The 288,358-nt window shown below is 44.8% G+C and overlaps 1 protein-coding gene across 1 annotated transcript; it reads right to left on the bottom strand.

Annotated features, from left to right (window-relative positions):
* Positions 1 to 177,701: 177,701 nt before the first annotated feature.
* On the bottom strand, positions 177,702 to 275,770 carry Gfra2 (GDNF family receptor alpha 2). The gene is made up of 9 exons (XM_027390167.2): positions 275,731 to 275,770; positions 270,594 to 270,908; positions 264,431 to 264,514; positions 238,440 to 238,794; positions 190,872 to 190,981; positions 190,060 to 190,200; positions 188,456 to 188,628; positions 178,772 to 178,825; positions 177,702 to 177,824 (listed from the first exon to the last, which is right to left on the bottom strand). The coding sequence occupies exons 1-9, from the start codon at positions 275,768 to 275,770 to the stop codon at positions 177,702 to 177,704; spliced, it is 1,395 nt and encodes a 464-aa protein (XP_027245968.1).
* Between the last annotated feature and the right edge of the window lie 12,588 nt (positions 275,771 to 288,358).

Raw genomic sequence — 288,358 nt, 5'->3', positions numbered from 1 at the left:
CAAAAATAGAAGTGAACTTCTAGGGGACAAAGGAGATGAGACAGGGGAGGATCAAAAGAGGGAAGAACAGGATATGAGGGGTATATGCCAACATACAATATACACAGGAAAACTTTAAAATATAAATTTAAAAAAAGGTTAAATAAATAAATAAAATTGTGGGGACAAGAAAGGACAATGAAGTGTAGGGAAAGTGAGTTCACACAGCACCTTCCCTCTTCTGTGACTTCTAATAGTCTGTTTATGTTCATCCTCCACCGGAAATGTCATATCTCCTGTTTCTTGTGGGATGCAGGATGCTGGCCTGAGACAGAGATGCTCTTGTGCCAACTGAAAGAAGGCTGAAAACAGAGAGGCAGGATGAAAGGATGCAAAATTCAGCAGGAGACTCATTAAACTGGGGGGGGGGGCATTTTCTGCATTCTATGAGCTCAAAGTCTGGACAAGATCACAAAGTCCAAATGACAGCATGCATTTCTGTGGATGCTTCTTGGTGAATGGGCCTTTAAAAGTCTGTCTCTTGAAGTAAGCAAGGGGATACCCTGCTGCAGTCTCATTGCTTACCAGGCTGGGCCAGATCAAGGACCAGGAATTCTAGATTTGTATCTCTATCCTGAACACACCTCAAAAGAACTCAATCCTAAGAAACCATTTAAGATGGTTCCAGCTCCTCTGGATGACAGGTTGGAAAACTGAGGCACAGAGAAGTTAAAGACATTGCTGAACACCACAAAGCTAATGAGTGTGGAAGATAACTGACCATATGAGTGAGACATGTACTTTGAACCCTCTGAATATCGAGCTTTACTTTTTCAAAACAGCATACTTTTAAAAATTAGAATCTGTCAATTTGTCCTTTTCATCTCCTTCCAAGTAGACGTCTACCTTCTCAGGTCCCCAGCAGAGGTCCATCATCTTAACCAAATTCATGTACTACATATGCCATGCCTTAAGGGTCTCTGTTCTTCAGAGACCATGTGGATCTAGGAATACCTTGTGAGGCTGTACTAAGCTCTGAGACATATTAGAGAGCTTTCCAATATTTGTCTTTCTGGCAGGCCATAGATTACTTAATCCTGTTCTCAGAATGAGCTCCTAGGGCTTAGGAAGGATCTGATTACATCCAATGTCAGCAGAGTGGCCTGATAAAGGCTCTACCATCCTATAGCTGTGGTGGAAGCAACCCCAGTTTTGTCCCATCTCCAGCATCATTTTGTAAGGAGGCCAGCACTGGAGAACACGAATCATCTTAACTTACATATTTCCCTCGAAGTACAATTAGTAGACATGCCTCTGGGATTTAAATATATAGATAGCACTGCTTGATGAACAAAAATAAATAAATCTCTATCAAAAAGGGAAGAGAGACTGAGAAACATAAGAGGCTAAGAATAAAAGATTTAGGGAGCACTAGAGGCAGCAGTGGGAATGGCAATGGCAAGAGTAGGGGCAATAAATGAACAGAATGGCAGAAAAAGTAAGAGGAAGTAAGAGTAAGAGGGGGAAAGGGGATAAATGGGATAAATGGGAAGAGACAGAGAGAGGGATGTCTGAAGAAAAAGTGACAAAGCCTACATCAGTGAGTCTTCTTCCATGTAGGTCAGACTTACATGGGTGACTAAGAGCTCAAAACAAAAAAAAACCCTATCCAGGCAGAATGTTCAACTCAGGAATGTCTCCAGTCTCATGTCTTTCTCAGCTCTGTGCCATTGACTTATATTCTGTTACAGCAGAAGAAAATGGACCTAATGCAATGTCAGTGCCCAAAGGAGATAGACATGAAGTCAGTAGCTTGGGAATACTTAATGCTATGCCCAGTGTCCTGAAGAAAGCAGATCTGGCCTACTGTGCTCTCCACAGAGACCATAAGGTACTGTGACCAAAGACACATCACAAAACTTCATTTCTCCCTGTGAACTCCCAAGAGAAATTAGAACTGTAAGTCTGGTTGGTTTTCTGTGATCCCTTTCCAACCCTAGTTCTTGGACATAAGTTTTTCATTTATCATGGCAGAGAGGCTTGTCTTAGTCACTTTCTCATTGTTATAATAAAATGCCCTGGTAAAAGCAACTTAAGGAAGTTTGCATTTGCATTGATTGCAATTCTGGAAAGATATAGTCAGTAGTGGTGGGGAAAGTCTGACACTGAACAGGAGAAGGATGCTAACTGGTCACATTCTATCCACATTTAGGAAGCTGAGAGAAATAATACTCAGTTTCCTCCACTTAAACAGTTCAAGATTCTAACTAGGGAATGGCGGTGCCCACAGTGGAGCAGTCTTCCCACCTCAACGAGAGTAAGACAATCCTCCAACGTACTTGCCCAGGCCTGTCTCCTAGGTGATCTAGAGTCTGTCAAGGTGACAGTTAACACCAACTATTATCACAGTGTTCCTTCCGGTAAGGTCTTCAGGCTTCTGAAAGGATTTAATGAGCTGAGCCAATCACAGTGGTTGAAAATGTTAGGGTCTAAAGCAAGGATCAGTGACTAAGAATTTTAGAGACTCTGTTCCTTCCTACATTTCTTCTCACTGGGTAGCCCAGTAGTGTCAGAAACTAAGTAAAGAGATAACTTTTTAAAAAGTATTCCATTCACCCCTCAGCAACCAAGATCTAAGAAGGGCTAGCAGAAGAGCGCAGTTTGTTATACCTTCAGTTCTGTGATGATGCATTCAAGAACAACTTAAAGGAGGGCAGGCTGGAGCTCCCAGTTTCAGAGTTCAGTCATGGTCAACTGACCCAATGCCTTTGAACCAGAGGCATGGTTCATGGTGAAGCATGCACAATGGTACAGAGCTGTCTCCCCAGTGGCCTTCTCCCTCTAACTAGACCCCACCATTCAGCTATGAGCTAGCACTCTCAGAATCCAAGTTCTTCTCTAATTCCACCAGCTTATGGCCAAGCTTTCAACACAGGAACATTGTAGGGGCATACTTCATACACAAACCATAACACCTATTGATAGAAGCCTACTTTCAGGCTTCCTCTCTTCACATGATGAGGGATTATCTATCTGACTTTTATGTCACATCAGGCTCAGCCTATACACTCACTAGTACAGAGCAGTAGATCTGGCCTTATAGGCCAAATCACTAAGACAGAATGTCATCTTCTTGGGACACTTGCTGTGCCAGGCACTATAAGAGTTTGTATAACAGCCATATTTTTTCACACAAAAATATACTTTCTGTGTATATACTTTTCTGATTAAAATGTTAAACATTTGTGAATCTGTTTATTGAAAGTAAATACATGATAAATGTCAGTAGGGTGGATAGGGAAAGACAGGGGTCACTGAAGGAAGTGATTTCAAGGTAGATTTTCAAAAAACGTGAGTAGGTAAATGGAGTGGGGAAGCCACACTACTCCAGGGTCCTTCAGAGGAGTCCCAGGAGGTGTGAGTTGACTCACTTACAAAGTCCCAGAGTGCAGCTGAAGAAGGTGCCAGGTGAGTGGATATGGCAGCCCTGAGAAAAGTTAAAGTTGAATTCAATGTGCAGAGCAACTGGTGAATGGACTCTGCCCCACCCTGGAGGGACATGGACACTGCCACTCAGGTGCTGGAGCAGAGGTGGGGCCTCTAGTTATGTTGAACCAGAAACATCAAGACACAGGTACATGGCCTGCCACAAAGCTGATACATAGTTGAGTCTTAGGTTAAAAACAGAAGCAAAATAATATTGTGTCTTGAACAAGAGACACAAAGACACCTTAGATCCCATTTGCTACTTGCTCCAAATATCAGAAGAGTTGGATACAGAAGGAGCAATAATAATAAGAGCAAAATATTTTCTTCTGAAAAAAATGAATATCCATATCTCCTCACCTGCAATAGAAAAAGAAAGATCTATATTCTTCTTGGTGTTTGATAATTCTACATTGAAGCCAGGTAATACATAATACATTCTCCCCCAAAATGCACACTTACATATACACATATGCTCATACATACACAAACTCTCTCTCTCTCTCTCTCTCTCTCTCTCTCTCTCTCTCTCTCTCTCTCTCTCTCTCTCACACACACACACACACACACACAAACACACATATACACACGTACACTTTCTGAACATTTTAAACCTTACTCCTCTTTCTGCTTTTTAAATTAATGTATGTTAATTGCACGAAATAATGGGCTTCATGTGACATTGCCATGCATGCTTATCACATATTTTGATTAGAATCTTTCTCTTACTAACCTCCATGTCCTCCCTCCCTCTGCCCCCTCTTCCTTCTCTTTTACTCTCAAATTTGGATGACAGCCTTGCAATACGTAGAACAGAACTGAACATGAGAGAAATAAGCTGAAAGAAAATGTCCAGAGCAGAACAAAACTTCAACAACAAAAGACCCTTTCAAATTCTTTAAGATGAGGAGACATGGTATACATGCAGCACAAAGTAGGATACAATTATAGAAAGGGTAGAGAACACTCTTAGAAAAGATTGGGAGCTGAAACTAAGGCTTTAATGGCATCACGGAAAGATCAAATACAAGAGATCTCCCCAAATGAAGACAAAGATGAAAAGTGGGAAATAAATTTACAGGACAAGCCAAGAGGTCCAAGAGTTATCTAGTATACGTAGAGAGGGTTGGGGGAGGATGTAAAGGAGAAAGTAGTCACCCAATACATGCCACAAAAACATTTTCTATGAATTGAAATTTAAACATATGGAGTTTCTTGATTGAAATGGCTCAGATTGCCAAACAAAATAAATGAACAAAGACCTCCCATCAAGGCTTCTTGTGAAGTCTTAAAACCACAGAGCTAAAGATAATCTCTTAAATGCTTCCAGAAAGGAAAGGAGTCACATCAAAATACATAAAATCAGAAAAACAATTGACTTCTCAGTAACCACATGTGACATTAGTAGACAAAAATTCTGAAAGAAATTTATTTTCCACTCGGAATTAAATTCCCAACTGAACTATAATTCCAGTGGGAGAACAGAGTAATGCTATTTTTAAGCCTACAAGGCATATTTGGATTCCTAGAATGCTAAGGGCTGTGTGGCAGGAGATAAGATGAAGAAAATTACAGAAAAAGAAAAACACAGGTCTCAGGGTGCAGGATTGCAGATGGGAGGACACTTGGGTAAATCCTAGGAGAAGGAAGTGTAAAACAAGAGCCTTACATGGCAGCATTCAGTGGGCCCAAGAGCGATATCTTCTGATGGGAACAGAAGTGCACCTGGTTCTGAGGAAGTGTGGAATAAAATACATTAGTCTGCTATGAAGTCCTGTATATAGAGAGGATATCCTATTCTGGAGCCCCTGAGCAAACAAAATTCAGACATCATGTACATATTCATCTAAACAACAGCTCGATAAAATTTGTAAAAGAACTTGCATTAGTTAATTTTTTTGGTACTATGACAAAATCCCTGATGACAACTACTTAGGAAAGAGGCTTTCTTTTGGCTCATAGTCTGAGAACACAGTCCATATGGGCAGAGAAGGTATAGCAACAAAAGCCCAAGACATCTGGTCACATTGTGTTCTCACGGGATGCAGGGAGAGATGCTAGGGCTCTCATCACTTCCTTCTTTTTATCCAGTTTGGAACTCAGCACATGGGATGGTAAATCCACATTCAGGGGTGATATTTTCTATCAATTAAAACTCTTTGAGATTTGCTTCTATGTGATTATAAATCTTATGAAGTTGATGATCAAGATTAAGCATCACCGAACTTAGTTTTTTAAAATACAGTCCAGGATGAAAGCTTCCTCCCTGAGAACTGCCTTGCATGGTGCCAGAGGCACCATGTAAGCTTTCAAAGAAGGAAAGCAACCAACCAGAAGTCCTACTCAGCTAAGACATCCATGAACCACAACGATACAGTAGTGCTTGGTGGTAACCAACAGCATTCTAATTGAATTGAAGACTCACTCAACAAGTGAGAAATCATGCCTGGTACTGGAAACCAAGCCAACTAACTACCCGGGGCTAAGGAAGTCATAGATCTTAGACAAGATCCATAACCACCACAATCCCTCACTCTACTCTAAGCATTTGTTCTCATACCTGTAGATAAGTGCAGTCCTCACTCCATATCAAGGAAACGTCTCTTTGCAACAGTCTGAGACCATTATAGAAAATCACAACTAATCAAAATGCAGATCTGTGGAGTTCAGTCCTAACTGATACATCTGAAATACAACTCCTGCACCTAATACTCAAGGATCATTGCTGAAGAGGATCTAGAAAGACTATAAGAGCCTGATAGGGAATAATTCTCTTGTTCATTGTAAAGATTTGTCACTTGTATTGGTTTAATAAAATGCTGATTGGCCAGTAGCAATGCAGGAAGTAGAGGCAGGGCTACCAGACAAGGAGAATTCTGGGAAGAGTAAAGACAGAGACTGAGTCACTAGCCAGACACAGAAGAAGCAAGATGAGAATGCCTCACTGAGAAAAGGTACTAAGCCGCGTGGCTAAACATAGATAAGAATTATGGGTTAATTTAAGTTGTAAGAGTTTGGTGGGAACAATACTGAGCAATAGGCCAAACAGTTTATAATTAATACAAGCCTCTGTGTATTTATTTGGGACTGAATGGCTGCAGGACCGGGAGAGACAGAAACTTCCATTTATAAAAGCCAGAGAATCAGGGAGTATGCTGAGGTTGTGTTTCCTAGGAATGGCATAATCTGCACCAATAAAGTCTCACCAACATAACTCCCTAAACATAAGTTAAACAGTGATGACCCCAGTGGACACACTAATATCTCTAGTGGAAAGTTCAGGAGGTCTGTTCCTTACACAAAGAACTGCGTGGAACTAAAGAATACTGAGAATGGGAGAAGCAATCTTCCCCAGGAATGAGCACACCAACTGGTTATCCAATAGCACATGGCCAGCTCTGGAAACATATATATACAAGAATCATTATATACACTGAGCAGGTTGTATTTATAAATTTATAAATATGCAACACACATAAAGTTTAAAAGAGACAATAAGAGCATTGGAGGTTTGGGAAGGAGAGGAGAAGTCATATAATTATATCATAATCTCGAAAAAGAGAAGAAAAATATGGGGCCAAGGAGTTTCAGAGTGACCCCCACAGTTACAACATGTACTGTACATCACAGAAGTCCAAACACAACTCCCTTTAGATCCTTGGTAGCCAACCATCCTGTCAAGCTAGCTTTCCTGGGATATCCATAGAAAACATAGTAGGATTGCCCCAATGCAGGAGCTTTGCATTGTTGTGACAGGTCCTAGCACACAAGTACCTGTTAAATAGCCATGTGGAGCAGATCACCTTTGTATGTCAAAATGAGTCTACTTCAGAGAGCAGAAGCCCTGATTGAGCCAGAAGTCTTCAAGAGGACCAGGGGAGACCAGATTTTCATAATTGAAAAGGGTTTAAAGTGCCCAGGACATGATATGATAGAGGCCACCTTTCCAGGGAAGGACAATCATGTGTATGGAGGTGACAAGAATGGATAGACTTAGAAGACTTTAGGAAGATGGTGGAAAGAAAAACTGGATGAGCAGATCTTGGGGGGGGGCTCTTCAGCTCATCTTCTCCATCATCTGTCCCATCTCAGCCAATGACTCAGCACTTTCAGGTCCTCTCTGCCCACATCCATCTCCTCGCATCTTAAAATTTGCATCACTTGCGATTCTGTCTTTTCTCCTATTCTGAGCTTCTTGAGGCTCCTGTTTCTCATCTCCCAGCCATTCTTTCATGTAAATTTGGCAGAGTGTTTCTGCTCCCACCCTACCAGGAAGCTTACTCTTGCCAAGGACCTCTCCTAGCTGCCAAATGGAACTTCTCAGCTCTTATCTAATGATATTCTTCTGTGTGTTTATTGTACTTCACTGAGAATTCTCTTTTCTAGCCTCCCTCCTTCCTTCCCTCTCCCCATCCTTTCCTTCTCTTTTTCACTTTTCCTATTGATACTTCACTCACTTGCCCAGAACACATTAGCTATGCACTTTTCCGTGAAAGGGTGGACACAGGAGCCCACAGTCTCATGGAAGAAGGTACCCATGGAAACTAGAACATTCTACAAAGTTCTATAAACATGGTGCCTGAAGTTCAGGTGGTCTAGAGGAAGCACAGAAGGAGCTGTAATGCTCACTTAGGAGAGAACGCTGTTCTAAGTGTGGTAACAGTAGCTGTGCAGATCTAGCTGAGAAAAGGAAACATGGGAAGCCTGGTGGCTTGTTCAGAATAGTAGTAAGAAGTATGAGGTGTGGTCTCATGACCTTGTTCTCTGCATCCAGCCTCCTGAAGTCACTGTCACACCCAGTTGTTCCCAGTCTCCTCATCTGAGACCTTTCTCCAAGTGGCCTCATGCTCAACACCATCCAGATGTGCCAAATAAAACATCAATTCCTACCCATCCTACCCCTCCTCAGCAATATTCAAGTCATTTCTTTCCCCAAGTCAGGCACACAGAATCTCCAGGAAAACTGCATGAGGTTTGTAAATGGTCTCCCTACCTCAACTCTCCCTTCCCTCCCTTAATACAAGCTAGTAGGTGATTCTCCTAACAAATAATATAGTGACACCTCTCTTCACTTTCTGTCACAACAGAAGACCTCCCTCAAATCTGGAATCTGCCAAGCTCTCTCATGATCTGCTGAGTTTATTTCAATAAAACAATAGTTGTTCTCTATTTATAACTCCCCAACCATTGCAGAGTCACTTAACCACTTCCCCCAGGATTTTCAAGTAACACTGAAATTGCCCCAGGAATATTATGCTATCTTGATATCTCATGGATTTGAACTCACTCTGAAATGTTCCTCATGTAGTCATAAGTATTCATCCCCCGACCCTGGCTGGGGAACTAAGAAACACCAATCCCTTCAACTGGCACACAAGACCCTCACAGTCTGGCCCATACCTGGCTCTCAATTCCTCTTGCCACTCATCCCCAGCTCATGCTCTATTTTAGTAATACTTTCCCCTGTGTTTTCAAACTCTATAAAAGGACCCAATTTTTAAAATCAGCTAATTATACTCTGGTTTATTCTGGTTAATCTGAAATTATCTCCAACTGGAAGGCCTTTATCATGTTAAAAATCTGAAATCATAGAAAATTTACCATCTTAAAGGCTAATTTTTATTAAAGTAACAGTTTTTTGTTTATGGCAGTACAGGGGATTGAACCCACGACCTCATGTGTGTACTTGTCAGACACTATACCATTCTACCCCCAACAATTCAAATTTCTTACTTATTATAATTTTTACATGTTCATTATTCTTTAAAAACAGCAAACCACACAAAAACTACAAGGTAATTCTCAAAGCACCCTATGTCATATCTAAAATCAGTTTAAGCACCAATTCAGACATTCCACCATTGACCCATCTCTGACTCGGGGCAGCAAGTTCCTGTAGGATGTGGTCTTGTTCACACGCCCGACATCTAAGAAAAGTAAGTGCACTGTGCATGCTGAGGGATAGAAAGGTCCTTCCGATCCATAACCCCATAAGAGGAAACTGCCCTTCCCACACACACCCCCTCCTTCCACTGGCCTCAACATCTGTCACAAAACCCTAATGTCCATCTGCCCCAATTTTATCTTCCCTCATCACCCACCTGCCCCCTAAGGTCTACTCTGGGGTAGAGACTCAGCAGGTAAAACTGTCGGCCTTTCTAATTACAGGGGAATTGACAGGATGGGGAGGAAAGGTGTGTATTTTTAGCTGTGGAGAAGAGAAAAGAGATCAAAAGAGAAAATGTTCTTTCCTCCTCATCTCCTGCCCCTGAGCTCAGCAGGCTCCTGGGGTCTTGAACTTGAAAAGTTTGGCAATGAAAGCAAGACAAAGCTATGGGAAGAGTGGTGTTAGGGGAGGAAAATATTTAACACTGCTGTCAGAATATTTGTTTAGGAGAAGTTTGCAAAACAGTGAAATGTGTTTACTGCTCAGTGTTGGAGAGCTAACAAGAAATAGATACAAAGACAGGGTGATGCTAACTGCCTTTGACACCAGTGATAGCCCTTTGGTTAGAGCAAATTCACCCCATGCCGAAATGGATTATTGTATGTGTCTGTTGTCTTGAGAGCCACCCTTTTCAAATATTCTAATACTCAGGTTAGCTCATCTGTCTGCTTATTGATTTATTTGAAGGCATTGGTGTGGAGGAGCACCAAGCCAGAAGAACCCTTTGAGGGTGCGGATCTGAGGGCGGGGAAGGATAAGGTTGGTTGCTGAGTCATACATTCAGCTACAGGCCCTTGGAGCAGGTGCAGAACTGTGCCCAAGAGTCAACCTGGAGTGACAGTTCGCTCTCATCTGCCTTTACCACTTATCTCATTTTTTTCTTCTTTTCATGTGTGTGAGTGTGTGTGTGTGTGTGTGTGTGTGTGTGTGTGTGTGTGTGTGTGTATGTGTGTGTGTATGTGTGTGAGTGAGAGAGAGAGAGAGAGAGAGAGAGAGAGAGAGTGAGAGTGTGTGTGTGTGTGTGTGTGTGTGTGTGTGTCTAGGAAAACAGAACTAGTGGAAAATTGCATAAGAATATTTTCTAAAAAAATTGACACCATGGTGAATAAATTTTCCAACAATATCAGTCTGCATGCTAGAGATGCCGACGAGAGGCTGGTAGCTATAGTCCATGGAGCTGAGTGCCTCCTCTGTCCTGATCTGAATCTGAGATTGAGAATCAAGGTTAGAAGTCTGAAAACCTGGAGTCTGATGTGAGTGGCACATTGTAGAAAAAAGGGAGGAAGGGGTGAGGGAGGAGGGCAGGGAAGGAAAGGGAGGAGGAGTAAGAGGAAGAGATGAACAGGAAGTGAAGGCAGGTAGGCAACCATTTATAAAGCTTTACAAAAAAACTCTTTATGCCTGGTGCCTGGCATAAATCCTTCCCAGAGTTCCCCTCAAGGACGTATGCATAGTTGATTCCATATCCCCTCAAGCTGACAACCAAAATTAACTATCTCAGTACCAATGACACATGCCAGCTTCCATGGGCTGTTAGCTGCCTGGATAAACTGAATTGGATGGATTCTTGGTCAGTGCCCAGTCCTGTGGGGAAGAGGGAGGGCTGGGGTTAATGTGTGCTTTCTTCTACAGACATGGAATGGTTGAGAGACAGCTTGAGGCTGCATATAGTGGAATCACATTGTAAGTACCTTTTATTCACCCAAATGCAATCATTTGGGTTCTACAAAAATTAAGAGAGACAGAAAAATTTAAAATTGAATCTATCCACCCTTATAATTTGCAGTAGCATCCTCCTGAGTGAGGGGTGGCAGGCTCTCTAGTCTTATATATTTTCTGCTACAAGTGCCTTACTGCAATAAATGCAATTCTGGCACTTTGAGGAAATAGGAAGCAATCAAGTACAAGCTGAATATGACATCCCTAAAGCCAGTATCTTCCAACTCTTTTTAAATGATTGAGACCTCCAACATGGCGTGGTCCCAAGGAATTTTCTAGGCTAATTTTGCTAATATACATTCTATAAGGGCTATACCATTTAGGGCCCACCATTCATATCACATATGAACCTATGGTTCTTGCCATCCAAGTGAGATGAACCAAACTGAAGGGACTAGAAATTATATAGAGAGAGTAGCTCTGTTTCCTGCCCTGCCCCACACTACCTCTCTAATAAGTTAGCCAAGTACTGAATTCCCCTGCCAGCATCATTGGAGAGAAAAGAGAGGTGCCATAAGGTATTTCCCAGGACCACGTTCTGGGAAATGCTTCTGCTGTATTATGCTCCTGAGTTGTTGAATGTGTGTTTCTAACATACCCAGCTAACTTGGGCAAGTCAGCAAATTTTCTCTATGCCCTTGTCTCTAACAGGATGCCTTTAAAATCACAGGTTGCTTTTAAAGAACAAACTCAGTATGATAATGTTAAAAAGGTACTTGTAAGGTTTTTTTTGTTGGTTTCATTTTGGTTTTGAGACAGGACCTCACTATGTAGCCCTAGATGTCCAAGAACTGGCTAAGTATACAAACTCACAGAGATACACCTGTCTTGGCCTCCTCAGTGTTGGGATTAAAGGTGTGAGCCACCACACCCAGAGGTGCGTAAAGTTTTTAAAAACACTCTAAAAGTGTATTTTCTTCTTTATTGGTAAATGAAAATTCCTCCAAATAATGAAACATAGCTTCCCTGAGTACTCCACCTGATATTCAAGTAGCTTTATACTGTTCCTGGCAGGAACAAGACAAATGAAGCCTGGTTCTGTTGGGTTTTGACAGTGCTCATTCTGCTCTCTGAGGGTCAGTCTTTCTCCATTGTCAACGGGTCTCCTCATTCACATATGTAACTGGAAACTCAGCTGTTCTTGAGGGACCCACAAAAAACTTTAGAGTTTTCCCTGTGCTCTCTTCTCCTCTTCTCTCCTATCTTTCCCTCTTCCCTCCCCTCTCCTCTCCTCTCTTCTCCAGGATAAAGAGGGAATCACTTGTTTCATATCTTTTGAAATCCGATGTCCTTTGTGCCTGATGTCTATTCTCAAAAACTGTAGTTTGTGGGGCCAGAAAGAGGACTCAGGGAATAAAGGGACATGCTGCCAAGCCTGATAACCTGTGCCCAGTGAACTCACATGGCAGAAGGAGAGAGCCAACTTCCTTGACTTGTCCTCTGACTTGCACACGCATGGCATGGTGAGCATGTACTCACATATACATACACATGGATAAACAAATGAAACAAATTTTTAAGTGTGGTTTTATGTACATGTGAATATCCATGGGTTCATATATACGTGTGTGTGTGTGTGTGTGTGTGTGTGTGTGTGTGTGTGTGTGTGTGTGTGTAGATATGTATGAGTACCTTATTTTCTTTTTTAACTTTGTTTCAGTTAGAAGGGTAATAAGGAGCTAAGCAGATGTCTTAACTACTATAGATTTTTTTTCTGCAAAAGCACTTTAATCATTATTCTAAAGAACTTTTGGGCAGAGAAATTTTATATCTCTGCCTCTGACGAAGATAAGAGCAGAAAAAATAGAAGAAAAATGTTTTTGAGTATACAAATTAAGATTGCTTAGGATGTTAAATATCATAATTAAGGACATCTATACAGAAAATCAAGAAGTCAGTATGATAAAATGGGGAAAATATTAGTAAGACACAGCACCAAGAAGGCAATTTATAAAGATAGCTCCACTGTGTAGGCCACATGTGGTCACCACAGGTCACATGTGGCCATGTATGGTCACCACAGGCCACATGTGGCCATTGAGCATTTGTGCTGTAACTGACCCAAACTGCAGAACACTAGAAGCATAAGCTCCACAACTGCTATGGAAGGACTTGTGAAAAGCTCATTGGTTGCATGTTGATGTAATATATCTGGGGTTAGTGGGTTAAGTCAAATAGATTAAGAAAAAGAATATTCCTGAAAGTAGTACTACTTAAAAAAAAAACTCTTTTAATGTTGTTTGTCATTCTGTTACTTTTCTCATCACTATGACAGAATACAGATAGAAAGCTACTTATGGAGAGGGGTTCAGTGGAGGGCATGGTAGCTGAAGGAGCTTGGTCATAGTGGCACAGAGAGAAATACAGAGTGTTCAGGTGGAACCAGAGGCAGGTGGAACCTTCAAGGTATGCCCGTAGTGGCCTGTGTACACCACCTATGCACATGTTCAAAGGATTCCACAACCTTCCCCAGCAGTAGCACAAGCTGGGGACCAAGTATCCAATAACACAAGCTTGTGGGGCACACTCTACACTCAACCCTCACACTGTGCAAGGTGCACATCATATTTCTACAGGCAAACCTGAACCTGTAAGGAATGTTTGAAAATTAACGAGGAAAAGGCAGCAGTCTCGACAGAAAGATGACAAGCACTATACACTGACAATTTGCAGAAAGAGAAATCCAAAGCAAGCTTATGAATACCCGCTCACAAGAATTAAGGATAAAAATGAACTCAAACTGAAAAGGCAAAGAGAAATATTTAAAGCTGGACAAAATCAGAAAATTGAATAATGCCAAAAGTTGTTAGGGATTTAAGGAAGCAAGAACCCTCTGCACTGTAGATGGATCAGCATTCCAGGGAACAGTCTGACAATACCTAGTCAAATAAGTATATGTGTATGCTATAGTTAAGAAATTCCACCCCAATGGGAAATTCTGCCCCTACATCTCAGACAAATAACTGTACAGCTCCAAAGAGGCACATGCATAAGGATGTTCATTTCAATTTTATTTGTAGTGGTCAGGTGTTAGAGGCAATCTGAGCATACAGTACAGGGAATAGGGATATAGTAGAGAAATGTTGTAGATGGTGGTTACTCAGCACAGAGGATTCTGTGGTTGAAAGTTGTTGACTATATTAACACGTGCTGATGCAGGGCTGCTTCCAGGAGATTTAAGCAGTAGTTAAGTCCCCAAATTACAGATATGCTCAACTGGTACTGAAGGGGTAAGAGGCGACAACTTTAAGGAAAGTTGAAATATCATTAAACAAAGAGAGCCTGGTTTGCATATATATATATATATATATATATATATATATATATATATATATAGAGAGAGAGAGAGAGAGAGAGAGAGAGCAATAATGGCAATATGTTATTATGTTATGCATCAATAGCAGCAACAGCTTTTCCAGGTTTGCATTCTTATCTAAGTGGATAATAAGTATGTATGCATGTATCCAAATCACACCTGCATGGAAGTGGCAGAAGTGTGGACAGGTAGAGTCATTCTTTCCATAGTGGTAATGAATGGGACATACATGGTGTGTCTCTGTATGTTGGGGTGGTGGTGGTGCCTGTGTGGAGTCAGGGTGGGTGGTTGTAAAATAATACAATATGTTTACTAAACACATCTTAACATAAGTTATACACCAAATCCTGTAGAATATGGTAGGGAAGACAATGGCTAGTAGGAATATGGTAATTGTATAAAGGAGAATAAATACATGCAAATGGACTCATATATTTTGCCTAGACAAGAGATGCACTTGAAATGAAAAATATGATAAACTTACCTCTACACCTTTAGTGGAAAAAGAAACAAAGCCAGCTATTTTGTTCTATATAGAATACTAGACAAGAAATACTGTATTGTGAGTACCAACTATATGCAAATTTCATCTCATTCAAGGCAAGAAAGAAAACACTATGAACTGCTATAAATCTGAATAATATAAAAATGAACACAGCCATTTGTCTGATGAGACAAATTTTGTGTTGGGACTAGATTTTTAAGAACACCCAAGCCTTAGCCTTGAACTAGTGATTCTAATACTATGCTCATGGGAGATTGTTCACAAAAGATCATGAAGGAGAAATAGAGGAGTAAAGTTAAGAAGGATGTATAGACCAAAAAAAAAAAAAAATACAGGACAGAGGGATGATAAAGTTCAGGAGCCTCCAGTTTCTATTTCAACCTCATTGATCTACTTTAGGTATTAAGTTTCCACATAATCTTTTATTTGAAGAAAGGATTTTGTGATTAAAAGGGAAAAGAAATGGGCACCATTTTCATGGGCCTTTATGTAAGATACAAAACAATATGATGACGGGTGCCTTCAGTGGTGGTTTTGCAAAACCTGCTGAGTATTCCTCATGCCGCTGTCTTTTAGCAACAAAGATGGCATATCATTAGATCAATGTTTTCTGCAAATATGTTTCTGGGAAGCTGGGGGTAATGTAGTATATGCCCTGCCTCTTCCTGGTAATAAAATGCACTGCAAAGAGCAAGCTTAAAGAATCTAGTAGGACTGATGGTTGTTGTCCTTTGAACTAACTCTCCAAGCTCCTTGTCAGGGCTGCTTCTAGGAGATTTAAGCAGCAGCTACCACCCCAAGTTACAGATATGCTCAACTGGTGACTGAAAAGGGGTTGACACCTTGAAGGAAAATTGAAATGTCATTAAACACAAAGAACCTTATTTGCATCCTCACCTAAGTAGAGTGTGTGTGTGTGTGTGTGTGTGTGTGTGTGTGTGTGTGTGTGTGTGTGTGTGTGTGTGTGTAATCTGTATATGTATATATCCATAAATATACCTGCATGGAAGTGGACTGAAAAGTGTGTACAGGTAGAGTCAATGTTGTTGTTTGAATATCAATTGTTCCCTACAGGCTTGTGTAGTGGGGGGATTGCTTACCAAACACTGGGAAGTGATCGGATCCTGAGAACTCTGACACAAGCAATGGATGGATCTGATGATATCTCTATCATGATAACAGAGAGGTTATGAAAGACAGGAGGTAGGACCTATTTGGAGCAAGTAGCTCATTGGGATCATGCCTTAGAAGACTACATCTTGTCCCTATATAATTATTAAAAAGACATAATATTTGTGTGTGCACATGTGTGGGTGGGGATTAACTTGTGAACATATGTGCATAAGGACAATCTCAAGTATCATTTTTCATAAATCCTTCACATTGCTTTTATTGAGATAGAATCTTTCATTGGCCTAGAGGTTAGACTAGGCTGGTTGGCTGGGAAGTCCCAGAAAGCCACCTGTCTCTGACTCCCTAGACCTAGGATTACATACATGTGCCACCACCATGCCCATATATCTTATATGGGATACGAACTTAGGTCCTCATGCTTCCAGGGCAGGTACTTTACAGAATGACCTAATTCTCCAGTCCTACAAAATACTTTTATAAAAGAGTTTGAAGGGCTGGAAAATAACCAAGCAGAGGTGAAAATTATATGACACGATGAAGGGGGATACTAACGTTTTTAGCTAGATTCTGTTTCAGGGGCTTATGCAGTAGGGGCTTGGTCCTCAGTCCATGGTACTATCAGGAAGTACAATAGCCTTTAGAAAGTGGAGGCTTTGGCCAACCCACATGAAGGGATGCACTCTTGGCCTAGACACATGGGAGAGGGCCTAGGCCAGGCCCAGGATGATACGGTGGACTTTGGGGATCCCCATCAAAGGGCTCTACCCTGCCTGGGGAGTGGAGGGTAGATGGGGTAGGGGACAGGTGGGGGTAGGGGTTAGGTGGGGGATTGGGGGGAGGCTTGGGGGGTTGGGGAAGGCTAGGGGAGAGGGGAGGGAAGGGAAAAGGGATCAACATGTGAAGCAAGCTTGTTCCTAATTTGAACTAATAAAAAAATTAAAAAAAAAAGAAAATGGAGGCTTTGGGTCATTGTAGGCATGCCTTTGAAGAGACCAAGACCTTTGCCTTGTCCTTTCTCATTTGATTGCCCAATAGGAAACAGGCAGCTATGCTCAACCATGTGCTCCCTGACAGGGTGTGCTCCCTTCCTTACAAGTCCCAAGATGACAGAACCTCTCAACCATGGACTGACCCCTCCAATACTGTTAGCCTCTTCCTAAGTTGATTGTCTGCTGCAGATGTGCGACAGCGATGGAGAGCTGACTAACACACAAAGTGTAGTGGTTTGTGAAAGCATCTGTAACAAGGCCCTAGTGAGCATGAAGGGAAAGTCAGTAATATTCATCTTTTTTTTATTTTACATGTTTGAGTGTTTTGCTTACCATTTACTGCTAAACTGTTGACTATTGATGAATTCTAGGAGAGGAAGAACCATTGTCTCTGATTGTATACCCACTGCTGAGCCCATCAGGCTCCAACGCATAGCTCCAAACCTAGAATCAGCATATGGTCCCCATTAAACTCAGAGGATCAGAAAACAGATGAATAGGCATGAACGTGTGAGTGAGATCTGTGGGGAGGAGCAGGGATAGATAAGGATGGTAGGGGGTGGGGACAGGTGGGGGAGTAAGTAATGCATAGGTGTGGGAAATTGTGCAGGAACAAATTCATTTAATAAAAAGAGTTCAGGATTTCCTACTGTAGATAAAAGAATTTTCTACTCTTCAGAACAACAAAACTAAGTCCAGAGCCTCTAAATTGTATTACTCATAACACATACACATATACATACATATATATATATATATATATATATATATATATATATATATATATGACTGGAAATACAAAAGTGGGGAAACATGGTAATTAAGGGAAAAAACAGTTAGTCGATACAAAGCCATAGACAACATAGATCTTGGAAATAACAGAAACATCTTTTAAGTAACTGTAAAAAATATCTGAAGTTAAAAAGAAATAGTTGAGACCTTAGGTACAAAATTTGAGGAAGTGACAAAAATTGATGAGGAAAATACTGCAATAATGCAACATTTCAACAAGCCAAAATTAAGGCTCTAAACCTAGGAGGCATAAATCCTCATAATTTTAGATAAAGGTGGAAACAACAACATACCAAGTCTTGAACATACAGGGGAAAGCAATATTATTCATCATTTTTCACTTTATGTGTATGAGTGCTTTGCTTACATGTATGTATGTGCACCATGTTATACAGAAGCAGAGGAGACTGGAAGAAAGTGTCAGGTCCCCTGGAACTGGAGTTACAGAGACAGTTGTAAAGCACCATGTGAGTGCCAGGAACTGAAACCAGGTCCTCTGTAGAGCCATCTCTCCAGCCCTTTCTCCCAGTTTCATTTAAAGATTTTTCATGGGACAAAATAACAAAATACCAGACAAAATTTTTCCAAATTTGAATAGCAGAACTACAGATCCAAGGTGGTTGGCCAAACCTATCTGGACAAAATGCAAAGAAAATCTCACTAAAATATAAAGCTGATGAAAACATGTCCTGGAAGAAGCTGGGGGAAAGGGCCACGTGTCTCATGGCAGAAGAACAAGAATAGTGGCTGAGTCTCATCAAGAGCAACAGAGAACGGAAAACAGTCTTCAACTTAGATTTCATATCCAGTAAAAAATAACAATAGAAAATAAGTAAAATAAAGATATCGGTAAGTCAGTAACATCAGAAACAATATCGCCAACAGACTTCACTACAAGAAATGCTATAGGAAAATGTGCAAGCCCAGAGAATGATCCCAGATGGAAACTTGGACTTATGGATGAAAAGAGATGAAAATGGTAAATCTGGGAGTGATTTCTTCATTTTTAAACTTGGAGTTTTTAAGAGAAAACTAATTGAAGGAAATTAATAATGGCACATGTGGTGCTTAGGAAGTAGAATTAAATGTGTGACTGCAATAGAAAAGAGGCTGGGATAAAATAGTGTGACTTTTCTCCTAAGATTAAATAACAAAGTGTGATATCAGTTTAGGTAGACTGTGATTAAGTTAAATGAGAATACTATAAGCCCTAGACAAAAAAAAACTTTTTAAAATAAAAAGTATAGCAATAAATCAAGCAGAAAAGACAGAACAAAATATTTTAAATGATGTTATTAATCCAAAAGGATGCTGAAAATGAAGATAAAGAGAAAAATAACAGACTTTTTTAAAAAAAAAAGCCAAAGACGTTTTTCAGTAGTCTTCACTCTGAAATATACCAGAGTGGTTCTACCATTTGTCCTCTGAGTGACCTACACAAGGTGTCTGAACTTCCCCAAGCATCAGTGTGCTTGTCTAAGATAATAGTACCTGCCTCCTTCAATTGTTACATTAATTTTTAAAATTTGTGCAACAGTTCATGGCCTTAATAAACTATCAGTAAATAAACAGTGGGGACAATGTTGAAATGGTCAGTGGTATTAGCATATTCTCTGTCTCTAATTATCTCTATCTCTCCTTCCTTCCCCCTCCTCACCCCTCTTGGCGCAATCAACAGATTAACCCTCATTGTCTATGTGCATGTTTTGGCCAGAATTCTTTCATCATTTCCTATCTTTGAGACAGAATCTCTGACTAAAGATGGAGCTCATTGATTGGCTAGACTATCTGGTCAGCAAGCCCTGGACATCCTCCAATCTCTATTTCCCACAGCTAAGTCACAAGCATATGGCACAAGGCCCAGCTTTTTACAGAGCTGAGGGAGATCTACTCTCAGGTCCTCACACTTGCCATCTCCTTAGCCAAGACAATCAGTTCCCTATTATTGTACCACAATATCTGAAATAATAAACTTAAAAAAGACAAAAGGTTGTTTGAGCACACAGTTACAGAGGTTTCAGCCCAAGGTTGCTGGAGCTCATTGTATGTGGGTCTATGAAAAGGCAGCAGAATGACAGGAGTATGTGGCTGTGGAGGCAGCTCACCACACGGTGGCCAGGAAGCAGACAGAGGAAGTAGAGAGCCTAGGATCCTGAATGATGAAGACCTCCCCCTGAGCCCCACATCCTAAGGATTCCCTTACCTACATATAGCACCAAGATGGGGCCTGAGCCTTTAAGACATGGCCTTAGGGAATGTTTAGGACTCAAACTATAGCAGAAGGGTGAAACTGTGTGAAGAAGGAGAAAGGAAAATTCTTTCCTTAGAACCCTGTGCATGTGCTGGCATCTGCAGCCATCACTAGCTGTCTCTGTGCAGAAGTAACTGGCCATCCCCAGGACCCCAAAGTGCTTTGTATATAATTCTATGCTATCACTTGCAAATTGAGTTATGCTCTTTCCTTTCTCTTAACATTCTTAATTAAGCATTTTAGTTTGAGATTATTCTGACACATACTATAAGAACACAGAAAAACCCAACATACTCTTTAAGGAACTCAGGTTTCCATGAATGCAACATCTCAAAGAACTAGAGTATTCTGCCATGGAGAGAATTGTTCAGGTTTACAATCAAGATACAGGTTGTTTCTGACATCCAGAGGCTCTCTCATGCTACCCTGGTGGAAACATGGTCACCTCCTATCCCCTTAGCTACATCCTCATCTCCTGTAGGCCCTGGAAACCACTAAGTAGCTTTCAGTTCTGCAGTGTTATCATTTTATAATGCTACAGAAAATAATTATACTGTGAGCCTAGCCTTCTTCATGTAATTCTTTACTCATTGATCCAAGTGGTTGAATGTATCAGTAGACGTTCCTTTTCATGACTCAGCACTATTCTCCACTGCAGAGATGCCACAACTTATTCAGTCATATGATGAAAGACAACTGTATTGCTTCTAGTTGTGACCATTATGAACAAGCTTTCATGAATAAGATATTTGTGCGGCCATAAGGATTCTCCACAGAATAAATGCTGAAAAGTCCAACTACTAGATTGCACAGTTGCATGTTTGTTTTAAGAAACTGCCAAACAGGGCTGGAAAGATGTCTCAGCCGTTAAAGGCTAGGCTTACAACCAAAAATACAAGAAACTGCCACACTTTCTTCCAGAACGGCTGTACCTTGCCACTAAATCCAATTTTACAAAATTTCTTACTCTAATCTCTTTGCATTTCCACATAAATTTTAGAATTATTTTCCTCTACAAAATCCTTATACTTTAAAAAGAATCACATTGAGCCTATATATATATATATATATATATATATATATATATATATATATATAATCTTTGAAGGGGAATGACAAGCATACTAAATCACCATCCATGAACATGGTACATCTTCTCCACTTACTTTCACTGTTTGGTTTCTATCATCAACATTTTGTTGTTTTTAGCGTTTCTTTCTCATCCCTTCTTCTTCCTACCCCCCTTTCCTATTTTTGATCCATTGTTTATGGGGTTTTTTGTATTATTTCAATGTCATTTTTGTATATTCTTATCCCATGGTCTTGCTAAAATCATATAATACTTCTAAGGATTTTGTGGTGTCCTTGAGGTTTTCTACATAAACAATTATATAATTAGAAAATTAGGGAATCATTTTATTTCTTCCTTTCTGATCTATTTCCCTTTCTTCCCTCATCACACTAGCTATAACTTCTAGTACCATGACAAATAAGATTGGTTAGAGTTAATGTTCTTGCCTTGCTGTCTCTCTTAGAGGGAAAGTATTCTCTCATTCATGATCAAGCATAGCATTTACATCTTTATCTAGTTGGAAAAATTCTGCTCCTGTTTTTCTGAGTTTTTAAAAGTCAAAAATGCAAATGGAACTTTCTGCACTGATATGTAAAACCATGCCACTGTGTGATTTTTTTTTAACTTGTTAATATAGTACATTGTTGAGGCAACTTCTTTATCTCTGGTATAAACATATCTTCCTCATAGTATTTTTAAAAGAGGTTGTGTCTGTATTTGCAAGAGGTATTACTCTATAATTTTCCTCTTTTTACTGGCTCTGATTAGTGTAATGATTGATAATATGATGTGGAATTATTCTTTCCTTTTCTATATTCTGAAGACAATGAGTAGAATTGATATTAGTGCTGTTTTAATTTCCCACAAATTCATGTGGACCTGAAAATATCTTTGAAGAGAGATTTTATACTTAAGAATTCAAATTAAATAAACCAAAGTCAAATTAAAAACTAGTTGTAAGGCTATTCAGATCATCATTTTAATATGGTTTGTGATTGTCTGTTGTGATTTGTGATTGTCTCACCTGACTTGCATGACTGATGTGTAAACAGTACCTAGGCTCACTCCCTCACTGATCATATAGGGCCTATAAGTTTTGTAATACTGTCCCATTTCAGCCTCGACTTTGGCAGGTTCTGTCTTCTCTTTATTGGTCTTATGCTGAGATATGTCAGGTGTCACTGATAGTTTAAGAAAATCAATCTTCATTTTGCCAATTTTTAATATTTTTCTGGTTTTTTAAATTTCATTTTTATTTCTTCTTATCTTTTTAGGATTCTCTTTTTCTACTTTTTGATCCTATTTTCCCCTTATCTAGAGTCTTGAGGTGGAAACCTAGATTATATGAGACCTTTCCTCTTTTTTGTAATGTATAAATTTAGAGCTATAAATTCCACTCTCAGAGTTGCCTGTCACCATGTCGCACAGATTTTGATATGTGGTATTTTCATTTTGTTCAATGTAGGAATTGCATTATGCCTACATGGCTTGCCCAGCCTCTTGTGTTGACATTTTACCAGCTAGAATTATAGAAATCTGACTTCCTTTTAGAGTTCCTTGTCCTCTCTTGTTTATAATTGTCTTAAATACGTTCAGCATACATATTAAAACCACATCATGCTGTTATAATTTCTGCTTCTCGCCAAACATAATATAGAAAATCAAGAGTAAAAAGTAAATGTGGTATATTCATCATGCCTTTTCCTAGTGTTCCAGGATTTCTTATTTTACTACACCCCCTCCCTGTTTAGAGAATTCCTTTCAGCTAGTTTCTAAGGGCAGGTGTGCTGGCTACAAATTGCATTGGTTTACCTTCATCTGAGAATGTCTTTATTCACCCTATATCCTGTAGGGTATTTTATTAGGACCTGAAAATGACAGATATATATATATATATATATATATATATATATATATATATATATATGGTGCCACTTCCTGCCAACCACTAAGTTGTCACTCAAATTCTCCACCCATGTAACATAACCACCTACCCACATGAGAGGCATCATTTCTCTGTTGCTGCCTGCAGAGTGCCTTTCTCTTTCTCTTTGGGGTTTTTGCCTGTGTGGTGTACATTGTTGTGTAAATTTCTTTAAGTTGATCCTGTTAGAGATTCACTCCATTTCTTGAGTTGATAGAATTCAAATTTTGCCAGATTTGGCAGTTTACAATCACGATTTCTTCAAATAGTCTTCAACTCCACAGTCTTCCTTGTATTTTATTTTATTTTTTACTTTTTGGCTGGGGTAGGGGAGGGATTGTAATGACACAAAGGTTAGCTCTCTTGTTGGAATCCCCTAGAACCTTAAGATTGCTCACATTCTCCAGTCTATTTCCTTCCTGCTTTTCAGACAGGAATTCCTTTTGTTCTTCCCATATGGATAAGGATGGGTAGAAGAATGGGTGGAAAATCTTCTTTCATTCCCTTGAAGCGTCACCACTAATGCCATGCTGGCTTTCTGATCTCTGGGCAGTGATGAGAGTCTTTACCAATGGGACAGGAAGGGACAAAGCATCCTCTTAGAGTCCAGTCATAATTGACGTGGAGGTTCCCCCTTGGCCTGTGATGGTGAGAAAAAGCCTTTACTATCTAAGAGTTTCATGTGTTTATATTGGGGCTTTTGAGTTTTTGTTTCTCTGCCCTGCTCATACTTTGAATCCATTTTTAAAAGCCAGAGAAATAACCATCATGTCTCCTCTTGGATCCTGAGACACCTAGACATTGTACCTTCCTTTTTTTCAACATTTTACCCCATCTTGATGTTCATTTTTATAGAAAAATCTAGAGGATTTCATCTTATTTCACACACACACACACACACACACAAAATGAAATATGCAGTCAGCTTTCTCTTCCCAGACATGGCATCACCAAACGATACTTCATCTTTTTTTTAAATTTTTTTATTAGTTCAAATTAGGAACAAGCTTGTTTCACATGTCAATCCCTTCTCCCTCTCCCTCCCCTTACCCCCATCCCTCCTCCCCCACCCCCAATCTACCCCCCACCCCATCCACCCTCCACTCCCCAGGCAGGATAGGGCCCTCAATGGGGGCTCTGAAAATCCAACATATCATCCTGTGCTGGTCCTGGGCCCTTCCCCATGTGTCCAGGGGGCCAAGAGTCCATCCCTTCATGTGGGATGGGCTCTCAAAACCCTTCTTACACCAGGGAAAAATACTAATCCACTACCAGGGGCCCCCTGGAGTGCAGAGGCCTTCTCATTGACATCCATGTTCAGGGGTCTGGATCAGTCCTATACTGGCCTCCTAGACAGCATCTGGGGTTGATGTGCTCCCCCTTGTTCAGGCCAGCTGTTTCTGAGCATTTTACCACCCTGGTACCGACCCCTTCCATCTTCATTCCTCCCTCTCTGCAACCAAGTTCCAGAGTTCAGTTCAGTGTATATCTGTGGATGTCTGCCTCTGCTTCCATCAGCCACTGGATGAGGGCTCTAGGATGGCATAAAAAGTAGTCATCAGTCTCATTTTAGGGGAAGGGCGTTTAGGTTATCCTCTCCACCATTGCCTGGATTGTCAGTTCATGTCATCCATGTAGGTCTCTGGAAATCTCCCTAGTACCAGATCTCTCCTCGAACCTATAATGGCTCCCTCTAATATGGTATCTCTCATCCTGCCCTCTCTCTCCTCTATTCTTCCCCCAACTCAATATTTCTGCTTCTCCATTTCCTCTCCTCCACTCCTCTTCTCACAATACTTCATCTTTATACACCTTTCTCATCCACTGGAATGTTCCTGAGAAACAAGCCTTGTTCACTTTTATCTCCCCAGCAGCTAGCAATGATCATGTGTCCAGCATATGACAGTCACTTGAGTGGACAGCGGACCTAAGTGTCCTGAATTATCCTTTGAAGTAACCATTTCTCTCCACTCTCTGGTACAGCCTCTCCAACACTGAACCTGCACCTGTAATTAGCTTGAGCATCTACCCACAGCTGGGGCCCTGTGAATGCCTCACTCTGGACCAAGGGCTTGTACTGCAGCTTGAGTGTATGTCCTCAACCCAGAAACAGACCGAAGACAAGCATAGAAAAGAGGCTGCAGTTCTGAAGTGTAAGAAGGGCCCATCCTTGGCATTTGCTACTGAGGAGCCGTCATAGTGCAGAATGAATGCAGAGTGACTGTGCCTGGCTGTTTCCTTTCCATTTCCACATTTGCTGCTGCCTCCATAGCTGCTAGGCTACAACTGGGGAAAACTAAGCGGGAAAGCTTTGAGGACTTCCCAAACTGAAACAAAATTGCATCTCATTAAAACATGCACACACACACACACACACACACACACACACACACACTCACTCACATGTAGCATACTCCGTTATGGGTTACAGGAATTCCCAGATAACTAGGTAATTTATTCTGTTCCTATTCCCACACCATTGAAAGGCACAGAAGTACAAAGCAGCAAACATAACTAATGAACAGCTTTAGTGCCTTTATCAATCATAAACATTGTGCTAAGTCCCCTAGGAGAGGCCTATAATAAATCCTCTATTCATGGTTGGGGTACCCTGTCCCTGTCTGGGGGACTTGGGAGCCAGCTCTCCTCCTCCTCCTTTCCCTCCTTCTTTGGCTTATTTAAGGGAAAGGACGCTGGATTTGTCAACCTCATGCCTTCTTGTCCTTCAGAGGAAATCTAGTTTTGGACAATAGAAACACAATGTCAACCACATAGGAAGATTTAAGTTTTCTAGCAATCACATTTTTAATGGGTGAGAAAAGATGCATTTGTGTGTTTTTATTCATCTTTAAAGAGAAAGATGTGTAAATGCTGAGAGATTGCCCAATGTTTGGGATCTGAGTTTGGCTCCCAGAACCTGCATTGTGCAGCTCAGGTGCTTAAGCTTATAACTCAACTCCAGGGAACCTAATGCCTTCCCATCTGATCTGATGTAGTACACATACATGCAGACACCACACATACATACACACACACACACACACACACACACACACACACACACACACACAAACTTTCTAAAACTAAGTATATAAATACTTTACATGTTAACTTCAACTATCCCAAATGCTATAATGTCTATATGTAACCAGTATTTTTGAGAAGTTTCATAGGAATTTTACATTTTGCATTAAGTCCTAAGACGCCAATGTTCATTTTTACATTTATGATTTGTCCAATTTTGGATGAGCACATTTCAAGTAGTCAATGGCTAGCAGCTGTCATCAGATAATGCAGATTGAAATCAAGAGCAAATGAGTATGTGTAGAATATGTGTATGAGTGAATAAGTATGTGATGAGTAAGAGAAAGTGAATAAATGAATGAGTGAGGGGGATAAATGAATGAAAGAAATGATGAGCAGGAGTAAATGAGAGTGAGTGAAGGAATGAATGAGACTGAGTTAATATGTGTGTAGACAAAGACAAGCAAAGAAGACAGGCTGCAGTCCTGAAGTGTAAGAAGGGCCCATCCTAACCCAATCACAAAAAGACAAACATGATGTGTACTCACTCATATATGGATTTTAGACATAGAGTAAAGGATTACCAGCCTACAATCCACACTGCCAGAGAAACTAGTAAACAAGGAGGATCCTAAAAGAGACAAACTTTGTCCCCTGGAGAAGGGGAAAGGGTCACGATTCCCTGAGCAAATTGAAAGCATGGGAAGAAGGGTGAGGGAGCTAGGAGAATGAGAAGGGAAGAAGAGGAAGGATGCAGAGGTCATGAGGGAGCAGAAAGGTTGAGTCAGGTGAAGAATAGAAGAAAGGGTATGTGATAGGTAGGGTTTCAGTTGGGGGGTGGTAGGGGAGGAAGGGAGGGAGAAGGGAACTGGGATTGTCATGCAAATCAATCTTGTTTCTAATTCAAATTTTAAAATGATAAAAAAACAAAGCAGCCAAGAAACAAGAGAGAGAGAGAGAGAGAGAGAGAGAGAGAGAAGGGCCCATCCTAGCCAGGCATTGGTGGTGCACGCCTTTAATCCCAGCACTCAGGAGGGAGAGGCAGGCAGATCTCTGTGAGTTCGAGGCCAGCCTGGTCTCCAGAGTGAGTGCCAGGATAGGGTCCAAATCTACACAGAGAAACCCTGTCTCCAAAAACCAAAAAACCAAAAAAAAAAAAAAAAAAAAGAAGGGCCCATCCTTGGCATTTCTACTGAGGAACAATCACCAGTGCAGAAAGACTGCAGGGGGACCATGCCTGGATGCTAGTCAACGTGAGTAAATCAGTGAATCACTGAGGGGCTGCTATTGATGCATAACAAATGGCTATTATTGGTCTTTTTATATAAATATAATATAAATATAAATATACATATATAATTTGAATTTTTGGAAACTTATCTGTGCTGTCAACTTTGGAAAAAAGTATCCCAGTTTACTGTGTTGAGTTGGCATTGTACAGAAATTAACAGCCATATTGGTCTAGAAATTTTTTTTCCCATTTGTACAGGGGTAGCACACTGTATTAAATATGTAAGGTCTTATCTATGTGGTTTGATTACAAAAACTAATAAAGTATTCTCTAAATAAAAAAAAGAATAAGTGAGTGAATGAATGAATGAATGAATGGAGAGAGTGGACAAATGAGAGATGAATGAGTGAGTGCATGAATGAATGGACATGAATCATTTTGTGCTTGAGTAAATGGATGAGACATTGGGCAAAAGGCATTGGGGTGCCCACTGGGCCCCTCATCTTGAGCACATGAGCTTGCTGTAGACAGACAGGCAAGAGCTGGCAACTTTCCCGCTATTAGGAGCATGACTGTCTACCTGGAGAGATTCCAGAGTCCTTGACACTCAGCCTCCATCCTCATAGCAGCTCTTGAAAACAGGAAGCCTGAAGGCCTGGGATCCATCAGTGCCATCTCACTCGCTACCCTCTCATCTGGGAAGACACTCTTCTCCTAAGATACTCCCATGAAAGGTTCTGCTGACATCCTGAAGTTCCCAGCAGAAGGCCTTACTTCCATCACCTGCATCTAAGGTGCCATCATGTCTCCTTGCTTAAGGTAAGGCACACCTGGGCAAATCTGCATTCTGAAGGTAACCAGGCCCAGGGGTATTCCATAGAGAAGCTGCCTACCTTGAACAGAGAACAACCCCAAACCCTGCACTATACTCTATAGTTTGGACTTGTATGCTTCGTCAAATCCTTTCTCTCCCAGAGCCATAGCTCAGAGTGGAGAGTCCCTACTGAGGGCTTCTCAGAGCCCAGTGTGGAGTCAGGCAGGATGTTTAACCTGCTCCTATGAATGGGTCCAATAAGGGAATGCAAAGCAATCTAAGGTTATTAAGGAATTACATACATAAAAACCAATCAGATGTAGGGGGCGGAATGGGATATGGCTAAAGAGTGATGCAAGCTCTGCTCAGACTTGTTGGCCTAGAGAGTAATTAGTCCTAAAAATTCTAAGAGACAGAATAGGCAGCTGGTCACCATGCAATGCAAGGAGGGAGGAAAGGGAGTGACTTATTAATGACTTTGAGGTTCCCCAAAGGGTTTCCTATGAGGTATGGGGCTTCCTGTGGGGAGTGGGGCTTCCTGTGGGGTATGGGGCTTCCTGTGGTGTGTGGGGCTTCCTGTGGGGTATGGGACTTCCTGTGGGGTATGGGACTTCCTGTGGGGTATGGGACTTCCTTTGAGGTCTGTGACTTTTTTATGTCTTACTCAGATGGTCACTGTCACTGTCAAGACCCACTAAGAATCCTCAGAGGAATCGTTGCCTTACCCAGTTTTGTGGATATTTCATCCCTGTTGCTGGTGCCTCTCATTAGACAGCCAGCTCTCCAAAACCATGGAGGGATTCTGCCTCCCTCACCTCCCACAACAGCAACAAATACCAGGATAGGCACCTGGTAAAAATTTGACTTGAAAGTGCCAGTTGAATAAATCAGAGAAGTCAAAGGGACCCATTCCTCTTCAGACTTTGCAAAATGGCAGGGGTGGGGGCAGAACTCTGCACTCCATACCTGTAGATGCCCGTCAGCAGCCCAGTTTTGTTCTGTTAGATGATCCCTGAGCACTGTGATCTCTACTAGCAGATGGCTGGTATAACGAACGACAATCTCACCTTCATTCAGCAGCAGTGCTAAGCACGGTCACACTGGTTAAGCTTCTGAAGCATGCAGTCACCACTATCCCCAGAGATAACCCAGAGGGCTGATGACACAAAGACAGGCTCATGGGACAATTGTGAGCATCTTCCTGCAGATTTGGTCCCTGCCTGCACTGCCAACAGCTCCCAGCACCTGCTGTTCTACTTCTAAGTAAAGCTCAGCACCTGCGCCTTTCCCCACTGGACCACACAGGACAGCAGCCAGGAAGCAAGGCAGAGATGCCAGCAGGAGGCCATTGGCTGCCTTTCTTGCCCTTTTCCTCAGAATAAAAGTAAATATTCTGCAAATACTTTAAGATAAAATCACAAATTACTCTTTAAAGATCATGTGGAGGGCTGAAAAGTTGAAGACTGGGATGAGGAGGCAGCTCAGTAGCTAATTGCCTGCCATGCATGCATGAGGACATGGAGTTTCCATCCCCAGAACTTGTGTCAAAGATGGACATGGCAATGCAAATACAACCCAGCAGAGGAGACAGCGGATTCTTGAAAGACAATGGCCAGCCAGTCTGGCCAATTAGTAAACTCCAGGTTCAATGAGAAACCCTGTCTCAAAAACTAAGGTAGGGAGTGACTGAGGAAGGCATTCGATGTTTGATCTCCACGTGTTGACACCTACATGTTTGTGCATGCACACATACACACACATTGAATAACAACACATGGCAAGTTCTCTGGGTTTCATTTTCTCATACACACCAGAGAACCACATGTGAACATCAAATTTAAAAAGAGAATAGAGACTAGGAAGGAAGCAGCCCAGTGGAGATTTAGTCAGGAAACACATATCTAGTGGCAAAAGCATTAGTGTGAACCCTGCAGGCTACCTGCCCATGGCCATCTCAGAAGGCAAGTTTCATCACCCTGCACCCACTTGTCTTCCTCCACATAACTAATGTGTTTCAGCCTCCTCCAAGGCCCTGGTCCCCTCAAGCAGCCATTGAACACATGTACTTTCTCCATATTCCTCTGAAATCAGACCCCAGGTCAGTTTTTTTCTGGTTTTAATTTTGGTTTTGTGTATATGTGTGGCATATGTGGTGTGCATTTGTGTGTGTGTGTTTTCAAATGTGTGTATGCGCATGCATGTGAGAGAATGTGTGAGGCTATATGTGTGAATGCATGTGGGGCCCAAAGTTGATGACAGGTGCCTTTCCCTATCTCTCTCCACCTTGCTCATTGAAGCAGGGTTTCTCATTTGAATTCATGGCTCCTCGACATGGCTAGTCATGCTACCCAGCTTGGTCCAGATAGGGTTGACTATCTGTGTATACTAAACCCTGAAATTAACAGAGGGCCATCACATCTATCCAGCATTTACTTGGTGTCTAGGATTTGAACTCCAGTCCTCATGCTTGAGTGGCTGAGCCATGTCTCCAAGACCCCTGCCATTTTCTGCTCTCCGTCCACTCTGCTCTGGCTACAATCCTGAGCATATGGGATGTGCACAGTGCAGCTGCAGCTGCAGCCATCCTGCAGCCCAGATTATCAACACCCTTTCCTTGTAACTACATCATCTTGCAGGCAGCCAAGCTAGAGACTCTGAGGGAGTATCTCAAAGTCTCCTTCTTTACCAGAACAAACACATGCTCCCCCACAGTTGTAGAGTTAGAACCTCCCAAAAAAACAACTCTACATTCTCCAGAAACCTTTGCAGCCCCTGAGTCTGGGTCTGCCCTGGGTTCCTCCTTACCATCCTACCAAGCTTCTCTTCCACACAGATTCAGCTCATCTGGGAAATGTGTCTTTGGCTGCCTGACCCTATTTTCAGTTTACCAAACATGTTACATCATTTCTGAGGCCCAGATGTAGACATGGCTAGAGTATTTACCCCAGAAAGCTTCTTGCAAATGAGTGGATAAAAATCCAACCTGCACAGTCATCACCGTTCCTCTCACAATACCAGTCCAAGTCTCACCTGGCAGCCACCTGGACACCTGCTATACAGTTTGCTGAGATGGGATTCTTCGTCTAAAGACCCTTCATAGCGTGATTAGTGTGACCTTATTTTAAAATAAGGACAACCCTCAAGGTCAGTGCCCAGTCTCCACTTGAGGAGCTGTTTCAAGATTTTGTGGCAGGGCAAGGGCAGCTGGGGACAATGCCTGCTCCAGGGAGCTCTGGAGAAGGATTTGCTCCAGCTCATGGGTTCAGTCCCCAACTTCATTTTGAGATATTTAATTGCAGCAATAAAGCAGATTAGCTACTTCGTGCTGTTAGTATAAATAAGTACTTATTTATTTGGTATTAACCCTGCCATGTCAGTCTCAACACCAAAGTTCACGTGGGTGTTTAGACACATATCCTATAAGCAGCTCAACCCAAGTGGCTGAAACTAGATGGAGCAAAAAACCCAGGGAGGCTCCTTCCCTCGAATGGTGATGGGTGGACCACCAAGTTGATGATCGCACTTGGATCCATGAACCTTTTCAAGGCTCTAGACTACACACACACACATACACACACACACACACACACACACACACACACACACACACACACACAAACACACACACACACACAGTGAGAGAGAGAGAAGAGAGAGAGAGAGAAGAGAGGGAGAGAGAAGAGAGAGAGAGAGAGAGAGAGGAGAGAGACGAGAGAGGGAGAGAGAGAGGGGAGGGAGGGAGGAGAGAGAGAGAGAGAGAGAGAGAGAGAGAGAGAGAGAGAGAGAGAGGAAGCCCGGATCTTATGGTTTCATTAAACCCTCCTTTAATTCATCCCTCAGTTCCAAAGCAATGGTTCATAAAGTAGAATTCACCAACTGAGCATACAAAATCAAACCAGGAGCTTGTTCCAAAGAAAGACGTCAAGTTCCCATGGAGAATTTTTGAATCAGTGCTACTGGGATGTGGCAAGGAAGCCACATTTTTATTAAGCTCCTGAGAAAATTCAGTGTTGCTCTATACATTTAGCAATTGTAATCTATACTCTCCTTCTTGTAAATGGAGAAGATGATGGTGGTGATGATGATGATGGTGGTGATGATGATGAAGACAACAACAAGGATGGGAAAATGGAGATGGTGATGACAGTGTCCATGGTGATTAAAGACAGATTCCTGAAATTTTACTGGGTGATTTGTGATTATTAATGCTCTGATAGTATTTCATTTAGTTCTCAGAATGATTTGATTGTTACAAACCCATTTATAGACAAGAGCTGAGATTTACAAAGAAGTTAAGACTTCCCAACTCAGCAAAGCCCTTGCTCTGCATTCTTTTTCCAGAAATAACACACTTGCATGAATCAATTTTACTCAGCCTGTCCCACCTCCCCAGAAACGACAGCTGAGGAGTCACTGGCCAGACATGATCCATCTCAGCTCAGAGCCAGAGAATCACCCTCTGAAGGACAAAGTGCATGACCTTGAACTTTTTCTATACATCCAGGAAGACAACAAGCTCCCCATCCAACTCCTAGACACCCAACAAAGAATATGAAAGCTCACCCACCCCAATTCTTCAGACTACTGCATAACAACCAGAAGACTTTGGGGCTTGCTGGGTGACTGCTCCTCTACTGTAAATGTCTATCCCAACATAAATACTACCTCCTGTGCAATGACATTTTGTTAAGATTAAATGGACAGAGGCTGGTAGATGGCCTGACTGGTGAAGTGCCTGCTGTGCAAATATGAGGACCTGAATTAAATCCCCGGAACCCACACAAATGATGAAACATACCTGTAATCCAATGTTGGAGACAGAGACAAGAGGTCCCCAGGGCTCACTGGCCAGCCAGCCTAGCCTCCTCAGGAAGGTATGGGTCCAAGCGAAAAGTCATGTCCCTCCCCAAAAGTGAACCAAGCCTGAGCAATGATGCCCAACATTGACCTCTGTCCCCCACATATATGTGAATACCTAAGCATGTGCACCTAAACATTCACAGTGGTTTACACACACACACACACACACACACACACACACACACACACACACAGAGAGAGAGAGAGAGAGAGAGAGAGAGAGAGAGAGAGACACAGAGAGAGACACAGAGCGAGACAGAGTTTAAATGAAGCTTAAATGGACATAATATTTGTAAATATTCTTTGCAGTTATAAAATACACTGCATGGTCACTGTTATCATTGCTGACAATAATACAATTATCTTTTGGGTTTCAAGCTCCATCTCTTCCCTGATTCTATCTTTTACCACCTTCCCTCTGACCTAGGTACCATTACATATGTCCAAGCTAGATGCCAGGACTCAGAATCACAGCTGAGAATGGCTAGCAGTAATTCACAGGCTGTTTTTCCTCCACACTTTTTAACAGTTCAGAAAGGCAAGTCACAGCAATAAATTGTGTACAGAAAGGACAGCATGTCACCAACGGGACCATTACCTCCTTAGAAGTCAAGCAACATAGATTAGAATGGAAATTATTTGGGATCTTCATCAGTTGGCTGAAATTGTTCAAGGCTCAGCAATTCACTGAGGTTTGCAACTGGGTCATTGGTTTTAGTAGTGTGTGTGTGTGTGTGTGTGTGTGTGTGTGTGTGTGTGTGTGTGTGTGTTTGTGTGTGTGTGTACATTTTTTGATGAGACTCAAAAGAAAAAGAAAAATAGACCACTTCATATACTATGGGCCCAAGATTGGTCTAATAAATGGTTCTGTATTCTTGACCTAATTTCATCTGGCTAAGTCTTCTCTGGACACAGGGAGTTCTCCATAAGACACTGCAGGAGAAAGGAAGGAATGGCTTCTTCAAAAGACAGAATAGCTAGTCAAGGGTAGAAAACCTGGGGAGGAGGGCATCTTTAGAGAGGAAGCCACATTATCGCCTAGATCCTAATAGTTCTTGGAAGCACAAAGCACTTCACCTTCCCTCACCAGAGGTCCAGTTGTCCAGTCACATCTGCTATACTCCTGGGTCAGGAAAGACAGGAACATATAAGAACAAGAATAAAGGCTAGCCTTGAGTGCCAGGCACTGTGGTTTCATGTGCACTGTCTTATTAGATCATACAAAAACCCTATGAACCAGGTCCTATAGTTATTATCCCCACTTCATAGATGGGCAAACTGAGGCTTACAATGGTTATGTGACTTACTGAAGATCACAGAATCCCTCAGAGGTGTGCTGGTCAGTTTTGTGTTGTTGCTTTGTTGTTTTGTTGTTGTTGCTGCTGCTGCTGCTGCTATTTTACCTTGATGAGTACCCAAGAGAAACAGGTTTAAAAAGAAAGGTTTATTTTAGTTCACACTTTCCAAGGTTTCAAGTCGTGGTCACCAGAGTCATTGTTTCTAAGCCTGTGGTGAGGCAAGACATTCTGGTCAAGGAAATGGTTGACAAGAAGCATAAAGAAACAGACAGGAAGAAGGAAGGGTCATCAAGAGCCTACCAGAACATACCCCCAGTGACCTATCGCCTACTGCTAGGTTATACCAACAAAAGTCTCAAGGGACGCCCAAAAGAGCATCACCATCTGGGGTCCAAGTTTGCTACACATGCAGTCAGTGTAGGCATTTTATATTCAAAACAGAATAGCAGGGAAGCTACCATTGGTTCTCAGTATTTCCCTGGGAACCACACACTTGAGCTTTGCCATCTGAGTCCATCAGCCAGGGGTTGGCCCACAGAGGGAGTAACTACAGTAGAGAGGTTAAAACTCAAGTTACTTGGCCAAACCCCACCTACTCTCCAGCTATACACTTTAACCTTATAGTGGCTTGGTTTTCCTATTTACAAAATTATTTACAATCCTCTCGATAGAAACTTAACAGAATGCCATGTGTGCCTCCAAGAGCAAGAGCACAGGCACACGCATCTGAAAGGGAGGGCCAAGCTGATCTACTTCCATTGGGAAACCATTTCCAAGACAATTGACACACCCTGAGTTAATGACATTATTTCATATAGGAAGACACAACCTTTGTGACTTCCTTTCTGAAAGTCACATTACATTAAGGCTGAAATGTCCAACACATGAACTTTGGAAGACACGTCCAAACCATACCATTGTCCTAATCACCCCAAGAGCATAGTTCTAGCCTGGACTATTCAGCAGGCCCCTCTATCACTATCCTAAAGAAACTCTGACACCTAGACAACAGTAAGATCCTTCTCTGGGTAGGATTTCCCCACTCAGGTCACCCCTCCACCCCCTCCACCAGCATCACTCCCTCACTCCCCCTTAATACATATACCCTGTGGTCCTAAGAAAACCTTGGGGCATAGAAGCACCCAAAGACCCTCTCCCTTTTCATACCTGCTAACATTATTGTGTAGAACACTCTAGAGTCAGGCTTTGTAGTCTGAATAATTTAGCCCTAAGGGCCCTTGGGGTCATCTATAAGTATTAGGGGTTCCTAGAGGTATAGGCCAGAGCCACCAGAGAATTCCAGGACCTCTTTTTGCTTAGAAATAGGGGCAAACAAACAGAGAAAGGGAGATGAGGGCACTTCACTGCATTGAGAAGAGGGGTAGGGACTGAGGTAAGTGTGCCCAGAGAAAGTTGGGAACCGTAAAGTAGGCCAGAGGGTCTGAGCTGAAGATGTGTGATTAGTATCACTAATCATTTCACCAGCCTAAAATAGGTTCTCTCCTCTGAGACCGTCTTCCCAGGGTCAGTGGCTTCTGATTAACCCAGGTTTCTGCTGAGCTGCTGCTGCAAGGTAGAAAGAGGCACACGGGGAGACCGGAGGGTCCCCACCAGAGCAGCAGGCACCGAGGTCCCAGAGCAGCTCCCCAGTCACCTTCAACACAGTTCTTTCCAGGGGTCACTGAACCCCAAACTCACTGCCCAGCTCCCCAGAACAGAATCAGCTTCCCCTCCTCCCCCAGGGAGCAGAGCCCAGCAAACTGAGGAGCTAATTGGCAGGGCTTGGGGCCAGCCCCGGGGGGATAGTGATTGGGAGAGTCTCCTGTCTTCGGCATGTCACCCCCACTTATCCTCAGGGTGCTTTGCCTGGAGTACTCTCCGCAGCTGCCTCACATCTGCTCCCTGGAACAGAGTCTCTGGTGATTCAAAACATGCAGCTCTCTGTTCAGGTCCTTGTCATCTCGCAGCCTCCAGAGGAGACAGTCCCTTCCCCTCCCCCTGTATATCACTTGTTCAACATGGTTGTTTTGAAAAGGGGGGATGTGGGGGCAGAGGCCCAGAATTACAGCAGAAGTTAATTGCCTGGGTGGCAGAGGGCCAAAGCAGGGCCATGTCAGCCTCAGAAACTGACCTGGCTTCTCCACTGAAGGTCATTATGGGAACAGCAGCTTCAATGTCTTCATCCCACAAAACCACATGGAAGATGACAAGTCAGCTGGCCTGAGTGCAACCCAGCTTCCAACATGGCAGCGGGCATCTCTGATGGCCTTGAGGCACAGTCCTCTTTCTAAATGCCACCTTCACTGACAAGTACTGTTAATTGGTAGCTGTGGGACTACACAGGAGACATCATTTCCCCCAAACATGTTCCTCTCACCTAGAAGTCCCCAAATCCCTCGCCTTCTCAACACCATCCTGCCCATATTTAGAGTTCGTCAGTCTGGTTTCCTCCCCTGAGCGCCATCATGCCAGCTCATGTAGCAAGTGACCAGCCAGGACAAAAGATTATGCCTGACAAAACAGAGTGAAGGAGCTGTCTCTGCTGGAGAAACCGCAGGTGACACCAGCTGGTGCAGGACAAAGACCATGCTGAGTGTCCAACTGCCTCTGCCCCAAGAAGATAGTGAAGATGGCGAGTCTCCCTGTCCAGGCTTCTGAATGTGACAGCCAATGCCTCTAATGTGCTGGTGGAGATCAGGTGCAGCAAAGTGATCACTGACCCCCAAGAGCCATCAACAGACAGGCCACACAATTCTAAATGTCCAATAAAGAAAGGGCGGGTGCTGGACTGAGACTCTTGGTGAACTGAGGCTTAGAACAGGACATAACAGTCATACCCAAAGAAGGGACAAAGCCAGACAAGTACGCACTAAAATCACATCCCACTCTGGTCTCTGTCCCACAGGTAAGAACTTCAGAGAAGAGATTGCAGGAACGCAAAATCAGGTGACAGAGCATAAGAAAACCAAAGCCAGTGCTCTCTGTCCCATGTCCCATGTCCCTACTCCCTCCACTCCAGGGAACACAGACAAGGAGCCCACTTGACCCCGGGGGAGACACTGCCAACCAGTAGCCTGACCTGCCAACCAGTAGCCTGACCTTAATTGGCACCCATCTAGTCAGCTGCCTTCCGACTACACCAAGGCATAAGAATGTCTTGGCAGCCCATGAGGCAGCAACTGGGATCCCACAAAAGCATCCCCCTCTATCCTGGGAAGTCCCCCTCTTGTATTCTCTTAGTGCATCAGCATGATTTTTGCCCACTGAGATCATTGTTGGGGAGAATGGCCAGCCCAGCTGTTGCTACCCAGGATCAGAGAACAAGGAGGCCACTGTCATTCAACTCACCACTCCCGGCCAGCCAAGGAACATGAGATGATGATTACATGTCCTCACCCCTCATGCTATGTAATACAGTTCCCCCACTCTTTTCTGTCTCTGTAATTGCTGATGGACAATGTGAATCCCACTAGCCAATGTAAAGTTCTAGATAATCCATCGCAGTTACTGAGGGATTTATGCTAGACCATGGGCCTGACTTTGGTGAGTTTCTTTCATGATACAACATGAAGATGCAACTATAGTGGCCTCAGTTTGTCAGTGAGTACATTGGATGATAAACCTGATTTAAAATCACAGTGGCCCAACACTAATCAAGCAAAGATGAAGGTCAAAGCCATTTGTCTTTAAGGCATGGAGGTGGGGTTGTCTGTCATTACATACTGGGTCAGATACTGAGGACAACACTTAAAATAACAGACAGTACACTGGAAGAGGTAGACACAAACAACCAATGCTAATGAGGTAATGCCAATAAGTGAGTAATGCTGTGTCCATCTGGAAAGCCAGAGAAATCGTCACAGAACAGGTGTCTGGATCTTGAAGGATGGGGCCATCTTCAGCATCATGAGGACCAGCCTTTAGCATTTCCCATGGAGGTACTTTACAAGCCTGTGTGTTAATCTCCACACAATCCCAAGAGGTGGACACTTTCCTCATTTGCACTTTGAGGGGGAAAAAGGAAGCCTTGGGGCATAGAACCCAAGTCATGGAGCTAGGGAATCAAACCTAGTCAGTGTGACTCCAGGTGTGGCATTCTTAGGTAGGATGGCATGTCACTTCACAGAGTGAGCAGCCACAGAGCATTGGAGTTACAGCTGCCAGGTGGTAAACAGGAGGAGGTGGAAAAGGCCTGTGTAAAGATACAGGGGTATGAGAACAATGGAGTCCTTGGTAACCTACAAGTAGCAGCATGGCGAGAGCAGGATGGTGTCCTTGATTACCTAAAAGTAGCCAGATGTGGCAATGGCAGGAATTGCTTCTCAAGAGCAGATGACACTAAATCATGGGAGAACATTGGACTGTGGATGCAGACTTAGGTGAATGGACACTAAGTAGGAAGCTGGGGATTCAAGTAGAGAAACAAAATGATATGTTTACCAGGAGGCAAGGACAGAGATCAGGACATCAGTAAGGAGACTATAGCCAGGAATAGTAACAATAATTTAGGCACAAAGTTTCAATCATTACCTGCTTATGGAGAAAGAGGATAAAATTTGGAAGGAGTCCAGCACATTCAAGGGATGGCCAGCAGGAGAAGGTCAACTCCAGGAAGGCAATAATGTAAGTCCAGACTGTGTAGATTCATCCCAATGGATCAAGCCTGTGGTAGCTCAACATGATGAAAAATCAAGTTCTGGCCAGGCGTTGGTGGTTCATACCTTTAATCCCAGCACTCAGGAGGCAGAGGCAGGGGGATCTCTGTGAGTTCGAGGCCAGCCTGGTCTCCAGAGCGAGTGCTAGGATAGGTTCCAAAGCTACACAGAGAAACCCTGTCTCGAAAAACCAAAAAAAGAAGAAGAAAAGAAAGAAAGAGAAGAAAAGAAGAGAAGAGAAGAGAAGAGAAGAGAAAAGAAAAGAAAAGAAGAGAAAAGAAAAAGAAAAATCAAGTTCTGATCAAGGTAGAACTTACAAGCTAATTAGAATAGACATCAAGGCCCAGCCAAGGAAGTGTGAAAGAATGTGGCAGAAAGGCCTGCGAGTGATCCATAGAGAGCTCAGAGAGAAGAATGGAGTGGTAAGAGGTGACAAAGGGTCTCAGGAAAGACAGTGAGGTATGAATGGGAAGCATGGAGGATTGCAGGTAGCTTTCGTCATTCACATGGTAGCTTGAAGGAGATCTATTAGCATTTCAGGTGACCCAAAGTCATGTACTAGATTATGTGTAAGGAGCCCACCAATGCTCTACTTAGCCTAAGAACATGGATATGAAATGCTGTATACCCCTGGCTCCTTCCTGGTAACCTCTGTTTGGGAAAAGTCTCATAGATGGACCAGGCTGCACAAGTTTAAGGGCTGAAAGGAAGCATAGAGGAGAGGGTGGTAGATGTGCAAGATGGAGCCATACAGAATACGGTACAAGCACAGCAGAGAAGAGGAAGCAGAGACAGCATCCTTCACCCTGAGCCAGGAGGATGGAGATGAGGGCTATTGTAGAACTGGACAAAGTGGAAGATGATAAGGACTGGAAGTTAAGGGGCTACTTGCCAGGTGACCCATCTCCTCTCCAGTGGGATAACAATAATAAGAAGTGGGTTGGTAATGAGGTTAGGACCTAAGGAGAGCAAGGTGATCAGAGGCTGGAAAGACTGGTTGCCAAGCAGAACCAACAGCCTGCTAACTCCACAGTGACTCTTTCTACCCAATCATGCTATTTCTCCAAGGGTTCTCAACAAGACAGGTGAGGAGGGAGGAGTCCTGACAGGTAGTTAGGTTGACATCAGGGTGTGAAAGCCAGCCAGTGGGTTTTATCCAAGTTGGTGAAGCAGCCAGTAAGAATTGTGTTGGACAGGTACATCATGGGATCTTGGCCTGACACGGATGGAAATGGGACCTGCCTGGGGCCAAGGAGCAGGATCTAGAGGCTGTACCACTGAATGAGGTCACACACAGATCAAGTAAGACAGTAAAGCACTCTGAGGTAGGTGTCAAATGAGCCATGTAAAGTGCTAGATGCCTTTGCATCTGCCTTTGACACCTATCAGCTGTGTGGCCTTAGGCAGACTTTTTAACATCTCTGAATCTCCCATGAACTTATTCCTAACAGGCCCTCTCTAAGGATGTTGTCACCCTAGGCTCCAAGGAGAGAGCTGTGAAAGTTCATTGGAAGCTGTGTGCAAATGTCAGCCTTGCTGTGTCAGGCAAGGGAGGTCAAGAGAGTTGGCAGGATTAAAACAAAGCAAGTCACTCCTCCTAGTCCTTCCTGAGGCTGCCTTTCCCTCACTCTGCCCTTGTCCTTCCCGAATCTCATTTGCTCAGTTTCTGACCAATCTCTAAAACCTACTGGAGTCAATTTGAATTCTAATCCATTCCTCCAAGGTGCCCCCTCCAGCCTCAGCTGGGTGTCATCTATGAAATTAATGAGCGTACTCTCTGTTTCATTGTCTAGTTCATTGCTGGAAACATTAAATAGCCCAGGGCTCCAGACATAGAATGGTTTCAGATGGCCTCTCATAAGTCTCTGGGGTTTTTTGTTTGTTTCTTTTGAGCCAGGTTTTTCCCCTAGTTTTAGCCATCGCCGTTGTCACCATTCTCGCACACACAGAAGTAGTCTGTCCATGGAACACTCGGCAATTCCTTCAAAATCTACCCCATTCCTACCTCCAAATGAATTATTTAGAAGATTAGCAATCTGCCCTTTGACCCTGACCTCTGCCTAGTGCCAGTCTCTATGGGCCTCTGAGTCATCATCACCGATCCCATGGAGTTTAGTGTATAGGTTAGTCCATGTAAGCCAATGAACAAAATGTCCCACAATTTATAATTTCTAAACAAAGATACATTATTTACTAGTTGTAGACGCTAGTAAGTCCACAAACAAGATGCCAGTAATTTGATGTTTATTGGCCCCCTCCTAGATGTCCTTCCATGCCACTCTCAGAAACTGTAATGATAAATCTTGATTGTCAACTTTATTGGCTTGATCAGTGTCTAGGAAATTAATAAACCTCACCTCCAGATGTGTCTGTGAGGGTATCTATGGAGAGAATTAAATACAGGTAGGAGATCCACCCAGAATGCAGGCAGCCCTATCCCATAGGCTGGGAACAGGGATGGGAAACGGAGAGCTTCCTAATATAGCCATCCATGTTCCATAATCTCTGCTCCTTGCCTGCAATGAAGTTTTGGGTCTCCTCTTTCATGCATTCCCACTGCTATGCTGCTGCCCTTATCTCACGACTTAAGTGATGGGGCTAAGGGACTATGAACAGAACCCCTGAACCAGTGAGTTGGATAGATCCTTCCTCCTTTAAACTGGTATTTATTAGTGTATTTGCCACAAAAATGAACACCCTAACACACACAAAAAAGCCTTTATAAGGCCACTAATCCTACACATGAAGCTGGAGATAAAATTACCTACCTTCAAGAGGCTCCACTTCATGACGCTATTTCTTTGAAGATGATTAGATTTCCACATAAGAATTTCACAGGAGTATTCAGAACGCATCTGACCAAACTGTAAGTGTGTAGCCAACAATTTGCCCCTAAAGAAGGATTCTTGGAAATAATTGCTGGAATTGTCTTAAATGCAATGTTACCCAGATCTGTCTCCACCCAACTTTGCCTGAAGGCAAGTTCTAAGACCCAGATCCTGGAGACAACACCTCTCTCCCATCCCGTGGCATTTCTTTTTCTTCTATTCCCTCTTCATGATTCATGACGAATCCATCCAGCTTCTGTGGACTACATACAAAGTACCAGGCATTGGCACGTTGCCATTGATGTGATCTTGTCTGTGCTTCTGAGGCTTCAATCCAAACTCTTCCCTGTTCTGTCTTCCCTGGGGTCCTCAGTCATTCTCTATTCCTGCATCTTAAAGACTCCTCCAGACTTTCCCCCTATGCCTGGCATAACAGTTACTTCCACTGTTAATTGTCTATCTGAATTCGGGCTCCCGGGTCACCCCTGGCTTTTTTGACGATTTTGGTTACCTCCTTAGTCTTTATCCATGTTTCCTCATCTCTCTATTTCTCTTTACTATGCCCAAACAGACAGTGTCTCTTATTTGTCCTATCCTCTACCCACATGGATCCACAGGCAACCCTACCTCACAATTTCCCTTCTTGGCTAGCTCTAGCTGTAGAGTTAGGCTTTCATCTATATTTATGAAGTATTCTGTGACTCTGGTCCTTGGGACCAAGGGACCAAGATTTGGTACTTGGGTAGGACACTAGCCACCAGTTGTACTTCACCTCTCAAGATAGGATATGTATGTCTCTTCTTGGAAAGAGTAGGAAACACTGCTAATTACCCCCAAGAAGGATCAGGTCCAAGACCCTCAGGGTCCTTTACTCATCAGTCATTCACAGTGGTGACTGTAGTTTACTTGACATGTTGCTAGGCACCAGGAATTCAGACATCATTAAAGCACACCCTAATGGGGAGATGGTCCATGAAGACAAAAACATGACATCCAAGACTGTAGATAAAACACAGAAGAAACTTTCTTTTCTTGGTGGAGGGTCAAGAATGTTTCGCATAACTATCACACTGGGATAAACAGAGAAGCATTTCGTCTTACTCCATGGAGCACACAACAGGAGAGAGAGAGAGAGAGAGAGAGAGAGAGAGAGAGAGAGAGAGACAGACACAGACACAGACACAGACACAGACACAGACACAGACACAGACACAGACACAGACACAGACACAGACACAGACACAGACACAGAGAGTGAGCATGTATGTATCTATGTATTATGTATGTATCCAGGAATAAACCAGTGTGAGTGTGTGTGTGTGTGTGTGTGTGTGTGTGTGTGTGTGTGTGTGTGTGTAAGTGTGTGTCAGCCATGGGGAAAGTGGTTGGTATGAATACCTTTCAGGACATCATAGAAAATCCAGAAGGTGGAAAACTAAAAGGATCCAGAGTGATCTCACAGTCCCCTGGTTGCCTACCTTCAGCAATGTCCTTTACTTTACTGCCTCCATCTTCCCTAAGCCAGACCTCAGCAATTCTTCTTGGGCCTCTTTAGAGTTTCCCTCCATGTCACTGCCTCTCATCTTGATTGCTACAAGAGTCCTATGACTGATTTCCCTGACTCCAACTCTACCCTCCTCCACAGACTCTCCCCCCACTGAGTCCTTCCCTCATTCAGTGGTTCCCAATTGCCTTTGGCCTAGCAAGACTTTGATTGTTACCAGTTTAGACCCTGCTGGTCCCTTTAGCCAGTGTCTCACCACTCATGCCGCAAGCATTCCAACTAACTACACAGATCCCTCCAATTCCATTTCCCTCCTTATTTCTGCTTCTTCCTATGACAGCTTTGCTTTGCCCACAATCCTGCTTCCTCTTTGTCTAGACAACCCATATTCAATCCTTTGCTCTTGGCCCAGCTTCCTTTGCCCTCTTCTAGCCCATACTGCTGCCATCACAGATCACTGTCAGGATCATGTATGTTTTAGTCTCCCGGTCCCATTGGAGTGTCACCATGGAGAAGGCAGAAGTCACGTCTGTCCTGGAAACACATCAGTCGTTGGTGAGTAAGAGGAGCTCCACAGCTATGGAAGAAAGCACAACACTTCCTCAGCAAGGCTCTGTTTTCAGTGCGGCATTCTCCAGTGAAATTAATCATTTTGAGATATTTTCTTCTGAACAACAACAAAAAAAAAAAGTAAAAATAACTAACAGAGGTGAAGATGACTTTAGAAGCCCTCTTGTTCAAATCTCCAATATCAACTGAAACCCCCTGATACTGCAAAAGGAATAGCCATGGCCATTGTCAGAATCACTGCTCTAGAATGAGGTAGTGTGTGGTATTCACCCTCCTAACTCCACACAACTCAGCCCCTAGATATCAGCAAAAGCATTGTATCTGCTTTCTTATAGGAGTCCTATTCAGTCCTACATTGGCTACCCAGCTACTATCAATGTTTCCATTTTATTGATTGGAAAATTGAGGCACAGAAACCTGAAGAAACAACTTGCTGGCATAAAGGAAAATCTCTTGGAATCCAGAAAATACACACACACACACACACACACACACACACACACACTAGCCTTTGGCATTTCACTCAGATAGGGTCAGGTGCCAACAAGGAACAGAGTAATGTGGCCAATGCCAAGTTGCCATAGCAACACCTCTCCAGCATGCAGATTGGATAGTGACCAAAGAGACCCTCTAGACAAAAGACCACCCTGCTTTCAGCTGGAGCAGAAGCCATGCTGTGTCCAATGCTAACAGACTAGATGGGCATCCACAGTTCTCAAACACAGGCTCAGCTAGGGCCTGACTTTACTTAAGAAAATTATTTTTCCTGCAGTCTCATGGGCAATGGACTATGCCCTGCCTTTTTAAAATGAGATTGGGAAACCAGAACTGACCTGACACATCCCTCCAGTTTCCCTATGCACTCTTAAACATTCTGCCAAAACTAATATCTTTATTCCAAAAACCTTCAATTCACGTAGGGCAAGCAGCTTCTGCCTGTGCTGTACAGAGCGTACACTTCAGTCTTTATATTACCCAGAGGAATGAGCTGCTATTATGAAATCATTAAATTAATAACTTGGTAATATAGGCAGATATATAAAACAATCTGTTCATAGAACAAAAGAAATTACTACGTTCCAAACATTCATAATTTAATTTAACAGCAAATTAAAGTAGCATACATAATTTTAGCCTCAAAATGTCAATAGAATTATGTAAATACAGCACCAAGTCCTGGGCTGTGTATGTGTGCATGTAGGCAAATGCATGTGTAGGGATGTGGGTGTGAACCGAGGGTGGAGGGTGGGCCTGACATTTCCCTCCTGTAGGCCTCTCTTCTTCACAACACAGAAGCAATTGACAGAAATAGATGAGGTGCCCGGCTTTTAATTAAGAATTTATTAAACATTCAAAGAGCTGTAGAGGAAAAAGCTAGCAAGGCATTCTGCTGGCTGTTAGGGCTGGGTGCTGAGCAAACACTAAGAGTTAGGGAGAAGAATCCAGTGAGGCTTTACACACCTCCCAAGGGAAGGCAAGCATCAGAAGCCACTGGGCCCCAGCCACACAGTCTGTAAGAATCTATAAGATTTAGAACAATGGAGACAAACCCACGAAGTAGAATCTGCAGGCTAGCATCATACATGATTAGGGTAAGAAAACTTGTGGTGTCTCACCCTTTGTCAAGAACCAGTCATCAACCTGACAGGTCTGAGGGTGGGCCAGGTGCTGTGAAATTGGCCAGACTCGTTCATTCCAGGCAATTCTAAAGTACCTGCTGTTTGTGCACGAAAGGTCCTGCGGCCTTATGTCATTTTATGAGCCTCTCAGTTGAAGCTCATTTTCTTTATATTTGATATTAGGATATAATTATATTTCTTCCTTCTCATTCCTCCCTCCAAACCTTCCCATATACCTCTCCCACTATCCTTCAAATTCATGGCCTCTTTTTTCACAAATTGCTATTACATGCATTTATGTACATGAATATACATATATATTCCTAAATATACCTGCTCAGTCAATATAATGTTACTTTTATGGACGTTTTCGGGGCTGACCATTTGGCATTGGACAACCAATTAGCATGTTCTTCCTTTGGGATGACCACTTCTCCTGATCCTAGCTTCTCCTGATCCTAGATTTCCTCAGTTGCCTATAGTTCCTTGTGTAGGGTTGAGGTTCTACCCTCATGAGCTCATCCCTCCTTAAAGATGACATCATTCAACTCTGCAGCATTGGGAATGAAGCTTACAGTTCATAAATTTTAAGACCATAGATTCTGGCATGTCTGCTGGTATCACACATGGAAAATTATTCTGGTAAGACTTTATGGGTGTAGATTCTGATGTTACTAGGAGAAACAATCTCACAGCAAACTCCCTGGTCCTCTGGCTCTTACGTTCTTACCACCCCCTCTTCCGCAATGTTCCCTGAGCCTTAAGTGTGGAAATGTTTTGTAGGTGTATCCACTGGAACTGAGCTCCACAACTCTGCAGTTTGATTAGTTGTGGTTTGCTATAGTGATCTCCGTGTGTTGCAAAAAATGCTTCCAAAACATATATCCAATTGCTGCTGACCTTGGTTGCCCACCACAGCTAGAAGGTAAGTCCCTATTGCCGTGTACTTCGGGAACAGGACTCAGCAACACCTGAGCTGGAATTGACCTGAATGTTTCCTCCCTGAGGACCCTTTCATGGTACCAGAAGATGCCATGCAAGCTTCTAAAGGACAGAGGCCACCAATGGTTCCACCCAGCTATGACGCTTATGAGCCACATCAACGACCAGCATGAACAATAACCTTAAGGGTACAGTAGTGGCACACATACCTTGGTGGTAATCAATGGCTCTGTAATTGGATTTAAGCCTCCTCAACAAGAGGGAAACCATGCCTGGTACTGGAAACCCAGACAACTACTCAGTACTAGTGAAATCACAGTTACTGAAGAATCTACAACCATTAGCTTAATAAACCAGCATAATCCCTAACAACAGTTTATAAACATTTGTCCCTTTACCCACAGTTAAGTGTAGTCCACATCCCTCATCAAGGAAACTACAGAGGTTCTTAATTGTGCCTCTGCTATGATCGTAAAATTTATTGACTGTAAACTCCATTCCCAATGCTGCAGAGTGGAATGATGTCACCATTAAGGAGTGATGAGGTCATGAGGGTAGAGCTGGTGGAGATTACCATGGCAATGACTTGCTAATTTCTGGAGTGGTTTCCTGATTTAAAAAAAAGAAAAGAAAAAAAGGTCTTTAGCAGGTATAGATCCCTTGACTTATACTCTTTAGCTTCCAGAACTGTAGTAACCTCGTGTTTTTAATTTATTTTTTAATAAATGATTCAGTCTTTGGGATTCTGTAAAACAAACAAAGTGGATTATGACACTCTCCCCGGAAGTCAGGAATGTTCCTTACTACAGCAAAAGGGTGGAAAGTGCTGCTATTTAAGTAGACTCTACCTCCACTCTGGGAAGTAACACATATTTGCACACCAGGAATTATTTTAAAAGGCAGTGGGTACCACTCTGTTTACAGTGAAATGGAAACAACCTAAAGGCCCTTTAACATATGAATGATAATGAAAATGTGTACACATACTCGATAGAATACTATTCAGCTGCATAAAATTTGGAGGCAAATGGATGAAACTAGAAAAGATTATATTGAGTGAGATAACCCAGACCAAGAAAAACAAGTATCTCATGTTCTCTCCCATCTATGGCACCTAACTCTAGTTCTTCAGATGTGAGTACAAAACCTGGAGTAATGCAAAAGCCTGGGAACTAAAAAGGGACCATGGAGTGGGAAGAGCGATAAAAAGAGGTATAGCAGGCAAATACAATCTGAAGGGGGAAATGGAAAAAACAGGCAAGTGGTTAGTTGGGAAGGAGAAGGTCAACACAGAAAGAGAAGGAAGGAGAAGGGTAAAATAACTAAGTGTGTCTTTAAAAGTCTTAAGGAACCATATCTATTTACCTAAAGTGACATATAATACATATAAGCCTATGTATAGACATATAAAGATATAATATAAATGAAATTTTCCCACTTAGGCAGGCAGTGCTTTCCCCCAAGAGCCAAAAACTACATAACAAAAATCCCCAATACCCAGCACGAGAAGCTCCCTTACAAGCTGTTGGTCAAGGGAGTCCAAGTGACCCCAAAACACTATAGGCTATTGCTGCTGCCCTCGGTTCTCCCAGAGATGGAAGGTAAGCTCCTATTGCTGATGATACCATATACTTCAGATACAGAACCTGGGGGATTGAAGAACTAATTTTCAGGGTATGAGAAGATCCATGCAAGTTTCCAAGGGAGGGAATAAAACAATAATCCTATCCAGCTATGACACCTGCTAGCTACCACAATGACTAGCTGGCATTATCCTAAGTGTATGATAGTATCACTCAGATCTTGACAATAATTAACAGCTGTCTAATTGGACTTTAGTCCCCCTTAGGACTGGTACTGGAGACCTTGCCAACTACTTAGGACTAGTGAGGTCATGGATCTTACAGGAGCACTTACATCTGCCACTGTATAAAACCTAACCGAATTTTAAATATTTATCCTTATATCCATAGATAAGCATAGCTCTCACCTCTCAACAAAGAAACTCCTCTTTGCAACAGATGGTGACCAATACTGAAAACCATGACTGATGAAAACGCATAGAATAAGTGATTCTGTGGCACACAGCCACAACTGATCCATCTACAATACAAATTCTGCCGCTAAGGCTCGTGGGACATCGAGGAAGAGGGGGAAGAAAGCTTGTAAGAGCCAGAGCAACAGGATGTCTGCTAGAAATGTCAGGGAAGCTACATCTATGAAGCCTCAACAACATGACTGCCTAAACATGACATGCATAAGGACATGTTAACATGGAAGGGGAGAATTTCATAGGGTCTCAACCCTAAACAAACAACTACATGCAACTAAGGACTTCTTTGAGTGGGAGAGAAAAAGTAGTCTTCCCCAGGGCAGAGTTCCCAGTTGGTTATCAACACCAAGTTGTCACCCTCAAATCCTATACATACAAGTGACAATACAGACAGAGCAATTTGTATTTCTATCCTAAGGGGTGTGTGTGTGTAACTACAATATATTTTTAAAAGAGGCCGGAGGACATGAACTTGAGACAGAGACAGAGACAAAAGAGAGCATAGGAGGCACTGGAGGAAAGAAAGGTAAGGAAAAATGGTGTGGTTACATTTTAATTTCAAATTTAATTTTTTTAAATTGAAAATAAAAAAGGCAAAAAGTTTTTTTTAAAAAAAGGCATTGGCATTCCATTCCTGTGGCCTCCCAACACTAGAAGGAAAATTCTATAGTCTACCCTGCCCCTCTTCAAAAGCGTACACCCACATCCATGCACATATGGGCTGCACTAATTGAACATAGGGGGTTATTAATAACAAAAATATAAGACATGGAATTGGGAGGAAGACAGGAGGTGCCTGGGGGAGTTTGAGAGGTATGTGGGTATGATCAAAATACATTGTATAAATGTATTCAGTTTTCAAAGAACAAATAAAACTCCACACAACGTTCAACATATTTCAAGATGTTCTTACGTCCCACTGATGAATCCAATGTTAAAATGTGCAGTTTAGCAGAAGACATTTAACATAGAACTTTATTAATGAAGAACAAAATGTGGGCAGTTCTAACTGTAGGCCAGAGAATAAGGCAGAGGAAATCTCCCAAGGGCTTGCTGGACAAGAGGGAATACCTGAACTTGAACTTGAATGGTCATTATGAAGCCAATGAGAAGAGAGCATGGCAACAGATGAGCCTTCCCGTGGGAGAAGAAAGAAGCCCTAAATAATGGGAAAACCCTTGATAACTAAAGTTGCTAACTAAATCATATGCAACTTTTATCTTCTTTAAAATATTTCTTTTCTGAGAGTATGGATGGTGCGTGAGAAGAGGAACAACTAGACCAGTAATCAGTAAGTCATTCCAGGAGTCTAGGGGTGAGGGGACCAGCAAGGAGTCTCAAACTGTTATCCATGGACACACACACACACACACACACACACACACACACACACACACACACACACACACACACAAAGGTACAGGGGGCATCTTTTTGAGGATGGGCCTTTGAGAGTTCTGAATTAGATTAGAATTCATCTGTACAGGCCAGTTGCTAATTTTTTAATCACAAAATCTAAGGATTTTAACACATAAAGTTTATTTTTTCATGCACATTAGAAGAGAATGTGAAGGGAGGAGGGAACTTGATCCATGTGGTCACTGAAGTCCCTAAATTCCTTCCACTTTGTGGTGCTGTCATAATTCACACAGACCTCCATGGGTCCTATGTACAAAGCCAGCACATGAAGGCAGGGAGAGGGCATGGAGAGGGCAGGGAATGGGCAGGTAGAGCTGTGTACAGCTGGCATTGCCAGGCCTGAAGGGAGCAAGCATCCCTTTTGCCTGTGTTTTATAAGCAAGTACCAATCTTCTCCCTCCAGGGAGGCTGGAAGGACATAAGGAGAACAATTTCCCAACTCCTACCCACTGGCTATGGAGAGAAGGGACCAGAAGTCAAAAGTGACTATTTTTAGGCCTTGGGACTTCAAGATTGATGGGACCATTGATTGATACACAAAAGAGAATTCAGAAGGAAAAGCATGACAACTGCAAATTCAACATTGTGCATCCATATGTCTATACTGAGAATAGCCCAAGAGAATTACAGGACAGATTTTGCTAAAATATGTAGTCACAGCATATCCTGGGCACTTTGGGAATAATAATGCCACTTCCATAAGTGATACATAAAATGATGGGGTTGTGAGTGACGCCAAAAGCACAGGCAACAAAATAAAAAACCAGGTAATATGGACTTCAATGTCAAAAGCTTTCATGAGATAAGTACAGCTATACCTGTCTGCATTACCAGCACTCAGGAAACTAGGGCTGGAGGATCATGAGCTTGAGGTTAGCCTCAATCACATGACAAGACACTGTCTCAAAACAGACAGGGGCTATAGAGATGGCTCGGCAGTTAAGAGCACTGACTGCTCTTTCCGAGGACCCCAGCTCAGCTCCAAGTACCCAGATCAGGATGCCCATCCTTACCTGTGCTCCTGTGCCAAGGCATAAAACACCCTCTCCTGGCATTCTAAGCATCCAAACTTGCACACATTCCACCTGAACTCATGGACATACACATGCGCGCGCGCGCGCGCGCGCACACACACACACACACACACACACACACACACACACACACACACACACACCTCTATTCAGAGAGGTAAAAAAGCCAGCCATGAGATGGGAGAATAAGAGAAAGCTTTTGCAAATATAATAAGGATTAAAATCCAGAACAAATAACTATTACAACTTACAACAAGAACAAGAAGTCCCAACTTAAAAATAAGCAGAGAACTGCACAGATATTTCTCCAAAGGAGCGAGGGAGAAGAGGATAAAGGGAAAAGGAGGGGAGGAAGGAAGCAAGGAGGTGAAAGAGAGAGACAGAATGCAAGAAGGAACAAAAAGAAGTGTTGGCATGGATAGGGAGAAATTGAAACGCTTATGGATTGACAGTAGGATGAAAGGATGGTGGCGATTTAAGTGTCTGTTGCAGGAACAAACAAACAAATACAGTTTATATCCCCAATGCCACCGGATCCTTAAAACAAAAGGACATTCTGATATATGCTACAACATGAGAAAACTTTGATGTGAAGCTGTGTGAAATAAGCTCACAGAGGGGGGAGTGCAGTATGTGTCTACTGTATAAGATACCTAGAGAGGCCAGACTCACAGTCAAAAGAAAAATAGCATTGTAGTTGCTGGGAGCTGGGGGAGGGGAGATGGTGAATTAATGTTTAACGGGCACAGAGTCTCAGCCCAGGAATATAAAAGTGTCCTGGGGATGGATGGTGGTGATGGCTCTACAACAATGTGAAGGCACTTGCTGCTACTGAACTGTACAGCTACAAATGGTTCAGATGGTAAACTTTATGTCAGGTGTATTTCACCACAATAAAAAAGAAAGGTAAGTTCATCTACCAAAAAGTGCAGGGTCCCATGGCCCTGTTCAAAGCCACTGGCTAGCGACTGGAGGGTACTGTCAAAAACCCCTCCCCACATATCTGTCTCAGTCCCTATGACCCCAGCCTTCCATCACCACCCTTTTTCTCCCTAGTCTGTCCACTAGGTTAGAGACAGCAATGTACTCTCTCTACACTCCTTCCTACAAACTCCCCAGCTCAGCAATAAAACCTCTCAAGTTCCTGGCATCCTCCAGGCATGCTTCATTCAGGTCTGGGCTTCCCAGTGTTAAACATCTTCAAACAGCCAGCTCCTCCATTTCATGTCTCAGCTACCCCTCCACCCATCACAGGTCATCTTCCTCAACTCAGCATAATGTCTCCCCTCACAGACTCTCAGGAAGAACCAGAGCATAGGACTTTGTAGGCATTTCCAAGTTACTGTTGCCCACACAGATGCATCTCCACTGTCCCATTGTAAACATGGGAAAAGCAAGGACTACAGAGCCTAGGTAGTACACAGGTTGTCCAAGGAGTGAGTGAAAATCCTGGGGTTCCACAAAGATACTGCGTGTCAGTTAGTAGGGACAGCTAGCATCAAACCCACAGCTAGAATGTGCTGGGTACATTCCAGGTGCTCCTTACATGTTACAATTCACAAACCCCTCACAATGTGTGGGAAAGACTATTAGCCTGCCATTGTGCACTTGACAATGCAGATGTGGGTACAGAGAGGTTAAGTAACTTGCACAATATAAATCAGCTGGCAAAGAGTGGGACACAAATTCAAGGCCCATGCAATCTAGGACAGAGTTGTGCTGGAAGGCACAATACCAAGTCTCCCAAAAGTAGGTCACTCCCCTCCTCCCAAACCTACAGAATACACTCAATCTGTAGCGTGCTGATGATCAAAGAGTAACCCGGATCATCAGCCACGTATGAGACTAACAGCTCCACACTGTTTTCATATGGGAGGGGGACCCTCCCTTAATACCTGAGTCATCTGTACAAGATTCATTGATTGTCGTATATTCCGAAAGACACTGACATCGTGATAGGATAGGAAGTGTGGACATGGTCCCATCCCCAGTCCCTTGCACAGAGCTTTTAAGGCTCTTGAAATGTCCTGGGTAACAGAGGTGATGAGGCACTTTTATCATAGCCTTCTGGTTTTGTCTGCAGTTCCAGATGCTGAGCTTCTAAACCCCTTGGAATTTCCTGAGTGCAGAATAATGGGAGCTGCTTTTGTGACTCACAACCAGTCCCTTTCAACTTCACCAAAGTGTCTGTTAGTGAGGTGGCTGGCATCTCTGAAAGCCACCTCAACAGCTTCGGGAAGAGGCTGGCTGTGAGATGAAGCAGGGTAGAACTTCATCGTCACCACAGACTCCCAAGAGAGAGGAGGGATTGGGTTTAGTCCCCAGTGCCCAGTGGTGGAGACTCCACTAGGAACCCTAAGGAAAGGTGAACAGAGCCTCACAGCACAGCCCTAAGGTGGCTTAAAAGAAAATGCCCCCCCAAAGGCTTGTGTATTTGAACACCTTGTCCCCAGTTGGCCTTAATGTTTGGGGAAGTTTAGGAGGTGTGATCTTATTGGAGGAGTGTATCACTAGAGACAGCCTTTGAAAGTTTATTAATTTGTTCCATTTCCAGATCTCTCTCTCTCTCTCTCTCTCTCTCTCTCTCTCTCTCTCTCTCTCTCTCTCTCTCTCTCTCTCTCTCCCTCCCATCTTCTCTCCCTCCCCATCCCACATTCTGGGTGAGGGACCTTTGTGACCTTCATGGGCAGCAGTGACAATCTGCAGGAAAAGAAGGCAGATCAGTAGCTGGTCTTGGTTCAAACATCAGGAATCTGACCCCAAGTTGTTTGTTTTAGATGTTTTTGAACACAGCACAACCTGGTGAAAAACTACTCTTATGATGACTAACTCAGTGTATGCACCACAAAGCATACCCAGATCTCCTTGAGGAACAAAGGAAGCTACATACAGACCAGAGGTGACTACATTCAAACTCTTGTTGAAGTACATGTGACACCTTACATAAAGACATATTCTGTAGATTGAGAAAAACAAGTTTGTAAGAAGCATCTGGACCCCTCTCCAGTGAGGGGTCCAGTGTCAGAAAACCTCCAGCCACAAGATTGTGCAAAGGTCACCAGTCTAGAAAGCACATCTGTTCCAGACTTCCGAGTGTGGCATGGATTTTTGCATTTCTTCCCTTGAAGAAATAACCTTGTGGGCTTAACATTCCAGGTTCCCCCCAATGCATGTCTATAATCACAAAGGTCTCCACGGCCACCACCATTCCTCAACATTCATTTCTTGCTACCACGCCTGCTTCTTGTTGCCATGATAGACTTTTATCCCTCTGGAACGATAATCCCAAAGAAACTTTTCCCTCTCTAAGTTTTTTTTTTTAGTTATATTTCTATCACAGCAACAGAAAATTAACTAATACAATAATACAATCCCAAGTTCCTAGGAACAGAGCCCTTGTACTTGAGATTCTCTTGGATCTAATTTGGGGTCATTTTTCATCTAGATGTTCATTTCTGTCCTTCATAAAGCTGGTAAAAATAGTAAAGAATTCTCATGCCTCCTATAAACCAGCACAGCAAACTATCAAGCCCAAGACAGAGTGTATGCTAACCCCTACTTTGTAGCCAAATGGCCACAAGTACAGATGACCTGGACTTTGAGTTGGTGTCTTAAGCCAGAGGACCTTTGTGTGTGATTACACACTTCAAGTTGTGAGGTCTGCACTAAATGTGGGTAGTCAACACAAGAGTCAAATCATTGTATATGCCATTAAAGAGTTGAATTGTTACATATGCAGCTAAGGTCTGTAGAGCTCAACATTATCTGTCAGCGGGTGTGTTAGTTTCTCCTCTTCTTGTTATGACAAAAATACATGATGAGAAGCAGCCTAAGGGGACAGTTTAATTCGGCTTGTTCAAACAGATTCAGTCCCTCTTAGTGGGGAAGACATAACTGTAGGCAAGGAAACATGGCATCATGGGTGGGAGCCAACTGGTCACATTGCATCTGCAATCAGAAAGCAGTACGTAAACACAGGTAGGCCTGGTCTATAAGAACTCAAAGCCCATCCCAGGGACCCATTTCTTCCAGCAAGGATTCACTTTCTAAAGTTTCTGCAACCTTCCCAAGCATTGCCACCCATTGGAGACCAAGTGTTCAGACCCATGTGCCTAGGGAGATGTTTCACATTCAAATCCTAACAGTTCAATGAGCATGTATATCTGATGTTGGAAGCATGGCGGGGGTCGGGGTTTCCAGTTAGATGTCCACGTTATACCCAGTATGCACTTGCAATACATTTATTCAATCCAATTTTCCAATTTTTTTCACTACCAGTGCTGTGTATCAAGTACTGGAAACATGTTCATAAATAAGACATCCCTAAGACAGTTTCAAAGACATGCCACTTTTGGTCTATCCTCAGTAGCTCCTTGTATTACCATGAGCAATTTTGACATTGCATTCACACTATGAACTCCCAGAGGTCAAGATAACACTTTGTTGAGTTCTACATTCTCCTTTACATGCCTCAATCTAAGTAGATCCTTGGGAAAATGTATTCAGTGACTCACTGTTTGAGTGACTCAACAGGTCCCACTGAATCCCAAATCTCATGAAATAAACTCAGCCTCCTGTGATGAGTCACTAGCTAGGAGGACAGGGTGACTTGCTGTAGATCTGGCTAGGTAGTGCAGTCGACTAGACTGGCTCTCTTTCTTTGACTACTGCTCATTAGCATAGCCATCAACATTTTACATAATATTTGCACATCCATTTTCTCACTTTATTCTCCACGGTTTGGAAATATAATCTTTTACATTGGCTTGAAATTAATTTTCTATATGTTCCATAAGCATATTTTGATTGCTTCTGATTAAGTTGTCAAACTAAAGAAGTCATCTGAAATTAAACATAATATCCCTAGAGACTTAATGAGGTGAGAGAGCTGAGGCTCCAAGTGTCTCAGGGATGAGTCCCACCTGTTAAACAGGGTTATCAACCTGACAAAACCTTTGTTAGGTTTACACTAACAGAGGACACATCCAGCAAAGACAGAAATAAGGTTATCCCTTTGCTAATAATAGTGGTCAGCCGAGAATTATGCCGTCAATGACATCAAGACACTGGGATCTTAAAATGCTGAGTTCAAGTGGACTTCCCACATTATTGAGTACATTTTCCTTACAGCCACTGACAGTGGAAGTAGATCCACTGAGGAGTCCTAGACTGAGGGTCATCTATCCCTAAAAAGCATCATTCCTGATGGAAGACTGCCAAGACCCTACCCAGATCCCAACTAGAGTTCTCAATAAGTGTTCCATGCTTCAAAACACACTGTTCTCCATCTAGGGAAGCAGGTAGGATAACTGTATCTTCAACTCTCCCTCAACTCCTCCAAATCCAATCTCCTCATCTACCCCCCATCTCATCCCCAGCTCTCCGGCAGACCATCTAACAACCTTCTGTAGCCTCTCTGGCCCACTGCCTCTGGCCTCCATCTCCAGTAGGTCACACAGAGATCTTTTCCTAACTTCCATAGACCACTCTAGCCAGGGAAGCAGATAACTAACTGAACATCTTCATATCTTCCCTCAGCTCCTCACTAACCAATCATTACCCATCCACCCACCCATATCTGTCTTATGAGCAGCTCTGTAATAGATTGCCTGATGCTGCCTCCCTCCCTCTCCGGCCTCTTCTCCAGCAGATCACACAGATTTTCCCCTACAAACTTCATCTCCCCACCCTGCTTCATCCAAGCCCCCAACTCCAACAGGCATTCCCAGGGAACCCACATGTCACTAATGCCAGCAAAAATGGTAGGCTGACTACAGATCTTCACTTTTCTCTCCATTCTTCCAAGTCTGGTGCCCAGTCTCATCACCAGCTCTGTAGCAGCCCTTCTTCTGTGACCTCACTCTCTTCCCCAATTTCTGAGATACTAAGAAAATCCTGGAGGAACACCCAGCTATCCTAGCTCCTATGGACCCACTCAGGCCACCCCTTCTTCCCATTCCATTCCTAAGTGTCAGATCCCAATACCTAGAGCCATATTTTAACTGTAAATATGAATGGCCACACCTATCAGGATCCCAGAAGAATTTCCTATCAGACAACACATGGGCCACACACTTTCCTAAGAACCAGAAAGGACAACAGAAACCAGAAGCAAAACAAAGACAAGACCACATATCACAGCACCTAGTATTACACTCTTTCCAAACCCAGATACCTAAGTGCTAGTGTAAAACCACAATCAATAACATCCAGGAAAAATGTCTCCACTAGAGCCCAGCAACTCTAATACAGCAAGCTCTGAATATTCCAACATAGCTGAAGCACAAGCAAAAGACTTTAAAACTGGTTTTATGAATATTATAAAGGTCTTTAAAGAGGAAATGAGTGAATCCCTTTTAAAAAACCTAAGGAAACAGAAAGAGTGAAAGGAAATGAATAAAACAGTTCAAGACCTGAAAATGGAAATAGAACCAATAAAGAAAACCCAAAATGAGGGAAATCTGGAAATGAAAAATCTAGGAACAGAAACCTCAGAGGCAAGCCTCCCCAACATAATAAAAAAAAAGATAGAAGAGCATAGATAGAAGATAGAAGACACAAGATAGAAGAAATGGTTACCTCAGCCAAAAAAAATTTAATCTAAAAAACTCCTGACACAAAACATCCAAGAAATTGGAGGCACTATGAAAAGGTCAAATCTAAGAAAAATAGGAATAGAGGGAGGAGGAAAAACCCAGGTCAAAGGCACAGAAAACATTTCAATAAAATCATAAACATTTTCCCTAACCTAAAGAAGGAGATGCCTACCAAAGTACAAAAAGCATACAAAACAGCAGACAGACTGGACCAGAAAAGAAAGTCCCCTCAGCACATAATAATCCAAACACTAAATGTATAGAACAAAGAATATTAAAAGCTGAAAGGTAAAAGACCAAGTAACAAGCACCTGTAAGACTAACTGGGAGACAAAGATTCACATCCAGTTTAGGTCTTTCCACCCCAGCCCAGGAGGAGAAAACACAGGCCTGCCCAGCACCAGAAGGCATCAATGGACTCTGTTATGGTGAACGAATATATAGTGAGATATGAGGGGGGGAGGGAAGGAGGGAGGTTCATGTCCTGTGGAGAGAGGCAAACCAAAAGAGGTGAAGGCAGCAAGGAATGGGCTGAGGTCGATGGCCTGTGATATCCAGCTGCTGCCAAGGTCCGTGTCTAGGCCCACAGCCATGACCCTGTCACAGCTGTGGTCTGTGTTGATGTACATAGCTCCAGTTACCAATGAAGGCCAAGAGGATAGATCTGCACAGAGTTGGACTCACCCATCACTAGCTGCACACTAGGGAGAACTGGTCACACACACACACACACACACACACACACACACACACACAGGATGCAGCACTGGAGAGAGCAGGTCCCTATACTTTACCTGGCCAGTATGACAGAGCTGACTATTGGCAAGGTTGTGGGCAAATTGGCACTGAGGGTGAAAGTCCCTCCCCCCTCATCTAACATGTGTGGTGCCATGGGTGAGGGAAAGATGCCCTCCTCCTCTTGCTCTTCAATACCGTGGCAGGTGGGAGAGATGACCCAGCCCCTTACAAACTGCATCACTTGGTAGAGCAGGCCCTTCCCCTCACCTGGGCAGCACAGTGAAGTTAACCCTATTGACAGGGGCATGGATCGCTTACTATTTGTAGAGGCTACAAAGTCCACAAACAAGATACCAATAGCTTGATATCTAGTGGCACCTCCTAGAAGTCCTTCCATGCCACTCTCAGAAGCTGTAATGGTGAACCTTGATTGTCAACTTTATTGGCTTGAAAATGAGAGTGTGGGGGATCTGGCCCCACCCTTCAGCTTCTACATTATTGTGTGAGCAAGGGGGGAGTTGTCCTCCCCAACCCCAACCTCCACCCCTCACCACCTTTAGCAGGTGGGAGAGCTGGCCCTGTGGTCATGAGAACTGATGAGCTGGCCTAGCATCCCACCAGCTGCAGCACTAGGAGAGCTGGCCCTACATCTTATCTGGACATTACAGTAGAGCTGGTCCTGCTGGTGGAGGCATGAGTGAACCAGTCCAGAGGGCCTGAGCATGGGAGAACTGACACCACTACTAGTCTCTCATGAAGGCAGCATGTGTGCGAAAGAGATGCCTCCCCTTACATCTGGCTGCCTGGATGCCTTCGGGAAGCAGGAGAGTTGGCCCATAGGTCATAAAAATGAAGGTGATGGCCCTGCCTCTCACCTGCTGCAGCACACCAGAGTGACCATTACACCTTACTTGGGCAACACAGTAGAACTAGCTCTGGTGATGTAGGTGTGGGCAAGCCAACACCAGGGACATAAGAGCAGGAGAACCAGCCTGTCCCTTGCCGTTTTCTACATAAAGTGAGCTAGCCTTGGCACTATTGGAGAGCTCATCCTGGTGGTGAGAATAAGAGAGTTGCCTGCCAGGCTGACCAACCCAGCAACCATCCAGAACCAAAACAAGGGCTATGAGTCAGCCTATACTATCATCCACCCCATTTATGATCCTCTGAAACACATGAAGGGGACAACCCTGCAGACCTAAAGTTGCAGGATCTCTATGACACAGAACAACAACAGGATATCCAAGAGGAGCCCCAGTAAGAGCTCAGTATCCATGGTGTAGCAAAAACCAGTGACTTATTACAATCAACACTTGTAAGTAACGATATATGGACTAAAGGGTATACTGTGTGACTCATTGTGTCACACTACAACTCCCATGGCTAGATTTTTCTTTTTTCTTTTTCTCTTTTCTTTTAAATTTTATTTTGTTTTATCTAGGGGTGGTGGATAGGCTGTAAGGGTAGAGGGTGGTTGGGAAGGGATGGGGAGATGAGTGAAATCAAGAAGCATGATGTGAAATCCACAAAGAATCAATAAAATAAATTTTAAAGACCAAGTATCATATAAAGACAGACCTATTAGAATAACAATTGACTTCTCAATGGAGACTTAAAAGCCCAAAGGACCTGGACAGATGTTCTACAGACTTTAAAAGACCACAGATGTCAGTCAGTCCAGACTACTATACCAACAAAAGTTTCAATCACAATAGATGGAGAAAATAAAATCCATGATAAAAAAAAACAAATTTAAGCAATATCTATCTACAAATCCAGCCCTACAGAAGCTGCTGGAAGGAAAATTCCAACCTAAAGAGGTTAACCACAACCAAGAAAACCCAGGGAATATATAATCCCAGACCAGCAAATCAAAAAGGAGAAGCACACACACACACACACACACACACACACACACACACACACACAGAGAGAGAGAGAGAGAGAGAGAGAGAGAGAGAGAAGAGTAATCAACAAACACTGCCCATGAATATTTCTCAAAATCAATGGTGTCAATTCCCTAATAAAAAGAAACAGACTAACACACAAAGGATGCAAAAATAGGATCCATTCTGCTATGTCTAAGAACCATACCTTAACATCAAGTATAAACATGGGTCTCAAGGTAAAAGGATGGAAAAAGATTTTCCAAGAAAATGGACCTAGGAAGCAAAACTCATAGGTGATAAAAATTCCAGCAAGAAGATGTATACAAAATTAACTCACAAAAATCAGTAGCTCCTCTATACACAAAAGGCATACAGACTGAGAACAACCAGGGAAACAACACCTTTCACAGTAGCCTCAAATCATATAAAATGTCTTGGGTAGCTCTAACCAAACAAGTGAAAGACTCATATGACAAAAACCAAGACATGGGAGAAAGAAACTGAAGAACATATCAAAAGATAGATCTCTCACATTCATGGACCAGTAGGATTAAAATAGTAAAACTGGCCATACTACCAAAATGAATCTATAGATCCAATGCAATCCCCAACAAAATTTCAACATACATTTCTTCAAAGATCTTGAAAGGATAATTTTCAGCTTCATATGGCAACACAAAACCCCAGGACAGCTAAAACAATCCTGAATAACAAAAATCTGTGGGAAGTATCACTAACCCTCAAATTGTAGTACAGAGCTATAATTAAAACAGCATAGAATTGGTACAAAAATATAGATATTGATGAATCAACTAGAATAATCAGACATGAATCCAGACACCTAAGGACACATGATTTTTTGATAAAGAAGCCAAAAATACATACTCACAAAAGTCAACATCTTCAACAAATGGTGTTACAAACTGGATGTCTACATTCAGAAGAATAAAAATAGATCCACACTTATCACCCTGCACAAAACTCGACTCCAAATGGGTCAAAGACATCAACATAAAACCAGATACACTGAACCTGATAGAAGAGAAAGCTGAAAATAGCCTTGAACTCATTGGCACAGGAAAACTGAACAGAACACTGTTAGCACAAGCACTGACAGCAACAATTAATGAATAGGACCTCATGAAACTGAGAAGCTTCTGCATGGCAAAGGACACTGTCATTCAGACAAAATTGAGGAAGATTTTACACATCTGATATAGGGCTAATATCCAAAATACATAAAGAAAAAACTAAATATTAAGAAAACAAATAACCCAATTAAAAATGGGGTACATATCTAAGTAGAGAATTCTCAAAAGGGGAAACCCAAATGGTTGAGAAACAAAGAACTGAAGATTGTCAACATCCTTATTCATCTGGGAAATGTTTTATTGAAATCTCAAAGTGGTTTTGATTACAAGCGATAGCTCATGATGGTGAGGATGTGGAGTAAGGGGAAACATTTATCCAATGCTGGTGAGAGTGCAAACTTGTAGAGCCATTATGGAAATTAGTGTGGCAATTCCTCAGGAATGGAAATGCATCTACCTCAAGGTCAAACTAAGCATATATCCAAAAGAAACTTCATCCTACAATAGAGATACTTGCTCAACCATGTTCATTACTGTTTTATTTGTAATGAATTTATAGCCAATAATTGGAAACAACCTAGACATCTCACAGCAGAAGAATGCATTTTTTAAAATGCAGTACATTTACACAGTGGAGTATTATTCAGCTGTTAAAAAATGAAAATCCCAGGTAAACTGATGAAACTACAAAAAAATCATCCTGAGTGAGATAACCCAGACCCAGAAAGACAAATATGGTATGCATTTCCTTATATGTGTATATTAGCTGTTAAGTCAATGATAACCAAGCTACAATCTGTAGAATCATAATGGTTAAGTATAGCATAAGGGGCTAGGGAGACAGATCTTGTTAGGAAAAGAAAATAAGATAATTATGGATGGATGGGGGGTGCTGGAATGGGAAGATCAAGTGGGAAAGGGGAGGGGAAAAGGTGATTGAAGGATTCAGAAACATGGAGTAAATAGCTAAAATTAAGTGCCATTTGAGGGGTAGTATGGAAATCATATACAGTAGTATCTTCCTAAGATATATACAGATATGAAGGAGATCTAAATGTAATCAGCAAATAATATTGGAGACAGAGTCCCAACTGGACATTTCTTGTCACCAAATGAAGCTTCTAGTATCAGGATTGAGTTACATCTAATTGAGTTGTTGGCCAAAGGAGTCCCATGGGAATTCCCAAACAACCCCCAGGCTGTTGGCAAGACTATAGGTTGCTCTCCACAAACTGACATTAAGGCCCTGTTGCTGAAGACAACACCTATATAACTCACTGACTATGGATAAGCCCAACTGGTGCCTACATAGAGCCTTCACCCCTATGTTCTAGTGTCTGTGGTTCAGGTCTGCTTCCATGAGATGTAAATCATACTGCTTGGATGACCAAAAACCTGAGACTAGATAGTCCAGGAACCTAGGAAAAACCAAATACTAATGTTATGGGGGAAAGTAGCAATAAAATGACTTCTAATGACATTTTGCTATATTCATATATCATATATCCTTGCTCAGCCATCATCACATTAGCTTGGTACAGAAAGTTACTATGCACAGACTAACAAAAAAAATATAAACCCCAACCTGGCCACAAACCCTTGATCTATAATGGTGGTCTGCCTAAAAGACAGGCAAGGACAATGGTGGCAGAAAGCTTGTGGGAGTAACCATCCAATATCTAAAATGACTCCTAACGGTATTCTGATGTACCCATAGATCAGTGCCCTGTTTATCTATCATCAGAGAAGCTTCCTCCTGCAGCAGACAGGAACAAATATAAAGGTCCAACACAGACATTATGCAAAGAGTGAGAGACCTTGGAACACTCAGTCATAAAAGGAATGTGTGTCTCCATCAAATCCCTCCCCTCAGAGCTCAGTGAACTCTGTGGAAGAGGAGGCAGAAAGAGTGTAAGAGCCAGAGGGAATGGAGGACTGGAATTTTAAAAAGGCGCACTAAATCAACAAGATAAAAACTCATATGAACTCAGAGACTGAAGCAGTATGAATCGGGTCTGCACCAGGTCCTTTACATATATATTATGGCTTCCAGTTTAATGTTTTTAAGGGACTCATGAGTGTACAACTGAGTAGGTTGGTGTTTCTTGTGCCTTTTCCTTCTGACTGTTAATTTTGTCCATTTCTGATATGCTGGGTTTTGATTTATCTTATTCTACAACAACAACATACTACTTTCCTGCCCAGAGTGGATCATCCAAAAATTCCAGCTCAACACAAGAATTTGAAAGACACAATATTTTCCAATGGATTGAAATTAATTTGCTGTAATTCACACCAGTGTATTTTGATTGCTTTTGATTAAGTTTAACAAACTAAAGGAGTCTGCTGAAATTAAACATCAAAGTAAACAATCTGTTTTCTGGGGCTCCTTGTACATAATTATCAGCCATGTCATTCTTGCTAAATATACCCATTATGTGACAGCCCCTGTGCCTGAGTAGTGGCAATTAATACAGAATCCTGAAATCAATTCCAGAGAAATCCTCTAAAATCAAGGGAAGCTCATTTGCATAGTTTCTAAAAGACATGAATGAATTGTTCTGAAACCAGGATGGAAAGCAAGGGGCCTTTGGAGGTCAGGGTTTTTTTGTATAAATAAATAAAAGAGGCCTCATACTTAATACTAGGTTGTTGCAAAGCAAAATAGGTCTTTGGTGTATGGTTTGAATAAACAGGTAGATGACTCTTTGGGCCTTCCCTTTGCAGAAGGCCTCACCAAAATTAATGGCTGGTAATTAACCACCCAAGCAACTAATGGGCTGAGAAAAGTTCACAGGTAGCTTTGTAACATTGCTGAAAATGATGGAAATTAAAGTCAATATCACTTTATTAAAAGGCAAGGAAATGATTTAAATATTTTTAAGGTAAGTGGGGAGAAAGACCTCTCTAGGCCTTCATTTGTTTGTTTAATTTCATCCAGGGAAATAGAGAAGAAGAAAAAAAAGAAAAACAGCTGTCGCTGGCAAAATCTGCTCTGCTGCCCAGAAGCTCAGCGATTCCGGGCACAAGATGCAATCTTTCAAAGCCTCAGTGTTCTCATTGAAAAATAGGACATGCATGAGCCAGTTCTTCTCCTGACTCACTCCAAGGGGGTGATACCAAGCACATGACAACACCAGGACAGGGCCAGACATAGGGAGGGCACCCAGGTAATGCTTTCCCAGCTGACACCCCTTGGTTCTGGCTGCATGGCTCTCTTGATACACATCAATTATTCATGATAATAAGAAAAAGAATAACCAGTATTTATCAGGCTCTTATCAGATCCTGTGCTAAGCACTTTCTCTATATAGAAACTCACAAGAAAGTTCCTATTGGCATCATCTTTCTCTAGAAGTTTAAACAACTTTGCTAATGACTTGAGGGCATACAGCTCAGTGTCAAAACTGGTCTCTGAACACATGGGCATGTGTATGTGCCCATGGGCATGTGTATGTGCCCAGTGTCCTATTCAGAAACCTCCAGGTAGGCGAGGGTGAGCTACGGAAGGTAGAAAGCCTCAGAAATGACATGCAAAATGTTAATAAGTGTGCACACTCATCCTCAGCAGAGCCTTTGACCCCCAAGTGGTTAAGAGGCCCATACTTGATTTCAATGGAAGCAGGGGATGTGGACAAGTCTTTGCTGCATGAAGAATGGTCTGAAATGTGGTGAGCACCAGCAGTACTAGAGCAGAATAAAAGTGACTGTGGGACTCTGTACCCTGCAAGAGTAAGAAAGGATACCTAGAGGAGATGGCATATGACATAAGCCCAAAAAGATGGCAAGGAATCAGCCAAGGAACTGAATGTTGTGGTTTGGATGTGATTAGTTCCCTACAAGTTCATATACTAAAAACTTGATCCTCAGTGTGGTGACAAGAGAAGTGATGGGACCTTTAGAAGGTGGGACCTAGTGGGAGGTCTTTAGATCATTGGGGCTGTGCTCTCAGATGAGATTAAAGCAGTTAAGCGATGAAACTGCAGCCTGCTCTCTCTCTCTCTCTCTCTCTCTCTCTCTCTCTCTCTCTCTCTCTCTCTCTCTCTCTCTCTCTCTCTCGCTCTCATTTCCTGTCTCAGCATGTAATCTCTCCTTTTCACACACATGCCTACTATCACATGCTACCTTCCAGAGATAGGGCCCTGAATCTCTAGTACTGATATTTATAAAATACCTATCTATGGTAGTTTCAATAGCAATGGCGCCCATAGGCTCATATAACTGAATGCTTAGACATCAGGCAGTAGCTCTACTTAGAAGGATTGGGGGTGTGGCTTTGTTGGAGGAAGCTGTCACTGGAGGTGGGCCTTGAGGTTTCAGAAGCCCAAGCCAAAACCAGTAGCTTTCTCTTCATGTTCCCTGTGCATCTGATGGAAACTTCTGTTCTTTCTCCAGCACCATGACGGTCTGCATGTCACTATGCTTCCCACCCTGATGAGAATGGACTAAACCTCTGAACTATAAGACAGCCCCAATTAAGTGCTTTCTTTTATAAGAGCTGCCACTGTCATGGTGTCTCTTCACAACAATAGAACACCACTGACTAAGACAATACCCAAGCCCAGGTATTTCATGATAGTTATGGAAAACAGGCTAGTAAATATCATGGATAAGAACATAAAATCAGAGAGAAATGACCAAAGGCATGAGGAATGCACTCTCCTTCTTTGAAGAATGTATCGACTTTCACAAGCAGCCATTTTAATGTGCAAATGAAAGGCCAAAAGACAGAGACAAGAGCTTGAACATACCAGCCATACATGGAATGTATGTGAGCCAATGGAGAGCCATTCATAGTAGCTGCTTACATGGGATTCTGGGATGGTCTGGCACACAGTTATGACCAACACTAGAGGATATGGCAGAGTTTAAACAAAGAGGTGTGGACAACCTTTGGGCATCACTAAGAATGATCAAAATGCTCTGATCCTTAGTCAGACTCGTTATCCATTGTGGCACTGGCCCATCTAGAAGAAACCATCCTGAGTGAGGTAACCCAGTCACAAAAAGACAACCATTTGTAGACATAGAGCAAAGGATTGTCAGCCTATAATCCACACCACCAAAGGAAATAGGAATCAAGGAGGACCCCAAGAGAATATTGCATAGTCCAACCCTTCAGCAAATTGGGAGCACAGAGGGGAGAGAGGAAGGAGGTGGGAGGGGAGAAGGGGAGAGGGTAGGAGAACAAGAGGACTGAGACAGAGGAATCAAGAAGGGCAAGAAAGGAGATGCCTTGATTGATGGAAACAGTACAGGTTTGAAGAGATTCTGGCACAGGCGAACTATTAGGGGATCCACAGACATGACCCCAACTAAGAATCTAGGCAGTGGTGGAGAGGCTGCCTTTGATGCCCCTCCTCCATAATGAGATTGATGACTACCTTGGTTACCATTCCTAGAGCCTTCATCCAGTAGCTGATTGAAGCAGAAGCAGGCACCCACAGCTAAGCACTGAACCATACTCCTGGAATCCAGTTGTGGAGAGGAAGGAGGGATGAGCAAAGGAGCCAAGACAGTACTGGCGAAACCTGCAGAAACAGTTGACCTGACCTGACCTAGTGAGAGCATGGAGACCTAGTCGTAAAACTGAGGAACCAACATTGGACCAAACCAAGCCCTCTGAATGTGGGTGCCAGCTAGGAAGCCAAGACAGTCTATGGGACCTCTTACAGTGGAGCCAATGTTTATACCAAGAGCACAAATGGACTTTGGGAGTCCATTCCCTATGGAGGGATACTATTGCAGCCCAGACACAGCAAGGATGGCCTAGGCCCTTCCCCAAATGATATGAGAGACTTTGAAGGTCCCCCATGGAGGGCCTTACCATCCCTGGGGAGGAGGTGGGGGAGTGGATTGGGGGGTTGGGGAGGAACATGGGAGGATGGGAGGGTGAGAGAATGAGGGGATGGATACGTAAATATGAGTGCCTTTAAATAAAAAAAGAATGATCAAAATGTAAGGTAGTGCATATGCAAATCACTGAGAATTACTGAGATATTTTCCACTGTAATTTACTTTTTTTACTTTTCTGTTTCTTATATTGAGAGAGAGAGAGAGAGAGAGAGAGAGAGAGAGAGAGAGAGAGCATGCCATGGCACAAATGTGACAATCAGAGAAGTTGGGTCTCTCCCTCTACCATGTGAATCCTGAGACTAACTCAGGCTTGAGAGCAGCCACCTATACTGGCAGAACCATCCACTATAATTCCATGACAACCCCATGTACTTGAATTTCCAGCCATATTTCAAAAGTACACTTGAGACTCAGAGAGGCAGAGTGGGTTTACTTATGACACTCCAGGCTCAGTTCCCCTCTCCTAGCAGAGGGAATTGATCCAAACTTTCCAGCCTCCAGCACCCATTCATCCCTACCAGCACCATGCAGCTGCTTCCTGGTCCCTCTTTTATAGAAAACACTAAGCATAGAAGTAAAATCAATGAGAAATAATAAGTGTTTTAAAAATGACTCCATGAAAAGACAAACTTAAAAACAATAAAAACAAAAATATGGCTTTAAAAAACAATTGAGCAAAATCAAAACAGGGGGCCATGAGAGATTAATTTGAATTTCAAGAGCTCAAACACTAATACCTCATCCAAAAGCCAAGGCAGAGGCCAAGTTGGGGAGCATAGGGAGCAATGTATTTTATATAAAATGGGGGAGGTTTCAGGGGCTAGGTGCCAAGCAGAAAGCCTTTCTGGAGGTGTCCTCATAATTGACCTTCAATGAACATTTTTAGGAAAGCATCTCAGCAGGAAGGGAGTAAGGTGAAAAGAACAAAACAAAATGACGTAGAGTGGCAGGGATGAAAGATGATGCTAAATTCGGCGGGGGGGGGGAGTCCAGATGTGATCAATTAAATATAGCAAGTTGCTCTCTTGGTGAACAAAGACAAGGATGGTCATGGTTGCACTGGGGACGAGTGAGGGCAAACTTCAGGTTTACTCTTGGAGTCAGAAGCAAGTAGAGATGGTCAAAGGGTCACTCCTGAAAGCTGGGAGATCAACCATGGCGGGCCTCTTAGCCATAAGACCAGAAGGACAGTGTCACTGACTCAAGGTCAGGGACCACATGAGGGGCTTAAGAAGGGCCAGCGCCCAAGGGAGCCCATCTTCTACTGCTGTGGACAGGCTTGGCCCAGTTCTGCTTCCTCAGAGTGAGGAGGTATCAGAGGCAGTAAGGGAATCTGTTGTAGAGCCCCAATGCTTCTTGGCAGAAGTGTGAAATCTGCTGGTGCTGACTGGCTGGCCTCTGTCCAGAATAGGGTCAGCTAGTGGTGGCTATCAGAGTGAAGGAGCAGAGGAGAGGACAATGTACGGAGGTGTTAGTGGAGGTTGACAGAGACTAAATAAAATATCTCCTATTCAGAAACTATGAATGCTTCATTTGGAAAAGGCTCTGGGAATACTGTGTGTTGTGTGCAAAGGTTCATGCCAGCATATCCATGAGTGTCAGGAGCAGAGAGGATGGAAATGTGAGAATGTGTGAAAGAGCTGTGTGTGAGAGTGTCTTGAGGGGAAAGGTGAAATGAATGAGCATGTTAGCAAATGTGAGGGTGAGGATGGTGGAATTAGGAGGTGAGACGTTCCAGTTTGTGAGCAGATGTGCATTTTGGGGGGAGAAGTGAGATGTGTGTATTGATAAGTAGGTACACACACACACACACACAGAGAGAGAGAGAGAGAGAGAGAGAGAGAGAGAGAGAGAGAGAGAGAGAATCAACTCAGCTCAGTTCCAGCTCAGATTACTGAAAATTTTGTCAGCTTCAGAAAAGCCAGTGGAAGAGCCACTGAGGCCAGATGGATTCAAGCTAAAGGACTGTCTGTTGTGAGATTGTGATCTTTTTTTTCTCTGATTTGGGGTGGGATGTCACAATATCCCTTCCATTCAGGAAGAGTGATGACAAAGAACAACAGGGGTTTTCCCTTCCCTTCCTATCTTTTCTGGCAAGCACAAAGCTGATGCCCTGTATTGATTTCAAACAATTATTTTCCTTCCCTTTGTGAAATCCAATGCCAGGAAACCATGACCCTGGGCTAAACTGTGTTTTCAGAAACAGGTCAAATGCCCCCTGTCTCTAGGCCATCTTCCTTGAAGAATGTTTGTTTATGTTGCCCTCAACTGGGATGCAACCGAGGTCCTCTGCTTCCCTCCTGAGTCTCCAGCTCAGACATTCCTCCTCTGGGAGGCAGTGCTGGCCATTCCTCTGTGGCACTACCCTCTGGCAGCAGCACTGTAAAGGGATGGTCTTCCCAGGGGTGCGTTTTAGAGAAGTCCATGGAAGAGAAACATAGAGAAGACTTCAACTCTTGCAATGATGGGGCTTTGAGAGTACCCTGAACTGCTGATACTTGCTACAGCTGCTTCCATGCAGAGCAGGGCTCTCACAGTGCCTGGGTACATTACAGGCCTTTCTGCTTGGGGTTGATTATTAAACATCTCCGTTCATCATGAACGTCAATCTGGATCTGTATTGACCTTTTCCCTTCCCCAAGGGATGGACCTCAGCTCTGGAGCAAGAAGATGTAATCTGGTCTCCTTTGTTTCTGTTTTCACATCTTTGGAAGTCTTCTATGGAAGGATGAGGACCACATCTCATCTTCTTCTCTTGTGTGTTGGAGTTGGGAGAACAGAACAAGAGACAGCTTTAATTGTCTGCTCTCATTGGCACAGACATTATGTCCCTTCAAAGCATGTATGAGACACAATTCACCCCCACTGTGATTGCAGATAGATATACAACCTTTGTGGAAGTAGAGTGAGATCATAAGGATGATGCCCTAACTCGAAGGATTGATGGTCTTTCAAGTAGCAAATACTAGATCTCTCTAGTCTCTCCCTCCCTCCTCCCTATAGTCCTCCACCCATCATTCCTTCCCAGACCCCCCTCTCTCCCCTCCCTCCCTCTCTCTTTGTCTCTCCCTGTTTCTTTCAACAGAGAGTCCATGAGAGGATACACAAGAAAGTAGCCCTCTGCAAGCCAAGGTCAAATGTCTCACTAAAAGCCAGTAGCCCTTTATCTTGACAGTTCAGCCTCTAAGGCAGGGAGATAGGTCTCATTCATAGCCCCTATTGTGTGTCATTTTGTGGGAACAGCACTCCATACCTCACAGTCTAGTTTTGTGCCTCTTAACTCAGTTTAGTTCCTTGGAGCCTCATTAGGATTCCATGAGGGACAGAGTGGGGAATCAAATCACTGCACCCATTTTTTAAACTAGGGGAGTTAAGGCCCAAAGCAAGTATACAATGTAGGAAAAAGAATACTAAATATTCAGATCAGAAATGCAGAACACCTTCCCCATTGCCATGTTTTCTGCCCTTTTTCCTCAGCCTAGATGTAGACCCATCATGCTCTGCACCACATTGCCTCTTCAGCACCTCCCAGATCATGACAAACATGTGAGATCATTTCAGGTCCATTCTTCCTGGCCTCGTTCCTCCATCCTACTCACAGTGTTGGCCACCTTGGTTCCACATGCTAACACTTTTCTGGAAACCCAAGTCCACTTTTTCCCATAGGCTGAACGTGCATGTGATTTGATAGCAGGTAAATAATGTTAACAATGCATTGCTGTGAGCCTCACTGAGCAGCTCTGCATTAGTGGCTTACAGGAATGGCCCTTGCAAGTGCAAAGGTAGTTGTATCCCCACAACCTATATTTTAAAAGTAGGTATGGTTTGCACTTGTAATCCTGGTGATGGAGTAGAAGAGGCAGACTGAGGATCCATTGGTCTTTCTGGCAAGTAGCCTGGCCTACGGTTATCCTTTGACCCATAGGCATACAAACACATGAACAGCCCAGCCCATACACACACACACACACACACACACACACACACACAGAGAGAGAGAGAGAGAGAGAGAGAGACAGACAGACAGACAGACAGACAGACACACAGAGAGAGTATTTATAGCCTTTTCAACATGTGCATAGAAGCCACCATGTATCCTGAGACCTCCCTGAAGCTCCCACCCCTCCCCATAACAGAGAAAATCCATCACTTCTCTTTGGCTTATTGTCACTCCACACAAAGCATGTGGAACAATGCTGCTAGGTGTTCTTTCCACGCAGCAGCTGTGTGGCTGCATGAATGTGCACAACAAATCCTAGCTGCTGCGTGATGGCAGTGTGTGCACAGCCACACTGTGATTCAGGTGGTTACATTCAATTGTGTAGTTACTGGACTGGACATATTTACAGAACTGTGTGTCCTCAGCCTGTGTTTACAGTGGCCTTAGCCTTCATTCTGTGCTAGAAAGGGGGACTCAGAAATTGCACTACCTAGTCTCAAAATAGTTTTTGAAAGGAGTAGGAAGAAATGTTTCCTCTGAGATTAAGGGAGATCCACTATGACCAGCCACCATTTGCTGAGCCTTTGTTACGTGCCATTTGTTACGTATGTGCCACGGTATTACATGCATGACCTTCTAGTCTTTCTAACTGAACTCTGAATGGCATCAGCCACTCTACCCTACAGGTGAGGACACAGAGGCCACACAGGCTACGGAACTATTCTTAGAAGCTGGGGATGGGTCTGAGACATCTTTATAGTACACTCCAGAGGGGATTCATCCCACCTTAAACACACAAGTCAGCCAACACCCGCCTAGCCTGTGTAGTCCAGTGAGATAGCAGCTTCTTTAGTCTTTATCCATCTATCCTCTTCACTTTTCTATGCATAGAAGATGCTCAGCAAATGTACACAGATCATGAAAAAGTCATGGGCAAGCAAAGTCTTGATTGTCTAGAACCTGCCAATTCAGACTCTCAAGTTAACTAAACCGTTGAGCTTCTATTATAATTGAAGCAGGCAAATCACAGCACAAGACTTCTATCTGACTGTCCTCAGGTCCACAGAACAGAAAGGCTATCAGTGGGTGGATGAGGAGTACATGGAGGCTTGCAATGCAGTCAGTGCCCTGCCTTGTCTATGTGAGCACTCTTGTTCCTCCCAGGGAGACCTAATTAATACACGGCCCAAGAATGCTCCCTGATCTTCAGTGGGATCAAGCGCAAGACTGAAGACCTAGTGTGTTCTGGCCTTTGCATCACATGTTGCAGGGAGATTGGAATTATATTGCAATATTATTATATTGTCTTATGGATATTATTGCAAAATTGTAATAATGGCTCTGACAGTGCATTGCATAGTAGCAACTGAGGTAGGATTATAGTGAGAAACAAAAAGAAAATTTTCAATAGCCATATAGAAAATTGAGTCTATGGAGTTGATTCTCAGTCCACTTGACAATTCAATTATCCAAATGAGCCACTCTTAGTTAATCAAGATTACAGCGCAAGTGGGATTGACTCCACAGATTACTCACACCCTGGTGGCCACACTGGTTCATATGTGTCTTTCCTGGCACATCACTCACAGGCCACAAGATCCCCAAACATCCTAATACATCTTTCCACATTATATTTCTGAGAAAGGGGGTGTGAGGAAAAAGTAGGCTGCAGATCAGCCCCATCTGACCATGCCTCACAATTTTATGACACTAGACAAACTGTTTTGTCCTCAAGACCTCAGTCTTCTCATCTCTTAAATGGAATGATGGCACCTACTGCCTGGAATTACTTTCTTGTCGTTGTTTGTTTGTTTTCTGACACATGGTTTCATGTAACATGGCATTTGGATACAGTGAAAAATAACTTTGAACTCCTGGTCCTTCTGTCTTCATCTCCCAAGTGTTTATACTGCAGGGACACAGCACTGCCATCTAGTTTATGAGATGCTGTGGATCACCTCCAGTGCCTCCTACGAGCTAGGCAGGCACTGTCAGAACTGAGCTTCAGGCCAAACCCCAGTAATGAATTTTTTGTGTGTGTCCTTACTCTGTACAGACAAGTTTTAAAGAGACGTGTGGGTGTGTTCATCATTTTTTCTGTGATAAAATGCTAAGCTGAAATTTTAACAATTGGAAGATTTATTTTAACATACAGTTTCCAAGATTTCAGTACACTGCCCACTGGTTCCATTGTTTTATGTCCATGGCAAGGAAGAAATTCAATAGCAGAAAGGCATGGCAGAGAAAATCAGATCAATTTATGGTGGTCAAAATGGGGTTAGGAGGAGGGGAAATGGAAGGAATGGGAAGAAGAGGGAAAGCAGGAAAGAGGAAGAAAGATCTAAGACAAGATATACCTTCAAAGGTATACCTCCTGTCTTAGTTAGGGTTTCACCAGCTGACCTGCTCAAAACTGCCTGAAAAGGAGAGCAAGGATTAAGAAAAAAAAAAAGAGGCAAAAGACAGAAGATAGAGTCAGGGAGGCTCTCAGTGAATACTGCAATGTGCTCTAATTTAATTTTCATAGCCCTTTTATACCCAAAGCAAAAGGTGAGGGCAAAAGACTTCCTTACCATTATACAAGGAACAAACAAAAATAATCACCTCCTTAGTTCTCAAAACATCTAGTAACCACAACTTTGGCTAAATATCCTGTTATTTGACCTTGAGGAGCAAAACATCTAGTGACCATGCCTCTGGTCATGCATCCTGCTATGGGGCCTTGACAAGCTTGAACTCTCTGACCTTAAGTCAAAATGGAAATAGTGTCACTGTGGGCTCCCAAACTTCTATTGCTGAAAGAGATACCATGACCGCAGCAACTCTTATAAAGGAAAACATTTAATTGGGACTAGCCTACAGTTTCAGAGGCTTAGTCCATTATTGTTGTGGTGGGAAACATGGAGGCATGCAGGCATGGTGCTGGAGAAGGAGCTAAGAGTTCTACATCTTGATCTGAGGAAGGCAGAAGTGAAGACTGTGTCCCACACTGGGCATAGCTTAAGCATATATGAGACCTCAAAGCCTGTCTCCAAAGAGAAACATTTTCCCCAACAAGGACACATGTCCTAATATTGACACTCGCAATGGCACTATAGGGTCAGGCATTTAAACACATGACTCTATAGGGGGCCATACTTATTCGAACCACCATACCCCCAGCAGCCTAATTCCTCCAGCCTGTTCCCACCTCTTAATAGCCCATCCAAATATGCAGTCATCAATAAATTAATCTATTGATAAAGTCATCTCTCACCCACTGGGGGACAGGTCTTCGACCCATAGGCAGAGGAGGAAGAAACTTCCTATTCACTCATAACAACAGGGTTGCATTACAGCAACAAGACATGGGTTAGAAGTAGTAGCAAAGTATGAAAAGGAGTCAAAGCAGGGATAAGATAGAAGCCAGAAATGAGGCAGGCAGGTAGCTGAACCCAAAGTATTCCAAATCATAAAGTATTTCACTGAAAATTAAAATACAGTTAGAGGATTAGAATCACAGACCAAAATTGAAAATGACTCTTCCTGTGGAGGTCATCTTCTGGAAGGAGACAATTACCACAGCCTTTGTCTCTTCCAACCACTAGATACCTTTAGTTCAAGGCAACAAGAAGCGAAATCTAAATAAAAAAAAAAAGTATGTGCCTTTCTACTCTTCATAATTGGCTCATTCATCCAGGCAACAGTATCAAACCACTAAGAAAGAAATTGAAATGCTGGTGTTCCAAACACTTCTGCATTGTACTGCCCCATCTACAAATGGATGATTATGTGTCATTGCAGTGGCAAGTACAGATAAGTATCAAGACATGTGAGCACTCAACAAGCTCAAGTGTTGCTTGATAATATATATGAAGGCTAAGGAAGTCAATAAAAACCAGATGTGACTAGTATTGGCCTAAGTCGACTTCATCAACAAATGGCAATTGGTTAAAGTCATTGACTGTGCTAGAAAAGGCATCAAAGAGCCTATCTGCTTCTCACAGGAAACCTTGGCCTGAAAAACTCAAGCCTCAGCTAATTCAGTCACAATTTTTTTTTTTTTTTTTTTTTTTTACAGAATGTCACCAAACTTCTAAGTCTGGATTTGGAGAAAGTTGAGAGATACCCTTCTTTATCCGGGTAGTAGATCTATTTTTGCAAAGTCAATAGAAGTTGGCCGGTCACTAAGGCTGGCTATCCACACTTGTAAGAGTTTATTAGTAGTGCTGGACACAAATGTTCTTCCTCCAGTGTTAGATTCATTCCAGCTGCTAAATCTATGAGCATGAGGAGGTACACCAAGAGCAAATTGATAACTACAAAATGAAGCTTCTAGAAGTAGGAAAATGAGCCTCAGAGAACCAGAGAAATCTGAACCTCAAGTCCTAAACCCAGGCTTGTGCCTCAAGTAACTGCCATAAAATCTGTCCTCATTACCAGATCTATTAGCCACACTCAGGTTACCTCACTAAATTTTATTACAACTGTTTTCCAGGCAATGTAAAACTTAAAACACATTAGCTTTGTTAGGATTTGGCTAGATGCATCTGATTTTTTGTTTGTTTGCTTTCTTGCTTACTTGTTTGAATGAGTCTTCAATAATCCAGATTTCTGTCTCTTCTTTGGTTGAAGTGTTGTGGTCAGGGGTGGAGAGATGGCTTAGCTGTTAAGATCATGTGCTGCTGATGCTGCAGAGCTTGGCTCCCAGTACTCACATCACACAGTGTCTCACAACTACCTAGACTCCACCTCTAGGGAACCCAACACCCTCTCCATGGGCACCTATACTCACAGGCATGCATGCGCACACAAAGACACACAAACACACACGCACACGCACATGAGCACAAACATATTTTAAAAAGTAAAATACTGTTTAAAAGAGAAAAGAGTTCTGTCCAAATGAGTTTCTTCGAGAGTAAGACACACTGTGTGAGTGTGTGTGTGTGTGTGTGTGTGTGTGTGTGTGTGTGTGTGTTGTGTGTGTACATTTGTGAGGGTGTGCACGTGTAAATACAGATCTGAACCAAAATAAAAATTATGCTCTCTTTCTTGATCTTTTTAATTTAATGTAGACATTCTAACCATCTGTTTGAATTAGCAGGTTTCCTTTTGTCATTTCCACACATAAGAGTTTTGTTTGACAAAACTTGCACATCATTCTCTTGCCAGCTCCTGGTCCTTCATCTATATCTAAACTCTTCTACCTCCATTACTTCCCTTTAGCTTTTTTATCACATGATTTTGATGCTGCACAGGGACTTTCTCCCCTAAAGCCTTGTTCCCCCTCCTGCGGGCATCCTTTCTCATTTCCTGGCCTCTATGCGCCTGTTTTCACATAAGTACTGTCAAGGTAAGGTGGAAGATCACTGTAGTTGAACATAATATGGGAGAAATGCAAACCGAATGACTGCCAGGGATTCCATGAGCTGCCATTCAACCCTATGTGTTCTACTCAGAAGTGAATTCATGCTCACAAACATAGTCTGGCAACTGCTGTGGCCAGCCTGGGGTGTCTTAGGCAAGTTCCACTTCATCAGTGTAAATTCATGTTATCGGACCCTTTGTGATTGGTCCACTTTTCCCTAAAGATAGAGAGGTGATCATCCTCTCTCCTGTATTTCCCAAGCAAAGCAGATGCTAATTTTAGTGCCCAAGACCACTGAACCAATCAGTTCCTAGATCAGTATGAATAAATAAAGGTCAAACTGTTTCTAAACACTGTATGTTGTACATACCACACACACTCCGGCAAGTGGCCTGAGAGTTAAGACAAATAACACCCAGCTTGCCAAGGAGCAGGATCTAGACTGGAAGAAATATCTTCCTGTCACACATGCCAGGCAATCTGACACCAGTTCCCCTGAGTTTGACAGAGATAAGAATGACCAGTCCACACTTACTTCTGCCAAAGTTATTTTTTCTCTGATGGCTGGAGAGATACAAGACCATAAATATGAAAAAGTGAATTTGTAAAGTCTTAAGTTCTTTTCAAATAGAAAATATTCTTGAAAAAAAGGAAGAGATGAAACCAGGTAAGTTGCTATTATTACTTTACAGCCCCCAAGAGGCCACATTCTCAGAAGGAAACCGTACAGAGTGGGGAACTTGAACCAAGCTGAAAACTCTGGCATTAGTTTTTTAGTTGACTGGCTACCATCCAAGGTACACTCTCTCTAACTGTCAACCACAGGCAAGACCTCAGCCAAAGGTTTCAAAGACTGCAATTGTCCTGAAATTCTTACGTAAAGGCCAACAACAACGCTCACCAGCTACTACCAGGAAGAAGGGAGTCCGTTCTTTTCAGAGAAGCCTAAGGACTAGTGACAAGACTATCTCTCTTGGAAACAAGACAGAGCAAGGGCCATATGTCTGTATTGGCAGGCAGAAGGAGAGCAGGGCAGATCACACTGGCTCTATTGGTAGGGAAACCTCAAGAGGAAAAAGCTACACAATGTGAATTCCATGGAAACTGGATGGAGACTTAAATGTGGCTAGGAGGATCAGCTATGAGCTAGCTGTCCTCCAGAGGCTGGTCCTCTAATTAAACCAAGGGATTCAGTAAGTCACTCTTGAAGGTGACCTTGAACTTAAAGGGTATAAAGCATTGTGTTTATCATCTAATGAAGCAAGAAACCTCTTCCAAGAGCTGCCTGGAACTGAAAGGCCAGGAACCTTCTAATTCATTTCTACTGTCCAAATCAGGGTAACCCTGGCCCCAGTGACAGTGCAAGGGAGCTGGGAAGAGCTACATGGAAGGATGGACAACTCTGTCTTGGTTCCATCTAGGAAGTAAAACAACCAGACAAGTGATTGCTAACCCACACTATCACTTTCTTCATCAAATCCAAGTGAAGGAAGTAGCAAGCACATTGTCTTCAGAGGTGGGAGTTCCTTTTGCCCACCTTCCTAAACCAAAATATTCTGGAATGCATTTGGAGAAGTCAACTGGTAGTACAATAACAAAATGCCATAGGCTGATGTCTTAATCAAAATTGCTTTTCTGTGTTAAAAATCAAATCCAAATGCTAGGATAGCTACATTCTAGTGAAGTCCAAATGCTAATATAGTTACATTCTTTCCTTAACAGAATTTTTTATTGATTCTCTGGAAAGTTCACATCACGCACACCTCCCAGTCCTGCTCACCTCCCAGCACCTCCATATCCTCCTCTCATCCCTGTAGTATTCCCTCCAAAGAACCAAAAAAAATTAATTAAAAACAAACAAAACAACACCTTGCCTCAGTGGTAACAGGAGCCATGGACATCAACTCAGACCCTGGCTGCTGCTGTGCCATGGATCCAGACATGGCCCTAGTTAGCAGCCTGTGCCCAGATGTAACCAGGGCCCCAGGTGGCAGCACAGGTCATTCAGATTGATGTGGTCCCAGCTGGTAGTATGGCCCTCAGGCAACAACATCGTCACAAGTTTCAGCCTAGACCCTGAGTATCTTTGTGGCCTTTGGTGACACCATGGGCCACAAACATCAACAAAGACCCTGGCTGTGGTCAGACCATAGACTCAGACATGATCCTCATCAACAGTCTGAGCTCAGATGTCACCATAGACACAGGTGGCAGCACAGACCACTCAGATCATCATGGGTCCCATGGCATAATAAAACTTGGATCCATCATGGTCCAGGGTGGCATCCCAGACCCTTGGGCATCAGCATGGGCTTCTATGGTATCAGGAGCCATGGACATCAACACAGACCCTGGCTGAGGTAGGGCCACCTACCAGAACATGGTCCTTGGCAATAGCCCTAGCCCAGACATCACCCTGGTCCCAGGTGTCAATCAGGCTGCCAACATCAGCCCATTCCTCACCACCCTCACTTCAGAGCTGCCTCTTAACACAGCACATAAACCATTCTGCCTCTTTCTCTTCAATTTCTCCACCATATATTTGCTCATCATAATGGCACCACCTTCTAGGCACTTTGAGGATGGGATGCCTTCAGGCATCCTGGACCTCTGGACTGTGAGGACCCAGGCCACCCTGTGGGTGTCTTTTGCTTGCCTGAGCTGCATGGACTATAGTTACATTCTAATGCAAGCTCTTCTCCTGGATTTTCTACACTGTGGTAAGGAAAGGGAGTGGTCTGATAGCCTGGTGTTCTGGTGGTTTGGTTTGGTTTGGTTTGGTTTGGTTGCTGTGGTGCTAAGGATAAACATTTACCACTGAACTAATGCAGTCCTTTGGTGTCTCTACCACTTCCATCTTGAAGGCTCTGCCTTCATGATGTCATCTAAACTTAATTATCTCCCAAAGGTCCATCTTGAAATACCATCACACTGAGGATTAGGAGTTCAGTGGGGTCATATTGGAGGCACCTGGTTCAGTTCATGGCAGCATGCTTTGCCACTGATCCAACCACTCTCAGTGTTGTTGTCTTCCAGGACAAGCAACACTGTTATGACACATCCTCAATGCCCCATGTTTTCTAAAGTATCTGTTTCAAGATGATTCAAATATCCCAGCTTCTGAAAATTTCCTAAAAAGACAAGTCACCAGTGAAAAGGAGGCATCATGTAAAAACTGCAGATAAAGAAACATCACACACAACATATGCACAGACAGCCATATACCAGGCCAGCACCATATGTACTTCTTGAAACTTATAATATGCTAGGTACTGAAGGAAACTCAGTGAAGCCCTCCAATGCTAGCATGACTTTGCTAGAGAATGGTCCAGTTCTCACATACATGGTGCTAGCTCTAGTGCTGAATGTCTTGGAGGAAGGAGAGACCTGGATGAGCAGGAACAATAAAGGAAGGATTTTTGAAGAAGGAAGATGGAGGCTGGGGCTTTAACATTGGACTTTCATTTCAGAAAGAAAAGAGATGAATCTGATGGAGCAGGAACCAGTGTCAGCAAAGGGGCAGAGAGCTGAAGAAGGAGAGGAAAGAGGAATCTGTGGCTGGGTGTTAGGAAAGGGTGTTCCTTTCATTCATTAACACATATTTACTGAGTTCCTCTTACACAATGGGTAGCTTTCTAAGTAAAGGAGATTCCAAAGTGAGCACAAACAAGAAAAAGTTCCCTGCTATAGGAGGAGCAGAGTTTCTAGTCATGATCTTTACCCTGCTGTCTGAAATGCCCAATGTATTTACAAAATGCAGAATGAAATGGTTTATAAGACACCAAACATCAGGCATTGAAAGACAGTGACTTCTGAGAAACTAGAAACAAACAAGCAAGCCCTGAACCCATCCCATCTAGAGGGAGTTTCTAGATCAAAGCATCAGAGGGGAATATAGGCAGAGCCCAGATGATTCCTTCTGTTGGGGAAAAGGAGGGTAGATTTCATGAAAATCTGGACAAGTGGAGTTCCCAAGCTAGAAAAGACACATAACCATGTGGAGAGATGATGGGGGACGTCCTTCTGTGTATAATGTTTGTCTTATTGGTTGATAAATAAAGCACTGTTGGCTAATAAGAAAGCAAGATAGGTGGGGCTAGGAGTCTAGGAGGCTTCTGGGAAATGTAGTAAAGACAAGAGTCACCATGTGATCCCAGGGAAGAGAGGACACATGCTGCTGGCATTCTCGATCAGATAAGTCTTTATAAAATATATAGATTAAAGGTTATGGTTGATACTTAAGACAGAGCTAGCAAATAAGAAATCCTAGTAATTGGCCAGCAGCATTGTAACTAATATAAGATTCTGTGTGTTATTTGGGGGCCCTAACGTGGAGACGGAACTCAGGCAGCTGGCAAAAAGAGTTATCATTACAGAGAGATACCTCAAGATTAGGAAAAGGCTACCAGGGAGTATTCAATGAAGTACTCATGGGATCATGGAGAAAATCCAGGGCCTGAGAAAGAGCTGTCTGAAAGGACTGGAGGGGACATGCCCACTAGTCTCACAAGAACAGAAACAGTGCCTGTTACCACTAGCCAATAGAATATATGAGGTTGTAAAATACATAATTCATAGTTTATTCCCAAGAATCAAGGATAAGGAGCCCAACACTGAGCACTAATTAGTCATAAGCACAAGATTTTCCAATATAGACCAAAGCTCAATGATATTTATATAAGAACAAAACTACCCAGTGCTCAATAAGGAAAGACATAAGAAATGACTGGGATCCAACCAAAAATTACCATATATGAGAAAAGAAAGAAAGAAAGAAAGAAAGAAAGAAAGAAAGAAAGAAAGAGAAGGAAGAAAGAAAGAAGGAAAGAAGGAAGAAGAGAAAAGAAGGAAAGAAGGATAAGAAAGGAAAGAAGGAAAAAGGAAGGAAAAGAGAATGAAGAGAAAAGAAGGAAGGATAAGAAAGGAAAGAAAGATACAAGCCATGATGCAGAGGAAAATTGGCCAATTGAAATCTATTCAAAATGGAGTTAGAATCCACAGACAAACCTATTAAGGAGTTCTTCTGACTAACAAAAATTTGAGTAGATACATGAATGATAAATGGAATTATGCAGATGAAAACTATAATATGCCAGGTTCGATTTAGTGATGTGGAATTAATAACATATTAGACATTGCAGAAGAAAATATTCCAAAACATAGGATACATGTGAGTGGAAACTATACATAACAAAACTGAGAAAAGATAATGGGGACAATGAATAGAACAAATTTCTATATGTGTCGTTGAAGGAGAGGGAGGGAAGGAGATAGGGAGAGAGAGAAAGAGATATCAAAATATCCAAAAAATGGCTGCATTTTTCCAAAATTTCCAAAGCTACAAGCCCAATGACCCAAGACTTTCAATGAACCCCAAAGCACAAGAAATGTGAAGACAACCACACAGAAGTACATCATAATGAAATTGCTCACAAACCAATGACAAAGAGAAAACCATGTCAAATCTAGAAAAGCATGGATAACATGACAGCGCATCTCATCAGAAACACAAGCAGGAAAGCATGAAGCAGCATCTTTGTGCTCCTGTGAAACAAGCATTTGTTAATGTAGAATTCTACAGAAGCAAAAATATATTTCAAAACCATACAAAATCAGAAAGGATGAATCATCAGCATGCCTATAGTAATAGAAATGTCAAAGAAAGCCCCATGGTGAAAAGAAAGTGATACTGGATGGAAATAGAAGTTTGCAAAAAAAATGAAGCACTTTGGCTATGGAAAACACATTGGATTGGTAAGCATGTGATTTATTTCTTATTATCTTCTAAAGGTAAGAGGTAATGCATTGCAAAAAGTAACAAGTTGTATGTGCATATAAAAGTAAAATCTGTGGAAATAATAGCACAATGGGCATTATAAGAGAAATGGAAATGTGTATATATAAATATATACATATACATAAAGGTTCTTATACAATGTTATAGAAGAAATAGCTGTTGGTAGACGTTAGGCTGATAAGTGAAATCTGTCTATATGTAAACCCTTAAGCAAAAATAAACAAGGAGCTATAGTTTACAAGTGAAACAATAAAAATAATTATTCTAAAAAGGGTAGGAAAGAGGAAGATGAGACCATAAAAAGACAATACAACAGAAAACAACTTCTAAAATAAACACATTGAAACCTAACTATATTAATAATCATATTAAATTTAAATGTCTAAAATCTCCAAGTGAAAGGCAGGGATTTGTCAGATTGGGCAAAAAAAAAAGCAAAACTAATGACATAACTGTCCATAAGAAACTTTATATAAGAAAAAAACACAAATAAATTTAAATGAAAATAGGTAGAAAAGAATAATACCACACTAAACTGACTATAAGAAAGCTGGAGTGGCTCTGATGGTACACAGAACTGGTAACACAGAGAGGAATATGCCAGAAGTAAAGCAGTGTTCAAAGTGATGAGGGCCCATTGTGTTAAGACACAGCAATCTTAAAATAGTGGCACACTTGATAAATCCTCTAAAATACAAGAATTAAATCTTCAAGAACAATGACACTTTCACAATTTGAGCCAATAATTCAAATGGTTCATTCTCAGTAACTGATAAGAGAAGTAGGTAGAAAAATAAGGATGGTCATGAATGACTAAAGCAACATTCACAACTAATTTCGCCTATTTTATACTTAAATACCCATACAACAAAAACAGAATTCACATTGCTTTTGGGTACATAAAGAACATTTGCTATAATAGGCCATATCCTGAGCCAGAAATCTAACTCTTAATAAATTTAAAATAATTCAAGTCATACAAATTACATTCTTTAATCACATGGAATTAAGTTAGAATTCAATAACAGAAAGATCTCTGGGAAATCCCCCAGACATTTGCCCACATTCCAAAAACAGTCCACGATTCCAAGAAAGAATCAAAATAGAAAGTAGTCTGGCCCCCCATGAAAATGGAAAGACAGCAAAGCAAAATCTGCAGAGAGTGCCAGGTTATTCATGGGAAATTCGAAGATTAAACTCATTTCTTTTTTGATAAGAACAGAAGCTTTAGGTCCTGGGTTTCTCCCTTAGAACACCAGAAAAAAAGATCAAGATCTGCTAACTAAAGTCAAAGTGAAAGAAAGGAAGCAATAGAGATCAGAGCAAAATCAATAAAACAGGAAATAGGAAAGAAACAGAAAGATCAATGAAGTTGAAAGACAGCTCTGTGAAAAAGATCAATAAAGTTGATTGATTCCTATCCAGACTGATCAGGAAGAGAGAGAGAATGCCAGGGTATCAACATCAAGAATGGTAGAGACTACACCACTGTGGATTTTACAAATGTTAAAAGGATAATAAGAATTGTAAAATGTTTTATGTCAAAGAATTAGGCAATTTAAATGAGATGAATATCTTCCTTGAAATACAAAACCCATTAAAGTTCAATCAAGAAATTGATAACCTCAATAACCACATGGCCTGTTAAATAAAATTTTTTCCAACAAAGAAAATTCCGAACTCTGGTGATTTTTTTCATCTTCTACCAAAATTTGAAGGAAGAATAGTATCACTTATATATAAGCTCTCCCAAAAAACTAAAAAGGAAATCGTGTCCAACCTATTCTCCAAGGCAGTGGTTCTCAACCCTCCTAAATGATGTGACCCTTTAATACAGTTCCTCATGTTGTAGTGACCCCCAATCATAAAATAATTTTGTTGCAACTTTATAACTTATAACCATCATCCAATTAAGCCTGTTATTCTCCATTTAAGAGTAGTGATCACCTAAGTGGTGGTGGCACACACCTTTAATCCCAGCACTTGGGAGGCAGAGACAGGTGGATCTCTGTGAGTGAGTTTGAGGCCAGCCTGGTCTACAAAGTGAGTTCTAGGACAGTCAGATATACATAACACAGAGAAGAAAGAAAGAAAGAAAGAAAGAAAGAAAGAAAGAAAGAAAGAAAGAAAGAAAGAAAGAAAGAGAGAGAGAAAAAGAGTACTGTGGTCTTACTAAGCATGGTGGTGAACACCTTTAATCCCAGCAGTTGGGAGGTAAAGGCAGGTAGGTCTTTGTGAGTTCCAGGCCAGCCTGGTCTGCATAATGAGTTCTAGGACAACCAGGGCAACATAGAAAGTAGCAACATTTAATTTTGCTACTGTTACGATCATAGTGTAAATACCTGATTTCAAGATACCTGATGTGTGACCCCTAGGTTGAGAACCAATGATCTAAGGTCTGGGTTGAGAACCAATGATCTAAGGTCAATATCTTAGTTAGCTTTCTATTGTGATAAAACACCATTACCAATGGCAACTTGAGGAGGGGGTGGTTTATTTTCTTTTACAGGTCTCAGGTCATGCTTTATCACTGAGGAAAGTCAGGGCAGGAACTGAAGCAGCAACCTGGAGATTGAAATTGAAGCAGAGGCCATGGAGGAACTTCTTACTGACTTGCTCTTCCTGGCTTGATCCTCTTGCCTTCTGAAACAGCCCAGGACAACCTGGCCTGGGGTAGCACTATCCACAGTGATTTGGGCCCCTCTCACATCAACTATCAATCAAGAAAATGACATCATAGACTTACCCACAGACCACCATGATCAAGGAAGTTCCTCAAATGAAATCTAAATCCCTTCTTCCCAGATGTCTAGGTCTACGTCAAGTTGACAAAAAAGCAATCAGCACTATCATTGTTACCCCTGATGCCAAACATGAAGAAACTCTAATACAATTGCAGACCATTGTGCCAACGATTCAGAGTCATAGTCAAATAGCTCTGATCTACTATTTGGCATGGGACTTAGAAGTTAATTTTAAATGTTTCATGGACATGAATGTAAAAACTTAAAATACTGAAAGATTTCTAAGAGGACCCCTTTATGGCCTTGGTCAGGCAAAAATTTCTTATATCTGATGAGCTATAAAGAAAAATAATCAAAGGAAAAAAACATGTGTAAATAAACCTTGTGACTTTTAATGGAATTGTTATACATGCTAAATATCAGAAGATATTATAGCTATGATTTTTTAAAAAAAAACTCTCTGAATTCAATAATAAGAAAATTGACAATTTGATAAAGTAATGGATTGGCAAACACACTATGTTGTCCACCAGTAAATCAAGCAGAGTTATAATTATCTTCTTTTGAGTACAGATAGAAACTGGGAGATGTGGACACGTACCATTCCCATGACTGTCTTATGTTACATGACTCCATCTTTGCCAACCAGAGAAAGACTTGACCATGTTTCAAAACTGTTTATGGAGAGAAACACATGCAGGACAGAGCAGACATCTGAGAGCAACCCCAGATGACGTTGCAAGAGTTATGTGGCTTAAATATAAACAGTCCATGGACAGACGAATGCATAAAGGAAAACATATATATATATATATATATATATATATATATATATATATAGAGAGAGAGAGAGAGAGAGAGAGAGAGAGAAAGAGAGAGAGAGAGAGAGAGAGAGAGAGAGAGCAGAAAGAACTGGAAGTCATGTTGAGAAGCAAGGCGGACTTGGACAGAAAAATACATTTTTTTCTCTCATGCACAGAACCTCAATTTAAGGAGAAGGAAGAAAAGTGAGGTGATGAGATACTTGTGGTGTGACATCAGAAGATATGTGGTGGCAAGGGAGGAAAAAAGTGATAAGCATGAATGGGCAGAGGGACAAAAGAGGGAGATGAGTAGGAGAAAGAGAATCTCTGTGAGTTCCAGGCCAGTCTGATGTACATAGTGAGTTCCAGGACAGCCAGGGCTACATAGTCAGATTGTGTCTCAAAAAACAAATATGATTGATTCTTTAGTTTAAGGGGGTACCACACAAGCCCATGTTTAGGGGTACTTAGTCCCTACCTGGTGGTGCTATTTGGAGAGATTGTGGAAACCATGAGAGGTGGACCTTGCTGAAGGAAGTCTACCACTGGGGCATGCCTTTGAAGTTTATACTGGTCCCTAGTCTGCTCTTGCTTTTGGCTTCCTATCTGCTTCATAGTGAACAGCTGTCCCCACCACATGTTCCTGTCACCATAGGGCTCTTCCCATCATGGGGCTTAAAATGGTGCTGGGCAACCATAGGCTAAATCCTCACCCCCAAAAGAACCCTGAGCCAAATTTAAGCTGTTTTGCCAGGTAGAACTACACAAAATAACCACTGCAGCTAGAAAGAGTCCCCACCTCAGTCAGCCATAGCTGAAGAAGACAGAAAGGGTATACATCCTTCCAACAACCAGAGAAGCCTGGATGTGGATTTTTCCATATTCAAGGCACCAATGAAGACTCACCCTGGGCTTAGGACACATCTAAGCCTTTCCCAGCCTTCTGACCCACAGAACCAGTGAAATTATAGCTGTATGTTACTATGTTATGACACTAGAAAGAGCCTGTTATGTGGCACCCAAAAGGGAAAAGGATTAGCAAATGGGGTTGGGGTAGCAAATAAGAATGTGGAAAGTTGCTATGCATTGTGAGTAGTGAAATTCACATCTAAATCCACAATAAGATATTACTATGCCACCTTTAAAGTGACTCAAAATGTCACCAAAGATTTGGGGAAAGCAGACCTGCCATGCCCTGCTGGCCTCCTGTTAAGGGTATAGCCACTTTGGAAAGCAACTTGACAGTTTCTTGACAACTAAATACATATCTACCATGTGTCTCAGTCATTTCTCTCCTACATGTTTACCCACCAGAAAGGAAAGAAACATATCACTGTTGTGCCTTATACATGCATGCACTTAGCATTTTTAACTGTAATAATTTTTTTAAAAGGTAATACTGCCATCCACAGCAATAGGTGAGTGGATATAGATACATATGCAATAGAATATTACTCACCAATAAAAAAAAGAATGGGTCACTGATAGCTGCCACAACTGGATGAATCACAATATAATTAGGTAGAGTTAAAGGAGCCAGATAAAAGAGTATACACATGTAGTTATCGCACAGATATTAGGTTCTAGGAAATATAAACTAATCTGTCGTGACAAAAGACAGATCCATTTCTGCATGGGGAGGGCAGAGAAACAGATTGCCACAGTAGTGTAGCATATGTTTAGGAATAATGGATGGGTTCATTATCTTAATTGAAAGGATGGTTTCACTGATGTGTACCTGTGTTAAAAGTAGGTATAGTTTACTGCATGCCAATTATACCTCAGTATAGCTGTTCTTTTTTTTTTTTTTTTTGAGAATTTGAGTTTAGATAAAATGTTTAGAGGTGATCTCTTGGGAGGAAACAAGGTCGTTGAAGCCTGAATGAAGTAAGATAATGACAACATGACCACATCAGAGGACAGCGATCCAGGTTCGGAGTGGAGAGTAGTGCTGGGGCATTCGAGTGCAATGTCGGTGGAATGGAGAGAGGAAGGGGCAAGAGAGGCTGGGGATGTAAACAGGCAGATCAGGTGGAGTGTAAGAGGCAGGGATCTTTCAAGGACTTGAATGTGACATGCTCTGGCATGTTTTTAAACGGACACCCTAGCCGTAACTCTCATCCTAAACCACAGGAAGGAAGGACAGAAGCAAGAAAACCCATTCATGAGGCGCGTTAGTCACCTTTCACATAGATGTGGCTAAGCACCCAATGAATGAAACTTGGGGAGGGCTTGTTCTGATCCACAGTTTCAGGATACAAGCCATTATGGAGGGGAAGGCATGGTAGCAAAATTCATGTTCATCCATAGTCAGGAAGCAGACAGAGACAAATGGTAGTGCCACAGTCACTTTCTCCTCCTTATTGAGTCCATTGTATGGCTTTATTCAGTCCAATTGGATACCCACATGGATGTTTATCTTATTGATTGTTGAATAAAATACTGTTTGACCAGTGGCAGCAAGTTAGACGGTACTAGGAGTCAAAAAGGATTCTGGGAAATGTAGTAGAGAAGTGATGATCCAGGCAGGAAGTGACATAGCAAGGAGACTCCTATTAAGGTGAAGCAGAAACAGGAAGGGTCTCTTTTCCCCTCTGCTCCTGCTCCAGTGGCACAATGTGATCCACCGGCAAGGAGGGACGCCAATAAGGACATCCGATAAGATAAGTCTTATAAAATATATATGTTTATGATAGTTAAGACTGAGCTAACGGATGAGAATCCTAGTCATTGGCCAAGCAGCATTGTACCTAATACAAGTTTCTGTGTATTCATTTGGGCCCTAACTCAGCGGGCGGCTGAAGTAAAGCTCACATGTGGCAGTGGGGCTCAGGCGACTTTTGGCAGAAAGATTTATCGTAACACCACATTCCCTCCATGGGTAAACCTTTGGAAATAGATGACTCTAAATTCCCAGAAAGTCGACATCAAGAGTGCACCATCATGTGAATTGTCCAATTGCAATTGCCAGAAAGTCATGGGGACCTGCTCCAACAGAGCTGTGGAAGTGTCAAGAAGGGGCTGGAGGGGAGGCTGTTGTGAAGGTAAAGCTAGCTTGTTTAGTTGACAAGCTGCAGGTAAAGAATAAGAGAAATGTCTGTGGTTATTCTAAAAGTTTGGGTGTCTAAATCTCTAGAAAACTAATTTGTCCATCTTTAAATAGAGAAATCTGAGCTTTCCAGATGGCTCAACAGGTAAAAGCAATTGCAGCCAACTCTGATGATCTGAGTTTAATTCCCAAGACCTACATAGTAGAGAGAGGGAACTGACTATTGCAAAGTTTTCCCTGACCTCCACACACGTGTGGCATGCACATATCTATACACTTATACATCAAATAAATATAATTAATTTTTAGATAAAGGAAATCAGAAACCTAGTTGGCATGTGTTCACTTTAGACTATGTCAACTTTTGGGGTGCCTACAAAGCAACAAAGCAAGCTAGATATCTCAGTCTGAGAGGCATCAGAGTTGGAGCTAGAAAGACAGATGGAAAGGAGCCTAGTGAGGTAGCCTGAGAACTAACTCCACTGTTGAGATGTCAGGAAGACGGAAAACTCAGCAAAGACAAGTGTTCAAGAACAATGAGTCAAGGGAAGAAATACAATGATGAGCTGTGACAAGCTAGGCTCCCAGGTCAGCCTGAGGACATGGAACTTAGCAATAGGCCCAATGCTGGTGAGAGCCATTTCAGGAAGGTACAGAATGAAACCTTGGCTGAATAGGCACATGGGAGGATTGGAGTTGAGGAAGTTGAAATAAGTACCAATTGGTTCTGCTGTCAAAGCAAGCGGAGAACTGATGGTCACTGAAATGACGTGGGGTCAAGGGAACTCCTCTTTTCTTTAAGGCTGAAGACATAGAGTATGTGGATTCTGGTGGGAATGTCCCATCAGAGAGCAGAGAGGTAAAAAGTAATGATGCAGAAGGGAGAGGGGAAGACAATTGCAGAAGAAAATGTCCTGGGACTGTGGGAGCCTTAGCAGATAAAGATGAAAAGGTGAGAAGCCTGGTCTATGACCAAATCAGCCATTCTTAATAAAAAGAGCCACACAGAAAGACAAAGCCCAAAGCAGAAACCACTGTAGACCTTTGACACTCCAGGAACTGTAGACTCTACCTCTTAGTCACTCAAAGAGAGTTTGTAATGTGCATGGATATATTGTCTGCATGTATGTCTGTCCATCACATGCAAGCTTGGTGCCTGATGAAACCAGAAAAGGGCTTTGGATCCCCTGGAACCAGAATTACAGATGGTTATGGGCCGCCACATGGGTGTAGGAAATCAAACCCAGGTCCTCTGGAACAGCAGCCCATCCTGCTAACTACTGAGCCATCTCTCTGGAGCCATATCTCCATCCCCAGAAGAGGCTCTTTTAACCCCTCCTTACTGAGGCTCAGAGACCTCCAAGCTTCTGTCTCACACACAGCCACTCCCAGCATCACACAAGGCCATTGCTCCCTAAACTCAGCACACACCCAGACTTGCACACATCATGACGTTAAAACGGAGCCGGGTTCTGAGGCCAGGACTTTGCAAAGCAGTTTTATGCTCCCCATTTGTGCTCAGCCTCCCAGTAGGAAATGGACCATTGGTTTTCTTACTGCCCTTTCCTCGCCCCACAGATATAAAAACCATAGAACACTAAAATTAAAAGAGACCTCAGAGATCACCCACTCTACCCCCTATTTCCATAAAAAGAAACTGAGGCCCAAGGTTACAGCGGCCTATGCCCAAAGACACAGCAAAGCAAACTGTCATCTCATTGCCCATGAGCTGTCAGACACCATTCCTGTCTGTCCCCAGAGATGTCAGTGCACGCTTCCTTATGTACAAAACCGATTTGAAGATGCAAATTGGTTACATCCAATTTCATCCAACTGTCCTCGAAATTTAAGGACTCTGCTGACATGCACAAAGCAAAGAGTAAATTGTTCCCCAGAGAAATCATCTTGGAAATAGCATCGCATGTCCCTGTCCAAGGTGCTAAGCAGGCATGGGCACTTGGAAAGAAGTCTATGTTTGGGGCCCACATATCCCCTTCCTAAGAAATGAGATGGGAGGGACTGGCTAGAATCCTTGTGACTCAAATGGATAGATATCCACATATAGGACTTCCTATGTACCTTTTGCATAGTTTCTTTCCAAAGCAAGTATGTTGCCAGGGAGGCACAAGGTGTCTTGTATTGTAAGTTTGCCTGGCCTGGGCCAACAGGCAAGGTAAAAGAAACAGAAAGTTCAAGATGGTACTGTTGCATAAATGTTTGTTTTATGCCAGGGAACTCAGGCATAGAGTATCAGCCAACCTAAAGAATAGCCTTCTACCTTGCCAAATGGATTCCCCAAAGGTAGATCTAAGAGTGTCACAAATGAGAGTTGTTGCTTAAAATCACTCTTTTACAAATAGAAGTGTTTTTTTCCAAACAAAATCAGATTCAGAAGACAACTGCTTGAAGCAAGAGTGAAAGCTTCCCAATGAACCCTTTGGTTCACCCATCCTATGAACGCAGCTCTGAAAGATGGTGACATTTCCACAAATTTTAAAAAGCACTTGCTGGACTCACAGAAAGTGCAGGCTCTGCCCTACCTCACTCTTGAGTAATGTCCTATTGCTGCACAGTTTTGGTCTGATGAGAACCACAAATCACCCTCCACCCACTCCCCATTGCAAAATTCTTACTTACTGACAAGCCTTTGTTCAACTGCATCTTATATTTTTATTTTCTTTTTGAGACAGAGTTTCTATATGTAGCCCTGACTGTGCTAGAACTAACTCTGTAGACCAGACTGGCCTCAAACTCAGATTGGCCTGCCTTTGCCTCCTGAGTACTGGGATTAAAGGTGTACACCTCCACCCAACCTGTACCCTATTTTTTATACTCTGTTCTTTTCTGCTTTCTGATCTCAGCATCTCTGAGATTAATGTGAGCTATTTGTCATCTCCAGTGTTCACTCTGCCTTGGCGTGTGACTGGGATTGGCATCATGTCTCTGCCCCTTGGACCTCTCAACACCATCGGATAGCAGATGCTGTCAGTGCCCTCCTGTATCTCTTTTCTGGTATCATCAATAAATGTCTCTCTGTCTGAGAGTTATCTTTAAGTCTGAAAGCTATAGACAAGGCCAGAAATGCTGAGTCTGAGTAACCAGGAAAAGCCATCAGCCACTAGCCAATGGGACTTAGGTAAAATAATTCCAAGTAATGTTGCCATCTGTTACCTAGCTTCCTGGTAGAATTGGACTCAGGTTCCCATGATGGTCATTTGCACAGTAACATACCTTTACAGTCTCGTTCCTTTCCTTGTTGGACATTGCCATTCCTTTTATAAGTCTTTTATCTTCATTCAAATAAACTAAAGGCACTCACATTTTTGTTCCAATTATTCTTGAGAATTTGGTCTAAGAATAAGGAGCAGATCTCCAGGGTGAGTTTCTAAAGGGAGGGTTGAATGCCAATCTGCTGTTTAAAAAATAATAATAAAGTACCTGCAGCTGGTGGTAAGCATGGGACAGACAATACCAGCATACTAGAGTATTATGTTGCTAAAATGCTATGGTTAAACTAATTGAGAATGTGTAAAGGTGGGAGGAGAGACATAATTTATATAGGTCTTCCACTGTGCTGCTCAAAGTGTGTTCCATGGACCAGTACCAGTCTATGGACTGTTTGATGCCAGTCTCTCACCTGATAAGTACAGAAACTGAAATTAGACATAGAAACTTGGATATAATAATTTTACATATGTTAGATATAATATTTTTTTAATTAGACTTATATCAGAGGTACATTTTTTACTCTATCTTTCTAGTAATTTGTTTTATTAACAAATTCCTTAGCAGATGATTTGAGGTTCATTCTCCTAGGCTTGAAAACTATTAGAGTAATATTAGCTATGCTAACAAAGGAGTTGGTTGGAAGAACTATCAGCTTAAAAGCCAGACATAAACCAAGATTCCATTTTGAAGAGAACTGACACTCTTGCAACCGAAAAGCAAACTACACTGAAAAGCAGATTCTTCGTCTGATTAGACAAATGGCAAAGCCAGAGAGGAGGCTGCATTCATGGCTTGGCAGGTCTTCAGTGTAGAGCAGGACATAATAAGTAGGAGCATGACATCTACAATAGGATATTGGTGCCCTTTAAGAACCTCCTAAGTTCCTTGAGTTGCTTGGGACCGGCAGAAGTACCACCCACTGCCCATGCAGAGAAGGTAACTCATTTGTCTGGATCCATAAAACCTCCCTAGAAGCCAGTGACTCAAAACAGGGTGTTCCCCACTAAAGGCTGCCTGCACCTCTTTGTTATCTCTCAACCAGTATCTAGGACAAAGTCTTTGCAGAACTCAACTAGGTAAATATGCTACTTTTCTTATAGGGAATGGACTATTTAACAAGAAAACAATTTTTCAAGCTGCTACAAAGCAAGAAGGAACTTGGATAATATGCCTTGGAATGTATCTTGGGAACACTGGACTAGGTTTGGAATATGAAATTGGATTGTGGGCAGTTTATTGACACGAGAGCACTATTCCACAGCTCAGTATTTAATGCCTTGGCAAGGACATTCAGGGCCAGATCTAAAACGCTATTGTAACAGTTCCTGGAAGCTTCCAAATAATAATGGCCTGCAGTGGAAATGCCAAAACTGCCTTAGTGCACTGAGAAAGGTACAGGAAGCTCAGAGAAGTATCCTTATTAAACCTCCTGAGTTGACAGAGAACTTGAAGACTATGCTCCCCCAGAATGTCCTTCCCTCCTGCCTTCCTTTCTTCACTAAACCAAAAGCTACGGCTCACTGTGATTAGAAATGTGGGGCTGGCTATCTAAGATCAGGGAAAAACAGTGGGAGATGCCGCTGCCACTGCCACATATCAATGGATCCATGATTCCGGAATAGCCAGGACCAAGTCAGAAGCAAAGTGAATGCAATTCATGATGGGATAAGACTGGAATGATAACCAGGACCTATAGGGACCTCCAGGGAGCTTCGGCAATGACTAACAGTCATGATGTTCCCAGAGGTGAGGCAAGTACTTTGCCAACAAAGGTCTTATTTACTTTATAGAACTAAAAATGGTCAAGAGGGGAAAATCAAGAGGGTGATGTAATCTGCTACAACAGAAAACTAAAATTCCCTCATCTAGTTTCCAGATCTGAGATGGTTCATAGATGCAAATACCATCAATAACACATCAAACAGGGGGCTTTACCAAGAAGCCTGCAAACATCACAGAAAATATTTACAGTAACAGTATTTCTGTCCCATCCCCAAAAGGACCCTTGATTTCCCAGAAATGTGTATGCTGGGGAAAAGAGAATAGTCCAGCATTACAAAGGTTGTGGGCTGAATACAAGGCTTGAGCATTTTGAGTCTGTTATGAAAGCATCATCCTGTTAGAATGTGGAGCACAGAAACGCCATGTGATAAATGGCAAACTTCTGCCTCAGTGGACAGGCTGTCACACTTTGTCAGTTGCCAGGACTGAGTATGTAATCCAGATGAGTACATCTACCCATAGGTAAAACTCATCCCTGACCTGTACAGGAGAGTCACCTGGATAGGATGGCCAAGTGGCAGCCTCCCTGCCACCCCTCACCTCACACACACTCAAACATACACACACACACACACACACACACACACACACACACACACACACTCAAACACACCTCCAGATTCATGCACCTACACACTTAAAGCCATGTCATTTAAACACACATATACAACACTCAAACATATGCACATGCATCAAACGCATCCATCCTTCCATGCTTATGGTTACTCATGCCAACATACTCAAACATACACATATGCACACTCACTCACACACTGTAGTTTGACTATTTTTGGTCCCCTCAAAATTTGATATTGAAACCTAAACCCTAACATCATCAGTATTGGATAGTGTGATCTTCTGGAATGTATTTATTTAATGGGGGTTAAACCTTCATAAACAGATACAAGTTCTAGTAAAAGTGCTTTGGGGAGTAAGTTTTCTCACCCTGTCATGGTGTCACCTCTTTCATTCTGTCTTCTGTCATGTGGAGACACAGCAAGAACAGCCTCAGTAGATGCTAGTGCCTTGATCTTGGATTTGCCAAAGGAGAATTATGAATTATAAATTTCTGTTCTTTACAAATTACTCAACCTGTGCTATTATCACAGCATAATACAAGCCTTGATAACACACACAGAGAGAGGGAGCAAGAGAGAACTATAGACCAATTTCTCTGATGAGCATAGATGCAAAAATCCTCAACAAAACTTTTGAAAACTTAATTCAAGAATACATTAAGATCATACACCATGTAATGAGCAAAAGGGTCAAGACAAGGCTGGGGAAACTCACAGAAACTGCTGACCTGAACAAGGGGGAGCTCATGGACTCCAGAGTGGCAGCTGCAAAACCAGCATAGGACTGAACCAGGCCCCTTGAACATGGGTGTCAGTCAGGAGGCCTGGGCAGTCTATGGGGCCTCTGGCAGTGGAACAACATTTATCCCTAGTATACAAATGGACTTTGGGAGCCCATTCCCCATAGAGGGATACTCTGGGCCTAGACACACAAGGGCCTAGGCCCTGCTCCAAATGATGCGACAGATTTTGATGATCCCCAGGGAAGGCCTCACCCTCCCTGGGGAGCAGAAAGGGCATGGGATGTGGAGTTGGTGGGGGGCATGAGAGGATGGGAGGGAGAGGGAACTGGGATTAATATGTAAAATAAGATTGTTTCTAATTTAGAAAAATTAAAAAGCCAGTTTAAGAAAGAAAAAAAAAAAGATCATACACCATGACCAAGTTGATTTCATTGCAAGGATGCAAGTTTGGATCATGGTTTAATATATTCAAATCAATAAGTGTAAGCCACATATATACTGTACATACATTCTTTTTTGTACATACAAGCTTACATACATGCACACATCAAAAAAGAAAAATATATAAATAAGCAATAAATACTTAGAAGTATTCAACATCATTAGCCATCAGAGAGAAGCAAATTAAAACTGCTTTGAAATGCCATCTCATACTGGCCAGAATATCTATTGTTGAGAAAGCAAATGACAATGAATGCTGGTAGTAGATGGGAAACGAGGGGAGCTGTATTACTACTGGTGGGAATGTAATCTAGTGCTGTCACAATGGAAGTCAGTATGTGGCTAGTTTACAAGAAAATGAAAATAGAACTACCACATGAACCAGCCATATTACTCTTGAATATAAACTCAACATACCATAGAGATACTTGCATATTCATGTTTATTTCTACACAATAGCCAAAATTTGGACCAACCTAGATGTCTATGCACAGATGTATGTAGAAAAAAATGTGGGGGCTGGAAAGATTCCACAGTCAAGATTACATACTGCTCTTGCAGAGGACCTGAGCTGAGGCCACCCTCCACCACTCATAGCTCCAGCTCCAGGGAATCCAAGGCCCTCTTCTGGTCTCTGGGCACTAGACATGCACATGGTACACAGACACATATGTTCACACACATATGTTTTTTAAATAAAATGAAACTGTGGCATTTGCCAAAAAATGTGTAGAGCAGGAGATTATGTTAAGCAAAATAAGGCTCAGAAATACAAGTGTTTCCTCATATGTGGGAAGTAGGTGTGGTGTGGTGTGTGTGTGTGTGTGTGTGTGTGTGTGTGTGTGTGTGTGTGTGTGTGTGTGTGTGTTTAAAAAAATCAGATGGCTTATAGCAGATGACAGTAAACTAGTAACCAACTGGTGCTTCAATTACAAATGTACTACCAGATATATTTGGGAGAATTCAGCTCCACACCCTCTACCTCCTAGTATACATCTTTCAATCTGGTGAATGTGTCTTTTAGAAGAATCAGAATGAGCTCACTTGGAATGCACAGCTCTACATGTGAATGACTGTCACTGATCTGTTTAACTCTTCTGCTCTGTCACTACGTAGCTCTATTATCTGTCTTTACACACAGGTCAGACTGGTCCATTATACTGATAACATCATCAGCATAATACTGGTGAACAGGAAGTGGCAACACTGAGAAAACCCAGTAAAATCCCTGTACCTGGGATGGGAGATAAGCCCTACAAAGACTCAGAGCCTGTTGCATCATACAGTTTGAAAAGGTTCATTGATCAGGGACATACTGAGATTTTTTTCTATGGGGTAAAGGAGAAATCATTAGACCTTACTGTAGTTTGGATCTGGTTTAAGCATATCTCTAAGGCTTCATGTGTTGAAAACTTGGACTCCAGCCTAGCAATGTTAATGAATGGTGAAATCTTTACGATTTTATTTATTATGTATACAATGTTCTGTCTGCATGTCTGCCTGCAGGCCAGAAGAGGGCGCTAGATATCATTACAGCTGGTTGTGAGCCACCATGGTGGTTGCTGGGAGTTTAAATCAGGACCTCTGGAAGAAGGGCTAGTGCTTTTAAATGATGATCTATCTCTCCAGACCCCAAAGGGTGAAATTTTTAAGACATTTAAGCCTAGTGGAGGTTCTTATGTCATTGATACCGGTTGCCTGCAGTTGTCCCTCCCACTTTCCTCGGCTTCCTGTCTTACAGAACATCACTCCCTCCTGCACTTGCTCTCACTAATGTGGTGGGTGTTGACCCCCATGAGATCATCCCCAACATCAAGATGAAGCTAGTTCCATGCCTCCAAACCTCCACAACTATGAACTGAATAAATCTCTTTCCTTCAAATGCCCATACTCAGACCTTTTGTTGTCTAGACAGGAAAAAAAAATGACTAATAAAAAACTTGAATCTCTCTCCTTTCAGAGAAAGACCTCATATTTGGTACCACAAGACCAGGAATATTGTATGATGTTTAGCAATATTTGGGGTAGATGGTAGTGTTGTATGGAGTGTCTGCTGCGCTTCAAGGGAGAAATTGCAAAACGAAGTCCTATAAATCTGTCTATGGGCTGGAAAAGGCTGTTAAAGCAGCAGCTTTGAGCTAGCCATTGGGTCTTAGCAGAGACCAAGCACAGGGCATCAAGGAATGATAAAAGAGCTGTCTATCATGATCTGAGTAGTTAAGACCCACCAAACCATAAGTTGCATGAACACTAGAGCATTCTACCATCTAATAGCAGCAGCACATTTAGGACCAGGTACAAACAAGTCCAAAGAATACAAACAAGCTACAGTGTGTGTTTCTGCTCATACATGTAGTGTGTTCCTCTTTATCAGATGAGGGAGAAGGGAATCCCTGGTCCTGGGCCAAATAAGTCAACTCCATGTACTAAAATAAACCACTGTTTCCCTATAGTCTGAGGCAGGCTCAGTCCTGAGAGTCAGCAAAGAAGGGAAATTCTCCCTATGGAGAGAGCCTAGATCTCTTCAGCTGCCCACCAATATGATCTGGTCAGAGGAGGAGCCTGAAGTTAAATTCACACACTCATATGCAAGAGTAAATTCTTAGCTGGCTATAACCAAAATCTTGAAAATAACAGTATTGAAATATGAAGACAATTTATAGATCATTCTCAATGGTCACAGAAAACATCCCATAGAAGTGTTGGGTGACCTGTCCAAAGGGTGGAGGGCATTTCATGGTCAGGTAAAAACCCAGTGCAAGGGAATCTCCCAGGAGTCTACAAGGATGACCCCAGCAAAGACTCCTAGCGATAGCAGATATAGAGACTGAACTGGCCATCTCCTGTGACCAGATTGGTGCCTAGCCAAATTATCAGAGAGGCCTCATCAACCAATTGATGGAAACAGATGAAGACCCCACAACCAAACTTAGGGAGGAGTTTAGGGAATCCTGTAGAAAAGGGGAAGAAAAATTGTAGAATCCAGAGGGGTCAAGGATGCCATAAGAAACTCATAGAATCAACTAACCTGGGCTCATAGGAACTTAGAGACTGAACCAACAACCAGGGAGGCTGCATGGGACTGACCTTGGCACTCTACATATATGTATCAGTTGGGTAGTTTGGTCTTCTTGTGGGGACTCCTAACAGTGTGAGCTGGAGATGTCACTGAATCTTTTACTGGCTTTTTGAACCCTATTCCTCACACTGGGTCACCTTGTTCAGCATTAATACAGGGGAGGTGCTTAGTCTTTCTGCAACTTGATATGCCATGTTTTGTCAATATCCATGGAAGACCTGCCCTTTTATGAATAGAAATGGAGGAGGATTGGATGGGGAGCATGCAGAGGGGAGGCACGGGAGGGACTGGGAGGAAAAGAGGGAGAGGAAACTGTGGCCACAGTGTAAAATAAATAAGTTTATTTTTTTTAAAAAAAAGAAGAAGCATTGGACAATCAAACAAACAGCTTCTGCCTTTGATCAATCAGTAGGTAGAGCCAAGGTGACAGACAGAGACTGCCAGTGGGCTTTTTCTTAGCGAAGCACATCTAGCTACTTATAAGGATGTAAATGGTCCCTTTGGACCAGTGCTTAGCACTCAACATAGTATAAAAACAGGCACCTGCTTCAAGTCTAGATAATGGTATTATAATCCTACCACTCTAGAGGATGTGTCTATGTCTACTGTATTGACACATAGTCTAGGAGTGGCATTGCCTTTTTGGACCACAGTATCTTGACAGAGCTTCTATCCAAAGGCCACATAACATGTAATGTACTATTATTTGATCCTGAATGTATCACTGAAGCCTAAAAGATCTTATACAAAGAGATGTACCAAAGGGTTCAGGACTACAGGACCCAGCATCCTGCCATGTGCCTACTTCTTATAACTTGCTGTTCTGGAATTTTACAACAGCTTCTTGAAGTTTCATGTAAGTACCAGCTTCGTCATGATGCTCACACAATGCTGGGTGCTGGTCAAGATATAATACCCTTGTGGACTAATGGCTACTTTATGATATTGTAGCCTCAAGAACAAAAATACGTAGGTCTGAAAACCAAGAGACTGGCAGAATTCTCACCTCCACTCCCAGAATCACTTGAAGACTGGGTGTCTGCCTCTGGACTTTGGTATCTGATGAGTCTGAGTCCAGAGCATGGGGATACCACAAACAGGGTGCAGAGGAAAAGCTCTTCCATCATTGTGAAAGCAATCATATGTACTTTGAGCCTTCTTGTGCTGGTGTGCCAGCAGACACAGAACGAAATAGGGAAGGGAAGTAACACTGCCATATACAGGATTTCTACTACATCCAAGGGACAGAAGAGCATGTCTGACACTTAAGAAATTTCCTGGAGGCACTGTGTTGTGCTTCTGGGCTCAGTGATAACCCAGAACGGGCAAGCATCTCTACCAGTGGCCCACAAAGGCATAGTAGGAACTCAAACCTGGAGGATAATACATAGTTTATCCCATCAGACAAGCAAAGTAGACCAGAAATGTTGGCTGACCATGAGGACAATTTGGAGTTATTGGTGGAAGAATAATATGAAGCATAATCATTGCAACTTCAGATTCAACTGTGGCAGCAAACACTTTGGTTTGCCTCATTGACCTTACCATTGTTTTCTTTTGTACAAAATGACAAGTAAGTTACCATTTTCAAGAAACAGTGAGGCTATAGCTTCACTGTTATTTACCAACGGCATCCCCTGATCATTCACTGTTCCAGCACTTGTACCCACAGCACCTGTAAATATTCACCTTAAACTCCCCAGAAGTGTTGGGGAGCTACAAGCAACCAGAAGTCAAGAGTAAATGGGTGTTGGGAAGGTGCATCTCTTTCTTTGGGTGGGGTGATTTGCCAGTGCGTTCAGTACTCAGAGTTCCCTAGCATGACTAGGGTTAGTTTACTGTAGATGTCACCTGCTTAATCAAACACCCTTTGTGGTTTGCTTTCATGCCCTGCCTCGGTACTGCTTGGGGTTGTTTTTACAAACAAATGACCTGTTCTCAGCAAGGTTCTTGGCTCAGGACTAAATTTGGAGACAACAGACTAAAGCCACTTCCCCAGCTCCCTTATGACCTTCTTGCACTCTACACAGTTAGCCCACATTCTACACTCCTTCCAAGATCGCCTGGTGAAGACAACTTCTAGATTCTCTCTTTTCAGGTTACAACATGAATCCAATTGCAAAAGACTATGACCATGTCTCACTGTTCCTCAGAAGCAGCCAGGGGCGTGTCCTTCATTGCCAACATGTAGGTCTCCCTTGCTCAGAAGGGTGAGGGAACCAAGGGAAGCTAACACACTACTCCCAGCCCACAGAATAGTCAGGGCCCAGCTCTGTGACTTTCCTGCTGCCACTCAAGACTCATGGAGCAGGTCAAAGGAGACTCTTCCTCAACAAAAGAATGCGTGGACATCATAAGCTCCAGAACAGTCTTTGGCCCTGCTCATTCCTGCAATTCCCTCCAGGGCCCAGGTGCTGGTTGGTGCTTCCTCCCAAACCAGAAAAACCCACCAAGTGGATCACTATTTCCTACACAAGAGCTTGGGAACCGCTGATCTCTTCCAAAAGCACTAGCCCTTCCTTAGGAGAGCAGATCCCATGCCCATCACTACAGTCAACATCACCCTTGAAATCCTACCCAAAGCAGTTAAGGAAAAAAAATCCAATAAACGCATAACTAGTTAACTAGTTAACTAGTCAGTGGTCTCCAATAGCCAACTAGGAAGAAACTAGCCATATCACTCTGTTTACAGGTTACATGATTTTACATACAGGAAACAGAAAAGAGTCCATGCCAAGAAAACCTGTTAATAATAAATGAACAGCTGGGGGTAGGGAGGGTTCAGCAAGTAAGAGCACTTGTTGCTCCTGTAGAGATCCAGTTCCCAGTACCCCCATAGCCAATTATAGCTGCTTATAACCCCAGTTCCAGGAAATCCAATGTCCTCTTCTGGCCTCCAAGAGCACTCTACACACATACACACAAACACACACACACACACACACACACAAACACACACACACACACACACACACACACACACACACACACACCACTATACACTGACAAATCTTTTCCTAAAACAAAGAATAATGAAGCAAAGAAATATTAAATAAGTAAATATATAGGATATGCAATCAAGCTTTTAAAAAAATCAGTGGTGTTTCATGAACTATAAAAAAAAAAAAACTGTTGTTCCTTAGCCAACAGGGAAATGCAAAACAAAACTCTGAGATACCATCTTACTCCTGTCAGAATGGACAAAATAAAAAACACCAACGACACCAATGACAATTTATGCTGGAGAGGATGCAGAGAAAGGGGAACACTTCTCCACTGCTGGTGGGAGTGCCAACTTGTATAGCCACTTTGGAAATCAGCATGGCGACTCCCTCAAGAAAATGGGAATGAGTCTACCACAAGATCCAGCAATTCCACTCCTAGGAATATACCCAAAAGAAGCACATTCATACAACAAGGACATCTGTTCAACGATGTTCATAGCAGCACAATTTGTAATAGCCAGAAACTGGAAGCAGCCTAGATGCCCCTCAACTGAAGAATGGATAGAGAAAATGTGGTACGTTTCCACAATGGAGTACTACTCAGTAGAAAAAAAAACAATGGAATCTTGAAATTTGCAGGAAAAATGGATGGAACTTGAAGAAACCATTCTGAGCAAGGTAACCCAATCACAAAAAAACAAACATGATATGTACTCACTCATAGGTGGATTTTAGACATAGAGTAAGGGATTACCAGCCTACAATCCACATTGCCAGAGAAACTAGTAAACATGGATGACCCTAAAAGAGACAAACATTGTCCCCTGGAGAAGGGGAAAGGGTCACCATCCCCTGAGCAAATTGAGAGCATGGGAAGAGGGGGGAGGGAGCTACGAGAATGAGAAGGGAAGAAAAGGAAGGATGCAGAGGTCATGAGGGAGCAGAAAGGCTGAGTCAGGTGTAGATTAGAAGAAAGGATATGTGATAGGTAGGGTTTTTAGTTGGGGAGGGTGGTAGGGGAGGAGGGGGAGGGAGAAGGGAACTGGGATTGTCATGTAATTCAATCTTATTTGTAATTCCAATAAAAAAGTCTGTTGTAATAGTTAAAAAAAACTTAGATAATAAATTTAACAAGGAACTTAAAAGATCTGTACACCCTCCAGGCATGTTGGTATAGTCATAATCCCACACTCAGAAAGTCAAGGCAGGGAGATTACACGTTTCAAGGTGTTTTGAAATACAGAGTTATAGGCCAGGCTGAACTACACAGCTTTAAGAAAATTTATAGACTCCAAACTCTTTTATAAAAAAGGATGAAAGAAATTGTAGAGGGTTGAAATAAATACAAAGTTGTCTCTATGAAATCTCTATGAAAATTCTCAGAGAAATAGAAAAACATGGAATAACAAGGGCTCACAAATATCGAAAGCCATATCCTGAATGAAAAGAACAAAGCTGGAAGCATTGCTCTACCTGATTACAAAAGATGCTACGAAGCAATTAAAGCAGCATGGTGCTGGCACAAACAGACAATAAACCACAAGTCTACGGCCAACTGATCTTTGAAAAAGATGCCAAGATCACACAACAGATGAAAGGACAGTCTTTCCCATAAATGCTGTTGGAGAATTGGATATCCACAGGCAATACAATGGAACTCTACTACATCATAGATAAAAATGGTTAAAGACTTAAATGTAAGAACAGTAAATGAAAAACTACTCCAAGAAAACATATGGGGGAAAGCTTCTTGACATTGGTCTTGGCAAAGATATTTTGGAATGCTCCCAAAAGCACAGGCAATAAAAGAACATATAGATGAATGGGATAATACCAAACCAAACAGCCTCTGCACAGCAGACTGAGGAGAGACGATTTACATGTTGAAAGTTTGCTAAACATACATCTGATAAGCTGTTGATACACAAATACATAAGGAACTCAAACAACTCAATGGCAAGAAATAAATTGGTTCGGGAGTTTTTTCGTCTGATTGGTTGGGCTTGTATTATTTACTTGTTTTATGGACTTTTGTTTTAAGAGTGTGTCTGCCCATCTCTATTTGTGCTTCATATACAAGCAGGTGCATGGGGGAATGCACACTCACAGATGTGTGCATGCATGTGGAGGCCAGAGACATACACCTTGTATTTTGAAGCTCTTTCACTAAGCTTCACCTACTAGGCAAGTCTGGCTGGCCAGTGGTTTCTAGAGAAAACCCAGCCTGTATGCTTAGCTTTTTTTCCTTTTTTAATGTGGGTTCTAGGGCTTAAGCTTGGGTGCTAATATTTGCAAGAACATATGACCAACTGAGCTATTTTCCCAGCTGGTTTTTAAGACAGGGTCTCATTGTATAGCCTAGGCTGGCTTTAAATCGAAAATTCTTGTATCAGCAAAGTAAACACAAATTTAAACCACAATAAGATACTATCTCATACCTTTTAGAGAAGCTATTATTTAAAAATTAATACTAATAACAGGCATCAAGAGGGCTTGAGATAAAAGAAAATGTTAATTATTATAACCAATATGTAAAGCCACACAAGGATTCTTTTTTAAAGTTACAAAATGAACTAATGTAGGAACCAATCATCAACAGGAACATCTAAAAAAAAATAGAATCAATATGTCAAAGGACATCTATATTCCCATGTTCACTATTCCCAATAGCCAAGAAACAGAGTCAACTTAAAATACTGTGATATTTATATTACTGTTGTGTTTATTTATATATACACATGTACACAAATAAAGGAAAATCAGAAGTACTGACCACAGATGGAATATATTGCTGTTATAGCAACTGGTCCTAGTAGACGCCAGTACCTACTGCATTTACCAAATTAAAGTAAGCATTCCATTTGCCAAGTAATGCCATCCACAGTTTCTAGGCTCCCTGTCATTGGATCCCAAAAGGACCAGAGACATGGCCCTTAGGTATTACTGTGGGGTCCAAAGAGCCTTCCATTGAATAGATCCTGCTTGGGAAAGGAGGACTGGGAGTAGAAGAAAGGTTAGACATTCCTTCCCTCAGAGAACAGTGGGCCAAAGCCAGTTCCAGGCAGAGCAACTTTCCCAAGCCTTCTAGCAGACGAGAGAGATCGAAAACAGCTCACCGGGCTATAGATGTCCTTGGCCTCACTCAGCAGCAGCCCCATCCCACCAAACCCTAGTCAGGAAAGCAATAGAAGAGGACTGTAGACGCTGAGTTAGTAGGGATAGCAGAGTGCGGGGACCACAGTCCCAGTCCTCTGTAGTGTCACTGTGAAGCTCACAGTAATCAGTCAAATAAGGCAGCTGGCTCCAGGAGACAATTTCCTTCCACTGCGGAGGGTAGTTTGGCTTATTTTTAAAAGCCTTTACTAGAAATCAGATGCGCCATCTTAGCTGATCTTCCCTGGGGAAATAAATTACACATAACACTGTACACAAACACAGCTCCAAACACAAGCCCAGCTGGCAGCACAGTGCCACTTGTCTCCCTGGGGAAATAAATTCCAATGTCTGTATATCTCTATCTATAGACACAGACACAGGAAAGGTCACACCGTGTCTCCTCTGGTGCTCCTTTCCTTGGAAATTAAACAATAATTGTTTCAGTGTTTAGTCCCAGCAAAAGGAAGCCACTCCTGAAGTAGATCTCCCTACACTCAGATAACACAAGCCTCCCTGTTACCCACAGGCAATGTGTAGCAGGGTGTCTTAGTTAGTGTTTCTATTGCTACAACAAAACACCATGACCAAAAAGCAATTGGGGAGGAAAGAATTTATTTGGCTTACACTTCCAGATCATAGTCCATCACAGGAGGAAGTCAGAACCAGAACTCAAGCAGGACTGGAACCTAGAGGCAGGAGCTGATACAGAGGCCAAGGAGGGGTGCCGCTTACTGGCTTATTCCCCTTGGCTTGCTCAGCCTGTTTTCTTATAGCACCCAGGACCACCATCCCACTGGTCACTAATTGAGAAAATGCTTTACAGCTGGATCTCATAGAGGCATTGCTTCAACTGAGGATCCTTCCTCTCTGATGACTCTAGCTTGTGTCAAATTCACACACACACACACACACACACACACACACACACACACACACAAAGCCAGTACAACTGACCCCTTTGTCACCTTGACAGGCAAACACATCACTATTAAGCCACAACCCTTCCTTTCTTATTCATCCCCAAGATCTTACATTAAAATCATAAATAATTTTATGATTATAATTTTAACAGTCCCACAGTCTTTACAAATTCAAACACATTAAAATTTCAGGCTCTTTTAAATATCCAATATCTTTTAAAAGTTCAAGTCTCTCATATGTAGGCTCCTTTAAAAATCAAAATTAAATTAAATATCTTCTTCAAGAGGGAAGAACCAGGGCACTGTCATAATCTGAACCAAGCAAAACCAAACTCCAACAGTATAAATAACTCAAAGTCTAATTATCTGGGATTTACTCACAATCTTCTGGACTCCTCCAAATCCTCCAAAGGGCTTGGGTCACTTCTCTGGCTCCACCCTCTACAGCACACACAGCTTGTCTTCTAGGCACCAGCTGCCTCCACTCCACCACTGCTGCTGCTCTCGGTGGTCATCCCATGGTACCGGCATCTCCAAAACACTGGGATCTTCTGCTGCAAGTGGACTGCACTTTCATGGTGCCAAGCTTCAACTTCTCAGTGTGACCCTTTGAGTCCTAAGCCTTCAACTGCCACAGAGTCTGCACCTTCACCAATGGTCTCTCCTGGCGTCTCACAGTGCCAAGTCTCAGCTGCTCTCCATGACCCCTTCATGCCTTCAAAACCAGTACCACCTGGGTGACTCTTACATATTAACAAGTCCTGCTGCCAACATGAGGTACAGCCATGGAAACAGATTCTGTGTGCTATTGGGGAACATTTCCCAGATTTCCTCTTTTTTTGGTTTTTCAAGCCAGGGTTTCTCTGTGTAGCTTTGGAGCCTGTCCTGGCACTCGCTCTGTAGACCAGGCTGGCCTTGAACTCACAAATATCTGCCTGCCTCTGCCTCCCTAGTGCTGGGATTAAAGAAGTGTGCCACCATCTTAATCACCGCTAATTTCTTAGCTCCAGCTCACCAGCACCTATTATCCCAGTAACGTGAAGATTTCACTTTAGTAGTTCTGGTATCTTGTTAATCACAGTTGATTCTTCAGCCCCAGCTAACCAGAACCACAGAGTCTTAATTAATATAACAAATGGTCCTGATAGTCTTTAAACTTCTCTGAAACTTCACAAGCCAGGCCTCCATCTTCTGAACTGCTCTCAGCATTCTTACCTTCAAAGCTCCACAGATTATCCCACAGTGCTTTTAGCGCTCAATGGCTTTTCTAGCCCAAAGTTTCAAAGTCCTTCCACAAACTTCCCCAAAACATGGTCAGGTCTGTGACAGCAATACCTACTACACTGGTGCCAATTTGTATTAGAGTTTCTATTGCTGTGATAAAACACCATGACCAAAAAGCAAGTTGGAGAGGAAAGGGTTTATTTAGCTTACACTTCCATATCATAGTCCATCATTGGAAGAAGTCAGAACAGGAACTCAAGCAGGGCTGGAACCTGGAGGCAGGAGCTGCTGCAGAGGCCATAGAGGGGAGCTGCTTGCGGCTTGCTTTCCCTGGTTTGCTCAGCCTGCTTTCTTATAGAACCCAGGACCACCAGCCCAGGGATGGCACCACCCACCATGGCTGGGCCCTCCTCCATTGATCACTAACTGAGAAAATGCCTTACAGCTAGATCTCATGGAGTTATTTCCTCAGCTGAGGTTCTTCTTCTCTGATGACTCTAGCTTGTGTCAAGATAGTACACAAAACCAGCCAGTACAGCAGGGTATGGAACAACAGGATGCAGATATGAGTGTGTGTGTACCTGGAGCATCCCAGGAAACCTACCTGACAGAATACACCTGGGATTTGGGGACATGTGGGTTGCCCACAAGTAACAGAGGATATTGAGGATGCTGGTGTTCTCTGTTCTTAGTGAGTGGCACACGTGTGTGTGTGTGTGTGTGTGTGTGTGTGTGTGTGTGTGTGTGTGTGTGTGTGGGCTGCTGCAGTACAAATTGGGAGGTGAGAGAATTATTTCCAAGGTTGGTTCTCTCCTTCCACCATGTGGTTTCTGGAGATCAAACTCAAGTTTTCAGGTTTGCCAGCAAGAGCCTTAAGCTAAGCCATCTCACCAACCCTGGCAGCTCAGTTTAAACTTGGCTTTAGATAGTTCATCTTCCTTAGAGCAGGGAATTGCTGGGAATTTGTTTTTTGCTCCCAGTGTTTGCTCCCATGGCTCTAAAAGCTGACAATGACAGCAGGAGATTTAAGGCCCTGCTCGTGTCTTAAAACCCATGGTTTAGCTAGGCAGAGACCTCTGTGCACCCAATGCTTATGCTGCATTTGAAATAGAAGACCACCAGGATTCTCAGGACTGGAACTAGAAGCACCCAGCCCAAGCTCAGAGAACCCTGCAGGCCCCAGTTGTTGTGGAGGCCAACCCAATTCAACTGTGTGTGCCTGGCAGAAGTACTGGGTAAAGGAGCTGTTCTTGTCCTGTTGCTGACATGTTTGTTCTGGTGAAACAGTCTATCCTCTCTGATCAGCTCTGGGATGTTAGTCCCCAGGGAATGGGGGGTCACAGTTAGAGGGGGTGTCATTTCCCATAGATGTATAGAGAAAATCAGGAAAACAGGCTTCCTGCAACAAGTTCTACATGTTGCCACGACCTCTCTTGACTTCTAGGCTCAGGATAAGAGGGCAAGAACATGAAGCAGACAGGGCTTGTCACACTGTCCAAATGGCACAACTCAAGGACAAGATTATATATCAAAACAGAACTGGATGAGACCCAAGCACTGTGTGGTCCTCTATGTTCATTCATTCTGTACATTTGCTCTGTGCCAGGCTCTGAGGTTACCATGGAAGCCAGTGGTCTAGGTTGCCATGGAAGCTGGTGGTCTAGATCTTGCCCTCACAGAGCCCACTCTCTAGAAATCGACTATGGCAAATCAGTGTGGCAAGTATCTATTGAAGAAGACAGAGTGCTGTGAGACCATGGGGAAGACTTAGAAGTGCAGGTCCTTGGGCATTGGTGTTCATAAGCCAAGTGGGTGGCGAAGCACTCTGTAACATAGTGCGAGGCTGCATGGGAGCATGGAAAGAGAACACACCTAAGGCTAACTTCTGGGTCCTCACTTACTAGCTATATGACCTTAGTAAGTAACTTCATTTCTCCATGCCCTAGTTTCTATGCCTTTGACCCCAGCACTCGGGAGGCAGACGCATGTGGATCTCTGTGAGTTCAAGACCAGCCTGGTCTTCAGAGCGAGTTCCAGGACAGCCTCCAAAGCCACAGAGAAACCCTGTCTCAAAAAAAAACCAAAAATAAAATAAAATAAGATAGGGAAATTGAAAGTATCTACCTGTGACAATTAATTTTGGTTGTCATCTTGACTGGATCTGGGATGGACTAAGACATAAGTTGTTGGACACACCTATAAGCAACTTTCTGAAACACATTATCTGAAATGGGAGCATCCTGATAAAAGGAGATGCAAGGCAAAAGATTTTATTTTTGCTTCATTGTTTTTGTGTCTCTCCAGCAAGTTCATCTACCCTGCTGCTGCTGCTGCTGTTGCTGCTGCTACATCCCTTTGCTGATATTGGAACCCAGCTTCTGCAGTGTTCCAATGTGGATTAAAGACCAGTGACTCTCCAGGAGTCCTCCAGGTCTTCAGCACCAATGTGGGACCACTGAGAGGCCAAGCCTGGCAGACTGGGAAGCTCTCCAGTGTGGAGACCACCACTATTGGACCAACCACGCCTTATCATGTAAGCTGATCATCTTAGTTAGGGTTTCTACTGCTGTGATACATTCCATAACCAAAAGTAGCTCAAGGAGAAAGTGTTACAATAAATCTTTCCACCAAAAGCTGCCTGAGCCCCACCGCCAGGTGTGAGCTTTATGCCAGCCGCCCGCCCGAGTTAGGCCCAAATGAATACACAGAAACTTGTATTAGGTTCAAAGGTGCTTGGCCAATGACTAGGATTCTCATCTGTTAGCTCAGTCTCAATTATCATACATCTATATATTTTATAAGACTTATCTTATCGGACGCCTTATTGGCGTCCCTCCTCGCTGGTAGATCACATCCTGCTGCTGGAGGATGCGAAGGGGAAAGAGGAGCCCTTCCTGTTTCATCTTTGCTTAAATATGAGTCTCCTTGCTATGTCACTTCCTGCCTGGATCATCACTTCTCTACTACATTTCCCAGAATCCTCTTTGACTCCTAGTCCCGTCTACTTGCTGTCTCATTGGCCAAACACTATTTTATTTAACAATCAATAACATAAACATACACAGTACATTCCCCATCAAGAAAGGGTTTGCTTCTTCTTATAATGCCCAGGTCACACTCCATCGCTGAGGGAAGTCAGGGTAGGAACTCAGAGCAGGAACCATGGAGAATGCTGTTTATTGGCTGGCTTGCTCAGCCTGCTTTCTTAGGCCAACCTGGGGCAGCACCATCCACAATGGGTCTTGCCTTCCTACATCAATTACCAGTTAAGAAAAAATGCCCCACAGGCTTGCCTAGAGGACAATCTTACAAAGACATTTTCTCAATTGTGGTTCCCTCTTCTCAGATAACTCTGTGTCAAGTTGATCAAAAAAAAAAGAAGAAGAAGAAGAAGAAGAAGAAGAAGAAGAAGAAGAAGAAGAAGAAGAAGAAGAAGAAGAAGAAGAAGAAGAAACTAGATTAGAAACCAATGTACCAATGTAATGAACCCCTTTCTAAAAAATAGTCCCTCTATCAGTTCTCAGAAGTCCCTCCTCAGAAGCGTAAACAATACATTATCTCAAGTATGGGTCAAAAATATACCTACCTTCTATATGAGCCAAGTAAGCATTGGCTCTTGCCATGGCTGACAATCTTTTTGAGAAAATGGTGGTCACTGGTGTTGTTGCTATTGGTGCTAATAATACCACAGTATTAATGATACACAGGAAACAGGACCAGAATCAAGTTTTGATAAAAGGTTCACAGTACAGAACATCTCCAGGCCTGGATATCAGGAGGCTAACCTATGAGAGATCCATATCCACAACTGTGGGAGAAGGAAGAGCACAGAGACAGAACCTGATGAGGACAGTGGGCACACAGCTGGGCATAGCCTAAAGACAGGAAGTGGACACCAGCTTCACACAATGCAGACTTGGCAAGGACTGTATGTTCTAAGGCTTTAAACCTATCTGAGTTGGGAGCAATTCCAAAGTCTGACTCACTTCTTCCCTTAGGATAATCTATATATACATATTAAATGAAGTTTGGGTCCTGAAGTGTCCCCCAAGGTCCATGTACTGGAATTCGTCCAGGACCAGTCCTTTAGTGGCCAGGGGAGGACCACCTATGGTGTCCATTGTGAGAATATGAGTAGCTTGCTTGTTCCTCACACCTCATATTTCCTGGTATTTCTCCTTAGGGATACCAACACAGCAAGCACCATGACCCCCTTAAGTCTTGAGATACTCAAAAAATCTGTTTTCTTCTCATCCACCATCCTGTCGATACTTATAGCATCTGTTTGGCATGCCAGGCCGTGGCACAGGCTGTGAGAGAAATAAGACATGGAGAATCCTCCAGAGGCTCTTACATCTTGGGGGCAGATGACACAAAGATGACTCACTCAGAGTGTATCACAGATCTGCATGTAGACAGATGATCCTATAGGAGAGGAGAACAGTTCCCATGGGTCCCCAGAGCTAGAAGAGGGAATACTCCCCAAAGGAGGCTTTGATGCTGACTTCAAATTCAGAAAAATATAAGAAGTGCTGTGAAAGATCATGGTAGCAGAATGGTGACTTTCTACTGAACCTTGGGAATAGATGGGGAACAACCACATTTTTGGATTTCTATGATGGACTACATCTTGGGGCCACACCATTGCCCTTTCCAGGAAGACTGAGTCCTAGAGCTATCCTCTCTGTGAAGCTCTTATGCCTCACTCCTAGCCACTGGCTACATTCCCTGATCATCCCAGGATCAGAATACTAAAAAGAGCTCTATGTCCAGAGATTGTCCATTCATACTGGCCAATCCCTAGCCTACTGAGCCATGTCACTTGGGCTTCCTATAGCAGCCACAATGAAAGTTCTTTCCACCTCCACCTTGGTCCCTCTGCCTCCTGACTTACTGTACAGCTTTTCCTGTGGCCCTGATCACAGTGACATCTGCTTCTAAGGACCTATGAGGATGGACATATCTTCCTTCAGCACACTCACTTCGTGTCTCCATACACCATGCCCTATCTGATTAAAACAAGTTTTCGTTATCCTCACAACTAGCAGTGTTTCCCTGGGGGACAGGAAATCAAGAACCAAGAACCATTAAATGATGGAATGATATTTATTTTCCTCATAGGCCTGGCCAACATGGGCCACAGTTGGGGGAAAAAAAGACTCTCTCTCCCCAGAGTTGCACCATGGCCAAAGCAGACTTAAAACATGACCCCATGAGGTCAGCAGATGAAACAGAGATTGCTGCAGGCCAAAGGCTGGAACACTAGGCCACTCATGTTTCTCTACAGACAAAGATGCAGTGCTGTCCTTCCCGTTCCTGCCCCAAGGCAAGAAGAATTGGCCCTTTGTCCTGCCTAGTTAGAGGTCACAGTTAGAGGCACCTTAGCTAAGGCTTTCTGTGCAATACTTGGGCTGAGGGCTTCCCTCTGTTGAGGGATCTCAACAGAGACCATTGTTCTGGGTGGAGGCAGGCCCTGGGGGCACTCAAGGTCTCAACCATTTGAACTGCTTCTCTCTGAGGCTGGAGACTATGGTCTCACACATGAAGCATCTTTATGTTCTCTCTGTTCTTTCCTCAGCAGCCAGGGGAACACCACCTAAGGTGTCAGTAGTGACATATACCTGTGGTGTCAGGTCACTTACCTTGTTGTCCCCTCAGACTCTTGATGCCCTGGAAGGACAATCAAGGACTACATGGCTAACCACTATGAGCACCAAGCCAGCACTTGCCAGCATCCTCCTAGCAGCCTTGCTTCTGTGTGAGGCAATATTCACAACATGCCTTCCTGCTTCATCCCCCATCCTAGCCTCCCTTTCTGCTTTAGCCCCTCCCATGTTGTTAGTCTCTACAACAACGTTTCATTGGCAAGAAAGATCTTGATCTTGGTTCTCCCTTTTGTCTCTGATAAGATATTTATATACCTTACACCGGTTACTTTTACATCCGTGTGAACCAAATATCTGACAAAAGCAACTCATGGGAGGGATGAGTTCTTGGGCCTTGATGGTCTAGTCCATCACAGCAGGGAAACATGACTGCAGGAGTGGCTCTGCCCATGGCAGGAAGAGTAGGTGGTGGAACCTCTCACATGGCAGCTGAACCAAGAAGCACAAATTACAAACAAGAAATACAAAGTAGAGTTAGCCTTCAATGCTTTCCCCCAATGACCTGCCTCTCTCAACCTGGTCCCTTACCCCAAGGTTCCACAGCTTCACTAAACAGTGCCACCAACTGGGCCTGAAAGAAGGCAAGGGCTGAGCAAAGAAAAGGAAGACACAGTTTACACTTTAATGATAATGTGTCCTAATTATATAGACTGCTCTTATTCTTCATCCTTTGTCCCAAATTTAATATTAATAGCATCCCCTTTTGCCCTCTGAACATCCTTTTGGAAGATAAACGGCATACACAGCCTCCTTCATGAGCTTTCTCTGTTCCCTTCACCTCACACTGAGACCTCAGCCCTGAGCAGCAGCCTTTCCAGAGCCATGTGTTACACTTTCCCTATGCCCAGCCACTCCAAGGAGTGAGGACCAGGTAGCAAGCACCATCTCCTTAAGTAAATGAGGGCACTGAGGCTATGATGAATATGATCTGCCCAAATCACTGAATTTGTTAGCAACACTCCAACCTTTCCAGAGCTCTTCTATCTTGGCTCTGTTTCCACAAATACCTCCTTTATATCCACAACCATCCTATCAACCGTAGTCTGGGATAGCCCCTTGGGAATGACCTGTACTATAGCCATTGCTCTAGAGTTATTCTATGGGTAATGGGCTTTCTTGCTCCAGACTGTTAATAAAGAGCCCAGAAACCATGCCCTCTCCTTTTCTTCTCCTAGTTACAAATGATCTGCTTATACAAAACTTGAAGAATCAATCCAGACATGACTGATTCGTGTAGCTTTGGAGAACTCTGCAGAAGTCACACCCACCATAATGAGAGAGGGCTCTCTCTAAACCTTATCTTTTGACTCTTCTGTCAAATCCACGCTTCCTGGGTCAAGGTCATGTATGGAAAGAACCCTTACCCCTAAATAAGATAAAAACCCACATCACAGATAGGCCTCCAAAGAGATGGGGTGCCCCAGCCTCTAATCCAAACTCATGCATAGATCCCCAAACATAGGCTATATTTGAATGGTTGGCATCTACTTTGGTAAGAAGGCCATTGAGATCTGCACTTGGCATGAAAACTAATTGATATAGTGAAACAATGTGTAGCCTCCCAGCCTTACTGGCTAAATCTCCACGAGGTCTGATACTTTGGGCTGCTCTTTTCCTAAGAATACTAAAGTCCATCAGTGCTGCCCAATGGACTAGCAATTCAAGCTAGAGTTGTAAATTTAAATTTTCTAGTAGCCATACTGGAGGAGGAAAAACAAATGAATTCTTCGAAGATATATCATTGAATGCACTATAGATAACACATTATCCTTTCAGCATATAGTGAATACAAATGTTTGAATAAGGACTTTCTTATTCTTTGCTGTCTTGGCTTTGAAATCTGATATCTATTTCATATCTTCAGCATATTCAGTTTGCTCAATAATCACGATATGGCAGAGTGGCCACCATAACAGATGTGGTACAGGGCTGTATATTCTGAAGGTCCCTTCTAGCACAGGTGACATGTGAGTTCATGATCATGTATCCATACTTTGTTTGGGACAAGATTCTCCACCTCCAAGTTCTGCCCATTGGGCACCAGGAGGCATAATGGTACTCCCTGTGCTGTCAATATGCTCACATTGTCCTTGAACCAGTAATCTCAGAATATCAGTTTTAAAACTCCTTCACTTCCTCCTAAGCTACAGGGTCCTATCTTATTGCCTCTACTGGTCTGGGATGTGGGCCTGACTCCCCCCACTGCCCACACTTCAGCAGGGAGAGAGAAGCAAGGGACCATCTTCATGTTGGACAACTTTGTGAGCATTTGATTCACACACGGCATGAGATCAGCATGGTGCCAAGTTTGAAGACTCCAAAGAGAGCTAGATGATAGTCACATTTACTCTTCAGACCCTAACCACAATGAGCATGAGATAAACAGCTGAAGGACAAAGTAAAACAATCAAACAATCCACATTAAAGTGTTAAGTTGGATACTGCACCATCAGAAGCTGTATCAGTTGGGGGTCTCAGCAGGGAAACAGATGGTGTACTCAAGCTGGATAATTGAGGAGAGTTTAATGAGAGTCCTATTTTAGAATGTGTGGGGAGGGCTTAGGGAAAGCACAAGGGATAAGATGCAGCACCTCCAGGTTTGAAGAGACGAATTAGAAGAGACACTGCTGAAGCCAGAGAGATCGCCTATGGAGAGAGAGATCGCCTTAACTAACAAACCTGGAGCAACCTGAGGATGTCCCAAGTTGAGGGAAACTAAGAGGAGATCTCCCAGCTCTCCCCCTCCTCCCACCAAACTTCCACCCTCAGCTGCTTCATTCCATTGACCAACCCCAACCTGAATCCAAAAGTCAAAGGAGCCCCTAGACCCTCCCAGAGTGCAAAGCAAGATGGATGAGGACATGAAGAGACCAAAAGAAGATCCGATCCCCAGCCCAGGGAGTCATAGGAGAACATCACAGATGGCAATCCTTCTGAGGCATGCAGGACTAGACCTGAGTCTTAAAAAATGAGTGAGCTTTAATGAGATGGGACAGAAAGGGTAAGTGAACTTGAGTGAAATAAAAGGGTTAGGTGTGAGGGTGTGATCTACAGAGGTAGGACAGCCTGCCTGCAGAGGTGGGTGACCTGCAGAGGTTGGGTGACCTACGGAGGAGGAGTGGCCTCAGGAGGTGAGGTAGCCTGTGGAGGTAGGGTGGCCTTCAGAAGTAGAGTGACCTTCAGAGATGGGGTGCTCTAAGGAGGTGGGGTGACCTATGGAGATGGGGTGGCCTGTGGAGTTAGGGTGGTCTAGAGGTGGGGTGGCCTGCAGAGGTAAGCTAATCTGCAGAAGTCTTGGTCTTCCTTCTCTCTCCCACTCCAAGTTATTGACATCTTGGGATTCCCTCCTGAAAAAGCTGGACTTAACAACCTGAAAGATTGAACGAGAACTTAGCCCCTGAGAGAAGAGGAGGCCTTAAAGGAGAACAGAGAAGACTTGGTCTGTGGTTCACGAGGTCTGGGTGATAGCAAAGCAAGGCAGGTGCTCTGTGGACTGGGACAGACCCACATAGTCTATCACAGAAGGATGAATACCTCCAGTTCCCAGATGCAGTCAGAGGCAAAAAGGTCTAATGGGGTTAGAGCAGTAACTAGAAGTGGTATGACTATAAGGGTGGCATCAGGCATAGGATTATCTTGTTGACCATAGGAAAGTAAAGGGTGATTGTTAGAGAAAGAAATGGGAAGCACAGTGGAGCCAAATGGTGACACTGTGTGAACAATATGTACTTCATGAGTCCATGATTCCATTATGCCCATAATATAGAAAAAGAAACTGAGGTTCAAAATGTTAAGTGATTTGTTCCAGGTCAAAGAATCATCAGGTAAACTAGACCAAGGAACCAAGTTCTAAATCTTTTTTGCATTTCCCACATTTTGGTGAAAGAAAACTTCATGCCAGCAACAAACAAGGCCTGGATATATGCTGCTTACCAAGAAAAGAAAGTCCTGAGTAATTAAGACATTATTGTCACAGGCATCTAGAAGCTATATTGGAACTGCAGGCACCAGGTGACAGTTCAGAGAACTGTGACCTGGAAGGACCATTGAGCAAGTCTCGTGATTGAAGCTGGGCATGAGTTGATGCCAGGTTTCCACAGAGGCCATGTGTCCTCTCTTAGGAGCTTTGATCCATTCTATTCCTCCAGCCATCCTCTTTGACAGGCCATATAGGAGCATCCACTATCCCCCAGTCTGGAACTACAATCCAAATGCCATCTCATGCATAAAAATATTTCAAATAGACATAGTTATACAAGGTTTATATTTAGTCTGTGTGTCCTGCCAGGCCTTCTCTGCTGGATAACAATAAAATGAGAAGTAGGCTCTGGGCCAATAACCCAGACATCAGGCAAGAAGAAGCGACTGATGACATCTGTGTTCTACCCAAGTTCATTACATTTTTATCTTCTCTCTAGAGCAGAATGTTTGTTAGGATAGCCTTTCCCATTTGTAATATTTTCAGTGTAAAAATCCAGGTCATTATTTCTTATTTAGGCCATGTCTGCAACAGAAAACCACCAGATGGTAGAAGGGTCAGTGGTGTTCTTAGTGGCCTCATGACTGATGTGGCCAATATGTTTTGTTTGAGTCAATGTGATTTGATGTTTAAGGATGGGAGACAGGAGGTTGATGGTGACAACAAAGAATGACAATGATGGACTAAACAGCAGTTCCTATAAAGCACTGATAAATTACAGTCAGGAATGAGCCCTGTGGTGGGTCTGCCCATACTCTGCATCATATGTGAAATGTACATCTGAATCACAAGTTGGGATGAATAGCTCAGATCAAAAGAAAAAGTGTTTGACATTCAAGTGTAAGGATCTAAGTTTGATCCCCAAAACTCACATTTAAGAAAGAACTTATAGTGGTGACACAAACTTGTAACTCTAGGACTGGGGAGGTAGAAATAGGCATGTCCCTGGAGGAAAGAAGGATATGCCTAGGGCTCTTCGGACAGCCATCCTAGCTGAATGGGCAAGCAACTGGCTGATGAGAGAAGAGACCATATCTCATTAAATAAGGTAGTTACTGCCTGGAGAATACCCTAGGTTGGCCTCTGTATACACACATGTCCATACACACCTGCACATAAACACATATAGAAATGATGTACCAATGCCTGGACCCCACATTGGAAATTCTGATTCAGTGGGCTGAAATGGGGCCAGAAATCAAAAGGAATTTTTAAAGTACAACAAATGCAGTCAGAGTTGAGAAATACTGACTCTCATCAGTTCCACTGTGTCTGAGCCCTTTCTTGTGCCCCACACCCTGCTTCTGCACCCCTAACACAGTATAGAATGAAATGGTGTTTGGGAGTTCTGCTTTCTGACTGATGGAATGGCCATCTAAAACAGAAGTCCAGTGTCCTAGTGTGTCCTGGGGATGCTTGGAGGGTTGTCACTCAAGTTCCCATATGGTCAGTTTACCCTGGCCCTGACAACACCTCCCACATCCATCAGAACTCAAAGTCTGCCCTTTTTACACCTCCCACATCCATCAGAACTCAAAGTCTGCCCTTTTTGATCTCACGCTCACTTCCAGCCATAGGGACTCTCCTAAAAGTCCCTGCTGGCTTCAGCACTGGTCCTAGAACACAGCAGTAGCCCATCCTGCTAGCTTCCCCCCCAATACTTGAGAAGGGACAGTGATGGAGCTGAGTGTCTTCTGCTTGATGTCCCCTAGGTTAATTCGCCCCATATCTGAAATTGTCTCATTGGTGCTAATGTCCTCCTTCCTGTGGTTCCAGAGCTCTAAATCCAGGAGCCATTTGCTAGGAAATGTTCATATTTATTTGTGAAATTATATGGACCTTTATAGCACACTTACAAAGATGAATAAATCCCTGCTCACATGGCCCAATTTGTTGTTCTAACCTGACACTTCTGTGTCATAATCACCTTCCTTTCAGCCAGTTAAGGCCAAGGCTGTTAAGGATTTATTAGAAGCATTTTATAATGTGTTTTACAAGATGTTGTTGAGGCTGTGGCTTTGTTTATGGGGAAAAAGACGGAGAGGGAGGCAAAAGGATGGGAAGAAGAATGAGAGACAGAGAAAGATGGAAGCTGGTGGCTGGGCATCACCCAGGAGATGGGCTAACTAGGAACTCTCCTTGCACCCTCCACAGAACACCCACCCTGCTCGCCTACCACTTGAAGAACTTTGATCTCTCACTTCTACAATATTATTGATCTTCAGAGGTGGGAAAGGAGAGGGAAAAAAGACACCGACATCAAGGAGATTCTAAGATAAGACTGGGGAGGAAGGGACCTCCTTTACAACCAGTGAAATATCAGAAAGCCTCACTAGAAATGAACTTTCCACCTCTCGTTCTTTCTCCCAAAGAAAAGGAAGGAAGAGGAAAGTAAATGGGAGGCAACCTCAGCCAGCGACTTCCAACTCTTAGTGTGAGCTAGAAATGGCTCATCCTTGCCTAGGGAGGGTTATGTGGAAGGTTACTTCAGACTTTTCAAGGAGAGTGGTAGAATTCACAAGTATTTACTGGCCTAAAACTGAAGAGTCAAGATGCTCGAATGAAAGCCTGAATCCCCAGAGAGCTCACCCCGTGAGGACAGTCACATCAGAAAACCAGCCACAGCCCCATGTGCTAAATATGTTCATAGAGCTGTGCACAAAGAACAACAGTTGCGAAAGTAGAAATGACAGTTTTCTGGGTCATGAGGGACCAGCTCTGAGCTAGACATTCAGAGAATTACATTTTCCAGGGAGAGACGTACTTTCCATCAGAAACCAGAGTAAGCAGGCAGTGTGAAGGTTAGAGATAGCTGTTGAAGCCATAAGCAGGGGTGTAGCACCATCAGGCATCTAGGCTTTCCTGAGGGCTGGACAGAGGCAAAGGAGGGAGTCAAAACCCTTGTTTGTGGCTCTCATGGAGTTAGATACAATCACCTGTCTCTGAGACCCAGCACCTGGAGAGAGTTCACTAGGTATGTCCAAAAATTCTATGTGAGAATAGCTATGAGTTCAGGTGGCTGTGGTGGTTCTGAGCAAAACTGGAAAGGGAGCTGGGGACCAGGTCAGAAGTGGACGTCTTTCTCTAAGGGGCAAAGAGATGCCCCAGCTTGCATTTTCCAAAGACCCTTGGTCCAACATGCATGAGCACACCAGTATTCCAACTTCTGTTTCTCTATGGAAATTCATCTGAACTCTAAGACATACCCATGTCTAGTGATTGAGTAATAAACACCAGCTAAATCTGGAACACCTTTGGGTGTCATGGAGGAAGGAATGTGTAAGCTAGTAGATAAGATCACGCTAAGGGACAGAGGACCCTACCTGAAAGAGTCCCCAAAAGTCAAAGACATAAGAGGTTAAGTAATGGAGAAACAACACAGTAGTGGACTATAACCCAGATGTGAAGAAAATGAGTTTATATTGATGCAAATCAATGAGGAATTATGAAGTAACTAAATGGGAGAAAGGAGAGCAGTCTCCCCAGGGTAGTTACACTGGGCTCCAAGAGGTGGAGTCCCACTCCCTTCTCTGTTACTCATCCTGAGATGACTGCTCTTGTCAAATTGCTTGGAAAGTGTAGAATGTGCACAGGGAGAAGAACCAGATGGCTTTGCAGAGGAGAACCTGGCAGGGCTATACTACAGCCTGGTGACCAAGGTCAATAATAATGTCATTGAAAACACACACTGGCAGGACGTAGCCTTGATAGGACATCATGAGACTATTATTTCACCTCCCTCAAAGGATACAACTACAGCCTCAGCAGGAGAAAACACAAGAGAAACTCAGAGGGGCATCCAACAAAACATCCCCCTAATACTTGTGAAAATAGTGAAGGTTCTTGCAAATGAGGAAAGCCTGGGAAAGTGTCAAAGCCAAGAGGGGCCTAGGAAATAGGATGACTAAATACACTGTGGGAACCTGGAACAGAACAGATACTGATGGCAAACTTGTAAAATCCAAAGTGTGAAGTTTTGTCAAGAGTAAGGGCCCAACATTTGTTTCTAAATTGTGCTGAACATATCATACAATAGTGGCCAAGAGAGGCCTAAAAACTCACTGAAATACTCTGGAAAGTTCTCTGTAAATGTGTTTTGTATTAGTTTTTAAAAGTTCCTTGGACTGCTGTGTGCAGACTAAGTCATGGGAAAGCAAACCAAGAAGAGAGAATGGTCATGAGCATCAGGAGGCTGTGGAGACAGGGACGGGAGTAAAGGTGGGAGAATGAAAGAATGGAATCAACTACGAGAGTTAGGCCTAACCCCCAGGGAGGATCAGATTGAGGGATGTGGAGGGAAGAAGAACTCCAACTGGAAGCTCGCCAAGTTTGAGAGGCTCACACATCCCCCTGATGTTTGAATGGCTGTATCTGCAAGGCAGAGAGGAAGTGGCTGAGGCCATAGTGACTCGGCAGCATCTACACTGTGTTCAAAGCAGTGAAACCCAATCTGCTCTTCTTGACAAAGGCCTATGGAGGCCCATAGGTACATAGGTACAGGAGCTGGCATTTGCATGGGTGTACAGGTGGAGGGTAGTCAGTTTCTGGGCTAGAGTGCAAGCAGTATTTGCCTGCATTAAAAGAAAAAATACAGACTCTGTATAGGAAGATTGGAGACAGGTAAAAGCCACAGTTCGAGAGAGAAGCAATGAGGCCCTGAACTGTGAGGCCACAGACTTGCATGAGTTTCCTCCTGCTGATCAAATTATCATACAGCCTCTTCAAACAGCACACATTGTCTTCCATTCTAGAGTTCAGCTGTTAAAATGGGCTACCTAGGCAGAAAAGCAAGGACTCTGCAAAGTTAAGATCCCCTCTAAAGGCTTTAAGGGAGTATCCATTTTTTACTACCACATTCCTTTACTCGCCTGTCATTCTCAAAGCCACCAGCATAGCCTCCACAAGCCTCTCTCTGCCAGTGGCTCTCCTGACCTCCCACATTCAAAGACCCCTTGTGATCATGCTGGACTGATATGGATAATCTAGCAGCCTCTTTCCTTCAAGGTCATCTGACAAGTAACATCAGTCCCCTCTGCAACCTCATCTAAGCAGATCCCAGGATTTATGACACTGGCTTGAATGGGACACTTAGCCCGGGTATGGCTCAGAACCTGGTGTGGAGTACAACCAGTTGCCTATAGCAAGCTTTGGCTGGATAGGGCAGTGTGCCTTTATGGCCAGAGGGACAGGCATGAAGGAGTCAGATGATGAGGGTCCATATCCCATCTCTGTAGCCATAGGCAAGGCCAGGACAAGCATCTCATCTCTCTGGGTCTCATGTTCCCATCTATTAAAGGAATATAATAGCATCTACCTTGTGTTGGTTCTTAGAGGATTAGAAGGTATATAATAATAATATAATATAAATTGTAAGTGTTTGTATTATAGACAATAGACTCATTAGTACAGTGAGGATGAGGAGGAGAAGGAGAAAACAGTGTGGGATATTCAGCTGGATGGCTGAACAGAAAATGACAGAAAGCCCCAGAGGAAGAGCCATTAGAGAGTAACAGGCTAAAAATAAGTGCAATCTCTCAGATGTTGGGTCTGAAGTCTCGGGAGAACACTAAGGAGCCACATGGTACAGAGTGACTTTGGGTGAATCACTGTACTCCATTACTCTGCTCATAAATCAACAAGGGTCAGATGCAATGACCCCTGTCACCACAGAGCACAAAGTGCCTGGCACATGGCATATAATGGACTTAGTAAACCTCAATTGTCTGACCTGTTCACCAAGAAGCTGCTAAATATTAACCACTGGAGGGCTGCTGCTACAGTGCTCCATCATTGTACTTCCCAGTCTTCCTCAGTGCTATAAATTCAGTGTTCCCCCTAAAACTGCTCAATCTTAACCGGCATTTGTTTTAGTTGCTTTTCTATCGCTGTGAAGAGACAACACAGCCAAGACTACTTATAAAAGGAAACATTTGACTAGGAGCTTGCTTACAGCTTCAGAGTAAGTTCACTATCATCCGGGCAGGAATGTGGAGGCAGGCAGACAGGCATGGCATTGGAACAGTAGCTGAGAACTTATATCCAATCCACCACCAAGAGAGAGAGAGAGAGAGAGAGAGAGAGAGAGACAGAGACAGAGAGACAGAGAGACAGAGAGAGAGAGACAGAGACAGAGACAGAGACAGAGACAGGGCCTAGTATGGGCTGAAAGCTGAAAGCTCACCCCCAGTGACACACTTCCTCAAACAAAGCCACACCTCCTAACCCTTTCTAAACAGTCCACCAGCTGAGAAGTAAACATTCAAATATATGAGCCTATGGGGGTCAATCCATAGCATTGGAACCTTAGTGGGAGATGGGAGCTGGAAGAGGTGACTGGGCCATTGAGTTAATGTCATTATCAAGGGACTAGATAAACTGTCTTGAGAGTGGATTCGTGGCAGAAAAGGCATTTGCCTCAGTCTCTTCTCTGGGCCTTGCACATGCTCGCTTACCCTCTCACTGTGCCAGTGAGATACTTCTGCTGTGCCCCTAAACCTCCCAGCTTCCAAATACCCCCTCTAGTTTATCATCTACCTTCGTCTCTGGACTCTGTTGCAGTACCAATAAACAGAATAAAGAAACCCAGGAAACTGTGAGGGCAGGAATTCAAGAGCAGCCTTGGGAACAGGCCTCCAAATCAGAGAGACAAAAGCTCCATTTTTTTTTCTTGCAGGTCAATGACTTTTAATAATTCTCTACAGACTTAGACATCCAATTAAAATTCCCCAAGGGCAGACACTGGGCTCCATTCATCTCTGTGTACCAAAAAACCCAACACTGGGTGGCATCATTAGGAGTTCAAAGGAAGGGGAGGGAGGGAAAGAATGAGAAAAGGGGGGAGGAGAGACAGAAGGAGGAAGGAATGAAGACTGGAGGGAGGGAGGGAGGGAGGGAGGGAGGGAAGGAGAAGATGTGGGAAGAAAAACATGATGAAGGAATAAAACTCTGGGTCTTTTCTAAGTCTTGAGGAAGCATTTGAATCCCCCAACCTTTTAAATGAGTTGCTTAGTACCCATTCCTTCTGCCACTGGTTCCTCTGGGTGCAGGACGTAAGCATCTCAACATCACAGAAGTAGATGTCTAGCCAAAAGACACACTGGCCATTCCCCGACCCTCCTCCTGCTGGGCAGGCAACACAAGCACTACATGCATACCTGGGACATGTCCAGGGTCCTGGATGGAGCCTTGTAGGCATGAAGAGAGGAACAGATGTGAGGCCCACAGGAGCTGCAAGGACACTCCCTGCTATGCTTTACAGTGCTATCCCAAGGTCAGTGGCAGCTGCAGTCCATCTGGACCCTGAAGCCAACTCGGGACAGTGTGGCTACTGTCATGGATTATACTCTTGTTTGTTTATATTAGGTTTATATTGCTTTCTTAACTGTGATTCTCAACTTTGCTGCACTTCCTTTGACAATGACACTACAGGGAAATAGTTTGTCTTTAATTAGATAGATGGCTAGGTCTGTGGAGACCTCGAACAAGCTACTGAACTGCTTCCTCTGGCCTTGAGGACTCAAGCCCTGCCACCCAAATCCTTGGCTGTTCCTGACCCTCCTTCATCTTCCCAAACCAGATGATGTTCTGGGCCCTTCTAAGGAGTTTCCACATAGATTCTCAAAGTCACCTCTGCTCCGGTCCTGTAGTGCAGAGGAAGAAAATGCTCTGAGTACCACTTAGCAAATGGAGAAACTGAGGCATTGGGTTCTGCCTCTTCTTCCCAAGATTACAGCCAGAAGACACAGTTTCTCTCCTTCAATGAGTCTCCTGCTCTCTTCCTCCCTGCCCTGCATGGGTGATGAGATAACTTCTATGCCTAATCTGGGATGTCGTTATCTAGCAGCCCCCAAATCTTTTAAAAACAGACAAGAAACTGAGCATGCCACTTTCCAGGGAAACTAAGAACAAGCAACTACCATCCCATCCCCTTCTCAGAACCTATGCCTTAGTCCTTGACAATCATAGTCAACCACCCACACAGGTGATGGGTGTCATCAAGGTTTCGGGTAGAATGAACTGAGAATCAAGAACCTGCCCTTTCCTTTTTGCCCTGGTGTATGTGGGGGACTTCGAGAGCCCATCCCACTTGAAGGGATGCACTCTGTTTCTGAACACATGGGGAGGGACCCAGGCCCAGCACAGGAAGATTTGGTGGACTTGGTGGAGCCCCAGTTGGGGGCCCTACCCTGCCTGGGGAGTGGTGGGTGGATGGGGTGGGGGTAGGTTGGAGGTGGGGGAGAAGGAATGGGGGTAAGGGGAGGGAGAGGGAGAGGGAGAGGGAGAGGGAGAGGGAGAGGGGAATTACATGTGAAACAAGCCTGTTCCCTAACTTGAATTAATAATAATAAAAAGAGAGAAAAAAAAAGAACCTGCCCTTTCTTAGTCTAGTTGTATTAAAGTGTACCTGTGGAATATTAATGTATATGAGTGATACCTTGGAGAGGCTAATGCTTTTGAATTATTGTATTGATATGGTTTCCCTAGAAACTAGAGATACACGGTATCTCAGCAAACAGGGCCACCTGAGTATGTCAGCACCTTAGTGGGTAAGAATCAGCCACAGCCTGCACTGTGTTCTCCAGGCAGGGGAGGCAGAGCAGAGCAAGCCGGAGTGCAGCATGAGCAGTTTATAATAACATCTGGTGGTTCAGGGCTGGAAGGATAATGGTGCTAGTTTAGTATGTTGTCCTGGTGTTATTTGGGACAAGGAGTGTATGGAATTTGGGGAGTGCAACAGATAAAGGAGCTGATTGGGGTTAGGCTTTCCTAATGATGCCACCCCAGTACATGAGTTGACGTGTGTAGATAAGTTGTTGAGTCTCTAAGAATGAGTGCTGAGAGTGTAGTCTCTTTCTAGCCAATGAGACCTCTCTAATATGTCAAAACATCATAAATGCCGAGTATAATTCAGCAGGAGAAGGGAGGCCCTGGCATTCTCATCCTCATCACCATGAACAGAGACAAGGCAACATTCAGCTAACGATGATCTAAACCAGCAGAACAGAGCTCCCAGCCTCCCTGCTCAAACCACTTCCCTGTGATACAAGGCTTCCTGTCTCCCACCATCATATCATCTTGACTGTGTCTAGGTCAGACCAGAAGGAACGTGTGGATAGGAGGTAGGGGACATAAACAGTATCACTGTGTGGTTTCCTTAACCTTATCTCCACGGACATTCCAAAATCCACTAAACCCAATAAAGAAAACCAACCTCCCTCATCAACTCACAAACACATATGGTTTTAGGCACAAAACAACACAGGGTATATCTGCCTTAGCATGTCATCTCCTCCCCTAGGAAGTTTCATGATGTTCAAGGGACACAATTGTGAAAAGGCTCTCAGGCCCAGCTCACTCTATCCAGTACCTCCTGTTCAGCAGCCTGGGTGTGAGAAGTTGGAACACGTGTGAGCACATGCATGCACGCACACACGCGCATGCACACACACACACACACACACACACACACACACACACACACACGCACGCACACACACACAGGAGAGAGAGAGAGACAGAGAGAGAGAGAGAGAGAGAGAAGAGAGAGAGAGAGAGAGAGACGACTGCTTACTCACATAATGTATCTTTGGGAGCACTAAAGGCTGTGCTACTGGAACTCTTTGTCTCCCTAGCACCCACTAGCAAATGCAAGAAAGCCCCTAAATCCTCTTTCTGCTAGCATCAGCTGTTTTCCCAGTGCCCATCTGTATCCTGTATCCTTCCTGAAATGAGGTTTGCTTCCTAATGCCAAGAAGGAGTTGGCTTTAACGTAACATCAATTACAATCTTTGCCACAGTTTCCTTACAAGCTACTTAATTTTTCTGAGTTTTGACTCCATTGTCTATAACATGGGAATAATACCTTCCTTGGAGAAATGATTAAAAGGATATCATGTGACCATGTGTAGAGCACTGAGTAGAGATACAGAGATCAAAATATATAATGATGGCACTAAATGTTCACAAGCCTGGTGCTGAAGGTCCTTGCATTGAAAAGGAGCATTTATGGTTGCCTGAGAACAGCAAGGTACCTGAATGTGGGAGAAAAGAAGGTTGAGGACCAAAGTCACCACACCCCACTCCTTAGTCTGTCTAAGGATGGACCTAAGCAATGATCTTTCCCAAGGGCTTGCTCTATAGGAGTAGTGCATCCATGCTCACTAGCTGGCTCTTGAATAATACAGCAAGCTAAGACCCTAACCAGAGATCCATAGACACCAGATAACCAACCACCCAGACAAATGTCATATTTGTGTATATCACAACCCAATAGGATAATAATTAATAATTATCATTGGCTAGTGAGTTGCACATCAAAAAGGCAGGATGGATGGTATAATTGCACTGTGTGCCCAATTATAGACTACAGTGGAGATAATAATAGGATTAATTAACTTGGGCGAGACTTAACAAAAGGATCTATGACAGTAAAACAGCAGCCAGGGGACTTGAAGCCCAGAGGGAGAGAGACAGCTGGCCTGTGTCACTGACGGGGGGCCTTTTGGCACAGAGGAGCCACCATTGCTTTCATGAGGGATAACAGGTCTACTAACAGTAAGTCCTGAAGGGACAGCTCTGGTCTCCTGACTGGAGATGCCAAGAGCTCAAGGGTCCCCTGAAAATAGAGAACTCTCATAGAGGCTCTGTGGAGGTGGCAACAGAACTGGAGACATGCCTAAAACTGAGCTAAGAAGGACGACAAGCTTCTCCTTCTTTTGTGTCACCAGCCCTGTTCTTGGTGCCCCAACAAAGGCCAGTGACAGGGGGCCATGTTCCACATTTTGATTATGAAGAGCCAGCTGCCTGCTGGAAGATGTTAAATCCCTGCACAGGGACCATAATGAAGCTGCTCCCTTGCCCAGGAAAATGGTTTGCAGCACCAAAGCTGGCTGACCTGATGACAATGCCGAGCCCCTTGCAAAGGGCTTCCCTGGCTAGATTAGTCTTCTTTGGTTTTTGGTTTGCTTTTGTACTAAGGTAGCATCAATAATCTACCCTCAGCTTTGCACACAGGACACACTCAGGCCTGCATTTTTTTAGTCTGGCCACCAAGCACCCCCAAGTCCCCTTCCATGGGCTTTACACCATAGCCGTCCTGGGCTACAGGCAAAGGAGATGGGAAGTCCAGAGAAACTTTGTCTTCGGCAATCACTCATCCTTCTTTGAGGCCTAATGGCATCCCCTCCTCCTGGTCCCCCTCTGGGAAGTCTCCCTGAGGCCTGGGACATCATCCCCAGAATTGCTTTGTATGTCTCCACACCACCCAAGAAAGGTACTCAATAGCATCATGTCCATGCAGTACACTTCTTGGATTAGAGGACCACCACCCAAGGGTTAGCCACTGCATCATCTGCTCTTCAAATGGTTTGGGGCATCTCCTAGGTTTTCATTAAACTCCTATCAAAAGGAATGAATTATAAATAAAAGGCTTTAACGGCTTGCCCACTACATGCCAAGCATTGTTGCTTGCACGTAATTCTCACAACAACCCTGTAAGGCAGATATGATTATGCCTCTTTCCAGCTACGGAACCACGAAGCAGAGGAATTAGTTACTCTGTTTAAGGGGCTACAGCTGGAAAACGGCAGGGCTGGAATTTTCATGGAGCTCTTTTGCATCCCATAGTACTCTTTTTCATGTATCTTGTTGTGGTGAATAGGGTTTTATTTGCAATTTCAGTCTCTGTAAACTAGGACTGTAGTATCTAACACCATACACATTAGAATATATCCCCCGGAACCAAAAGTGTATGAGCCACGGAGAGCATAGCAGAGTTTGCAGTTTTTCTTTTTCCAGCCGAGTTCAGAGCAGTCTCAGCCTGTGCTTCAGCCAAGGCAGATAAACCCCAGCACCTCTGGAGCTTCCCCACTCTCTTCTCCTCTCTCTCTCTCTCTCTCTCTTTCTCTCTCTCTCTCTCTCTCTCTCTCTCTCTCTCTCTCTCTCTCTCTCTCTCTCCCTCCCTCCCTCCCTTTCTCTCTCCCTTTCTCTATTCCCCCTCCTCTCTCCATCCTCTCTCTCCCTCCCTCATCTCCCTCTCTTTCTCCCTCATCTCCCTCTCTCCCCCATATTCTCATCTCTCTCTGTCTCTGTCTCTCTCTCTCTCCTCCCCCCTCTCATGACCCACTTAGCAGATGAGGTGGGTTATTTTGTGCTTTGAATCTGGAGGCTCAGAGCAACACAGGGGCTTGGCTGTGTCCATAGAGTTTATATCACTCAAAAAAATTATGTAATGAACCCTATTTCCCCAAAGTTAAGGCATTGCCAGGTATCCCTTCAGAAGGACCTTGGAGAAGAGGCCAGGAACCTGGAAGAAACAGAGCAATGAAGGAGATTTTTGAAGCATTATTTCTGATGAGGATACAGGAGTCTGTATTTGAACCTAGACATTCAAAAAGCCATGCTCCCAAGCCCTGTCTGGCAACCGGAGCAGAAGTGACCAGCCCTAGGTCATACTCTGAGAAACAGTGTATGACCGATGTTTTCTTACCTCCTCCACTGACCTAGGTCCAGTAAATGACCAAGTAAGCTTCTAGGACATTAAGGCCCCTCCCCACAGTGCAGTGTCTATTTACCAAGAATCTGTTGCCAATTGTCCTCATTACTGTTGATTATGCAACTAGATTAAGTGTTGTGCAAATTAATAAGCTGTGAAAGGAATAATAAATGCAAAGGAAGCCGGTGGCTGTAAGATCACCATACTGAACATTTCAGGGAGACTCAGGAAATGTGTGCCATTAAAGCTGCTGTTGAATCAAGTGTAGGTGAAACGACCAGGATTTGAGGAGCAGGCTGGGGAAGAGGCAAATGGGACCACAAAAGGCTGTTGTTGAAGCCTGCATGGGTCCGGAAGCTCTGACTCCACTCCAAAGAAACCCAGATTGGAGTTAGATAAAACAGCCCAAGCCTGGTCAATGCCAGGAAGTGAAGAAGAGCTTCAACAGCAGACCCTCCATCAGCCAAGCCCTAACATGCAGTACACCTTAAAATATTTTAAACTAAAGCAAAACACTAAGATGCACAGGTCTTACATCTTTTTATTTTTTAATAATACGTCTGTTTCTTGAGAAGATGAATTATTGCTGGGTTGTTCAGGCTGGCCTTGAACTTCGGGGCTCAAGCAATTCCTCCCACCTCAACCTCCCAAGTAGCAAAACTACAGGCACATACTACCATACCCAGAGTGCATGGCCACCTTAGCAACCTTGGATTTACCAGTTTCTGGTGCCTGTCATATCAGAGAGGATAACATCTTCCACAGCTGAAAGAAAGGCTACAGATAGTCTCCGAAAGAAAGGGCCCATGCCTATAAACTATTGCTTAATATGAGACAGGTGGGTAAGCTTGATGACCATGACCAAGACCCAACCGAAATGGATAATCAAAGACCTCACTCTCTGCTAAAGATGGCCTAATGTTGCCCTAGCTCAGTGCCAACGAAACCTAAGACTTCCTGGCCCATCCCTTGTGGCAACTGGCTCATGACAGGAAGTACATAATGTCCCAAAAGCCTGCTGTCTTTTCTTGATGTTCCATGGCCACCAACCGGGACCTATGGTCTCTGCTCTGTGTTGGGGTGTGTCTCCTCAGAGCCCACCTATGCACATGCCCTTGCTCACCTGTCTCCTGATCTCTTCCTCACCTCTGCCTGAGTTCTTCAATGTCTCCCATCTACCCTCTACTTGGTTTCCCTTCTTGAGCTAAAACTGCAAGAAGACAGCAGGGAAAGGCCTTTGCAGTCATATTGCCAGCCATTTCCGGTTAAATAAATGTTGGGTGAGAAAAAAAATGACATGAATGCCCTTGACCTCTCAGCTGCCACAGGCAGGATGTGCTGCCTCATTCAGTGTTTATCCACTGCTCCCGGGCCAGATCCTTATGTGAGGGAACACACACATAAACCCTCACTTTACCTTTACTCATGGGCTCCACAATCATCTATTGAGTATTTATAGTCTGGGGATTGCCTCTGAGATGAAGAAGGAGTCTCTGCCCACCTTCAAGTAAAGGTGAAAGAAAAGAATTACAAACACAATGTAGTCCATACTAGACTAGATACTAAGGGAACAGAGAATAGCTCATATGTTTCTAACTAATGCTGAGCTCACCAGTGCATGTGATCACTTACACATACACACACACACACACACACACACACACACACACACACACACACACACACAAACACTTCCTCCAATGTTTCCGCAACTCATAATAGACTATGGTATGTTCAGTGACAGAGAATTCTAAACTTCTAAAAGAAATGAACTTGAAAACCCAACTCCTATGCCAGGAGGTTCTCCCTCTCCTCTGGAAAAGTTGCCTAGGGTACATGGGTGTGTCTAGGAAACCTGCTGAGTAGAGACCCTCCTATTGCCTTCAGGTGACTCTTCCAACCATCTGCATGGAGAGAAGCATGAAAACCCCAGCACTTCCAGCAGAAACCCTCCAAAAGACAGCTCCCCCTTGTCAGAAAACCACTCTGCCTATGCTACTCAACTGCTGGAAGCACTTAGCCATCCCATCAGCTGCAGGGCTAATTAAGTCTTTGCCCTTTAACCTGGTTATAGACAGCTCTCCATGATTTGTTGACTACTTCACCTCATCTCCCAGCACTTTGTCCTCTAACACACACACACACACACACACACACACACACACACACACACACACACACACAGAGAGAGAGAGAGAGAGGGGGGGGAAGAAATAGATGTGCATGAATCTTGTCTAATGCATTTATAATTGTGAACATTTTTTCCTCTGTAGGACATATTGGCCAGTTTTGTGGTTTGGTCTTGGTCTTGGTTAATTCTTTCTCTTCACAGTCCTTTTCCAGCCCCATGTTTTCTTGGGTGTCTTCCTGAGCCTCCAGTCCCTCTAAGTAATCATAAAATAACCCTCATTGTGTTACTCACTGCACAGTATCAGCATATATGCATATACTTTTTGAAGACAGCATATGTCTCTGGCCTTGACAATGCACACAGTCCAGTGTTGAGCTCAGGACTCAATAAACACTGGCCATCTGAGAGAGGCAGCGTAAAGCAAAACCCATGTCCTTGTGGGGCCTGCTGTATAAGAAAAGGCAGGTAGTAAGTGTTGCAGTGGAAACTGAACATGTATGTCAACCAGCCTCTTGTTGTTGTGGAGAAAAAAATGAAATACACATTTTGGTTCTTGACTTCAGAGGTTTCAGCCCGTGGTCACCTGGACCCAAAACTATGGACCTGTAGCAATGCAGAATGTGTGTGACCAAGTAAAGTTGCTCTCCTCAGCATGGCCAGGAAGCTCCAACCACAACCCAGCTCATTCAGCTGTAAACTCCTCAGAAGTTAATCCATCAATGAAGCTACCACTCTCTCAATCAATCACTTCTCAGTAATGCAACGCTTTGGGGTCTAATGCTTTACAGTGTGAGCTTTGCAGTAAAGAGACACTTCCAACCATAATTGCCTGTAAGTTACATGGAAGACAGCCTGACCTGCTGGCCCAATACTCTAGCTACTTGGTAGACAGATCTTAGAAACAAAGGACTGAGTGTGCTTCCTTGAATATGTCAGAAGTTCATGTGATTCAATGGCAAACACAATAATAAAAAGATAACAATAAAAAGAATATATATATATATGTCTATATATGACATGATAGTAAACACAAAACTGTCTAAGGAGCATATGAAGCTAATGGATTGGGGAGGGGTAAAGAAAAGGATACAGATATGGGGGAACAGGTACAAAGCACATTGTATGTCCTGCAAAACATAGTACCATGTACAATGAATATACAACATCAAATGTGATGGCATGGATGAACTTGTAGGATGAAACTGTAGGATATTATGTTAAGTGAAATAAGATGGATGCAGATCAGCTGGATGCATGATCTCACCGACAGAATCTTGAAAAGTCAAATTCATAGAAGCAGAAAAACAGTGATTCCAAGGATGGGGGCCCTGGAAGGTGTTAGCCAAAAAATTCAAAGTTTCAGTTTGGTAACATGAATAAACATTAGGGAATCTATTATTTATAGTGATGTGGTCATAATAAACAACTTCGTCTTGTATATTTAACACCTACTAAGATATTCATATCACCAGCCAAAACAGATAACCATATGCCAATATGGATAGGAGGGTGGGTAGATAGATAGATAGATAGATAGATAGATAGACAGATTAGTAGATATATTGACTAAAGTGATCATTCCATAATGTCAAAATGAAAATGCCATTATCTACCTAGTATAGACAATTTTATTGTGTTGCGCGTGCACACACACACACACACACACACACACACACACACACACACACACACGCATGCATGAGAGACAGACAGACAGAATATAAGAATGAGTCAGGTTACTACAGCTTATTAAGTCCATTGCTTCTCAAAGAGTAAGAAGCATTTGCCAGGGAAGAAAATGTATGCCCAGCTGTCCCAGCCACTCAGTCTCTTAGCAACTCTATCTTCCCATGTCTCTGCCATCAGCATTCTGGCTGACCAGTAAGATGTCAGTGAGTGGAGAGACTCTAAATCAATTCACCCAGACCCGATGTCCTGGAGGAATGACAGTAACATACAGCCTCTGGTCTTAAAGCAGAGGACAAGCCTTGGACCACAGTTGCCATGCTGCTGCCCAGGTTCTCTCCTGCGCTACCTTCTGACAAAGTCTGGCTCAGTGAATAATTTTCAAACACCTAATTTAAGGTGAACCAATGAATTAATCAACAAGAGATCATCTCCCATGAAACATGAGAGACAAAGGGGGGGGGACAAAAGATGACTGAGCCCTTTGCCATTGAGAACTGAAAGGGGTCCCTACAGTGAATCCCACTGATCCAGCAGTGAAAGGTACATAGAAGATTTTTCATTTGAAAAGCTCATGAGCAAGTTTGGAAACTACATGATGTAACAGACAAAAAAAAATGAACCTTAGTTAAATGGTGGGGTTCAAACCCTAGTTTTTCTGACTGCTAGATCCTTGGTTTTGAGCAAATTAGGGAATACCCTCTAAAAACTATTTGCTTCCCTACAAAATAAATAGAATAGTATCTATTTCACAGCTATGGTTAATTGAGATTTACAAATATCTCAGGCTTCCTATGTGTTTAGACTTTCATTACACTGACAAGAAAACCTGAGCAAAACAACTAAAAAGAAGGAAATAATTAATAATGTTTACTGAAAAGAATACAATAGAGGACATAAGTAGGAACTAAACTGTGATACCCATTCTAAACACTGTTAGAGTTGAGAAACAATGCTATACCTACTGGAAGTTTATAGAGAACAGATGTGTTGGTTTAGGAAGTGATTTATCTTCATGGATCCTGAAATCACACAAGTCACTCCATAAGCGACGCCCTTCTCATCTTGTTAGGTTTGAATTTTGTTCCCCCAAAACTTGTGTGTTGAGGTTCAAACATCGCATCCTCAAAATATGGCCATATTAGTCAGAGGACAGTTGTTTTGGATATAATTAGTTGGCATGAGACCACAGTGGAGCAGAATGTGCTCTGAATCCAATGTCTGATGACATCCATTTAAAATGGTGGGGAGGAGTGGTCCATGTAAGGGTTGTGCATGCCTGTAATCCCAGCACTTGAGAGGTGGAGCCAGAAATATCAGGAATTCAAGGTCATCCTTAGCTATATAGTGAGTTGGAGGCCAGCCTGGCCTACAGGAAACCCTGTCTCAAAAGCAGGAACACACAAATATTGGGAGGCCTCCATGTATGAACTGGAACCCAGACTACCAACTACCAACACTATCCCAAACCCAGACTACCAACTACCAACAGCTGGAGAGAGTCTAAGAACGGAACCTTCTCAAAGGGAGTTCTCAAAGGGAGTACAGCCTGCACACACCTTCACCTCAGGATTTAACCTCTATCACACAGAGACAATAAATCTGTGTGTGTTAGCCACTCAGTTTGTGGTTCTTTATTATAGTATCCTCAAAATCCAATATACACCTCAGCCCTACTACTTGATTGCCACCCTGCTCCAGGGAGAATTAAACCACCAAATGCGACACCAAAGGAAACTAACTCACTCTCTTGCTTGGGGACTGTTGAGTAAAACAGGAGCTTCACTCAGCCTAGGCCTATAGTCACCCTTCTCATCTGCAGGGAGAGGGGAAAACAGCTGCACTCCAGGACCATGATACCCTAAGATGGGTGTAGGCATGGCCCTAGTCACAGACACTTGGAAAACATGCTCAAGAATTCCAGTCCGGTCTGGTTCTAAACCCCATGCCTCCTGCCTGTGACTGGCTAGCTTAGGCTTAAGCACAAATACTGGTTGAAAGTATGTTGTCTCTGCTTTCTTTAAAAAATAAAATAAAATAAAAACCCTTAATCAGCGCAAAGTTTATTCAGTTTTGTGCTGCAGAGAGAGAGGGGGGGGGAGACAGAAACAGAGACACAGAGAGACAGAGACAGAGAGCAGGTGCACCTGCATATGTATGCATGTGGAGGCCAAAGGTTCTTCTCATTCCTCCGGTACTTATCTACCTTGTTTTTCTGTGACGGGATCTCTTATTGGCCCGGAGCTTGCTGGGTAAGCTAGGCTGACTGACCAGCAAACACCAAGGATCCACCTGTCTCCACTTCTCCAACACTGAAATTGCAAGTACATACCACCCAGTTTCATTTTCTTTTAACTCCGGGTTTCAGGGAATCAAACTCAGGTCCTCAAGCTTGCAAAGAAAGCACTTCACCCACTGAACTACCATCTCAGTTCCAAATTTGTTCTATAAAGAAGTCAAATCCAGTTCTTATTCCTACCATGTTTATCTGAAACACTATTATTCCTGCCATCAGGGGCCCTGAAGAAGACAGGAAAAAATCCAATCACCCATCTTCATGACAGATTCACAGATACCTAACTTTTTGATGGGGGGTTTCTGGGCCGGGAGCTGGGATTACTAGGGGAACCAAGACCAAGCGGTCACTAGACTGCAAGTTCCTGGCAGGCAGGCTGACTCCGACTACTGGTAAAATGTGGAAGACAAACTTTACCCGAAAAGCAGTAAATACAGTTTGAAAAATGAGAGTGAGATGCAGACACCCCATTCTCAGTGTCAGGCTCCCAGAAAGCTCAGTGAAGATTATTGTCCCCAAAGGAGGAAGAAACCTATAAAGCTGAAGCGCCCAGAAAACCCCCCTTGACCTCATTTGAAAAGTCTCCTTTCATTTGCCCAATATCCCGGCTCCCTTCCTGGGGTGTAAATTCCCTGAAAAGCCCAATCTTTTCGGGACATGAAACTGTTGGCTGCCCTTTTGAGGGCTGAGAGCAAAGAGCTCCAAAATTTATGCAGTACATTAAGCGAGATGCCTCGGTATCCAACTAGGTTAAATTGCTTTCTATATTTAAATTGCCTGCTAGCTGGTTAGATGTGGGAGCCACAGCTGTGAAATGGATAGTTCCAGCCAATAAATAGAAAGGCATAAATCCTAATGGATTAATCTGTTATAATTAGACAATTCTGTATGACTTTGACATGGAGTCCAACTCTTGGGAGGGGAGATGGGAGGGGAGGGGCCCTTCAGGTGTGGGGAGAGGCGTGGCAAGGAGATAGACAGATGAAAGATGAGATTCATGGACCAGAGAAGCTGCCTGACCACATCTAGAGGGAGAGTATGAGGGCAGGGAAAAACAGAGAAGTCAGGAAGGAAAACACCCTCTCTACCAAAGACAGTCACACCACAATGATGTTTACCTTGAGACCTTCTCCCTCCATCCCTCCTTTTGGTAGACATTCTCTCCTCTATTTCTCAAAGGCCTAAGAAAAGGCTTGGGCTGTAGTTAGTTCCATGGTAGAGCGTTCACCCAGCTGGAGTAAGTTCCTGGCTTCTACCCCAGCCACCACCAATAAAACAAAAATTTAAAAAGGGATCAAAAGAGCAAGAGAAACATTCTTCAGAACTCTGGAAAGTCTCAGAGACACTGAACAGAGTACTATATTCTGCACTGTCCCTCACTTCCAGTCCTTCCTTCTTGTCAAGACCATGAAATTTGAAAATAACACCTACTCTACAGGCAGAGTGCTGTAAACACCATGCAAGGCTAGGCCACCCCAAGGCCTGAGCCAAGGGCAAGAGTGGAGGCTCCAGTTGGGGCAGGTGGACAGTAGATACAGATTTCTGACTCCAGGCTCCCCCTTCTAAGGAACCCCTTCTAAGCCTAGGTCAAGACTGAAGACACCAAGCTTGCCAGTCTGGAAGTTCAGGACAGCTTTGAGCCATGGATATTTCCAATGATATCCTGCCAGCCTCAGGACAACAACTACCTCCCTCTTGAGTTGTCCAACTTACTCTTTGCCTCCAGTGAGGCCCACCTCCTTGTTCCAAGAGGACTCTCAGGAAAAGTAGTAAAGGAACAACGGTCAGTTGGCTCAAGGTTTCAGGCTTTAGAAAAAGGACTTAGTAAAGACACAGACACACACACATAAACACACACACACACACACACACACACACACACACAGAGAGAGAGAGAGAGAGAGAGAGAGAGAGAGAGAGAGAGAGAGAGAGAGAGAGAGAGAGAGAGAGAGAGAGTGATAGGGCCAATTCTGGTTTTATCTTGAGATAGAAAAGCCAAAAAGTTTAGACCAAAGAATAAGCCATGTCCTTGATTTATGTGACACATTAACATACCAAGAACCAGGTAATCCCATGTATCACCACACTGGGCAGTCATTCCTGTATCTGTCAGTTTCCTTCCACCTATGGTACTGTCCCTCTGTACCACCAATCCCTGCTCACCCTCCACCTACCCAGAGTAAAAGTGTAAAGCCAAAGCCAGATAAATAATCAGAAACAACAACAGTGGAAACAAGACAGAAACACCCCTCAAAAGAAGGAAAAATCTAGAAACAGAGGTGATGTTGTCCAGGCTTCCAAACCAAGTATGAAGAGAAGCCACTCCCTCCTACTAGGGACATTCTTCTCATGGGACTCCACAGTGAAGGATATGGGGGTAATGGCATGAACAGGTGTGTCTGAGCCACGCTGACTCCCCAGCATCACTGTCTCCTGTCTCCATCTTTCAACTGAGCTGGGTAAACTACCTTATTCCCAGATATATTCCCATTGAAAGAAAATTTTATAGTGTAATTGTGGAAAGAAAAACTGAATATAGTAAGAAAGTTTTTTGTTGTTATTGTCATTCACATATCAACTTACCAATTTAGCAGAATTCCAAGAGACTTTTTTTCTTAAAGCTTAAGCAAGAGAGCCTAATGGTTATCTGTAAAAACAAAGATTCAATACTTTCCAAAAGTCATTACAGAAAATAAGAGTAATAAGAGGAACGTGCTGTGACAAGTATTAAGGCTGGCTCTAACTACAGCAACCAAATGGCATGGAACTGATGCGAAAATTAACACATAGCTCAGAGCAAATTTAAGTGCATAAATAAACACACATACATAGAATCTTATTTTTAAAATAGATGTCACCATGAAACAGGGAGAAGATTCCTTGGAACATCTTTGGGTTATCTGGTTAATAATTGGAAAAAAATAACTTTCATAAAAGTAAATTCCAGATGGATGGATTTTTAACATATATCTTATGAAGTCATAAAGCAAGCAGAAAAATGCAGGTGAGTGGTTCATTTACCTCAAAGTGGAAAAGACTATTTAAGCAAAAGAGTGAAAACTATAAGGAGAAAGATTGTTTTAAATTCTTTCATGTAAAATTAAAGTCAGGCATGTCAAAAACTTCATTAAAAACCAATGGCAAATTATCACTAGAATAAAATAAAATAAGGATACAGTGAAGCAATGCTGCTTGCCTTACATAGTGAAAGCATAGTTAACAATAAAAGAAAACGATAGCAATTAAAATAGGCAATGGATACAGATTGGTTACATAAAAATACAAATGGCCATTTTACATTTTTAATAATAATATCCAGTGCCATAAAATGATCATTTGCAATAATTGCTAAAAGGAGTAGAAAATGATTAAAACAAAATAAAATGCAACAGGAACCATCCACACCTACTCAAATATTCTGGAAAGCATAAAAATAGGCATGAAATAAGAATCTAACATCTAGGAATCTATTCTTAACAATCCATGCTATAGACAAAGATATATGAGCAGAGTCTTACTACCAAATTACTTATGAAAAATTGGAAATAACCCTAGTGCTCACAAATTGAGGACTGGTTGGATAAGCCACAGCCCACCTAAAAGTACAGTTCTGAGAGCATCTAATATCAATGAGAGAGGAATGGTCCTAGACCATTGTGTTAGTCAGGTGTACAACACACAGCTCTACTCTCAGTAGTTTCAAGGCTAGCCTGGGCTACATAGCACACTGCTTCAGAACAACAATAATATTCTCAAATTTCAAACAAACAAAGCTTCGAGTATAAGGCCCAGCCTCAGCTAAGGGCAGGGAATTAAAAAAAAAAAGATTGAACATACCTCTGGACAGCACAGTGAGGATGCTTACATTGTTGACTTTATGTCAGTCTGTATTTTAGATACATTTCAGTTTTCCAGTTAGAATTCAAAGCAATGAAATTTATGAAAGTCCAGGGGAATCTGTTCCTGGTGTTTTGCTAACTGATATGGTGTCAAACTGTCTTCTGAATACTTACACTTACCCCCATAGTGCAGCTCTTGGCCTTAGTCAGAAAAGCATCATTTTGCAATGGGTGACAATTTATGCAGAGATTCATAACTGGTCAGAATACTGACAGTAAGTGGCTGTTGAGAGTTCAGTCCTAGATGGGACATCTCCCCCTGCCCACCCCTAAGGCCTGGGGAATATTGAGGGAAAGGGGGCAGTAAGGTTATACTAGCTAGAGGATAGGAGGAACACAGTGAAATGCTGTCATTTGGATAGGGCATGACACTGGCAAACATGAAAACACAGCAATGGGAGCCACCTGCACAAGACTTGTGCACACACACACACACACACACACACACACACACACACACACGTGAAAGTAAGAGGGGTCTTAGTTGGAAGGAAACAGGATGCAGAAGTGGAAGAAAGATCAGAAGGGCTGTTGGGGGTCGGTATAACCACAATTCTTCGCATACATGTATGAAATTATCAAAATTAAAAAGAAAAAATCTAGTCCTCCAATATTCCTGGGACAGGAAAAGAGAGACAAGCTCTCTAGAAAGTGTGCTGGAAACTGCTGGCCCCTCTTTCTTCAGTGCTAACCAGAGAGTAGTGCTTCTAACTGCAGCTGACAGCAGGATTATTTATACTGATGGTCACATTGTCACTCACTCACCTGAAGGGAACTCCCTGCTGGGGCTCCTCCTGACTGAATAAATCACATCAGTCACACCAGGCCTCTCTGGCTGCACGTATCCATGTAAATTGCCTTGATTTGAAGCTCATAATTGCTCTTCTCCACCGCCACATGTGTGTACACGTGCACACAGTGCACACACATGCACCTGCTGCCTCCTTGGATGTGGCCAGAACTCAGAGCACCTTCTTTCCCAACCATGTCCAATTCAAACCCTCAGCCAGGCCCAGCTCTCAGATCTATATACACATCCAACTTGTTGCTGCATTTCTTAGTCATGCCAGTACTCTTCCCCCAGCTAGAATTTGCCCTCACTCCTGAATGCTTAGCCCTGTCTTACTTTTGTTACACTCATCCCCATGGCCCTCAGAGAAAAGCACCAGCATTGGGCATGACCTTGTGAGCAGAAATGGCCCACCATGAGTACACCATACAGAACCCCACTCACAGAGATGACAAGACTATTTGGACCAATGAGAAGGAATGGGAATGGATGTGGACATCAAGAAGATGTAGTAAGGACTTCCTGGAAAATCTCCTGAACTGCCTGAACTCAGACTGGATGGAGAGGTAGAAATCTACAAAGCAGTAAGAGGGTCCACAAGAAGAGATAGTCTAACTAGAGGCACGGGGGCGTGGAGCAGCGAGTGCAGTGGCAGTCCCTGAGGATGAGGCAGCACTGAAGGAACAAAAAGGGTCAGGGAAGGGACCAAAGAGGGAAAGGTTGAGGGAAATCAGCCCATAAAGAACATTGCGAGTTTTAACTAGCCACAAAGCCATATCTGCCTGATCACAGTCCCTACAGCGGTGGTTCTCAGCCTTCCTAATGCTGCGACCCTCCTTTAATACAGTTCTTCATGATGTGGGGACACCCCACCATAAAGTTATTTCGTTGCTACATCATAACTGTATTATGAATCATAATATAAATATCTGATATGCAGGACCCAAGGGGGCTTCAACCCACAGGTTGAGAATCACTGCTGTAGCGTCTGTTCAGGTGCTTTTTCTTAGCTAGTGCCCACTTCCTTGGTTGGCTCCCCAAAAGCAACTCCAGGTGATCCTCCCCTTACCAGCTGCACCTCTCCTGGGAAGCACAATAGAGCTGACCCTGTTGGCAGGGCCATTTGGTGAGCTGGCCTCAAGAACATGAGATCAGGCCCCACCCCTCTGCCATTTGGTAGTGTGGGTGAGGGAGAGATGCCCCACCCACCCTCCCTTAGCTACCTGTCGCTCCCTTAGCGACAGTCAGAGAGCTGTCCCAGCCCCTCACCAGCCACAGCACTCTAGAGAGTGGTCCCCACGCCTCCTGTACCTAGGCAACACGGTAAAGCTGGCCCTGGTGCTTTAGGTGTGGGTAAGGTGAACCTGAGGGCATGAAAGCAGGAGAACTGTTTCTCCCCTTGCTCCTAGCTGCATAGTGGACTAACCTGGGCAATGCTGAAGAGCTCACCCTGGTGGTGAGGATGGGGAATAGCCAGCTAACTAACCACCCAGGCCCAGCACCAGGGCTATGAGTTGGCCCAGACCACATCCACCCCCATCAATGGTCTGCTGGAGCACATGAACAGGCAAGTCCTGCAGATCCAAAGCTGCAGGATGTTCACAACACAAGACAACAACAAGATATCCGAGAGGAGTCCCAGTGAGGCTCCAGTGTTGATGGTACAGCCAAAACCAAAGCCCTTGAACCAGAACAATTCTTTGCAATGAATACTTCCAAGATATATGAACTAAAAGGTATACTGTGTGACTCACAGTGTCACACTACAGTTTCCATGATGAGATTTCTCTATCTATCTATCTATCTATCTATCTATCTATCTATTCTCTTAATTTTATTTCAACAAGGGTAAAGGGCAGGAGATGAATGGGGATCCAGATGCATCATGTGAGGCAAAGATTTTATCTATTTATTTATTTATAATTTAAAAACTCAGGAACATACAGCATTCTCCAATTTACTACTATGCCTGATGCTCTGACTTGTGCCTCCCAGATCCCTCTCAGTTTCTGAATTCTGAAAGCTGAGCCTGGGTAAGTTCTCAATGTGTCCTGGCCACCTCTCCATGGCTAGGGAGTTCTTCTGAACCCTCTCTAGTCAGGCTATCATTCCTGACTCCCCCAAAAGGATTTTCATCACTGCCACTAATGCCATGAAGTCCATCTTCAAAGCCCAGTCTTCATTTCCTCTTCAACAATCCCCAGAATGCTGACCCTTCTCCCTGACACACTTTCACAGCCTTGGCGTGTTCTGCCACCTTGCCACCTTCCTCCTGAAGTCTCCTTTCCTGGTTCCTCCTCAACCAGAATTGTTAATATGGCCAAGTCTGGGGGCTCAGTATTTGGCTTCTTCTCAAATAGTTCTTGCTTACTGCTGCACACTAATCCTAACTGCAGAGCTCATAACTCATATATCCAATTGCCTGTATGAAATAACTCGTGAATGTCACATACTTGTTCAAACTTAGCACATTCTCAACTGAACTCTTCTTCTCCACCCCAAGCCCTCTTGGCATGCTTTGTCCTGTTTTCCCATTTCAGCTGATGGAGACTCATCATTTAAAGAAAATGAGAGCTATAGAAAACCTTTGGGCAGAGAACGGAGATCCACAGTTTCAAGATCTTGGATCTCAGCAAAGATTTTTTTTAAACAAGACACAAAGCACTCTAACCTTACTTATCAAAAATTAAAGCAATAAAAATGAAACTGAATGGGAAATTTATTTTCTATTATATATACATATATTTCCCTAAATATGAATTGTGTAATACATAGTTTCCAAAAGACATATGTCTAGAATGTACAAGGAAGTCCTAAACATGGGTATGATAGGCAACCCAATTTTGTTAATGAGCAAAAGAAAAAAATGGGCTTTTTTTTTTACCAAAAATAAGCATATCTAAAGTGGTCAGTGCACATGAAAATCTAATCTAACCGATCCCTTTGTTGTTGTTTTTATCAGGGAAATGCTCATAAAAAACCACTATGGGATGTTTCTGTGCATCCATTAGAAAAGTTAAAATGAAAAGAGACAATGCCAAGTGTTAAGCGGTCTGTGAAACAAGTAGAATGATCATCTTGCTCATAGAAAGATGCTAATGGCACCGACACTGAGAAAGTGCTTAGCAGTATCTATTGAAGCAAAGCAGGATCTGGGGATGCCACTCTTGGTAGAGTATTTATCAACATGCACATGGTCTTGAGTTCTATCCCCATCATAGCATGAAAAAAAAACAACACTTCTGTGTTCTATAACCTTGCAGTTCCATACTTTAGCACATATCTGTCAAACAGCGTCTACATATGTGTATGATAAAGGAAACATTCAAAGACATTTGTGGGATGATCAAGTGCTATAGTTAAAACCTGGGGACAATCTTGACTATTCACACAGTGCAGTTCTACACAGTGAAGAATGACTTGCTGATACATGCAAGACCATAAACAAATACAATTTCAAGCAAAGAAAACCAGATCACAAAGAATGCATGGTGTTTGACCACATTTACATTAAGTTGCAGTGCACACAAAATTGATCTACACTGTTACAGCACAAATCAATGGCATCTGGGAATGGCCCTGCAGACTTGTGGGAGATGATCATGTCTCATTTCTTGATCTAGATGGCAGCTTTGTGCATGTGATATCTGTACAATTCAGTATCTTTTAAATTTCTGAGATGGTGTCTCTCTAAGTTACCCAGGCTATCTTTGAACTCACTCTGTAGCAGCCCACACACTGAAGTTACAATGCTTTAGTCTCCCAAGTATCTGGAACTACAGGCCTGGTTAACTTTTAGCATCTTCATTTGGGATCCTTAAGAGGCTAGACAGAGGTGAACATTCTCCTGCGAGCAATTTATTGAGAGAGCTATACTCAGAAGGGCATGCCAGAGGCAGGACAGGGAGAAAACACCAAGCAAGTACCTGGTCTTCTTCCAGTGGTTTACATAGCAATCCCAACATTTACTGGGGGATGGTCTTGCAGCCTGACTGACAGTAGTACTCTCTTGGCAGCCATTTAGAAACAGCCAACTCAAGTGCCTCCCCTCTGCAGCCAGTGTTTCTCTAGCCAGCCTACTGGGTTAGCTTCAGAAGCTGGTCTTCCAGGGGTCCCTTAATTTCCAGGAGGCCCTTGCCTTCCAGTGGCCCTTGGCCAGCAGCACAGGCAGAGAGTACTTGAAAACAGTTCAGATTCTGCCTTGCCATTGTTAATGGAGCAACGCTTCACTTCATGCAGATGGGGAACCTTTCAGGCCCTACAACAGGCTCTGCCCATCTTCAGTGCCGCCTCCTTTATTCTGCACCCAGCCCGACCCACGTTTGCCCTTTATCTTCCACTGCTACCAGTTCTCAAACATGTCACATCTATTCCTATCTTATAACTCTTTTTTACCCTGGCCTTTGCTCTCCCTGTCAAGGCCTCACCACAGACATGCACAAATGGAAGCCATGCTTCCTTCCTCAGATGTTTGCTAGGATAGGTCATCCTCCTTGAACCCTGGCTACTGAATTTGAAACTCTTCCCTCCATTCCCACCATTGTACAAGGCCCCATCTCCTCACCATTTTTCTCTTCTAAATCACTAACTTTTCTCTACACACACACACACACACACACACACACACACACACACACACACACATACACACACACACACCATGCATACGAGAATGAGCTATGCACTCTGTTCTTCGGGGTTGCTTTGTATCTCAGAATCCCAGAGCCTCCTGGAACTCTCCTAACACCAGTTAACCAAAACCAGGACTCACTGTTGAATGCATAAGCAACTTCTTCCAACTGCTTCTGGGTTAGCATCTGAAAATGCTCCTCCCATATGACTCTGTCCTCATAACCCTTGCTGGGGGCCATATGCGCATCAACCACCCCCTGGGTCATATGAGCTGGATGCCTCACTATTCTTATCATCACCCTGGCTGGCTGCATTGTTTGGTGGGCGATCCTTGGGTTCAGCTCACAATGAGCAGAGGACATAGCTAGCACATCCCTCCCAACAGATCCTGAGTCAGTGCTTGAGTAAGAGCCCAGTGAGTGAGTACCTGTGGGAAGGATGAAGAAATGAATTGAATTTAAAAGATAGCTGTAGCAGTAACTTCAAATTGCTAAGAGAGATGAATCATCCTTGCCACCAAAGAGATTTCAGAGATTTCAGAGGGGGAAAAAAATCCCCTTCCCACCAGCAAGCAGGTCATGGGTAAGCCGGTAATGGTCATTAACTGTGGGCAATTCATTCTACTTTTAAAAGTTCATCCAGTGCTCAAGGATGCTGGCCATAGGTAATGAATGGTCTAGAGCAGAGGTCAGAGGTCAACAACCAGTTCTCAGGGCAGGCAGAGATGGCGGCCACCTTTCCATGATGGATGGCAGCAACCTTCAGCTTCTAATTGCTCCAAAAGAACACGCGAATGACGCCAGCCCCAAATCATACACATAGGGAGAAAGAGAAGGACAGAAGCCCAGGCAAGTGGGTCAGTCAGCAAAACGGGACTGGCTTGAGAAATGAAGGCAATGGCATCCCTACATCCCCTTCCCCACTGACTTCTTTTGAAGTGTCTCTTTCTTAAGTCATTAATAACTAATTTCACAATCCCTGCATCATATGACAGTCATAAAATATTGCCGGTGCTTTTCCCAGCAAATTTTAGTATTGAGCCAATAATTGAATCCAAATTATCTATTAAGTTAATTCCTTGCCAGACAATATTTTACACTTGAGGTCATTTTTCAGGAGTCCGCTGGAATGTAGTAAATGTTGGAGCAGCGATGATGCTTCCTCTCCTGAACAAGTAAAAATAAAATTGCCGGGTTCCGCCTGGAGGGTGTCAAGCTGTTGTGAATTCTTTTTTTATTTTTCTTCTTGCTGATTAGAACTCGCTCTGTGTCCTCAGACATCACCAGACTGTACATCACTTCTGTGTGGTCTGTGTCCCAGCTGCAGCTGTCCCAGGCCATTGAATCACATGTCGCCTTCTCCAGCCAGACTTTATGAAGACTTTCCTTTTGGTGCTTTATTTATTTCAGATGAAGATAGATTCAGATTGCCCTTGTAATGTCCAGCCAATCTACATTCCCTTTTAAAAGGGCCAGCCTCCCACTCAAATGGTCCCCGAAGCCATGTTTATGCCGGTGGCTCCATCTCAACCCCCTTCCCTGCCACATGGCTGGCCAATACTGATTAGCCATGGGTAGATGCCTGATGGGGGCTGAGTAGTTCTTCTTAACAAGAATTTGAACTCAGGGCAATCAACCAGATTGTATTAGCTCCTTGAGTTAAGGATGTGACACACCCTTGTACTTTGCTTGGGATAATTGCTTCCCTGCTCTGTTTTCGTAGTCTAGAAGGGCTAGAAAGAGAAAAGAACAAGATAAGAGCAAGATGAGGAAGGAGAGTGAGAAGAATGACAAAAAGCACAGATGTGCGAGAGAGCCCCCATGAGGGGGCACAGACGCCAGAGAAGAAGGGTCAGAAAGGGCACCAGGAACCTGGTTCCTACAGAGGCTTCCTGCTTTTAGAACCCATTACACCTTGTATCCTTATGTGATCCAAAAGGAAGATAAAAGAAAGAAGAGGGAGGAGAAGAGGAAGAGGGGGAGAAAGAAAGCAAGACTGAAGAGGAGGGAGAAAGGGAGAAAAGACGGAAGAGGAGGGGAGGGAAGAGAGGGAAGAGAGAGAGAGAGAGAGAGAGAGAGAGAGAGAGAGAGAGAGAGAGAGAGAGGAAAGGGTGGCTTTTTTATTTTATTTAATTATGTGAGCAAAAGACTGAAAGATAAGAAAGAACTCTGAGCTAAAGATTTTGAGGCCAGGGAACTGCTAACAGAGGAAACCTTTCTAGACATACTCCCAGCCATTTCTGTTTGCAAGGTCTCACACATCCTGTAGGGTCACCACCTCCATCTCCCAGGCCCTTAGTCTTTCTCCCTCTGCCCAACATGTCCAGATGGAGCCTAGCTCTCAGAGAACCCACCACCACCCACCTTTCCTGCAATGTGAGCCATCTTTTCAAAGACCTACCTACATTCAGCTTTGCTTCTGTAGTTTTCTTTGCTGTAAGTTACAACTCATTTACATCTGCCTTTCTACCCTTCCTTCAAAGTGTTTTGTGTACTTTTCCAGACTGGTTTTTTTTTTTTCATCTTTGGCTGGAGGAGGGCAGGAGTTGGCACATAGTAACATCTATGGCCTACCATGGGATGCTTAAGTCCTGCCAACATTGTGTACTGACCAACTCAGGATACTTAAGCTACCTTTCATCTTTATCACTTCTTTGAGAAAGGACCAGTCAAAATCCTTGCTTCCAGCTATTGTGGTTTCATTGTATTTTTGGTCAAAAGCCTTCAGATGATGTTGATCCTTTGGAATTTATTGAGGCTGCCTTTCTGCCACAATTTATGAGCATTTTTGTGAACATTCTACATCTCATCCAAAAAATGTGTATTTTTCTGTAAGCTATGCAGTTACAGACTTGTGTGTAACAATACACTTGTTTGCAAGCTTATTAAACAAGTTGTTCAAATCTTCTATATAGCTAATAAATTTGTCAGCCTGCTCCGTAAACTTGTGAAGCGAATATGTTTAAAATATTCAAATAAAATGGTTGATTTATCTGTTTCTCTCTCTTTCCCTCTGTTTCTGCACCTACTTTTTATAAGTGCATGCATGTATATTAACTATGCACACAGAGATATTTGAGGCTATTTTGCTAGGTATATTTTTTCATCGTTCTTATAGTGTTGTAATCTTTGTATTCCTTTTACTGAAATCTAATCTTTTATTTCTTGTAAATTTTCTTCCAATTCACATTAGCTTGCTGTCTCTCTCGACTTTACTACAACCCTTTTCATGAGTCTGACAGAAAGCAGAGTCCCAAATCCTCTGTTGTGAATCCCAATTTAAGAGTTTTCAATGTTGTGTTTTGATGGCTTTTCTGTGTGTGACTGCGTGTCTGTTTTGTGTCACTCTGTATCTGTGTGTGTCTATGAGTGTGACTATGTGTCTGTGTGTGACTGTGTGTGTAACTATGTATCTATGTGTGTGTCTATGTATGTGACTGTCTGTTTGGTACTGTGTGTCTGTATGTGTGACTCTGTGTCTGTGTGTGTGACTCTGTATCTGTATGTGACTGTGTGACTGTGACTGTGTGTGTGTGCATAAGTGTGCACTTTTCAGGCTTCTTCCTTTTCTTTTTTTTTCTTTTTTGCTGTTTGTTTTATTACATTCTGGTTTATTTGATTTTTTCATTTGCCTGTTTGATTTCTGAAGAGAGAGAAGGAAAGCATAGAGTAGGGTGGGTGAGGAAATGAGGAGGGATCTTGGAGGAGACAAGGGAAGCAAAACCTTGATCATTGTATGAAAAACACGAGTATCTGCAATTTGAAATGAGTCCAATCCATTTAAATTTTTGTAAATTGATGTGATATTAAAGTTTCCTGTCTTCAAAACACATCCAGACTCTGACCTCTCCTTTTCCCCACCTGCTCCCACACCTTCCTCACTGGAATTCAGGCCCGTTGCTTCCCACCTGTCTCCAGGCTTCTACCCTGTTTGCTGATTATCTGTTCTCAGCACAGACCCCAGAAGGCTGTCTCATTAAGCATGAGGAACACATTTCTTTGCTTACACCCTGAACCACCTGCTTACACTGCTCAGAGCAGAACTGAGTCACCACACTGGCCTCTGGGGAAGTCATCTTAGTTGCCCTTCCTGCCCGTCTCCCTTCCACACCCTCCACACTCATCACCCTGGCTTCTCTCTGTTCTGCACACAAACACACACACATATGCGCGCGCACGCGCGCGCGCAGTGCTGCTTTGGGGCCTTTATGATGAACCCTCTTTTAGAATACTCTTCCACCAGGCAGCTATGACGCTAACTCCCGTCCCTCCTCCAGGGCTCAGCCCAGACTAACCTCCTCAGTGAGACTCACTCTGTCTAACTTACTTCAATTTCAGCCCTGTCCACTTGGCTTGCTTAGCATCCTTCATGTACCCCCACTTCCTATAGCATTTGCCGACTTCTGTCCTATTATCTTTTCACTTCAACAAACCATCTATTTTTGTGTTTTTTGTTTTATTCCTCTCTCGTATATTACATCCTGATCACAGTTTCCCCTCCTGCCACTCCTCCCATGTTCCCCCCACACCTCCCCTTTCCCCCAGATCCACTTTTCTCCCATTCCCCCCCAAAAAAAAGTTCCCCTCCTCTCAATCAAACATGGCATGTCAAGTTTCAGTAAGAATAGGCACATTTCCTCATATCAAGACTGGGAGAGGCAACCCAGTAAGAGGAAGGAGGTCCCAAGTGCAGGTAAAAGAATCAGAGATAGCCCCACACCCCCCCACACTCCCACTGTTAGAAGTCCCCCAAGAATGTCAAGCTACAAACCATAACATATGTGCAGAGGACCTAGCTCAGGCCCATTCAGGGCCCAGGGCCCATGTTTGTCACTTCAGTTTTTGTGAGCCTCTTTGAGCCCTGTTTAGTTGATTCTGTGTCCATGACCCCTCGGGCTTACTAACTGGGATAGTTCCTTTCCTGGTTTCTATGACCAAACACCTGTCAAGAAGTAACTTAGAGATGAAGGGTCTACTGTGGCTTACTGTTCTAGGGAGTACAATCCATTATGGAGGTAAGGCATGGCAGGAGAAGTATGAGAAGAAAGAGAAAGTAGACAGGAAATGGGACCAGACTATAAAACTCAAGGCTCACCTCCACTGTCTGATTTCCTCTAACAAGACCCTGCTTATGAAAGGGTCTATAAACTTCCAAACTCATGCCACCAACCAAAGACCCAGTGTTAAAACATGTGAGCCTATTCAAACCAAGAAGCTGACATTGACTGAATACCACCTGTCTCTCCTCATTAGTACCACTACTCTTACCTCTACTGTGAGAAAGGGTGTCTCAGCCCTGGCCTCCACCACCACATCCACGCTTCCCTTGGGCTGTTTTCAGCCATTAGTAATTGAGCATAGTGAGTACTAAGGCAAGTCCATTCTGGCAAGATGCAAGACTTCCTGGGTGATGACTCTGGTTCAAGGACTCCTCACTAGCCCAGACAAAGCATCCCTGGAGTCAGACTTCACCTGAAGCTTTGCTAGCCTGAGCCCCTCACTCCCCGTCTCCTTCTGCAAGCATCAGAGCCACTGTCTGAGGTTCTCCCACCTGCCCTATTCCTCCCATGGGAAGCCAGATCCCATCATGGCATCTTCTCAATGGGTCTTCCTGGACCATTGTATCTGTTTGGTTCACTAGTTGATTCTAACTCGTTAGAGTGTTTAATCTGTAGAATTGATGCTAATGGATAATTAAAAAGAAAAAAAGAAAAAAGAAAATGAGTGTCATTCATGTCCCAGTCTGTGGGCCTGAGATCCCCACCATTAATCCAAGGAAACTGAACAACATGCTACCCAAGTCCCTGGTAGCTTTGACTCACAGAATGTTCCTCTGTCCTCCATGGTCTGCTGCTTCCTCCATCACATTTGAGCAACTTGCCTTCCCTTAACCATGTCTTCAGGGTACTTTGGGATGGGAAACCAATAGATCCAGAGCCTTCTCTAGCCTTGTATGTCAAAAACTTATTTCCTTGAGACCCTTGGAAGTCTTGGGTTTTATCCCAGAGATATGGGTTTCTAACATGCCCTTTCTAAACAGTATTACCATTGGCATAAGAGGAGGTAAAAAGAGAAGTGTTTGAGAAAGCCAGATGGTGGGAGTAGGAATCCCCCAGCGGCAATCTCATGGATGGGTGACTAAGGACAGATGAGGACAATGACATCTCAATGGATACCAGCATGAGCAGCTGATGTCAAAACCAGATGGTTCTGCTCCTCCTCCACCCTATACCCTACAGTTCACGTAACATCTCCCTGAGCACCTAGGGTGCCTAGTATTGAAATAAGCTATTGAAATCCATAAAGGTGAAAGGGATGCAGGGAAGACTTGATCATGATGGAAGATCATGAATGCAATGCACCCCCACCAAAGGAGGACCTAGCTAAAAGGGAGACAAAGAGTAGAAAGTACCAGAAAATGCCTCTCCAGGGCAATGAGGGAAGTCCTTCTGTATATATATATATATTTCTCTTATTGGTTGATGAATAAAACACTGCTTGGTTAATAGAGGTAGGAAGATAGGTAGGACTAGGAGATGAGGAGAATTCTGGGAAAGGTAGGCAGAGAGGGACCACAAAGAGATGCCATGTAGAGACCAGGAGGATAGTACATGCCAGATGTTCTCTGGTAAGATAAGGCCATGTAGAAATAATAGATTAGTAGTTATGGATTAACAATTAAGACAGAGCTAGCCAATAAGAAGCCCAAGCTATCGGCCAACAGTTTTATAATTAATATAGTATCTGTGCATTTATTTGGGGCTGAGAGACCTGGCAGGACAAGAAACTCCAGCAACACCAGGGCATGATTTAAAAGCCAGCCAGATGCCCTGTAGGATTCCCGTCTGGGTTCTATGACCAGTTCCTCTCAGCCCCTCAGCTTTTCCCAATTCAGACCCCATCATACCTCATTCTTTCTAGCTGGGCCCTTGGTCTTGGCAGTCCCAGTGGCAACCTACCATCTCTGCACAGAATGCAGCAACAGCCAACACCCTGCCAATCAATCAGCACAGGTTTCTTACCCAGGTGTGAGCACAGCAACTCCAGTTCACTCTGGGGATAACAGGCAGATGCTCTTTTTCCGGAGCCACACCCTACCCCACCCCAGGATGCTCCTGCATTCATCATCCCTGATGCCCTGCAGCATCACGAGGACAGTTCATGTCCCATGCCATCCAAAAGCCCAGCCAAGCCCCCAGAGACTGCCTTATCCACCTCTTGACCTCTCTGTGTGGCTCTGCCTAACAGTTGCAGCACCATTTCTTCCCCCTTTTCCAGGCAAAATCCTCCAGAGAATTACTGGGCACTTAGGGGAAGAGTGTTAATAGGAAACAGTAGGTGAGCAAATGCCTGCACAGGCACCTCACTTCCTTTCCTTAATTTACAACAAACCACCTCTGTTTATTGAGCCAGTAACATATTTGAACACTGACTCATAAGAGGCCCTTCTCTCAGACGCCGTATATCTGGCAAGTAATTCCCCTTCCACTGAGGTGTGTGTAGAATTCAGCACAGGCAATTTACAAGGCTGTGTGGGGAGAAGTGGGAAGGACACACTTGAGCTGTGAGCTGTTTGCACAGCAGCCAGAAGGCCTGTCCTGGAGAGGAGTGGCTGCCTATGCATGAGCACTGATGCCTGGGAAATCCCTATGCTTGCATCTAGGGAGGCAGAGGGGCAGAGTGAGTCTCGGGTCCTTCTAAGGGGCTGCTTGGCCAAACTCCTCACTAAGCCTCTTTCTCCCCTCTCACTCTGCCCTCTACTAAGCCCATGAAAGGCCACTTTAGTATGATCACCTCCATTTTACAGATGGGAAAACTGAGGCCCAGAAAGCAAAGATCCCTAAATCTTCCATCTATTGCTTGTCCCCAGCCCCAGTGTAACATTTACATGTCTTTCTCCTGATAGAACATGAAGGAAAAAGTAGGTACTAAGTGTCCCCTCTTTTCTCTGCCACCGTGGATGGAAGAGGAGGCAGGTGGTCTGTCATCTGATTGAGGAAAGACTTTCCCTTGAATGAGGAAGACAGGACAAAAACCATCAGCATACAGCTCAATGGGCCTGAGAAGAATCCAGCGTCTCTCCGCAGCTTAGCAACTTCCAAGTCTTGAAAGGTAGTTGCTAATCAAGCCACTGTGCTAAGATGAGAGAGGCTCTGTGCTCATTACTCTTTACACACACACACACACACACACAGAGAGAGAGAGAGAGAGAGAGAGAGAGAGAAGAGAGAGAGAGAGAGAGAGACAGAGAGAGAGAGAGAGAGAGAGAGAGAGCCTGACAGAGGAAAACCAAAAACACCCAAAGTTGACCTTGGCCATGAACAGGCTGCACTCAGGCCCAGGGACACTGGAAAGAAGCAAAGCATCTTGCTTACCAGTGTCCCTCAGTCAGGGCTCAGGTTCCACAAACACCAAGGAGGCAACAGAATGAAGTAGAAAGAAGTGGAGCCTGAGTTCAAACTAACTCCAAGTTATACTAGGCCTCAGTTTCTTATCTGTAAAATGGGAGGTATAACCACCATATCGGTTGGTTTTGTTTCTTCTTTTTTTCTTGTTAGAATCATGTAAAGTGTGTGTGTGTGTGTGTGTGTGTGTGTGAGAGAGAGAGAGAGAGAGAGAGAGAGAGAGAGAGAGAGAGAGAGAGAGAACTGTATAGTGCCAGGAACACAACACAGTAAGGGCTTAATAACAATTCAACTGCTTATTCTTCATTCTCTTTCCCTTGCTAAAATATAATAATCTACCTTCTGCAGGGGTTTTGTATCCCAAAACCAGATGCACTAGTAACAGACCCTGAGATTCTAAGGCCAAGACTCACAGGACTTACCCCTTCCCTTCAGACCATAAACCCCTCCAAGCAGCTCAATAAGCTCTTTCATGTAGGGAGTGAAGGGGGCTCTAACAGGCCAGAGCATGGCAAGCAGGGCAGGTTTTACCCTTCCCCCATTCCCTTTTCCTTGCTAAACAATTAGATTACATTCCTAAAGCTAGCCACCAAGGTCTATTCCCTTATTTGGCCACTTCCTCCTCCTCCTGAGGCTGCCCACCAATGTATTGAAATCCAACTGTCAAAAGCCCCCTTTTGGCTCACCTAGTTAATATGCCCAATTAAAATTAAACATCTCATCCTAACACGGGGTTTCCGCTAACCCTTTTATTAACTGCCATTTTCCTATGGGCCACATCTGTCTCCCCTCTATCCAGAGGCAGTCCTTTGTCCCCCTGGGACAAATATCCCTGCACCCTCTCATCTGTGCCTTTCCCCTTCTCCCTTGTCCTCTATCTCCTTTGTCTCTTATTCCCTGTCCTTTGTCTTCCCTGGGTCAACTAAATCTCTTTTGTGCTGAGAACTTGGTCTCAGGTGACTTGTGCCAATACTGGTCCTTTCCGGAAGAAGTGATTGGGAGGGGACCTGTGACAGAAATCCAAACATTGTACACCTTTTCTATTCATCCATTCTCCAAATATTAAGATTCTGTAGGATGACCACCCTCAGACAAAAAGAAAGGAACTGCTATGTCTCTTCCTTCCAGAAGGTTTTCTGGAACCTGTGTTGAGCACTTAGAGCACTAATGTCATTGCCTTAGAAATTCACCTGTCCCCTATTTGACTGAAGTTTCTCGAAGAAAGGGCCACTGTTCCTAGACCACTCTGTCCCCAGTGTGTCTTGGCAGACAAGTCATTCAACAACATGCACAACTGCCTGTCCTTCTGAGTGGGAACATGTCATAGGGAACTCACAAAACAAGGACTTACTCTAGCAAGTCTAAGATGCAACAAAGAGGATCAAAAGAAGGAGACCCTAAGAGGGCCAGACAGTCACGGAGGAAGCTAAGGAAGATTCCAAAGGCATCCTTGGCTGCCCACAAAATTGTCCACCATGAACAAGTTACCTGGAAATACCTTCCAGGAGGCTCAGTCCAACTGTTTCCCCTTCCAAACATGAGACCCTTCTTAACAGTGTGGGTCTCCCTGGAAGACATCCCTGTTTGCCCCCCACCCTCACCCCCAGCAAAGCTAATGCTATAGGAGTGAAAAGGAAGGAAAAAGAACTAAAGAGAAGATAAACAGAGTCCCATTGCCCCCCAAGGGTTGCTGGAAGTCCAAATACCCTTGAGAGTGAGAGCCTAAATCTCTGCATGTTTGGCTCAGGACATGGGAGCAAAGCCAAGAGAGGGTGGGCAGGCGCAGCAGGAAGTGGGCCTGCCCTCCTGCAAGCCCACAGAAAAGAAACTGCAAAGTCTCCTTCCAGGTGGAATTGAAGGTTGATCCAGCCTTTTGTTCTGCCCAGGTGCTGATGGAGCAAAGTCACACAGGACAGCCAGGCAGAGTGGGTGGAGTAGCCATGGGCCACATTCTGAACTGGGCTTCCAGATACCCACTCTGGCCTGCAGACTGTGCTCTGTGATGCAAGCACCCTGGTACAGATGGTGTGTAAGGCACTCAAGCTATGTAAGGCATCCTTCAGAAGTAGCTCCATGTTCTTCATGGGGCAGAGAGATGTTATACCCCAACTGAGGGGCTCCGTATCACCCCAGAGCTTTCTTGGGGAGAGGACTGTGTGCAGTAGAGAGCAGTCAGGAATGACAGAGCTTCTGGAGATGTCCCAAGACAACTTCCATTTTACTAGGGGGGAACCAAGGTCGATGGGAAAATGGGGGCACCCCAGGTCTCACAGCTCCTTCTCCTTCCTCCCTGAGGTGCCAGGGCAACAATATCAGTCAAGCAAGCCATGGAGGGCCACAAGAGCGATCCAGGCCAAGCAGGGTGGTGGGGAGGCATGGAGCTGTTCTTGCCAACACCTCCCACTAGATACCTACCACAGCCTGGGGCTTGGCAAATCCCATCTGCCTCCCAATCTAGGTGGTTAGTCTTTCCAAAGTCTTTCCAAAACAGATTCCCATGAGTCCTTTAGGGCCTCCAGGAGAAGCAGGAAGGACACAGACATTTTCCCTCACACAAAGAACAAGCAAGTGACAATAATCAGGAAAAGCAAAGGAGATGAGAGTAGGCCAAAGTCGGGCTCTGGAGGGTACAGCATCCTGAGCAGCTGGATGTGGGCTCAGGACACAATTCCCCCATCCCTTAGACTCAGTGAGCCTTCCTGAAAGGCTCCTTGGCCTAGACCTCTCCCTGACCCTCTTGGCAAAATGCTAAATTTCCAAAGAATGTAAGGGGATGATGCTTGGTGCCTTGTCCCTTAACAAACATCCTCTCAACTTCTAGATACGTCTCTGACAGTCACAAGACCATTGCCCAGTGACCAAGACCAGCCAGCCTCCTTCTCTCAGCCATTTGGATGGCTCACTGTCATGACCTAAACAGAGACTATGTGCCTATATCCAGAGTCAAGGTTAACAAAGAAAAGAAGCTGCAGATACAGTGACTGCCACCCAGCTGTATATGGGACAGAAAGAATGGATCGAGAAAGGAGGAAAAGAGGAGTTGCTGGAGAAAAGAAATGTCCTTAGAGTCACAGGACTGTCCTGTCAATTCCCCAGCTTGTGGGTGGGCAGTGCTCCTGGGAGGGGAAGCAGGATAGTGAATTTACTCTCCTGGAAACCCCCATCATTCATTTCTCCTGAACAAGGTTGAAGGTGAGAGCTCTATATCTTTGGGAGGGTGCAGGGAGATGTCTGCAAAGTTATCAAGATCCCAGAGGAGGAGACGGGAGTTTGAAAAGGTAATCCTGGGGTTTTAATACATACTTAAAACAAAATGCACTGACTATCCTCCTCATCCTGTAAATTGAGGAAGACTAAACCCCCACAGAATACACTGGCTTGCTGGAGACAGTCTTCCCACAAGCATCGTGTAGTCTGCAGATGGAGCCCAGCCCATGGCAGAATGCTGGTGGACGTCTAAGAGAAAGAGTAGGATGTTACTATAGTTGTATCTGGAAGGTTCCCCAGTTTCTTGTGTCAACGACTTTTCCTCAGCTGAAGGCACTATGTGGAGGTAGTGGAACCTGGAGGAAGTGGGTTCCAGTGGGAGGAAATTAGGCCATTGGAGGTGTGTCCTTGAAGCCTTGATTCTGCCTTTGCTTCCAAGGCTCCGTGAGGTAATCCGTTTTTCTCTGCTGCCCACTCCCTGACAGCCATGACAGTCTGCCTCACATCAGACCCCAAGCAAACATGATACCATGAACTATAATAATAATTTTTTCCTTATAATTGATTTCCAGCAAGAGAAAGCTTACAGATGTTCACACGTCAGCCTGGATATAGGATGCAAACGGAAGGATCATGACTCTGGGGGAATTTCTTCTTTCTGGTTCCTTATGGCCTCATGGGCCTTGAGGAAGGAACCTCAGAGACTTCCCATGTTTTTCTGCACCTCAGTCAGCTGGCACCCCTGACAAAATGCATGTTTAGGGGACCACTGCAACTGGGCCACTGGGTTCTGGATTAATTTCAGCAAGTTGCAAGTATGGAGGCCAGGAGAAGATGTCAAGTGTCCTAATACATCCCTTTCTTCCTCAATCCCTTGATACAAGGTCTCCCACAAAAGCTGGAGAAAGGCAGTCAGTCAGCAAATTCTCGCAATCCTCCCATCTCTACCCTTCCCTAGTGCTGGGATTTCAGGAGCATGTTGACACCCAGAGTCTTCTATGGGTGCTTCGGTTCCAAACTCAAATCCTTATGCTTGCATAGCAAGCACTCTTCCCCACTGAGCCATCTCCCCAGTGTCTCTTTATGTGAATATAACCACAAATATAAGCACGTACATGGTCATATTTCCTCCTTTGATTTTACAAAATCAGTGATGTAATTTGTGTGCTCTAGTCAGTTGCTTCTCTCATCTAACAGAATATTCTGGAACTTCCTCTCTTCCTTTCCAGCCTCTGCAGCATTTTCCAGTTCCTCGAAATACGTTCATTCCTCTATCTCCTGTTGACAGGAAGTTCCAATCTCCTGTACTAGGGTGACTTTGCATACGTGTGGCTTCACACCAGTGCAGGTGGACACTCTAGGACGGATCCTCGGCAATGAGAAGAGAGGGCAGACACATTTGTGACACGGTTGAGGGTCACTGCCATTCTCCCACAGAGGTCTTCAATTTTACACTCACCCTGCAATAAAGGAGGCTCACGATCCCGCACAACTTTACCAACAATGCATTTTGTCAGAATTTGGGGGTTTTGCCCACTGGAGAGGTATGAAATGGCATCTCTCGGTGTGGTTTTGATTTGCATTCCTCTCATCATGAATGGGCTACTTGCCTATTCATGGGTGAAGGCCATTTGCATTTCTCTCTTTGTGATTTCAATGTTCATGTCCTTTGACCATTTTCCATTGGGTTACGGATCTTCTCAGTTTCTAAATCTTTTTATACTAAAGGGATTAGTGCTTTGTGATATGAATTGCAAATACTTTTTCCTCACATTGTCAAATGCCTTTTGACCGAATATGGTGTTTCAGATATGCAGAATATTTAAATATATATATATATATATATATATATATATATATATATCCAAATGCATCCATCATTTTATGGTAACTAGATTCCACACCATACTTACAAAGGCCATCACCATCCATGGTGACCCCAAGTTTTCTTGGGTTACTTTTACATTCCTTGTTTTTAAGCATTTAAATCTTGGCTCCATTTGGAGATTTTTCTCAATGCATGAGGTGAAGTATGGAGCCAAATTATTTTTGTTCCCAAAATGGCTTCTCTACTACTGTCCCACTATCACTGATTGAAAACTCACATTTGCAGGACCTGTGGTGAGGCAGAATAAAATGCCAGCCACACAAGCATGAGGACAAGAGTTTAGATCTCTAGTACCACAGGCACAGGTACAGCAACTGTGACCTTAGCACTCAGGTAGGTATGGGTGGATCCCTAGAATTCATCGGCCAGCCAGCCTAGCCAAGTCCACAAACTCCAGATTCAGGAAGAGATCCTGTCTCAAAAGACAAGGTGGTGAGCAATCTAGGAAGACATTCAGCATCGACCTCTGGCCTTCACACACACAGAGACATGCCTGCACATACATGTGCTCCCACCCACCAGCACCTACCCCACACACACTCACATTTGTCACACTGACATAAGACACCATCCATACCACTACTTTCTTATACATAAACCGGGCTCGTCTTGGTTCTGCTGTTCCAGCCCATTAGCCTACCTATCTGTCTGTGCTGATACCACACTGCCTTAATGATTAAAACTGCACAGAGCTTTCTTGTCTCATAGGACTAATCTCTCCACATTCTTCTCTCTTTTTTACAGATATGTTTTACAATCATTGCCTGATTATTTTTTCAACACAAGCTTTAAAATACTTTGCCTCGCTCTGAGAGGAAGGGGCACCTGTGAGACAAATAAACTTCCCCTGTAATTTACCCAGTCTGTAGTATTCTGTTGTAGCTGCAGAACACTTTGTTCTAGTCCATCCAGCACTATAACAAAATACCACAGACTATAACTTATAAACAACAAATGTATCGCTACTTATTACAGAGGTTGGAAACTTGCCGGTAGATTGCAAATTTGGTGGAGGCTTTGGTCACAGTCTCCTCACATGGAAGGAGAGTATATAAAAGCGTTGATATAAGGCCTTGTGAACTAGATCTTCTCCAAGATCACCTTTTATGATCATCCTTTGAAGGCTATGAGTCAATATACGAAATTTGGGAGATAGATAGTCAGACTCTTGCTCAGGAAGTGGAACCATGCAGCAGTGATGTTGAAGGGAATATGATACCAAAATGGGCTTTGGGTCTTAAAGGTAAGAGAGAGGGGTGTTTGTAGACTACAGAGGTGAGTCTCTCCACCACACTGAGGCTTGTGAACTTTTTCCTTGTCTTTGCATTTAGACCTCAACTTCCATCTAATAAGATCCTCTCCCCCCCACCCCCCGCTGCAGTATATGAGTTTCCTTCTGGCTTAGGGTCCATGAGATTCAAACTGCATGCCAAGGGTGGCAGGTGCCCTCCGCTGTCTGCACACTTGCTCATCGCTTGTACCTGGCCCTTCTGCTGGGATGCCACCCCTGCCAAGCATCTCCCTCTTATTGGCCCAGCTTCATATCCAGCACTCGACAAACCTCAGGAAGCCACTTGAGCCTTTCCGTTCACTGACACTCAGCCAATGAAATGATTATTTTTATATCTCAACTTGACTGAGCTACAGGGCACCCAGCCATCTGTCTGTTTCTGTGAGGGTGTCTCCATAAGACTTTAGTTTTTAAGCCAATAAAGGAGTATTCTGCCCTTTCCAACAGGAGTCGGCATCACAGGACCCATTGAGGACCCTCAAAGAATAGAAAGGTAGAGGAAGGTTGAATGTACTCTCTCTGCTGGACGCCTGGAACTGGGACGTCTAGGCCTCTGGTCATGAGTTCAGACATACAACAAATCCTCTGGATTTCAGGCCTTTGGACTTGAACTAAGATTACACTACTGGATTTCCTGATTGACCAGCTGCCAGATAGCAGACCATGAGACTTAGCCCCTGTAGTACATGAGCTAATTCCATATAACAAGTTCTGTTTCTTATATGCTTCCTGTTGCTCTTTTCTCTGGTGGGCCCTAATACACCTCCTCCTTGGAGCACCCCATGCCGTGCACAGGGTTCATCTCTTTGTATTCCATCCACATTGCAAACAAGGCCTCCTCCATTAAACACAGAGCTTCACTAGACAAAGGCCTCATTTGTATTCTAATGATGGAGACAGGAGACACACAGTATGTGTTTGTAAAAATGAACAAGCAATCAAACAGATAAGGAGAAGGCCCTGGTTGCAAATCACTCCCTTCCACCACCACCATGCACACTTACTACAATCGAGTGACCTTAGACACGGTGTTTGCTGTGGAACTCTGTCCTGGGACATGGCATGGCCATTGCAGACTTAAAATCAAAGCAGCTATGGTCATTTGCATGAGATCCTCACAAGACTGGGCCCACAAACTAACACTCCACCAAGGAAACATGAAGGACAGCTCATGAGGTGATGCACACAGCCCTGCATCCCAGGATGTACAGTTGGCTAATAACTGCTGAGGAGGGAGATAAATCCCTCTTGGGTGGTGCAGCTCCCCATAAATCGCTCATGTTCTTGTAAGTAATCCCAATTAAACCCAATCGTTCACCAAGCTAGACTTGGGTGAAATCATTGCATTAGTCTTTTCTATGTGCCTCTCCAGGGTGAATAGCTATCTATTCACTTCTCACCAAGAAAAGTCACCTGATGGTATTAAACACATCTCAGCCTCAGTTTCCAAGGCATTACAATTCATAGAATAATAAAAACAACTCTCAGCACTGTTTATACCATTAAATAAGATAACATATGTTAAATGCCTGGCCTGGTATTTGGTGGCTAAAACGCACTGAATTAATAGCTACTGCTATCATTGCCACTAATGATAATTCAGTTAATAGAGCTCCAAGTTTGAGCAATGTGTTTAACAAAAAGATCTGCAGCTGGGCTCAGGTGTCAGGGACATTTGCTAGGGACAGGGGAACAGGTACTTGGTGATGTACCCTATTCCTCTCCACCAAACTATTCCCAGTCCAGATGTTCAGAGTCCCTGCCTCTGCAGATGACTCGGGGGGGGGGGGGAGGGTTTCTGGTGTACCCCTTCCCAGCAGGTATGCACTTACAGAGTGTCTGAAGACACCACAAAGGTTCTGCAGTGTGGGTTAGTACAAAAAAAAAAAAAAAAAAAAAAAAAACCCTGGACACCCCGCCGGGAAGAAACGCAATCACAGCACCAAGAACTTTCCAGAATATTCATCAGAAATGCTTGCTGAACAGCAAACCCCAACTTCACATCAGGTCCCACAGGAAAGCTGCTGACAAAGGCCCGGTTATGTAACTGAGGCGGTGGATAATTAGCACAAATGCTCCCCAGCAGAAGTGGAAGAAACAGCCCCTTGGGCCTGCTCTGTTGTCTAGAAGGAGACTGCAGCAAAGTTCCTGTGTTAGGGCAAGACTTTTGCTTCCTAGATCTCCAAAATTTGAAAGCTTCAGACGAAAGCCTCCCAACCCGATGGAAAAGAAAGCAGGTAAAGGTTCAGAAGTCTTCCAGAGGGGCCTCCCTGTGCTGCTTCAGTCTCTGGATAGGTGAGGAGAAAATGGCTGCCTGTGAGGGTTATGGGAAGACTCCCAAACACCAGGAGGAAAAGTCCACACTGGCTTTAAATTTACTATGTACCGGAGGCTAGATCCCAACACGCGACCATCCTGCCTAAGTTCCTGGGTGTTGTGTTTATAGGTGGACACCACCATGTCTAGCTTTGTCTTAGGATCCACAGGGGCTGTAGATAAAAGATTCTGAATAAATAAATATTTTCCTATATCTCAGGCCAACTGGGATTCACAAAGGACCAGGAAGAGGATGGCCATCAATGTCTAAGAAAGGATACAGGCAGGTCACTCCCAGCATTCAGTGTGCCATCCTGCCTCCTGGACCATCTTCCAGACCTCCTTTGTCACAGAGTTCAGGGAGGCTGAGACTTATTCCATCCATGCACCAAAAAGTGCCTTCCTCCTAACTAAGAAAGCTGAGTGGCCGGCTCTCAGCCATGTGGGGTGAGTTATGGCCTGGATAATAAATTGGTGAGTGCTTCATAAAGACACTGAATAAATAGGCCGTGCAATAAAAGCCCTTGAGTATGGATTTAATTTTATCCTGAGATTCTCATTCTAAAAGCTGATGAATGCCATCAGTGCATATGTCCAGGGCACACTTGGATGGGAGGCCTGTGTGTGGACCTGCTCAGGCTTCAGAGGCTGAGTTTAGTCTCTTCTCACTGTGTGAATCCCCTTCCCACCACCCCATCACTAACACTGTTTTCCCAAACCTGTCTGTTGGAGTCTTCGGCTTTGTACCCAGCCTTACAAACAAACCAAAGCCTTCAAAGTTGACCCCCAGACTTCGCCTGGAGCTATCAGACCATTTCAACCAAGGGCAAAGGTGTCCTCACCAGAAAGTAAGGCCATTTCAGCTCCTGCGGTCTGGACCAGTTGGGGTCAGGCACTGACTGTCTCCAAAGCAAGCATCAGAGAGGTGTCACCTGCTCCATGTAACCCTTTGCAGCATTCCTCCAGACACAGGGTAGAGAGCACTGACTAGGCCTCAGGCTACAGTTCTTGTTCCAGCAACCCTACTGACTGTATGGAAAAAAAAAAAAAAGAAAAAAAAAAAGAAACACCTCCCTATTTTTACTTAACCTCTCTGGCCCTCAAGCTTCTTCCATAAAATCCAGCTGAAAACCCCTGCCCAGTCAGTCTGCCATCATCCCTGTAGGGATGGGATGAGATCATATGGGAAACTGCACTTTGAAAGCAGAGCATCCAAACCTGCACATGGGTCCTCACTCTATCCTATTCGGACCTGGCTTGATGCCACCATTACCTTTGCTGCTTCTGCATTATATCAGAAGCCTCTACTGTGAAGACGGAGCCAGGCTCCACATGCCGGGGGAGGGATCCTGCTGATAGACAAGACTGGCAACCCAAAGCAGGGGAAAGAATCTTGCCCAAAGCCAAGGCCAGAGGTCAACTGTGTCAGCTCTGCACCTCCCACACATGGAGAGTCAGAATCAGACCCCTTCATGTCCACAGCTTCTACTACAGCTCAACTCCCCAAGTCAGTGAGGAAGACTGCTTGCTAGCACTGTTTATTCTGTAATCTGAAAACCAGATGCCCAACATTGCATTAGAGGAGCAGCCTGGCTCCAAAGAGCTAAGGATTACGTCAGAGTGCTGGGACTGCCAGGGGGTAGCACACCTCTCAGATGGAGACATTCCACTGCATCATAAAGAATTGCTGGGTACTTCCTAAGGGCCAAGCACTCTGTCTTCCATATGTACCTGTTTTTGTATCATCTTCCACTACCTGAAGAAAATATCATTACTGCAGGGCCATTGAAGGTCAGAGAGGTGAAGGGTCCAACCAGGTTCCCATGAATGTTAAATAAGACAACAGCACAAAGGTGTAAGTTCTGTTTATTCCAAAGTTTATATGTTGAGCCCCATTGGCCAGCTGGCTGGAAGTTTCCAAGAAGGCTTTACGCAAGAGCTATGTAGACAACCACAACCCTACTGTATTAGTTAGACTTCTTATTACTATGCAAAGATATCTGATAAAAGTCAAATAAAGAGGATGGTTCCTTTCTGTCCCCAGGAAGGCACAGCCCACAGCAGCAGGAAGGCATGTTGTCACAGTAGGAGTTATCTGGTCGCATTGAGTCTGCAACCAGTAAGCCTAGGTACATTCTGGCACTATAGTGACTTTCTCCTTTTGATGCATTCTGAGACCCAAGCCCACTGGAAGGTGCTATCCTCACTCAGAGTCGGCCTTCCCTCCTCTGATGAACCTGTCTGGAAATCCTCACGGACATGCCCACAGGTCCTTTCCTTAGGCGATTCTAAATCCTATCAAGTTGGCAAGACTAATCATCCCACCTGTATCATTCCTAAAAGCTTTATAGTGGTGCTTACAATAGAAGGGAGGTACCTGTAGTTATGTAGCCCAGGCTGGCCTCTTGGTCCTCCTGCCTTAGGCTCCTAAGTGCTGGAATTACAGACATGCTCCATCAGGCTGGACACTACCCTGACTATTAAAAGATCAAAATGCACAGAAGAGAAAGGAGAAGGGGATTGTGCAGGAAAGCTGAAGTGAATGCACTCCTAAACAACCTGTTCACTCAGATGTCTGTGATTCAACAAATGTTTCTTAAGCGTGTCATAAATTTCTGATTCTTCATGTTTTATGATGGGTGTCATAAGATTGAAGACACAATCCCCAGCCTAAAAGAACTTGAAGGGGTATGTGTGTGTGTGTGTGTGTGTGTGTGTGTGTGTGAGAGAGAGAGAGAGAGAGAGAGAGAGAGAAGAGAGAGAGAGAGGGAGGGAGGGAGGGAGGGAGAGAGAGGGAGAGAGGGAGGGAGGGAGACAGAGGGAGACAGACAGACAGACAGACAGACAGACAGACAGACAGATACACAGAGCTCTCTCTCTGTGTGTGTTGGTGAACAGGAAATAAAACAATCATCCTGGCTGTGCTCAGACAGGCAAATCTGGGTCATCCATGGGCACTGAAGTGGTCCTCTCTCAGTCCTGGAGAATCGACTGAGGAAGCTAGAATGAAGTGTGAATAGAGCTTGGATGAGGCATTATAGTTCTAGAACCAACGTTTAATTTGAGTTTCCCGGCATCAAAGCACACAGGGGAAATACAATCTGCTTCAAAGTGGTCTGACATCAAATATGATGGCCTCTCCCATGCTAAGTCTACCATCACATACATCAGATTGAAGGAGACACTGCCTGGAATGGGACATGTCCTACAGAATGGGTTTTCATGCAGTGCAATCCTTCAGGAAACAGCCATGACTTACAGCATCTCCCAAAAGGACCAAGAGTAGGAGCTGGGATGATTACAGGTACACACTGATGGAGGAAGTTCGGCTAATAAATTCCTACTCGCCTTCAGTGGTCAGAACTGACTCAGCAACTCAAGAGAAGAATGGGGGAGTGGGCAGTGAAAGATTAAATGCCAAAGGGACCCAGAAGGGAAGCTATGTTTTAAGAGCCTGCTATGCAGCAGGCACTTCACATATATTAGCTCATTTACCATCCCAGCTCTTCAAAGTTCATGTCAATAGTAACAAATTGAGACATTAAGGTCCCTTAAACACTCACTCAGTTGGTCTGTGTGGTGAACTGGCCACCCTCAGCTTTCATCCTCTTCCATTCATTCCAAGTGGCCTGGAACTCTTTGTCCCAAACCACTTACTTGACAAATGAGGAAACTGAGGCAGCCAAAAAATAAGTGACCGGGATCTTTCTTGAGCCCCTGGAAGATAATTCTCTCAGAAGGACTTGTCAGTCTCTAAGGAGTGGAGGGAGGTTCCTGAGGCTTCTGCAAATGCTGCTTTATCAGGGAAATTGTCGGGACCAGTGCCTAGTCCCCGCCTCTAAGACTCCAAACAGCACTAAGGGCCATACATAGAATACCCCAAGGAAGAGACACATCCTAAACCCCATCTGAAAGAATGTGGTGTCCCCAACCCTATCCATGTTTTATTAGAAAGTGTCTGCCATGTACAGGGAGGAAAACGAAGCTTCTGGAGGATGAGGAGATGGACAGCCTTCCCCCCACCCCCACCCCCCCCCTGCCCAGTTTCTCTCCTCTTGATTTCTCTCTGAGTTCATGTGTAAGTAGTTAAGGACAAGAGACTTGGCAAAATTCTTCACTGACTTCGCAGGGTCCAACAAGTAGATAGCCCAGGCCAACAGGCTCACTGCTGCACCTGAAACAGGAGCACAAGCACACAGACAGCAGCATAGATCTGCAGGGTGGATTCTCCCAACCTCTGCCAGACCCTATCATGGTCATCATGGTCCCCTCAGGCTCCAAACCGCTGGGTCATGGCACGGCCTGGTGGAGCAGGCCTGGAATCTGTGATCCAGTCATTTTATAGCCACCTTACCTTTGATCTTTTAGTCAATCAGCTTTCCCCAAAGCAAAGGAGTAAAAAGTTGTTGTGGGTTACCCTGCTCAGACACCCCTTGTGGGAGGGTGTGAGAAGCCACAGCACTGGGAGTCAGTGACTGGCAGAGTGTGCTGCAGACTTGTTTATTAAGGAATTAGGCCTGCCTTTATACCCCCTCCCAAGGTCCTATTGGCTCAGGTGGCTGACTTGGCTGCATGTCCTTTCCTCATTGGTGTCTCTGGGTCAGGTGTCTCTCTGTCAGCAGTCTCTGGCGTTGAGGCAGGCTGGCCTGGGCATGGGGGACAGGGCAATTGTGGCTTAGGTAGGCTGGCCACAGTTTCTTCTACATAAAGAGTTCTACCCCCTCTCTAATTTTCACCACCAAGATATTTGTGCCTGTGTATGGTCACACTGATACACACACAGCCTATCACTGTTCCATTGCTGCCCACGTGGAATGAAGTAGGGGACCTGTGGTCCCCTCAGCCCCGTGGAGCTGCCTTTTATGCTGAAGGAGGCAGTGCCTCTAGATCCCTCTCCCCAATGTCACACATACACCAAACACATTCAAGAATAAACCTATAAATGAATATAGAAAACTATATACCTGGAGCTTGCTGCTCCAGCTCCCCCACACCCCACTTCATCTTCAAAACATGGAGAGTAGCCCAAAAATCTCCTTCGGCTGATTAATATTACCACTTTGCCTCTGATTCTTAATCATAGCCCCAAAATGACACCCTGTATGTACAGTATCAATTGTGGGGTGGGGGCATCATTATTATAAGGAGCCTGTTGACCCAAGGAGTCTATTTCTGAAGTTTTGTTTGCTCGCCGGGCACGCTGAAATCTTTCATTCTGATATGCCTCCTGAGATAGTGTCTATTTCCTTTCCATTTCAAGAGGCAGCTGTTGATCTAAGTTATAATGGCCCGGTGATTTCTAACAAGTGCCTCAGCCCTCTGCTGATGGCCTTTCTCAATCACACACACCCTGAACAAGCAAGACTTGCTGTTCTCCTATTATCATTAGTAAATAAAACCCAGCTATTTCCCTTTTCCCCAATTGGCAATTTAACCCTTCCAAGCCCAGGCATAGCACTAACCTCCCCTAAGTAAAGTGGCCGAAATGTGTGGCGAGCGTTAACACCTGCGTTTGGGGATTCAGAATGCTCTGAGAAATATGTCTTTGGCCTGGAACATGATGTTTTCCTTAGTTTTTTAACTAGGAAGGTAAGGCTAGGTCAGAAGGATGGAGCAGGGAAATAGAAAACCTGAGAACTTGGTTATAATGTGGGCTTGGCAGCAGAACTCAGCAGCCTTGCCTAAGCAGGTATCCAAGGTTGAACCAGGATGTTCCTCCCACCCCAGAGGGTCTGGCCCAACCTCATTCTACCCTGTGTCTAAACCGATGGGGTTTTGCTGGCTACACTTAGAAGTCCATCTTGTTCTGTGTACAAGAAAAGTTACTAAGCACATAAATCATATTCTATGGGGCTGCATGGTTGCATGCAGTTACTAACAAGATAAAACCATTTTTCAGGGTGGCAGGAAATGGAAATAGACTCCAGAATCTGAGTTTTTAGCCCTGGTGTTAGCCTGAGATGAGATAGAGGCTCTGGACTGGTTTCAATTTTAAAAAACTGACTAGTTCAGAATCCTGCTCCTCTCCACATGCCACCTGGACACTATGCTGCAACTCCGTTAGTCTATGCCTACCTTGTTTTTGTCAAGCCACAAATGTCAGCTGAAACCCTTCTCTCTGCTAAGAACTCCTAGCCCAGGAGCTAAGCATAGATCTTGGAAGAATATAATAAGAATGCCCTCTGGAAACTTACACTTTAGTGAGAGAAGGTAACACACACACACACACACACACACACACACACACACACACACACACACACGCACACACACAGATCAGAGTCTTACACTATACAGTGATGTTAGTCAATGATGGACTACATAAGTGACAATGGAGGTACCATAAGACTTCAGTGAACTGAGATAGTACTACCTCTTAGTGATAACAGCTGTCATGATGCCAGAGGGCAATGCATTGCTCCTGTTTGTGGGTGAGGTATATAAAAAAAAAGCCTATTGTACCATTTATTTGTCACATAAAAATGCAAAACATACAATTGTGCACAATATATAATATTTGATAAATGAAACTAAATGGTAACTGGCTTATATGCTTACTGTCCTTTTATCATTATTTTCAGGTATATCCTTCTGATAACCAAAAAAGTTGACTATAAGTCAGCATTCCCTGTGTCTTCAGCAACGGCCTCACACAGCTCCCGATTAACTATACCTCTTGATTGGAACAAGAGAACATGATCCCTAGTGACCGAGACTGTGTAGGGGTTAGTGCCAGCATTCTGTGACATTCACACAAGGAAATTGGCTCCCCCCACATTTCTTAGAGCACAACCCTGTCATTAAGCAGTGTAAGTCTACATATAAACATATGTATGCATACATGGCCTGAGTATAACTCCTACCTTCTTTCAGTCAAGCCACAAATGTCAGCTGAAACACATGCATATATGGTCTGCATATAAACACATATGCATACATGGTCCGAGTATAAACACACACACACACACACACACACACACACACACACACACACACACACACACACACACACACGGTCTGTATATAAACACAAGCATATATTGTCTGCATATAAACACATATGCATGCATGGTCTGAGTATAAACACATGCATATATATAGTATGGGTATAAACACATATGCATACATGGTCTGCATAGAAGAAACACATATGCATACATGGTCTGACAAGAGGTGGTAGCACTCTAGAGAAGCATTAGGAACAGGAAATCCTGAGACAGAGAAAAAGAGAAGTGTCCTGGACAGAGAAGGCCTCTTAGCTGGCACTGAGTGGGACCTGCAGGAAGTGAGGGGGGTCACTATCATGACTAGAAGAGTATACTGGATGGATGGCATGGCCACAGCAAAGGCCAGGAGGTGAGTGTCCCCAGCATGTTCAGGAACCAGTACAGACGCCACAGTGGTTGGAGTAGAGTGTACAGGGAAGACAGGGAAAAGATCAGTGACGTCACCAGAGGCAGGACAGAGGGCTTTGTAGGATACTGTAAGGCTTGGGTCTCACTCCAGAGATCATTTGCACTCATTTAAGTGGGCTTCCCTTCAGACTCTCCTGTTGATTCAAGTTAAATCTGGAAGTTGCTAAGCCTGCTCTCTAGGTAAAGCCCATTGCAAGGTGTATCCTCATTGAGACAGATCCTGAGGGATACGAACTATCCTGCCAGCAAGACCCAAAGAGGCACAAGTCTCACAGGGATCACTCATATCCAACTTTCCACTCACAGCAAGGCTTCCTAACAAGGCTGACTACATGCCCCAACACTCCTTGGATTGCCCCGGGCTCTTTCTGTCCCTGCCCCAGATTCACACAGTAAGACACAGAAAGACAAGTCTGAGGAGCTAAGTAGGGTGTTGTGAGTGTTGTAAACTAACAGCATCCCTGCCACTCCAAACTGCTAACAAGGTCAAACCCCCATTGGAAATAAAGTCAGTTCAACATCCCCCAAACGCTATGAACACAAGTCGCAGAGGCAGCCTTGTGTGCTGATCCCTTGCTGCAGTGGCTTCACCGTCAGCCAGCTTTCTAACAAAATGAGAAATATGAGAAATTTCAGGTCACTGGGGTCCCACCAAAAGCCCTTTCATCTTCTTTGGAGGAAAAAACTGAAGGATGGATGGAGGCAGCAGGTGTCATCCTGTGAGATCTGTTCAGCCAACCAGTGGTGCAGGTTTTCAGGTGGAACGGGGTGAATGCAGTTGCTCTGTCTTTGTCAATCTCCTACGGATTGTGAGCAAGGACAGGGAGAGCTGAGGACAAAGCAAAGGGGTGTTTCCCTGGAAGCCTCCCTTGGGCTGCAGGTATTCCAACCTCCTCAGTCACCCTCACAGGTTCACCTCAGTGGTTGTGCAAACTCCTGCCTACAGAGAAGTGTCAGAGGAATTGGCCTCTCTCTGAGTGGGCCACAGGAGAGAGACATTGTGACCTCTGACTGTTACAGGCCAAGGTTGAGACTATGTGCATTCCCCCGGGGAAAGAAGCCTCAGAAGGCTCAGGTGGATCTCAGCTCCAGGACCCCCAGGGTTGACTTCTGTAGACAAGCCATCTTCAAGGAAGAGGGAGAGGCTGGTGGGCAATTGTCACCTATACCTACAGTGAACACTGTGGCAGCTGTCTAGAGATCAAGACTCGTGGAATAAAAACTGAAACAGCCAAGCAGAGTGTCAGTGTTTACTGAAAGAAAGATGAATTTTGTCTCCTTGCAAGTTGTTTTGCAATAGACCAGCAAGTTCAGAAGCAGCTGGGAGATGTAGATTCAGAGCCCTATTATGGAAGAAACCTGGCAACCAAGCATGCCCTCTGCTCTCTCCCTTTGCAAACCGGGAAGGTGGGGTCCAGGAGGTGTGACTGCTGAGAGCTCTGCAGACATACCCAGCCATCTCTGAGCATGCAGCTCTTCTGCCCTCCAATCCCTAACTGGCAGCTGCTCTTGCTGTAGGCAGTAGGTCCTGTGCCAGCACATACAGAAGCCGCTGTGCAGACTAGGAAATGATGCTCTTCCTATCCTGAGGCCCAGAGCAGGTGCACAGATGGATGAGTTGAGTGTGGTTGGATTTTAGCCCCATTCACCCAGCTGGACCAATGTTCCAGTACAAGGGCACAAGCTCACAGTGCTGTGCGCAGCTAACCCCCATGCTCCTGATTTGTTTTAGTTTTTTTTTTTTTCACTTGCATGCCCAGCCCCACTATAAGACCATTCCTCCCCCACTTTCTCATCACCAGAGTGCCAGTGACTTCACACCCCTTTCCATACCAGCTGACCCACTGCCTCTCATCCTCCACCTCCCCAGGCACATTTCAGCCCCATTCACTGTCAGCCATTCTCATCAACCAGTCACTCTGTGCTCCAGCTGCTTTGGACTGACTTCTGACACTCTAAAAATGTCTTGAGACAGGATTGGCAAACTACAGCCCATGGACCAAAGGGAGCCTGTGTCTGTTTTTGTAAATAAAGTTTTATTGGCACATAGCCTAGACTGGTCTTTGACACAGTGCCTGTGACAGCTGTTGAGCTACAGCAGCAGAGTTGACAAGATAGCAAGGCCCACAGAGGGAAAAAATGCTAGCCAAGCTTGCTAGCACAGTCCCGTTATCCCAGCTCCTTAGGAAGCTGTGGTGAATCAAAAGTTCAGGGCCAACTTGGGCAATTCAGTGAGTCCCTAACCTGGTTCAAAATAATTTTAACTACATATAACTAAGAGAGATAATACAAAAAAAAATGAAAATAGCCAAGTGGTGGTGCACATCTTTAATCCCAGTACTTGGAAGAGACAGGCAGATCTCTGTGAGTTCGAGGTCAGCCTGGGCTACAGAGCAAGTTCCAGACTACACAGAAAAACCCTGTCTCAAAAAACCAAACAAATAATAAAAATAAAATTTAAAAATGAACTTATTTATCACAATCTATAGAAACAATTAAGGGACCCACAAGTTCACTAGCTTAGCTAATGTCACTAGGCAATAGATGACAAGAATCAACTCAAGGTCAAATCTAAAATATCCTAGATTCCTAAAGGACCAAATATCCTTTCATATTTTGATGTCTTTAGACCTTACCTTCTTTCCAGACTTGAGAAAAAACACACAGATAACACCTCAGAAGCTGGATTTAGAAGCCCAAGGCTGCCTACCTGTAGGAAGCTCCTAAAAGCCCATGGTCCTATAAAGACATCCCTGTTCTTGCCTTGAGTCCATTGAGGGACCACATGGCAGTCACCCTCCCATAGGTGCTGACCTTCCCAGCAGCTCAGCTCTGCATCTAATTGATGCTTCCCATTCTCAGTTCTGAGCTGCTGCACTTGCCCTGGTAGCACGTCCTCTGCCTTCATGCTTGGAGAAGGGACAGTCAATCAAAGGACTCCAGAGAGCATGACATTTGGATGCTCTGCAGCCACCATCCCTGGTGAATCTCAGATCAAATCAACTGTAATTTACCAATAATACAAGCATGTCTGCTCTCTGTTGTCCCCACTGTCCCTGCCCTCCCCACTCCACTTGGCAAGGCTTCCAAGAACAGCACACTGGAGTATAGTGACAGTCATACCCTGTCTATCCCAGGAGATTCAGGAAATCTTAGAATGTAGAAGGAACAGAGGCGAGAAGCTCCAAATGTGACCCCAAGCAGACAAGCCTGGGCATCAAGGCAGGCACTGAGGAAATCAGGGAGACCTGAGATATTGTTCCCTGGGTGAGACAGTGCATGGTTTAGTGGCCACTATATGCCAGGTACACAGAATAGTCCATGTAATCCTGACCTTTCCTAGAAAGAAAGCTTGCTATCATCATTTCCTATAATTCAAGGGTACTGGACAGGATATCCTAGTTGGTCAGTGGCAGATTTAGAACTCAAATTATATCACTTTGAGGCCCAAATTCAGTCTCTCTTCTCTTAACCATTGGGACCCTAAGCCAAGAACAGTCTAAGGTCAAGAAAGCAGGATCCCAGATGGTCAGTTTCTTTCCTAATGGATCCATCTTTGCAAACAATCCATTTCCCAACAAAGCCATTAATCTACTCCAGGAAATTTGAGATGATGTTACTGCTGGGGATTACCCAGATCCATCCTCCCCTGCCCATCAGCAAAGCCTCAAGTCAAGGTCCTTTGTCACTGAGTTTGTCACTGAATAGCAGCCCCCTTGCCCTTCTCTTTTCTTTCAAGTATGTACCATGCTTGACTTTACGAAACTCTACAGAACTCCATCCCCACTGCCCTGATGGCTCCTTAAGGTACACTCAGCCCCCTGTCTGCTAATGGTCTGCTAGCCTTAGCCATACAAATGATGAGTATGTTGAAAACAGAAAGAAGGTTGCAGCAACCGAACCCAGGGAAGTCATTGCTCCTGCCTGGGCTGCTATGTGCCAACAAGACAGGTCATCTATGCAGCAATTCAATTCAAACTGACTGCCTGAGCGGACAGTTGGAACACACCTCTGGTACTAGCCACTGAACTTGAGTCTGAGTCCTACCACTCTCTTTCTTCAATATCTGCAACAAGATAGAAACATCTTTATTTCAGTGTCTATCTATAATAGCAACATGGCATCAACTTGCCTGAGTCTCAACGGATGGAGGGATGATTTTATACAATTTCAAAATAACATCTTGCACAGGGACACATGAGCATTTGTAAAATCTTAGATGTGTATATTTCTGAACATTCTCACTGTGTTGGGTTTTGTTTTCAGTAATCCTATTATGATCCTTTCAAAATGCAGGATTGTCTTTTTCTGCCATGGGAGGTACAGCATAAACCCCTACTTTACATTAAAAACAGGATGTGGTAAATGGCATTCTCAGGAGTTGATGCTCTATATAGTGTGTGTGTGTGTGTGTGTGTGTGTGTGTGTGTGTGGTATATGTGTTTTCACATGTGTGTGGGGGTACATGTACATATGTATACACGTGTATGGAAGTCATAGACAACTTTGTACCTTATCTTTTGAGACAGAGTCTCTCACTACACCTGGCACTCATTGATTAGCTAAACTACTTAGCCAGCATGCTCCAGGAATCCAACTATCTTCCCAACATCAGCAATGTGTTATGAATTTATGCTACAACACACAGTTAATGTGGTTGCTAGGGATCTGAACTAGGGTCCTTATGCATGCATGGCAGCCATTATAGCAATGATCCATCTCCCCAGGCCCCTGCTAATGTCTCTTGAGAAGACCTCCAAGCCCTTTGTATTTACTTACCTGTTTTAATATAGAAGACACTCAAAGTAGTATGGCTGAATTTTCAAAAAACATTAACATTGAAAATTTCAACCCATCCTTCAGAAAATTGGACATGCAGATCTTGTCCAGAATATTGGAGGTGTGCCTCAAGGAGCAGTAGACACGCAGCAGGAAAAGCAAGCTGACTGCTTAGCACCAGCCTGAGAGTTGGCATCTGTCCATCTCTGTGCTTTTACCCTCTCTCTCAGAGCTCATTTCAAGTTGAAAAAGACAAGTTGAGTGCCTGTCTAATATAACTTCATAGGTGAGGCTACCAAGGTTGAACAAGATGACAAGATTTCCCATAAGTGACCAAAAGGCAGCTTGTCACTACTTAGACCTACCACAAAGAATACCACCTGTCTTATTTGTCACTTTGGTTCCAAATGGCTTTGACTTTTCCTTAAAAATTTAATCATTTTTAGAAGATGAACAGCAACCCCCATGGAGACTCATAAGAGTGGAAAACAGGCTGTGAATACATTTACTTGTATTAACATGGAGTGTGTGGTTTTATCCCCTGGCATCCAAACCCACTTGGTAGGGGCTGCTTGACTTAAATCCACTCCACAAATTAGAAAATTCTGGGCCAAGAATTTCTCCAGCCAGGAGACAAGCCTGAAACCTGCTCTTCCAGGGACAAAGGAAAGTCTGTCTCATTTGGGCGTTCGGCAGTCCACAGCTAGAAACTTTAAGGTATACATGCGTGCGTACACACATGTACACACACAAAACAGCAGCTTTGGAACAAAGTCAAGCTATAGTAAGTGGTGTGTCAAACCATGAGCTCCAGGGATCAGCATCTCAGTGACCAGGTTATCCTTAGCGTGGGGATGACACAAGGGAACTATCTCCAGCTTACTGGTATCAGGAGGGTCTTTTGGACACATCCAAACTTTGCAAAGTTTGTTTTCTGGAAACAACAGTAAAATCAGGCTCAAGCCCATCCCTGAGAACCTGTTCTATTTTTCTTTGTAAATGTAGGGTTTGAGGACTCAGGAACTAAGACAATGCCCCTGTGACTAGTCTTAGCATAAGGCGGAGACCTGGCTGTGAAGAGTACCATGAGGTCAGAGTGAGACAAACAACACCGCTCCCATGATGTCCAGAGCACTGACTCATGAGCTTGGGCCTCCGCAGACCCCCATGACAGGCTTCCTAGACCTTCATCCTGACTTGGTATACCTGCTGCAAGAAAGGAGGCCTTCAGAGGCAAGAGCCAATAGGAAGCTGATATCTAGGCTCTTGTCTGAGCATAACTACTCATCACACATGTTCCTCCAGTAAGTGGAGAAGCATTGAGATGTGGCTTCAGACTTGTCCAGGTCTTAGAATATGGAACATTAGCTATGGTAGCCTGGTAGACAGACACATTTCCTGGATGAGGAATGTTCAGGAGCCAGTGGCTAAAGAAGCTAATGTCATAACGTCTGATGACTGAGCTAAGCACACAGAGAACTAGGTCACCAAATAACCTCAAAGAAACTTAAGATTGTTCTCTGTGGGTCCCTTCAGCCTGCTCCTGGTCCTACCATTTCTTTGCCTTTGTCTGTTCCCAGCCTCCATCTCAATGTCTAGGTCCCAGTGTCCCTCAGATGCTCTCTACCTTCCACTCCAGTCTTCTTTGGATCCCCTTCCAATTCTGTGAACCCCCACCTCCCAGAGCCTTTCAGGAAATCCCTTCCAAACCTATGTAGTCTTAGCTGTTTACAAGAACCATGCATTCTCAAGCAGCTAGCACAGTAAGGCAGAGGTAGGTGGCTGGGAAGAGAGCTGGCTGGCTCACTGTCCTCCCTCTAGGCTGAAGCTGGAGCATAACATGCCAATGTCACCACTGTGAACAGATGTTACTAACATGTGTACAATCAATAAGAGTCATTTGAGCAGAACCAGGACTCAGAAACTGAAAAATGACATCACCCAATACAGTATCACAGGCATCCCTAAAGATGTAGGTCAGAGTTTCTCTCTCCATCCTATCCACCTCATGAATATGCATGTGTGTATGTGTATATATAATGTGTGTGTATATGCAGTCCCAGTATCCAAGTGAGGTCTGTGTGGCAAATAGAGAAAGATAGAAGAAATGGACAGAAGGAAAAAAACACTTGATCTTTTATCCCCCAATGCCCAAACACCAAGAATCATCTTCTTTCTATGGTGAAGACTCAAGGATTAAAGTTCCAATCACACACTTCAGGTAGACCAGAAATCCCAAGGAGACACCACTCCAATACATATATGGTAGACAGGGCCACCCAGGCTGCTTAAAAACAAAAGCATAATCCGGATTGATACCAAGTGTCTCTCTCGATTTGCCCACTCCACTTGTCTCAATTCTCTTCTAGTCTTACAGCAACAGACATCGGTGTTGACTAAGAAGGGAATAAGATCACACAGACTCAACACAGCCACGAATCTCAGACCCACCAAGTTAAAAAACAACAACAACAAAAAAAAACCTCCAATGTGAGTTCCATCCATCACCCACACCAGGACATGTGGACCAGATACACCCGTGCATGCACACATGCCAGTACATACATACAAATATATACAAACATCCACCAGCCAAGCAAGACCCTCGGGTAAGCATTCAATAGGTGGTACTGGGCCAAGAACAAAGCATTAAGTGAAGTCACACAGTAGTGAGGCAGAAGGCAACTCGCTTCCTAGTACATTTATTGGAGCTTGGTTAAGAGTGAATGCAATCGGGAGTCCCCAGCCACAGCCCCATCAGCCCAACTGGACCAGAGCTCAGGGGGCCTGGTACCTTTCTTCCCATCATAGACAACATTATTAAAAAAAATAAACTTTACAATAATACATTTTCGCTCATCTGTAGGGTATTATCTCCATAGTTTTGTTTCTTAAAAAAATGAAAGAAAGAGGAAATCACAGGATATATGGATATGGATATACACATATGTTGAGGAAGGAGGCCCAGTATGTACAGACAGTGGATGAATGTCTCAGAAAAGAGGAAAGAGAAAATGGGAAAAAGGAGAAGAGAGGCAAGCTTAGGAGCCCACCAGTGTGCTATGGACACACATCCAGCTAGGGTCTCCCCAGCCCCACTCAGTAACCCTTCTCCCAAAGGGAGAACTGCCAAATGGACCCACAAAAAAAATCCAAAAAGAAAAGCCAACAGAGGATCATTTCTCTTTGACTTCAAGATTCCTGGCGTGAAGGAGGAATGTGCATCTTGGAGCTGGTGCCCAACCAAGGCTTGCTCCTTCCCGGGAGGAGCTTCTCCCTATAACAGCTCCTAACCCCATCAATGCTACAGGCACCTCGGCCCAGAGCAGCCATGGAGGTTCCCACTCCAGATTCAGACCCACTAGGCCACATAAGAGCTGGGGGTGGCAGTAAACCGTCTCCATCTTTGAAGCCAAGAAGAGGTGACAAGGTCCTTATGGCCAGCCCTGCTTCCTTGCTGACCGATACTCTCTGCTAGTCCCTGGGCAGGTCCCCAGAGTAGGCAGCTCAAGAAACAGCTGCAATTGTCCTTTCTCCAGTCCACACCAGTCACGGCAAAGTCCCTTCCACAGCAGGCTGTCATATGGTCCCGAGAGAAGACACCAGTAAAGAGAAAAGAGTTGTTCCACAGCCTTGAGCCCTCCTTGGTACCAGGTGTCCCTCGCAGAGGACCTCTGGGCAGGCTTCAAGCTGCCTGTCTGCTTGTCTGTTTGGTTTAGAAAAATTTCTCCAGAGAAGAAACTTGGGAGGAGAAAGGTTCAGAGACAATGTAGGAAAAACTTATTTTTTTTTTGCAAGGTGTGTGTGTGTGTGTGTGTGTGTGTGTGTGTGTGTGTGTGTGTGTGTGTTTCCATTTTGTCAGGCAGTAGTCACACCTGGGTTGCTTGAAGAACCTTTGTGCTGGTTTCCAAAGGCCTACAAGGCCAAGGTCAGCATCAGGAGCGGTAGTGCTGTCAAGACAGCCGACAGTCTGGCCCTGCTGGAGCCTGAGTAAAGTTTGATCACCTTTTTACTCCCTGGACTGATGTTTGTCGTGAGCTGATCCATGGCAGAGGAGGTAACACATACAAAGAAAACAACAAAAACCCATCAGTAGGGCTGTAGGCAGACAAAGAAATGGACACAGGCAACTGTCTTCTCTGGCCCTGCCTCTCTCACCACACAGGACCCCTCCTTAGCCTCACTTGTGCTCTGAGGGCAGAACTGTGCCTCCTGGGAACTGGGAAAGTTGAGAACAGGAGGACTCTGTCTCTTCCAAGCCTCAAGGCCATGGACAGCCATCCCCAGTAAATGAACAGGTCATCCCCACATTGGAAAATAGGCATGCTAACACAAGCTTGTGAGCCCAGCATTCAGGAGGTGGGGGTAGGAAAATCGTAAATTCAAGGACAGCCTTGGGTAAAAAGTGAGTTCAAAAACAGTAAGGACCATAAGGTAAAGATCCTACTTCAAAAGCAGCAAACAAACAAAGATTCCAAAGAGATGAGGCTTCAGGGTCCATAAGGACCTGATTATTGACAGGGAGGGAGGGGATTTCCTTCTCCTTGCTCCTTATAGGACATTCTTCCTCCGCAATTCCCTCACCCCTGCACACCTCACAGAGCTTCTCCCTCACGCTTCTGCAGACCCTTGCACCACCCTTCTCCTCTCACCTAAGTTATTTTCCCGGATCTATGAGTCACTCCTACAGTCCTGGGCAAGGGGCTCTTTCAAGATTCTGGGTCCTTCTCTACTTCCATGCCCTTTAACCACCACAGAACGAGAGCCAAGCAAGTACTCAACCCAAAGCAGCTATTTGTCATCCACAAGGATGACACCCACAGGCTCTGGATGGAGCCTTCGCCACCCCAACAGAGTGAGTCCTCACTCAGATCCAAGTGGGGTCGAAGTTCAGCTGACCCATGGGCTCTGAGTTCAACTCCCACCTATAAACAGCACCTTTGGGCCAGCATCAAGTTCCTGTCCCCCACGGTGCCCTTACTCACCTCTGTGAAGCACATGCTTAACTCTTTGGAGTTGTTGGCCTTCAGCCCTTGCTCCTAGGGAAAAAAGGCAGGACAGGTTAGAAGGCTGTTTGGGTCCGGACTTTATCCAGGGTTGCCATTTACTGCTGGCACCTTTAAGCACAGGGTACATGACAGACATCTCTGGCTGGGTCCCATGCAGCATGAAGCGCCCTGCTCCCTTTGAAACACTCTGTGGGCTCCTGTAGAAAACTTTGATCTCTAGTTTGCAGCATTCAGTGGTCACCAGCCATCTGCCTCTCCGAATACTACTCACACCTCCCCAAAGACAGAGAACATGTCTTTTCCTTGCACTGATCAGTGCTTGGCTCATAAGAGCAACTCAGCTAACATTTTACTAAGTGCACACAAGTGCAAATGAATAAATGCCACAGAGAAAAATGGCTACTGGGTACCAGCTCATCATATTCCATTGCTGCTGGAGAGTCGTGGAGGAAAAGATGATGAGCCCTCATCGGAGTTCAGGAGAGAAGAGAGCCATGATTGATTAGCGATGCCTGTCACTAATGTTAGGGATCTAGCAACTGTGCTGGGTCATTTCCACCCCAAACAGATGTGTGCACCTGGGCCCTCTGCAGATGAGGTGAGGGATGAGAAAGAAAAGCAGGTTTGGTAATGCGCCCGAATTCTCTACCTTGACTTAACTACTTGGCAGCAGGACTAAAAGATATGTACAACCAACAATTCTCTGTTAGCAACACTGTGATAGAGACACGTGAGAACAAACTGGAGGCGTGGCACATCTATACTGTCTTCAAATACCTTGGTTCTCACAGCATTTATGGGGACACTCTGGCCACTAGAAGCACCTAGGAAGTCCAAGAAATTACGTGGAAGTCACTGTTCTTGGCCAGAATTATCAATAATCCCTTGGCCACCATAGCAACCGATCATCCTGGACATCTGGTCAATTGAGTGAGGGCCCAGCTGTCACACAGAGATCCAGGCCAAGAAAGTGTGGTGGTAATACAGACCAGAGGAACATGCTCAGGACCACAGTACCAGTGTCCCCAGGTGACAAACTCTGGCCTAGCCAAGCCACCAACTGCTAGTCTCTTCAGAGTGTCCTGGACGCTAGGGCCTTATATCCCCAAAGATGGACTTCTTCTCCTCAAGGCACAGTGCCACTCTAGCCATGCTCTCTCTGGGCAGCCACTTCAGGGAGAACATGTCACCTCATCTCAGAGGATGTACTGTCGTCACAGTCTCCCACCTGGCACCCTCTCCCACTCTAATCCTCACATCTGTCCTTCCTGTGTACTGCCAAGAATCTATTTTCACACAGCACCACTTTCTATTCTAACTATGGGGTGTGGCAAGCCTGGCCTGCCCTCAGCAGTTCCATGGCTTAGTCCTATGTTGTCCTACCCCACACTTCAATGCTCACTAGACATGGAACCCATGGAAATCACAGAGTCAGACAACCTCACAGGATTCAAGGTCCTTCTCTCATTCCAACCAAAGGTGCCATGTCTTTGTTTTATTAATGTCTTTTAGAGTTACACATAAAATTGTTTTAAAATAGTCTGTTGCCTGGAAGAAATTAAGATCTGAGAGAACAACCAAACAATTACCTAAGGTGGGGCAGCCACAATACTCTGTGACTAGACAAATGCTCAGATAGCCCACGAAGGCTTCTAGACATGGACACTGATGGCCATACAGGATTCTACACCAAGACCAGAACACAAAGAAAAGGACAAAAAAAATGTTCCCAGGCCTCAAATCAGAACCTTGTTCTCCAGCTCACCCAGGAGCATAAAGATAGAGTATAGAGATAGCGTTGTAGGGATAGAGTGTAGACAGGGTGTAGGGATAAGAGTGTAGAAAGAGTGTAGGGATAGAGTGTAGAGATACAGTGTAGGGAAAGTGTAGGGATAGAGTGGAGTGTAGAGATAGAGTATAGAGATAGAGTGTAGGGATAGAGTGTAGAGATAGAGTGTAGAGATAGAGTGTAGGGATAGAGTGTAGAGTGTAGGGATAGAGTGTAGAGAGTGTGTAGGGATAGAGTGGAGAGATAGGATCTGAACACACATGCCCCTGACTTCTGCATACCTTCCTCCCCAGAGTGACTAGGGCCCAGCAAGTTCTTCCAATCAGGAAGAAGAATCCTTCAGAACCCAAAGACGTAGAGTCCAGGGCTGTGAGAGGCTACTACATGCAGTAAGGACAACCTGTCAGATCTCATGCTGCCCATGAGTTACAAGATCTAGTTCTAGAATCCTCTACCTGCCTAGTCCCTTTGATTGCCTATACTCTAGGACCTAAATTCCTGCTCCAAGGTAGTCTGGAACAGAGTAAGAATCAGGGACCTGAGAAGGCAGAGTCCTGTGCTCAAGACTTGGTCCTGCTGATTACCCTGGGCAAACTTACTGATCCTGTTTCCTCAGCTATAAAATAACCTAGACAGATGTATGTACATCACGAAGTGTCATGAGAGACACTGACCCATAGATCTCAAAATTACCTACTCATCACACAAAGCATGACACAGCACCAAGTGGTTTTGTATCAGGAAGTGAGCATCCAAGTGACAGGGAAGGAGCCTTAAGGTCCTGTCAGCCTGCAGCCTTTGGCCAGTGAGGGATATGCAACTGGGCAGCATCCTGCTCTCTCCAAGAACTCCTCTACCTCTCTGCACAATGACAACTCTGGAGGCAAAAGGCTGGAGAAAAAGCCTCTGCCCTCCGGATTCCAGGAAACTGAGTAGCTAGCAAATGGCTGCAGTGACCTCCAACGGCTAACCCAAGGCGCCTCCATCCAGTTCTAGTCACACAAAACAGCAGGGGGGAGTCCCAGCATGGCTTTTCTAAAAGTAGACATGGGTGGGGAGGAGCAGAGAGATGGAAGTTCTACTACCTAATGCCAGAACACAGAGGCTCAGAAGCACTGCCTCCTGCCCTCACTGGCTGAGGCTGCTCAGAGGAGATGAGATGATTCGCAGGTAAGGGTGCTTGTCAACAAGTGTAAGAACCTGAGTTTAGTCCCCAAAACCCGTGGAAGAAAGAGAGAGCTAACTCTTACAAGTTGCCCTCTGTTATCTGCATTTGTGACACGGTACATATACATACACATAAAAATGAATAAAGGCTTACAGAATCAGAAAAATAAACCTATACACAAGGGTCTCTAGGCAGCCTTAATCCGAAGAGGGGGGCCCATCTTCCCCAATCTCTCAGACAGACAGACAGACAGACAGACAGACAGACAGACAGACACACACACACACACACACACACACACACACACACACACACACACACACACACACACACAATTGCTCTGTTCTCAGATGCTCAGAACCCTGTGCCTGCCCTGCTCAAATCCTCTCATAAGGCAGGATCAGGGCTGGTGGGTGTTGATCTCCCAAAGGACACAGGCCTAGGCTGCTAGGACAGAAGGGCTCAGCACTTCCCACAATTACCCTTATCGCCTGAAGGTGGGGCAGAGGGTCTTTGTACCCTGATGCCTGGAGGCTGTGCTGTAGAGGCCACCAAAAGCATGAGAAAAAAAAAAGCAGGTGACACAGAAAAGGGGTGACACCTGCAAGTTTTATCCTTCCAAAACTTCCAAGGAGGTCCTTTTTGCCAGGAAGTTAAAAGGAAGTCGCCATGCTATCTCCTAAAGCCAAGTCTTAATGTCCCAAGCGTCTCTCTGGCTTGGGCCAGATGCTAGTGACTCAGTCCCGGTGCCAGCTGCTGGGCAGGCAGAGCCAGCCAGCTCTCTCCTGTACCCTATTCCTGTTTTCAGACCCACCCCAACCTTAAGCCCTTGGCCTTCTCTCTCACCTGTACCCTTTGAACAGGCTGAGGGCTATCTCTCCTGTATTCCTCACCCACGATGACCCTCATTTCTTCTCTGTTTCTTTCCCTCACTCTCCATCTAATCTTTCTTTTCAAGCCTGTGACTGGGTATCACAGGGCTCTTCCAACAGGCTTCCCTGACTCTATCTCTGCCCTGCCAAACAATTCCCACCTGCTGTCAGATTAAGGCCTACACTCTAGGTTCTGAGCAGATCCCATACCACCGCCCCACCCCACCCTCACTGCTCACCACTTTCTGCCTATTCCACAATACAGTACCCAACCATCCACACACAGCCCTCACTGTGCTGCCAAACCAACACTTGTATTTCTTCCAGGTCAAAGTCATGGTAAATGTGCTCAGTAAAGGGAAGTGGCAACCATTGTAGGCTTTGCAGCCAGAATGATTGTCATAACTGCCTACAATGCTGCCTATGGCACAGAAACATCATGCAAACACCCTAAGTCAGCAGCTCAACCCTACCTCTGCCTGCCACACCCTTGTTTACTCCAAACCATGTACTCAATGCTCCTCCAGTTCCTCCAGGCTGGGCCGCAGATTTTCTCTTGCTGGCTAGTCCTTGGCTTCCACTGCCACACAAGGTGAGGCCTCCTACCCTAACCCTCAGTAGATCACCTGAGTGTGTCCCCTCTCTGCCCCACTTCTATGAGGAACAGAGTACTGGTTGAATGAGGTTCTCAGTATCAGAGGCCAAGATAGAGTGATATGCAATTAGAATTTCTATTGAATAAATGAAACCATGTGCTAATGTGTATCCCAGCCCCATGGTCCGGTACTGAAGGGCCTGGGAAAGAAATCCATACAGGAAGAAAATAGGATGGGTAAAGAGAGAGAAATGCTGCTGCTTGCAAAATCTGCTTCATGCATGAGGTGAAGGTTTTATAGCAACCCTAAACCTCTTTTCTGAGATGTGATGGGACAGTCTCCTGCCTCAGACTTCACAAACAAAAACTTGGTTATCTGAAACTGGCTTGCCTCCCAGAGACCAGTGGAGTGGATGGAAAGACAAGGCCATTCAGACAATTATAGAGAGATTCTGAGGCTGAAGACCATCTCAGAACATATCAGAAGCTCTCCAAGTTACAGAGAGCCACAGAAAGGGGGCCACAGTTGGGTTTTTTCTAGGAAACATGTTTCTAGGAAACAACCCAACTGAGGCTAAATCAAATATGCTGGACAAAGTACTAGCTCAGGGTTCCCTGATGGGGGATATCTTTCTATATGCTGTGAATATGTTCCTCTTATTGGTTGATGAATAAAGCTGTTTTGACTAATGGACAGGCAGGATGTAGTCAGGCAAGAAGTATAGGCAGGGCTACCAGACTAGGAGAATTCTGGGAGAAAGAACTCTAAGAGTGAGTCTCATGTAGTGAGATGCCATGTAGCTGCAGAGGAAACAAGAGATCTGGACATCACTGGTAAGCCAAGACCATGTAGAGATACACAAATTAATAGAAATGGGTTAATAATTAAGAGGGAGCTAGCCAATAAGAAGCCTGAGCCATCAGCCAAATGGTTTATAATTAATATAAGCCTCTGTGTGTTTATTTGGTACTGAACGGCTGTGGGACTGGGTGGGACAAAAACTTCCATCCACAGCTTCCCTATGCCATATCACATTCCTGCATCCCTATCCAGTGGGTCTTCAATAAGAACAAGAGTTCTCAAGCCCACATCTGCTTTTTGTGCAGAGCAGACTTAAAAGAGGAGAAGCACAAGGCAAACAGAAATCCAGATCCTGGCCCTGCTCAATCACCAAGTGGCCATGAGGTTACAAACAAGGTCCCACCCTGGGACCCTTCGGTTTGGGAAAGAGATGCTAAAGGAGTCTTCTGATGGGGGAAGTCCTTCTGTGTATATGTGTCTCTTATTGGTTAATGAATAAAACACTGTTGACCAACAGGGAAGCAAGATAGGTGGGACTAGGAGAGGAGGATTCTGGGAAATGTAGTAAAGTCGAGTCACCATGGGATCCCAAGTCCTTATAAAAATATATAGAGAATCCATACCCTACCTGCCTGCTTTTCGGTGCTGTGTCAGTTTTGTGTTTTCAGGTCTGCTATTTTTGTTGACTGTGTAAATGTAAAGGTCCTGTGTTGGGGTCGCTAGAGAAATCTGTAAGTAGGCCTACAAGAATTAAGAGGAGGGAATTGAGGGGACACCCCAATCTCTTGTTTAGGGAGAGGAGGGAGGGAGGGAGGGAGGGAGGGAGGGAGGAAGGAAGGAAGGAAGGAAGGAAGGAAGGAAGGAAGGAAGGAAGGAAACATAATCTTGCCACTTCTGAGCCATATTTTGGAGTACACTGGATACCAGGGTACACTGGTACCCTGACCTGATCTTCCTACTTGGCCTGCATTGAGGGACTCTTTCTATAATTATGTGTTACTGAACTCTCAAGGGTCCCAGCTCAGGACCATCACAGAGACCATCAGTCATAGATATCACAAATTAGAGTTGATAGACAGGAGAGGGATTTAGGGTAAGAAGGAGCAGAGCCCCCAGGCCAGCCCCCAGCTGAACCATGACAGAGAAACTGGGCAAAGGTGAAAGGGGGTCCCTAAAAAGATGGTGAACAGTGAATCAGAGGCATTCCCCTTGTATTTCTACACGGGAATCCAAGAGGGAATAATAAGCAGGTCTCTCCTAAATACCTGACTTTCTTCCTTGTCTTCTGGAATGGCTGTCCCTGGTATCCTGGTCAATGACTTAGTCAATGGGTGCCAGGCTGACAACCCCTGGGGCCAGGCCTGCAGGAACCACCTGCTAAGGAGTCTCCCACCCGCCAGAGCTTCCTAATCCCGCCTCTGGACAGCATTCCTCAGTATCCAGTGCACTTTCATGTCATCTCCCCTAGAATCAAATCAGGATTGAGACAAGCCCCCAGACTGGAGCCTGTGAAAGCCCTTGTTGTAGGGGGATAAGCTAAGCAAGGATGCTTTACCAACCTAAACCCCAAAGAATGGGTATAGTGGGAAATTGCCAATACGGAGTCAGGTAGAAATATAAGGGTATTTAATAGGGAAAAGCCTTACTTACAGAGCTACCTAGCCAGCCGGCGTGGCAGCAGTCTGTATGCAAGCCCAAAAGAGAAACCGAAAGTGAAAACACAGTCCCCAGGTCCCCTGACCATACCCTCAAAAGCTTGTGAGGGTGTGGTCAGGCATACCTGTAGCCAGCCCCTAAGTAGGTGTGGCTACAGCTTCCCCTACAATTCCCCTTTTAGTCTAAAAGAGGATTAAAACTTAACAGTTTAAAGTATAAGAAGATACAACAATCTGCTTATGTCACATCCTAACTATCTATTTTAACTAAACCCTAAAGTCATCTGAAAGAGGTGTTCAAGCCTGAACACCTCCTTCCAATCCCAACCATAAACAATAGGAAGCTATTCCTAACTAGGTATGGGGCTGGCTACAAATGAGATGACATAGCCAGTAAAGGTTTTTACTATGCAAACCTGGAAATTTTGAGTTTGAGTCCCAGAAACCCACACAGTGTAGGAGGAGAGAACTGATGCCACAAAGATGTCCTCTGACCTCTACATATGTGTCGTGGCATGTGCACCTGTGTATACACATTCTACACAAACAGGCTTGCATATAGTAATAAATGATTAATCAATATGAGAAGTAATTTCTCTAAGAAGAAAAATGAGACTTGGAGTTACTAGGCACTGAGGAGTCTTGGGTGAGGGCTCACACCACAGCACTGAAATTCTCTGTGCCCACAAGGGTTCACAAGGAGGGTATAGGCACAGTGACGTTATGATAATGTAGCTCCTCCACAGATGAGCTGTCCCCAAGAAGCTTGGGATCAATGGACCCTCTGGAGTCATGTAAGGCATGGGACAGGCAAATTGTGCCTGCACCTGGTCATCTAGCAGGCAGCACAACTCCAATCAACCTAACTGTCACATTAGCATGATATTGAGCTGACAGCTGTCTATGGAATGAGAACCTAAGACCTCTCCTGGCAGTCGTTGAAGCATGCCCAGTGTAATTAGGAGGTAGCCAAAGATGACATGGATGCCTTCAACCAAACTAGGGACGGTGGCTTAATGAAGGAAGTAAGCCACAGAAAGGCTCCAACCAAAGGCATTTAAAGGTAAATGACATTGATAAGAAGACCCCAGCAAGGAGCAGAAGGAACAGTGGCTTCCCTAACCACGAGGGTCACCAGCACAGAGCTGTGATTTGATTGGCACCCAGGAGGAACCGGCTCAAGTTCTCACCCTGGTGCTATGAATGTTACGTTCTGCTGATCAGAGAAGCCCACCATCATCCACCTCCAAAACCTTGTAGCAGTCAGTACCCTGATAATGTTCTCCAGACCCCAGCAATGTATTCAGTCAGTCTCTGAGATCTCCTGCCTGAAACATCTCCTGTGCTCTCTACACACACACTGCTCATTTCAGCATCCTGGACTGAAGTTTCTTCCAAATATTTTTTGTTCTAGATGTTTATGTATACATGTGTGTATATGTGTGTGTGTCCATGTTTGTGTGTGTGTCTATGTCTATGCCTCTCTCTCTCCTCCCTCTCCTCCCCCCCCTCTCTCTCTCTGTGTCTGTCTGTCTATGCCTGTATCTGTGTGTGTGTGTGTGTGTGTGTGTGTGTGTGTGTGTGTGTGTGTGTGTGCATGTGTGTGAGTGAGTATGCATCTGGCCTGCTTAGTATCAACTTCTTTAGCAAACAAGCTACAACAGTGAAGGGTATCATTGTTTGACCTTCAAGGCCATAAAGACTACATGTCTTAGTTAGAGTTTCTATTGCTACAATGAAACACCATGACCAAAAGCAAGATGGGGAGGAAAGGGTTTATTTGGCTTACACTTCCACATTGTACTGCAAGCCAGGATGGAACTCAAACAGACCAAGAACCTGGAGACAGGAACTGATGCAGAAGCCATAGAGGAGTGCTGCTTACCGGCTTGCTCCCCATGGCTTGCTTGGTCTGATTTCTCTAGAACCCAGGACCACCAGCTAAGGGGTGGCACCACCCACAAGGGGCTGGGCCCTCTTCCCCCATCAATTGCTACTTAAGAAAATGCTCCAGAGGCTAACCCACAGTCTGATCTTAGGAAGGCATTTTTCTCAGTTGAGGTTCCTCCTCTCAGATGACTATAGTTTGTGTCAAGTTGACATAAATCTAGCCAGCACACTATACAACCCAGGATAGCATCAATCTATGTTTAACAATGTTTCCCTAAAAGCTCATCTAAGATACATCATAGACTGGGTCTGTATGCCGCATTTCATGGATGGATGGATGGATGGATGGATGGATGGATGGATGGATGGATGGATGGATGGATGGATGGTGGATGAACAATCCAATTAACACTATAAGTCTTGGAGTCAGATGAAGGTTTGAAATCTCATGCCACCAACTCTTAGCAGCATGATCATGGATATGTCACTTAAGACCTCTGGATCAGTTTCCTGAATGTTGAATAAAAATGTTGTCACCTCATTGCAAATTCAGTGAAATGAGAATTACCATACTTACTGATAATTAGCAGACAGTAGCTGTATGGTAACTATTACATTTCTCTTGTGCCCCAGTATGTCTAATTCAATACTGTTAGGTAACAAGTGTTTTCATATTTGAAAAGAAAATGCCAAAATGAACAAAGAGGTGGAAAAAATGTTCTTTCCCAACTCCCTGGTACTTTGGGCTCCTAATCTTAAGGATCCTTCAGTGTTCCTTCAATGATCCCATTTGAGTGATTTCCCATATCATATCTGACACCCTGGTGCACTCCCAAATCTTGAGCTATCCCAAGTTCCAGTTTCCAAGCTTCAGAGACACAGCCCTCACCTGGATAGATGTGCAGGTGGTGATGACACTGGTCCCCAGGCTGGTGCTATCACTGAGATCATCTGGCAATGAAGGAGTCTTCTCCACCCGAGGGGCCTGGGTAGCTGGGAATGAGGGGCCTTTGGGAGACATGTTCACATCTGTGCCATTGCCAAAGGCCTGAATGGCATTCCCTGGAGAGAGGACAGACAGAAATATCAAAATCAGAGCCCACTTCCATCATTCCCGGTGAACTTCCTTCCTAACTACTGCCCTCCCAAAGGAGCCTAGAAGCTGGAGACAAATGGTAGGACACTGGAATTTGACTTTGCTAAGACTCCTTTCAGATGTAAAATGTTCTCCCAATTGGTAAGGAAAATAATAGAAAATCTAGAAAGAACAGAAAAATCAAAATGGAAATAACTAAACATGATGAGAATTGCTAAAAGGAAAAGGCGAGTGGAGCCATGAAGTCTAGAGACAGTTGGCCAGGCCAAGATGGCAGGAACATCTTCTTAGTGATCAGCACTGGAGACCTCTCTTACAGAAGGCCCCATCCTTGACTTCCTTGTCACAAACTCTTCCAGCTCCATTGCCAACTTAGGTACTAACTGATGCCTACCCCAGACTCAGCCACTCTCCCTCTCCACATTCCTGGTTTTTCCTGGATGACCTCCTTATCCCATGCCATCAACTAGCACTAATCCAGTAGGGTAAACTAATTGGTCTTCTTGAACAAAATTATTCTTAAAACTCAACAAGTGCCTACAGAAATATCTACCTCCAAAGCCGTCATGTCTCATTGTAGACTATGAATACCTTCCTACCGTCAACAATGTTTTCTCCCCTTTATTGCCAGTCCCATACCTTTTCAACTGGCTACTACCCAGCTGTCCTCACGAAGCCTTGAGTTCTCCCTTGTCCAGGAGGACTTGGGTATCTGAACTCTGACACCATAGAGAACTGTACCTACAACCTCCATCTGTGATGGGATCACAGATGACTCTTCACTTGACCTCCATCTAGGTCTTTAATGACAGGCACTGGAATATATCTCTGAATCCCCAGTGCCAGGCAGAAGGGAAGGGGGGAAGACAGATGAACAGAAGGAAAATGGGAAAGAAAGAATGGGGGTGGCAAAACCAGCAAGAGATGTCAGGATGCAAAAACCAAAAGCAGACTGAACTTGACTGTGACCACTTCGTTCTACAGCTTTTGGACCAGTAGCTAAATGACTTTTTTTTTTAAGTCACCAGTTCCAAGAGGAAAGACCTACTACATAGAGAGGGTGCCACTGGTCCTCATAGGAAGACAGTCTCCAAAGGAAACTGGCTGATATTGTCAGAACAGCCAATGAAAATCATTCTGTCTTGACTTCCCATAGGCTTGGGGACTCTGATGGTAGGTTCAGGCAGCCCACTGACAGTTCTGGTACGAAATCCCCAAGAGTTCAAAACTTCAGGTCTCTCTAAGAAGACTTACATGGTATAGAAGGCCCACAGGTATCATTGGGCATCCTAACACGATGAGAGGAAAATGACCAGGGCAGCTCTAGTGTCCCTCCCAGGTAACAGATGTGTATTAAGCTAGGGAACAGAAGGAACAGAAGAGTTTCCCAGACTTACGGAGGCATGGGTTTTCTGTGAAATCCCTGAGGAACTTCTCACACTCTTCCTCCTGGTTCCCACTACCACGACAATTGCACCAGGGAGACACAACGATGCCAGTAGGGCTGGAGTCCACATAGTTGGGCGTCATATCAAACCCTTCAGGGGAGAAAGCGAAGGAAAAGATGCATAGGCGCAGTAGGACAAAGGTTTTGTTTGCCCGCCCATGGCAAACAAAACACAGACACCTCAACTTACAATCCTAACCCTGAGCACAATTCCCCCTAGGGACCATGGAACCAGCAGGACCAAAAATGCCAAAGGCCTATCGAACCACCAGTCTCTGTGTCATCAGGAAGTCAGAAAAGACCCCAGAAGCTCATGCCCAGCCTTCAGGTCCCTGCTTTCTCCCTCTCGTGCAGAGTGAGTCTTCTAGAATCCAAAAGATGAAAGCACTCATCCTGGGTTGGAACTGAGTGCTAGAATATACCAAATAAGTGAGTCTGGTCAAGGATCTATTTCTCTTAAGCATCAGTTTCCTTGCCTGTGAAATAGAAATAGCTACTTGGTGAAAACTCCAATGTAAGAGTCCACAGGGAGTGATTAGCAGTGCCTAGAAGGCTGAAGCTTAATTTCCAAAGCCTTGTAACAAAGAAACAGCCCTCCTGAAAAGGAGTAGCCTCCCTCTGTTTTCACCTGAATGCTCTGTCTGAATCTGCCACAGGCAAGGTTGTGTATGAGTCTCTTACACCAGCTTGGGCTGGGATGCAGCAATCCTCACCTTAGTGGGCGGGGGGGGGGGGTGCACTGAAAAAACAAGGAGAGCTTACCAATCATGCCAGCATAGGAACCCAGACACGCCTGATAGTTGTCTGCAGGGCAGCTGGTGAGTGTCCGGTAGGAGGCTCGACAGTTGGCATGGAAGTCTGCCAGGCGGGACCTGGTGTCAGGAAAAGACCCAAGGAGGAAACAGTTTAGTCTGGCAGCCTGCTCCAGCCTCCTCCACACTGCCTGGGGCATAGAAGCTCCACACTGTGGATCCTAGAACCTGAGGAAGCCAGGAAAGGGGGGAATAGAAAGTGAAGGGAGACAAGCAGAGCCAGGCATAGTGCAGTTAAAGAAAAGCCCCAGCCATGCATCTGTAATATCAGCACTCAGGGCTAAAGCAGGAGGAGTGTTATCACAAGTTTGAGGCCAACCTGAGCTACATAGTGAGTTCCAGTTAGCCTGAAACATAGCAGGAGATTTGTCTCAAAAAAAAAAAAAAAAGGCAAAACTAAAGTTCAGAGACAAATGGACCAAACTGGAGATGCTCTCCAACTGGTTCTTGCTATCAGAGGAGGGAAGGCTGTGCTGACAGTATCCAGGACCACTTCCTGCCATCCAGAGCCTTGGAGAAGGATGTCCAAACCCTGGAACACATTGCTCTTCTCCCATATTCCCACATCACCAAGCAGAGCCCACCTCTTAAAGTTTTCTCTTTGTGACCTAGCATGCCATCACTCACTCTTGTCAGTACCTGTGACATTGCTTTGTAGCCACTTGTGCTCAGCTCTGCCACACTTAGCCAGGAGCAGGACCTGGCCTGTTCTCTGCCCTCAGCCTCAGAGCTGGGTGTGACACAAAGTCCAATGCCCACCGTTGGCCCCTTTCTTTCTCCCTCTTGCCCTAGTGCTCTGCACACAGAGGTTTCCATCAGCCTGGACTGGAGAGGAGGCCCCCCTCCCTGTCATGTCTAAAATAACCATTACCTCCAGCAGAGTAGGGTCCTGGCCATGTCACCTCATTTATCTGCTTATCTGAGTCTCTGACAACACAGAGACAGTGTGGTCCCACCAACACATCACCCTCAGACTTGTGGCTTCTGGAACTGTAAGAGCCTATTTCTGTCTTAAGCTGCCTAGTCTCTGGTACTTTGATACATCCCTGGCAAACACTAGGATTTTCAAAGACTCCACTTTGGTCAAATCTTCCTCCAGAAGGAAGCAAGGGCAATAGGATGAAAGAAAGGCAGAAGCGGAGGTCCTGCAGAATCCTGTAATATGAGCAAACACTAGTTCAAATCTTCTGTATGAAGCTGTCCTGTTTAACTTGTTCAAACACCCCCTCTCACTGAAATTCATACATCCATTTCAATTCTACATGGCCATGTGTAGAACCTGTCTCCCACTTCCAGCATCCCCAAAGCCACACCCAACCCTCCTCCACAGAGGTTTTTTCCTATGATCACACAGATTTGTCCCCTTTTCCATATGCAACTACACAGAAAATCTGGACCAGGCAACTCGACAGCACAGAGACTTGCTGATATTGCCCTTAATCACTCTAATGACAACATCCACTGCTAATGTGGGGATTTTATTTCTTTCTTCATTCATATCCTCCAAGGCTCTGTTAAACATGGGATGGTAGATATATCCCTCATCCTTGTTCCAACTATGTTGGAGCATATCCCCAGGCATGTGACTAACAGAGTCAAGATGGCAATGGTAAGCACGTCAATATGACACCAGAAGGGAACCCCAGTGACATGGTCAAGGCAGTATGCTCCCCAACTCCCTAGGGCTTTGGTGTAATGTCACGATCTGCTCACTTTCTTAAAAATAACATTATCTACCCAAAACTGAGCAGGGGATTCCAGCTAGACCTGCAGCTGTTGGAGCCTCCTGGACTGCTCCAGTCACCACCAGCATCTCGAGCAGCCTTCTCTTCTATAACAAGTTTGGCTCCAAGATCAAATGACACTGAGAACTTCGAATGTCTTTTAGTTGGCCTCGAAGTCCAAGGAGCCTGTCAAAATGTCACCAGCCCAAAGGCTGGAAAAAGGAGTGGAAACACAAATGGGAGAGTATGAGAGTGGTCCTTTGGGGATCTAGGACCTTTCCCTAGCTGACCAAAGATCAGCCAGGCTCTGTGGGAGAAGTGGAGGTGGGGATGCAAGCCAGTGAGCAGAAGGTAAGAGAGTACAGACCTTTTCAAGAGTTGTGGCTAGAGGGGCTCCTGAGTTGGCAAGGAAAAGGCCAGTCCAGCTGCTGTGAGAGCCATCTGTCACATGGCTGTGCTCAACCCCTTTCTCTATTATGTGACCTGCGGCTCACTGGCCATGTCTCTGATACTCAGTGTCCCCACTTAACAAATAGAAAGTTATGTCTGCCCAGAGCTTCAATAGAGCGGTCAGAGTAGCCAGCCACCAACATAAACAAGAATCATCATTTCTGTTGCCTTCTCTTATGCAGATGTCTGGTCCCCAGCACTATGCCTGGGACTGACAAGTGCAAACAAGAATAGCTTTTCATGACCCACAGAGAAGAAAAGCACACCACTTTATCCTATATGGAGGTAGGTAATGTGAACACATCAAGGGAAGGAAGGGCTGAACCCACTCCCCCTTTCCATTCCATGAAGAGCACAAAGTGTGGAGGGACAGGCCCTGGAAGTTAGGAAATACTCACAGAGCCCCCAAGGCCAGGTCCCCAGGGTAATGTGCAGAGGAAACAGCATCTCAGTGCTGCATGGCTCCAGCCTCCTGCCCTCAAGAAACTGTTCAGAGTGAAGGGAAGGGGAGGATGTGGGTTTGGACCAGCAGTTGGTCAGGGGAAGGAGAAGGGAAGGGAAGCAGCTAGACCGTCTGCTATCATCTTCACCGCTCTCAGCATCAAGACAGTTTGGCAGGCAAAGGGGACAAATGGGGCCATTTAGGAGGTTGCCAAGTCCAAGTCTCCAGGAGGCCTTTGATTGCTCGAGTTTTTCTCTGCCTCTCAATCTGTGACAGACCCATAGTGGCGGGCTCCCTTCGCCAGCTGAAGAGACCACGTGGAGTCAATTTCCTTCAAGCTCTGTACAAACTCCACAACTCCAACACAATGAGAACCCAACCACATGAACACTCCAGCCCAACCCATAATATGTGGGGTGCCAGCTGGTGATCTCTACCTCCTCTAGGCAAATGTCACTCATCCCTGCGACCCTGGGATGTCTCCGGTCTCTTGGATCCTGTTACTGCTGCCAAGAGTTGATCTTTGCTGGATCAGTGCCACACATCACGGGGGCCTTTAAGACACCCCCCCTGCCGCCACGAAAAGAAATGGTGTAAAGAAATCATGAGAGGGAAAGACAGACAGACACTTAAACAGAGAGAAAGGAGCACAGAGACACCAAGAGAACTGAAGTGTTCACAAACCAATTCCACTTCACTGAGCTCAGGGGAGCAGGAGGATTGCCCCAAAATCACAAGCCCTCTTTGGGCCAGCTTCATCAACAGCTGTGGCCTATTCAATCACAGGGAAGCAGCAGGAGAGAGGCACTTGACCCTAATTTGATGACAAGGTGGCCATATTAGAAGCTGTATGCCCATTTCATTTAAATTTCAGACAGATGTGGGGATTTTAATTATTATTATTATCATTATACATCTCAGACATACTTGTACTAAAAAAATTTTCTGAATCTAATTCAATTTTTGCTGGACATCCTATATTTTTATCTGTTAGCCAGGTGCCCTGGCAAAAGGAGAAAGAGCAGAGCTGGGTATGCAGACAGCAACCCACATAGATGCATGCACACAGATTGAGGGCTGGGGCACTTCTTCAAAGGGTGGGAAACAGACTACCAGCACTGTCATTGGCCAGTAATTGTTGGACATGCAAATTCTCTAGCCTCCTCCCTAAACACACCCTACCTGACATTGTAGCAGCAGACACTAATCATCCAGAGGATGGCATGGCAGGCTCCAGTCTGAAGTGTGGCAACCTGAATGGCTGAGGATTTGAGATTGTGGGTGCTTTTCATGCCATGCCTTCCGGCCTCAGCTTTAAATAACCCTACTTTATACCCCAGTGGAAGAAATAAAACCCTAGGAGGCTTTTGGTTGCATGAAGAATATGCATGAGCACACACATGCACACACACATGCACACACACACACACACACACACACACACTTCACAGTTATATGGACATGCCCTTCTAACTGCTTTGTGTGTGGTGTTATCCAAAAGAAAGGACACGGATTTGTGTTTTATTAGTGACATTCTGTCTTGGCCCAGGCCGTAACACCTTTCCAAGTCTGCTAAGGAGTGCTACATTTTGAGTCTGAAGTGTCACCAAAGGCCAATGTTTTGTGTGTGTGTGTGTGTGTGTGTGTGTGTGTGTTCCACAGCTACTGCTGCTTCTAAGGGGACTACGGAGCCCTAGGAGGTGGGACTAGCAGACAGCTAGAGGTGGGGACTTTGAAGATTTTAGCCTGGTCCTTAATTCTGGCCACTCTCTGCTTCCTGTGCACCAATTTTGTGACAGTCCTCTACCACATGCTGCCACCGTCATGAATTCTGCCACACCCTCCCTGCCATGACAGACAGACTGCATCTCTCAAAAATCATTAGTGAAAATGAAGCTTTCTTTTCATAAAATATCTGTCGGGCATTCTGTCACAGTATCACAAAGAAACTGACACAGAAGGTGAATTTCTCCCCCAAAAGCCCAGAATCCTCCAATGCTGGCCAAAGCATGGCTTCTGTTTTGCAGTTCTTTTGACTTTCCAAAGTTCCCATCCACCAAGTTGTACCTACTATGTAGCTAGAATGGAAGTTAATGAATGGCAATCTATAGTTGTAGACCATGGTCAGGGGCCTGCCAATCACCAGTACTGCTTCGTGTCTATGACTAGGACACTTGAACATTTCATGGAAGGGTAAAGTGCTCCCAAGAAGAGTAAATGACCCAGGATAGACTATATGGACACCACCTTCTGGGACCAGGTGAACACCAGGCCCAGACTGGATCAACTGTAAAACCCCTTTCTCTTGGCCATTATGGTCCAAAGAGGGCCCCTTATTAAGCAAGAAAGAACATTATTTGCTTTCTGGTTTCTAGACTTTAGCACAAACATACCAGGTTCCACAGTTGTAGCCTTGGGGTCACATTAAGAACATTTACATAGCAATTTGAATAAAGAAAAGAAAAAAGAAGAGAGGGGATAGAGAGCAAGGAAGGGAGGTAGGGGAGAAGGGAGGGGAGGGGGAAGGAAGGGAGAGAGAGACTTTCTCCCTTGCTTCCTAGGATACACATCCATTACTTCTATATTTATTTTGTAAGCCAATCAATTACTTTATTTTTAACCTAGCTATGTCTCTGTTAGTTAATTGATTTTTTTAATCACTGACTACTACTTAGTTTCACTCTCTGCTACTGTAAGGCTTTCTCTGGCCATGCTCGAAGCAATCAAGAAAAAGCACACCATGAAAAGGTTAAACAGAAATCTAGGAAGACAGCTCATTGAGTAAAGTGCTTGCCTCCCAAGTGGTAGGACCTGCTTCCAATCCCCAGTGCCCACGTAAAATACTAGGCACCGGTGGCATGTGCTTGTGATTCTAGGGCTGGGCTCAGGGACAGGAGGATTCCTAAGGCTCACCAGCCAGCCAAGGCCAATAGAGATGAGAGACACTGTCTCAGATGAAGGGAACAGGGTCCCTGAGGATGATACCTCATCTCATCCTCTGGCTTCCACATTTACACATGTGCACACACTCTAGCCACACCCCAAACAGACACACATCAAAAATAGTAATATTAATGAGTTATTTTTTAAAACCTGTCCTATGAGTGAGCTCCTGACAAACTACCACATACAGCCCAAGCTGGCCTGGACCCAGACTAGCAACACCTCCACCCCAGGCATCTGTAACCTTTCCCCTGCCTAAGGAGCACTCTCCAGCCAAAGTAAAGCTGATCTAAGGCAACTTCACCCCTCCCCCATCCAAGAAGCCTGCTCCAGCATCACGACCACAGAAGACACATCCCAGCAGGAACCCAGCCTACAGCTCCCACCTCCACAACCATACAGCTATTATCCTCAGCGACAGTGTACAGTCCCCAACCCTGCTTAGAGTCCTCTGCAACTGAACCAATGCAAACTGGCCTAGCCTGGCACAGATCCAGACAGGAAGTACTCCCCCAACTGTCCAGCTATGAGCAACCCCCAGGAAAGCACACACACACCCTTATCTGCCTCTTCTCTCCTAGTCTTCTCTAAGTTGTCCAAACCTCTGCTTACCTCCAGGCTCCAGCTTTGTGGGCATAAAACACTTAGCCAGACACATTGAACAATCTAACTCCAGATGTCCAGGTCTTATCAGAAAAGCAAATGTAAGCAATCCAACAAAAAGAAGGAGGAGAGGGAGGAAAGAGAGAAGGGTAAAGAAAAAGAAAACACCCGTCCCATAGTCATGGTCTCCAAGAAGAAATTCAAGACACAGACTTCAAAGGAACAATTATAAATGAGAGTTTAAATAGAGAGCACAAATACTTGAATGAACTCCGAACAGTAATAAACTGAATGTAGCCAAGTAAACACAAACAGCTGAATGAAATAAGGAAGCCCATTCAGGATATGAAAATATAATTCAATGAAGAAGTAGAAATACCAAAGAAGAAAATCTAACCTGAAGTAAAGCTGGAAATGGAATTCTCCACTAGTCCAATAAAAAGTTCAGTGGATAGTTTCACCAAATAAATGTGGAAGATGGAATATTTGGACTTAAAAGACAAATTAGAGGAACTGGAACATTCAACCAAAAAAAATGGAAAAATAAAATTTTAATGCACAAACAAACTGTGCAGGGTCTGTGAGTTAACAAAAAAGATCAAATATATTAATTATAGGCATAGAAGGTGAATTATTCCGTGTTAAAGTCATAGAAAATATTTTCAATAAAATCATAAAATAAAAATTTCCAAATCTGGAGAAAAATATGTCCTTATGGGTATAAGAGACCCAAAGAACACCAAACAAGCAGGATTGGAAAATAATATTTGTTCACCACATGTGATGATTAAAATATAAAAAAAAATGAATAAAGAAAGGGCATTGAAAGCTCCAAGAGAGAAATGTTAAGTCACATACAAAGGCAAGCCCATTTGAATAACACTTGATTACTCATAGAAACTTTTAAAGCCCTAAAATCTAGGAAAGATATATTCCAAGTTCTGAAAGATCATAACTGCCAACTGAGAATATTAAACTCAGGAAGGCTATCTTTTATAAGGAAAGGGGAAATAAAAACTTTCCATGATAAAAACAAACTAAAGGAATTTATGACCATTAAGCCAACTCTACAGAGGATGCTAGGAACAACACTTGGGACTGAAGAGGAAGATAAATACATCCAAGAGACTATAGAGAAAAATATACAATACCAGGGTAATTCATCATAGAAACTAAGAAAACATCACAAAGTCATCAAAACTACAGAAATTAACATATACCTTTCAGTAATAACTGAATACTAATAGTCTCAACTTCCCAATTAAAAAAATTGAGACTATCAAACTGAATTAAAAAACAAGACCAATCTTTTTGCTGCTTCCAAGAAGCATACTTTACCATCAAGGGAATCATCACCTTGGAATAAAGTTATTAGATGGAAAAGAGCACTATAAGCAAATGGAACTAGGAGACAAGCAAGAATAGCTATTCTGATACCTTAGAAAATAGACTTCAAACCAAAACTGGTAAGAGGGAATAAAGAAAGCCACTTCATACTCATCAAGGTAATAATCAATCCATTAGGAGATATCAATTCTAAGAATATATAAACCAAACACAAACGCACCTAATTTTATAAAACAAGTGCTACCAGATGTAAAGCAACAAATTAACCCCAACACAGTAATTGTAGGGACTTGCATACCCCAATTTCACCTATAGACAGGTCATCTAAACAAAATTTAGATAAACACTGGAATTAAATGGCACCATAATCAAATGGTCCTAATAGACATCTACAAGACATTCCACCAAAACAGTAAGGAATACACATTCTGCTCAGTAGCACAAAGAATGGTCTCTAAAGCAGACTGCAATTCAGGGCACAAAGTAAGCATTAACGAATATAAGAAAATGGAAATAACTTCCTACATTCTGACTGACCACAATGGATAAATCTAGATATCAAGAGCAAGAAAACTGCACCAAGTGCATAGACTCATGGAGACCAAACAACACCCAATTAAATGATAACCGGGTCACTGAAAAAGCAAAGTAAGTTGAACAGAGATTCATAGCCAAGCACTGAGCCAAACTTCTGGAATCCAGTTGTAGAGAGGAAGAAGTGATGAGCAAAGGGACCATTACCAGGCTGGAGAAACCCACAGAAACAGCTAACCTGAACCAGGGGGAGCTCATGGACCACAGACTGATATCTGGGAAACCAGCATAGGACCAAACCAGGCCCCCTGAATGTGGGTGTCAGTGGGCAGTCTATGGGGCCTCTGGCAGTGAAACCAGTCTTTATCCCTAGGGCACAAACGGGCTTTGGGAGTCCATTCCCCATGGACAAATACTCTCTCAGCCTAGATACACGGGGGAGGGCCTAGGCCCTGCCCCAAATGATGTGTCAGACTTTGATGATCCCTCATGGAAGGCCTCACCCTCCCTGGGGAGTGGATGGGGGCGTAGGATGGGGGGTCTGTGGGGGGACATGGGAGGACTGGAGGGAGAGGGAACTGGGATTTGTATGTTAAATAAGACTGTTTTTAATTTAAATAAAAAAATTTAAAAAGGAAAGCAAGAAGGAAATAAATGCAAAATTGAATGAAAATGAAACTACAACATACTAACCTGTGGGACATAATGAAGGCCACCCTAAAAAGGAAGTTCATAGTGCTAAGTGCCTATATCAAAACTGCTAAATAATTTCAAATAAATACACCTACTGATGTACTGCAAGGCCTTGGAAAAACAAGAGTAAACAAATCCAAAGGTAGCAAACAGGTGAAAATAAAATTAAGATCAGAGCTAAAAAATAATGAAATAGAAATTATACAAATAGTATAAAGAATGAATGAAATAAAGAACTGACTCTTTGGAAAGATAAACAAGACTGACAAGCTGTTAGTCAAATTAACTAAAGGAAAAAAAGAACACCTAAATTAATAGAAGGAAAAATGAGCACCTAAATTAATAAAATTGAGATGAAGACAGAGTATAACATACCAATGAAACACAGAATATCATAAGGCATCTTAAAATACATATTCCACTAAAATGGAAAATATAAAAGAAATGAAGGAATTTCTAGATGCATATGATCTATCAAAATTATACCAAGATGAAATGAAGAATTTAAACAGACATATAAGACAGAAGCAGTGACATATAGCCTCCAAACCAGGAAGCCTCCAGGATTTCTCCTGGCTTGACACAGATACAATAACCATCAGTAAAATGCTTGCAAACTGAATTCGCTGCACATTTCCACCAGACATCTGAAAAGGAACTACAACCAATGCTATTCAAATTATTCCAAAAAATAGAAAAGGGGGAAATTATTCCAAAGTCTTTTTTATAAAGCTAATACTACCCTAATACAAAAACCAGATGAAGACATAATAAACAAAAAAGTATACAACAATCTCCATGATAAACACAGTTGCAAAAGCTCTCAATACTTACAAACAGAATTCCAGATCACCTTGAAAAAGATAACCTATTGTGACTGAGTTGGCTTCATTCCAGTAATGCAGGGATAGTTCAGCATCCCTAAATCAATAAACATGAATTCATACAAATACTGAAAACTGTTCAAAAACCATGAAGAAAGAGCCCTTGGGCCCCAGAGAAGAATCTACTGCTGCTTGGCTAGACGGACATAGCATCAAATCACCTTCTAAATGTATATGTTTTGCCCACAGTCAAAGGATACTCTTGCCTTTCTTTGCAATGAATGGAGGTGAATGCAGAGGTCCTTGGCTTCTTCACAACATGCTGATAATAAAGGATGGTTAAGGGATCTGCCATCCTTAATGCTCTTTTAGTTAGCCTTGCCAGTGTGACACAGCCTAGAGTCACCTGAAAAGGAGACTCAGTTAAGGGATTGACAAAATCAGATTGGCCTTGTGGCCTTATCTGTGAGTGAATAATTACTGATTAACTTAGAACAGCCCAACCCACTGTGTAACCTGGGCTATGTAAGAATGCTAGCTGAGTGAGCCAGAGAGCAAACTAGCAAGCAGTGTTCCTCCATGATTCCTGTCTCAAATGTCTGACCTGAATGAATTCACTGATTGATTGTGACCTGGAAGTGGAAGCCAAATAAATGCTTTCCTCCCCAAGTTTCTTTGGTTCAGAGTATTTATCACAGCCACAAAATGAAACTAGAGCATGAATCATTCTCTTGAGGGAACATTGGGGTGGGGAGAGGCATGTAAGAACCATAAGACAATAAGAGGGTCTGCAAAATTCTATGGTCTAAGAATGACATAGCAACCATAAACCCATAGTAGCTGCACCTATTAGCCCTGGGCATGCACAAGTTGGGCCCACCCAAAAGTCAACTCTGGATGGGAAAGGAACTCACTGGGCTTTTCCACTTACTGCTCAGCTATTGGTAATTAACAGATTCTGGGAGAGGAGATCTATAAACCCCTTGATGAGCCCACCAGGCTTTGATGGATAGTTAGTTCTAAGCCCATATTGGCACAGACAGCCCTGGCTAAACTCTACTATATGTAAAATAAAACGAAAAGTCATGAATATGGAAAGTAGATTTGTAGAGAAGGGAGACTGGCTAAGATCAGAGGTAAATAAGAGAAGGTGTGAGGATAGGGAGAATAACCAGGATGCAAAATATGTGTATTAAATCATTAAAGAACAAATGTATTAAGTAAAAGATGTTCACATGGGGATACAGCTCAGTGGTAGAACACATGTCTAGAATGGGCAAGGTCTTGGGTTCTATGCCCAGAATGGAAAACAAAATTACCACAGGCCAAGAATCAAATCCCCAGAGGTCAGTAATCCATTCAAAAGAGGAGGATGCCAGGAGCACTTCAATAAGAACACTTTTGGAGGTAGACACTGAGCTGGCTTCTGCAAGAAGGCAGTGTGGACCAGAGACTTTCTGACAAGCTTAGTCAGGGAAGAACCACTTGGAAAGTCCCCAACACTGCAGAAAGATACATCACTATCAAAAAGGACAAGGATGTGGGTTATGTCTGCATCTAAAATTTTAAATACAGAATCACGTTCAGAGATTAAAAGGCAGCAGCCAGCATGGTTTATGCCCCCTGGTTACAAACAGAGACAATGTTAAGCTGAGGACTGAGGAAATTTCAAAAGACACTGTTCATTGTGTTCTCTTTCAATAAACTTTCTTGGAAGTTGTAATTATTTCTTGAAGTTTAATTGAACAAAGCCTTGGGAATCCTGGCTTATTATAAACAATAATTTTTCCAGGCCTTCTGTTAGAGAAAATGTTCTCAGCTTTGAGAGTATCAGCAAATTCAACCCATTCTATCCTGGGACAAAGAGTCAGAGAGAAGCCCCAGTCTCAAGAGGGCCAGCTCTAGACTCTCAGGCAGCCCCAGTTCATGTTAGAAAGAGTCTTGGTGCTGACCCAAACCTTCTGAGCATGGAGCTGCCCAGGAACCTTCTTCTCCTTGAGATCTTCTGTGAAGGATCCAGTCATGGCACCCAGTCTCTGACATGACCACCAATGGGATTTGAACCTTGGCTCAGCTCCATCTGAATGACCTATTCATGTCATTCAAGGAGGCCTTGTTTTCCTCACCTGCTAAATGGATGACGTAGCAATGACACTTAGTTCATGTGGGCCTTAGGAGAATTCAATGGGCTGTCTGATGAGGGTATGCCAATGTCCGGACAGTGTCTGGCACAGTGGGTACCCTGCCACGGTTTGCTAGTATGGGGATGGAACGTGATGGATGTCACCAACCTGGGCAAGAGCTCTGTTCCTCCACACCAGTCACAATAACCCTGACCAATAGGTAACATACATCACTAACCTCTCCATATAGTACCCTGACAACAGTGCTCCAAAATCAACATCCTCACTGCCGTTTTATGGATAAGGAAATGGATGTCTAGAAAGATAATATTAATTCACTAAATAACAGTATACCAGGTTAGGAGACGAGTTCATATGAAAACTCCAAAACCAGGAGGTTTTTCCCTGCTGTGCTGTCTATAGCTCTCTCTCTCTTCTCAGCCCCTCACTTCCAAACTACAGCATTCTGAAGCCACAGAGACATACATAGTTCTCTTCTGGGGTCAGGCCAGAAAATGACTGGGAGCCTCCCCTTCCTCCATTCTCATTCATTCATCTCTCCTCCAGGTGAGCCAAGAAGGTGTCCGTGGGAAATAATGGCCTTGAAGAGGCTATGGTTACAGCCTCTGGACCCCAGCTGATGAGAAGCACTCGATCAGATCTAGTCCACCACCAGAAGACCCGTGTGCTGACCCTGGTGAAGGACTCACACCTTCTCTTGGAAAGGGTCAATAGGGCCTAGGTGAGCAAAGGCCACCCCAAGCCCACCTGGATCCCTGCATGGGATTGCCCAGGTAAGCAGTCAGGCCACTTCTTTCTCCAAGAGACTATCATTGGACACACTCCTTTGTGTCCTTCAAAAACATATCCTTGTTTTTCCACTTCTTTCCCATCCCTTCACCTGTGTTCCAAACCTATTATTACTGGGTAAGAGGAGAAAGGAATTAAATGTATGCATCATTTGATTTTAATTGAAGGACTGTTCTATTTCATTGAACTGCTAAGTAAGCCGAACAGGAGATTGTGTTTACATAAGCAAACCCCAAGTCACTATAGACTTGCTGTCACATTAAGTCAATACTTATGAAGGCTCTCTATTTAATTATTCAGTGAGGATTGACTTATTATTGTGTTAAGAGTGTGGTTAGCCTTGAGCTAGGTAGCCAGCCAGCTGAAAGATTTCTTTCAACTTTCTCTGAATGCTGATCTGGTTCGTGCTGGTGGTGTGAGGTTACGTTTCTTCCTTTTTCTCTCCCCACCCCTGCCTCCCTCCAGCTTCAGAGCAATGCATTTCAAGTCCATCTCTCTTTAGTTGGGGGTAGCAGGTGATCCCATGTGGTTGACCTTTCAAATGGTCTTCCTAGGTTGGCAATTTGCCCTAAGAGCTGAATCTCACCCAACTAATGCCTCTCTTCTTCGCATAGCAATTCCAGCTTTTATTCTTCCCATTTCTGACTCTGAGGGCCTCCTACTCAAAGTCACACAGCCTTTGTCTGCCTTGTTATTCCCAGCATTTACCCTCCCTTCTTTCTCAATCTTTGCATCCCATACAAACCCTATCACTCCACAGCATATTGCCTTCAAGGTGCAAAGAGTCAAGCATGTTCCTACATCAAACTTAACATGGGAAGGAAAACCCAGAGGTGCTTACTTCACCTCAACTTAGATCAACCAGAAAGGCAGAATGACACAATAGCTAAGAGCTGCTTGAAACCACGTCACCTTGGTTCACCCCCACTCAGTCACAAAAGGTACTGGTTACTGACCTCGTACTCCTTTGACTAAACATCTACATCCATGAAAGGATGCTAGTGGGTTCTAAGAAGAATAACAGAGATTTCATAAAGTACCTGGGGCTAATGCTTAGCATGTTAGCCCCAGATTTTGTGAGTATCCCCATGAAGTAGAAACCCCTGCAATTCAGTGGCCCACCATGTACCACCCTGACCCCGAACCATAACTGGAGTAACCTCTATCACCTCATTTTTCCTCAACTCCCCCTCCTTTTTCCCACCCCAAAGCCATTGTAACAACATAAATTGCACATTTCCCAACCTTGTTTCATAAATCTTCTTTAACATTCCACTTGCCAAAAATATCTTCCTCCAGCCACGTCCTCCTTAAAGATCTCTGCAGTTCCAAAAATTCTAAATTCGGGTCACATACCATCTCTTCCAGAAAGCCTGAATACCTTTATGTATTTCTAAATCTGTTCCATAAACTCCAGTCATCTACTATAATTTACATTTTTTCCTATGTGCCCAAGGCTGGCCTCAAACTCCTGATCCTCCTGCCTCCAATTCACAAATAGTAGTTCATTTTTCATGTTTCACTTAAACAGTGGATTCTTCAGAAGAGAACCCGTCTCAACCATGTTTGATCTTCAGTGCCCAAAGGTATACCCGAAACACAACAGTGACTCATCAGCCATTGGATGGAGTCTAGATGAAGGAATGAATAGATAGATGGGTAGACAGGAAGATAGGTGGGTGGTTATATAGATGTCAGTGAATAGATGGTGGGCCAGTGAGTAGGTGGGTAAGTAGATGGATTACTGGAGACTACTCTTGAAAGAATAGAGTCTTCCCTCTAGGCAGCAAGAAATCTGAGAACTCCGCTTCCCTTGAGAAATAAAATCACAGGCAGATCCCCAGCTTTCAGCATAACAAAGTGTGTCAATGCTGCATTTCCTTGGGCACTAAGACAGCTTAGGCCCAAAACACTCCCTGCACTGAGTCTGTCTTTTCACCTTCCTGCAATCCTGCCTGGTGGTTGTTAGGACTTAGAAATGTCTCTCCGCCATGTCTGGTAATAGCCATCCACTTAAGGAGACCCCAGTGGCCTACGAGAATTAACACACATACTTAAGCCCCACTCTTAACATGAAGAAGTTCCCCGGGGACCTACAGAACAGAAGCCAATGTATCCCTATGGGGGAAAAGGCCAGTTAAAGTATCCATTCTCCAACAAGCAGAAGAGAAAAGGCACCGGTGATGGAGCAGAGTATCAGGGTCAAACACCTGCACTTACAGTCCACAAACCCTCAAAGCATTGTTGCACCGCTTAGTGTCCCAGTGGCTGTGACACATATGTCCAGAAGAGGACAAAACACGACAATATCTACTAAAGTATTTCTGCAAAGTAAAATGTACTGTGTACACACTTTTCACACATCCCTTCTAGGAGAAATAAAAAGATAACATGCAGTTCAGTACTCATCTTCTCCTGGCTGGACAGACAAGTTCCCTGTGCAAGAGCTGGAGAAAGAAGAGGACAGAGCATTAGAAGAAGCCTGTGTGATGCAGCATCGAGCCACCAAGAAGCAAGCAAGCACAGGTACAGCTGGAGATGTCTCTGAGAAAGTGCAAGGACCCTTGTTCCTTTAAGCCCCCTCCTCCTGGGCTTCCAGTCAAGCCTTTTAAAATGAACTGCATAAACAAATATTTTCCAATCAGGCAAATATCCGGGCAACCATGCCACCACTAGGCGTCCTTCTCATTATATAGACTAATGAGAAAGCTGTGCTTCTCAGGAGCAATTTATCAAGGCAACATCCATTATAAATGACATTTTTTCTGAACTAACAAAGGGTGTGAGGCTGGAGAAACTGGTTAAAAGGAAATGTTTAGCTGATTCCAGAAACCATTTAGAAATTAATTACCAACCCCTTTGTCGGCTAGTACTTTCTCCTCTTTGTACTGCTTTTCTGCCTTGGACCCCTACCCTGTCCACCCACTCCTGGGTGCCTAAGCCAGGATCCTGAGGAAAGGGGTGTCACTGGATCCAGGGAGAATGCTGCCCTTTGGGAGGGCAAAATCTTAAGCAGCAGCACTGGAGCATAGAAGACCAGATTATTTGTGGTCCCAACTTGCTGATGCAAGAAGAAAAATACAGCAAGCTGTAGCTGCTGAACTCAGCTCTTTTTCCCTTTTTCTTCCTTCTTTCTCCTTCGCTGAGGTTAGTGTTTTACCAAAAGGGGGATTTGGAACAAAAATAAAATCTATAAACTAGGGGGCAACCTGTCAGCATAAGGTCAGGCCCACAGATTGTTGCATTCAGGATGGAGTAAGGGCCCTTCAGCTTACCTGCATACAAGTGTGCGTGCTCTCCTCTCCTCTCTCTCCTCTCTCTCTCTCTCTCTCTCTCTCTCTCTCTCTCTCTCTCTCTACCTGCCACACACACACACACACAACACAACACAAACACACAAACATACACTCAAGCATGTGTTTACACACAACACATGCATGTACTCAGGCTCTGCTATCCTTATATATGCATACAATGCATACAAGGTCACTTATCCTTAGATTAAAAGTCTTCATCCCCACCACCCCTCACCCACCCAACCCCACCACACACCAATGAGGAACCTTCTCCCTAAGTCCTGCATCTCAAGTGTTCTCTCTATACCTACCCTTTGGCTCTACTATAGATCTCCCTCTGATGTCACAGGGTTGGGCTCCAGGTTGGCCCAGGAACATCCTGGGCTGTGCACATAGTGATGACTACATGGAACTACAGAGAGTCTGGCAACTGATGGGGAACTCACCATCAGAGGGGACACAGCAGACTACTCAGGCCAGGAAAGCAAAGAGCCACTGAGACCCACTAGATTAAGCTATGTTAGCTATGTTAGCTTTCTTGTCACTGTGATGAATTCTTGACAGTATCATTTCAAGGGAGGAAGGATTTATCTGGCTCACAGTTCAGGAGATATAGTCAATCATGTCAGGGATAGCATGGTGGCTAGAATGTCAGTTCATGGCATCAAAAATTTGTGGCATGGCTTGCCCATATGTTGCCAAACAGGAGGTAGAGAATTAGACCAGAATCAGGGCAGACCTATAAACCTCACAGTCCACCCCCCTTTGATCCTGAGTCCATAAGGACACTATATACATAAGCCTCTCAGAACTATGCCACTGGTTGGAAACCAACTATTCAAACGCATTTGAGGGACATTTCACATTCAAACTTATAACCTTTGTCCTCTAGAAATTTCTACTATGCAGAACTAAGCATCAGGTCTCTGGAGCTTTTGAAGATTTGAACTAAAATGTCTAGCTTCAGCCAAAGAGACTTCAACTGTAGGACAGAAGAAAGATGTTGACAGCTATGTAACATAATGGCAAAATGCCATGCAAGATGAAGCAAGGAGGCAATTCCTTAGCCTATTAAATATTTGCATGCATTGATCTTAATGCCTTTAGATTCAAGTACCATGCAAACTTCTCATGTCTACTGAGGTCCTTCACACATGCCCCATAAGACCCTGCCATGGCTAAGGTTCCAGGAATGGATGCAGGACACAAGAATATAAGGCACAAATGAAAGAAAATCCTGGGTGAAAACTGACAGGGGGTAGGGTGGGGTCCCAAGGAGAGATAACAGACCAACAAAGCCAAAGGCACTGGAGAGAATTGAAAATTAATCAGTCAATGGGAAAGTATGGATGAGTGGGTCCTTAAAAGAGAATCAAGAGATGCCATAGAGAGAGTTTAGGGATGCAGAAGTGTTCCCAGGATGGCTAGGCTCCAACATAGGGAAGAAGGAAGCCCCTGAGTGCCCACCATCAGCCTTTCATTTTCTATAAGGCAGTTAAGAAGTAGGGAATCCCTGGACCAACTTGAAAAGTCTTAGGTCCCAACAGCAACTTTGACTCAGAAGTTATGTCCTAAGACTGCTCCCTTAGTGTTCTTCCAAGCCTTGGCACTTTCTGTAAAACAGTGCAATCCTTAATCCCACTTCTGAAATGGCATCCTAGTGTGTGAGCCAGGGTGAAGTCCCTGGCAGGAGCAAGAAGGTGGGGGCTGACCCAACAAACAGCCTCAGCAGAATAAGCCAAACAAGACAGAAGAAACACAGATATGTGGAACAGATGGAGAGAAAGCCAAAAATTGCAACGCAGACCTGGGGAAATAAGGAGGTGGCCCACACAAATGGATTACATCCACAGCATCACATGGGTGAGGGGTAGGTGCAGGGATGATGACCTCTGACCTCTGACCTCAGGCCCCTTGGAATAATAATTCTGCCTCCAGCACAGGGAGTGAGCCTGACCCTTCCTCTACAAGACTTCCTTTTTGCTGCTCCAGACTAAGCCTTCTGTATATGTCCAAATAGGACACCTGCACTTCATAAAGATATTTCTGGAAGTGGTCATGTAGGAAAGCAAGAATAGAATTGACTGATCATCACTCTGGGCTGGAGGGCAATGAGTTCTGATATGCAAAATCTACAGCAGTGAGAAAGGAAGCCAGCCACATGGCTGACAGGAGGGCTATTCTTCAAACGTCTGGTAGATACGTTTCTCTGAACTTAAATGAAGTCAAGAATAATCACGTCTGGGATATTTAGGAGTTTCTAATTCAGGTTACCCTTTCTCAGCACACACCCTTAACTATGACTCTAATACGGGTGGTTACTGCATAATAGCATCCGAGAGAGAGAAAGAGAGAGACAGACAGACACACACACACACACACACACAGAGAGAGAGAGAGAGAGAGAGAGAGAGAGAGAGAGAGAGAGAGAGAGAGAGAGAGCTCTGTAGGATACATTCCATGTTTCAACTACTATGATGGAGCTGCATAGCCCAAGCATAACCCTAAGCCACTGATTCTCTAAGTTAACATTTGCTCCCATTAAGTCGGTATTAGTTACTTTTCTGCTGCTGACGTAAGATACCCCCAACAAAGCAACTTAAGAAATAATTTATTGATGGGGGAAGTCCTTCTGTGTCTATGTCTGTCTTATTGGTTAATAAATAAAGCACTGTTGGCCAGTAGGAAAGCAAGATAGGTGTGGCTAGGAGTCGAGGAGGATTCAGGGAAATGTAGTAAGGATGGAGTTGCCATGTGATCGCCAGGGAGAGAGGATGCATACGGCCGGTGTCCTCAATAAGTCTTTATAAAATATATAGATTACTAGTTATGGTTGATAATTAAGACTGAGATAGAAAATGAGAAATCCTAGTCAATGGCCAACAGTATTGTAACTAAGGTAAGACTCTGTGTGTTATTTGGGAGACATAACATGGCGGGGGAACTCAGTCGGTACAGTTTATTTTGGCTCATAATTTCAGGGTACAATCCATCTTGGTGGGAAAGTTATGGCTTCAGGAGCTTGAAGCAGCTGGTCAGTGTTGCATCCACAGTCATAAAACACATGGGTGAAGGGCAGGATGCATGGTAATAATGCTGTCCTCAACTCACTTCCTCCTTTTACACAACCCAAGATCAAATCCCAGGAAACAGTGACACTCACAATGAGTCTTCCTGCCTCAATTATCTTAATCAAGATAATCCCCTGTAGCCAGCCCCTAAGTAGGTGTGGCTACAGCTTCCCCTACAATCCCCCATCAGGCATGCCCAGAGGCCTATCTCCTGGGTGACTCTATTTCTCAATAGATTGACAATGGAAAGTATAACCACCCCCACTGTCATATCACAAACCGTTTTAAATCCATCATTCCTGACTGACTGTACTCCAAAAGAGAGCAGAGCAGAGGCTGCTTCCCAGATGCAAGTCCACTAGCAAATCCAGCCAGTCTGAAGATCTCAAAGAGACAGAAATCCATATCCCCCTACATCAAAGAAGATGCTAGAGTTTCCTCCCAAAATCCAGCTCCAATGGGCTGCTGTAATGAGAGAGATTGAACAGCAGGCTGAGTGGCTCCAAGAGGGCAAGGAGGCCAGAGTGGAAGTCCTCCAAGCAAGCCCAGTGCCTAATCCCAGGCTGAGCCAGCCCAGGTACTTGAACTAAAACCTGTACTTTGCAAACTGGTATTTTTATGTTATTTATGTTTTCTATAATTATTTCCTTTTAGCCCTGCCTTTGCATGTGCTGAGAAACCTACCAAACTGCTAATAAATAACCACAGCGACCAAATTTGAGTGTTTACTATGTGTCAACTGAGCACTTCTAAAAGCATTAATATGTCTAATCCTAGCAAAACACCCTGAGATAGACAGGCGGTGCAAAATGCCCCAGTTGATGGGGAAGGAAGGTGATACTCACAGATGCCACCTCACTGCTCCATTGGAAAGTGCTGGTGCTGGACTGGAACCCAGGTCTATGAGCAGAGTGGGGACCATGGCTACTGGCTCCTTCTGAGGGATGGGCAGGGCTGGACGCCACTTGACATACATTGAGCATTGCCTTTGGAGAAGGGACAAACTGGTGGCAATGGAGTCCCACTGAGACACCAGGATGGAGCTGATGATAGCCACAAAGTCAGAGACACAGCTGCCTGACCTTGAACGCTATAGCCCTTCCCTTGAGTCACATCTGGGCTCCACAGCTTGGCCCCACACAGAACCAGCCCACCTGCTCTAGGTCTCTGCCCACAAAAATCTCATTTCCTCTCGCCTAGGATACCATGCTAGGAATCCCTCTTCTCTAGCACCCCCTTCCCAGGAAAGCCTTCCTCAGCTCTTCAGCATCACCTGCCCGTCTACACCCCTTCCATGGGCCCCTCAGAATCTTATTCATTGCCAGGTTCCATCACCCTTGTGGGAAGGAACACATAGTAACATGACCATTATTCTCTGGCTGGTGACTCCCAGGAAGAAGAGGGAGTCCCTGCCTCGCTGTAGTAACTTCCTGGAACAAACCTGGGTAATTACCACAAACTGTGTAGCTTGAAATGACAGTTCCTTGTCCTCTGTTACCTTGGGAGACAAGATACCCAAGTTTTTTTTTTTTTTGAGGGCCAGGCTCCCTTTGATGGTTCCATGGTGGAACCTTCTCATCTCCTCCAGTTGCTAAGGGTACAGCACTCCTTGGCTTTTAGTGTCAAGAACATGCTGGCACACAGCCTTTTCTCCTATGTCTCTGTATCCTCCCTTCCCCCACAAGGACACCAACCATTGATCGGGGGCTCATTCTACTATAGTATGGGCCTAACATTCTACTACTGTATGCCTTTACCCTAATAGATTCTTTCTAAAAATGCTATTTCCAGATAAGACCAGGTTCTCAAGTTCTAGGTAGACATGAATTTAGGTAAAGGCTACCCAACCTGCTGTCTTCATGGAACCTCTCCTAATCCTAACTACCTTTGACATACTTCTCCCATCCCAGCTTGAAGCAGATCTAAGTTCAGCCTTCTGTGTGAGCAGCCTCTACCAGTGTTTCAGCTCTCCAAGGGTCCCAGTCTCTACTGCCCACCTGGTCCTGGACCCTGGTCCCCATGATAACTGGAAAGGACTTGCCTTGGCTCCCCTTTCCTTGAGAATGCTAAGCAGCTGCCCTGGAGACAAAGATGAGGTCCACTGTAAAGGTCCTAGGCAATATCCTGGGAAGGGAATTCTATTCTGATCCCTAACTTCTCTGAGTCTTCCAGGGCAGACTCTGGGCTCCCTTCACAACTCCCAAAGAGACAGGGCAAAGAGGAGCCATGTCGACTTCTCATGTTCCTGCATGTGGATCCTACGTCCCCAAGGTTAGGAGTGCTTGGTCCCCACAGGACAAGGGTAATGATCAGCCAGGGAAGAAAGGCAGGTGTTGCTACTGCCTCCCTGGCCACAGCCTGCAGCCTCCACACTGGGCCTTGCCCAATCTTTGAGGCTTGGGCCAACCCATCTGCTCTGATAACAATACAGTTAATCTGCAATGACATTCCATTTCCAAAGTCTGTCTGGACTCACAGAAAATATTTTGATTATTTTCCCAGGAATATGCTAATGAGGTTATTTGAACAGAAAGGAAAAAATGCCAACTGGATGATATAAAACAAGTCTGGATGGTGCATACAGGTTCATGGTGGGTAAATCCAGACACACTTGATCTACCGTGGGCAGACTTCTAGAGAATTCAGAAAGACATGGTGGGGTTAATCACAGACAGATCAGGATAAGTGAATGAGTTTGCTGAATTTCCTGACCTGGGAGCTTCCTTCCCATGCTGGGTATAGCACTAACTCCAAGAACAATCTAGGGAACCTATAATGGTTCTCAGCCCTCTCTAAAAAAAAGAAAAGTGACCAGAAAATGGATTCCTAAGCTCCATACCCAGAAATTTTGTTTCCACAGGTTTGAGGAGAAATCGGAATCAGAGTTTTATTAAGCACCAGAGCTGACTGATCTCAGAGGCCATGGATTTTGCTTGGAGAGACAGTGAAAATAAGGAGGAGTTTGTGTCTGCTCTGATTTCTGCTCCACCTTATAACTATGTACCTTGAGGATGCTCAGCAGTCAGTTGGAATATGTCCCACAATAACCACCACTTGGAGCAGATCAAGACCCAGTGTAGATCTGCCAGTGCCAGGGAACAGACTGAGCCTTGTGGCAGGAGGGCCAGCTCAGGACACGGCAGCCACACTCTGCTTATCACTTCATCTTCATCTTCCTGAGCCTTGATGCAGCAATAATAAGCCTCTCAGCCTATTCTGGCGACTCCATGGGGCATTTTGGGCAGTCACCCCTTCAAAGACGCCTCCATGTTACAGGCTGTGAGGGCTGCCCCTCCACTTCAGGTTCATGGGGAGTTGCCCTCATCATCTGTAAGCAATCTTGAGAAAAGAATCTAGAAGATGAAACTGGGGTCTAGGAGGAGGCCACTGCCTTTCTGCGTCCTTGCAGATTTTCTCTCTCTACAACCACAGAGGATCAAGGCTTCAGTAGAGAGATGCACTGCACAATAAAGTTTGAGTCAACACTGGAGAGCAACCGGATCCCACAAGTGACATCACAGCATCTTTGTTTGCATGAATGTGCTCTAAGATGTTCACATGACAACAAAATTGCCTAGTGACACAGTTTTCAGGTGTATCCCCACCATTAAGCAGCATATGACTGTAAGCAGCATATGACTGTGATTATTAAAGATGTGGCCATTTCCTTACAGGTGGCACCTATAATTCATAGACACTTTGGAAAGACACCCTGGCAAGTCTGCAGACATGCTTGACTGATAACCTCTTTCAGGAACCCCACACTCTGGCTCACTCAGGGAAAATGCGGTCACAGTGGGCTTCATGAACATAGGTGGAGCCACCAGAAAACCTCTATGTCATAGTCCAGCCCAAAATCCTTAGGGCCACATCACTCCCTAACCTTCCAGATCCCATGTTTCTGGGCTTACACGGAAGGTGGCCCCAGTACTTGCTGTTAGATAAGGGGAAATCAAATTAACTCAGAGATAGGGAATCCAGGACGCCCTAGAAATACCTGTCATGCTAAGCTATCCAAGAAAGTCCAAAGAGCAGGAGAAACTGCAGATGCTCCCCGGCCACAAGAAAGAAGGGTTATACATGGGTTTCCTGAGGTTCACAGCCTAAAAAGGGACATATGGAACCAGTTAGCCCAGTCCCTTACCCCAGATATGAGGAAGCTATGTCCAGAAGGGAAGTAGACAACCCAAGGTCTCCTTCTCAGTTCTTCCCTGCACTTGAGTGAGCAAGAGCAAGAGCAAGTGCAAGAGCCTGCATCCGAGCTAAGAAAGAAGTCTGTCCCCTGAAGCACTGTCCCCGAGTCCTCATCTCCCTTAGTGACACAGATGCACAATTCTCACAAACACACACTGCCCTATACAAACTTCCAGAATCACAGAGCACGCAGAAGTCCTTACTTTTCCACCTTTCCAGGTAGAAAAAGATAATACATTTTATTTCCTAAGTCCTAAACTCGTGATTCTCCTCAGATCCTGTGATAATTAGCCATCAGTCTTCATTGCCCACTTGACTTGATTGAGAATCACTTAGGGGACTATCTTAGTTAGGGTTTCTATTGCTGTGATAAAACACCATGATCAAAAAGCAAGTTGGAGAGGAAAGGGTTTATTCGGCTTATACTTCCACATCATAGTCCATCACTGAAGGAAGTCAGGACAAAAACTCAAACAGGGCAGGAACCTGGAGGCAGGAGCTGATGCTGAGGCCATGGAGGGGAACTGCTTACTGGCTTGCTCCTCATGACTTGCTTAGCCTGTTTTCTTATAGAACTCAGGACCATGAGCCCAAGGATGGCACCACCCACAATGGGCTGGGTCCTCCCCATTGATCACTAATAGCTGCCTTACAGCTGTATCTATCTCATGGAGGCATTTCCTCTCTGATGACTTTAGCTTTTGTCAAGCAGACACACAAAACAGACACACAAAACAGCCACTACAGAGATACTCCTCTGGATTTAACTGAGGAAAAAAGGACCCAACCTGAAAGTAGATAGTAGGTGGCATCGACTCATGATTCCAGACTGACTTAACAGGCGTGGGAGGAGAAAGTCAACTGAACACCCACATTCTCTTGACTCTCCTTCCTGATCCATCAGGATCTGAGGAATTCCATGGAATCCACCATGCTTTCCCCACTATGGTGAGCACTAATTTTTTGAACCATGAGCCAAAATCAACCTTCTTTCCATAAGTTGCTTTTGATCAGGTATTTATTCACAGAGGTGAGACAGAACAAGTTCCCAAATTCCAGAAATGAGGTAAGTCTTTATTCAGGAGGCACAGAATCTGGGAAGGTATTAGCTGATTCCAACTCTTCATTGTTAAACAAAGGGCCAAGAGGTTCTGTGCATTCATTCCCAAGACGTTCAACTTAGGTGTCTATCAACAGATGGATGGAGAGTGAAAATTTGGAAAACAGAATAATACCCACCTCTAAAAAAAATGAGGTTTTAAAAAATCACAAGTAAATGGATGGGCTAAGAATGTACAATGCTGCGAGGTCATACAGTCTCAGAAAGGAAAAAACTGCATGTTCTCTCTCATTGCAGAATCTAGCCAATAATACAAGTATATATTTTAAACAAATGTACATGTAGGTGTAACATAACATGAAGAAAACAGACCAAAAAAGGTGAAAAACAAGGAAAAGGGGAAAGGACAAATGGAGGTAATGGACATGAGTTATAAGAGGATATAAGCTGTTTTTCTTGTTCTGATCTGTTACTTTTTTTTCTTTTGGGCGGTGGATGGATGCATAAAATATATTCAATACTGAAACTATAAAATTTAACATGACCCTCCACAGCTTCCTTTCAAAATGCCCATTCTAACTGTTCAGAGGTTCATTGAGTTGCATATACTTTGGGTCTGATTAATTTTGGTGTGTGATGTTTTTGGAAATTTTTTATAATAAAGTTAATAAAAAATTCTAATGCTTGAGATGGACAAGCTTAGGCTGAGGCAGGACCCAGTAGTGCTGGCCCGGGCTCTTCCCTTACAGAGCGCCTCTAGCCCTCACTCAGCCTGGTATTCTCCCATCATGATGCAGCATCGCTACCTGGCCCCATGGTGCCCTTGGGTAGAATGGTTGTTACTGATACCACCACCAACAGCCCAGGCATCATTTGGCAAAGCAACCCTATTCTTACAATCAGTGATATATGCTGATGTCACTACTCCACACAATGAGACAAAAAACATCCTCACTCTGACTTCTGGGCCCACAGAGGGTAAGGAAAGGACAGAGTAAATTATGCCCGTACTGATCATCATGGGATACGAGGACAATGTCGTTCTACAGAGATCTGGAGGGATCTAAGGGGTCTACTAACTTGATCCGTCTCCAGGGCCAAGTCTGCTTCTCTTCCACAAGCCTTTCAGGGAGCACCTCTAGTCCCTTTTCCAAAGTCATATTAAAATATGCTTTTTAATCTAAAAGGGCTCTACCGGAACAGCACATTTGTAGGTCACTCATCTGGCAGACTTCCAAGAATAAGGAAGTCGCCTAGATAGGCAAGATGAAGTTTGTCCACTAAAAGAGATCTTTTGCTCCTAAGAAAATTGGTTCTCTCTCCACTTATATCCTCAGGCCCCCAGAGAATATGTAATTCCCACACTCTCAGTTATCTGGTTCTCTGTTCCTTGGGAAATGTACAAAGGGAAAAGGCAACAGAGGGAGGTGACAGAACCTTCAGGAAAAATGGCAGCAAACACAGAGAGGACAGAAATCAACAGAAAAATGCCAGTGGCCCAGGAGCTCCAGCTCTAGGGATATGGGGGAAAATTCTATAGATGTCAGATGCACCTGAAATACTGCTCACCATCCACACACTTTACCTGTCACCCAGGCTGATCCTGTGTCATCAGGAAAAGGGTTAGGGCACCTACTACAATCTCTCACTTAAGAGACAGGGCACTCAAGAACTCCATAGATAGCCAGTTGTTGGTGGCACATGCCTTTAATCCCAGCACTCGGGAGGCAGAGGCAAGTGGATCTCTGTGAGTTCGAAGCCAGCCTGGTCTAGAGAAGGGGGAAGAGGAGGAGGACTCCATAGGTGTTGCCACCCTCCACCCCAGACCATGTGCTAGATGCTGGGGTTAATGAGCAGGCCACTATGTCACCAAGTCCAGAGCTCACAGTGTCACTACGAGGAAAGTCACATGTGAGTGGACAACATGGTGGAAACAGTTGACTCTTCCCTTCCTAAGGGTACAGCATATGAAAGAATGTGGAAAAACAAGAGTTTCCCTTTCTTCCCACCTGCCACATAGCCATTCCAGGAGACAGGTAAGATTTTGAGACTAGAAGTCCTGGGTGTCCCTCATGCTAAAACAAACATCATTTTCAAAAGCCTAGAGATACTGGAGCTTGCTAAGTGGACTGGTCATCAATGTTGTACTATCCTGAGTCCAACTGCCCTAGCATACAGATAAAGGATGCTACAGCACAGGGAGACTTCGGTCCTGAGGAAACCATGTAGGAAGAGGAGAAAGGGGCTGTCCCTAAGCAAATTTGATGCCAGTAGATGTCACAAGCAGGATACATATGAATCCACCTAGAGCAGAGTATTTACCAAATACTGACAGGTCCACAGGAGAAACCCCCAGCCCCATGAGGTTGGCAGGAGGGGCAGAAGCCCAGACTGGTATGGCCTCCATCTGGGAGATTCTTGAAGGCTCCAGACCCAAAGCTTCAGCCCATGGGGAATGCATCCCTACAGCCAGGCAGAAGAGTGAGCCCACTACAGCAGAGACACAAACACCAGGAAACATGAGCTGACCCCAGAGCATTGTAAAGAGAAGTCCATATGTCTCTAAGGATAGCACTGATGGGACTGAAGCACATCACCACACCAGGGCAGGAAATGGAGAAAGGCAACTTCCTGGAAAAGACTGAGGTGCGGCAAAGTGGGGGTGGGGGAGGCAACAAAGTACATCTGGTATGTTTAAGCACTTCCCGTTGAGCCAACAGCACGTCCAGATAAGGGTCCTGCCCCTGCAAGAGCTTAGAGACAGGAAAAGTGAAATTACATATTCAAGGAAAAATGACAGCATGAAGGCCAGGGTTACTAGAGCCCAGAATCTTCTGGAACTCTTGCATTGAAGGCCCTGGATTGGAGAAATAGGGGAAGCAGTGGGTAGTGCAATTCATTCTATAAACATGGCCGATGCTTGCTCACTGCCAGACTATGTGATTGTAAAATCCATTTCCAGATGACTTGCTTGTCTGAGATACCATAGACACCATGTATCCTGCAGGAGCAATGGTGCCCCCATCCCAGGAGCCTGTAGGTTATGCCTGCTCCACCAGGCTCCCTACAAGTAAGCAGGTGCTGCAGCATACTCTCTCCTCTGGCCTCTCTGAAGCCCGGGATCTTACAGGAAGAGGCTGTTTTCCATCAGGTTGGGCATTATCACGACTTTCCACATCTACCCACTATATCTCATTAACACGGAGAGTGGGAGAGTACATAGGGCCACCACTGGAGCATCCGCCCAACATCCCAAACCTGATGCTCTGCCAGTCTGAATATCCCAGAAGAGGGGACTGATGAAGAAACAGCCCAGCCACGCCTGTATTTTCTGCACCTGGCAGGTTATCCCAGGTCCAGCACGGCCCACAGCTGAGCTGGGCCCACTGCAAACTGTGCTCTAGTTAAAATACATCTATCTGCAGCATTCAGAAAATAGCCATCCACAGTATTGCTTTCAGCTATAATGGAAAACTGATGGCTTTTATCTCCCCAACTTTATGACTATTGATGGGATAGAGGCTGAGGTTTGATGACCATTTAATAGCCGACCCTGCGCAGTTAGAGGAGCATCAGAAAGCAATGAAAGCGCCGCGATGATTGTCTGGCAGAGAATTCGCCACTGAGGTCCAGGAAGCAAAACAACCACCCTCCCCAGGCTCTGACACAAGAAGGGAAAAAAATCAAAGTCATCATCATTTTGTTTTACCCCCCTCCTGTCTGCCACTGACCTCTGGAGCTTGAGCCAAAGGGGAGAGGAATAGGTGGAGACTAAAGCAAGCCTGAACCCTCATGGAGAAAGGAAGGAGACAGACTGCTAGGGACACCCCCCCCATGGGTCCCTTGAGATTCCCAGGTCTCCCCCACCCAGCCTTCAGCACCCCGTGGGCTGGCTGGCTTCTGGCAGTATTGTGGGGACTTAGGAAAGTCTGTCAGACTTGGCTAGAGATCAGAGAACCAGTTCCCCTTTGCCAGGCTCAGGCTGACCTGAGGTCCAACTAGTCTTCAACCTTCTGCCCACAGCTAGAAGCCAAATGCCACCTCCAGATCTCTGTGGGTATTCAAACGCCAAGCCTTCCTTGCATTTCTGCTCTGCCCACTTCTATCAAACCCGCTGCCCTCCCTCCCCTCCCTCTGAGACAGAGCTGGATCTGTAGGCCAGCAGTAGGGCTAGACACATTACATTTTAAAACTCTGCAGCATTCTATGAACTGAGGAGACGGCTCAGTTAGTAAAAGTGCCTATTGTACAAGCATGAGAACCTGATTTTGGATCCACAGCACACATGTGGTAGGCAAGAATGCTAAGTAATCATACAAACAGGAAGGTAAAAGGGGACCATGGGGCAGGGGCACTGGAGAGCAGGATAGCAGAATACATACAGGAGATTTGAAATGGGAAATGGGTAAAATGGAAGGAGTGCTATAATCTGCAACATGCTACACAAGTTCCAAGGGAGGGGAGAAACTGTTAAGTCCTACCCAGCTGTAACACCTATGAACCACATGATGACCAGCAAGACATGATACCTCTAAGGGTTCAATAGTGATGCTCATAACCAATAGCTTTGTAATTGGACTTAAGGTTCACTCAATAGGAAGGAAATCATGGCTGGTACTTGAAACATAGTCAACTAACTGGGGCTAGTGAGGCCATGGATCTTAGAGAATAACCTACCACAGCCACTATACTAAACCAGCAGTTATAATTAGTAACTGCATTCTAAAACATATCCTTATACCCAGAAATAAGTGTAGCTCTCACCACTCATCAAAGAAACATCTCTTTGCAATAGAAGGAGATCATAACAGAAAACCACAACTGGTTTTAAAAAGCAAGACATGCCCAGTGGTGGTGACACACACCTTTAATCCCAGCATTTGGGAGGCAGAGGCAGGTGGATCTCTGGGTTTAAGGCCAGCCTGGTCTACAAATCAAGTTCCAGGATGGTCAGAGCTAGACAGGAAAACCCTGACTTGAAAAACAAAAACAAAAGAAAAAAGCAGAAAACAAATGACTGTACGGTACATGGCCCCAGTTAATATACCTACAACACATCATCAATATCTAAGGTTCAGGGAACATAGTGGAAGACGGGGCAGAAAGTTTTTAAAGGCCAGACCAAGAAATCTGCAGTGGGAATGTGTCTCCTAAAAATGACAAGGAAGCTACATTCACAATGCCTCAGCAATGTGGCTGCCTACGCAAAAACTGCACAATGACAACATCAACAGACACACTAACATGGAAAAGGGAAAACCATGGACCATCACCTCTACACAAAGAAACATAGGCAACCGGGCAATGTTGAGTGGGAAAACAATCTTCCTCAGGGGTGAGCCACCAAGGGGTCGGAGCTGAAACCAAAAATCATAATGTTACATACAAGTAACATTATTGGACTAAGTAGGTAGTATTTATATATTTATGTGCATGTATGCATTAAAGACAAAGAGGCCATGATTTTGAAAGGGAGCAAGAAGGGTATATATAAGGGATTTGGGGAAGGAAGGGTAAAGGGGGAAATGATGTAATGTTTAAAGTAAATGAGGTGCTGCCACCTTTTAAAAAATAAAAATAATCCAGGTGGTGGCACATGCCTTTAATCTCAGTACTTAGGGGGTGGGGGGGACAGAGGCAGGCAGATCTCTGTTAGTTCAAGGCCAGCCCAGTCTACACAGTGAGTTCCAGGACAGACAGAGCTACACAGAGAAAACCTGTCTCCAAAAATCAAATAAATAAATAAATGGCAAAAAACAAATAAATAAAAATAAAAATAAATGGTATTTGTAGCAGCACATACCTGAAACCCCACCACTAGGGGATGGCGTAGAGACAGATAGATTTAAGGGAGTCAGCTCAACGGCTAACAAGTAGAGCCAAAAATGGTGAGCTCCAGGAAAGAGACACTGCCTCAGAAAATAAGGAAGAGAGTAATAAAGAATACCCAACTACCTGGCATTACACACACACACACACACACACACACACACACACACACACACACACACACTTTTTAATTAAAGAAAAAATAAACATTATATAGTATTCCAAATATCTAATCCAAAATTCTGAAATCTGAAATATTCCAAATTCTGAAACATTTAAATATCAATATAATCCAAGAAGTAGAAAGGGGCTGCTGGGAAGGTTTACCTCCTGCAAAAGTTATTGAAAAGTCCACATACAATTTCTTTCAGTCTGTGTACATAAGGGATGTGAAACATAAATGAAGGTCATGTTTACAAATGCAGTGGTTTGAATGAGAATAGCCCCCTAGGATCATATATTTAAGTGCCTGGTCTCCAGTTAGTGGAACTTTTTAGGAAGGATTAGAAGATATGGCCTTGTTGGAGGAGGTGTATCACTGGGGATGGGCTTTGAGGTTTTAAAAAGGCCCAGTATCTCTGTGTTTCTGTGTCTATGTCTGTATCTGTCTTCCTATCTGTGTCTCTGTCCCCTCCTCTCTCTCCCCTCCTCTCTCCTCTCTCTCTCTCTCTCTCTCTCTCTCTCTCTCTCTCTCTCTCTCTCTCTCTCTCTCTCTGTGTGTGTGTGTGTGTGTGTGTGTGTGTACAACCTGTGCATCAGATGTGAGCTCTCAGCTACTTCTCTAGCACCGTGCCTTGCCTGCCTGCTGCCATGCTCCCTGCTATGATGATAACGAACTAATAACCCTCTGAAACTATAAGCAAATCCCCAACTAAATAAACAGACTTGGATTTCACCTCCAATATATACACATATATATGCAAATACTAAAGACAATTTATCTAAAACACTTCAGACCAGGCAAGCTCAGCTGTTCCTTCACCGCCCCCAGTTCTTACAACCTCATATGATGAACAGGACAGACTCACTTACGTCCATTTTGTTGTTTTTGCTTTACATTTTTTTTAGACAAAGTGTCACCATACAGCTCAAGCTGCCTTTGAACTCCTGCTTCCTCTTCTGTCAACCTTCAAAGTGCACATTCTGTTCTAAATCCGTCGCTTTTTCTTTAAATAAGGGAAGACTCATGGATGTCATATCTCCCAAGGCTGGGGGTGCCTAGAGCTTTGACTCCATTGGGTTCACCTTCTGCAATATCAAGCTTCCTCAAAAGAACAGAACACTGTCCAGAGAGGCAAGACTCTCATCCTGGTCGTTAGGCTTCTCCGTCCTATGACTTTGAGCAAATAACTTTGTATTCCCAGACATCAGCATCTTCATCTATAAAATAATATTATATTGGGATGGTCTTCTCCATCTCCTCTACCTGCACAGAGAACAGTCATGTATCTTTGGGGCTTCATCAGCCACAGTCTCAGGAACAGCATGGCCTCTCCAGCACCAGAGCTGTCACTCTCTCTTACACCATATACCTTGCCCTGGCAAAAATAAGACTAAGGCATACTAAAGACAAACACCAAGGCTCTACCATTACCTTCCCTTAAGCCTATGTTAGACACCACTGCACCAAACTCTCCACCAAGCCGTTTATCTTCCAATGACCATGCAGAAGTGACTGATGCTAGTGGGTGAAGTTGTCCAGGGACAAACATCGGGGAAGTAAAGGCCATGGCTCCCCACCCCACCCACTGCAGATGTTCTAACTGGTCCTGTCTGGGTTTTACACATGCACACACATCATCTTAGAGAAACAAGCCCAACTGAAAGCAGAATATGAAAGCAGAATTCTAGCAGTAGGGCACATGGACAAAAGAGCTCTCTCCAGGGGGCCCTGGTAGGAAGAGGCAGGTATTCCAGACTTGTTACCTTGCACTAGCTTGCTTCCCACCTGCCCACTGCTAGGAGATAGCAGCTTACTCCTCCCTCCAAGCAGGGCTCTAGGTCTCTTTCCATGGTGGGGGAAGCCACAGCTTAATAACTATGACTGTTGCCTGCAGTCTTCCAAGCTCAGGGTTTGTCACACTTGGTGACAAATACTTGTTGGCATCTTAGGGACTTCATATTGCCCCTGAAAAAAACTGTGGAAGAGCAATCTAAAAGCAGACAATCATCCTTGCTCACTCATTTAAAACTCCCCCTCTATGGGTGATGAAGGCTACAGGGACCTCATACCATAATCTCAGTGGAAATGGAAAGCTGAAGCAGAAGCATTGCCATGAGTTCAAGTTCAGCCTAGACTACACAGTATGTTCCAGGCTAGCTTTGGTTGCAAAGTGAGACATTTAAAATGCAAAATAGTGACAATAAAACAATAAAAATAATTTTAAAAATAAATAAAACTCCCCCCGGAAAAGCACAATCCTTAAGGAAACAGTGTCAGGAAAAGTGTTCACCTCAGACCTCAGAGGCCCAACGTGGCCAACATGCTTTCTCTCTTACTGTGCCTCTCACTGGCCCCTTCCTGACACAGCCTTCTAGTTTGTGATTTAATGACATCAACACACAGATCTATTCCTCAACTCTTCTGCTTTGGGGCATCATTTGTCTCAGGATGATGGCTAAGAAGGCCTCTGTATCTTTCTAAAACCCACCTGCTCAGACTAGTTCTGGCCTAGCACTGCTGTAATTAAAGAGAAGCAAATTCTACTCTATAATGACCACCAAGCAGAGAGCAGTCCAGGCAACAAACGGGAAAGCCTCCTGCCTGCTGTAAAGACAGTGGCAGCCACTTCAGCTCATGGTTCCCCTTCACCTAGGGAAAGTTGCACACCAGTCCCAAGAATTCTCTGAGGATGTTCTGAGTATCCCCTCTCCACAGAGGGCCTAGAATATGGCTGTCCTTTACTGTCTAACCCAGATTCACATCCTTTAGATGCTAACAAGTGAACAGACCAGCTGTGCAAGTCATCCATGGAGACATAGCTCACCCGAGAAAACCAGCAGACTGCACTGACATGGGAAAATGTGGACCACATATTCAGAGAGCACAAAATAGCTTGCAGAACAGCAAACATGACATGCTTTTCTTAAAATACATGAACATCCTGTAAAAACAAAGTCTGACAGTGTACGTTCCCCCATAGTGCCATCCAAAGTTTATTTCAGGAAATTTGTATTAGGATAATTTATATTTGTGTTTTGCCTGAATGATCCTTCACGTTGTTGTTGTTGTTGTTGTCATTGTTGTGTTATTTTGGTTTTAAGACAAGGTCTCTAGATAGTCCTAGTCCACAGTGGCTGGCCTGGAATTCATGATCCTCCTGCCTCCGCCTAATAAGTGCTGGGATTCCAGGCATGAGCCACCACACCAGCTTTCAGTTATTTCTTACAATGAATCCATAGTGCTTTTATAAAAGTTAAAACTAACTCAGGTAAAAGAGGAGATGCAGGCATCATCCTGGAACACATAGTCAGCTCCTTGCCTGGGACACACAGTCAGCTTCTTGTCAAGACAGAAGATTGGGGTATCACAGACTGCCTTATTAGAGACTAAAACATGTCTCTGTCCCCACATTCATCCAAAGCTGAGAGGGGCCTCTGCTTCTTTTCCTTCACTTCTGAGAACAGGGACTGAACACCCAAAAAAGTTACTTGTTCTAATTTCCTGGTGTCACCACATCAACTATGAGCTAGACAGCACAGGTGTCCCTCAGCATCCCCAGGGAATTGGCTCTAGGACATCCAAGGATATCAAAAAAACACTCAAGTCCTTTATGTAAAATGGTATAGATTCTGCACTTAATCTATATAATCTTCCTATATACTATAAATCATTGTGGAGTTACTTATAATACTTAATATAATGTTATATGCCATATAGTTATTATACTGTGTTATTTGTTATTGTTATGCTGAGGGGGGTTATATACATATATATTTTTCATCTTTGAGTGACTAAATTCATGGACATGGAATTTAGATGTAAACACAGAGGGCCAAATTCATTAATTAGGATTTAGTATAACTCCTAAGCTATACTAGGGCCTGCTCCACCTTGTCCTATCAGGCAACAAGTTGAGAGAATCTTTAACCAGCTCAAAGTGGGATCTGACAGGTGAATGGCATTTGGGGAAGGGGAACTCTCATCTGTTCTGCATCCCTAGGTCATCTTAAAGCCCTAGCCTCAAACTTTCCCTCCCTTCCACACACAAGCTCTCCTCATTCAGTTGGCCCTTTCTGATCTGAGCAGAGCATGCATACATACATACATACATACATACATACATACATACATACACACACACACACACACATACACACATACAACACACACACACCACACCAGCTAGCCATACCCTTCTTCCTAAGCCCCTTTCTGCTCTGAGCAGAGTACACACACACACACACACACACACACACACACACACACACACACACACAACCACCACCACCACCAACAACAACAATAACAACAACACCCTGGCTAGCCATGCTTTTCTTCTTCCTAAACCCCTTTCTGCTCTAAGTAGGAGAGTACACACACACACACACACACACACACACACACACACACACACACACACACAAACACACCAGTTAGCCATGCCCTCTTCCTCCTAAGCCTCTTTCCCCTGAAGCCTCTGCCCTAAGGCACCCTCCCTCCTTCCTGGCCCTGCTACTGGACCACTCTCCTCACCGCCCTCCCTGCCTCTCCAGGGCTTGCCTGCAGCTCACAGTTTAATCCTCACAACTCTTAATTAAACCAGGCCTCCTCTTCATGGCTGCTAGTTCACAGGGGCAAGCCCTGTCTCCCCAAATGAGCTTAGAGCTCTTTGAAGGAGCTCATGTTTTCTACGTGCCCATGCACCAGGCTGCTGCTTACAGCTTTTCATGAGTTATTTCCCTTAATCCCATCATCTCTATCCAAGCCCTTGCCTCTCTGTTCAACTCCCAGATAACAAATACCTTTTGTATTTGACATTGACACTTGAACATTCAAAGGTTTTCAAACAATAGCTCTGAAACCCAAACATCCTTCCCCCTTCTCCTAGCAAATTCCTTTCTCTCCTCCTCCCTTCTCAAGGTGATGGCTTCACCAACCAGTCAACTGCCACCCTAAGGACCTTGATAGCCTGCTGGACTCCCCTTCACTGTCTGCTTCCAATAAGTCCTTAGGAATTAACCCCCAAAGGACCCTATGTCATCCTATGACCAGCTCCTCTTTGCTCACCACCTGCCGTGCCCTTATTTCAGGCTCAGCACAGTAAGGTCTCCTATTAGACCCCTCACCTCCAGCCTCCTGCCAATTCCTGTGCATAGCAGCATCTTCCTTAAATGGCAGTTTGGGTCATGTTATCCTCCTGCTCAACTACTTCTTGGCTCCTCATTTTCTTCCAGAGAAAATCAAACTTGCTAGCAAAGTAGAGAAGGGCCAGATAAACTGGTTATTTTGCCCCGTCTACATCAGGCCTCTTTGATACAGTCCCTGTGCAAGAAACAGAAGGGTCACCTCACCATACAAATCTATTTCTTCAAACTAAGCAGAAAAATCACCTCCAAGGGGGCTTCTCTAGTGACCCTGTCAGCTGTGAGGGCTAGCCTTCGACCTGTAGCTAGGCAGCAGTGCCGTTAGAAACCCAGAGAGACATCCCCATCTCTATCTTTCTAAGCTACTATCCTTGCAGACAGGGGCTCTGCAATCAACGTATGTCTACTCACTCATGCAGTTCATGATCAAATCCCAGGACTGTCTAACCCACTCGTGACATAGCTCTCTGATTCTTTTCTTAGGCACATCTTGGTGCCAAGTCTAGCCCCCAAGGACAGAAAGGACGACTTGGGACTTATTAGCTCAGAAAGACATGAGCCAGGCAGGATAGAAGCAGATACTGCAAAGTTCTCTATATGAGCAGCAAACGTTTGCTGGTGTGTGTGTGTGTGTGTGTGTGTGTGTGTGTAATTCATTGTCCCCATTCATCAGTAGACAGGTGAATGTCATTAGCAGCCTAAGGTGTTCACCCAAACCAGAGAACCTTCCAGAGTAGCACTACTGGCTAAAAGCCTCTGAGTTTTGCAAGGCACCCCCTAAAGGGCCCTGTCATGGTTTAATCTAAAATTACTTCCATAAACTCACATTTTTTTAAAGTGTTTTCACCAACTACTAGTGTTATCTTGGGAAGTTCTGGATCACTCGAGGCCTTTGAGGGTGTTATTCTCTGGTTCCTGCCACACACTGCTTCTCGGTTTACCATGTGGTAAACAGCGTCCCTCACACATTTCCACTGTCGTGAATGAGTCCATCTTGCCATCCTCACAATGATGTGCTAGGACTGCCTAAAACCATGAGCCAAAATAAGTCATTCTCTCATCTCTATCGGGGACTGCAGTATGACAATTGGAAAGTGATTTTTTTCAGCTGCCAGACCCCCAAATAATGATCTAGAGACATTATTCATTATGAAAGCTTGGCCTTTAGCTTAGGCTTGCTCCCAAATAGCTCTTACAACTTAAATTAACCTGTTTCTATTAATCTATGTTCTGCATGTGTCTTTTAAACCTCTTCTTCATTTTGTTTGTCTCACTCCCTCCATGTTTCACTGGTGTCTCTTGCTGCGTCAGATTCTAACCCTGAGTTCCTCTCTGCCCGGAAGTCCCACCTATCCTCTCCTGACTAGCTATTGGCCTTTCAGCTTTTTATTAAACCAATCACAACAATACATCTTCACACATACAAATATCCCACAACAAACTGACAAGAGACCTTAAAGCCAGCATGTGGCTCAAGGTCAGCGGAGCTCAGGATACTCAGGAGGTGAAGGCTACCTCACCTCCACTACACAGAAAGGCAAAGCCCTCCTGATGGTGGGCACAAGAAAGCCACATACCATGCTTGGAACAGCTTGGAGAAAACCTCATCATAGGAGCCCCAGAACACCCATCAAACCCCTTCAATGAAACACTAAATGCCTCCTTGAAGAAGACTGGAAAAGCTGAAAAGTAGAGACTGTCTCTTAGGCTGCTCTCAGAACAGTGACCCAGAGACAAATGTCTTCCAAAGTTGAAGGACTCAGGCCTGGAACAGGTGAGTCAAAGTTGGTGATGACCATATCAAGGACCTTCAGAACCCAGGTGGGGGTCATGCTGCAGTCTGAATTGCAACACACATGCTTTTCAACTTAAATAGCAGTTATATCCCCATAAGCCCATCATAGGGTGGAAATATCAGAAGTCAAGACTGTATTTCAAATCATCATAGCTTAAGCCAGCTTACCTTAAATGTGATCAGAGAACTTACATGACCATTCAGCTGGGCGGAATCACCCAGCATAAAGTCTATTTTATAATAAAGTGGCTTGTTGGTGAAACACACTTCAGAGCATCAGTGAATTGTCTATCACTGTGGTCCCAGGGATGACTGGGACTCTGGCTCAGTAGCCACAAGATGGCATCATCAGAGATCATGATCAAACCCAGGTTTAAAATTCAAGGATATTTTCTAGTGAATGTATATCACCTTTTGTGCCATTGTAAAGCTAAAAGGCCCTACATCTATCCCAAGGATGAGGCTCAGCAAGATTACAGATTGACTCTGACTAAGCCACTCTGGCCATAGTCCTTGGATTACAGACTGCCAAGGTGGAGAACCTGGGATTACCTGTGGTTGAAAAGCACACCACACTTCCCAGATCCAATCCAACGCTGGATACCCATAGCCATCCTTCTGCTTTTGCCATCCCTCCACCATCTATGCCAGCAAATGTGACCAAGTGATCTGACTTTCTTTAGCACTAAAGCAGGTTTCTGGAATCGCCAGCTTACCAAAACTGTTATGAAAACATCACCACAGCCTTTTGCATTCCCAAACACAGCAATTCTCTGGGTATCCACACCCTGAGAGCATCTCAGCACCATCCACCACAGCTGTCTACTTCTTTTTTGCAAGAACATGCTCTTCTGAACCTTGGACCTCATAAGACTAGTGACAAACATTCATCAGGTGCCTAACAGGAGAGGCACATCCTCAGTGCCTCTTCTCTCACTGGACTCTCCATAAGAGTAACTTACCATCCCCTTCTCCAGAGTGAGTGCCAGGATAGGCTCCAAAGCTACACAGAGAAACCCTGTCTCGAAAAACCAAAAAATAAAATAAAATAAAATACCACCACCCTGCTAATGAGCCCCAGAATTTACCACCCCAGCCAAGACCCAGAGATGACTGGAAGCATCAAAACACTAACCATGTCCCAAAAAGAATTCCTGATCTTCCTTCAACCCCAGATGCTGTCCATCTGAAAAAGTAGCTCCATGCCACTCAGTCTGAGTAGGAGCTGTGGGCATTACCTTTGCTGAGTGTGCTTTGTTGACATCAACTGAGTGGGAGTTTATACTAGATCAGCAGAAGCCCGGGGTGGGGGAATGCATGTAAGTTCATTAATTACATCCCTTTCTCAAGCAAAATGAAGAGTATTTCGCACACGGAGAAAGTCCTCTCATAATTCACTGAGAGAAAGACAAAGAACGCATTTGCTAGGGGGAGTTACAGATAGGATGCTACAACTGGGCAGCCTGATCTATAAAATAGGATGGGAATGAAGTTTTACTAATTGCTTTAGATACTAATTCAATAGATAATCTGTTGGACAGACTAAATAAGTCATTAGATCCAGCAAGTAGAGCCTAGTACTGTGGTCATCATAAGGGATGTGAATATCCTCTTGAGTCTTCCTGGAATTTCTCCAATCTCTAAACTCACTCTACTTTATCCACTTATCTCCTGCCACACAACCATCGCCCAGGTCTGAGCTGCCGACATTGCTGACCTAGTGCTGACCTTGCTCTCAGTGTCCTGAAGTCACTTGTGCCCTTCATGCTCTCCCCACACGGCATCAGTCATCTTCTCACTCAGTTTTAGTGATGTTTCTGCTCAGCTCCAGAAGCTCCTTCCAACCTGTTCCCAGAATCAGTGTGAACTCCTTTCCAGGGCCCATGTGCCCCGTGCAATCTGAGACCTGCCACCTTACAACAGCACCCCAAGCCTGCCCCGGAGTCACTATGCTCCAGCCACATGCCTTCCTTTGACAATGCTGTCTTTCCTCCTGTAGCCTCTGCCCATGACACACCCTCTGCATGAATGTCATTTCTTCTTCTGTTTGTCTCACTATGGCTCTGCATTCCTCATGACTCATCTTATTTTTAATGTATTACATTTATTGTGTGTGTGTGTGGTTGGGAGTACACATGCCATGGCATATGTGTAGAGGCCAAAGGACAGTTTGCAGAGTCAGTTCTCTCCTTCCACCAGAGACAGAACTCAGATCATCATGCTTAGTGGAAAGAGCTCTACCCATTGACCTATCTCAGCAGCCTGAGGTCTCAGTTCAAATGTTATCTCCTCTAAGTCTTTGTGACCTCTGTGCAGATAAAGGTCCCCCCAGGCCCTCTAATACTCTATTTCTATATCCTGTTCACTGTGACTATTCTATTAAGGTTGAGTATTCCTTATCTAAATGATTGGGACCAGAAGTGGTTCAGCATTCAGATCTGAGAATATTTGCATATAGATACTAAGACATAATGAGGCTAGAACCCAAGTCCAAAAGGGAGATTTGATTTTCTTTTGTATACATGTTAAACAGACAGCCTGGAGACAGTTTTGACAGTGTTTTTAGCACGCTTGTGTTTGGACTTCAGCCCATCTCCTGAGGTCGAGTATGGAATGTTCTACTTGTAGAGTCACATTACCATTCAGAAAGGTTCCACTTTTGGAGCATCTGGCATTTTTGATTTCCAGATACGGGATGCTCAACCTAGATCTACCTGTCTGCTTACTGCCTCCTCCGTGGGACTATATGTTCCAAGGAGGTGTGGTCATCCCTACTGTACTCTTCAAGGTACCTCTCATGTCTAGCACAGAGCCTGGAGCAGAGTAGGGACACAGTACAGACCCCTTAAATAAGTAAACTGACACAGTGGGAACACAGGATATGAAAAGGCTGAGGTCTTATCAAGAAGAAAAACAACAGCTGCCACCTGAGGGATACAGAAAGCTCAAGAGAAAAATCCACACAAGGAGCCAGCTCCAAGAAAGGATGGGGTGAGGATGAGACCAGCTTGATGGGGAGTGGGTTGAAGCCCTAGATCTGAAAGCTTATATTTATGCCCCAAAAGTCTTATGTGGAAACCATAAGCCCCAGTATGGACTAAAGCCCAGTGTGGAGTTTAAAGATGGTGCCTTTGTGGGTGATTATTAGAAGTCATGAGGGTGAGGCACTAAGAGGAAGAAAAAATCTCTCTCCTCCTACTCCTCTTCTTCTTCCTCCTCCTCCTCCTCCTCCTCCTCCTCCTCCTCTTTCTCCTCTCCCCCTCCACCCCCTCTCTCTCTCTCTCTCTCTCTCTCTCTCTCTCTCTCTCACACACACACACACACACATGACAAGACACTACAGGAGAACATAATCATGAAAACTGTCTCCCTGGGAATATAACACACTGGTATCCTGATCACAGACTTCCAACCTCCCCAACTGGTAGAAAATAACTTATTTCAAGTCTATAGCACTCCATGATAGCATCAAAAAATGACTAAAACGTCAAGCTGGGAGGTCACACCAACTGAAAGTAGAAAAAAAATCATAGATACCATGGAAACAACTTGAAGCCAGGGTAGCTAAAGGCGACGCTGTCTAGCCCTGTGTGAATAGACACAAGAAAACACAGTTACAGTTACACACACACACACACACACACACACACACACACACACACACACCTCTATACGAGAGGCTCTGGTGTGAACAGACCATGTGGATTTGTATCCTTATGCTCCCTGAACCAACAGCACCTCCCTGACTGGATCTTCTTCTTCCACTCCCTGAGATGAGGTAGGTCCTTAACACTTCTCTCATTGGGCACCTTCACTACACAAGGACTATACCTCCTCATCAGTGCTGGTGTGAATTTTGTGGGGCCAAAGTATCTAGAATGTAGGATAGATAGGGAAGGCTCCTGGACACAGCCTTGCTGCTAGGCCGCCAGCAGCCACAGCAGGAAGTTGCAGGCCGTATCATATAATCTAGGTATGTAGGCTGGAACATCTGTGAGGGGATGTCCCCCAGAGCCTTTTGTAAAGTAATATTCAACAGTTCTGTCTTGTGTCAACATGCCAGAGGAAGTTCCAGGAAGAGCCCTTCCCCTGACCCAGAATGAAGAAGAGCAGGGACTCCATGAGAGCCAACATGGGTCATATGGGAACAAAGTTGCTAGGCAAAGAAGACACACGCGTGCACGCGCACACACCACACACACACACAAACACACACACACACACACACACAAACACACACACACACACACAACACACACACACACACACACCACACACACACACACAACACACACACACACACACACACACACACACACACACACACACACACACACACACACACACACACACACACGGAGGCAGCTCACACTCCTCCCTCCTCAGGCAATCTCAGCAGTGAAGCTTTTCTTTGATCCAGGCCAGAAAGCCCTCCAAATGAGACTGAAGCCCACCTTCTCTAAGAAGGGTGCTCTCTCCAGTACCATCAGAGTAGACCTAGGAGGTCGCAGAGAAAAACTGAGGTTTCTAGAGAAGCCTAGTGAAAAATGCCATCATCTGAGGGTGGAGATCCCTGATCTCACTGCAGAGCCAGCCAATATAGTGGCACGATAAAGTCCTCCAATTCCCTCGTCATGAACTCTCCAACACAATGCCAGACCCAAAATAGATGATCAACATGGCTTTATTGATTGCCTTAAGAATTACTAGCTGGGTTCCAACTAAGGCCTATCCTGACCTCCCAGGCCAGTGGCAGACATCACTAGTCAGTCACAGCTCTTTGCTACTACTAAGGGGGAAATTCTGTACCCATCCCCAGGGAGTTGGCAGTGTTATCAGAGAAAATGGAGATTCTTAAGAACCCTTCTGAAATCTAATAAACACAATAAGGTTCTCTAAAATGTGTGCCCAAAACTTGGTATATCACATCACAATACACCAGGTTTCTCTTTAAAAGGAAGTAAAAGCTGAGAAGTTCTTAGCCTCCTTAACCCTTTGAAAATAGTCTTTTGTTGCCATTTGGGGATTGTGTGCTGAGAACACCAGCTAACACATCCTATAGATGTGTTAGCACATTCCAAGGAGACAAGAACCAAACCGCAATTTAGGACAGCCCGAGGGAGGATACTACCTCCCTCCACTGCATATCCCAACCACCCTCTCCTTTAGGACAAAGACAGCAGCCACAGCACAGAGTGGCCAAGACAGTTGGGGTAGCCCCAGGCTAAAGTCTATTTATGCACATCCTCAGCATCAGGAGGTTAAATCACAGCTCTGTAGATGGCATGGGTCCAGCAGGAGGTTATTTATAGCCTTCTGACAGACCAGGAGGAACAGAGCTCTTCAAGAGGCCATTTCCAAATGCGGCCTACAAGAGATAGTAAGGCAGCAATCATCTCCCCACAATCTCAGAACCCCCACAACACGAACATGCACAAATGCACACATGCACAAATGTGCACGTGCGTGTGCGCGCGCGTGCGCGCACACACACACATACAATCTGAGCACATCCTTACAATGAATGCAAACTGAGAAGATATAAACAATAATGCTCAAAAATTTAAAAATAGCTCATGAACCACTGGACCCTGAAGAAAATCCAGTCAGCTTCTACAGACTCCTTCCAAAATGTTCCTAGCTTTCTAGGCTCTCTATCAGATGCTTCTAAAGGAACTGTGTCCCCTGGTCATCTTTAGATCTTCAGTTAGCTTAAGTCCACAGCCTTGAGGATCAGGGCTGGAATGGAACAAAAACCAAAGAGCAGAGCCTGGTATTTTAAGGGACCGCTTACCAGCCACCTAGATATACCATGAGCACAGCATGACGTTCCCACTCCCAGAATCTCCATCTGACCCTGGTCCAAAGGGAAGTGGAGGATTCAGAAGAGCTTCCGTGAACCCCAAGGCTCAGCTAGCAGATATCCCTGTTTAGCCAATGCTACTTCAAATGCTAGGTCTAGAGAAACCCCCTAGCCTCCTTGGTAGTGATTTAAAAAGACAGTTCAGCAGAATCTACTGTACATCACACAGGTGGAGTACAAGGCTGCTACTAGGCCGCTTCCTAGTTTATCAGTGGACCAGCTCCCATGTCATGCCATCTAGGTTTTGGCAAAGTTACTCCAATTCCAGAATTCCTGGGCCAGGACTGATTCAAGAAGAAGCCTAGGGATGCATGGGTCCCCTCCACAGAAGGAGGACCAGTAGATGAGGCAGGACTGACTAAGTCAGGACTAGACGCTATAGAAATGGAGCATGGGGGCTAGGCTATAGGGGATTCCTAAGGATGAGAGCTCCACTTCCAAAGAATCAACCTCCAGAGAGGTTTTTCCCTTACCCCCATCTAACCCACTTTATTAGCATACCCAAGAAAGAGAAGCTCTTCCATTCCTGTCCCAAACCCCATGACATTTGGTGCCATTATTTTCCTAAAACGTCTACCTGTGTGTCCATTCTGGAAAGCATAAACCAGGAAAGACCAAGACAGAGGAAGGAAGAACAGAGATTGCCTTCCTGGGCCCAGTGCAGAGTCAACTCCAACTTGATGTTCTCCAGTTGCCCTTTCAAGCCATCTTTAACCTCATAGAGTTGAGATTAGCACCAACAGGATCACCAGGGACTGCTGGGCAGTGACACATGGGTCAGAGGTCAGAGGTCAGAGCTGTGGGAGCTAGACAAAAGATAGTGCCTCTTTTCCTTCTAGGTCCATCCTGGGAAGATCATGCAGAGAAAACTCTTTGATGCTAACCCCAGGAGCAACAGGAAGCATCCTGGAAATCACCTGGAAATACTCCAGTCCATACATCTGGGCAATGAAAAAAGATCCCAAAAGACATAGAAATCAAGGGCCCAGGGAAGGTCATATCCCACTAGGAGGCTATTCAGGAGACCACACACAGGTCTCCGACTTAGAGTACCACCCACTCCACCCACCACCTGCCTGCCCGCCACCCTGCATTTTCATCTCTGGGTTCTCCCCAGCACATGTATTCTAGCACACCTAACTCTTCAATTCTAAGTTGAGAGCCAAGTCCCCTGCAGGGAATTTGGCTATGCTGTGCCATTCCCCAATGCCTCTGCCAGACTCATCCTAGATGCAGCCTCTTTCCTCATTCCTGCCCTTCTTCCTCTGGGACGCCATGTTACATCTGTATACTGGAGGATGTGGTAAGTAGAAGAGGAGCAAAGATGGGTTCAAGTGCTGCCCTGGTTGAAGAAAGCAGCTCACATAGCCTCATCTTGAGCCAACATGAACTTCCTACCTGACAAACCAAGCCATGTCCCCAAGTCAAAAATCTTGATGTGGTGTTGTCTATAGACCCTGCTTTGCAGTCCTTGAAGTCCCCAAATGCAAGGGGCTCATTTTCTTGGTCAGTCCTTCGCTCCTCAGCGTCCTCTATCTGGACCCTCACAATGCCCAATGGTGTTTAAACATCTGTTCTGACTCTGTGCTGTTTACCACACAACTCTCCTGATCATGACTGCTCCAACTTCAGGAAAATAAGCAAACAAAAATCTCTCTATTCCTTAAACCAATAAATGAAGTCATCAAAATGTTCCACAGTCTTCCTTCTCACACATGACTTCAAGCACAGGAGCTACATGTCCTAAGGGCCACCCAGCCTTCTTCAAAATAATACTGACAAGCAGGCACAAGGTCCTGTCACTTATCTGCTGGAGGCTCCTGACTTACATATCTGAGTAGCTCGACCGTAAGCACCTGAATAGGCACCCTGCAGCCTGCTGGCTTTCTGGACCAGCCGAGCCCACCTGTAGGCACAGGGTCCTGCTACTCTGTACCAGCTCTTCCAAGACTCTGCTGTTCATTGTTCGGTTGTTATGGGTTGCTGTGTATGATGGAGTCTGGCAACATTGCCATTTGGCCCACAGGGGATACTGTGTCTCCATCTAAGAAATAGCACACTCCCTTTTTGTGTTGTTTTAGGAATTCCATGGTCCATCCAGCTTCCCCTTAATCCAAGTAAGATTAATCCAAGTAAGAAGCTCAGAACTGATGTTCAGTGCTCCGCCTACCTATACAGTTAAGGCTTTTGCTTTCTCCTGCCTTCTAGGGCCCTCAGTTACCACTGCCAACCCCTCTATTGTAGTAGGTACAGGCCTATTTCAAATTCTTTCATCTGTTATATTTAACGTAGACTTTTTAAAAAGCAGACTCGAAAGTCTATTTCTTCACAAGGTTTTCACCGAGCCTTGTAGCCAGCTCAATGCTCAATCCCTTCTCCAAACACTGTGAGAGCTTGTTTTCCAAACCAAACAAAAGTGGAGCCTCCCATTCCAGCTGCACACAGACCCAATTCTCCAGGGTCCAAAAGAAGTCATCTTCCATTCTGTGTCCTCCTCAAGGCTCCCTATTCAGCCCTGCTGCTTTCTGAAGAAAACAGTTTGAGCCTGGTGCCTCTTCTTTGAGCTTCTTGATTGGCTTTCAGCACACACAGACACACACATGTATACATGCGCATATGTATGGAGGTACCTGGCCTGGCAGATTCTTCCCTCTTGAACCCCTTTCTTCTGGATTCTGGGTCACTGCTTCCTGGTTTTCCTATACCCTCCCTGCGTTCCTGTCTTCTGCTGTACTGTTTCTGTGTCTCTCTTACATATGCATGGGCACTCCCAGTAGAGCCAGCCCTCATTCCCACACCAATGGCTCCACGATCCCCTGACCACTGATGATGCCCCTGTCACCTTCAGCCTGGACTCCCTCATGGGCTCCATTAACCCTCCTCATTACATAACCAGGCTTTAATCAAAATCAAGGATCCCAAAGCACCTATATCCATCCCCTCTCTCCAGCTTCCTGACTGAGCTCTGAAATCACCAGTGAAGCACCCCAGATAAGTCACTCTGGTCCCTCAGACACAGCATGTCCAACAACACCCCCACAGAATAACTCCATTGTCTCACAGTTATTCAACTAGAAAACAAGCAATTGCCAGCCACACATCCATCCAATTAGTGTCTTGTTGAGTACTCCCCAAGGCCACACTCTGAATTCAGGAAAGGGCGCAGAGTTCCTGCCTCCAGGAGACTTGCAGACAGACAGACAGTCTGGTCAAGTCTACTTGCCATCTTCAGTGAAAAGATCCACTTTTCTTCATTCCTACAGCCATCCCCTTAAGTCCAAAGTGATATGCCTGCTGTCATTCGGGTTGCACACTTTAACAGCCGTAGTGGTGAGAAAGAATATTATGCAACCCCAGCTATAAAATGTGTGTGGTCTATGACCTGGGACAAGAGATTTCCTTAGTCTGTTCCCTCCCTTCAAAGATGACAACAATACCTACCTCAGAGACTTTCTGCAGGGTTAATAGGTTACAAGCATGAAGCCTTTAGACAGTGTCCAGACACAGTAGACAAACTGAGACTACTGCAATGTTCCCTTCGCCAGCAGTCCCCCATCACCCACTCTGAAGTTCCCCATGCGCCCATGCTCTCTTTCAAGTCTCTGTTGACAGACTCACTTCTGGGCCTTCTCCTTCTCAGTCCTCAAGACCCCATCAACTCAATGACACACCCCCATCAGGACTTCCAGGCTTTGTCAGATGGCTCTCCCTTCTGCTCCCTTCTCTGCAAGCCACGTTCCACTAAATGGGGACCACTTCTCCTCCTATGGGACGTGTGCTCTGTTGAGAGCAACGTGTTCTTCTCTCCATGGTCAGGACTGAGTATTGAACACTTCACATGGCATGGCTTAATATATCAATACTTAGCGAAGGGAAAAGCACAACAATTGAAAAAAAAAAAGCAGAACACCTAAATAATTAGACTATACTTATTAAATATATTTGTTATATGCCAGGCTCTGTGCTAAGGTTTGGACATGTAATCCCACCACAATAATGCTGGGATATTTTATTACTCACTCACACGTGAAGCAATGAAAACTCAGGAAATCTTAAAAACTGACTCAAAGTCACACAGTTTGCAAGTGGTAAAGTCAGGATTTGAACTCAGCACTGTCAGACTCCAGAACCTAACTCCAGTCCTCACCCAACACTAGCTTGGCTTTGCTCTCAGTCTGCAAGGATCTGGCTCTTAGATCATATTCCTCTGCTAGGACATAGGCACAGGCTTCCCTGAAAAGTGAACCTCTGAAGGTCCCTACCTCCTGTTAGTAATCCATGATTTGATATTTTAAGTTCCTTGGGTAGTTTGTTTTGGCATCCCTCAAAGTACTTAGCATGAAGCTGCACGCAGAGTAGAAAATAATAAGCCCATACTGAATGGAATAATTGGGTGATGGACAGGTGAATGAATACATTTAGATGGACAGAAGAGTGGATGAATGAATGAAATGAATAGGTGACAATTGATTTCACCTATGACCAACCGGTTTTAACCTTCTTAACATCTTCTTCTGGGCTCATTCATGGTCATAATTCAAGTGACCCTAAAAAAACGCCCAAACACTTGAGCACCCTAAGTAGACGGCCATAGATTCCATTGCTCTTACCGGCACAGGTGGTCTATACGGCACAGGGTGCGCAGGTCCAGGCAGTTGGGCTTCTCCTTGTCCTCATAGGAGCAGCTGGGCAGAATGGTTTGCCGGCGACGCTCAGCACATGCCTGGTCCTGACAGGAACAGAAGAGCATGCGGTAGGTATACTCGCTGGGCACACGGTCAAAGAACTGGCGCAGGGCCTTGTGGCACTTGCGGCGGTTGCAGCGTTCGGTGGACGAGATCTCACGGTTGCAGATGGAGATGTAGGAGGAGCGGAGCTTCTTGCAGTTGTCGTTCAGGTTGCAGGCCTTGGCGGCATCCAGGCAGTGATTGCTCTTGGCACTGACCACTGGGTCTGCCCCTGTCCCTGGAGGAGGAAGGAGAAGACTAGTCAGAGGTACATATGGGCACAAGGAGAGGACATGCAGGGACACTCGAGATTGGTACCATATACAGGCTCTTTTCCTCAGTTTCCTTGTGTCTGAGAATAAAGATAATTTCCAAGAATATATAGCTGTGGCGAGCACTAAAGATGTTAATATGCAGGTGTCCAAAGTGCACGAGACAGTTACAGGAAAGGGGTACACTGCGTGAGCAAGGAGTAGTTCAGAAGGCGACTCATCCCAAAGGCTTAGACTAACCCCAGCTTCAGAAGCTTGGAAATGGTTGTTCACAGCTCTGTTTACTAGGGCAGGAAATAATGCGTCTGTTTCAAAGTCACATAACCAGGGGCCCCTGCCAGTCCTCCAACAGCACAGCTCAGTGGGACTTCACGGAAGAGGCAACTCTGGCATTTGGCATGGGGAGCACTCATCACTGAGTCTTGTCAACGAGGATGCAAGCAACATCCCAGCCACCCTCCTCACCCCTACCCTTGTAACCACCAAAACTGCTCTTCTATATCCAGAAGGGTGTGGCTGCCACTGCCACCTAAAAGGATGCACAAGTCCTCTAACTGTAAAGGGCAGACTGGCCCAGCTTCAACTCTGACACCACTGGATATATGACCAACCATGAGCCAGATGGGCTGGGTCTCTTGCCATATTGTTGTGACTTTTTATTTAATACAGTGAGGGTAGTGTATGAGGTACAGCAGGGTTCCTGGGAATCACATGGCTACTCTGTGATGGTTGTCCCAACCCCATAGATCTTAGTTGTGCCAAGAAGATACTCAGCCCAGAAACCATCTGACTCTACCACCAGCCAGTTCCCACCTAGAGAGACCCTCTTGGGCAACTTGATAACAGGCAGTTGGGCTTCTTCCAGGGCCAGTCAGGTGGGTAGTCACCCAACCCAACCTGTGTTTTACAGGTTAAAAAGAAATGAATTGTGGGTGAGTACAGGACTGCCACAGCCATCCTGAACACTGACAGAAAACTGAGGGCAGAAGCCAGTTGCTCAGCACCAACATATGCCTAGGCCAGAGGTGAGTTCTTCCACCCTGCCAGGTTCAGTCTTCCCTGTGTAGCTCCCTATACAAGAACCTGCCATAGGATAAGGGAGACTCAAAACCAGGCTGGTAGAGACCATGACCCCTCTATGGCTATGCCTGTTGGCTCAGCATTTGTATATGCAGTTCCTGGTCCTGATTGCTGGGTCATTAAATATCTGTAAAGTCCTACCTCTGCTAGGTGCCATGCTGGGAGCTTAATACAGAAAAGGATAGAAGTCCCTCACTAAAGAGTTGACTACTCCAGCCAGGAAACCAAGAGGCAGAACCAGACCAGAACCAGGCCTTGTAAAATATTAAGCCAGCCTTTACATCCTGGCTCAGCTATTCATCAACTCAAACTACTCTTTGTCTCAGTTTCCTTGTCTGCAAAATAGTACCTGGCACAAAGCATCTTGGTTAGCATGAGAAATCACTAATAACTTCCTTTGCATCATGAATTTACCCTGTCTTCTAGAATATTTCAATTGGCTGTGTCTTTGAGGAACAGGGTCTCCTAGTGGTCCTGTGAGGCCCTGAATCTGCCACCCCATTTGCTGTTCCCCTTTAAAGCAAAGCCACTAGTTGTCACCCCCCCCATCTGTGTCTTGCTCTCCTTGCATTTTCTCTCAGATCCACATCTGACCTTCTACTTGTCACAAATAGGAACCTGCAGGCCTAGCCCTTCCAGCAGATGCAGCAGAAGCCCTGGACCCACCAGCTCATCCACTTCCAACTGAGTCTCCTTTCTGCTTGTCTTCATTCTGGCCTCCCCAATACCTCCCTGATCAGGTTCTTTTCTGTGCTCCCCAGGACCCAGCCCCCGTCTCCAGGCATCTGGGGCTATCATTTTATCTCACGCAATTAAACACCATCAGTCAGCCTCCTTCCGAATCCTGAGACCTCTCTGGCAAACTCCAGACTCATCTGTTCACCACTACTTAATAATACTACCTGAAAACCCAACACCCTTGGGTCAAACCCAGAACGCTGGTGGCTCAGGTAACAGTCAACTCTATCCTGGAAACGCCACACCAGCATCTTATTCACAACCACACAGGAAAACCGGGAATTCTACCTTCAAATCTACCCAGAATACATCACTTCTCACTGCCACTACCACCTCCAAATTGTCATCACCATGCCCAGTCCCCCAGCTTTCACAGCACCCTACAATGACCTTCTCTCATGGGAATTTCAAGAACCTAAGGCACAGAGGTGTGTTCCTCCGGTATTCCAGGATTTCCACTGGCTTCTTTACTCAGTGGCTTTAGCATGAGCTACAAGGCTCTGTATTTGCATTGTTCAATATGGTAACCATTGGCCATTGAACTGGAAAGATGAGGAAACACACACCAGATTCTAAAAGCTTATTAAGCAAAGCAGCATCTCACTAACAATTTCTTTGCTTTAATTGCAAGTTGAAGGGATAATATTTTGGACATGAAGTACTAAACATAGTACCAAAATTAATGTCACCTATCTTTCTTTCCTTTTAATATTGACCATTAAAACACTTAGAATTCCATGTGCATGGTGTGTCAAGTTCAAGCAGCCTTCCTCTGTCTGGCCTTGCTCCTGATCCTCCTTGTTGGTCACTCCAATATAGCCGCCATGATCTTCTTAGGACAAGCCAATGGTGGCCTGGCCTTAGGGGTTCAGAACTTGGTGTGTCCCTGATCTACAAGGCTCGCCTCTTCCCTCAATGATCATAGAGCCATATTGATTAGACAGTTCAGGTGTCTCTGCTCAAATGTTAGCTGCCCTGTGAGTTCTTCTTTCCTCCTGGCACACAGCACCTCAGTACCGCAGCTATGCCCAAGATGGTCTGTGTTCCCCACAGCATGCATCAGCAGCAGCCACAGTGTATATACATAACTCATTTCTTACATCAAAATAAGGCAGAGGTCATGTTATCCTCCATGTATCAAAAGTTTGATACATGAATATTCAGTAGGTATTTCTGGTTTACAGCAAATGCTTGAAAGTTTGTTTATATTTTGAAGGAAGCAAAATTGACACAAACCAAGTAACTGTGGACAAGATTACATTTATTCAAGTATTAATGGTAGCCTAAGCAAGAGGGATCAGAAAGCAGCAGTGGAAGAGACCCGGAAGTTAACCATCCAACAGCAACCTTGTAACACTGGGAAGAGCAATGTTCCTCTCTTTGTGCTGAGATAAAGGGGAAGGGAGTGTAAGCAACAGAAAATTATTTGGTGATAAAAGGAAATGAGCTGTCACACCATGAGAAACTCACAAAAGCAGCAGGACATAAGATGCTGAGTACATGACATTTTGGAAGAGGGAAAACAATAAGAGATCAGTGGCCATCAGAAGCTGGGGGAGGGAGTGATGAGTGGGCAAAACACAGGGTATTTTCAAGGCAATGAAATATTCTACATGATACTGTAATGGTCAGCAAGTAATATGCCTGTATCCAAGACCAGGCATACCAAGCGTGGATCTTAATGCCAGCAGCAGTAAGCTCTGGGTAGTAACAGTGTATCACTGCTGTCGGTAGTAACAAGGTACTACTGAGTAGGGTGTTGGCAGCAGGGAGGGTGAGGAAGCAGGGGGTGGACAGCAACCTTACATCTTCCATCAGGCTGTGAGTGTGGAACTCCCCTAAGACACTGAATCTCTTTAACATGGGAATTTGAGCAGGGTGTGATGGCTCACTTCTACAGTCGCAGCACTCAGGGGGCTGAGGCAGGATTATTCTTGAGTACAAGGTCAAGCTCAGCTACGTAGTGAGTTCCATGTCCTCGTGGCTTATAGAGGGAGACGCTGTCCCAAAGAGAGGGGAGAAGGAAGAAAAAATAGAAGACAAAAAAGAGAACAGGAACAGGCTAAGGTAAAATTAAGGCAGAAAAAGAATCAAGATTTATTTTCCTGGTTTTCTTTTTTTCCAATAAACAGCTTTTGACTAATGAGATGGCTCAGTAGGTAAAGAATCTGCTACACAAACTTAAGGATCTGAGTTTGGATGCCCAGGACCCACAGAGAAAGAAAGAAAGAGAGATGGTGGGGAGGGAGAGAGGGAGGGAGGGCAAAAGACAGGCTACTGGTGCATCTATAACTCCAGTGCTGGGAGAGTTAGAGGACAGGAGGATCCCCTGCTGTAAAAAAATAAAGTGGGCCGGGCATTGGTGGCGCCTTTAATCCCAGCACTCGGGAGGCAGAGGCAGGCGGATCTCTGTGAGTTTGAGGCCAGCCTGGTCTCCAGAGTGAGTGCCAGGACAACCAGAGCTACACAGAGAAGCCCTGTCTCGAAAAACTAAATAAATAAATAAATAAATAAATAAATAAATATAAAGTGGAGATGTGATTGAGGAAGACTCTTGACATTGATCTATTTGGCCCTCACATGCACACACACACACAGAGAGAGAGAGAGAGAGAGAGAGAGAGAGAGAGAGAGAGAGAGAGAGAGAGATACACCACAACACTTACAAATTTAAGTAGATTCATGTATACATACATACACAAGCATACATATGTAAGTATGTTTATGTACCAGGTTCTTCCCCAGCCACTAGGTTGCCACATTGCTGAGACAGCTGGGGACAGAAAAGCTGCCCATCTGAGCAGCTAATGCTGAGCTCTGCTAATGCTGAGCTCTCCTGGAAGAGTTCAAGGTGCAGAGAGGAAAAGACCTGTCTGGAGTTGGGGGACATGGACACAATGATTTCTTTGCTGAAACTGACCAACTTCCTGGAGAAGTAGGAAAAGGGGTCCTAGGCAGAGGGGGCAGCCAAACAATGCCTGAGAAGAACACAAAGAAAATCATGCCTAGACTGGAGAAACCCACAGGGACAGCTGACCTGAAGGGGTTGCTCATGGACCCCAGACTGATAGCTGGGAAACCAACATAGGACTGTTCCAGACCCCCAGAATGAGGAAGTCAGTTTGGAGATCTGGACAATCTATGGGGCCAATGGTAGTGGATCAGTGTTTACCCCTAGTACACAAATGAACTTTGGGAGCCCTCTTCACATGGAAGGATGCTCTCTCAGCCTAGACACACTGGGGAGGGTCTAGGTCCTGCTCCAAATGATATGACAGACTTTGAAGATCCCCATGGAAGGCCTCACCCTCCCTCGGGAGCAGAAAGGGGTTGGGATGGAGAGGGGCAGGGGAGGAGGGGACAGAGAGGGGACTGAGACTGACATGTAAAAGAAGCTTGCTTCTAATTTAAATAAATAAAAAAATAGAAAAGAAAAAATAAAAATAAAATCATGCCTAGAAATGGAGAAAGAGCAAGGAAACGAGAGGGAGCGCTGGGTGGAGGGGGAGTTAACATGGCCATGCTCGAGCCTTGACCTCAGCAGCAGAGCTCTGAGCTGCTATTCGACCATCGTGCAGGCTGTGCATGGACACAAGGATGCCTGTCAGCACCAAGGCTGACGTGGCCTGCCTCTGTGGGGGTGTTCTCCTAGACCAGACAGTCCCCCCTGCACTTGTCAGATGTGGGCCGCTGGCAAGAGCAAAGAGTGAGTGTCCTGGGGCCAGGAGGGCGTGGGAAGCGGTGGTCTCTGCAGAGGAGCAGTTGACAACTGCAAGCAGAGCAACAGCTAATTTAGGCCTGTGGCTGCATCTCGGTTCCCCCCAGGTGCTCTGTTCCCCTCCTCGCAGCAGTGTTCATAGCTAATGCCAGTGTAATTACAGCCCCAGCGGCTTCCATTTGGAGCTTGAATAGTGAAAGTGTTTGCTATGGGGTGGGACATGTAAACCTCTGGGCCTCAACTTGGTAAATTTCCTAGAAAAAAATCAAGAAATGCAGCAGTGTGAAAAACAACTGCCTGAATACTAGGAAGATGCCCCCTCTGTCTTCAGGGGGTGGGAGGGGACAGTGGGGTGCTCCATTGGGGAGAAATACACCCCCCCAGAACTGGCCTAGCTGCCCACTTGAGCACCTGTCATGCACAAAAACGGGGCTCAGCACACAGTCAGGTGCATGCAAGCCAAGGTAACAGGTTTGTGGCACAGTATGCCCCTTTCTTGACTACCGAATTTCATCCCACCCCAAGGCCTCTCTCCAACACCTGGAAAGAAAGTCAGTGGAGGATTTCAGACACAAATTTCTACCCCCAGGGTTCCTCAAACTACTCAGCCTATAGCTCCAAATCAAAAATACAGAGCAGACAGGGATGGCAATTCCAGAACCTTAGGCCCTCTTAGTCCCTATCCACTCCCTGTGACGAGAGCTGAGACCACACAGACCTCAACAGAGACCTGGGAGCTGAAAATGAATGACAGGCCCTTTGACCTAGGACTGCCTATCCCTGACAGATGTTGCTACTGAGGCCCTATGTGGGTCCTCTAGGCCTGTAGAGAGAGAGCTAAAGATGGGCCAATATATAAATGGCAGTCACCAGGGGAGAGGGAGGTAGGATCCAATGGCACTTGGCACTTTCCAAAAGCTCAGGAAATCTCTCCTAGCAGCTCCAGCTCCCAGAGACACATCTTGGCTTCTTTATACCTTTCCTCCCCTCTGCAAGAGCCAAGAAAATAGGGACACAGCTTGCTGAGGAGGGGTAGTGGGCCTCACCACAAAGGGGTCTACCAGCCTCTCACACCCTAGGGGTCAGGAGCACCCCCCTGAGCCAATGGTCTATCCACAGCGCCAGGTTGTCCCCAGATAGTGTGGTACCCTTCAAACTGACATTCCCTGAACAGCTGTTCTGCATTTAGTAGAGTTGAGTTTGCCAAATAGTCACCCAAGCATGACCCACCAAATTTAGGGCCTTTTAAAGTATCCGTTCTATTAAAGTATCAGTTCTACTAATATTTAATTATTTTTTCTTTAAGAGTGTGTGTGTGTGTGTGTGTGTGTTACTGTGGGTTAAGTGACTCATTCTATGGTCCAGAGAGCCCTTGAACATGTGATCCTCCTGCCTCAGCCTCCCACACATTTGGGATTACAGTCCTGAACTACTAGGCCTAGCTACTCCCTTCATGATTGAGTGAAATCTGAAGTTTTCCTTTAATTGATTCGATCTTTAACATAACATCTCCATTATCTCTGAATCTGACACATTAAAGCCACTACTTTCAATTTGTTTTTCAATTGTGTGTCATATCCATCTCAAAATCCAACTTTACTGTGTATTCACTCAGAGGCAGGAGACTAAGCTGTGAGCAGAGGTGCTCAAACTTCAATAATCTCAGGCATGCACAAGACCCACTGAGTCACAGGCTCTGTGGCCGACACTTGGGCTTTGCACCTTCCCTGTGATTCTAAGCTTTCTTCCAAAGTTTGAACCCAAAACCTAGAAACAAGGCTCAGGTGCTAATGACCACACCCCAAATGCACATCCATGGGCACACAAACTCACACACATAGGACACCTAGCTCACCATTGACCAGATCCACTTGAGCAGAAGGTAGCCTGTAGCTCTCTTATCACCTAAGCAAGATTCTTGGGTATGCTTGTTCCTCGTATCTCCTCCCTGTCCTCAACCGTCAAGGTATACTTCCAATCACAAACAAGCAGGCAGAAATAAGAGTCTCAACCTTCTGAGATACGCACAAGTCACAGGGACCTAGATACTTCAACTTCCCTTCTTGTCAGAAACCTTCCCATCTTGCCCATGGGTCAGTTGACCCCCCAACCTCATTTGCACAAATGTGCACACAAAAGCTCTCTACCAACAGCACCATGACTTGGCAGCTAGCAGTCAGTCAAACAAACATCAACCAACAAATATTTTCATGAACTGACACACACCAAGGCCTAGAAAGATGGAGTTCCTGTTCTCCGGGGTCTTACATTCCAGTGACAGCAAAGTGGCAATAAAACACATGCATATAAAAAGATTTAAAGGGTTGATGAGTGTGATGAAGGAAACAAGAAAATTCAGAAAAGAATGATGGAGAGAGGAGATTTGGAATGCCTGCCAGGAGGTGACATCAATTTGAGAATGGTGAGCAGGAGCGCAGCACACACAAAAATCCAAGGTCAGATAATTACAAGCAAAAGGAAGGTCACATGCAAACACCTAGAGACAGGCATGGTTTTGGCATGAATAAATGAAAAGAATGGGGTGGCTGAAGCTTCTTGAACAAGGAAACATTAAAGGAAAAATAATTTGGTGGGGCAGTGGGGGGTGCCATAGGGCCTTGTAGAGCAGGATAAGAACTTTAGATTTTTAACTCTAAAATGATAAGCACTTGGAGGAGGGGAGAGGGAGGCACAATAGCTCATTCATCAATATAAGAAAAGTTGGTATACTAAGAAAGGAGGTGGAGAAAAGGGTGAAAGAGGAGTTGAGAGCTTCAGTACCAGGCCAGAGAGGTGAAAAGTTTGGTCAGATGGTCATTTAGCCCATTTTCATTTGGCACATTAAGTGGAAAACAACATAACAGAACTGGCTTGATTCTGAGTGGGAGGAGAGAGAATTCAAGAAGAGTGTCATATTCCAGTTAGATGATGATGATGTCACTAGACAAAGAATACTGGGAAAGAAGAGACCAGAATTAGTTGGGTATTTCAGAATGAAATTTGGTTGGTATGAGACCGTACATGGCCAAACAGAGATGGTGTCGAGACAGAAGAATCAGACAGCCATCGATAGAGACACCAAGCTAGTCATGTCGTAACTGACATGAGGAATCACCAATCTCAACAAGACTACCTACATTAAGCATGAGAATAAAGATGAAAAGGTCCCTGGATGGGGCAGAACTGTGGATGCCAATGTGTAGTACAAAGGAGAAGCAATGGAACTTGAGTTGGGAGAAATCAAGAGAATTTAGTTTCGTGGAGTCAGTAGTTTCATGAAAGGAAAGCACAGTCAACTGGATGGTCAACAGAACCCAAGAAGCTAGGGGTATGTTAACAATGAGATAAAGAATAAACAAACTCTACCAAAGCAGGATGGATCACTAGAAAGGGGCAGAAGAGACGAAGTGGGGAGTCCATGCTGTAACCTGTCACCTGTTGTCCTCAAGAGGTCACCTAGCTACAGCTTCAGTTTTGCAACCAGCAATCTCTGAACTCTCTCCCAGCCCTGGTCTAGGACTTCTGGAGAGAAAACACTAATTAACAAAGTTGAGAAGATTCCCTATTGCCTGAAGCTCACATTCTAGAACAGAGGCGACGAGAATCACAGACAAATAAAAACTTGCCTTTTGCCTCCTAGATTTCCTTCTCTGCCTCCGGTTATTGTTAAGAGCCGGTCCTCTTGCCTAGCAGTGGCTTGGGAGGTGTAGCTATCTAGAATGGGCTACTGACTAACGTAACAAGTGTGTGGAGGTTATAGGTGTGTGTGTGTGTGTGTGTGTGTGTGTGTGTGTGTGTGTGTGTGTGTGCGCGCGCGTGTGTGTGCGCGCGCCATCCAAGGTGATTTCAGGATGATGAAGATCAAAATACCCATGGGATTTGAATGTTAGATGCATGTTGCCCGAAGGGCCCATGAGTTGAAAATTTGGGTAATCCCCAGCTACTGGGGATTTGAAGGTGGTGATTACCCGGAGGTCTCTTCATCATGGGGTATATGCTTTTGGACTCATAGATTGATGGTTTTAAAGAGATAGAGAATTGTCATAAAAGCCTGAGTTTGGCCTCACCCTCTCTGCTCAAGTCCAAGATGTAACCACTTATTCCTAAATAGTCCCCCTCTACAAAGAAGTACACTACTGTCCCCTCTCAAGTTTGGACTTTGACCCTCCCAAACTCTGAATGAATTTTTTTCTTTGATAATCAGCTACCTGTCATGTTTTCTGATAGTATTGCAATGTCCCTCCACACACATGCCCAAGAAGTCCTAATCCAAGTCCAGTGACCCTAGCACAAAGCCACAGGCACTCTTTAGAGGAAGCAGACATTTTGAATACAGGCCAACCCACCAGAAGTCAACTTGATGAATGGCAAAATGCTGTGGAAGTCAACAACAAGGATCAATGTGAATGTTTTGAATATCATGTTATGTTTTGATAATTTTTAATCACAATTAAAATATAGCATTACCAATGTCCCTCAGCATCTCCAATTCATAGTTCAAAAGCAACAAGGACCTACTTAAAAGATCCCCAGCTGGAAAGTGCCTCTTCCCATCTCTCCATTTCCGCAACAGCCATCACACCTTGCCAATAGAAAGTGCCAGATCCCATGTGCTGCTGCCTTTATAGCCCATACCCAGAGAAAAAAGGCCCCTCAGTCTCCACCTCCATGAGCAAGTGGCCATCTCCAGAGCTCCTCTTCGCCATACAGGAAATCTGACAGAGCAGGGTCTCAGACACCTTCTCATACCCAGCCCTCACCCCTGAAGCTCCTAATCAATCTATAGAAAATGGTACAGACCCCCAAGAGATAACAGGACCAATTCCAACATTCCACGTCTCATTCCTCTCTGTTGTCACTCAAAACCCAGAGAACTGAGAGGACTAGAATCCTCACCCCCCCACACACACTACTCTGTGCCCAGAGCACTGCCCTCCCCACACATGCCCAAGAAGTCCTAATCCAAGTCCAGTGACCCTAGCACAAAGCCACAGGCACTCTTTAGAGGAAGCAGACATTTTGAATACAGGCCAACCCACCAGAAGTCAACTTGATGAATGGCAAAATGCAGTGGAAGTCAACAACAAGGATCAATGTGAATGTTCTGAATATCATGTTATGTTTTGATAATTTTTAATCACAATTAAAATTTATTCTCAAACTTCTCAAAGGGTAGATTAGTCTGGATTTTGTGGTTCTAGAAATTTAAAATATAAGCCCCCCCCACCCCCATGAAAAGCAACTTTTTAAGTTGTATTTGTGGTCTCTATATCTTTGGGATATACTTCTGAGGCATGGGATATTCATATATACAACAGAGGCACATCAGTCTTAGTTGTTTGTTTACAAAAACTAAAATAGAGGTATTTTATATTGGTAGGATTGACCTTCTTTGGTCTTGTTTTTTTTAACTTGTGATGAATGGATGCTGACATGAGACTCCAGTCTGCAAACTAAAACTTTGTTTACTGATTATGAAATAGACTTTTCTCACGACAGGAAATATGCATCAGCTTACAACCCTTAGCTTCAAAAATAAACTAAATACATCTTAAAATACAGCTACCAAGCACATTTGCAAAAAGCTCAAAAGCCATGGAAACCATTCAACACAAGTCTCTAAAAAAATTTAAATGATTCAAAGCATTAAGTATAGATAAATAAAAACATTTGACAAAACAAGTGATTTCCTCGCTTAACACTAATTATGGAAGAAGAGGCCACTGGCCAGCTGGTGAACAGCTAACCTCCAAGTCCATGTTAGGAAGGGGGGGTCTTCGTTTCTCCTTTCAACATTTCTATGCCATCTGTGAAGGTCATTTCACCCATCTACTGCCCCCACTCCTCAGTAGGGCTGTCACCTATCAACTCCCCCATTCCTTTTAAGAGTGATTCCTTATTTGATTTATCGTCTCTTCCCATGCTGTCTTTGAATCTTCTACTCAACAGAAATGGTCTTAACAACAAGGGTCATCTTCCTCCCTCCATGACCTTTCCCACTCTTCTACTGCCCAGTGCCACAGTCATGCCCCCAGCCTTGTTTTTACTGGTACCTGTACCAACATCCCAACCTTGGACCACCTTCTTCCTACCTCCCCAGCTTCCTCTCAGTAATTCCTACTCCCAGCAAAATCTGTCACCTTCCCTGAGACTTGATCACTGCTCTGACCACCCCTCTACCAGTACACCCATCCCAGCACACCCATCCTTAAACATGCCTTTCACAGGCTTAACTTCTCAGCCTCCAGGCAAGCACATCACCTCATCAGTCCCTCTTCCAACACACTAATCTCCAAGGAAGCAAAGCCTCCTTCCACCTCCATGCCAGCCCAGTAGCTGAGGGTCACTCAGAAATGCACCTTCTGAAATGACTGGTTTCACTTTAAATGCCTGTACTCGAGTCTCAAATGTCCTATAAAAGCTACTTCACAGCTTCTCCTGACTCAGTCTCCCTGGGCTGTTTCCTCCCTCTTTGTTCCAATCTGACAACATTGTGTTTTAGTGTGTTCGGGCAACTACACACACACACTCACACACACACACACACACACACACACACACACGCACGCACGCACGCACGCACGCACGCACGCACGCACGCACGCACGCGCGCGAGAGAGTGTGCGCACACTCATAAACATAATAAATTGAAGCCCTCAATACCATCACCTTCATAACTAAGATTTCAACACATGAACTGGGTGGGAGAGTGGGGGTATACACATACATTCAGAGCGCAGAACTTTGCCTCATATTTTATAAGGAAATAAAAGAACTGAACATAAATTCCCTCACCTTCCTTCCCTGGCAACAACCAGCCTATCTCACCTGCAACCCAGCTTTGCCTTCTGTTACTATGGAGGCAGAAGTATCCCTGCCAAAGGCCACCTGGCCTCCTGTGCTCATGTGTGCCATGTGGATCTCATCCGTCCTCACTGCTCAAGGACATCCCTCTTGCCCCCTCCACTCCTCTTGTGCCCTCCAAGTTCTCCCTGTCATGTTCCATCCAGCACAGTGAACAAACGCACAGCCATTACTACCTGTCTCCAAACATAACAAAAATACCTCCCTCTAGCCCACCAGCCCCCCTCACCTGTTCCTCTTCATAATGAAGCCTGACAAAGTGTCCCTAAATCTATCTGCCCACCTCACCCTCCCTAAGAGTTCAGCAGGGGCCTGGGGAAGCTCCATGTGACAAATGCTGAAGGTATATGTGTCTCCAAGCTGTTCTTGCTTAACTATGGCTATACCTGGCACCCCTTCACTTTCTGTTTCCAACAGCTAGTGCCCGCCCAGGCTCCCACTCCCAGCTGGTTCTCCCCCTTTGTCCTCCTCAGCAGCATTCATCTTAGCCCTTGCTTTTTAAGATCCTAGCCCCCCACCCCACCTCTCCCCCCCTCTCTCTCCCCCTCTCTCTCTCTCTCTCTCTCTCCTCTCTCTCTCTCTCTCTCTCTCTCTCTCTCTCCTTCTTCTTCCACAGCTTCAAATGTCATCTATACACTAACATCACTCTATAGATTGCCCCCGACTTTGGCATTTCTCAGTGAAGGTCTACCTGACAACCCAATCCTAACACAGACTGAACTGAGTTCTTGATCTCTGCCCATTCCACCCCAGTCTGTCCTTTCCCTCACCTTTACCATCCTAATAAATGGCACCGTCACTGTCAAACAAGCCAAAAATGTGAGTGAACCATAATTCTAGTTCTGCACACCTACACAATCTATTCCAAATCCATTCATTAGCTCCTTTCTCCTCTGTTTGCCCCTTACCTGGACTCCAGTGGTAACATCTTAACTGGGACCACTCTTGCCCATGCCCCTGCCTGCTTCTCACCATCCATTCTTCCTAGAATTAGAGTAGCTTTCAAATGCATGTGTAACACTGTGCTGCTCAGTCATCTAAAATCTTCCCAATGATTTCCCATCACTTCCCAACTAAAAACCCAACTCGTCGCTACTTGCTTTGCATCACTTAGAGATCACTCCACCTACCCCAGCATTCCTCTCCCATAACACTACCCTCCACCTTACTCAGGGGTGTAGCTTCATGGCCTTTGGCATGTTCCGCCTCCACATACGGGTTCCCCACTGGGGTTATTCCCCTGATCTCCCCATGCTAGGCTCTTCCTGTGAGTCATAACTGGCTCTTCATGATCACTTCACCCAACGTCTTATTTTAGTGTAGGCCCAGCAGTTGTCACAATTATGTGTGTTTCCTGCTAACTTGTTCCTTGGCCTGTTTCTGGTTTCCCTTACCGAGCAGCACCTCAGCTCCATATAAGAACAGGAAGTCTTTGGTTCAAGTTATTTGTGTATCCTCTACACCTAGACAAGGGCATGGAACACCAGGGTTTCCTGGGAATATCTGGGAACAAATGCCTCTTAGGAGAGGGCTCATGGAAACAGCCTCTAGGTAATGATGTCCCAAATTATCCACACACTTAAATCTAGTTCTTTTTGTAGGCCAGACCAAAATGACTTCCTATTTCCTCAGTCTTCATCCCTAAACCATATTCTCAGAACTTTCCAGAAAGACAAGGAAGACAAGAAAGTCAAAGAAGAGTGGCTACCCTTAAGGGACAGCAGTTTGGATTCTGTTCTGACCTGGGAGAACCATTATCTCCAACCTTGTCCTTTCTACCTCCCTGACTCTGCCCCTTCCTCTCCTTCCCTTCCTATCTGCACGCAGAAAGCTGCTGCCCCCAAATTAACAGCTACTCCTACACACACCACTATACAAATACTGACATGCCATGCTAAACATACCCAATAAGCCATACACATCACCACACAAACACATTAAACACAATTATACTAGCCAGGTAAAACCACACAAATGACCCGATATATTAACTCACAATTATACAACTACACATATTAAACACACACAATACTCCAAACACTTTAATCTCACACAGCCTACACTCCACACACACGCTAGCACACTTCACATACACATTAAACACATACACAAGCCACCCCATGCACAAACACACTTACTTACACAGCTACACACACCTATATAACAAACATGCACATAAACCATCCCATAAACACATTAACACCACACATTCACGCATACTCACATATAACTACATAAATTTACATACACATACCTGATAGATACATGCCACTCATGTATCCTGACACACATATATCTATATATATATATACATGAAGGTTAACACATGCAGAAACCAGCACACTCACATATACACACAGAATTTATCAACACACATTGGGCCCATATACACCACCACCTGCATGCACACATATACACACACATATACACATACATGCCACACATACTTGCACTATCCTTGTTCTCACTCCACTCTATGTCCCCACACTGGGCCTCTCACCTTGCTGTGGTCCTTTCTCTGTACTCCCCACAGGCACAGGATCATATGGATGGGTGGATGGATGGATGGATGGATGGATGGGTGGGTGGGTGGGTGGGTGGATGGATGGATGGATATGCTGGGAAGGAGAGTATCCAGTATAGGAACTCATCACTCATGCCTGTTTTCCATAAACTAGAATAGGTGCAGCTAATAGCTAAAACGGGAGCCAACTGTGGAGTGAAGAATCCTAAGAGAGCCAGGTCAGGGGCTGATGACAGGACAAAGTGTCCAGCCAAGAGCCACCTCGAAGGCCAGCAGCAGCAGAGCCCATTATGCACAACAAAGCAAGCTGGTAGCTACCTACATGATAAAGAGCATCAAAAGAAAAATGCCCTCACCCCAAAAAAGTCCTGTTCGAGTCACAGCACCTGAAGTTCTACCATTAAAAAGCATTTCTTTAGGCTAAATTTCTTCTCTGATAGTTTGTTTTTCCCAGAAATTTCTTCCTTGAACACAAAGGCAACCAGAGATGAAGTCACCAACACCCTGATCACACGTCAGCACCAGCAAATCCTTCCACCCACTGACAAGAGCCTGAAGCCCTCCCACAGCATTTACAGAGAAGAAAAGAGAGGTGCACAGATCTCTACAGCTCCAGTACTCCTGGGTGGAGACACTGGCTCACCTTCTGCTGGTCCCAGCCACCCAACAGCATGACCACAGCCATGGGTCATTCACCCCCAACCAAGCAAACTAGCGGCCCCCTCTCCCAAGCGGCCCCCTCTCCCACTGCCCCTTCCTTGGTTAGCAGAGTTCTCTGTGAAAGGGGAGGATTGAAAGGGGTGACAGAGCTACAGCTAAAGTCCAATTTTCGTTGACACTCAGAGTCTCTGACAGCTGTTAGAAGAAGAATGTGATTTTGAAATTTAAATAACACACTCTGCATTCGGCTCAGGGAGACAACCTGAGGATAAGCAGTTTATCGCCTGAGCCACCATGAAGGGGTTGGGGAGGGGCTATGCTCCTCCAGCCCACCCACCTGCTTACATCCTCCATTCCATGGCTGTCTCACAGGCGTCTCTGGGTCATACAGCCTAACTTCTGGACGATAAAGTTGAACCTCCCATTATTCTGCCTGCACAGCCCAGGCTGTAAGGCCTATACTTACCTCAGTGGGCTAGGGGAGCTAGAATAGGCTAGGACAACAGAGGCTTCCCTAGGCATACAGCAGAGATAAACTGGATCCGACCTTCCCTCGAGAGTCACTGGGATGCCCTTCAAAGTACACTGACTCTGGAGCCTAGGGATAAAACCTTTCCCCCCAAGACAGCTCAGCTCACCTCCCTAAGGCTGAGCCTTCATGATGAAGCAGCTACCTCAAGTTCTGTTATGTCACAAGGGTCAGTGTTCAGTGTTCCATGAGCTCACCAGGCTCAGAACACTTGGGGGTTCTCTCATCACAGGCTTATCTGGGCTTCCCAGACATGATGCTGTCAAAAATGTCAGAGGTAGAAAGCTAGAACCGCCAGTAAAGGCCTTGCTATATGATCATGAGGACCTGAGTTCAAACCACAGAACAGTTGTGAACAATCCAAGAATGGTGGTGCACACTTGTAACCTCAGTGTGATGATTGGAGGCAAAGACAGGAAGATCCCTGGGCTCATAGCCTAACTACTCAGCAAGCTCTAGGACAATGAGAGACCCTATCTCAAAAGCAAGGTGACTGTATCTGTGGAAAAACACCTGGGGTTGATGGCTGGCCTCTATACACAGGTATACACAAGTGTATGTACACATGAACCTCACACACACTTACACATGCACACACTTACACATCTATGAGCACACACATATACACAAAGAAAAAAGAATTGTCATTCCCAGGTTCCCCTGCCTCACCTCCCAAGACTTTCCTGATACTCCCCAGGCACTGCTGATTTCTGCTCCCCTGAAAGCTTGGGGCAGCGTTTGGTCTGAACCACACAGACAGTAAACCATCTATTGGAATATCTCGGCGGAGTGTCTGTTTGTCCCCCTTTACAATGAGGGCACAGGTCTCAGCTTGTAGCAGTGGACTTCATGTGTCTCCAGCGTACACTCCGTATGGCCCACCTCAACCCCACCTTCTCTGTGAACATTTCTTGTGCCCCACAAAGTATACCTCACCTCTGCACCTCACAGTAAGATCCAAGCATCCCATGGTTGCTTGGAAACCTCAGGTACTTTGACCTGGACAGACCCAGCACTCTTACTAAGTCATTCTCTCCCTTCAGTCCCAGAAAGTGACCCCAGGGGTCACCATCTAGGGTGCGCCTATTTGCCACATGATGAGCTGTCCTTATGTCATCACCAGACACAGGTCAGCTGACCTACTCTAGCTACCTATCTACGGATAAGAAAACTGAGGTTCAGGAGAGTCATATGGCCCAGAGGTCACACAACAAGTAGAGCAAGGCCAGACAATGCTAAAACCCAAAGACCACATCATCCTTCACTCCGGGGCTCTCAGGGGATGTGTAACAGGTGTAAAGCATGAGGGTAGGTTCCCAGGAGATATGGAGAAGAATGCATACACAGGACACCAAAATATGTACACCATAATTACACTCATGCTTAAAACCTAAAAATGAGCACATGATGGAGCACCATGCCATGGAACCAAGAACAGAGTGATGAGCCCTCTCAGAAGTCATCTGCAAGGCTTCTTGGACGTGAGTTCTCTCCTATCCTGCAACCCCAAAAAGGAGATAACTGGAGCCACCAGGGGATTACCCCTCTCTGTAATCCATCCAAGCTAGATGGCCAGTTCAAATAGACACAGCCAATCTTCTACCCTAAAGTCTCAGAAAGCCCCTGAGCTCAGGTCTCTTACCAGCAACCATCTATCCTACCCAGTCACTGGAGGACTAACATTGTGTAAGACTTTGACTGGGCCTTCAGGGTGCCACTGTCACCTCCATTCCAGCCCCCACAAGCGCTATTCAGCTGTCAGGGGTAATGTCAAGCAAACAAGAGGTTCACAACTATTTCTCAAATGCAATCTAAGCTGATTCTGCTACCATCTACCATCTGACCTTGGAGAAGTTACCCTGTGATCATTTCTAAATAGCTAACATATTTCCATGCAACATGCCAGGCAAAGTGCTTACCTACGTTATCTCATTTGGTTTTTGCAGAATCCTAGAAGACAGGTCTTTCTGCTGGCCCGTGCACATTTCTAAGGACATGCTAGGCAGAGCTTAAAGTGGAATTTGAACCCTAGTCTATTCTGTCCCTTCTCTCTGAATATCAATTTTCTTTACTCTTGGGTATTTAGACTCCCTTCCAACTACAAAGAAAAAGAAAAATAAGGGGGATTGATTTACATATATGCTTCAAACGTAAGTCTCAAGCAACACTTGTATGGGAAGTAGGAACCCTGAAGACTCCTTCAGGGATCTCAACCAGAATGCAGAGGCAGAACCTAATGACCTAGGACCATCTATCCATTACTTCTCTCTGTTCCTTAGGCATGGCTGTCAGAGACAGAGACACCCTTGGCTTGCTCAAACCAGTCCTTGTTCATTGATGTCCAGCCAAGTCCTTCACTCTCCATTAGGCCAACACCACTGCTAGCCTCCAGGTCATCTTCCTACAGCATTTTCCAGAGAAACTCTCTGCCTAACAGCTCTCACTTTCTTCTTTACCTTTTTCTACCCTCACCTGCCTCCCCAGCTGCATTTTGGGTGTCACAGAAACCTGGGACAAGACTGTTGCTCAATTTCAGTACCTTGACCCCTGCATCCTGTCTAGAGAACCTCTTACCTCCATTGCCCAAATCCACCTGAGACAAGAGGACCAACCAGCGTGCCCAATTTGGTCTCCATGTGAGATGCTACATTACTGACCCATTTTCACAGAAGTCTCTTTGCTACCCCTGAAGGTATATGGCATACACCCAGTTTACAGATGTAGCCACCCCAGTGCAAAGAAGCCATGGTGAGCTCCAAGAATGCACAGTCTGTTAAGATCTGCATGTTAAAAGTCCTCCCAAAGACCAGTTGGTGATGATCCTTGGGCCTTCAGAAGATGGGGTCTAGGTCTAGAGGGAGAATGTTAGGCCACAGAGCATACCCATGGAGTGGGCATCAGGATTGTGGTCCCTTCTTCTCTTTTGGATTTCCAGCTACCATCAGGTAAGCAGCCCCCCTCCTCCACACTCTTCCACCATGGTGAACTACTGTTACTACAGGTCCAAAGCAATGTGTCCAGGCAATCATGGCCAGAAAACATGACCACAAATAAACTTTTTCTCTTTCTAAACTGTGTATCTCTGGTATTTTGTCCCAGTGATAGACAGCTGATTAGTATATTCAGCAACCAAGACTGGATTTACTCCCAGGACTGTTAGCCCATGCTCTTCCCCTATACCAAGTGCCTCAAATGCTCCAGTTTCTGTTTTTCAAAGGCAGTCTGAATTCAAAAAAAAAAAAGTCAAGGCCAACTCCTCCATGAAAGTAACTCCTCATGGTAAAGTAAAAGCTTCTGGCATCACTGTTGCTATGGGTCAGTCATAGCCACACTGCCCCTGCCTTGACTTTGGCTGGGCCTGATTGATCCACCATTGAACCCAGGGCCTGCCAAGTAAGACTATGAAGAACGAGGGGGATGGATGAGGCCGTGCCTTTCCCAGGGCATCTGGCAGGCAGAGGGTGTTGTAAAAATTCTGGCAGCCTTTCTTGACAACGGAATCCCAGAAGGACTTTCCAAGAACCCCAGCAGAGATGAAGAGTTCATGCTCCAGGGTCCTTATAACAAACAGTCTCAAACCTCAAAGAGGGAATGGTAAAAGATAAAGGCAAGTAGACCCCTGAGATACTGCAGCCTCCTCTTTTCCATGGGGACCCAGCTAGTGGCAGTAAACGACGAGGAGGTCACCCAGACCTGACGCTCCCCAACACAGACTTCACAGAAAAATGTAGAGGGACTGCACACAGCCAAGCAAAGACATGTGGAGGTGGCAAGTCACTTGCTATCAACTACGTGTCATCCTCTGGGGCAGCACCCACTAAGGCCCAGTGCTCCGGCACAGAATCTCAGGTCATCCTGCCCAAAGACTCACCAGCCCATGAGGAGCCAGGCAGGGAACTATGACTGCCTGCGGTCCAAGTTCATTTGCACTGCCTACTGATGCTACCTACCACTTCCTGTATGCATTTGTGAAACAAAAGATGGGGGAGCTCAAACTCTTGTCTTCATCCCTTAAGAAGGAAAAAACAAAACAAAACTCAAGTCTGAAGCTGGAAAACCAAGTGTCCAAAGTCCCATGGGGGACTTGGGGCACACACCACACAGGAGTCTGACCTACTGATTGTGGTTCCCACCTTCTTTCTGCTGACTCCCCACAATGGCTTCCTTGGTTTCTTAGAGCAGGGCCAGAGCCAGGGCTTCCCCTCCCTAGCTGCCCTTCCAGAAAGTGTTGCTCCCTGGCCCAACTTCAGGGCTGCTCTGGGTGAAACTTTTTAGCAGACAACTTTTATGTAGTAGACACGACACTCTGTGGGACAAGGTTGTCGACAAGACAAATGAGGTGATCACTGCATAAGCAGCTTACAGTCAGCATCGTGTTACCTGCTACTCAGTGATAGCTGGGCCAGGAATGGCTCTGGAACTCTGTGTTCCAGTCCACTACCCACCACGTCCCACCAACAGGACCATGTGTTAATCACTTTTCTATGTCATCATGGCCAAATACCTGAGAAGCCACTCAAAGGAAAACAGGTTTATTCTGGCTTATGGTTTGAGAGGACACAATCCATCATGGCAGAACATGTATGGTGGTTGGGGTAGGTTGGTATATAAAAATTTAAGCTTGTAGTAACGGGTTTCCTATAGCTTGGGTCAGAAGTCTGGGCGCCAGGGCTGGAAGCAGGGCTAGATTATAAGCAGGCCAACCTAGAATGACTTCCTCCACTAGCCATGCTATCCATAAGGCTCTGCAACCTCTTAAAATACAAATACCACCAGGCTTCAAACACATTAGCCTACAGAGGACATGTCACACCCAAACTATAATGGAGGACCATAGCATCTGATGCCTAGCCCTTATGGAGGGCAGTCAACTGGAAGACGGTTTCAGAGCTATATCTGGCCCAAGTGATCAGGGCCAGCAGGCAGCATCAAGTAGCAGATGCTGGCTCTGTAAGCTGCACTTCCAGTGATCTCCTCATTTGTCTTGTCAACACCCATGTCCCACAGAGTGTCCAAGCATCTATTACATGAAGATTTCCTGCTAGGAAAATACTCAAGGGCTGAATCCAGGAAGGAGCCAGGGTTAAGATGAGGACCTTGAACCTCCAGCACTCACAGAGAAAACCTAAAAAGCACCTGTCTGCACTGTAGCCATCAGCTGGCATCTGATCAATGGGTAGCAGGCTCATTGGGTGTATTTAGAAGTTCAGTATATCCCCACCACAGCAGACTATGCCAACAATGTCCTCATCCTATATGTGAGCCTCAGAGCACAATCTCAGAATGACCAATCCATAGAGGATTTATGCTCTAATCAGAAACTGTGGAAGTCAGAACATCAGTTGGAAGGGGCCTTGGTAGTCAATCATACAATTCAGCAACATAGGATGGCCAAATTTTGTAAGATAGTTATCATTGTACCTACAGGCAAAGCCAGAAGGAAGCCTGATCTAAACACAAAGCTACTGTTGGGTGAGATCCTCCTGGGGAGCCTACAGTAGTGGGAGCCAAAGGCAGAGTGTTGTAACTGGCCTGCTTTGAGATCTCCATCTACCTACTTCTACCATTCCCAATCACCACAAGGGCCCAAGACCACATCCAAATGACTGATTTCTGGCTACTATAGTTTGAGTACTTTGTGGTTTTCATTGTTTTGAGATTCAGCCTCATTCTGTTAGCCTAGGATGCCCTTAAACTTACTATGTAGACCAGGCTGGCCTCAAACTAGCAATTCTGCTTCTGTCTCCTGGGTGTTACAATTAAAAGTGTGTGCCACTGTGCCTAGCTCTATAGTTTTAACCTTAAATGGCCCCAAATGCTCATACATGAAGGGCTTGGTCCCCAAGTTAGCACTATGACAGGAAGCAGAAACTTTAAGAGGTGGGACCTAGTGGGAGGTCTTTAGAACATAGAGTGTGCCCTCAAAGGGACTATGGAATCCTGATCTCTGTCTTTTCTTCTATTTCATTCTCAGATATGAACTGAACAGTTTAGCTCCATGTCACAGCCATCACAATGTACTGCCGTGGGTGCCCAGCAGCAAGTGAACCAGTCATGAACTAACACCTCAGACCCTGTGAGCCAGAGTGAGCCTTTCCTCTGTAAGCTGATGACACCAAGTATTTTTGTATAAGAACAGAACACAACCAACACACTGGTCGATGTCTCACTTCTTGTGAGAGTCCAGGATCTCTCCCACCAGGGACACATATCCCACACCTCCTCAGGATCATCTAAAGGTGGCATCCTCAGATGGAAGTGAAGATATCATGTCAAAGTGGCAATCTGGTCTTCAGGTGCATAAAAATAAACAGACATTCCAAGCAGCTGATCACCATCCAAAACTCAACCCTGTGACACAAACTTTATTTCTATGTATTTAATTTCTCTGCCTAAAGGAATTGTTCTTCCCTCCTTAGAGGGATAATAACAAAAGAAAATTGAGAAACAATGGAATCGAAATGAAGACCCTGATATTAACCCACGGACCTATGAAGAGCTGATTTTTTACAAAGGAATCTAAAATTATACAATAGAAAAAAAAGTATCTTCAACAAATGGTGCTGGTATAACTGGCTGTTGACATATAGAAGAATGCAAATAGATCCGTATCTCTCACTATGCACAAAACTCAAGTCTAGATGGATCAAAAACCTTAATCTAAATCCATCCACACTGAACCACATAGGAGGAGAGAAAGTGAGAAATACCCTTAAATGCATAGGTACACGAGACAACTTCATAAATAGAACATTAGTGGCACAGACACCGAGAGCAACAATTAATAAATGGGACCTCCTGAAACTGACAAGCTTCTGTAAAGCAACGAACATGGTCAATAAGACAAAACAGCAGCCTACAGAATGGGAAAAGACCTTCAGCAAGCCCACATCTGACAAAGGGCTGATCTCCAAAATATACAAAGAACTCAAGAAACTTGACACCAAACTACCAAATAATCCAATATAAAAATGGGGTACAGATCTAAACAGAGAATTCTCAACAGAACAATCTCAAATGAAGGAAAGACACTCAAGGAAATGCTCAACATCCTTAGTCATCAGGGAAATGCAAATCAAAACAACTCTGAGATTCCATCTTACACCTGTCAGAATGGCTAAGATCAAAAACACCAATGGCAGCTTATGCTGGAGAAGATGTGGAGAAAGGGGAACACTCCTCCATTGCTGGTGTACAGCTGCTTTGGAAATAAGTATGGTGGTTTCTCACAAAATTAGAAATCAACATACGTCAAGATCCTACAATACCACTCTTGGGCATACACCCACCCAAAGGAGGCACACTCACACCACAAGGACATTTGTTCAACTATACTCACAGCAGCATTATTCCTAATAGTCAGAACTTGGTAGCCCTTTCTTGTAATGTTTTTAATATATGTGTGTGTGCATGAACATTCATGCATGTACAAGTGTGTACATGTGTGTTTACTATGTACAGGTATATGTGCATATAGAGGCCACAGGATAATGTTAGACATCATCCTCAGATATCCCATCCACCTTCTTGGGGATGGGGTTTCTTACTGGCCTGGAGCTCACCAATTAGGCTGGGATGGCAGGTCAGCAAGCCTCAGGGATCCTTCTGCCTCCACTTCTCCAGCCCTGGGACTACAAGTTTGCACCACCATGCTAAGCATTTTTACATGGGTGCTGAGCATCAAACACGGGCCTTTGATAGGGGAAGTACTTCTGTGTATGTGTTTGTCTTATTGGATGATAAATAAAGTACTGTTTGGCCAATGAGGCAACAAGTTAGGCAGTACTAGGAGTCAAGGAGGATTCTGGGAAATGTAGTAAAGAAGTGGTGATCCAGGCAGGAAGTGACATAGCAGGGAGACTCATATATAAGCAAGGGCAAGAAGGAAGTCATCCCCTTTTTGTAGGGAGACACTGTAGCCACACCTCCTAGGAGCTAGCTACAGGTGTGCTTGACTACGCCTGTTAGGGTGTAGTCAGGGGAGGTTCAGGATAACGAATGGGGAGTTCTTAAGGGGCAGCAGACACATAGGGAGCCTGCTCTCTGGCCTCCCTAGCTTGCTGCCTCTGGGTACGCTCTGGCTTGTGCTTGGCTGGTATTATTTGAATAAAGATATCATAACCTGTAACTTCACATTAAACCTTTTCTCTTCCTCCTGGTCTCTGTTGCAGAGTCACCATGTGAGCCTGGGAATACAGGACTCTTCTGCTGGCATCCAATAAGATAAGTCTTATAAAATATATAGATTTATGATAATTAAGATTGAGCTAGCTGATGAGAAATCCTAGTCATTGGCCAAGCAGCATTTGTACCTAATATAAGTCTCTGTATGTTATTTGGAACCTTAATGTGGTGGCGGGCGAAACTCAGTGGCCTGGCAAAAAGTGCCCATGTGGCGGCAGGGCTCGGGTGGCTTCTTCGGGGAAAGACTTATTGTTACAGGTCTTCATGCTTGCAAAGCATGTGCTTGACTGGCTAAATCACTCCTCTGCCCTTATTTCGTTCTCACACATATGCCCACCAAGCAAAGCAAGAACCCAGTGTAGTCTTTCTCATTCCTAAAGGAAATCACCCAGGAGCAGGTGATTCTTACCTCAGATGCCTCTCTGGTGCCTTAAACAGTGGAAAGAAAGCCTAGAGCAGACTGGATAATGGTGACACTAATATAGCTGAGTACCACTTATCTGAACTGCTAAGGACCAGACATACTCAGTATTTCAGATGGTCACCAGTTTGGGGATATTTGCATGTTCATAATGAGATGTCGTAGAGATGGGACCCAAACACAAAATTGGTTTGTTTCATGCATATTTGATACACACAGCCTGAAGGGAATCTTACATGATACTTTCAGTATGCCCGCTTTTTCACTTTGTCCTATCTCCTAAGGTCAGTTGTAGAGTTTACCCCTGCAGTACCCTCTCAGTACTAAACATTGTAGAGCAATGTTGGGTTTGGATATTTACAGTTAAAGAGCCTAAATCTATGCCAACAAACACATGCAGTTATTTCCAGAAAACACAAAAGAATCCTTCTGCATACCATGTGCTTTACAATCCACTGACTCACTACTAACCCAAGCAGACAGGGGCTTCCGCACTCACAAGCAAGGAAACTGAGGCACAAAGAGGTTGGTAAGCAACCTGACCAAGGAAAGTGTCAAACAGAAGAGTCAGAGAAGTAGAAAGAGAAACAGGGATAAGATGGGTGACGAAACAGCAGAGTGGCACAGGTTTCAGATTCAAGATCTATCCATGACTGACCAGCAAGGAGCCACACAAATGCTGAACTCCAGATGCTGCTGAAGGAGGGAGGCCAGGTAGCTTCCTAAAAGCCAAGAGCCAAGGCTCAAACATCAAGGAGCAGACAGGAGAAGAGTGGAGTCAACAGAAGACCAGGAAAGACACCTGAGTCCAAGAGATGAATGGGCCACACCACAGAGATGAGAGGGAAAAAAAAACGGGTCAAGCACCAGCGAGGGTCACTTACCTGAGAAGATTGAAGCAAGCCTGAAGATGTCCGAGAGGCGTGAGGTCACTGGCTCATAGGGGGAAGCTTCGTAGAACTCCCCACCTGGAAGAGAGACGGGGCATGAGACACAGGCTCCTCTCCAGTAAAACACTCCCATCAGACAGTAACCATGCCTAAGAAAGTTCCACTAACACACTGGGTCATGTAGGATGTGAGAGAGGCCAGCCCTTGCCAAGGTGAAAATGCTATGCAGGCAAGTTAGGGGTAAGAGTTCGTTGTGTAGAGACAAGTTATTTCTCACCAATTAGAGCAGGTAGGACTGCCTGCCATGTGACTTCCCTGGAGGACAAACCCTCTTTACAGGAGAAAGGGAGGAACAATAACCCCCCCAACCAAAGGTCAAGTGCAAATCACAGAATCTGGAGACAGAGGTCCTACTAAAATTTATAGTCCACCTTCCTTGTTTCACAAGAGAAGGCTCTTGGGTAGCCCAGCAGTGTAGCGCCTGGGAGTGGAGGTGTCACCAGCTTTGTGTGGCAGACTTGGGGCTCAAGTGGTCTTCTAGAGACCCACATTCAGAATTTCCCCCTTGACTCACATCATGTCACCAAAAAGAGTCTCACTAGGGAGTTTAAAAGTCACTAGGTGAATGGTCTGACTGACCTCATGCTCCTCCTTCCCTGACCTCTAACAGACACCCTTCTAACCTCTCCACTACCTGTTACCTCATGTGCCTCCTCAGAGTTTCAGAGGAGATCAGAGACTTGTAGTAGAAAAGCAAGAGAATGGCAGGAAATAAATGGCTCAGGATGCTCATGAGACCCCACCACCACCACCACATTATCAAGAATCCCATACCCTCTGCGGACACCTTGCAAGAAAGCAGCTATCCCCAGGAGAGCTGACCAGTGAGGAGAAATCAATGCAAACTCGCTCAGACTGAGTGTGTGGTGATGGGGAGGGGCAGACAGGGGGTGACCCACAGCCTCATGCATTGATTTCCTATCCAGCAGGGCCTGGTGCCACAGGCAGCACCTTTGCCTACAGAGAGCCTGGGTGAGCAGCATCTATGAAGGATTTCCCTAGAAGAGGGAGCAGAGACTACCCCTGCTAAGAGCTTCCTTCATCTGGCCCAGGAGGTCATAGAGAACCAGGACTGGAGATCCAGCTAGCCCTGGAATGGTTCATAGCCCTGAGTACGTTCCTCCCTAGAGAAGGTACCTGCAACCTTGGGCAAAGATGCCTAAAGGACAGTGCGGAAGTTCGCTCCCTCCTGTTGACGAGTTCTAGCTGCATTTTACCTCATAGGAAATGCTGTGTGCCAGGCAGCACCCAGCACACACGTGTGTACCCCACTAGAATCTGCTCGCAGCTTCATCCATTGCCTCTCATGGTCTAAGTGCCATCCATTGCACCCACTGAGACTTGACTTACTCTCTCCTGGGAGACCCCTGAGGATGGGCCCCTAGGCGCTGCCACATATCAAAGCCAAATAATGTAAGAACTTGAGAATTGCTGTTAGGGCTGACCTGACAAGGGGCTGCTCATGGACCCCAGACTGATAGCTGGGAAACCAGCATAGGACTGTTCCAGACAACCCTGAAGAAGGAAGTCAGTTTGGAGGTCTGGACAATCTATGGGACCTCTGGCAGTGGATCAGTATTTACCCCTAGCACACAAATGAACTTTGGGAGCTCTCTCCACATAGAGGGATACTCTCCCAGCCTAGACACACTGGGGAGGGTCTATGCCCTGCTCCAAATGATATGACAGGCTTTGAAGATCCCCCATGGAAGTTCTAACCCTCCCTGGGGAGCAGAAAGGGGTTGGGATAGGGGATGGTGGGGGGCAGGGGTGGAGGGGGGAGAGGGAACTGAGATTGACATGTAAAAGAAGCTTGTTTCTAATTTAAATAAAAAATAATAATAAAGTTGGAGTGCACGATCTCCATGGCCACAGCCCCAAGCATATTTCAGACACACTAACTCTTCTTTGCTGCTCTGTGAGTTAGGCGCTATTGCTCCCCTACTGTGCTGGCAAGGAGCAAAGGGCACAGAGAGAAGGAACTTGCTCCTAAGCGACTTGGTTTCATTGCCTAACAAGCTGCAGAGCCTGACTTTGATCCCAGGGTGATGGTGCTAGAGAGCAATGCTCTCTCACTTTCTACACTCTCCCAAGTACCATGTGGCTCTTCAGTATACCCTGTGGTCAGAGCCCTGCTGCCCCTGGGCTGCTCCCCAGCACTGTCCAACTGCCCCTCTTGCCCAACTGTAGGAGACAAGGCCCTATGTCTGCTTGCAGGGCAGTCCTCACCACTGGCTACCCAGGGGTCCTCTGTCTCTCTCTCTCTCTCTCTCTCTCTCTCTCTCTCTCTCTCTCTCTCTCTCTCTCTCTAATTCTGCAGGAAAGGGCAAGCCTGAGACACTGCTGAAGCCAGATCCAGGATGCAGATCCTGGGAACTGGCACATGGGGTGAGCCTTTGCTCTTTGTGGTTTAAAGATCAGGGACTCTGAATTTCAGGGTCACCTTTGGAGCAGCCAATGGTAACATCCCCACTGTGCCCATACAGTTGTCATGACAGGGAAAAAAAAGAGACCTCACACCCCTTTCCCAGCCACAGGATCACGCTCAGCACAGCCAAAAGAAACATGGATATGGTGTAAGGACGCTGGGTTCAACCACCAGCTTGCTGTGTGCCCTGGACAGTCCTTCTACCCCGTGACTCAGCTTCCCTTACAAACAGGGTTAATGGGTCACATACAGTTCTGACTCCCTAAACTCAGTGGCTACCTCTTCAGAGGCCATGTCACGCTGGCTCTCCTTCTTCCAGTGCCACCTTAGCTCCTGCTACAGGTGTGGGGTCCTGGAGTTGGGTGGAGGAATCAAAAATCTGGGTAAGTCCCACCCACCTTGGGGTCAGAAGGAAACCAAGAATTAAAGGAAGGTACCACATTCCCCCCCAATCCCTCCTCTCTCAGTGGGTCTTGCCCTCCCACGAGTCCCAGACCCAGCTCAACTACTAAGTATTTATTATTAAGGTGTAGGGAGAAGATGCCTACAGCCTCCAACAGGGAAATGGCTCAACCTTACTATGAATTATTAACTCTTGGGCAGACCTTATCACTCAAAGGGATATAACCTCCTGCTCAAAGGCCTCCTGGATTCTCCTGATGAATCCTGAACAGTAAATATCTAGCCCTGAGACTAGGAGAAGAGGTAGCCTCTTAAGAGAGAAGCAGCAAGCATCTGTAGAAAGCGGCAAGTGGAATGTATTTCTGTAACACTCCCATGGCAAGCATAGGTTGTACAGTTTCTGTGGGGCCAATACCCTTTGAGGCATACAGTAGTGTTAACAGGTGGTCATTGAGTAAAAGAACATAAAAGTCATCTCAAGACATGGAACCAGAGACAGCTATGTGCAGTGAGGTATTCTAAGTCCAAAGGGGCCTTGAAGATCCCATGATAGTGACAAATACAGCATTGTGCTCACTGCTGCTGCCACACAGAAATGCCTCATTCCTCCTGCTTGTGATCACAGATTCTCCTGTACCCTGGCATGGCAATGCCAAAGGGAGCCACCAAGGTGATAGAACTACTCCTGCTAAGAAATCCAATCAGCCCATGGCACTTCTAGTCAATTCTATCACCTCCTATCTGCTGCTATGCAACCCAAGCTAGCCCAGCTCTACCAGCTGTCTGAAGCCTAAGTTCATTCCCCAGCTGGCTCACAACTGTTTGTAACTCTTAATTCCAGAGAATCCTATGCTTTTGGCTTCCATGGGTACCTGCACTCACATTGTCATAACCACATCAGACATACACACCTGCACATAATAAAAATAGTAAAAACTGAAAACAAATGGCAAAACTACGCATTCCCAGAAGCAGGAGATTTTTATGATGTGCATGCCCGAGGCAGACCACCGGGTATACAGTTCCTCATATGTGGATAAGTACATGTGTGTTAGGTCAGCCTTGCCTTCTTGGTGCTTCCAGCTCCAGGAATGGAGTTGCTAGAGAGAAGTGGTCACCTAATGCCTACGGAATCACTCTGTTCTTAATGGCAGGAATATCATTACTAAAAGCATGTTCTTCCTCTCCATGTGTTCAGAGCATATCTGAGCTACCTTGGTGACGGTTGGGGATCCCTCTCTTAGGACTCTACTGCTACAGCTGGACTCTCCCTCCTTTCACCTTTCCCTTGTGGTACCCTGCAAAGGAACTTTCTCTCATCTTAGACTAATGGGCCAGCTCTGTCCCTGGACCCATCCCCTGTCCTCACCTCCAGAGACACAAATGCACAGAGAACCTTCCTGTTGTCTTCCCCAGCATCTCCATCACTCCCATCCTCCTTTGGGATTTAGAGGGTCCCACCTTCTCTCAACTTTAAAGGAGAAAATAGGTCATCCTTCTGTTCTCTACACACACACACACACACACACGCAAAGCCTCTGGAAGAAGTTATCCATATTATCATTCCAATCCTCTGCCTCCATTCACTCCCTAACCAGGGCTCTGTCCCCAGAAGCCACCTAGGAGGCTTACCCAAGTGACAGCAGGAATACAGCAGTCTCCTGCTTGACCTGAAATGTGTGAGCTGTTGAGAGTCTCCTGTTTCCCTGATGGTCCTCCCAATCCGCTTCTAGAAGTTTCTCAATCACCTGTGCACACTCCCTTCCCTCACCTGTCCTTTAACGACCACGGTCCAGGAGCTCTTTCACCTCCCTCATTCTGTGGTTGCACCCACTGTCTTAGCTCCAACTTTTAAACATAGGCTCATGAAAACTCCAGATTTTTCTAGAACCATACCCTCCCCTGAGCTCCATGCCTGCATGTCTGCAGGGCGTGTCCATAATCCCTGCCTTCTTCTACTCAAAGCCATTGCAGGCACAGGAAGCTGGGAGGTCTTCCTTGGCCACTCTTTCCCTTCCCATCTCATTGGCAGTAGTTACCAAAACCTGTTGATTCTACCTTGTTCAGAAGCACTTACATCTCTCTTCCCCTTGGTCGCTCTGTCCTGTTCCTGCCATTATCCCTGCCTGGGGTCACAATCCCTACAACTGACTGTTTTCCCTACAACTACATGGACATTTTTCTGGAGTATCAATCTGATTAGCTCCCTGGAAATCTGAATTAAAACCATTCAGGCTTGCTTCCTGTGGCCCATCAGGTCTCTTTCCTCCTAGCTAGCCTCAACCCTTCCATTCTACACTATAGCTGTCAGGTTACTTGCAGTTCTTCATGAAGATTCAACTCTCAGGCCTGACCTTAACATGCTTCTCCCTCCACCTGCCCACTCTTATTACATCCTTCCCCTGGGTGGTGACTCCACCCCAGCCTAGAGACAGCATCTTCCCAGAAGGCTCTTCAGGTTTTTTGTAACACTGGCTTAGATGTTCTGAGGTGCTCCTACTATGCCCTGGGCCTTTCCATCACAACAGTTATGCCTTCAAACAGCAACTTCCCCCTTCCTTTCTACACTCCATCCCAGACTGTAAGTTCCATGAAGGCAAAGACAATGCCAGATTCTATACTATTCCAGTAACACAAAGCAACAATGCGCTCTCAATAAATGTTTGCTGAATTAGTAAATGAACATCTCGCCGAGGTGACCAGTCATCCTGAAGTGTATGCAAACCCCAAGGCCCTGTCTGGACTGAGGAGTAGTGAGGAGGTGTCCCTGGGGGAGAGGCTCTCAGTTTCTGCCTTGGGCATACTTGAGGAGAGATTGCCTAGAGACATAGGACCTTTTGCTCCTGTCCCATCCTGAGCTCCTAAACTCTGTATAAAGTGCCTAGGTCAGCCGTTGGATCCAAAGACCACCTGAAGAGAGCGAGGTTCTGGGCTCAGCTCCAGGTAACAGGGCATCCCAGTGGCAGGGTCTGGTACCTCCTGTTCTCTCTCTCTCTGACTGTGCCCCTTCCCTCTCCTGGGCACAGCTTCATGCTGCCCTGGCTGGCATCCCATCATCCAGCTCATCCTCCACCCTTGTGGTTTCCCTTTCTGGATCACCATTGTCCTCCTAGGAGGAGTAGCTACTTCCTCTCGATTCTAGCTACTCTTGTGGATAAAATGGGGAACAAATCAGGTTACCCTTCTACCAAGTCCTCCCTTCTGAACCCCTGGCTGGATACATCCCTTACCCACCACCGCCCTTCCTTGGGGCCCACCCAGGCTTACCCTCGGTCAGCCCCAGATGGATGCTCCAGTAGATCTGCAGACACTGCAGCTCCTTCTTCATGCCCCGCTTGCAGCGACAGTCATACAGTGGGCTTTCCTGCAAGACCTCCAGGGCCGCCTGGCACTCCTTATTGGCCAGCATGGTATTTCGATCCCGGCCTGCCAGGCACTGCCGAAGGGTGCGGTACCTGGAGCTGCAGTTGGATTCAGCCGCACACAGCTCATTGGCCCGGACACAGTCCACTGGGGGGCGCCAGCCGTGGAGCTCAGAGCCCTGCAGGGAGGAAGGGCTGGCCAAAGAGCGGAGGGTTTCGTCTGGGTAGTGGGGAGGGAAGACAAGCATGAATGAGGGCTACCACAGTCTCGGACCCCAAGGCAGGCCTAAGGCTTGAAGGAACTTCTCACCCACTTATATACCAAAGTACAGTAAGACCAAGGTCAACTCAGACCCAACCTAGTAAGCAATGTTCCCCTACAGCCATGGTTCACATTCATTCCTCCTCAGCACAATCCTAGGCAGTGGAACACAGCACCCAGCACCGTAAATCCAGGACGGCCTTCACTAAAAACTTGCAGGGGGGCTAAGATGTCAACAGTCTAGACAGAATGTCATGGCCTCAACAAGGAGTGGTAGGGTTTATGCAGAGTGATCGCCCTTCAACTCCCAAGCTACAAACCTCCGCTCCATCAAAGGCCTTGGTTAGAAGGCGCTAAAAGTCAACTAACCTTCAGAGCCTGTCCGGACCTTAGAGAGACCCAAGAATCAAGCCTCAATATCATACTCCAGGGAAGCTCCGGTCCAAAGAGGGGAGACAACTCAAGGTCACACACAGAGAAGCTGAAAAGCCCACTCCAGCCCTTAGTTTCATCATTTCCTATCACTAGGCTTTTAGAAGACAACCAGAAACAAGCCTAACTCTGTGGCCCAGGAAGCCCAGAAGGGAGAAGCAGAGACCCCTTGTAGGCCTCGCCTTTCCAAATTTGCCAACTTCTCACCAGACAGTGGCCTGACCAAGTGCTTGCATGGCCAAGTTCCACCCCAGCCCCCTGCAAAACAGACTGCATTGGGTAAGGCCCAGGAACAAACCTACTCTCCCTTGTGTTCCTTCCCTGTCGAGACTTGCTTCTCCCACGTCCATCTCTCATCCTCTCTTGCTTCCTGTCTCCCAAGGGCTCTCTGTTCTCAACATACCTCATCACCCTTTCCCTTTGAGTTCCCTTTTCCTTCCCTTCCTCCCTATACTACTCTGAAATCCCTCTCTATTTTTTATTTATTCCTTCCAAAAGCAAAATATTAAATCAATTGCAGAAAAGAGAGCTCCTCTCCTTCAGGCCCTGCCTTCCAGCCTGGGCTGGTTTTAACCCACTCCTCTTATCTGTTTCCCACAGCATTCTCAGAAGGGAGGGGCTTGAAGACTGGACATGAAGGGCAGAGAGAAGCTGGCCAGACCCTTTCAAAGCCAAGCTCCCAAAATGGTTTCCTCCAGATATGGACAGCATCTTCTGTCTCCTTGTTCTTCCTAAACTCCTAACTCCAGACCCTACCGCAAAAAAAGCCCCTTACCACTAACTAGAGCAAAGGCTGCCTTCTGCAAGACCCAAAGAATATTTGAGAGGCTTCCTCCACTCCCTCCCACTCCAAAACAGAATAAAATTCTAGGCCATGGTCCTTTCCTCAGAATACTGCAGAATCCCCCCCCCCCAACCCCATGCTTGCCCAGCCACTCTCAGGCCTTCTCCCTAGGAGGCCCTGCTCATGGGGGAGCTACTGCAGGGAGACAGCGACACCTACGGGTAGAACTGCACACAGCAACCCTGTCACTCCCCAGAGCCCCTGGAGAGGAAAGAAATCATTCCCGTGGGCCTCAGGCCTTTCCCACAAGAAAAAAGCAAAGGAGATGAAGGCGAGTTGGACTCCACATGGAGGAGGCACCAGTTAAAGCAAAGGAAAATTTCTTCTCTCACTGACCGTACTCCTGCCCCATAACAGAAAGAGGGGAAGAATATAACCACACCGAGACAAAACAAGAGGTAGAAACCTGTACTGAGTAGGACTTACTGGAAGCCAGGTCTGCCCAGGCGCTAGCCTTAGATGTGTCCTCCACAAAAGCTGAGATAGCAGTTTTCTTTCTAGACTTCAGCGGATTCCTACACCGTTTTACACGACTCTAGTGCCTCTGGGCCACCCAGGAACAGCTGAACCACCATGCCCCCAACTTGCACCTGTCTGCCTCTCAGCCAGTCCTGACTTCATCCCAGGATTGAGTAGGAGTTCACCTTCCACCTGATTGAGCTAAAGGCTGAACTGTCTGAGGGGAGCTCAGAATAGGACTCGGAATTCACACGGGTTTAAAGTCAGGCTAGAAGCTCCAGAGAGTGCAGTGATAAAGCAACTCTCTCTGCCTGTCCTGCACCTGAGCCCAGAGCCCCCAAGATGTCCTTAACACAAGCCTCTGTTGGCTCTCATGCCAATATCGAGGGCCTCCCCATTCTGTCAACTGATGTTCACGATACTAGGACATCCTTTCACCAACTGTCCTTATCTCTTGGACTCAGCTTCAAAACTCCCAGAAGCAACCAAGCCCAGGCAGAGGAAGGAATCACAGCAACCAGAAGCTGCTAGCCAAGAATCAAGAAAGGGCTGGCTTCCTGGCCTGAGGGTAGAAAACTTGGATCTATCAAGAGTAGGCAGGGTGGGTGGAGCTGTTCCAGGGAGCACAAGAGAGGCTCAGATTGCCCTCCAGCATCCAGAGTACCCCTCAAGAGCCAGGTGTGTGCTAGAATGCCACTGGGGATGGGTTCTCTACCTACCCAGCTCCCATCACTGTCTCTGTTGCATTCTATCCATATATGTATGCCAACACTAGAAATCTGGATGGCTGGGCTAAAGGGCCCTTTCTCTCCACTGCAGCCTCCGACACTAGATCTCACTCAAACCCTTTGAAAAGGCATCTGAAGGCCCTTGTTGGGGTGGGGGACTCTCTTCACTGTGGCCCCAGCCAACCTCAAGCTGCTAAAGAACTTCCACTCTCAACTGACTTTCCAACTGGTTCCCAACTATAGTCTTCTAGGCAGGAAAGGGGCCTTTGGATTTAAGTTTTCTTCACACTAATCCATCCTGTCCTATCAGAGCCTGTCATTCAGTTGAGCCCTTTGCACAGCTTTGGGGAGGGACTTCTCAAAGGAGAGGGAACTGAAGAGTCATGACCGAAGGAGATGCCAGGCAAACCCCTCCTCTCCCATTTTTCTCTCTTCCCATCTCAAACCCCTGGATAGTGGTGGACAGCTCTGCTGTCTGTTCATACTCCACACACATGCTTGCTTTCACACACCCATACACACCCAGGATGTGCAGGATGCCCAGTGCCACTTCTGTGGAGAGCTGACTCCTCAGCCTCCTCAGCTAAGAACACCCCATGGGCAACTTGCGGTCTGATCCTGGAGGGGGCTGTTGTCCTCTACTGCTGGCCTTCAGAGAGGACCCTATACCTGGAAGCATGCATCCTTGATGATGGCGGGGCACTATTCAGCAGCAGGCAATCTGGTTGGTTTTGCCTGAAATGCAATTTTCTTTTCTTCTTGGCTCTGATCATTCTAAGCCCCAGAAAGCTGTGTTTTTAGACCATCAATGAAGGAAAGGTCAAATTTTGTGACAGTTCATTCAAAATGAGAGTCCACTTCCCTAAGGCTGCTGGAAAGGGCTGCAGGGTAAAAATGAGCCAGAACATCTCTACCCTCCTACTCGGTCCCTCCTACCTCACAGGGTTACTACCACAGGGAGAAAGCAGCCTAGCGAAGGCCACACCCCAGGGCAGGGCCTGTGTCCCATGGGAATGCATAGCTGGGAGGTAGAAAGTCTGTGAGGAAGCAAAGGGCCCAGGATACAGCCAACACTGACTGTACCAGGCTACAAAGCCACAGGAGCAATCTGGAGGGCACTTCTTAGACCATGCACATCTTCCATAACAAAGTCTACCTCCCTGTCTGGGTTATCCAGAGCCCCTTCTGCTTGGTAGCCTAGCTCACTGTGGACTGCCAACAAGCCATGATCCCAGAACAGCACCTGCACTGAAGCAGATCACACACACACACACACACACACACACACACTTTCGAGAACACAGAATCCACATACAGCCTTGTAAACATCGCTTCTTCACCTGCACCAAGAGGAAATCGCTACCTATCCCTAGACCTTGCTTCCCAAGCAGCTAAGATTTTACAAAGTATAAGGGGAAGGGGCAGGATCTGCTGGAGCTCTGAACCGCTGGGCAGCCACTCCTACCTGTCACAGAGGGAGGGGGCTTAATGGATGCGCAGTGAGTGGTCTTTGTTAAGATCTGTTTTCCCCCTTTGCATACACTCCCCACTCGTCTTCTTCCCAAGGAGCAAAGTTTGGCCTCCTCCCTCCGCTTCCTCCACGCCTCTAGCCCCAGGCCCCAGAGCGGTTGCTCTGAAGGCCTTATACACCCATTTACAAGCCTGTGCTCCGCCTACCCATCTGGCTTGGGTCTAGGTGGAAAAGAGGCAATGGGTAAGAAGAAACTTGCAAAGTGCTCCCGAGAGTGGAGAAATAGGGTGCTTTCCTGAGGTTGATTGGCAAGTGGGAGGTGACTACAAGGGCTCCCCCACAAATGTCCAAACCAGGACTTTCTGCAGAAACCCACCGACTCAGACTGCAATCAGGAAAGGAGGGGATGGCGTGAGAGCTACTAACCAGCCTCTCTCCTCCCTCCTTTCTTCCCCACTAAGAGTTGCATTCTTTTTTCTTCCTAAGTTGCTGCAAATTGAACCCATTATTTTGAGGGAAATGAGCGTTATCACCGCCTGCAAGTAAGCGTGTGTGCGCGCGCGGCGGCGCGTGAGTGCGTGCGGAGATGGTTTGAATGTTGGAAGTCTCCTTCTCAGTCCTCCGCGCAACCACCTAGCTACCACACGGCTCCCTCCTTCAGAACCTCCCGGGCTGTTCGCCTCCCCGGAGCCCCGGCCCAGTCTCCCAGCACGGCGCTCTCCCGGTGTCTACCACGGCGCCCTTCTCGAAGCCCCCAACCCCACCCCCGCGTGCCCAGCTTCCAGCGGGCGCCTGAACGCGCGCAGCCCGGTGTGGCCCCCAGACTCGCCACCTGCAGGTACTCACCTAAAAAGAAGAAGAGGCAGAAGGCGTTTGCCAAGATCATGTTAAATAAATCCCACAGTTTTGTGTGTGTGCGTCTTTTCTCCCTTAGGTTTAAAAAATAAAAATAAAATAACAACGATAATAATAATCGCCAAGCAATGATAATGACCCCCAAATCCAATGCGGAGATCCCGCCGGGCCGCCGGTTGAAGATCCCGAGTGCTAGGGTTCTCGCTGCTGGCTGGAGGGGGTGGGGTGGGAGGCGGGCGGTGGGCTGCCTCTCGACGTCCCCCTTGCCACTGAAATCAAACACACGTAGCTATGTGTCTAGCTGCCTTCTAAGCCAACAGACTGGTCCTGAGGTCAGCCCAGCCCTTTGGGCGTCCGGGAAGGCGTTGAGTCCCCGCGGGTCCAATTCTCCTGCACTTCCCAGGAGGGGACTGGAGAGGTGGGGGCGAGGAGATCTAAAAGTGAAGGGCTGGAAGAAAGCAACGAGGGAGGGGGTCAAAATAAATGCAAATAGGAAAGAAATCCACCGACGGATAAGGAGCAATCCAGTAGGAGCTTCTAGGACGGGAGACGAGAGTCGCTTCTTTGGCACCAAGACGAAGAAAAAGATTCGAAAAAAAAAAAAAAAACGGAAAATATATATCTTCTCCCGCTAACCCTTGCTCGGCTCACTTTTTTCTAATGGAATTCCAGTGCCGGGGTGCCTGTGCTTGCGTGTGTCTTTCTCTCCTCCCTCCCTCTCCTCTCCCTCGCTCTCGCTCTTTGCTCTCGATCTCCGCTCTCCCTCGCTTGCCTCTCCCTCCCTACTCCCTCTCTCCCTGCTCCTCCCTCCGCCCGCTCCCTCCCCCTTCACGGCTCCCTCGCCAAGGCTCTCACGCCTCGCCCCACTCCTCTGCCCGGGGCTCGGCGCTCCGGCTCCCTGGCGGCTGGCGGCGCGGAGCGCGGGAGCGCGGCGGAGCAACGACACTCTGCAGCAGCCGTGGTGGAGGTTCAGCGGTGGGAGCAGCAACGCGGAGGTGGCGCTGGCGCCAGAGAACGCTGGTCTAGGGGTGAGCTCCACCGCTGGCCTTCTCCGCTCAGCTGCCCGCCCTTCCTGGGACCAGCCCGCCACCTTGGCCAGAAACCTATTGGATCCCTGGGCTAATGTCCACGCTCAAACCTAGGAAGTCTCCACGCCCCCCCCCTCCATACAATGTCTCTTTCCTCCTAGACGAGTGCTTGTGCCCCCCAAGTGCCACTGCCCCTGCACTGGACCTCTATGGCCAAGAGGTCTCCGGAAGCCTGGGAAAGCTGAGCAAGGCTGGGGGACATTGAGGCCCGGGTGCGGGAGCCATCCTGGATGCGTGGGGGCAGGGCAGTAGGAAAAACCCTGGTCTGGTGGAGGTCTGGAAGAGAGCATCACTCTATGCAAGATGATGTATTCCTCGTGGGAAACCGGCCTGCGCAGCACCTCAAAGGCACTAGGGTACCCAAAGACAACCTTCAGGCCAGCGCTCCAAGCAGGAGAGCAGCCTGCATGCCTGGGTCTAGCTCTGAGCTCCTACACGAGTGCTCTGCATGCGGAGCTTGGGAACTTTCACCGCACACTGGCGCCTCTCTTACCAATACCCGCCCCCCCAACACACACACACCAGCAGCTTTGCACACACACACACACACACACACACACACACACCACACACACACACACACACACACACACAGAGAAGCAGCAGCTTTGCAGCCATTCCAGACATTTCTTTCCTAGTTAGTCTCTCATGCCCTGGACCAGAAAAAAAAAAGCTTGTCTGGGCGTCCCAACTGTCTCCTCCGAGGCAGTGAACCAGAGGCAGTGAACCAGCCTGGGTTCGCACCCCAACCTACTGGAATGCCCCAAAACACAGACTCCCAGGCCTCCTCTTGCCACCCCCACCCCACACAGAGAGATCGCCTGGACTCCCCAGAGCTAGTCAGGGAATTGCTGGCCACTCCCGGCTCCCAGGGCTTGCGGGTGGGGACCCCTCCGGTTGGGGACTCCTCCCCAAGCCAGGAAGGAGACAACTGATCCATCTGTTTTGGGGCCCAGCTCACCAGCGTGTTTTAATCACGGAATTTACAATAAAAGCCTAGAAGCGCCGCCGAAAAAGAAGCGTTTGGCTGGGAAAGGGTTGAAGGCGAAGTGAGGATGCTGACGGAGGTGTCAGGGCGGCAGACAGACGGTGCACACACCGTGGCCAGTGCTCTCAGGATCATAAAAACCACATACACTGGGCACCCTAGTTCCATGCTCCTCTCTGACACACCCTCGGCTGCCCTGAATCCCTTTTGCATTCATGTGCCTTGCATGAGGCTCCTCTCACCTGGAGTGCTAGGGCCTGGTTTACACGTGTCTCATCAACTTTGTATGCTGTCAAAAGAAGAAGGAGGCAGAGGAAGAGGAGGAGGAGGAGGAGGAGGAGGAGGAGGAGGAGGAAGAAGAAGAAGAAGAAGAAGAAGAAGAAGAAGAAGAAGAAGAAGAAGAAGAAAAGGTGGTCAACAGCAAAAGCTTATTTGGGAGTGTGTTTTAAAATACATTGTTAAATATCAAGGCGATGGAATAGAAGAAATGCTAGAAATCTGCTTAGTGTGAACAGAGTGGCCACTCACAAAACCAGCAGCCTTTGCTGCTAGTGGCAAAGCTAGAGGAAGCAACTTCCATCTTGTGGATTTAGGCGGGAAGGCAGCTTTTCCCAGCTGTGGGAAACACTTAATAGACATCTCATATAGCCCATTGAAAGACAATGATCCTAGATCCTGCATCCAATCACACCACTGTGATATCTGGGTAGTGGAGGGTTCCAGCAGAAAGTGGGGAAACACTTAAGCAACGGACTGCTGGCTTCCCTCTGCCCCTCCTTCAGGCCAATTCTATTTTACAAAATGACTTCCCAAGGTCTCCTAGGTTCTTTCCAAAAATTGGGGAACTTAAAGATCTGATGTCAGACAAGTTAGGCAGGTGTAGGTTAAGAGATGAAAAGCAATATGTTATACCTCTAGGGACTTTTAGTTGAAAAGCCAGACTCTGGGAGCCTTGTCATTAAATAAATAAATCCCTTTTCACTCACTCACCTACTTCCAGAGCCTTCTGATGGTCCAGGCATTGCCCACCTCCACTCATTTGTATCCCCTGGAGGTCTCTCTTTCAAGAATACCCTAGAGGCTTCATTCAAAATTACTGCTGAACAATCCTTTCTTTACTCAGACGGCATATATACCTCTTACCTCTGTTGAGTAAAAGGAGAAAAGAGTTCTGAGACATCAGTTTTGTCCCCCATCTATAGTTAAGTATACTGAGAGAGCAGTAGAAGGCAGCCAGGGATGAGCTCTACTGAGTTCCCATGGGAACAGGGATATGGGCTTCTGGTAGTAGGAGGTTAGTGACTTGAGATGCTTAGGCCTTCAGGATCACCCAGCCCTCACAAGGACAATGAGAAGCACTCACCACCATTCAGTTTGTGTGGCTGTGGAACACATTTACCTTGAACCCTCTTCCTTTCTATCTGAACCAAGATCCACCACCATCTTCCAAAGGCCAATCTGAACTGCAGTTAGATGGGTTACAATCCATTCAGCAGGATCTACTGTGGAGAATTATTAGGCAGGGGCAATTTAGTCCCTCTGAACATCAACTATTTCATATGTACAGTGGAGATATTTCTTTAAAAAACAACTTTGTAAAAGTTACACAGAATACTGCACACAAAGCCACTGACTGGTAGAATGCCCGACTCACCCCTTCCCTCCTGGATCCAAAATGAGAATGGGGCTATAGGATCTAAGTATAATGAGAACCAGAGATTGAAAAACAGCAAGGGTTCAAGAGAAGCTGAGAGTGCTTTCTAGAAGATGGGAGCAGATCTTGCAAGAGGACATCATGGGGGGTGTCCTTTGGGAGATGAGACATGACACACTTAGATACCCTGTGTCCTTTTCAGTTTTCATGGGCCCCACCTCTCAGTACCTGTGCTTGCAGGATGGGGGAGCAGCCCCTGAACACAGACTGACATCACAACATTCAGGGGGAGAGAAAAGGGACACTAACCTTAGTCCCTCCTCTCCTTTGCCTTGCGGTGAAGAGTCCCTCGAAAGCAAGAGTACTAAGGAGTAAGGAGACACTAAGGAAGAAGACTGAGGGCTCCTTTATCCTACAGATGGAAACTAACCAAGAGTTTAAATAAAAGATGGCATCCCACCGTGCTAAAACACACCAGGAACTACAAGGTGTGCTCCACCACAGGACAGGAGCCCAACCCAGAGCTTTCACCACCAGCCAACCAGAATAAACTTACCAGATGTCTTCTCTGTCCTCAGAACTGTGCCAAAGGCTGTGGGCATAGGGCTGGGGTGTTTCCCTCAGGGAAGCATTTAGAGATGGAGTTAGTCATGCCTCTGTGAAAGGAGAAGGAACAGCACAAAGGCAAAAAGGAAGAAAGAAAGTGCCACTGGATTTCAGAACAGCTGACAAAAGGGGTCCCACTGTTTACAGAAGTGAGACTCACTCTAGAGGTGTGAGCAAATTTGTCTAAGGACATTTCAGGCATGGGAGTTTTATGTGAGGCACTGTGGTGAGGAAGAGTTGAGATGTCCAATAGTTAGTTGAGAGGAACCAGGAGCACAAGTGGAAGAGGCCTGGTAGGGGGAGATGGATCTAAAAGATCCAGCTGGAAGGCATGATTGAGTGCCACGTACCACAGGCTTTAGACTTGAGCCTCTAGGAGTCACTAAAGGCATTGAGCATGCACGTGACATCATAACTTCATGATGATACTGATATGATAAGTATATGAAAGATGGAGACAGGGCCTGGAGAGATGGCTCAGAGGTTAAGAGCACCGACTGCTCTTCCAGAGGTCCTGAGTTCAATTCCCAGCAAACACATGGTGGCTCACAACCATCCGTTATGAGGTCTGGTGCCCTCTTCTGGTGTGCAGATATACATGGAAGCAGAATGTTGTATACACAATAAATAAAATCTTTAAAAAAATAAAAAGATGGAGACAAGTTGGGAAGGGGAAAATTCTGACAGTGTTGACCTGAGGTAATGAAGCCCCCTAAAAGGAGATGGCCTTGGGCATGGACAGGAGTTGGTCAGAGACAGTGCTGTTGGAACCTAGGCCTCACGGGGTCTCTAAGAGTTGTTTTCCAGCATAACCACAGGTACCTCCTGTTTTCCTGACCTCACCCCACTGGGATCAATATCCTGTTGTGAACTCTCTGACCTGGGGTTTTTGTAAGTTTGTATATAAAGCTGTTCCACAATAAAGGTGGGAGAAATTCTCTCAGAAAGGGGACCAGAAGTCTTCATCCAAATCTCCAGGCTTTTGCCCAATACTCAGACTTAGTGGTGGCCAAGAGCAGCCACACAGTGCATTCTAAAATGAATCAGTAGGATGTTGGTGACAACTTGAACATAATGAACAGAGGAGGGAAATTGCCATCTACTCAAGAATGGCCAGGCTTGGACAAAGACACCAACTCTCATTTTGCAGGCTTTGCCATGGGTATGGGGAAAAAGTAGTTAACATGTTAGTGGAATACAAGCTAATACTCCTTTAATTCCTACAATAACTCCATGAGCTAAGTTAGTGGTTCAACTTACACCAAGTCCTATTCTAAGTGGGATAAAGTCAGGCAGCTGGGATTCAGGGTCCTGCGTTAGACAGTCTGGGTTCCATATGAATAAACAAAATGGCAGCAGCTCAAAGGGCCTATAAATTCTGTGTCTGCATTAAGGACACCTGAGATAATCCCTTTCTCCCTACCCAGTCTATAAAATAACAAACATCATCATCATAATCATCATCATCATGAGAGTCAAAATCCTTTTTGTTATTTATACTTTAGGCCTGTCTGGTTCATCCTTGGAGTTCAAACCTTGAGGGCAGAAAGGATTCTGTCCACATGAAACAGCTTCACGATGTCCAGCCTTGTGTCCTGAGCCTGGATTATCCCACTTCCAGCCCCCCTCCATTGCTCTCCAATTACAGCAGAGTCCCAAATAGCATTGCCTTGGTCCAAGTCATTATGGATCCCAAGACACAGCCCTGAAGGAAGGAGCTAGCCTGGGATTAACTAAGCCTTCTGGTCTTCTGAGAGGGAACAAGACCTCACAGCAGGATGGGTGAAACCAGATGAGGGAGAGAGCACTGCACTCAGAGGCATTGATTCCTCCAATTGATTTCAGTCAGTGTTCTTAGTGCCTCTCATCCCCTGTAGAGGTAGAATCTCTGCAAAAAATAGAATCTTTCTACTTAGCACCTTTTCAAGTCCCAAAGACTGTTCTGTAGCCTCACACAGCCCAGAGACACACCCCCTCCCAAGTTCCAGCATGGCCCATTAGAGAAGGAAACACCTGCTTGCTACAGTTTCTTGGAGGGAGAGATATGGGAAGCAGAAAGTAGCTGCAGCCTTAAGGCATGTACCCTGTGGTGGAGATGTGGTGACCCACACAGAAGGAACACCCTCCCCAACCCTATCTTATGGCATCCCAGAGGAACATGTAACCAAAACTAGTCTCCCTTCAAAGTGGACAGACTTGGGTTGAAGTCTGTCCATGACATAGATACTAAGGTCATGGCACAGTCAAGGTCACAACGTATGCCAGCAAGTTTCAAATCTGGGACCAGAAAGCAGGTCTTTCTCATCCTATGGGAAGGAGTGAATTTGACTGTCTCTCATAATTGGGAAGGAAAGAAAGAATACAACCTGCTGATGGGCAGGGGAAGGGGGCAGGGGAAAAGTTCCTATGTCCACACTACCCCACACTTAACCATCACAGCATAAGCAAGCTAGGAAACTGACCTTCTGCAGAGCTATGGAAAGCTAAATCCCCAGATGTTGCCCTGCCTTGGCTGTTGGCCTGACTCTTCTGTTGCCTGTGGCTGGCATGTATTCACCACACCCAGCCCCTTGCTAGGACCAGCCCTGTACTTGACAGCCCCCAGCTGCCTGGAACAACCCGGCTGCCTCTCTCAGGCACTGGCCATCTGCCAGGTGACTCAAGGCTAAGACAGATAGGGGCAGTGACAGCTTCTGCCAAGACTCCTGAGCTGCTCCTGCTGCCTGGCACCCCCAGGAGAGCTCTCAGCCCCAGTGGCTCCCCACTGGGACCATGTCTTTATTTAGCCAAGCCTGGCAAGGAGGTGGAGGATCAGCACTAGGTCTGAGATGGCCTGTCACTCAAACTCCCCAGCTCTGTATCCAGGGTCTGAGAAGCAGCTTGCAAGGGTCTTTGGACACAAAATGAGAACAAGAGTGCTTCTTTCTAAGCAGAAGTGTCTTACCTCTGCCCCATGTGGAGTTTTATACTTTATTACAATTATCTGTCTATCCGCCCCATCGCACTGACCTCTTCTTGCTCAGAGAGCATCTTTTCTCATTATCCAGAAGTTTCTCTCCTTATGCCTTGATTTCCCTGAACTGGTGTTTTCCTGCTATCTTATTGGGTTTCCTATGGTAGGGAAACCTGGGAAAGTGTGTTTAAACACAAAAGAGTAAGTCACAAATAGTAGAATCATACCCACCATCGGCTCTCAGGCCCAAGGACCTTGGGGTTACAAGGAACAAGAATAATATCCACAATGACCAGGAGAGTATGGAGGGTATCCTGCTGATTGTATATATCTGTCGGCAGCCAAGCTGCCAGGGTGCTGGTCTGATGTATACACCATTTGTTTTCAACACAGCAAGGCAGAGGCCACCTCATCACCTCCCATTCCAGGCCATGCTCAGTATAAGGAAGCTAACATTCATCAGGTAGGCTCCAGGATAGAAATCTCAGCACTATAGGGACCCACTATCTCCTTACTCCTAGAAGGAGAAGGAACTGGCTGGACCATGGTCTTCACTCCTGATAGCAATGGGAACTCAGCATTCTGTAGTCTTCCAAGATGCCCTGTGAGAAAAATGCCCCTTTGTGCTTGAAGTGGTTCCAGCCTCTCATCCTCTTGCTGTCATAAGACAACGCCTAGCCTGCCAGTGAGGCATCATGGGAAGAGTCCCAGATTAAGGCTTGAGTTCTCTCTTGCTGCCAGCCCAGAGAGGACCTTGGTACTGTATGAGGACTCATAACACAGTGATATGATGAAACCTCAAAGATTTCCCAGAAAGAGGGGGATGGTTAAGGCTGAAACGTTCCCTTTGGGTCTACACATTTGAATCCCTGGTCCCCAACTAGTGGTTCTGTTGGGGGGAGATTGTAGAATCTTTAGACTATGCCTAATGAGCAGAAATGGGTGGGAAGAGCTTTGGAAATGATAGCCATCTGTGACTCCAGCACAGCACCCTCTACTTCCTTGTAGCAAGATGCAGACAAGGTTTATCACAAGCTCCTGATGGAGGATGTCCTTCTGTATATATGTTTCTCTTATTGGTTGATGAATAAAACACTGTTTGGCCAATAGAGGCAGGAAGATAAGCAGGACTAGGAGATGAGGAGAATTCTGGGAAAAATAGGCAGAGAGAAGCCTCAAGGAGACGCCATGTAGCTATAAAAGGAGTGGCAGGTCTGGACAATCTCCAGTAAGCCAAGACCACGTGGAAATACATAGATTTATAGAAATGGGTTAATAATTAAGACAGTGCTGTCGATAAGAAGCCCTAGCCATTGGCCAACAATTTTATAATTAATATAGCCTTCATGTGTTTATTTGGAGCTGAAGCAGCAGCGGGGCATGGCGGGACAAGGAACTCCAGCAACAAGTTCCCACCACTACGTCCCAAACACCATGCCTTCCCCACCATAATGACTGATATCCACCCCTGAAACCATGAGCTGTAATGAATCCTTCCTGCAAGTTGTTTCTGTCACAGCAATGGAGGAATGTTTGTGTACCGTGAGAACCTCTGTCCTCTTGCCTCTCTGTGCAGCATCCCAAGGCCCTCCATTCACCTTCTATCTAATTCACCTGGAACTGAGCCAGCAAAGTATATTTGCAGCCAGCTCTGTTCCCTGCTGACCATGTGATCTTAGATCCTCTGGGACTACAGTTGCCTACCCTGCCCACCTCAAGGCAAAAATGGTCAGGTGAGATGCTGAATACGACAGCACTTTGACATGTTTGAGACCCCCTGCACCGACAAGCAACTGGGATAGAATTTTTAGGTAGCCCAATTCTTTGAGCAGTGAGTTCTGGAGCCCAACTTCCAGCATCTGTTTCCAGAATGAGTATCCCGTATCCACTGCACATGGGACTCTATGGGAAAGAATACCATGCCCTTTCACAGGTGGAGAGACAGAGGCTTTCTGTCTGGTCCCACTGTGGGTGTCCCTATTAGTACTCCTCACACCCTATTGAAAAGGTTCATGGTTTTGTCATACCCCTTCAACCCAAAGCTTATGCAAGTAGAACCTGTAATTTCATTGTCACTCTACACTCAGAGGCTGGTACATAGATACTTAATAAGGGATGGATGGATGGATGGATGGATGGATGGATGGATGGATGGATGGACAAATGATGCCTCTTCTGGGCCTGGTGCCACCTCCTTTTTCCTGTCCTAAGAGTCTCTAGGATCTAACTGACTCATATAATAAATGTATTTGCTTCCTTCTGTTCTGTTCTCCATCGGAAAAATTGATATATCTGACCAAAAGTTGTTTTTTTACTGTTTAAATTCTTTCAATTCAGACTAGATTGGCTTATGCTCTTGACTTTAAAGCCTAATTCTACAAAGATTTAGCACATTAATGGGAATCCAACCCTTTAGAATTCCTGCTTGACCCAATAAGCCTCCTCTTTCTTACACATTAGTGATGTAATCCAACCTCTGGACTCTGGCCCAGGAACCTCAATAATTTTTGTTTTAGTTGGAAGAAGGAAAAAGAAACAACAACTTCAGGCCTGAGTGCCCCCCCCTCCCCCAATATGGACGGGAAAGATACAGCCCACAGAAAACTGGTCATAAGAAACCTGCAGGGGACTCTTGTTCCCTGCAGCAGAAACCCCCCTCCCTGCACACACAGAGTGACCACAGCAATGGGACAGAAAAACAATCAAGAGTCAGTGGAGTCAGTGTCTCTAGTCACCTGATGCCCCCACCCCACCCCATGACCCCACTGCAGGGGACAACTTGGCCAGGGATGTCTTGAGTTTACCACCTCACCTTCCATCACACTGACCACGGTTTCCTCTCTGCCAGCTGCAGCTCTGCAAGTGAGTCTGGTAAACAGATCCTAAGCGAAGGGATAATCTATTTAGTTGCAGTTGCCAATGTGGCATGTGTTCCAGAACCCACAGAGTTGATCAGGGACTTTTTTGCCATCAATAGCAATCAATCATCGGATTCTTCAATGCCTTCTTATTACTTCTCTCTCTCTTTCTCTCTCTGAAACATGTGCATTTGGAGAAATGTTTAACAGAGTCCGGGCCTTAATGCAAGCTAATGGCTCTCTCACAGGCAAAGTCAGTCACCAGAAGAAAAGGGTTGCAATGAAATAAAGAAGCAGATCCACAGCTGTCTTGGGCCACTCCCTCCCCTTACCACACACTTGGGGTTCATTGATCAAGCTGACACTGCTCACAGCAGCTCATAAAACAGCCTCATTAGGCACTTGGTGCTTCTAAGTTCACTTCCTGCATTGTGAGTGCCAGTTCCATGAATCCTGAGTCCCCCATCTCTCCAGGATCTTGGTGAGGTGACTATATAGCAGTTCCCTGCATCCTTCAAATGGCACTTAAGCTGACCTATGTTATGCCTGTCCATCCACATGAAAGGACAGTGTGGTATCTATAATGTATTTCAGAAGAGAGGCACTTTCCCACATCCTTAGGGATAAGAAGTAAGGGTTTGTGGGCAAAGACCATGCCATTGGACTCTGACAACTCCTTAAAAGAAATCCCTGCTAGAAGGCTTGGAAGGGGCAGGTGTCTCTTCGTAAGATTGTCACTAGGGGCTCTGGTGGCAACGTCTACCCCAGATATTCTATCCACTATTCTCTTGAACTCACATAAGAAAACAGGATCTTCCCTCTGTTCACAGGGAGCAGCCAGAAGTGGGAGGCAGAAAGATGAGCTGGCTGATACTATGCTTCTGCTATGCATTCTGCACTCTCCTCTAAGTGTATTCAATGGAACAATGTACTGCCTACTTGCTCAACTCAGGACACAGAAATTGATATTGAGAGACAAATTCTGCAAGATATTGCCTCTGTGTTCAATACTACAGGCTTCAGAGGCTCCAGCCTAGAAAGGAAGCGCAGATATACAAACAAGTAAGTGCAATAGAATCTGTAAGCTCCAATGGCTGAACCAGTGTACAATGGGGAAAGATGCTAACCAGACAATGGGTATATGTAGAAATTAACCTTAGAGACATCTTTTCCTAAACAAAAAATTCTTGCTAACCTCTACAATTAGGGACCATTTTGATTATAAAATGAGTTACTCTGAGGATAAGGATGTGAAACCACCCCTTAATAAGCAGAAGAAGCTATAACAGAACAAAGTATTCATGCAAAGTATCTATCTCTGGCCAAGTTGTTATGTTGTTATGTTATGTTGTTATGTTGACTATGCTGTTAGATGTAGTTTGTGACCCTAACTAAGTGCAAGAACTCAGAGGGTTTTCTCTATGTGTGGCACATCCAGTGTACCTTGGCAGACTCCTCTGCTTCAGGTAGCCTCTCAGACATCTAGGCTGACTCATGCATGGTCATGAGTGCTTGTCAGCTCAGAGCACATGGGCTCCTCAGTCAATGAGGCAGGAGGAGTGTGAGCTAGGGGACAGACAGCAGGTCAGAGGTGGTACATATGTTTGACATGTGATAACCCGTTAGTCAGGACCCACTGTATATATAGGCCCATCCATTAATACTGGGACCCATAGGAATTATCAGACAGACATCACAGAGAACCCAAGAAGGGTATTCTATGACCTGCTGAACTGGAGCGCTTCATTAAGCCAGGGGTCCTTTAAGGATATCTGAATCTGACTCTCTTGGGGCCAAGAAATTGCTGCGACCTGGGACTGAATATGCATTCTTGCTAATTCCAGAGCAACTGATCATGGCAGAGAACTGAAGAGGAACCATCGGACTCCAGTTACTTCTGTGATTCCAATGAGCAGAGTTACCACAGTAATCATAACTAACACTGACTGAGCATTTATTATATGCCAAACCCATATCACCTGTATTAGCTCATTTAAGCCTCACAATAACCTGGGGAGACCAACAATTATGCAGCTAGCCATTTGATCTGTGAAGACACTGGAGAACAAGTGTTAGGTTCTTCATAGTCTTCAATTCTTTTTTTAAGCTATAAAGAATAAGACATGCAGAAATACTGTCTCCAAAAAAAACATCCATTTTGTCATAAAGCTATTTCCCATGGAGCCAGTCCACTAATTACACACAGTTTGCAAACCCAAGATTTAGATTCTCAGCCTGCCTCTGTCACTAGACTCATGACCTTGGGTAAGTCATGCTACGTCCCTGAACCTAAATTTCCTCATCCATTAAACAGGGCAAGTTTAAATGTCCATTATTCATTCCCTTTAATGTGTTATAGAAAAGATGTTTTTCTATCTTAAGCTCCCCTGCTATTTATTGCATGACACAAAAATATACCTGTAGATCACATATCCCCTAGACATGAAGCAGGGATCTGAAGGGAGGTCACAT

This window comes from Cricetulus griseus (assembly GCF_003668045.3).
Source record: "Cricetulus griseus strain 17A/GY chromosome 1 unlocalized genomic scaffold, alternate assembly CriGri-PICRH-1.0 chr1_1, whole genome shotgun sequence".
NCBI classification, from domain to species: domain Eukaryota; kingdom Metazoa; phylum Chordata; class Mammalia; order Rodentia; family Cricetidae; genus Cricetulus; species Cricetulus griseus.
Note: the sequence above shows the minus strand (reverse complement) of the source record. Positions and strands in the feature narration are given on the sequence as shown.

Coding starts and splice junctions, on each gene's coding strand:
- Gfra2 (XM_027390167.2), bottom strand. CDS start 275,770: ATGATCTTGGCAAACGCCTTCTGCCTCTTCTTCTTTTTAG. Junction 238,795..264,430: donor GCTTGCTTCAATCTTCTCAG/GTAAGTGACCCT, acceptor TTCCTCCTCCAG/GGACAGGGGCAGACCCAGTG. Junction 178,826..188,455: donor CCACCTGCACATCTATCCAG/GTGAGGGCTGTG, acceptor TTTTTTCCCTAG/GAGCAAGGGCTGAAGGCCAA.